This window comes from Aquila chrysaetos, chromosome 11 (genome assembly GCF_900496995.4).
Source record: "Aquila chrysaetos chrysaetos chromosome 11, bAquChr1.4, whole genome shotgun sequence".
Classification (NCBI taxonomy): domain Eukaryota; kingdom Metazoa; phylum Chordata; class Aves; order Accipitriformes; family Accipitridae; genus Aquila; species Aquila chrysaetos.
This window is the reverse complement of record NC_044014.1, coordinates 23,634,053-23,881,383: the sequence shown is the minus strand read 5'-3', so window position 1 is coordinate 23,881,383 and position 247,331 is coordinate 23,634,053. Positions and strand designations below refer to the sequence as shown.

Here is a 247,331-nt window from a genome sequence, read left to right as displayed (position 1 = left end):
AAACTTAAGTGAGATCCAAAACTTTGGTACTACAGGCTATAAAACACTCATTTACTGACAGGGTTAAGAAATTTATGGACCAGCCCCAGCTGGCCTGCCCCAGCAGGCCTGCCCCAGCCCTGCCCCTCAGCCTGCTCTAACCTAAACCCTACCCTCTGCTTGTAAATCTGGTATCAACGGAAGTTTGTCAGCTCTGGTAAATCCAAATATAAACTCACATTGAACAATTCAACTTATTCTTAATATTAACCAAGAAATGAGAAAACCAAATCAGTCAGAAAATCAAATATATCCCATTGTACCCTCAGGCTCCAAGCCTAATCCTAACTCTAACCCTAATCCAATTCATGTTAAGTCTACTCAATTTCTGGGTCCTGAGAGTTTCACTGTACTCGGTTTAGGACAAGTGTTAGCAGGTTGCCTTTCCCAGATGCATGTCACTCACAGACAGCAATTCCTGAGCACTGCAGGAGACACTGGGGTCAGCTGTAGGATTAGACTGCAGACTCTGGACACTTGTCCGGGTATCATTTTGTGGATGTTTTTCAGATTAATTACAAGGAGGGGTTCCTTATGCTGTGGTCTGGAGGTGTGTCTTGGGACTATCCAGCATATTTCTGATTGATTTGTGGACAGGAAACGCACAAAGCGGCAGCAATGTTTGCTGATGCCAAACCTGAGCTTCTGTCCAACCAGAAGCACAGCTTCCAAAGAAATAAGTCTACAGATGCACAGGCTGCAGATTAGGACTGCATCTTGTTTTGCTTAATAAAGCTGATATAGTAGGATTATGAGCTATTCCAGATGGTTTGACACAGTGCAGGACAGTTGCTGTGTCCAGGGCTCTCATTAAATTCCCTGTTAACCTCTACAACCTTCTCAAGTGAGAGTCATTTCTTCTCACAGCAGATCATGTCAGAACGAGCCAGACAAACAGACTTTCAAAGGCGGAACAGGAGCCAGCCCTGAGGTTACTGGCGCAAAGCAAAGCCGAAGGATTACTGAACAGCTATGCAGCAGGCTAGGGATGAACTTGGACTTCAGTGCACTACTCAGAGAGTAGTTTAAAACCAGGAAATAGTAAGGTGCCTAATGGGGCTATCTACCCCCAAACAATCATACCCGATGGAAGAAGTGTCCAGCAAAGAGCACAGCAGGGCATGTGGCATGTAGGAAGAATGAGGGTATTCCCAGGCAGTACAGACCTATAGCTTCAACGGCCACTAGATGTTGCCACTGTTCTTCGAGTTACCTGGGGTTTTGGCATTTGCGGTGTTAAGTCTGGAGGGTTTAAAATCTCAGGAAATCCTTTCTTCCTAATCTGTCCTCTTTTGGCGTTCACATATGGTGTTGCTCAATCCCACATACCAGAGGAGAAGGCCAGCCTCATACTGGGGAGTTTTGGCAGCGAGAGGATTGCTGCAGCTTGAAGGAGATTCCTGGGTGGTACATGTTGGGCACGCAGGCAAACAGGCTGCCCAGCAAGTAACAGACCATGGGCACGCCAGGTATTTCAAAACACACTCCAGCTCTGTGATCAAATTCTACATGTTTCTGTCCCAGTCCTACATCTCATCGTGCATTAAGCCCACTTAGTGGCAGGAGGGAGCCTGGCATTAACTGTTTCTCATACTGTGGCGCTACAAACTACTGACAAGTCTTCCTGATGTCTGTGTAGAAGTGGAGGAGATTAAGCATATATGAAATATTTTAAAATAACAAATATTACATAAGATGTATTTCAAAATAAAAAACAACCAGAAAAAAAGCCAAATCAAGAGTTTTGCAACTTTTTTTCAGAACAGATTGAATCATGTTGAAATCCGCTGCTTATGAATACTTTCAGCACAGATCAGTCCTGGGCTCCAGGGAAAATGGGGAGCAGGATCAAGGTTTAATTCTCTATCTTTGGAACATTAAAATGGTGAAGGCTATTTGCCAGACTGGTGCTGTTTGCCAGACTTCCACATGATCAAAATGTGCTCAGGAGACAGCCCTGCTGACGATGCCTGTCTTAGCTACTGCTTATGTCCATCCAGCACTGTGTAATGAGGCAGACCTCATCTGCTGTTCTTGAAATGATTTTGCAGACATTAACAATTTGAAGTTAGACCATCTGAAATTAGATGCACAAGAATGCAGTGCAAAAATAAATTAATTTTGAAGATACAAGTCAGAGAAAGCAAAGCTTTGTGCAGGCTGTTCCTAAGGCCACTTAAGCAAAGGTTATATTTGGAAAGAGGGAGGTGGTCACAGTGAGATACAGACAGTTCCCTGTATGATTAAAAACTCCTCCCTGAAGTGCTGAAAGGTCCTACAGGCAGCACATGTACTACCCTGCTGACCTAAGTGGAAGTTCCATGTACTCAAGCAAAGATTGAATTTAGCCAGCAAACCTCACCACACTCCTGGTAAACCACCACCACCCCTCCAACCAAAACTAAAACAGCTCATCAAGCAAGGCTTGTAATGATTTAAAACCTTGAGCATTGAGTAGCATGAGTGGCTAAGATAACAGTAAGAGCCCTACATAACTTCTCATCTATGATGAGTTCATTGTATTACTTATGCCAGAGCTATCAGATCAGTACAATATTCCCAGTGGAAAAAGCCACTGAGCTGCTGAACCTGGCACTCTGGCAGGGCACAAGCGAAGTCTCAGCTAGACCCACCATTGACATTTCTCAACTAGTGAACTAGATGTTTCTATCTCTTGGGAGAAACTATGCATAGAGAGGAGAAAGAGCAGGATTTAGTTCTCAGCTTGGTAACTGAAAATGGAGACGTATAATTTTATTTGAAGGTAGAGTAGGAGGTGAGAATCTCATTTAAAGATGTGCCTTGGTGCATAAGTGTCAAACGCAAGACTACTTTATCCAAATCACCTTATAAATCCTGGTGCCATACTAATAGGATAAAACCTCTCTTACATTCCTTCTGGGTTCAAGGCTCAGGTTCTGTGCAGTACACTCCTGCTGCACTCTTAGGTCCTGTGTCTCACTCAGTGTATGTATATATATGCACATGCAGATGAAAATAACCTCTGGAGGATCAGGGTTGCAAGGACAGAATGGGACTTCACATAGCGCTGAATGAGGGCTATGGATCATCTTTCAAAGTGGAGGTGGCCAAGGTCTTTTCAGAATTTGAGCCTGATGACAGCCACAGGCACAACAGCACTGAAAAACCTGGACAAGAGGCTGGTCTAAACACTGGATTTTGCTACTGGGGTTTCTGAGGAGTCCAATGATTGGTCTAGGAACCTAAATACAACCCACCAGCATCTAGAGAATAAAGGAATCTCCCCATTTGATCATTTCAGCTTCCAGATACTATTTCTGAGCCCTGGATAAAGATCCTGCCCTGTACTCTCTACTCCTAGCTTACTTTCCTTCGTATGCCTGCTCAACATGTCTCATTTCCAGTTCCTCACCACCCTGCCTACTTCTCACATGAGACTTTGACTTGGCATACAAATGCTTTGTTCCCATCAGACCACAGTTTCCATCAGTCCTTGAAGCTGGTCTTCAAGGTCCTTGGCCTTGCCCCTAACCCTGCTTGCCTCTTGCCCTTTGGGCTGGGGATCCACAGAGGAGTCTTGTCTCCTGGAGTTGGCTCACCCTGAATTGCTGTCAGTGCCTTGTTCCTGGTCCTAATTGCTGGGCATGCCTGCTCATATCCTGATTGAGATCCTCACACAACATGCTAGACATGCCTTCTCTTCATCTCCTTGCTACTGCTTTTCCCTAGTCTCTCTTGAGTTTTATAAGAGGGCTCACATATGTTTCCTGCTCACCTCCAAATACCAGCTAGCCGTGGGGCACCCTCTTCCCTTCCAGCCTGCTCAGCTCCTGCCTCCATGCAGCTGCCTGCTGGAGCAGCTATGAACCCCTGGGGAGGGAGGAAGCAGAGAAGCAGCAGGTCATGCTCATGGCAGGGAAGAGCAACCACATACTTCCCTGCTACATCATCTTTTGGAGCTACACCGTGCCTCAAAATCCAGCAGATTTCCACATGATATCCATCTGGCACAAACTGTTCCCCTAAGGTGTAATTTGTGCTCAGGAAGGCACAGAAGATGACTGGAGAAATAATACAGCAGCCATAAATTGGTCTGAAAACAGCTGCTGGAAGCAAGTAGAGAGGAGGCAAAGTTTAGCATCACTCTAGTGACTGCAAGAAGGTGCCATATAGTGGTAGCCGCATTTTTCAGCTTCCCACCCCATAATATACATCACATTCATTTCTTAGATGACTATCAAAATGGAGATAGAAACTTCTTAAAATTAAGAGGTAACTGTACCTCATGCCTTTGTGAAAGGAGAAGCAAAGGGCTACTGATTTTAAGCAACATAGCAGCACATTGTGTCTGTTCTCATTATGCCCCCCCTTTGTGCCATCATTTTGTGACAGGCAGTAGCTCCCTTGATAAATAGGGTTTAGAATGCAGAGAACCTGAATAAGAGAGCAGCATCTCAAAGAGCACAACTGGACTTCACAGCAGGCACTGGGCACTCTGGGCAAATGCCCAGCATGGTGCTAAACCAATCCAAGAGAAATAAATATGGTGAAAAACCACTCCTTTTTGTACAACCTGCAGTGAGCAGGGCTTGGCCAACACTAAGAGACCTGCTCCTCTGTGGCCACCTGCACTTCTCCAGAGTGGGTGTGAAGTGTGGACAGATGGTCAGTTGTGACAGTAGTATTTGACACCCTCCAGCTTTGTGCAGATGTAAATGCCTTCACCAGGCATGAAGCTCTGTGATGGTGCCTAGAGCAGGTAGTGTGTGTTTTAGAGTTCACTTGTGCTATCCCCTACACCTGTTTTACACTGGCACAGCTCTGGGGAGTTACTCCCAGATCACTGGCATGGGAGTGTGGGGGCAGGATCCAGGCTGTCTGGCCCCCACAAATCATTCTGGTGTAACTGCTGCGCTCAGTGAAGGATGCAGCACTCTTCTGGATAGTGGAAAGCTTACAGCACGGCGTTACAGTAGATTCGAATGAGGGAGAATAAGAGCTGTGCTATAGGCACAATGTGAAGTGTACACAGTGGTTATATGGATGCAAGCAAGAAGAAAATGGGAAACTTTAGGCCAGGAGATTGCCATACATGCCCTGACTCCAAGCAGGGTATAAAAGCTGATTATTGCCCATAGGTATGTTACAGCACTGTTAGACAGGATCTTCCAAACACTACTAGGGGTTAATACTTTGTGCTTTCAACCCACTGGGAAGGTTTATACGCATTTGGTGCAGGCAAAACCAACTGCAAAACCTAGGAAAAACCGAAAGTGACTGTCTTCTGATGTTCCTTTATATCAAATTTGCTTGCAATTCTCTGTGCGGATGATTTTCTACTACAATCACAGCTGTGTTTTGATCCGCCCCCCCCCCCCCCGCCCCCGCCTCTAGGTTTATTCAGTGGACAACTTGATTTTGATCCAGTGTGAAATAGAAAGACACTGTTTTCTGTAGGATTTCTGCTTTACATAGAAGCTGAAAGGTATGTGCATCTTTGAGTAATCCAGTAAAATGAGATATGTTCCCTTCATCCTAGAACCAGAACCCAACTGGGTATGGGGGGAAAAACAGGGAGAGTAGTCTCATAATGAACAGGAGCTAAAGGGGAGTCATTTGCATGTACAAAGCTGCACCAAATGCAGGCAATCAACCTTATTTCTGTCATGAATCAGGAAATTGGTTTCCTTGCTATTTGATTCTGCTGGGTTTCCCATTCCCATTACACAGCTACCTCCTAGAACTCTCTAAATAGTTTTCTAGACTTTGTGGTTTTCCTACTACTTCTTGCTTCATGCATACCATTATTTTTCTTCTGTGCTTTCTGATGTATTATTTGAATGCCTGGCATTTTAGGAATTATGTATGAGAGCCTAGAGGACACTGGGTTGAATGATGGAAGAGGAGGGGGCAGAAGGAGGGTGTAAAACAGGGCAAGATCCAAGAGAGCTTTTGAGGCATTACATCATGTATGTACATGTTCCTGAGAAACAGGATATTGAGACGGTTTTATGAATTGCATTAAAATGCAATAGGAGGAGGAAGGGGAACGGATGTTGATTTGAACAAAGAGGAGGAAGAAGTGAGGAACCTATGGAGTGCTAGGTTTTCCTGGAAACTGAGGCAGTTACTGCAGGAGGCCTGAGGAGCAACCTTTTCCTTTCCCCTCTCCTCGGGTCTGGTGGCAGTGCTATCTGAGACTCTGCCCTCTGGGCCGTTAGCTATTAATAACTGCAGGATGCCTGTGCGAGCAGCCTTCAGGAGTCAAATTCACAGCACTTCGCATCAGCAGTTTGTGCTGGGCACAGCTTGCCTGCGCCCAGGCATCCTGGGTGAGCGGGGCTACTGGACAAGCGTGCCCAGCAGCACCCAGAGACGGGCTGGAAGGAAGCAGCCCACTGCTGAGCTCTGGGGCAGGCGCGTGAGCTGGTCTGAGCCTGGCACTGCAAGCCTGAGGTGAGTTGACTGGGCAGCAAAATAGTTTAGAGCAGGTGCTGGAGAGGGTAAAGACTGGTTTGGTTTGCAGCAAAAACAACAAAATTACTTCTGCAAAGACCAATGCAGAAAAAGACAGAGGAATTGAACCAAGGGATACAGCGCAGGGGAGAAAAGGATAATTGTGGCTCTGGCTTTATGTATGGGATAGTTGGGAGGATGGGGCTGAGGCTCCAGCAGCCTCACCGTGATGGGGTGGCTGAAAGAGCAGTAGTCCCAGTGTAGCTCTTGACCCTGTCCATACTGAAAGACTGCTGCCCCTTTCCTTACGCTAGACCAATTGCATGCAGCAGGTTTTCCACTCCCCAATCCTGCTGGATTAGTAAAGGAGGACAGCAGAATGGGGCGGATTTGCCCTCACTGCTCCTTGGGAATGGGTGTGCTAGAGGAGCACAGTTCCCCACCAGGGCCAGCCCTTTCTGTCTTGCCCCAGGGAGTCCACGTTTGGGGCATACAGATGATTTCCCTCTGTTTTGCCAGTCTTATGACCCATCAGATGGGCCATAACCTCCCACCCCCCCGCCTCCTGGCAGCATTGCCCCTTTCCTGTCAAGCAGGGCCTGCTTCTTTTATATAGCCAAGCAGATGTCTGGCTGCTCGAGGAGAATGTGCAGCGCGTGCTTTATGGCTGCACCTGCTCACGCGTGCTTTGGGAATACACCAGGATGGGCTCTTCTATGATGTGAACTACATAGGCAGCATCTCAGTAAAAAGGAAAGCTTGGGAATCTGAAAGAAAAACTAATCTGAGAGAGTATCTGCCAATGTGATTGGAGCTGGTTTGCTGTGGCTGGGCTTCTTTTAGCAGTTATCATCACCTCATCACATGAAAATCATGTTGCAAAAGGAGCAATGGTAGAATGAAACTGCAAAACACACAGGAGATAAAAATGTCTTGATCACAACAAGGGCAGCGTACAAACTCCTAGAGCCAGCTTGCTAGTTTTAAAATATAACTCATAGTTCAATGTCTTCAGTTCTGAAATTTTTAGCAACTAAAGTGCAAAGAATCACTAAGACAGACATGGTTAGTTATTGCTATTGCTGAAGCCAATGGGTCTTTGCTCATTTTTTTTTTGTATTGTATTGTATTAGGTGAGAATCTGTCCCTCTGTATGCTGTTGTTTGGGCACGGACAGTATTGAAGTGAAGGCAAGACATTTGCCCTACTTGCATTATGTGTGATAAACCCCAAGGACTCTGAGAAGCTGCCTGAAGTGGAATTGCTGAGATTTCTCCTAATTTTCCCTGACTTTGCAGTACAGATCTCTCATCCTATCTGGGGACAGAGATGGGGAACACTGTACCAGAAGAAATCTCCCTCTTCCCCTCCTCCCCCCTCCAAAATGATATGCGATAAGATCAATACATAAGATACAGGTGCAAGTGACTTCAAATTGGGCGAAAAACTTTTCCTTTAACAAGTTTGCCTATGCCTTGTTCCTCCAGCCCTTCTGTAACAAAACAGTAGCAGTCATAAAAGACAGAATTACTTAGGGGTTTGGTTTGTTCCTTTTTTTTAACAGAACATGCAGTCTAGTGGTTTTCTGAATACCTATTCTAATTCTAATAGGACCAAATATCCAAACCAAACTTGCACATTATTCAAAAAGCTCCCAAATAACTCATGGACAGACACAAAATCTTTATACAAAAATACATATTACCATCTAATTATAACTGCATGGTATTATAATATGGTATGATAGAGCAAATTTTCAAACTGTCATTCTGTTACTGCAGCACAAGATGATAACAGAGTACCACTGTGGCACACGTGGGTGATGGGAGACTGCCATATTGCAATTAAAATGCCTATTTTGGACGACAATGCTATATGGCACCTTGGCAATGCTTCTGCTGTGATCTGCTGCCATATTTTGTGTCATAATGCTAAGTCTCCAGAGAACACCACAATGGTCTGATGATGATATTCTGTATGGGATGATAGCATTCACTAGCTCCTTCATGTGGAAGGGATAGAAAAGAACCTGTGTGTGACATGAAGGCTGTGTATCTCTTAACTGTAGATGGCAACTAAAAGAGAGGCAAGAAATACCTTTCTAGTGTTTCATTCTCCATTTCCTTGTGTGTTTAGAGCAAAGCAGACAACCCTTTGTGGGAATGCCCCTTGCAGGGACTCCTGCTCCTGTTAAAAGGAAAAAGTCCACTAAACTCATTGGGAAGCTGACACACGAAGGTAAGATATGCAAACCTGCACACGTGAGAATTGTTTGGATTTCAACCTGAATTTCAGCCTTTAAAATTTCATACCCTGTCTGACTGAACTCCCAGAGCAAGACATGCAGTGAACATACCAGGAGACAAACCCACAAATATTACTGAAACTCAGCCTTCAACCACATCACATTTTCTAATTTACTGTTCAAAAGCATTGCACACACACTCAGGCCAAATGTTGACCTAAATTGCACTTTGTAAACCCATATCCTCCTGCAGCATTAATTTGGATGCACACCAATGTGAATGGAAAAAGAACATGATCTATTATGGGTATCAATATTGCAGTGCCTAGTTATATTCTATGTTTTTTCTCTCTCTTATAACCTTTGTCTCTAATTTGTTTTTCCTCTACGTGAGAGAATTCCTTTGATTCCAGCACTCATTAGTTGAAAAAGTCAAAGTCTTTTAGAGGGGGTAATACAGCAGGAAGAATATAACTTGGGACACTTTCCTTTCCACAGAATACCTGTGTATTGGGTAGGGTGACTTTTAATTAACTGTGATATCCCTATCTTCTCTTTACCTTTGACAGCATGGGGAAGATTTTTAGAGGTTTTAAAAAGTAATAATTCAGTGCTGTCCCTTTCTTCAGCCCCCCAAAAGGGCTGTAGAAACTTCTTTGCTAGGGTACAGGTATATATTTTTCTGTTTGTCCCTAATCCTTTATTCAAGTTAACAAATAAGTAAAAATCCAATTTGCAGTTAAAGGACATTTTGTCCTGTGCTATGAAAGAGTGCTATATAAAATTGGCTTGCTAAAAAAATAATAATTTCTTCAGAGATTGTCTAATAAAACAAATGGGCTTATACCAGTTTTATACCAGTTTAAGGATGGAGGTTCACTCTCTGTTGGAAATGAGATGTAGAGGTGGATAAGTGGTCTTAACCTTGCTTAATACAGAAAAAAGAAAGCCTAGGAAAAGTTGCTTGTTTCTGAATGAAAAGCTTTAACTGCATTTCTGCAAGATTTTTACACTGAAAATGTTTGAATTCCTTGTTTTGATGGAGAATTGGTGGTACCAAATTAAATGGAAAAGGACTTATTGAGTAACCAGCACATTAACACTTGAAGAGAACTTCAACTACTTTTTCCTTAAAAAATTCTCCTTAAAACAAACAAACAAAAAGATATAATAACCTTGAATCTTGCCATGGTTTCAGGATAATGTTTAAACCAAAGCATGCCAGAGTTGTCTTTATTTATTATATGTTGGCCCAATCCGAAGAGCTGACTGCCACTCATCTAATTCCAGAGGAGGGGAGGCAAGTGTAAAGCAGTAACCAGACAAGGCAGTGGTGCATTTTGAGGCAGTACTAAGGAATCCTGCTGCACTGCCTGAGGTGCTTCAGATGTGAGACACGTGCATCTAGCTCCACCTTTACGCAACTCTTCTCTGGGTAGATTTGCCTTGATTGCAATCCAGAGTAAATTTCACCCATCTATATCCAAAGTGTCATCAGTGTAAAAATTTGGTGCATAGGTTATTTCCTAACAACTTAATTTAGAAGAGAATTTGGCTGCTTTGAAGACACTACTGATGCTGGGAAGCAATGGCCAAGAGACTTGGACCAGAGCACTTCCTAAAGTGTCCCATTTTTTATGTTTTGTAGTCATGCCACAAGAGGTGTCCAAGCTGAACTTGGGAAAGAAGATCAGCATCCCCAGAGATGTGATGCTAGAAGAGCTTTCTCTCCTCACTAACAAAGGATCCAAGATGTTCAAATTACGTCAGCTGAGGGTGGAGAAGTTCATTTATGAAAATAACCCTGATGCCTTCACCGACAGTTCTGTGGTAGGTCGGAGATTAAAACTAAAAAGCTGCTCCATACACCCAGGGGAAACAGGAATGGAGTGTGCCCAAGCTCTCCTCTGTATGTGCATGGGCCAGGGGGTGGGGATCTACTAGCAAAGTAGTGCAGGAAAAAGACAAAATAATATAAAACCACAAGTTTTATTTCTTTTCGGCAGCAGCATTAGTTTCCTTTGGCAAATACTTGGTTTCACACATGCAGAGGCATGAGAAAATTCAGTACTGAGTGACGAGGGAGGACTGCATGTTTGGCACATGTTCAGAGCTGCGCAGGGTGGGACTAACTGTTTTTGTACCCATTCCATTTCTTCTCTGCAGGATGGAAATGATCCATCCAGGTCTGACTTCAGCTCCAGTAGGTGCAGTTCTATTTTTAGCCTAGGATACCCTTTTATGCTTCCTGCTGGGCAAAGTCCTCTGCTCATTTCTGCAGGAGGTTCCACAAATGAAAATTCAGACAGAAACCTCTAACCTGACACTGCAATATCTTCAATTCATTTGCTAGAAGCTACATTTGTTGTCTTCTAAAGTATTTTTCTATCAGATACGGTGTATAAATTCAGACATTCTTCTTCTTCTTCCCTTTCCCATGAGTTAGTACTGTTGTTTAATCTTTGAACTTCTCTCTACATTAGTTGCTGGTGTAAAGTCTTCTGAAGATACTTAAACTTTTACAAATTAAACTCTCCTTTCACATGATTGTCAGCAATACAGTAAAACAAATAGAAAATTTTTCAGGTTCATATGCATTTTGATGTAGAATCTTGTCTTCTGATGTTATTTAAAATTTATTTGGTGTCATTTTATCCCTTTACGGCATCTATTTTCCAGTCCAAGGAAACTCAAGCAAAATAATAAAAGTCAAGCTGAAGAAAATGTTCTGCCAAACAACAACATGCTATTTTTTACCCCTCTGATGTTTTTAAAAGCAGCAATAAGTAAATCTTTGTAGTTCACTTCTAAAAATGACAATTTGGGAAGCAGGATGTGGAAAGATGCCTGGGGGGAAAAAAAAAAGTCATTAAAATTACAACAGTAGGTCAGATTACAGATCAGGGATGACAGACTGGAGATATAGCAAGCATATCTGGTGTTAGACTTTGGGCAGTTTCTTCATCTCTTTGTGCTTTAGGTAGTTCATCTCTTCAGTGAGCTATCTCCTAGAAAGGATGTGAGAATGAATGGTGTGTTGAACTTTGGACTCTTCAGATGAAAATCTTAGAGAAATGCAAGCTGTTTTTATAAATACTCAGCAATCTCAGAGCTCCTAAAACATAGAGGGCCAAGTTCATATGTCAAAATCCGCTGCAGTGAGGAGGAGTGAGAAAATAGTAAGGTGAGGGAATAAAAAAGCTGAAGTCCAAACTTATAAAATTTGAGGGTGTCACTTAAGTGTGTCCAATCAGAGAAATACAAAGCGAATGAGCTTTGACAAACTGACTCAAAACTGTACATGCAGAGAGTCCCTCCAGGACTGACATTACAAAGGCTGATGACAATCAATTCTTTTTTGTTAGCTGTTTTTCCTACTTTGTTTATTCATCCGTGCCCGACTTTCACACCATACCCTTTCTGTAGTGAATCTCTCCCTCTATTCTGTAAGAATACCCCTGCTGCCAAGCTCTTTGAACAAGACTGTAAGATACTGTGCTGTGGAGAAATGTACTTGGGGGTTAGACAAGACCCTAACAAGCCTAGGATTTTCTTTATGGCTTTGCTATATGAGAACAATGGAACAGTCTCCAAACAGCAGCTGATACTCTGCTTTAAAATCCTCCATGATTCACTTTCAAGGCTATCTTTTCTCCACATGCATGGTACAGATAACAAATCTCCACTGGTCAGTGCAGGAAGACTTAGGTCAGCCCTAGAGCCTTCACTTGGGGCCAGCTTAGCAGGATCACAAACGTAATTGTTACCATTTGCTGGCTGCCCTGTGCGCTCTGTGCAAGGACTCTGCCAGGCTGCATCCACTGCCTCTGGGGATAACTATTCTCATGAACACAGCCAGTATGAGTTAGCACCTTTGCTGGCAGTCAGAGCAGTGAGAAGAAAAGCTGAGCGATCACAGCAACTGAGCCATGCTCTCGGACAGCTGGTTGCTCTTGGGCAGGTAAAGGCAACAGATCTGTGGCCTCACTGTTATCTTCCAAACCATAAGGACAGTGCCTGACCTTAGCATCAAATAACTTTCATCAAAAAGCCCTTTTGATTGCAATATTTTATTAGCTTTCTGTTCCCTTCCTTTGTTGCTCCTGGCTCTGCTCAAAGGCAGATGCAGAAAAGAAGGCTTAAACAAAAGGGAACTGTGGGAAGAAGATAATGGCAGAGTAAAGAATTCCTACTGCTACTTCCAGTTATTTCCCCCTCCCAGTTAATTTCCACATCCTTTTCTCCCCATCCCAAAGAAGTCCTTGTGCCTTTAAGGCTGTGGGACAGTGGAGGGATTTAAAGCTGGTCGTGTTTTCTGCTTTTATATCACAGATTTCTTAACTATCAGAATATTCTCAGGACACGCTTAGCAAAGCAGGTCAAGAAAGTTCTGGGATGGAGTACAGATGGCTTCTTTCCCCCAAAAGTGTAACAGCAAGGTAATGTAATATAAAAACACACAAAGAGAAAGGTTATTAAAAATAAATCTAAACCATATAAGGGGTCCCAGAATAGCCTGTGCTGTAGCCATAAACCTTCCACACAAGGGAGAAGATCTCAGCAGTCACCTGTCATTGATCACCCTCCTGCTTCTCTCCTCCTCCTTCTGCAGCCAAACAACCACACTGGACAATCAGATCACTCTCCTTACTTTTGGAGGAGAAAACATATATATGGTGTGTGCGTGAATGTCAGATAGCTCCATGCAAAAGTGAAAACCTGCCACTCTATCACTGCTGCGGCTCCACCCATCCAATTAAAGGCAAACAGTAGCTAAACCCACAGTCAAAAGGACCGACCATTCCCAACATGAGCAAAATGAAATGCACTACCTACTGCATAGCTGTTTTCAATACTGTGACCCTCTTCTCTTGCAAATATGTAGTACAAGGGGATGTTTTTAGGGAGGGCTGAGTTTGACACTTCTAGCACACTGATACCCTGCCAAACAGGGAGGGTTCATGTGACATCCTCCTTGTTTGGTGCTGTGCTGGAGAAGCTGGGCTCTCCTGAGCCCTGTCTACTAAATCAGAAGAAGGATTTCTTCTCCTCACCCCAGGCTGTGCCACCCTGTCGCAGGAACTGTGGTTTTCTCCATGTCTTAGAGGATATTATCAACCTCACTGTGGAGCTGCAAGATGCTATTCGCTACTGACTAAAGACCATGATGAAATCCTATCTATCTTGCTATGTGCTCTATTACTGTAGCATCTGACCAACTATAGCATAAAGGAAATTACTACATGTATTTTTTAACAGTGAAACTGAACCATAGGGTAGATTAATGAATCACCTAAAGTCATAGAGAGGGTCTCAGTCTTATCTCGGGGTCTCCTAAATCCCACTTCACTGTTTAGCAGTTAATAGATCAGCAGTTCAGAGACCTTTTCTCCACTTCACAATGCTAAATTTGTTTGGCCTCAAACACATCAAGATCATGTGAAACTATGCTTCTTAGCCTTACAGCTCCAGTCATTATTGCCCTAAATTCTCTCAAGGTCCCCCGGCCACTTTGGGAACCTCTGCGTAAGACCTTCTTGCTATCATCAAGAGTAAACTGAAAACAAAACCATAGTTATGCTTTTTGGGTGTTGCTGTTACACTGTTTTTCTTCCAGTGAGGATCCTTAAAAATAGACTTTCTGCTAGTCAAATCCAGTGGCCTGATTTGGGTTACATGCAGGAGACAGTTTAGAGAAAGACTTGATTTGCCTCCCCCCGCCCTTTCTGCTTTACATACCAGATCTTAAATCAAAACCATTGGGAAGGTGGAATGACCAATATCTGAGTAGACAATTATCAGCAGTAGTACATAAAAAAACCAAAGACCCACAAACAAAAAAAACCCACCTTGATACTTTCTCAGACTCGCCCACAAGTTAAAATAAATGCCATTTCCACATCTTGGCAGTGTTTGTATGAAGACAAGCTGAATGTGTGTTGCCAAGTAATTTCTGCTGGTCTTCAGGTCAAGAGATTTCTTCGGATAAGCTAAGACATCAACTGTGAAACAAAACAGAAGAAGTGAAAAAGGGTTAAAGAACTGGATTACTGTTCTTCTGGATAACGGCAGGAGTTACCCTGTATTCCTTTTGCTGCTGAACAAGAACTCAGAGGAGTAAGCAGAGGTTGCAGCAAGAAAATGGAAGTGGTTATGTTACAACACCAAAAGTGGTGCTTCACAGCAGACAGAAGTACACAACCTACCTCAGAGATCTTTATATGTTAAATAGCCAGACATGATACAGTGTGTGAAGGAAAGCATAAGGACGGAGGAACAGAGATATTATCATGCAGCTACTTGGTTTAATACACAAGCGTGCACTGATGGCTCTGTTTCCCCCTTAATGTACTCAGAAGAATGCCAATCAAGATCACTGGAGGTAGCGTTTAGGGGAAAATGTTAGGAAAAGCATTCTTTCTAGGAAGTCTGTTCTGCAGGGAATATTAAACCTCTTGAACAAATGTTATAGGATAACCACGAGCTGAGATACGAGAGAGCCTCAGGTTATGACCTAAGTGGAGCAAGCCAGCTGAGATGTAACTTTTCCAACAAAATGAGCCTAGCTGTGCTGGAGTTGGATTGGTCCGGAAGACCTAGAGGTCCCAACTATACCCAAAGCTGTGTAAGAGTGAACATGAAGTCTGATGCCTTCTTACTCAAGAATTGAGTTGTGTGGAAACAGCAGAATGACAGAGAGGAAGAGCCTTTTTATTTTCCATAGCAGTTTGTTAGAGCACTGTGACAAAACTTTGGACCGAAATTCTGAAACTCAGTTTCTTTCATCCACAAAGAAAATGTGGCAAGGATGACATAAAATATACAAATAAGATATAAATAATTCAGGGTAGTATTAGATAAAAATTCCTATTATTTAGATGGGTAAATTCAGGCATAGAGGCAAAAAATAATTTGCCTAAGATTGAACAGCAAGTCAGAAGTAGACCTGAAAATAGAGAGCAGGAGCTCAACCCACTGAATGGTGCCTCTTTGGGGAGCATGTTTAAAAAAAAATTAGCTTATGATCCTTCAACAGCTGAGGTTACTTTTTATTTTCATCCTTTTTTTTAAAGTGAATCATAGGTTTAAGGCAGTGGAACTCCAAATTAAGGACCGAGGCACACACTTTGATAAAAACAGCAGGCATTCTATGAGACTCTCCAAGTGTCTGAATTTTAAATCTCCCATCCCACCGTTAAGGAGCATTTGAGTGGCTGCCACTGAGAGGACACAGTCACAGTAACTTCAGAAGTGTTAGTAACCACATAGGCATCAAACCTTTGGGAAGCTCTTTATCAGTGAGGTGGAAATAGAAACACATTTGGTGGCCTCAATCATTCTCTTCAAGGCACAGCAAGGAGCTGACGGGGAGCACACAGTGTCTCCTCGTGGGGACTGCCTGCAGTGACATCAGGGCGTTGAGATACTTAAGAGATCTCAGCTCCATTAGTTGGATCATCTTTCATTATCTATTTTTCATAAGACATGCAGTAGCCCTAGAGAATTCAGAATTTGTCCATCTAGGCACTCAGCCTGTGGGATCAGGCTCTTGCTAGCCCTAAGGACTTCAAAGACATGAGCCCAATTTGTTTAGCCAACCCAGGGGACTACACATCACATGAACTTGCCACAATTGTTCTCTTGTTAGAGTGGATTTAGGGACACCCAGGGACTGATAACATCCACTACCTCTAGCAACGCACCAACAGGGCAGACCCTACCACAGAGGAACTGCGTGATCTGCACCCAGAGCCAACAGGAGAAGGTTATCAGCCTTCTCGGTTGACACTGCTGGACTTCTCTCCTGGGGTTTCCACCAACAGGGTCAATCAACCCTAACTGAGAGGTCGGTTTTGTGATGCAGATATGCATATATGTAAAAGCTCCACATGCTTTAGCAATGGCCCAAGACATGCGTTCCCCTCAAGTGCAAGCTGTATTTCACTCCAAACATCCTGACCAGAGGCATGCTGTAAGTACTGGAGACAAAGCTCCACCTACCCAGCTTTGACTATGTGAGACTCCTGCTTGAAACTGCTGTTCCTGAACTCCGCTCTCTTGGAATGAGCTCATTTGAATCCACCGAGGTTCAAGATTTCAAAAAGATGAATTTGCCTTTGCCTCCTATTACTTTGAGCTAAGACAATCTCTTGTGGTGGCCAAAACTAAAGAAAATTACATTTTTATTCTAGCAGGTGAGTAGACTGGGGTATTGCATGGAGAATGGGTCTTTCCTACCTGAATGGAGATGTCTGCTGAACATAGGATGTTTTCCCAGTGGGTCCATGAAGAATCATGAACTAGCCTGAGACCAATCAAACTAATTTCATTTGCAGCTAAATAAGACTTAGGTGTGGCCTTGCTGAGGCAGACTTTTTGTTTCAGAGAAACTTCACTCCTGCTTGGTGATAATACTGCAACTTAAAATGACAGCAGATGACAATGATGCCCCTTCCTGGTCACATCAAATACTGCTATGCAAAAAACCAAACCAGCCTGTTTTACTCATGTTATGCTGATGTTTTGATGTAGAGTGCATGTAAGTAACCAGAGGAAAAGATAAATAAGCATTTAATTCTCAGGAAGAGCACATAGCATGGGTGAAACTTGAAGGAAAACAGATGCAAATCCTGCTTTGAAATTACTGAGCAAATCAGTAGAAGCACTAACCTTGCAGATATATTAACATTTTGAGAATAACCTCATTCTGACCCCTAGCCCTCAAAATACCCTTTTTTCAGTTTGCCTTTTTACAGCTACATAGCTCCCACGCATAATTGAACAGATTGCCCTGCTAGCTCCTGTGTACAGCTTAATGCTCACAATCCTCTCCCCTCTCAGTGCTTCCTGACATTCAGGGGAACATCATCTCCTCTGTTCCTAAAAAGGGAATTCCCTACAGCTAGGAGAAGGACAGACAGTCCCTAAAGGCCCTGGGGGCACCAGCTCTGCCACTTCAGCCTGCAGCTGGCTGCCTGCCTGGGTTGCAGCCTGGTGACCTGCTGTGAAACCCTGGACACTGTTGCTGGAGACACAGGGAGCGGAGGGTTAGATAATTCTGCCTTGAGCCTTGTGGGGTTTTCACTTCTCATCTATTTTTGGCTGACCGAACAGCTGGCCTTGGAAGCCTGTTTACAGCCTGGAAAGCTTCTTTTTGCTAAACTGTACTAGGTGTAAGAGCCCTGAGAAATCCTTAACCCTCTGAGAGCCAGCCCTGAGGTTGGCACTCTTGTCTCCCATTGACAGCCTGAGATGAATTTATGCAAACAGAATTGCACCATGAGGAACCACAGATTCATTCACTTTAGCTGTATTTGTTATATCTTTGTGCAGCTATAGCCAATCCCCTAGTCCAACAGTAAAGACCATATGTGATATATAACCCATGTTACTTGTAATACACAAGAGATACTTTTTTATATCTGATAGGATTCAAGCTTTGATCTCACTGATGACCAATACATAAAACATTTTTGCAAACATATCAGTTTCTGTTCCACACAAGTACTTATTAAAATTGCTGTGTGCAAAGGCAGGACCTTGTGCTAGCACCACAGGGTCTATAAATCCTGCATAGACAGTTTGCTCTTTCACTATGTACTGCAGGGATTGTGCCTTCTAACCTGGACTGGGGAGAGTGGATGGCCTGGAAAATAATGACCAACTTGATTTTATTGATGGATACAGCTTGCTTTCTTGCCTTGTTGCTGGTTAGATTTGGTTCGTTAATGCACGTATTGCGACAAACAAAACTCTTCCTTTTTGTCATTTTCCTCTTGTGGTTTCCAGGAAGTCTTTCATGTTTTCCCAGGCTGCTCTCTCTTCAGTCTTTCTCAACATGTAAATACCCCTCCCCATACAGACCTTTATATATATATATATATATATGAAAAACAGACATATGGGCAGTCATCTTCCAGGCTTTTATGTTGTCACAGTTACCCTGTTGTTCTGGTGCCCTTTAACACTTAGCTCCCACACTGTAATCGAGCTGACTTGGCTGGGCTACCTTAACCTCGACATGAAAACATTTCCTATTTCTTGTCCAGCTTGCTTTCCCGCAGGTTAGCCAATGTATCTCCTTCTGGACCTTTACCTGCTCTGGCAAAAGCTGCATTTCCTTCCCCTTCCTCCTGTATTTCATACTGATCACTGTTGCGGACAATACACAGATCCCTCTCTTCTCACCCTGATCATATAAAATGTCTAGGAGGCATCCATTAAAAGGTGTGCTACCATCGCCCTTGCTGCTGTTCTATAACTGCTCCTATACTGAATACAGAGAATAACTCACATGAAGTTCTGCCACTGGTTTTGTAACTCAGACACAGAACTGGTCAGATCATGGAGACTCAGGAGTTCACATTCTGGGACCCAACCCTGCAAATGTGAATGGACCGTGTCCAGTAACAGGGATTCCTACTCTTTTTTCTCCTGCCCTAGGATCACTTTCAGAAGTTCATCCCACCAGGAGGGCATTACGGGGAAGATGCTCATGGCTATGCCCATGGGCGGATGGTAGGAGGAGTGACAGCGGGGCAGCATGGCTCCAGTAAGCAGCAGTATCCTGCTGTTCCTCCTAGGCCTGGAAGCAAAGGAGGCCCTGGGGACAGTGAAGGGGAGCGTGCAGGGGAATCGGCTGGAAGTGGTGGAGAAGGAGGCGATGGTACTGGGAAAGGCAAGTATCTCTCTGCAAGAATAAGAAATAGCTAAAGCTGTCAGAGCTCATGCCAACCTTACTCTTAGGGACAAGTAAATTAATTTACTAAAACCTGAATTCTTCCAAACTAAGTTCCATTGCAACGTCCAGAAAAGTTGAACTGCCTTTAGCTTGATAGTTTTGTTTGCATGCTTCTGTGTTGCTACATCATAGCAATGAAGCAGAAATACCTTCATTGGTTGGACCAAAGAAATGATGGGAAACTTAACTACTGGGCTCCTAAGGTTGATACAGCAGTATGCCAGTATGGCATACCCTTTCCATTCAAAGGTTTCACACTGACCACTACTGGAGACAGTATTAACTCTAGCTCAGTAGTCTAACCTGACACATCAGTCTCGAGTATATCGGCCCTGATTTCAAATCAAAGCTTCCATCTAAACAAACAGCACTTTTTGGATAATCTTCAGAAAGGAACAGCAATATTTCTAAATCTTATCTGGTAATCACCACCGGTCTACTGAAGCAGTATCTGTACAAGTAAAAGTATTTTTCATTGAATTTAGTCTTTGCTTAATTTTATCCTTTGTTTAGTCTGGCCAGAAACCTCTAGAACCAAATTCCTTGTATGAGAATCAGCAGGTGAAATTGTTATTTTAACAGTACCTATGGGATTTTACAATAAAAAGCAAATTTGCTTGGGAACCAGGAACCACTGTCATAAGTAACCAAATGAGTGACTTGTAAAATCCAAGGTTTTTCATTTACATTCTGGAATAATGCGCATTTTATATCAAAACCAGCTTTTACATTTCTGGGCATCCCTGTGAAAAAGAAATCTGTGTAGACTCTCTGTCTTCTTACAGGAGATTTTTCTCCATTGTTATCCTATTTCTGTGTGCAGGGAGAATAAGGATTAATATCATCCTATAGCTTTTACTGCGGAGCTGGATCCCAACTACTTTTATTTTTCAACCCTAACAATCAATTTACTTCTAAATTACTTAGTTTAAGTCCTTCACACAGAAAGAGGGGGGTAATGGTTTTTATCTTCTTTATGAAAATGAGATTCTTGTACATGTCTGCAATTCTCTGAAACCACGGAAGCCCAGGGTTTGGCAAGGTTTGAAGAAAATAAGCAAGACAAAGAAAGAAGGTGTGATAAAGAAGAAAGTTTCAGATGAGAGTAATAGGGTTCATTTACTTCATATGGACTTACATTTTCTACACAAACTGTGGCACCATGGAAGCACCAGTATGGCTAACTCCACTAACCTATTATTCCCATCTGCCTTAATGAAGCTAAGCAGAAGTCATTGCTCAGGATTTTTAAGGCTTATGAAGGATGAGAATCTTAGAAGTGTGCTACATATCAATACACAACCAATGGTCTTATTAGCAAGGTGGTACTATACACAACTGGAAGAAAAAAGAAAAGAAAAAAAAAGAAAAGAAAAGACACACTGAATGAAAACCCTTGTCTAAGCTCATTTGCTTAATGGTGCAGGCAGAAGCTAACCTAAAATTTCTGGCAATCAAGTATCTGACTTAACAGCAAAGTGCAGCTCTGTCATTGACAGGATTTTAACTTCCAGAGAGATACCCCGTCATATTTTCAAACTGCTTTTAGCTATCCTGAGGTGTTTGACCCAGACTTGGCTCTTAACATCCTGGTTCAGGAGGGGGAAAATATGAATGTCTGTTCATTGAAACACTAAGAAAATGCCAACTTACAAAAATACTGAGACAAGGGAGAGGGTCATTTTAGAACATTCAAGAATAGACTACTGAGGAAGATGTTAGTAAAGATGGTTGTGGGTTGCCAAGACGATGAAATACGATGGTTAAAGGTTTTCAGTCAGTTAGAGCCAGCTTCAAAGTTTGAGCCTAGTTTTGGAGTGTACAGTCTGGGATTTGTTTGTTGCATCTGATGATGACAGTGAGGTTTATATGGAGGGGTTATGTCTGCTATGATCAGACAGAGAAGAGAGAAGTAAATTATGAAATTAGATAGCATTTTGCCTTGTATAACACTTCCCCTGAGGTAGTGAAAGAGATGATGGGGTAAGGACATTTGTTCTTGGTGTAAGAGGTTTCTATCTGAGCGACCAGAGAGAAGAATGAAAAAAACTAGCTTTCAAATATATGCTCTAATGCAAATTCCTGGATGAGTGGCTCTTAGACTGTGATACACCTACTTTTGTGGACGAGGATGGAAGTCGCGTATGACAGTCTTATGTAAGATAAATCTAACTATAAAATCTCAGACTTGATCGAGGAATCTATTGAATCTGGAAACAAAGCTGGTGTCTCAACTTCAATAGCAGAATACAGAAATGCAATGTATTTAGAATAAGTGTCATCTAACGAGAGTGTTTTACCTTCCTCTGTTTACAGATGGAAAGTCAGGAGGCAAAAAAATCACTGTATTTAAAACTTACATCTCCCCCTGGGAACGAGCAATGGGTATCAGCCCTGAGGACAAAAGTCAGTTCACCATTGACTTACTGTCATATAGTCCCAAAGCTGATTTCCCCCATTACAAGTCTTTTAACCGGTAAGTCTTCTTGGATATTCAATTCAGTTTATTTAGCATGAGAAAATACAATAACCCTGGCTGTAGCCATCCTGTCTTGTGCAATGTAAGTAAGTTTTAGATGCATGTCATTTTCTTAGCACAGTCTCCTGTGTATGAAATGTTTGGAGGCCTACAAAGAGAAAATACATTAAGAGGTAGAGATTTTAATTCAGCTTATGGACAGAAAACCTATGCAGATGGATAAAAGGACTTTAATCCTATTTCCCTTTCTTTCTCACCCCATTTGACCAGGGAGATTTAGCTTGCCACTGTTTATTACTGCAGCCATTTAAAGTTCAAGGGTTCAGGAAAAATACTTATGATCAGAAGCTATATACCTAACAGTACTTCAGATAAGAATCAAGATCTTCCTGCTGCTTCTGAGAAGAACTGAAAGTTTTACAAATATTTCTAGGGCAGCAACAATTTCCTGTTAACCTCTGTATATAATTTTGCCACCCAATTCCATAGCCTCAGGACATCACTACCCAGGACAAACCCAAATCCCACTCATTTCTGCAGTAACCCAGTGTCTGCCTCCTACATGTACAGGGTACCAACAGGTGTGAAAGGTGTATGGTTTGATGGAGATTGATGCAACAGGAGTGAAGGAAGTGCACAGGAGCAGAGGGGTGTGGGGGGGTTGTTTTTAAATCTTTTTTAGTACATATGCAATGGATACATATATGTTCTTGGGAAGGATTTGTTGGCCAGCGAGCTGCAACAGTGGTAAAATTTACAGTCTTGGTAACTTTCATTATTTATTTTCTAAATCCCGTTGTTTACCTATGCTCGGTTTGCTAACTCCATGTATTCCCTTGTGCCAGGACTGCCATGCCTTACGGGGGTTATGAGAAAGCAGCCAAACGGATGACCTTCAAAGTGCCTCAGTTTGATATTTGCCCTTTGCTTCCAGAATCTCTCATGATATATAATCAAAATTTCAGCAACAGACCCTCCTTCAACAGAACCCCAATACCTTGGATGCCTTCAGGAGACTCCTCCGAGTACCATACTGAGGTCAATGTGCCAAGGAGTGGCGAAACAGAAGAGCTGTAAATCCCCACCGCCAAGGCCGCCTTTTTTTCTCAGCCCTTTCTATTTGCAAGTTGATAGTAAGGGCCTGAAAAATGCAACTCTAGTTCTGTAAGCCCTTCCTTTCTTTTGCCCTTAGCCCAGACAAGTTCCTAGCAGGTTCTAAACTTATCTTCATGGTGGTGTTAATACATATCAGAAACAGTTTCAGAGAAAGGAGCTTTTTATTCACCAGGGCATAAAAGGGCAAAACTAGGAAGTGTTTTTCTGTTTAGCAATGCTAAATGCTGCCTGTCTGCTCCACAATAAATCTGTTTGTCATGTATTAACAAGTAATAAAACACCAAGAAGAAAAAAAGCCTTTGTGTTTTCTCTTTAAAAAATGCTGCTGAATCAATTTGGGGATTAGCAATAACAAAAGTTTCAATCTCACAGCTAGACTGTTAGCATGGGAAGAAAGATTGGGGACTGATGGGGATGGTCGTAAGATAGGTATACATCAAGGAAGCTTGGATAAATACTGCAAAACTGATGGTGAAGAATGATGACTTTGAGAGGAAATGATACAGGTAATCATAACAGGATCAGAGCTAAAATAGCAAGTCAGCCTGTCAGTGTAACAGACAGATGAAAGTATTTCACCGTCACCTAAGATTCCCCAATTCTCCAGAGTATAAAAGCAGTGATAGCTTAAGAAGTTGGGTTTTTTTCACACAGAGACCAAGAAGGCAATAGGTTGGGAAGGAACAGAGGAACACCCAGGTGAGATGACTTGCCCATAGCTACAAAGCAAGAAAGAAAAAGCTTTAATTGCAACAGAGATAATTTGACACCCGCCACAGTGCATTACTTATTCAAATACACAGCATCAAAGTCTATTCCATTTCTTCTAACAGTTCTAGCAATGCCACACATACAGGAAGAAGGACAGACACTGTGGAAAACCAATAAGGAACTTTATTTTTCTACATGAAATACCTTCTGTTTCATGAACATTTGCACTCTGACACATAACGTACAAGACTGCTGTTTCACTACCATACCCTAGCTCAGCCTGTATGGAGACTGGTTTAGAATTCTCTGTCCTGGTGCCATCTTTAGATCAACATTTCCTCTTATAAACAGGGCTAAACAGCTAGCTTACTGCGACAGCTTCCACTGAAGTACTTTTAACTCAGGAGTTTTTTCCTCCTTGTCTAGAAATCCCTGCAACCATATATTTGATTTTTATTCTGTTTGGATAGTTATGAAGTTGGCTTTATTACACTCCTCTAAAAGGCTACTGCGCAAGATCTGTTAAAAATTGTGCTAATAATAACAAGCTGCAGAAGTAATGAATGAGTAGCTTCCTAACCTTTCCACTGAAATGGCTAAACATTTATTATATGTCCTATTAAATGATTAAGAAGTATCCATAACTCAGTTCTGTGACTAAACTTAAAAACATTAAGGTGGTACTTTGATCTTTGGAAAAAATTTGAACAAAAATGAAAAAGGTTGTCTTTTTTGACATGTTCCTGCAAAGTATTTGAAGTTTGAGTCAAAAACAAATCCTCAGAAAAACTTGTTTATTTGGATAAAATGGATCCAGGAATTAGTTGAAAAGACATTTCCCACGTTGATTTCCTTTTTTAATGCTTACATAAATACATGCAGATTTCACTGGTGAAAGACAATTAAATGGGAAATTCTCACATTCTACTTAACTATTAGTTTATTCCGTATTAGATCTCTGTCTGGAGATAAGGTTGCTATGGGTTTTCCAACATTTTTAATCAATCTAGCTTTTTCAAATGCATTGTAATTAAGTGGAAGGGATTTCTTTTCCAGTTCAAAAAGTATTCTAACTATATTACAAGAATCTAGGCTACAAAGAGAATGTCAGAAGTTCACAAGGACAGACGAAATTTCAGAGAAAACTAGGTAACAATAAGGAAAATATTTCCCCACTAGATATGCCATTTATTGCCTCCCCTTTTCTGACCTGGATTTTAGACTCTTGTAATACAGGATTACATGATTTTTTAAAGTGAAATACATGATGCTTTCATGGTAAATATGTCAGGAGCAGCAGAAACAAGACAGTTTGGTACCTGGATGTCATGGTCTATTTTCAGTAGCAGGTGTTACAGATCACAGGCCAATTAGACATGTCAAGGTGCAAAGAGGGCTGGCTGCTCTGAGGAGGGGTGAGCCCCAGGCAAGCCCAGCACAGGCAGTGCCCTCACCAACCAGCACACAAGCCCACCACATCGGAGCATGGCAGGCAGAGCTGAGTGCTGGTGACAGGGTCCATCAGTCATCCCAGACATGGAGAGGGGATGAATCGGGCACAGGGGCTATCCAAGGAGTCTGGTCAGGAGCAAAAGGAGGCAGGGCTGGACACAAGCTACACTGTGAGTCCAAAGTCCACCTAGGAGACAGGCTAGCTCCAGCACAGGTCTCGGGTCCACCCAGGAGACAAGAATGCAGGCCAGCACCCCTACAACATAGCTGACACAAGGGGTCCAGGCCCAGGACTGAGCTTAAATGGGGTTTCTGGGCCGTAAGTGGGGTGAAGGTCCCAGGTGAGGCTGGACAGGGCACCTAAGGGCTGTTGGTGCATACAGGGCAATGATACCAAAATGACTGGGAATTCCAATATAATCACAACAATCATTTGAGTTCTACTGGAGCATAGAAAAAAAGGACTAAATAAAATAGGTCCTTAAATATGCAGGGAAATGTAAGAAATACTGTGCAGAAATAGCACAGTGCTCTCTGGTGGTGTAGTTTCAAAGTTCTTGCGTACAAGGAAGGCAGCATCATCCAGCAGGTAGGTCAAAGGACTGGGTATATACCCAAAGCTTCTCTCTGGTTCATAATGTACTGTTGGACAAGAGTTTTCACCTGTGCACTCCATTAGCCCAAACCCTAAGTGGGGATAAAAAGTTGCAATGTGCTTGGAATTAGTATTGTATCACTGCAAATTATTAAAAATATTGCTATAATTCATACTTGTAAGCTAAGAGGATCCTTCAGTTTTGGTAATTTGCTTAATGAGGCATATAGCTCTTTTACCAGTACACTTTCAATCTCAAATCCCATCAAGCAGGATTTATGTGCTTTTGTTTCTAGTACAAAATAAGAAATACAACATTACATGTTGTAGAACAATTCAGACAACTGCTGTTTAAATAGCTTAAGACACATGCTAGTTTAGTCATTATTCAAAGTAACGTTAAAAGTGAGAAAAATCAGTAATCCAAATTCGTCTCAAATATAATTAATTTCAGTGAGGCTTGCAGCTACTGTAATCAGGGCAGAAGTTTGTCCAAAATGATCAAATATTTAAGAGGAAGTAAGTAACTGTTCCTGCTCTTTGTTTTCCTTGGGCTATGATGTAGACTCAGGGGAATCGCCTATGTCAGAGAATTATTTATACTGGGAATAAGAGGATTTTATAAGATTTAATTACAGTGGATTTCCCCCACATACTAGGAGCTACAGAATGGAAACTCAGTCATTTGCTTTTAAGCAGGATCATCGTAGTTAGATACAAAAAAGAAATAACAAACTATTGAGCCCATCCTCTTGTAAAGGCAGGCTACAGTTCCCTCATAGAGAATGTACTGGATATTAAGCTTATACCCCATTGAACAGCAGCCAAAAATCCATTTGATAAAGAGGGGCTGGCCCATGAAAAACAGATTGGATAGAATTTTGTGACATTCAGATCTTTCATTCAGAACAAAAAGTTCTTATATTTTTAGTTATTTACAGTGTTATTTTTAGGAATATTATTTTACAGTTTCCAAGCTCTGAAATGTTTCTCTCATGTAAGGCAACTTGTATGATAAAGAATCCAAGCCACACTGAAAATGCATTAAAAAATAGTGCCCACATTTTAATGTAAAAGAAAGGTGTTTAACAAAATCTCAGCAATACTATCCATAAATATGGATTCATATGTTTTAAAATCTTGCCTGAAGATGGCTGATGGCATAAATATTTGGCAGGTAGTAGCACAGTTGGTATGCTTCTCTGTGTTGCGCAAAAACTCTTCCAGTTGACTGCAATTTATTCCATAATCAAAGGGTTTGCATCTCATAATTGTCTCTCTCATGTGAGCAGCTTGCCATTAGTGATGAAGATATAATTCATACAACTAACATCTGGGAATTACATTTGATGTTGTTATTGACAGAGCATTTAGAGGAGATGGCTTTGTCATTAGGCTTAGTGACTCTCTGAAATAAAATTTGGAACAGTTTCAGGCTGTTAGGAGAATATGGGCTTTGTCTTGTTTGACTTGTTTTAAAAATCATCCCATGAATACATAAAATGTATTCCCTTCTCATATACAAGATGGCAGGCACCAGACAGCCAAGAGCCTGAACACGATCGTTCTGTTATGGGGCAAACAGGTCTGCATGTGACTGTCCCTCCATGGGAAGCACTGACTTGTGGTGCAAGGCCTGAACATTCACTGCACTGAGGTTTTTTTCCTGCCTAGCTTGTCTGCAAGTATATGTTCTCTTCCACAGAAGACTGCCACAGGTGTGATCATCTGGCAAGTGCCCCACTTCCAAAGGACTGCTTCTTGGCACAACAAGCTGCTGTTAGCACTTCTCTGGCAACTTATGGAGTCCACTGCTGCCCATCTGCAGCACATATGCTAATTTCTCTTGAATGAGTATTAGAAAAGTTTGCAAGCCAGCCTGCTGGCTCACAGCACATTAATACATTTATATGCAATCTCATCTATGCCCAAATCCTCAAACTGCAGGTTACAAACTAGTTTAGACAAGTTGCCTATTCTGTCTTGGAGATGGGCCTGACCAGGACCACAGATAATCAAGCAGAATTTGCAGACACATGCAGAAGCAAGATTGCACGCATTTTGTGGAACCCTACAACTTTTGTGAATTGCCGAGTATGTGGGATTTGAGACACTATTAATCATATTCATGGCATCATACATCTACTAGTAAAAGTCTCTTCAGCTTATGTAATTAATTAGCAGTGCCTTTATGCTGTACCTCTTGCTCTCTATGTATTTAACACACAGTTAAGTGTCATCTCTCTGATGATCATCTTCTGCTTGCAGTACAGCTCACACAACGCTTTAATGAGTGCAAGTACTTGCTCAAATATGTATTGTGTTAATTAACACATGCAGTAAAGGGAAGAGAACTACATAAACCCCTCTGAAGCAATGCTCTTAAATGAAACCTAAAATCCAGTCAGCTTAATAAACAAATTCTCAAATATAAACTCTTCCTTTAATTTTCAATTATACTTTTTAGAAACATTATTTATATAAAAACTTTTAATGCACATTTTCCAACTTTTTTGAAGAAAACCTGCAGGCTCTTTTTTTTGTTTTGTTTTGGTCTTTTGATTAACGATAAAAAAACACAAAATGTTTTGTGCAAAGAGTTTTAATGTTAAAAGTCTGTTTTTCATTTAAAGAAAATTCCATTTGATGTACTTTCAGGGAGAACTGACACAAAGAAATCTGCAGACAGGGACCACTTACCCTTTAAAAAATAGGAAGAAGTTATAGGTATAGCTCTAGCCAGAGTTATAATGAACATTTGCCTTTCAAAAATCCACAGTGAACAAATGAATGCATAAATAAGGTGAGATTAATTTATGGTTTTAAGTTCCCCTTCTAGTGCCAAACCAAAATAGTTATTCTTCTTTGTTCTTCTAACAAGGCTTACTGGGAACACTTATTTTTGGGAAATTTGGACAGGGAAGGCACAACCATACTACGAAAAGCTGACAAAGGTCTCAACTCTTCCCAGGCTCAGACATGAGCCAAGAGCAGCACCGCTGTTTTACTCCAGCTCCCTGCATTTGTAGCTGGGGAGAGAAGAAACTACAAGGAGGGCACTAACAGCAGTGAAAAAGGCTACCCACTACGCAGTGCTTTACTTGTGCTCCAAAACATCCCTCTACACAAAAGGGTAAATAAGGACGCTGCAGACTTCCCCTTCTTACTGGGGGAAGGTCCTGCCTTAAGCAACAATCTCATTATACATCATTCACTGCAGGGAAAACAAAGTGGCCCCTGGAAGGAGGAACAAACAAATGAGAAACTTTCTGCTGGCCAGCCTAAGGACAACCTATGGGCCTTATTGCACAGGACCTCCCCCGCTCACAGATGCTGTACAAATTCAATTACAGTGAAGAGTGCTTCAGTCAAACTCCACAGTGCCTGGCTCAGATGAGTAATTACTTCCATATTCTATTACAAAACCAGACATACTTCAATGGGACTGAAGCTAGCATGGATTCAGGGCTTCATTATATCTACTATCTCTAAATGTTTCTCTTAATTATCTTTGGTCCCTAAGAGAGGCTTGAGGCCTTCCTCATTTGCTCTCTCTCCCAGTACGATTGGCTTGATTCCCAAAGCAAAAGACTGAAATGGGATGGGAAGTCACAACAAGTAAACAAGCATTCTTTCAAATGCACAAACTTTTTCTGGTATTATTTTAGTGGTGTTAGAAATGCCATATTAACAGCAGCCGCACTAACAGTATTGCAGACACTGGTATATACAAACAGTATGCTTTAAGTGTTTGCTCTGAGCAGAACAAAAGATAGTCCCAGTCCTCCAGGCATCCTCTGTGCATCTGGTGTACTACTGATGGTACACCTGAATTATCAGAAGCTGGTAATTCTGGCATACAGAAATGCATCTTATAGATACAGAACATTATGCATCAACTCACTCACTTCTCATATGTAAAAATGGGGCTCAACAACAGAATAAAAAGAACTTCCTCCACAACTTACAAAGCTGGTGGCGCTCCTCTCAGGATTGTTACAAAGGACATCTCTCTCAGATGTCGGGAACACTGAAATACAAGGGCAGAAAAGAAAGTGTATTAGCCCTCGTGTCTTCATGTTTCAGTTTGAGTAATTAATTTCATTGTTTATCCTGTTTATCCAGGGTGGTAGCACTGAGATACCAACTGCTCATGGAAATGGCTGTCCCCCCAGTCATCTTCAGACTCTCTACATGCATGATCCTGAACCCATAGGAAAGGACCCATTAATTTCGGTGGGCTTTAAATGTGTATCTTGGTTATCACCAAAACCACCAGTTAGTATTATTGCCAGCACTCTGCACTGGTGACAGGAAAATCACATACTGCACATGTGCAGCTGATGCAATTCAGGGACTGAGCTTAATATTAATTTTACACATTGTCTAGTATTCAGAAAATCAAAATACAAATTTGTAAAAGATTTTATTAAAATTTTCCCATATCCTGAGATGGTCTAATTCATGCCTGAAGTACTTGGACAGATGATGTTGAACATATGATGTTATGGCTCTAATCTGTGAGGAAATCCAGCTCTTGCACTAATTACAAGTAAGCTTTTGCTAGGCGTTATGTTGGAGGACTGTTACCTTTGGCTCCAGTCACATCCCACAGCCATCACAGCCCATACTGTGCAACTGTTCGAGATTATACACACTCTGCAAGCACACCTGTTTCTTTTCGGGCAAGAAAAAGCTATTTCTACCCAGGCAGCTTTATCGAGCAAGCTCTGCTGCATCAGCTTAAGGTGCTGAACCGCGGTAAGCTGCTCCGGGCGCTGCGAGCAGCGAGCGCCCTGCCAGGCCGGCCCGGGCCCGCCCCGAGCGGCGCTTCAGCCGCCGCCGCGCCGGCCCGGCCAAGCCCGCTCCGGACGCGGCACCCACCGACCCCCGAGCGCTGGCACCTCCGCAGAGTAAGGCGGCTTACCGGGACTCAGCCAGCCCCCCCCCCCCCGCCCCCCTGAAATTATTCCTAGTTACGCCCTGGCTTCGGGCCGGGTGCGGCGACAGCTCTACGGGCTGCCTCCTTACGAGGGGGTTAGTCACAACACACCGGAGACCTCTCGCCCCTTCTGGGACGGGACACCGGGTTAGGCCCCCTGCCCTCCGAAGCGCCCCGAACCGGGGCAGGGCTGCCCTGGGCTGGGGGAAATCAGAAATGGCGGTGGAGAAAGCGGAGCAGACCGCGCTTCGCCGCGCTACCCTGGGCCGGACTGGGCTCCCTCGGCCCTCTCGCGAGAGGAAGCGCCGCCGGCGCGGCCCGCGGCTCTCGCGGGAAGATGGCGCCTCTCGCGAGAGGCGGCTGCCGCGGCTCCCCGTAGCTATAGCAGCGGGGGATGAGGGCGCCCGAGGGGAGGCGATGCTGCGCGCCGCGGCGGGACCCGACGCCGGCAGGTAGGGACTCACCGCCCCGGGGAGGGGCTGCGACCCGCCGCCGTCTCTTCTCCCCCTCCCCCCGCTTCTGCGGGGTCCCGCTGCGACTGTCCGGAGCCGTCCTGACCCTCGCGGCAGCGGGGCCGTGGCTCCGGCGGCGGGACGGGAGCGGTCGCTCCTTTCAGCGGCGCGGGCGGGCTGGGCGAGGGGCCAGGGCAGTTTGTATCGCGGTGCTGGCAGCGGCCGGGTCCCTGCGGGGCGCGGCGGGAACCCCGGATCCACCGCTCTCGGGAATACTTGGGGTTTCTTTCCTCTTGTCCCGTCTCCTTGGGGGGGGAGGGGAAATCCAAACAACACCCCCCCCCCCCCCCCCCCCCCCCCAGCCGCTAACTGGTTACTTGTTCCATGTGCCTGGAGACCCACCAGTGACTCTCCCAGGTCTGTAAAGCCGTGCAGCCCCGTATGGCCGCACGGCCTGGCCTCGGCTGGTGGCAGGGCGGGCAGCCCACGCGTGGGTAGGCGGCGGTCAGCGGCGTTTCCGTGCTGCGGCGCAGCCGTGGCCCCCGGGGCCTGACCTCCGGCGCAGCTGTAAGAGAGGGGCCCCCCCGCCTGCCTGCAGCGGGTCGGCTTCAGAGGAGGGAAGGAGTAGCAGGTAGGAGAAAAAGAGGATACTGGAGGCTAAAAAGGTCTTTTATCAGCAGGGATCTTTGAAATTGACATCGCCGACATCGTATTATGTTGGTTAATAACTCAGATGTGATCAACTGCCATTAAAAGTTAATCTTGCGTAGAAGCCGGTGGTTAGAAGAAGCTGCTCAGTTATAGTATTGTATTTACTATGTTGGTCCAAGGTAGGCAAAAGCATGTGCTGCTTTTTTTTTTTCCTTAAAAAAAAAAAAAGCAGAAGCTGTTTGCTTTTCCAGGATTTTATTTCGCTTGAAACCCTTCATTCAGTAGGAGGATTATGAGTGAGGATTCGTGAAGGATTACAGCCCTAAATAGAAACCGTAACAGTATACACCTTCTGCTTTTAAAAAGTTGCAGACACAATGGCTTTCTGGTCTTTCAGCTGGGTGAAGTTGTTGTGGGGTATTGTAGTGGCTGATCGTGCATGTGAAAAGAATTCAAAGAGCTTTTCAGATTTCAGAACAAATTCTGAGTGTTATAATCATGGAAAAAATATGCATGTGAAATGGGAGGAAAAATAGTTGTGTAGTTTCCCATGCAGTTTGAAAGAAAGAAGTATGTACTGACAACAAGCCTCTCTAAGCTTGTGCTGCTCCTCAGACTTGAAAAAGAAAATCTACAACTGAAAGGTTTTGTGCTGCAATATACTTGACATTGAATAGCAATTTTGGAAAACAATAGCAACAATAGCAATTGCAACAATAGCAACACAGATAGTCTTGTGTTTGTTTCCAGAAGGAAAGAAAGTACTGCTGTGCTGAGAACTAAACTGGTGAGGTAATACATAACTTAAACATGACAGCTTTTAAAAATAATTGCCAAAAATGTATTATGGGCTAAAAAAATTTTGAATGAGTCTGTTAAAATCTGTTCTCATTTAGGAAGTGATAGAAATAATGATAATTTCATTAGACAGGATACGCTTTAAATTCTATTCCAGCACCTAATCAAGAGTATATCTAATCAAGCATGCTGCATATCATTGAGACTGAATTAAATAGCAGCCTTTTCTCCTTTTTTCTTTTCTTTTCTTCCCCTCTTTTCTTTTCTTCCCCTCTTCCCCTCTTTTTTCTTTCCCCCTCTTTTTTTTTCTTTCCCCTCTTTTTTTTTCTTCTTTCCCCTCTTTTTTTTTCTTTCCCTCTTTTTTTTTCTTTCCCCTCTTTTTTTTCTTTCCCCTCTTTTTTTTCTTTCCCCTCTTTTTTTTTCTTTCCCCTCTTTTTTTTCTTTCCCTCTTTTTTTTTCTTTCCCCTCTTTTTTTTCTTCCCCTCTTTTTTTTCTTTCCCCTCTTTTTTTTCTTTCCCCTCTTTTTTTCTTTCCCCTCTTTTTTTTTCTTTCCCCTCTTTTTTTTTTTTTCCCCTCTTTTTTTTTCTTTCCCCTCTTTTTTTTTTTCCCCTCTTTTTTTTTTTTTCCCCCTCTTTTTTTTTTTCTTTCCCCTCTTTTTTTTTCTTTCCCCTCTTTTTTTTTCTTTCCCCTCTTTTTTTTTCTTTCCCCTCTTTTTTTTCTTTCCCCTCTTTTTTTTTCTTTCCCCTCTTTTTTTTTCTTTCCCCTCTTTTTTTTCTTTCCCCTCTTTTTTTTTCTTTCCCCTCTTTTTTTTTCTTTCCCCTCTTTTTTTTTCTTTCCCCTCTTTTTTTTCTTTCCCCTCTTTTTTTTTTCTTTCCCCTCTTTTTTTTCTTTCCCCTCTTTTTTTTTTTTCCCCTCTTTTTTTTTTTTTCCCCCTTTTTTTTTTTCTTTCCCCTCTTTTTTTTTTCTTTCCCCTCTTTTTTTTTTTTCCCCTCTTTTTTTTCTTTCTCTTTCCCTCTTTTTTTTTCTTTCCTCCTCTTTTTTTTTCTTTCCCCTCTTTTTTTTTTCTTTCCCCTCTTTTTTTCTTTCCCCTCTTTTTTTTTCTTTCCCCTCTTTTTTTTTCTTTCCCCCTTTTTTTTTTTTCTTTCCCCTCTTTTTTTTTTTTTTCCCCTCTTTTTTTTTCTTTCCCCTCTTTTTTTTTTCTTTCCCCCCTCTTTTTTTTTCTTTCCCCCTCTTTTTTTTTCTTTCCCTCTTTTTTTCTTTCTTTCCCTCTTTTTTTTCTTTCCCCTCTTTTTTTTTCTTTCCCCCCTCTTTTTTTTTTCTTCCCCTCTTTTTTTTCTTTCCCCCTCTTTTTTTTTCTTTCCCCCGTCTTTTTTTTTCTTTCCCCTCTTTTTTTTTTTTCTTTCCCCTCTTTTTTTTTTCTTCCCCCTCTTTTTTTTCTTTCCCCCTTTTTTTCTTTCTTCCCCTCTTTTTTTTCTTTCCTCCCCTCTTTTTTTTCTTTCCCCTCTTTTTTTTCTTTCCCCTCTTTTTTTTCTTTCCCCTCTTTTTTTTCTTTCCCCTCTTTTTTTTCTTTCCCCTCTTTTTTTTCTTTCCCCTCTTTTTTTTCTTTCCCCTCTTTTTTTTCTTTCCCCTCTTTTTTTCTTTCTCTTCCCCTCTTTTTTTCTTTCCCCTCTTTTTTTTCTTTCTCCCTCTTTTTTTTCTTTCCCCTCTTTTTTTTTTTCTTTCCCCCTCTTTTTTTCTTTCCCTCCCCCCTCTTTTTTTCTTTCTTCCCCTCTTTTTTTCTTTCCCCTCTTTTTTTCTTTCCCCTCTTTTTTTTCTTTCCCCTCTTTTTTTTCTTTCCCCTCTTTTTTTTCTTTTCCCCCTCTTTTTTTTCTTTCCCCTCTTTTTTTTCTTTCCCCTCTTTTTTTTTCTTTCCCCTCTTTTTTTCTTTCCCCTCTTTTTTTCTTTCCCCTCTTTTTTTTCTTTCCCCTCTTTTTTTTCTTTCCCCTCTTTTTTTCTTTCCCCTCTTTTTTTTCTTTCCCCTCTTTTTTTTCTTTCCCCTCTTTTTTTTCTTTTCCCCTCTTTTCTTTCTTTTCCCCTCTTTTTTTTTCTTTCCCCTCTTTTTTTTCTTTTCCCCTCTTTTTTTTCTTTCCCCTCTTTTTTTTTCTTTCCCCTCTTTTTTTTTTTCTTTCTTCCCTCCCCTCTTTTTTTTCTTTCCCCTCTTTTTTTTCTTTCCTCCCCCCCTTTTTCTTTCCTTCCCCCCCTTTTTCTTTCCCCTCTTTTTTTTTTCTTTTTCTCCTCCTCTTTTTTTTCTTTCCCCTCTTTTTTTTCTTCCCCTCTTTTTTTTCCTTTTTTTCCCCTCTTTTTTTCTTTCCCCCTCTTTTTTCTTTCCCCTCTTTTTTTTCTTCCTTTCCCCACTCTTTTTTTTTCTTTCCCCTCTTTTTTCTTTCCCCCTCTTTTTTTTCTTTCCCCTCTTTTTTTTCTTGTCTTCCCTCTTTTTTTTTCTTTCCCCTCTTTTTTTTCTTTCCCCTCTTTTTTTTCTTTCCCCTCTTTTCTTTTCTTTCCCCTCTTTTCTTTCTTTTTCCCCTCTTTTCTTTTCTTTCCCCTCTTTTCTTTTCTTTCCCCTCTTTTCTTTTCTTTCCCCTCCCCCCTCTTCCTCCCCTCACCTGGGTGATGCCAGCCAGGAAGCCTTTTGCCACAGTGTTCTTGATTTGTCCAGTACAGACTAACTTACTTAGTTATCTGAGAGAATTTAGAAATTTTGCTTTCTTTATGCTAGTGAGAGCTGTGAAAGCATTTAAGTTCATTTCTTTCAGTTGTTGCAGGTAAAAATTATGTCAGTTCTTTCTGTTCTGGGTTAACGGTCTATTTTGAGACTGTAGTCATGAGTTCATTAAAAAGGATAATGGGAATTTAAATCCTTCTTTATCCAGTCCTGGTGATGTTATTAGGCATTAAGCCTTCTTATGCGAATTTTCATGGAGAGTACATAGAAGAGAAAGTGTGTTTATTTCCCAGTTTGTGGAGCTTCAAAAACCTTGTTACGTAGAGATGAAAGAATAGTGGCAGAGCTCTTAGGTATCACATTCTTGTAGTTGTAGTAGGTTATATCCACAGTAATCAGAATTTAGCCTGCATTGTGTTTGAGTGCTCTATAAACATATCTATATAAAGAACAGTTGCGGCTGTCCCAAATAACTTTTGGTGCAACTATGCAAAATGCAGCAGGTGATACAAAAAGGGAACTGAGGTAGGAGGATGAAAGAATAATAAAAAGTTAGAGCTATTCTTTTTTTAAATCTGCTTACCTTACTGTTCAGAACCAATAAAAGTCTTACAATAAATGTGCCTATTGGCACCTGTAGAACATATTAGTCTTCTCATTTTTGTCATGCAACCTTCTGAAATTTAAATCCCTTACACATCCTTTAGTTCCCTAACATATGTTCCACCCACATTTATTCAAACAGTTTATTTTAATTTGCTCTCTGAAATACTCCACTTCTTGCCTTTGTCTAAACTTTGCCTTTTAATTTCTCTCTTTTCTATCGATAGTGGCTGCAGTCACCATTCCAAAGTTACTTTGTATTTCTGTCGCTGAAGGTCATTCCCTAACACAGATATGCAGTGTTTGATGGCAGAGAGGAGCAGCAAGAAATGTTGTTACTGACTGTCAAGGAATTTTGATTGTCTTGCACGCATCTCTCTATTGTTCCTGTTAAATGCAAGTCAAGTAATTGGCATTCTTTAGTCTTTAAGATTTTGCTTTCATCTGTAGGCAGCCCCCTTTCCTAGGCTTGCACCCTGTGTGTGAGACTGCTAGGAGGAACCATCTCCTAGCTGTAAATTGGACACTTTCTAAGGCAAGTGACACAATATATAGGTCTCTTATCGTGTCTTTTGACATGCAAGTTTAGCATGCAGTTTATTCCTTCCTTTCTCTCCATTATGTCACTTGATGCATGGGGTTTCCTGTTCTGTGACCTGAGAAAGTTAAAAGGTTTGGGTGGAGCTCACCAGCCATTGTCTATGGGACACGGGACTAGTGTTTGGCCAAACTACGGTATCACTTGGCTAAGCTACTCTGACTTTATAGCGGTAGATCACATGCCAGCTCAATCATTCAGCTTGCTGAACTTATGTGCAATCATTCAGTTGGGAAGTTAACCTGTTGTGGCTTTCCTAAAGTTACAGTAAGTGGTCTGTTTCTGGAGTTGTTGGAAAAGGAAGGAAAAACTTCAGTATGTCATCAACACCTTAGTAAAAACCAAGGAACCTGCAAGGAAGGCAGGAGGCTCTTACTTAAGTTATTTTTTTTCCACACTTCCCAAGATTTGAGAGCTGTATGTATTCTGTTGTAGTCTTAAATGTTAGAAGTAATGTTTTGTGTTCATAGAGTGTAAAACTTCCAGTAGATTTTATTGTCTAGTGCTCTAAATATGCAAAGTGAAGGTGATCTTAAAGGTGCTATGTTAAAACTCGATGTCTCTATTGACTAATGTAGCAGTTATCACTTGGTAAAATGGAGAACTGTGGTTCCTGCAGAGTGTTTGCTGTGATTGTTGCCAAACTATTAAGAGGCAAAGGAAGAGGCTAGACTTATGGTTTTGAGGCTTAAAACCATTTTTGTTCAAATTATGAAAGCCTGCGGAAAGTTATGTGCTGTTATGGACTAATCCATACATTTCTTGTCTCACATATTTATGAAGAAATACTGTAAAAACATGACTTCTCTAGTATCATTCATAGTAACTTGTAAATAAAACCATTTCTGAATTAAACCCATCTGCAGGAAATACAATTCTTAAATGTTGCTGCTACAAGTGTTGTTTACACATTTTGGCTACAAATACATCATAACAAAATGGATATTAAATTTGATATTGCTTTTATAGAGCACTGTGACCATTTTGTTCAAAGCCTTCAGCCTTATGAAATGCATCTTTGAACAAGATATCCAAAGAAATCTTCAAGCAGCACTGCGAAATTTCAGTTTTAAAACCTGCGTATTGGCGTCTCTTCTTTCTTGTCTTCCTTCTTTAGTAATAAAAAACCTGAAAGCTTTGTACTGGTACAGAGGTAATTATAACTGGGTATCTGAGAGGCAGAAGTAATCTTTGTCCACTGAATGATGTGCTGTGCTACCAGTGGTGTAATTTTCAATGTTCCTCTGGCACTCGCTCTAGCTCCGGGTCTGGAGATGGTGCCCGAGGAGGAAGAGATTACTTCTGTCTCTGTTCAATTTTTTGTTACTTTGCTAGGGTGAAGTTTTTTTCAGGAATGCAAATCGTATGGTGAATTTTGACTTTGATGGGAACTGGACTGAGCCTGACAAATCAATTTGCAAAGGCCAGAGCTGTCAGATGATAATAGCTTGCCTTCATTACCAACCAGTTTAGCTTTGAACCAATGACCTAGAGGTGAAAAGCTCAGTATTGCATTACCAATCCTCTGATCTATCCATATGTTCTCTTGTTTAAAGTCCCTGTAGTTCTCTTAATCAGAACGTGCAGTAAATATTGAGCATTGTTTGCACTTGTAAATACGAGAACAGTGTCCATTCCAACTGTCTGCTGTGCGTGTGAGGACACTGAAGTTATATATAGCAACAATTTCTTACACTCTCTGGCTTTTCATGAGAAACCCTCATACAAATCCAACCATATGGCAAAACCCAGCATTATCTTAAAACCATTAACAAAGAACCTATTGCTACCATTAACAGGAAGATGAATCCACAGCTCTAAGTAGCATACTGGGGGTTATTAATAACCTCAGGCTGCTGCTAAGAAAATGAACTTAAATGAAATATCATTAGGAGCTGAGTCATCCCACCAACACTTCTGCATGTTATATCCAGGTTTGTATTTATCTATGGAGGCCTTTTCAGAATATATTATCACTATTACATGTCTACTTTGTTCTTCATTGAGTATCTTCGTGCTCAATGCTGTAAAAAGCATAATGGAAAATTATTTCTATGGATGTTGTAAAATGGATTCAACAAAATATTTGAAGTACACAGACAGGAGTGCATAGTCCATTTGCCCATTCATTCTGAGGTAAGATGTTTCTAGGCAACCTACCTAGCAGGAGGAGGTCAAGAGATGTAAATACTTGTCCAAGTTACTCACAGTTTGTAAGGCTATTAAAACAAGTTACTGTCTGCAGGTCATAGTTTCTCTGAGCTGCAGAAATAATAAAATTTACATTTGTATTTATATGGATTGTCTTTTTATCTCCTTATCCCTTTTCCAGTCCTTAATCCCATTCTCCTCTGTAACGGACAGTCCTATGGATAGTCTGTACTGATTGACTTGCTGCCAAATCAAATATATTAAGAGGTGAATTTTCCTACTTCCCCCTCACTAAAAGTGCAGATTGGGTCTTTTTCCTCTACCTGACCATCGATTTTCATGTAGTCTATAGGAACTTAATTATTTTTGAGATCTCTGGTTTTTTATTTCAAAATGTTGGAAATTGGCCAGTTGATTCAAAAGGTGTTGGAAGAAAACTGATTTTGGTTAGATGCTTCTGCGGGCAATAAAAATGATTTGCTGCCTAGTTACTAATGAAATGAGGCTTATGATCATACTATGTGATGTATCCTTGGTCCCATTTGTCTTCTCCCCCTATTTCAGTTAGAGCATCCCACTTAGAGCAGTATCTTCCTTTTTTGCATAGCGTTTCTGGTATACAGGTTGTGATCCATATCTGTGTTGTCATTTTTTTCCCCACTCCTTTGATTGTACTGCACTCATTTCCCAGGGGTTCTGTTGTTAAAAGCAACATGTCTGAATCCTTGTTTTTTTTTCTGAGAATTGGAGAAATCAGGTTTTTAAAACTTGTAGATATAAATTGTGAATGTTTCGAACATCTCTCCAAGCCCAAAACGATGCCGTTTTATGTTGCAGATAAGACTTCACTAGACTATGGTTGGCTTTAAAAGTGTGACAGGACATGAACCCTGGTGATCTTTTGCTTAATTATTTTGCAGTAGGCTCTAGCTTGTTACATTCTGGCATAATTAATTTGATATGTGGATTTGATCAAGCTTGCAGTCCTTGAATTTGAAGGCTAGAAGCCTGGCTTTTGGAATTACTTTGCCCTGTTGTCTTTTACAGCTCCAAAAATTCAGACAGTTAAAGCTCAGCTGCTTTCCCATCCTGTTTAAATCGGAACAGTGAATGTGGGTTTATTGTAGACATCTATTTTTAAAATGTAGTCAAACTTACAAAATGATATAAACACTTCTTGGCACAAAGGTAGGTTTTTAAGAGTATGTACATTGCAAATAAGGAGTAAGTAATTGCTGGTTCAAAGGTTAATAATGCTAAAGGCAGAAGCAAGTAGGATGAACCATAATAAATAATGACCACATATTGGTGTCTTCTCTAGAATTCTTTTTTTATGGTACAGTTTGGCTCACCAAAATTTATACAGAAGTACACACTGTGTGTGTGGGAAACAGTTTGCATATGAGAAGCCTGTGGGGAATCAAGGGGAAACTAGCTTTCTTTTTGTTCCCCCCCCCCCCCCCCCCCCCGCATCTGCATGAAACTTGTTTTGGCATTTTACACTCTTGAGTAAAGACCAGCTAGCTTGTTAATTTCTAATATTTGGTAAAATGTAAATCAGCAAGCATTTGTAGTAGATAATGTTTGGTGCAAGTAATTCTTAGGTTTTTATTTAAAAAAATGGTATGTGATTTATTACACTTTGACTTTTGAAAATAATGAATGGACTAAAAATATGTAAGAATGATTCACATGTGGGAGACTGTTTGAAGAGGAGGAATCTTCTGTAAGTATTTCCACAAAATGTTAAAATAAATGTATTCTGGGAAATAGTTAATCAGTAAAGTATGTCACAAAGCAGAGGATACCAGAAGACTTTCTGATCCTCCAGCTGGTATTCCCAGTAGAATGAACTTATAAATGGATCAATAAACAACAGCTAATGCATCCCAGCACATCAGTACGTGAGCTGTACTGTGACATGGAAACAGGTTAATGTCCTCACTAGGTCTGCATGTTATTTGAGAAAATAGGTCATGGTGGGGGAAAGGGAGGGAAAATTAAAAAAAAAAAAAAAAAAAAGGAAAAAAAAAAAAGAAAAAGTGTTGATTATCTGCTCTGCCTGTTCCCTAAAACTTTTCCATTATACTATACCTGAGGCATGCTAATAAATAGACAGCAAAGCTTCATAAAACTTGTGATTAGTAAACTGCAGCATTCTCTATTATGGACATTGTTCTGCACAACAAGTCTATGCAGTCAGTACTTATAATAGATGATATCTGGGGAGTTTATGTAAATACTTTTGAAGCATGTTAAAAAAGCATTGCCAACAAAAATTTTAGGATCCTTTGATTATGGATGCTTGATAGATTTTAAATACAGATTTATTTTTCTCAAAGAGAACCAGGAAAGAATGCTGCAGTGTGAGCTTGGCAGTGCTGCAGGATGAACAACAGTTTTCACTGAAAGTGCTCTTTTTAAGGTGCTCCTAATTTGTTTAAATTCTCAAAGCTAGGCAACTTCCACAAATTTTTCAGGGAAGCTTTTTGAAATATCATTTTAGACTTTTCTCTTAAAATGCATTGTTTCAGGAGAGGATAGGCAAGGAGAGAATGTAACTTTCCTTTTAGCAAAAAGGTGTTTATATTATCTTCTCCTTTTAGATAGCTGGGTTTAAGGCTGTAGGTTTGATATGGAAATAGCTATCTTTTGAGAAGAAATACCTTCTTTTGTGCAGATGTATTTTCTTGAAGGGCTCTTCCTTTTTGGGAGAGATAGAAAGGTAGTTTAATTAATTTAGTAATGTATTTCTTCAATCAGTCCATTTACAGTTGTTAATAATTATAGCAGTCATCTTCAGCAGTATAATTATGATGTAAATTAAACTATTTACCACTTCTCCATTGTGTTTTTTGTCTGTTCACTTTTTGCTTGTGATGGGTTCTCCTCTGCCTGTTTGTCTGGTATCACAGCTGCAGCCTGGAAAGTTACCTGGGCAATTCCACTGTATTCGATTCTTGCTCTGGTAGGAACCGGGAGCACTCACAGACACGCGATGGTAGAGTCTTGTCTTCTCTACTAGAACAGAGAGCTTCTCAGGCTTAAGGATAAAGAGTGACATTTTAAAGTTGCAGTTGCTTTTTCTGACTGTGTAGCTCCGGGAACGTTTCTAGGCAGAAGCAGCAGTACTAGCAAGATCTTATTTTTCAGGATTGTTCTGCAAAGGGATACGTGAGGTTTTGGGAGAGAAAATGTGGAAAATGTATGACTGTTGCAGTGTCATGCCCAACTGAATTGCTTAATTCTGCTGTGAAAAATATTACTTCAAGTATCAATTACAAAATTATATTGCTTTTTCCTCTGATAAGGAGTGTGTGTACTGTTTGTACAGGAGTTAGATTTGATGTGTCATTTATCAATAAATTTTAATCTTTGAGATATTTTATCTTATGTATGCATAGTAAATAAAAAAATATGTAAAATTGTTTGAACAAGCATCCAAAGCTTAAAATAAGATTTCTAATTAATCCTAAACTCTTTAAACATCCTTGGATGTTTTTTTGTTTGGATTTTCACAGCAGAAAACATTAAATACTGATTTGTTTTAGTATCGTTTTGCTTCAGAACTGCCAGAGACAGCTAAATTTGAAAATAGTTATGCTAGCTGTAGCACTTCTTTCCTCATGTCTCTACCTTCCCACTTTATTTTGATGGTATCAATTAAAAAAGTGCAACAGTATTCCAGGTTGTTCCTGGGCTTCCCTTCCTCTTCTTATTCCAGCTTGTCTGGAATTCATTTGAGTAATGGCATGAATGCTAAATGCCAGGTCCCATATTGTTTGATATCCAGACATGAATTATGATACTCATCTTGTCTGTAACTGCGAATGGCCTTGGGTGTTAATAACATGCAAATTTTGATAATTACTTCAATAAAACAATGGAAATGCTGCTCTTGAGGTGAACTCTTGAGAATTTTCAGTGGCAATTCCTTGTTTTCTACATACTAAATTTTCACTACTTCTGTGTGATGCCAGCCTATTGAGCTGATATGGGAGTGCCGATAGATCTCTATTTTAGATAGGACATAATAATATCTTCATTTGTCCAGTCATACTAATGTCCTCATTTGATTTGTGAAAACCACTCATAAATAAGCAATAGGAACTTTCATCAGGAAGCATGTGAAGTATGTTATGAATTTATGGACATAAATTAAAACAAGAAAGGTTCCAACTGGTTGTAAGGAAGACTTTTTTTTCCTCCATTAGGACAGTCATGTATTTGAATGAGAGGCTGTACAGTCTCCATCCTTAGCAGATTTTAAGACCCAACTGGATAAAGCCCTGAGCAACCTAATCTGATCTCTTGCTTATGCTTTGAGCATGAGGTTAGATGAGAGACCTCCTCTGGGGTCCTTTCTAGCCTCAGTTATTCTGTGATTCTGATTTACTTGTTGATCACACTCATCTTCAGCATTCTTTGTTCTTAACTGCATGAGCTGATCATTTGGAGTGCTCAGTAAATTCCTTCAGTAAGAATGGCATCACATGAGACTGAAGAATTAGAGGCACCAGGTCAGGAAGTAAAGGTGCGCAGAGAAATTGCTGTCCAACTGTTCTGAGAAGCGGCTGAGGACGTGGACAGGTTAACTTCTGCTTTGAAGAATATTTCTGTGAAGATTTAGTATATATAGATGAAGCCATTTTCCTAAGAGGACTTAACCAAACTATGAAATTCTATGTTCTAAATTTTAATAAATTATGGAGAAACTTGACTAAACAAACATTAATTTTAGTACAAGAAATGGAGGATTCTGACACATATTACAAAATATTCAGAACAAATTCTAGCTGTTGGTAGGATATAGCATAACTTGGATATAATGCACACAAGAAGAATTAGAGCAAGGGAGCCAGCACACTCTTTTTCCTAATAAAACCGAGACAAAACTTCAGACCTACCAGATGAGCTTAGCATGGCTTTTAAGCAGGAACTCACCAAGGCACTGTATAACGTGCCTCTTTCTAAGCTTGTTGCTTCAACTGAACTTTTTTTTGCTTGTTTGGTTTTTTTTTTTGTTTTGTTACTGATACAAACAAAGCCAGAAAGAGGCCAAAAATAAATTTTGTTTAATTGCAATCAGCTGTTAAGCAGACTGAACTGCATAAATGTTTTTAAAAGAATAGCATTGTCAGTTACTTTTCACTCTTTTAGAAGAAAGAAAAGATGCATTAAAAAACCCCCAGCTCTTCAGGAGAATTTTTTTTTGAGACTATAAAAAAAAATCCTTTTGTCTTCAGAGTCAGTTACGTCATGAGAAAGGAAAAATTATAGAAACTATCATAATTTATGCCTCTATAGTATAATTAATATAGTTTTATGAAGAGGTTTAATACCTGCTTAAAGTTACAGCAGGGAGGAAGAAATCTTATTTCTCTATCTAGTAGTAATATTTTCATGACGAAACTGGTCCTAGACTTAACTGAGGTCAGTTTTGTTTTAAATACCCATTTAACGTTTCAGTGTTATCCTTTGGTGTTGGAGGAAGATCAAATAGCTGATTTTCATTTATGTGTTTTTAAGGAGCGCTCCAGGTTCGGGGCCTGACTGCTGCAGCAGAGCCGCTGGTGCTGTGTAGTGGTGTTCTGCATGGCTGCTCCAGTTTGCCAAATTATTTTGATATGAGGTAGGTGCTGGTGATGCTTTCTAGTGGGAATGCCGAAGTGAGATCCAGCTGCTTGTTTTGGACTGCAAACAGTTGGTAACAACTGAAAAGCAGTTCAAGAAATAGCTTGCCCCTCACTTTCCTCCACAATGATCTTTTTTCTATCCTCCCCATAATGACTGTAGGCAATAAATAGAATTTTAGCACATAAATTAATGTTTGAATTTTCCTTCCTCTGCCCATTCCCATTATTTAGGTGTGTAGTCATGCAGTTTTAATTCTGCCAACATTCTTTGTTCTTAAAAAAACAAAAAACCCAACAACTACTGAATACAGAGGAAAGTGATGTCAAATGAAATGAAGGGTCTTCCATTCTCCTCTTTTTAATGAGTGTTAACCTGTTTGGTTAGTGTGGGTTTTTTAATTTGTTTATTTTTAATTTGTCAGAGTGGGTGGAAGTTGCCTTAGCTGCTTACCAAAGGAATTCCTGTTGACTGATAATATTATCACATGACTGAGAAGCAGTGATGATGATTTTGTGTCTGTTAAGGACTGGTGAAGGTCAACTCTGGGCCACTCTAAAGAGAAAACTCTTGATCTTCAGGAGGGTGATATACCCTCAGTCCCTTTTAATGAAAGCCAGGCTTTTTACCTTATTGTCCATAGGTGCCCTAGCTCAGAACAGCATGAAGGCTCTTGGTTACTAGTTCTGTCTTTAATAGTGCTGTCCTTAATCTTTCATCTCAAAAGCAGTTTACTTCCTCAGAAGGAAAAGAAATAGCAGCACAATGTGCGGCTTGAACAAAAGGTATGTTTGCAACAGTAGCCAATACATAGGACTTTCCATTACTCTATGGAGGATTTGTCTTCTGTGCATACACTTCTGGAAAACCATTCTTTGTGGTTTTCCAATCAGCTTTCACACAGGATTTTATTACTGATCTGTTCCTTGGGAAATGCAATGCCAAATCAAGTGCCTTCCTCTAAGCTTACTTGGACTTAATGTCACAACTTGTTTATCTTCTTGCCCTGTTGGCAGATTGAGATCTTTGAAATCATGATTTTGAAAATTCGAATAAGAAAACAATATCACTGCCAAAAATCCATTTGACATTTTTATAAAGAAACTGATCTGCCTGGAGGAAATACTAGCATCTTTGTGTACTTTCAAGGCAAAATTGCTTTGGAGATTCTTTAGTCATTAGGGAAATTTTTCCTCTGTTGCACTAGGATTTTATCAATGCATACTGGTACTGCAGAAATTATTTGGAATTTAGGCTAGGATAATGTAGAGCAGCATTCGTCTTCTTTTTAGTGATGTCTGTTCTCCTGCTTCCACAACTAGAGTAACCTCTCTCTTGCAGACAGAAGTTTCTCCCAGGAGAGAATTTCTTTGACTTCAGTGGCTGTTGCCACCTTAGGCAGCAACCCAGGATTGGAAATATAGACATTTTTACAGCTGGAATCAGTCCTGTTTTCTTATGCTGTTTAAATTTCAGCCTTGTGAGTCTTTTATTCCCAATGAATGAAGTAACAGGAAAATATGTTTGCTGATACCTTCAGATTTCTGGATACAGCCAGGATGCCAGTATTGAAAGCTTTGTGTTATGAATGACATAGGTTTTACATGTGACTTGACTGCATATTTAGTTATGTTTTGATTAGAAATACAACTCTGCCTAGTAGAAAAGTTAATCAGGTAGAATTGCTAGGCAAAATATTAGAATGCATTTTTGAAATGGTGTAAATTTGCAAGATGTACTAATAAAAAGCAATATCTATTATGTAAGTAATTGTGAAATAAATCGATGTGCCTTGCATATTTACATTTTATGCAAGATCTGCCTCTTTATAAAGTCCAATGACATTGCTCACTTACTTAGGTCTTTCAGATCCTCTGCAGTAAGGAGAATTAAAATATAGACGAAGATATAGAAGAACTTGAGTCTGGTGTTTTAGTTTCAGAAGTTTGTGAGCCTTAATACTGAGTTTGCTCATTACATTTGGTCTTCCCGGCCATCTCAGAGAAAAACATGAGAGCTAACATGCTGAATTAGACCGAGAATCTGCTTAGCCCAGTTTCTTATTCTGGTGGTAATCGGTAAGGGGGTGCTCTGTTTGGCATTCTCCTCCAGTTTATGCATTTTACATTTCTGAATCTTTTAACTTTTGCCACCACATTATTTTCAGTGGTTGCTCCCTCAAATCACTTGGTTTATCAGCTTTATGGGGTTCTCTCCTCCTCCTTGCCCTCAACTTTATGGCAGGGTTGTAGGTGGTCATTCTTTTAGTTTAGGCTTACACCTGTTGCTACCAGAGTTCATGTATTTGGGCTTTAATATCATACCTCCTTTATTGTCTTTCTGTGTTGATAGACTGGTAGTTGACAACAGGGAAGATGGTTAATAAAGGAAGGAACTTTGCTTGGTGCCCCTCTCTGGTTGCCTCATTTAAAATTTGTTTATTGACTCAACTTTTTCTTATTCTTTGTCCCCAGCAATCAATTGGTAATTAGTTGTATTAATTTTTATGGCTTTTTATTTGTTCGGTGTTGTTTTTTCGTTATGTGGTCTTTTTGTTTGGTGGGGGTTTTGTTGTTGTGTTTGGGGTTTTTTTATTTGTTCTGGTTTTTTTTAGGAAGGTCTTTTGGCTAGGGCTATATCGTTTCTATTGGTCAAGCAGTGTCAACTGTGGCCTAAAGAAAATGCATAGAGAAAGACTATGAAAAAACAAGGCACATCTAAGATAATGCAGTCCCCTTGTTCCCTTCCTAACTATGTACTCTTCTTGTCATCTTTCGCTGTATCTTTTGCCATTCTACCTTAATAGTTCAGGGATATGGTGGCAGGAATTATATATGAGAGTCAAGCTTTAGAAGCACAGTGGATTTATGCATATAATACCTGTTAATTTTATGTGCCCCAGGAAGATCTCAGTGAAGTCTGTGTACAGGACCATGTGATCTACAGTCCTTGATACACACAGATTTTTTAGCACTTTCATCCAAAGTGTTTGACTGCAGCTTTGCTCTTTGTGTGGGAGGTTAGCCCTTGCTGGCAGTATATTTGTGTTTAATGATCCCATTGTGTTCTATGCAATTGCACAGGTTTCTAGGTTGCTTGTGGAAGGTGTTTTTAGTGAGACAGTATGTTGTCTAACTTCTGTCTTTGCCCTGGCTCTAGATTAATTCTTGCTGTGCCCAATCAAGCAGGGATAACAAACATCTGTGTCTGCAGAAATAATAACGTTGGCAAAAGCTGTGTGAGCTCAGTAACATATAAGTGCATTTTTTAAATGGAGCTATGGACATGATCTAATTTTTTAAAATGTAATCAGTTTAAACTTTGCAGTTTCAAAGTAGCCAATTTTAAGTTGCAAAGCTGTTGACCCATCAAAGGGGAAGTAAATACATAGGAGAGCAGGCTGGCAGGCTCAGTTTATCAGTAAACACTTAAGAAAGGAATATGCATAACTTTTGCTTCAATAATGTCTTTAGGTTTAGCTTATCCATTCAAATAGTAACCATTGGTGGTTGATACTATGGAAAAGATGACAGCACTTAAAATTTTAGAGCAATGAGAACTGGGCCACTACAGCATTCCACTGGACATTTATTACATCAGCCTCCATTCCACCCTTCCCTGTCAAATTGTATGTAGCTGTTACCCAGGCTTAAATGTGTTGGAATCGGGGACAGCTGCTTTATATGGTACCACTCCCTTGCTTGTTGTGGTGGATGTGTAGAAACAAGGCTTCCTCTGACAAGTAAGGGGCTGAGGATTTATTTCTTGTCTTTGCTATGTAAGCAGGCAGTATTCCTTTTACTGTTTGAACTTTCAAATTAATCTAGGTGAATTCAGTTCTCAGCATGTTTTTCACCGTTTTTTTTTTTTTTACCAGAATTCTGTGTTGAGTCTTTCAGTCCAGGGATTTCAGCAAATTTATTTTGGCATGGTATCGTAAGTAGCCAGAATGGATGGGCAAAGAGGCTTGGCTTGTCGGAGGATCTTAGTGTAGAACTGGGAATAGAATTTGGGTGTTCTGGCTGTTCCAGCACTGTTAAATCCCCAGTTCAGCAAGAAGAGGAACCAGATCTTGTGCTGTCTGTCTTCTTACCAAAATAGTTCTAAAATCTGTTAACTTCTACTGGGGGGTGAAGTTCTTGGAGGGTGTGCAAAGTAGCATAATGAAACTACATTACAATGAAATCTTATGAGTTAGCAGATGATTTTGCTCATATAATTTGTGTGCCTATCTACACATGAGAGAGAGAAATTAGATTTAATTAGGAAGCTCACCTGCATAGTTCAGTCTTTCTCTGGACATAGATTAATCAGCAGTAATTATTTCTTGTTATGGGTCCTGACCATATAGACAGGATGCAACTGAGCTTGCAGCTAAAACTAAGCATAAACAAGCACTGTGAATACAGACAGTATTAACCATTCAAATTCTGTTAGAGAATTATTAAACTAAATATGTATTTGGATTGAATTCCAGTGTGGTTGTGAATACAGCATAGAAAGCTAATCATGTAGTAGATAGTGAACTAGATATGAGAGACCTCTTACTTCTTTCCAAGTTTAAAGGTAATATTAGGAGCCTGCATCAATGTCATTTTTTGTATTGATGGAAATAGCTGTGACATATGAAGCGGCAGTGCAAATCACGTATGAAAGGTGATGTGCCTCTTACTGTGTTAATTTTCCTAAACACATTAAGTTCTTGAGCTCTGAGATGAAATGATTATATTATCGGAGCTGTAGTAATTAATCTGCTTCATGTAAAAGAAAATCAAACACAGTTGTTTAATGTCTCTTCCAAATATACCAAATGCCAGCCCACTTTAAATTGGCCAGTAAAATGCTATCTAATAATGATTAGTATTAGTGTTCAATATTGTTAAGAGGATCAATAAAAAGAACAGTAACATTTGTAGCATTCTTACTAGTTTCCAAAACGTTAATCTTTTTTTAAAGTGTGCCTATAACAAAAAGCAAGCAAACAAACACAACCCCCAAATCCCATCAGTTGAAGCCTGAATATTTGTCCTTGTAAATTAGTTTGCCTCATCAGGAAAAATGTGGTAAGCTGTAAATTAGCAACTGAGCAGTTGCAACATAAATTTTCTTTTGTTAGTATGTTGTCTGAGATTTCCCTTGAGTGTATATATAGTTAATTCACTGGTGGTTTATACTAACATGTTTTGCTTCTCAGGGTAATTGGACTAGAAGTGCTTTAGTCAGTTAATGCAGTTCAGCTGATGGTCAGTGTCTTGTTAAATCATGGTAAATCAGTATTTTAGCCTCCTCCTTCTGTGGTGGACAAAGCAGGGTATGTCTGGAATGGTACTTTTTTTTCTTCAAAAACATTAGTATTTGTACTGTTAACTAGATAAAAATCAGATATGCCCCAAAAGCTAAGTATTACTTTACCATCTTAAGCTACACAAGTAGTATTTTCATTCTTTTTCTTCTAACATTAAGCTTGTTGGATTTTGCTCTGCTATTTATAAAGTATTGTCACAAATTTATACAATGTGTCAGATGAATTTTGGATAATCTTAGGGGAACTAATTAACTTTAAAGATTTGCATCCTAGCTCTTCATTTTTATTAATTTACAATTGTATTACAGTATCCTACTTCTTTTGGTCTCTGATATTTATGGCAAGATGAAATTTTTGAATGAAGGGAAGGGCTAGAAGGCTATGAGTATGCGTAGTGTACGCAGAAGATAATGAACAGTTTTCACGTTTATGTAATCATTGTATAATTCTTGTGAAAAGGAAATAAACAATTTGGGTGTATGGTGAGTACTCTGCAATACACTTAAGAAAATACACTTAGTTATCTGGCAAAAATCAGCAGAGCTGCAGTACAGCTGCTGCTGTCTTTAAACTTTTTTTCTTCCTGTTCTTGTGTTTGCTTTCATTATTTTAAAATAGCAACAATCTTAAACTGCCACATATACATGTACTATAATAAAAGTCTATTATTATGTAGTTTAATTTTGGGCAATGACAGCAAGTAACTAACATTTCTAAATGTAATGGTGCAACAACGTAGGAGTGTACAGACGGCTCCCTGGTTTTGTGCACTGTGCTATCAGAGCAAACACGCTGCGAGAGCCAGAGTGTATCTGCAGGATTGCCCGTGTCAGGCTTAATCCTGTTTTTTATCTGCAATCCCGTATTCAGTATATGTGCGTGAGTATGTGAACAAAGTATGTGCCCATCCAACCCAGCTCTATCTGCCTCTGTAAGATGGCTTTCCTATTTGACGCTGAAGCGACGCTAATGTGCTGCAAACAATCTGCTAATTGGTCTTCCCTAGCTGGTGTGATTGCAAGTCCGGATTGCAGAGCTCCGGTTCTGTGTATTATTGTCTTACTACAGATCTCCTCCGTATGGCCGTTGAACTAGAAATGGCCACCCCGTTTAGAAGTACCCCTTCTTTCTCCTGGGGCCTTGTCTTGAGCTTTCTGGGAGGGCTGCACAGTCTGCAGGCAGCACTGGAGCACCGCTGCCTGCTTTAGCTGCTCTCACCGCAGTGTGCTTCTAGCTGCCAATATATCCATAGCTCTGTCATGTGGGGATTTTGATATGCAGCACAATTTTGTAAGATGTACTTGAAGTAAGTACTATGAAAATATCCTCAAAACACTAGCAGAAGAGGAGTGTAAGTGAGCAGCAGTTAGCACAAGAAGGAAATAAAAAGCACAGGGGACATATAAGATGGATGGCAAATCTGAAGCAAGCCTTTTGCATACTTCTTAGTACTTGGGTAGTTATTTATTAGGCTGGACCTGATGAAATTCATCCTTTGACATGTTAAAGGAAAAAAAAGTGATGGAAGCTATCTCAGTACCACTAGCTGCTATTTGAGATGCTGAAGACCTGAAAATGAAAAGGAGAGGTCGGGAAAAAGGAGTCAGGAAATCATAGACCATTCCTCTGATCTTCCACATTTTGAACAAATTCTTGCACAAAGTATAAGCCTCTGGGAGACAACAAGAACATGAGTCACAACCACCACGAATTTAGTAAGAGTAAGTAGTTATGCCAGTTTAATTTTCTTCTGTAACTTAACAATAAGGCCTGTGAATTGTCAAGAAAAGTGTGAATGTTAATATTTTCATGTTAGTGAGTTCTTTGGCACTGTTTCATATGATAATCTTACAAACAAGTAAAGAAGCATGGCCTGAAAGAAACTATTGTAGAGTAGGAGCAAGACTCATTGGATGATTGTGCCTAGTGGGTGGCTATTAATGATTGTCTGTCAAAATGAAATGGTTGTATTGAATGTGGATCTGCCATGGTCTGTTGGGTCTGTACTCATTCTGCTTCACTTCAATCTTTTCATGAATGACCTTGATGATAGAATAGAGTGTGCTTACAAAATTGATTTACTAAAAATGCTCCCAAAACTTTGAGGGAATTTATATGCATGGGACATAAGTTTAAGAGCACAAAATTATTTTGAGAAAACTGAGAAAATCTTAGTAGATAAATAGGGATGTTAAGTTCTACACTTAACAGAAATCATGAAATACACAAGTACAGGCTAGGGAACAAGTAATTAGGTGATAATTCTCCAGAATTCCTGACGTTGTAAAAGGGCAAATGGTGTATCATGAGGGATAAAAATATGAGTATAGGCTGTAAAACATACAGAATGATCTTTTTTTATCTACAGGTAAGTCCTCAGTTGAAGTGTTGCATCTGGGTAGGGCAAATGCACCAAGAAAATACACCTCAGCTGAACAGAGGCTGGGAGAAGAGTAATCAAATAATCTGAGGTCTAGAAAATGGGGCCTAATAGGAAAGACTGAAATAATTTAACGGGGCGGGGGGAGTGTGTAAGCCCCCAAAAGAGAACTGGAAGGCGTAATTTTTTCTGTGTGCGTATGTAGTAGGCTATTTCAAGAAGGTAGGAAGTTATCAAGTGTAAGGCCCATCTGTGAGAGGTAGGGAAAGACAAATCATCTTAAATTGTTGCAAAAAATGCAGACTGGGTCTTGGACCAGGAAAAATGACCAGTTCCTTAGATAACTGATGATTGTTTCTCATAAGGCATTTTCTTTATTTAGCTGTATTTTGAATTACAACATTATTTTAAGACTGATGAACAGTATGTATAGACCTTTTGGAATGTTACTGATTAAAAAATGAACAGTTTGTACATGGAGACAATTTACCCCAAGACAGTATCCACTAGACAAAATGATGATGCCGGCAGCCTCCATATTGCCAGTCCTTCTACTTCTGATGTCCTCTAACTCGGTAGCCTTCATCTTGTTTTTGTTGGTACCTCACTACATAAGTACTAGGTATACCATACAGATTTTCACCTAGCTTTTCCTATTGACAGGCCTGTCAGTAATCAACTTTTATTTCTTTCTCATTTTCATAATGACTTCAGTTGTCGGTCCAGCACTTTGGGGACTCAACATATTATTATCATAAGAAAACAAGGAGTGTACTGTTGGTAATTGTTTTGTTTATAAAATCTTTCCCAATTTCCATTGTGTATTTCTCCACTGAGAAATGAGTGCAAGCCTCAGTTACCTGAGGCTGTAACATGTATTGTTAGCATACTTTGAGTCTCTATTTGCATTGTTATACCCTAGAACACACGTCTTTAATCATCGCAGTTTGAAATTACCTTGCTTAGCAATTTTAGTTTCTATTTTCTCAAAGAGAAATGAGTGATTTCATGAGTCAAAGCCAACAGCCTGTGTACAGCGTAGCCAGCCAAACCTGAATTCTGCTTGAGAGTGGAATTTGTCACAGCTTCAAGCACTTTTTAATGGGGCTTTTTGTTTAAGTAAATGTGGAGGAAATTCCATGGTGTCAGTATTCTTTCTTTCTAATAACTTACTGTGAGCTGCTTCCAATATACATTTTTGCATTATTTTTTTTTCTTTTCTTTTCTTTCTTTCTTACTTCTTTGCCCTTTTGAGATGTGTATGTGAGGGAACCTGGAAGTTCTGACAGCTGGATGAGAGGTGGGTAGCAGCCTTTAAATGCAGGGCAGATGTCTAATGTGGAAACTTTAGGGGTCCAACATCCTTGCAGGGAGACATTCTGGAACTCTTAAGAGGTGGAGTTTTTTTGCATATCACAGAAAGGATCAGGGTGATTTGAAAGATATGTTTGTTATTGGTTTGGATATGAGGGGATGATTTGAACTCCTCTCTCCTGCTAGATCACTGGTTGCTCTTATCCTACTACCTTGCTTTTCCATCCCACAGTGAATTTGGGCTAAATGCTGTAAATTCTACTGCTTTTCCTTCATCACGTACCTTGCTTTCCTAGATGGATGGTCATGTTCTTATTATCTGCAAGGGAAATTATTGCTGACGTTGATTATTTAAATGTTGATCATTAGCTTTCAAATTTCCGGACAAATACATGTGGGAGAACTCATAGGTTTGTGCTTGTTCAGGCTCTGGTCATATTTAAATGGTATTCTTTTTTAACCATCACGGCCAGAAATTCTTGCTTTTAAATTGAAAATTTATAGCTAGCTGTATGAATCCAGCAGGTGATATAGCTATTTGGAATAAATAGGAGGACTCTTACTGTAGTGGAATGCAGAGTAACACAATTTATTGCCGAAGAATACTTGGTGATAAAATAATCTTTGAAAAATATGCCAAAAATGCTAAGTCTCTGAGAGAATGCCAATAACATGTGCCACTGGAATTGGAAGGATGAGACTACTATGTAGGAGGAATGTATAATAAAGACATGCCATAGTGTAGAAGTTGCAAGATGTTGCAACCTCATCAACCAGTTCTAAGTGGTACTGATGCTTCTGGGTATACGAGGCAAAAACAGCATTTGGTGCGATTCAGATGCTCTAGTTGAGAACGCCTGGGGTTTGGGAGTGCTGCGAAGCTGCCAAGCCGAGTGCTGAGCTCATGCCAGCCCTCCAGGTTAGGGCAATAGAGCTCCTTTTGCCCTGCGTGGCTGGGTAGCAATGAAATCTATAGCAGCAGAGGGCTGTTGGTCAATGGATAATTTAATGTTGTACCTTACCTATTGTTTTTGAAAGCCATAGGGAGATCAGAAAACTCATGGCTTTATTTTTTCTTAAAGAGCTGGAATGTGGATGCCTTAAATCATTTAGTTTTTCATGGACTTGGACTTCTACCTTGCTTAGCTGCACTTGAAAATCTACTGAGGAAGTACAGACCACCTGTCTTATTGTTTATGATGCATCATGTTGTACTTTCTGTGCTTGACTCAATGAAGATGATAATAAACTTACTCTTGACCAACAAAAGTTACTCTTGCTTTGCTTTATTTGGTAAAGGAAGGATGCCTCTCACCATGGAATGCTGGATTAGGCTGCTGGATGTCCTTTTGAAGTATGTAGTATTTGCCTGTCTCTTTGTAGAATTACAACATTAAGATACATAATAGAAGCTTTATTTGTAAGTGTAAGTTAAAATGTGGTGAAGACTAATAGCAGAATTACAATCCAAACTTGCAATTTAGTGATGTCTCAAAAGTCTAAAGTTTGAGTAGTAAGTTTCAGTTCTGAAGGAAGTGGAGGAAGGTCCATGCTTAACACAGCACTGGGTGCTGATGCACTTCCAAAATGTGATGTGGCTCATCTTTATTGTAAGGTCATTGTTTGAAAATATCATAGGTGACTGATGTGAAAAACGAAGGCTAACGAGTCAGTCCTTTTTCTAGTCCTTTCTGCTTTCTTTAGCACAGACCACCCTGCTAAACCGTACTACTCTGCTACTCTTCAGCAGTATTTCAGTGCAAGGTTTTTTATGTGCCTGAACATGGACTATGAGACGGATACACCCACTTTCACTGTGAAGTGGAGTTTGAACTGTCTCCTTGCAATAGAAGTAAATGAAGTTTGTCTTATGTTAGAAACTTAGTAGCTAAGTGCTCTTAAATGACACTGAATTTATTTAGGTTACTGAGATTTGAAAAAAAATCCAGTGGTCTTTACATAAATAAGGTTTAGAAGTGATTTTGTTGTGATTTCACTGTGCAAAACAGAACTGAGCTGTAATTTCAGTTAAGTCTTGAATATTCAACATTGTCAGTGGATAGTTATGTTGGATGGTAATATGTGTAAATGTGTTGGTTTAATTTAATAGTTGGTTCTAGGGGAAGGCAACAGGAAGGCAACACAATAGTCTGGATAAGCAATAGTGCTGCAAACATGCTACAGACAGTAGTTGATCTGTCAGCTGTGAAGACCCAACTTCCAGGCTCCAACTGAAGTTGCATAGCCATCTCTCTAAGGGTGGGAGCTCAGTGATCAAAAAGGTATCAAACGGGTGGATAACAATCAACTGAGGGATTACTTTTTTTTTATGTGACATTTTAAAGTGATTAAAATTATTTTTATTGAGGGGAAAAGTGTATTTGACTGTATTTAAATTTCACATTTAATACTATCAATAATTAAAATAATCTGTTCTAAATATACTTTAAAATAAAATCCCACTGCCTGTTTGCCACTAAAATTTTAGCAAATGAGATGCTGAATTGAAACTAGCACTAATGAACTGACAACCTAGCTTTGATAATAAGTGGGGTTTTTTAGTTATAGTGCAGATGTAACTGTTTTGCTTGTTCCACACTCTTTCTCAGCTTAGAATTAAAGATGAAAAAGCAAGAAACTTTATCTTTTAATGTTTGAGTAATAGCCTAGAGAACTGAGAGGATGAGATCCCCTAGCTGTAAAAGTGTTTAGCATTGGTGCTTACCATCAATATCAATTTAATTCAGATTACTCTAAAACCTTTTTTTAAAGTAGTTAAATAAAATAATGTCATATAACTTCTGTCCACATGCAGTTTGAGATTAGTATGAATGAGAAATTCTGTTTTAAAAAACATGCCATATGATGTTCGCCATTTTCTGAAAGTTAGTCCTGATTATTTAGTATAGTAATCTTGGCTAACCTCAGTAAAGCAGAAACACAGATCTTGCAAATACTCAGAAAATGAGGGAAGAGAAAAAGAAGGGTCTAAACATGAAGATGTTTTTAGACATATGAATGCCGAAAAATTTCAGGGGAAAAAAAAAAAGGAATAATCTCCATAGGGGAAAATGAGAGTTGAATGTAATTCAGGTATTTTAATAAATGTATCTTTTACAGTGTCTTCATTATTAGCAAAGCAACAGCAAAATTTTGTGTATGAGGCTATAATGTGTTGTGTTAAAGCATAACTCAGCCTGTTCCTATATGCAAACCAGAATGCTGTCTCTCATCTTCTGCTCTAAATGCTGCACTTGCAAAGGCCAACGCTGTTTTTGATGAGTGCTGGTATAATTGATGGTGGAACTTATGCATAGAAACATAGGACTTTTGCAGAATCAAATAATTGTTTGGAAATATCTGTAGCAGGTTGAGTAAAAAACCTTTATGATATTAGTTGGACAATAAGCGACACTTTATTATGATTTCATCTTTCATATCTAAAAGTAAGAACTGTCACTGAAAGCATAGATGAGAATTGGGAAAGTGAGTATCATTTGTCAATGTCTTACAGATGAGGAACTGGAGCAGAGCGAGATTAATTGATTTGCATGAAGTTGCCCTGAAAGTTGGAGGACGTGGCAATTAATCCCAGCAGTCGGTCTAGACTGGTGGCTTTATGCTAACAGTAGTGAAAGAAAGAGAAAAGTGCCTGCATGGCTGCAGCTTGAGAATTCCCAGCAACCTCCTCGAGCTTTAAGTGAGGCTGATGTGTTTTCATGACTGGGTATGTGGCAATATAGTGTTTTCTGTATGGATTAGATATAAATAGGAAGGATGACACAGTATAGGAACTACCATGTTTCTGTTCAAATTTGCTTCTTGAATATGAAATTTTACTGTTCGTATCTTCCATTTAATGCTTCTCTCTTCCATATTTAATGTTATTTGCCCAGCTGAGTGGAAGTGATGCAGATGCTGATTTAAAGGTCTCTTGTCCTCCAGCACATTCCCTTAGTAGAGAGGATCACTGAGCAGGGTAAGAGGACAATTGATTTTGATTAGGGAAGGGGATAGTGATAACAGTTTGATTTGTCCCAGTTACATTTGAGCCTCTCTCATTTGCCAGGCGTTGATGGTACAAACTGAACTATTATCAGCTTGGTGCTGTGTCAAGTTGGTTGGTTTCTTCTGGCAGATAATACAGTATCTAACATTAAAGTAGTTGTTCTGTACCTGGTTCTGTATGTGCCCCTGAGAACGGGCAAGCCTCCCTTTGCCGATGGGCAAACCGGCACTGCGTTTTTGGGATGAAAGAGGAAAGTTGTGGCCTTCAGGATCTCAAGACCTGCTGCCGTTTGGGTTCGTGGATAGCAAGTGTGTCAGAGGGGTACATCCTGCCAGGGCCATGGCTGCTTTGTAAAAAGAGCCACGGAAAGAAGGGGAAAAGATTCGAAGTGTGCTGCTAAAATCCACCAGGAGAGCGGTTTGCTTACCCCAACTGTTTACACGAGCAGCACCCCTGAGGTAACCTTTTCCGGGGAGGAGGGCAGCAGGCGTCCCGCAGCGCTGGAGCGAGCGGCCCCGGCGCCGGGAGCAGAGCGCGGCCGAAGGGTCTCCTCGCCCTTCCAACAGGTGGGAAGAGAGGTGTGGGAGGGCCTCGGGCGGCACGCGCGCGGCCCTGCGCCTCTGCCCTTCGGGGAGGCTGACGGGCTCCGGGTGTTACCTGAGCGCGGCCGTCTTCCTTACTGCCCGCTCCGGGCTGGCGACCCTCCCCTCACGCTGGCTGTGGAGGCGGCGGCCTCGCAGCTCCGTCCCGCCGCTGCCCCTTTAAGGCCCGACCTGCCTGGGGATCAGGTGCGCGGCCGGAGCGGTGACGTCATGGTGCCGGAGGCGGGGCCCTGGCTCCGGCTCCCGCTCCCGCGCTGCCCGCGCCGCGGGACAGGGAAGGGGGTGAGAAAGTGTGAGGGGGGGGAGGCGGAGCGGCGCTCCGGGCGGGGAGGCGGGGGTGAGTGTGGGGGCCCGCGGAGCGGGAGGGGGGGCGGGCGCGGCGAGAGGTGCCGGTGCGGAGCGCGGCCCTGGGAGGGCGACGGGAGCGGGGCGGGACGGGCAGCGGCCGGTGGGCAAGGCGTGTTAAATGCGGCTGGATCCCGGTGCCGGGAGAGCGGGGGGAAGGCTTCTGAACGCGGGTCCGCTGCAGCAGGTGTCGGTTTATCTTGCGTTGGGCTGGCTGCTGTATAAGCAAATGAAAGGTTTTCTTCTTCAGCAAACTAGACTAGAAAAAGGTGCTGTGCGCAAGGTGTTTAAGTATTTGCAAACGTAATTTTCAGCTTTTTTTGTGCAGGCATATGTAACGTTATATGGTTCATTTGTATTTACTTGTTTAAGCTGTTGCTGAGATAGTAAATGAACACCAGATACCGCCTTAGTTGTTTCTATTTCTCGTGGTGACGAATTGTGCTGTGTACCTGCTGTCCTTGGTAGAAGGTGCTTTGTTAAATTTAACTCGTGACACTTGGCATCAAGACAGTTCAAAACACTGGGGTTTGGAGTACAGGAGGGATGTAAGGTGTCTTACGGCTGCCCTCCCTCCCTTGCCGACGGGAGGATTATAGCCCACCTGTATGGAGAAGAGTAAGGACCATGCCCGTTGCCAGTTAGGTTGCAATGTGCAAGCCCATATGAAATTTACACCACTTAAATCTTCATACTTACAGGAATTGCATTTGCTAGTACTGATGAAGAAAGGCAAAGTATTGATCATGGCTTTGGTTGTGGTTTTTTGGTTGGTTGGTTTTTTTGTTTTGTTTTGGTTTTTTACAAGGGTAGAGGAGACATTGTCGTCAGACATTCATTTAATCTCTGTGATAAATAGACTTTTATATTTGCAGTTCTAATTTCTAGCCTAGAGTGTTCACTTTTCAACAGATAAGTTAAAATTGGCAGAAAGAAATAATGGAAAAAAATTCCCTGCTCAAGGGAATTATCACATGAAGATAAAGTTGGCAGGAGGGCCTCTGTCATTTTCTGGGTAGCAGAAGGATATGACAAAGTAAAGCAAGGCTTTATTAGGCTTGACTGTTGACTAGAGGAAGGTCTCTCTGGTATTCTTATGCTAAAAATGTAGGGTAAGACATCCCTTTGAAGTCTTGAATTGGAAAGGCCCATCTCTACCACATCTAATTTCTGCATTAGATTCCAAAGCAGATTTAGTCTCTAAATCTACAGAGCAGGATTCTGGAGTAACTCCTCATTAAAATAAAGAAAAATACTTTTATGTATGGCCATATGTATTTGTTATGATACGTGCTATTTTTAGTTTTGAATGCACACCTATGAATCCATCTTTCTGCAGGTTTCTTTTATCTATTGCCTTGATAGTGTTTCAGTCTAATCAGTATGCAATGGATGGTGTTTTTACTCTCTAAATTTAGCTGCTGATGTTCATATGCTACTTGGTATTCTGTATTGCTCTTTGTAGTGGGCATTCTGCATGGATAGATGGGCTGCAATGGCCTTTGTCCTGGAATATGCATTATCCCAGTTGATTTATATGAACAGTGGGCTTTTTAAAAGGGTGAAGTATGTTAATCTAGAATGGTTTAAGACCAATGGAATCTTTATATTTAAGTATGTTAATCTAGAATGGTTTAAGACCAATGGAATCTTTATATTTAAGTATGTTAATGTATACTTGTGCTTTGTGTGTGCCTCACACCTGGGGGAGAGGAACCTCTGAGTGAATGTCACATTACCATAGTGTTTAATTAGTACAATTTTTTTGCATACTTATGCAGAGTACCGGTGTTCTGTCAGAAGCAGATTTGTAGTCCGAAGGGGTGATGCAGCTTTAGGACACCAGGCTAAGGTGAACAAGGAAGTAATCCAGGACATAGTAGGATTAGGCTACAGGGTGAAATCTGGTCAATTACTTTTCTACCTGAAAATCTCTTTAACTGTTAAGTATATTTTTTCATTACAGCACCTATTGCTGTGATGGATGTGACTTTCCATAGATTTTTGGCGCATGGCTTGTTGTTTCCTCTGGAAGTCATCAGCTATTTCTTACCCTCCTTGTTGATATTTTAGCATCTTAAGCCAATTTAATTTTGCTGGCTGTGAAACAAACAATAGCCCTCATAATGTGTGATTGTATATACTCTTGAAAAAGTCACTGGATTTTAAGCATCTACAACAGCTTTTGTAGGTGCATACAGTTTTAAGAAACAGTGGCTGTTCTAATGAAATCATTAGAAAACATTTCAGGGTGCAAAGAAAGATAACTTAAGAAATGCTGTTACTTCCCCTGTTCTTTCTAATTGCAGATTTTCATAGAGAATTTACTTTCATGAATTGCAAATTAAAATTTACTGACTTTTTTATCTACACCCCCCCCCCCCCCCCCCCACTGATTGGGGTGATTCCTGGAATCACCTGTGTCACTGACTTTTGTTTTCAGCTCTTCAATATTGTGGTATGGATTTGAATGCTCTTGGGAGTTCTGTGCTGTACATCCTGACTGCATGTCAGTCTGCCAAGGTTCAGTCATGGGACAAACACTAAAAATAAGATACAACGGAAAATAATTAGTGCAGGAAATTTAAAATGGTGTAAGATAAAATTCTACGAGTCTCATTACCTTCTCTAACTGTGGCTTTGTAATCTTGTTTTTTCTGTTGTTAAATTAAGTGATACAAAAGTAAACTAATATTCTAGTTCCTTGGCTTTATCAAATGGGATAAATGAATATAGATAGGGAGAACTTTCTTGTGAGCTTACTCTGTCATTTTGGTTTCACACTGATTTAAGTTAGTTTCCAAAGTGAATCTTCCACCTCCAACCTGTCATCTCCTTTTTTTATGTCAGATAAGAGCCTGAAAAGCATTGGTTTTATTTGATGAAGACAGATGAAGCAATCTTGTGTAATTGTCTTTCTCAAGACTTTCTTGCAAGCCTTTTGTCAAGGACCACAGTATTGCTAAGATCCTGATGTATCAAAGTTTATAGGCTGGGTGCCATAGTTTAGGGTCACAAAATTATATAAGTTCTTGATGACACTGGGAAAAGTGGATATGGATTTATCACTCCAGTTACGCTGGTCCAATGCCATGTGCGTGCTTTACATAGGAAAAGTTATTTTCTGATTCCAAACTTTGTCAAACTGTAAATTAATTCCTGAATGTCTCAGGGTCATATTTAAACCACAGCAAATTCCTTTTCCTACAGGGACACAAATTTTGTGCTATGCCTTTTAGAGTATAAAACAGTGTGTGTGTCTGCCTCACCTGCACAGGTGATAGGAGATTTGTCTGTGGCTTTGGACACAGCATGGCATCACACTCATTCAAAGAATGTGCTAGTGCTTTGACCAAGAACTTTAGTTAAGTGCTTTGTTTGATTAACAGGCATCTATAACCCAGTGTCTTACCTGTAGTCAAGAAGACCTTTTACCATCCCTTTTTGATAGGATATTTATAAAACATTCTTTTTACATCGGTCCACGTACTGAGGTGGAAGTTGTGAAAAGCACGATGGATTAAATGCACTACACTGTGTTTTGCAGACACTGGGAATAAGTATGCAATAGAATTGCTTTTCTTGGTTTTGTTTTAGTTTCAGGAGCATAGTAGCAACAAGAAATGCAGTTATTTATGGTATTTGTGGGGGTACCTCTTTGGTAAAGAATAGTATTTTGGTTCCTGCTTGTGTTTAGTGACCTTTAAGCCTGGCTATTTTGTAGACTCCCAGACCACCCAGTGCTACAGGTAAAACTAGTTTGAAGCACTGGGTTAGAATTCCTAGATGTAAAAAGTCAAACTGTAGCAGGATATGTTCATAATGATACGCTCAGGTTACTAATACTTTGTTTTTCTCCCAGTTGGGTTTTTTTGGTGCCTGGTTTTTTGTTTTTTTGTTTTTTTTTTTTTAAGTTATCTGCCAAAAGGAAGACTGGTTTCAATGAGGAGCATTCTGCCTTGTAGTACATACACATAAGAAAAAAGACAGACAGCTTTTTTCAGTTAAGTGGAAGATACTGAGTTTGTATACAAACTGTTTGTATATACAAGCAGTTTTTACTCTTAAAGTTGTAAATGGGCCAGATTCATTTGTGAAACCATAAGGTTTGGAAATGGAATTAAGGTGATAGTGCTCTTGATAGCTGAGGACTGGACTTTATATACTAAGGAATCCTTTCCACTTCACTGCTCCTAAGCTTATTTTTAAAGCTAGTTTAGATTTTAGTTTTGAGAAGCCATGGCCTGTAGTCTAATAATTTAACTAGTAGTACCACCCCAAGCCACTCCACACAAAAAATACTTGTGGGGCTGTGTAGGGAACACTGAGGAACAGATCTGACTTCAAACTACCCTGGCCTGTCTTTCCACCTTGTTGCTGTTTACCCTGACCAGGTTGTCTGTGTGGCCATGCGAATGCTTGTGTTGCCATATTGGAAAGGGTTGCCCAAGGATGAGAATGAGCAGTTGGGAGGCTGAAGGAAAGTGGAGGGCTAAAAACTTTGGCCTCACATTAGCCAGTCTCTGAATAGTCTTGAAAAGTATTTCTCATTCTCTGTTGATAACTACCAAAACAACAGTATGTTTGGTTATTCTTTAGAAATGTTGAGAAACGGCAAAAAAGGCTTTTTGCTCATGTTGTAATTTACAACCTACTTGAATAGTTCTAGGTAACTTGATTTTAATAAAAGAATAGCTCAGATGGTAAGGGAGAAAGCAGTATTGTTTTTTATCAGTTTTCATTATATGGGTCCATTCGGCTTTAAGGCTGTGTCCACCCTACCAAAGCAAGCTGTGTCAATGAAGTAAAATCAAGATTTTGCTGTGCTTCCCCCCCCTCCCCCGACAGTATTTAAACGGTTGTCTTGCCATGTGGAGAAGGTCAGCTGAGTACAGCATATGTGTTTGCCTAATATATTTGAACACATTGCCCTGAAGTTTGTTAGAATATTGTTAGATTTTTTTTTTTGTTGGCTTTTTTCCCTCCTCTTGAAAAATGCACTGCTGATGTGGGAACATGAGCTTCTTTTCCTCAACCCGCCCTCTCCACCCTTCTCACCACCCAAAAAAGAAATTGTTGATGGTTACTGCTTTGTATCCACAGAATTAACTTTTTTGACCTCAAAGGTTTTCAATGAAGGGGGCAAACATCTGTTTTCAGACTTCTAAAAAGTCCAGGGGATGCATACTGTAAATTAAAAACCACTGTCCTAGAAGAATGCACTTAAAACAAAGAGGCTAGAAAAGATTAAGCAAGGGTTTTAATTTGCAGCAGTTGTTTTGAACTGATCTTTCCTGGAGTGCAGCGTGATGTTAACCTAATGCAGTTTCACTGTGGCTGCTTTGAGAAAGGGCTGGGCAGGTTGCTGGGTCTTGGCTGGGAGCTCCTGCTCTCTCCTTGCTTGGCCATGTGGCGTGTCTGCTCTCGGTTGAAGTGGCTCATGCAACCGGCTCGCAGCTTAACGCAATACTCGGAAGCAGTGGGAGCATGAGGCTAAGGAAAGTAAACAGGCTGACACAGTCTGGTGTTTCCCACAGTTAAATGAAACCACACCTTTAATCTGTGTTATTGATTGCCACACAGGTGTCTGAGTGCAGATGGAGGGGCAGCTTTGTTATCTGGGTGAAAGAATCTAACTTCAGTCCACTGTCAAGAGGCATTGCTCACCAGGCCTACTTTTCTGAATCCTGAGTGAGCTAGCTGACGAAAAAAACCCTATCATTTTTATTTTCATTGGTAGAGTTGGCTTTTGCTGACTTACCGCCCTATACTAGCTCATTTTGCAGACTGCCCAGTGTTAGCATAAGGGGAGCAGAAGGGGCACGTGATAGTGAATGGATCCACCCTGGTAGCAGCTGTCAGGTTGGCATAGCTGTATCATAAAACACACTGTAAGTTACCTGTGCAACGAATTAGTGCATCTACACGATATCTTTGCTTTGGTGGCAAAGCTCCTAGAAGAAGCTGCCGTAACAACTATTTCTTTGCTCCTGTACCTCTTGTAGTTTGCTGGTCTGTGTTGTGCCAGTTAAAACTGCATACTGCAGGACTGTTTTGTCTTCTGATAACTGAAATTATAAAAATAGCCCCCTTCATACTTTTATTTTCTGGTTATTTTTAACCCAGATTGTTTTCATGATGCAATTTGTAATGTGGTCCTACACAGGCTGCCATCTGCAGAACAGAGCATCAGGTGAGAACAGGAACGAGTGATCTGTGAAAGCTGGGCAGGAACTTCTGCAACCAGCTTCTTTGTTGAAGGCAGTCAAGAAACTACATCTTCACCCTGTAGCACTTATTCCTGACAAACTTCTCCATGTAGACAAACTTATGGTATTTAAACTATACTAAATGTTCTGACATTTACAGCTCTATGAGTAGGAGTGCTGTGGTGGAAAATTATTCGAAGGTGAAGGGAAGGGCTAGCATAGCCTTTGCTGGGTAGGAAGCTACATGATCTGTGACAGCAGAAGGAAGCTGAGATCATATGAGTTTGCAGACATTGGGAAAAGAACTGTTTTCAGTATTGAAAGAATGGTTATTGCAGCTCTCTGTCATCTATACTTTGTTTCTTCAAAAATTTTTTTAACTTACGCTTTTGTCATTTTCTTAGACTATTTATCTTGTCAACTGTGAATGTATGCTGTAGGCATACATGCTTCTAATAGATAGGGTTGACTGGAAATACATTTGCTTCTCAGATGGCTGATCTCTGAACCAAAGCAGAAAAGCAAGGAAGGGAGAGGGAGAGAGAGAGAGAGAGAGAGAGATTCTGGCCTTGTTTCTGTTGCTTTATCTTGCCTGGTTTTCCTGCCTCATTTCAGTCTGAGGCAGCTATGTGGATGGCTGTGTAATTGCTAGCGTTGCTTATCAGGTCCTAGTAGCCCTAGGGGCTGCAGTACTTGACCAGAGCTGTTTGAGGGTTGCTGTGCTGTCCTAATTTAGGTGAAATGTTAGAAGACTGGAAATGCTCTTTTTTTTTTTTTTTTTTTTTTTCCTTCCTGTTCTGTGCAGAAATGTGGTAATTGGTGTGAATTCTTTCTTAGTTTGGTGGCAGTGAGTCAGATGCTTAGCTGGTGTGTTTGGCAAAGCTGTCTTTTGTAAGCGCAGCAGTGGTGGTGTGCTTCGGCTGGGGACAGGTCCCCTTGGTTCTGTTCGGGGCATGGAGCCCAGCTTGCTGTCTGAACTGTTTGACTGTCAAGTGAGGAGTGAAGTCTTACTTTATGTCTGATGCAGAGGGATTTGTTTTAGTAGTAAAACACTTACCTGTCCTTTGCTGCTGTATGATTTTAGAAAGTTTTAATTTTAGGTGTGATGGAAGCAGAACTGATCTTGCTTTAAAGAGAGCTTCTAAAAATAATTTTCATGCTTTCTTCATGCACTGAAGTATTGAAGAACTAGGTGTTGTTCAGACAGGTAACTGTTAGTCTCTACTGTCTGTGTGGTGAGGGACTGTGTAAAGTGATGTCAAAGCAGGTATTTGAAAATGTCCACAATTTGAGCCATACTTCTAGCAGTTACTCAAGTATGTGTGGTCACCTGAAGCATTTTAGCAAAAAGCTGAGAAATAGTTCTGAAATGATGGAAACTGAGGCTGAAGCAAATAGGAATTTGTAAACATCAGTACTACAAAACTCTTGGTATTACTGATTTAGGTGCTCCTGCCATTATGTGAGCGTTAGCCCACACCACCTCAGCAAGGAAATCGGTGGAGTCACCGGAGCATTGATGTGGTCTTTGTGTCCAAGGAGGAAAGGTGAATGCTTTGTCCTTTGGAATGAGGAGGAGGAAGGGAGCATAGAGACTAGTGTTTTCTCTGCAAGGGTGCTTGCCAACTTCAGGTTATTGAGCCCTGGACATAATGCCACTTGAACAAATGGACTTGCTAACTCTTGATAAGACTGGTATGGATATTTGAAAGGAAAGGAAACCTGCAGATCCAAGTAATGGTGCAAGACACCTGGAAGACTTGGGCAGTCTTTCTACACGACAAAAATGAGGATTGGCATATTGCTTTTGCCTGGAAAAGGTCTGTGTTGGTATTGCAAACTGTGCTTTTAAGTGGTTTGGCTTCCTTGAAACAAGCTGTTTGAGGAAAGAGTGCTACAGAGTTAACATGTTGTTTTAACCACACATAGCAGTGGAGCAGGTTTTGAGCCCAGCATGGTTACTGAACAATGTACTGGGTTTTGTTCACAATTATGCCACTATTAGTGGACTTTAGAAAATTATTTTCTTTGAAATTTGCAGACATAAATCTGAAGCTTAGGGGAAAAAAAGGTATGTAGAAGCATCATGAAGTAAAACACTGCTTAGAGTATTGTGCCTTTGCTGTACTTTTTTCCTTTCTTGTTCTAACTCCTATTTTTGTCTCACCAAAACTCTATCATTATGGAAAGACATACTTAAAACTTGGCTCAGCCCCTTCTGTCCTGCAAGACTGGATTGTTCTTAAGGCAAACTGATTTAATTGTATTCCAACAGCTTCCTTTTTGCATTGTTTGTTTCTATTAGGTAAATGGTCCCGGTGGGGATAGTATCTTCAATACCTTGTATGGTCCAAAGCATTATTACATTTCAATCTAGTTCTGTTTGTTAGCATTATATTGTGCTAGGACAGAAAGACAATGGTGTGCATTGTTTTTTGTAACATAACCAAAGTTTTCTTTAAAGTTATTTTGGTCTTGGATATACACAGTGACTCTCCCTGTCTGCGCTATGAACGCGACCATGTTAGAAGAATAAATTCATGCTGGATACGGATGGCACCAGTGTCCTGGAGCTGTACTGTAAGAGAGTCTGGGAATAATCATGTAGTAATGCTGCTTCTGAGTTTAAATAACTGAGTTTATGGGAGATTTTGGGGGTAGGAAGCTGTTTTTCTGAACAAGCTTCTTTTTTCCTTGATCAGTATCACTGGCTTTGAACCACAGGGGATGGTTCCAGGAATTGTCCTGCAATAATTGTTCTTTGAAAAACTGCTTTTAAATTTGCATTGCAACTGCCGGGCTCTAAACCAAGGGATCAAAACTGAAGCCATCCTTTGAGTCCTTTGCATTTTTTTTCTGTTAAATGGCTACATGTCATTCCTGGTTATCAACCCCTCCTGTGAGAAAACATCCTTCATGTTTAACTAAACAGTTTGCAGGAACTTTGCCAGTTTACTTGTCGCATTGAGGGGAGCCCTGCCTTCCACAGACAGGCTGCTGCTGTAAAATGAAGTCATCCCTTACAGCCCTGTCTCCCCCTCCTCTGCCCCCAGTCTGGTCCCTTTCTATAAAAGGGTTTGGAAAACCTTCCTCCCTCTTGCCTGGCCTTGTTTCCGAAGGGAATTGTCGGGCCGGGCCTCTGGCCTTATCTCTGTTGTCAGAGCTGCCTGCCTGGTAGGTGGCAGCAAGGGCAACGCTTTTCAAATGAGACTTTCCTGTGCTGAGGGAGGCCCTTGTTTTTTTGTTTTAAACAGCTTCCTATTGTTTGAAACAGCAGGTTGTCCCCTCCCACGCTATTCTGGCTCTTTCCTCATCCCTTAAATAATTTTTCCATGCAAGTATTACTCAGAGCAGTTACTCTAGCAGTGAGTCCTCTGAGAGTTTTCCCAACACGCTCTGATCTCCAGCTTTTGTTGCAACACCAGTGTGGAGTTCACGCAATAGAAAGTGATTTCTGAAGGTAGGTCCTTCTGATTTTTAAATCTGTTGTTTAAATCTGTTGTTTTAATTCAGTGTCACCACCGCTGTGACATGACTTTTTTTGATTCAATCCAAGTTGTCACAGGAATTCTCTCCTATATATGGTACTGAAAGGTAGAAAATACTGCTTTTCAATTCGAACTGTCTTTTGTTTCTAAGATGCAAAGAAAGAGTATTGCTTCAGTTCGTTAATAGGTTGCTTTTCAATATTCTAGTCCCGCTGTCTAATGGTGTTTTGTATGTGTACATTTTATTTATGTTCTGCTACCTGTGTGAAAGGCACTTTCTAAGCCATAAGCTGCCTCTGGTCCACCATACTGTAGCTTCTTCTGACTAATAGTATCCATGATAAATTTGAAGATGAAGCCAGTCAGAATCTGTTCTTACCATAACGTTTGTCACAGCTGGAAGGGATGTTGGCAGTTCATTTCCCATCCTTGTTACTTTACAGTATAACTATTACCTAGTCAGAAGCTCTCAGGACTGCTTTTTTGATAATTTAGATGTGGTTTTTCTTCCCTCTACTTGTTGAATTCTGTGTTAGAAAGTTGACAATGAAATCAGTTATTAAATATATGTAGAGCTTTATAATTTTAATAACAAAAAAGTTGACTTGTGAAAGCCAACTTTCTTTGGCTGGTTTCCTGATCCCCTGCCTTCTGTAAAGTGTCTTGTTTCCAAAATAAACAGTAATTATTCTGTGAATTTTGGAAGTCTACCACTACTGTTCCATACTTCTCGCTGCTTCAGCTTAGCATGAAGTACAATTTTGTTTAAATCTGTAGATTTGGGACAAAAAAAAACCCAAACCCGCAAACTCTTTTCATACATTTGGTGGTACTAAGCAGAGGTCTTAATTCCACAAAATGATAAATCCGTTCTAGAGTTTGTCACCAGAGGGGGGTGGGGGGAAAATAATCTATGTATCATTTCTACTGCTCATCATTCAGTATAATAAACACATTCTGCCTGTTGAAATGCATTCCAGATTTTTCTGAAGGAATAACTTCTTTGTAATCCCTGTGTGTTTTAGGCTGCCCGAGAGACTGATCATAGTCTGCTGAGACAGGGCTCAGCACACCTGGAAGAGGAAGTCCTGCTCTCTTTGCCCTGACTATAACTTCTTAATGAGTTGATTCAGGTCACTAAACCAGCAGGAAATAAAGCAAGCCCCTCTCCTCCCCTTTCCATCCCCCCAAAAGTGCTAATTTTGTGAGCTGAATTTGCTTCTGTGAGCCAAAGGGCAGAGGTGGTAACTGCCTGCCCCAGCACTGGGGTGGAGAGGGGGGGTGCCCTCTTCCCTAGTCTGGTGGCTGTGAGATTTTGGGTTCATTTGTTCACATAAAAAGGTCACTCTCAGATGTTGCCTGTCTGAGGTGATAGGTCCTTCTTCTAGTACAGTGTACTTGGTGGGAGTTACAGAAGCTTTAGGCTTTTTTTTTTTTTTTTTTTAAACTGGCAGTTCAAGAAACCTTTTGCTTTTCTTTGGCAAGAGAAGCATTGCAGTGGACATACAGGGGTTTATGTGTTTTCTGAAGTTGTTAATTTATAATGTAGTTATGCCTATAGGTTACAGCAGTAATCTCAGAGTTTTAGGTGTCTTAAAAACCCAAACAGGCTGATTCTGGGTTAGAGAGTTCCCTGTCTAAGGCCAGAGAACCATGACAAACAGCCAGGGAAGCGAAGGAAGCAGACTGTGGTGGCTGTCACGATGAACAATGGTTTTGGCACACCTGCAGCCTTGCTGCTGAGCTTCTCTGTGCTTGGCAGGAAAGGAGTGATTTGGAGGATAACCAGATAGTTTTGTAGATGTTTTTGGTATGTTTCCATCTTCTCTGAGGGAGAGAAAACAGAAGCACTTGCTTTATAATGTGACAAATAGCTGGTGAAGGCTGGCACCATCAACTTTTAGGGCAGGATTTAATAATGCACTTAAAAATGGGAAAGTCAATATTATGCTAGAACTGAGGGCCCTTAGAAGCGAATGCAGGGAGACTTGATGTACCACAGGAAGGGGGAATAGTGGGGGATATAGTCAAAGCAATATGTTAGAGAAAATTATGCTCATACTACCCTTCTGAATAGGTACAAACATATCTATATACTTTTATTCAAGAAAAAGAGTTTTTCTAGTAATCAGGAAGCAAAATGAAGAGAGCTGGAACAAATGGATTTGTAGGAAGGTTTTGCAGTACGACAGAGTTTTTGACTCCACCAAGAGCCAAGTGGTGTTAATCGGTTGCTGTTTCTCCTGGGAGTTGTCACGGATGTAAGCTGCGAGACAAGATTACTTCTTCCAAAGAATAGTGTGTCACAGCCATGCCATTTCATCCATTTTCCAGTTGTGCCTTTTCAGGTTCTGATGGTTTGGATCATAATAATTGTCTTTTTAACTAATGTATTAGTATGTATGAAATTCCACAAGTTTTCTCTTAAGTTTCTTATGTACTTGATTCCACAAGAGGATGTGTGTTACTATTGCTGTCCTAATTGGTGAGCACCTATGTCACCAGAGTATATTGGAATTGGAGAACTTGGGGGGACTGGGAAAAAATGAGAATGCTAAAAAGCCAGAAAAAATTCCTTCTAGTCTAACAAAGAAAATACATCTAACACTGCACATTTTGGCTCAAGCTCAGAGCAGCTGAGCTTCAAATGCAGTGACTTGAGTCCCGATTGACCAGAAATCTAAGATTTTTCCAGGCCAGCCACTTGGTTGCATGTGTGAACGCACACATGTGTATGATTTATTTTATTTTTTTAAACACAGAGGAAGGATGCATAGACTCTTAATCTGGATAGAATATTTTTATTTTTTCCTGTCTCCCTTACAGGTGTGTATAAGGAAGTGTTACATGTTGTAATGCTGGTTAAGCAATGGATAATAATAATAATAGTAACAGTGCATCTGCATGCTTTCTTCTAGTATTGAAGGAAAATTTTGTAATTGGTTTCTCAACAAAATATTATTGTGGTGTAATGAGGTGACTGAAAATACCATCGTGGTGTGGTAATCCTTCTTGATAAGGATAGTTTTTACCGATGGTGCTTTCCCAGATGTCAGGTGATTGTTCCTTGAAGGCTTGTTATTCTGAGAGAGAGGACTTTGAAACAGCAGAGTGTTAGGTTTTGTCCTTTTATTGCCTTGCTGGTGTTCTGGGTCTGCATCTGTTTCTGTACCAAGTTGGTAATCTTCCTCAGATCCTCTTCTGGCAAATGCAAGAGTTATGTCCCTTCAGCAGCTTTTTGTATTGCCAGCATATTGTCTAGGGAATTCTGGGGAAAACAAGTTACATTGTACAGCGTTACAATGCTTGGAGACCGGAGCCTGGAGCAATATCAGCAGGTCTTATCCTAACAGGATTTGGCAAGAGGAGGTGTGGGCAATGTGTGGCATCTGACCCTGCTGTGCAACTGGAAGGTGAAGGCTCTGTCCTGTGACCAGCTCCAGGTGGTGCTGGTGTGGGGGCAGCTGTGTAATCTGGGTTGGGGGCTGTGGGAAGAAGCAAGCCTTGGAGACCATATTGGATTGCCATGGCAGGATATGGAGTCTGCCTGCTCCTGTGGTGAGCTCCCAAAAGACTGAAAGGATTTTAACATCAAAAAAGCCAAATTTTATTTAAATAAGTACTAGAAATTTTGCTTTTCTAAAAGAGAAAATTCCAAAGAACTGGGAAAAACAAAACGGAAATAAGCTTGCATGCAACTTTCTTGTTGCCTGCTATGTCTCTGCTTCCCAGCCTGTCAGTCACTGAGTGGCCCCAAATGTCTATGAGAAATTTTGTGCCATGTCTAAGACCAGCCATACCTTGCAGTCCCTGGAGCCGTCTCCTTTAAGCACCCTTGGTACCCCCCCCCCCCCCAAGGAGGACAAGGCAGGATGGGGCTGTACCCCTGCCTCCAAAGGAGCTACATGGCACAGCCACACTCTTAAAGGATCACACACATAATTAGAAGCCAGAAACCAAACACTTATATGTATTATATCATCCTGAGACCAGTTACTTCCCCATCCCCAGCTGCACGTGATGGAGTGGAAGAAGCCCTAGAGCTGCTGTTGTCTCTTTCCCCAAAGCTTTTATGTGCTCCACTCCTTGCCCTGTTCCCTGAGGTACTCTGTTTGAATGGCTGAGACACATCAGTTTAGGCTGGGTACTTCTCTCTACAGGGGGGGAAAAAAAAGATGAGTACGCAGAATATAACGTACCAGTTGAGGATGCTGTGCTTTCTACATTTCATGTCTTCTGGGCTGGAGTAAGCCAGAAGCTGTGTAATCCTTTGTGCTTAACCTTGCAGCACTCCCAGGAGTCACTGTTGGAAGGGTATGTGGTTTCTGCCAGATGTATGTTGTCTTTTGTTTCACAAGTGGTTTCGGCCATCGGTGCAGGATCAGATTTGGGAGAGTAACGGAAGTAGCTGTTTGCTTTTCAGTAGAGCTCAGACCTGCAGCAGCACTGAAACAGTTGAACCACTGCTGAAAGAAATTCAACTAAATCTCTGAAGTAAGCATCCTTTTATTTACAGTCCAGGCTGAAATCCTATTGTCTGAAGCTGAGCAAGGCTGCTGTTTTCTCTACCTACTCTTTCAGTGTTGAACTCGGTGGCTTTAACATTTGTTGTTGGCCGGGTACTTTAGAGTGCTGTCAGGCCAGGCCTTGTTTTTATATATGGGGCCACGTGTACATACCCTCAAACTTGCTCTTTTTCACTCTGTTTTAAAATAACAACAAAAAGTTTTATTAAGGATGTTTTCCTCTCCACGTGTACCAGTTGGTTAAATGTATTATGACTTCCCTGGGCACCCACAGAATTCTGTTTTAATTTCATATTTAACAGGCTTCTTCTAGTTGCAGTGAGAGGAAACTCTGATGGACTACCTCTTTATGCTCTTTCTGCCAATGAGCAACCTGTAAATAATGTGGAAAGGCTCCGTTCATGGTATATACCTCCTCTCGAGCACTTCCTGTTTTTTTTGTAGGGAGCTTCTGGTGCCACTCAGTAGTGTCATTTCATCGCCAGGCAGAGAAAAAAATAAATCAAAGCTGTTGACATCATTCTTCTTTTTCTTACCCCAACACCCAACTGGTCTGTTCAGCTTGTATTATACTGCATTTGCACAGCTTCTGCTTCTGTGACCCATTAGGACAGGGCCTGCTTGTACTTAACAAGAGTCTCTTTCATGCTTTGTGGATCTCTCTAGGTCACAGCAGGACACAAATAATCCCTTTTGCATTTGGTAGTTTCACAGTACTCTTCTGGTGAAGATGAAATAACCTTTCTGAATGAAAACAGTAACATCATCTCTATAAGCCTGGTTTTGATACAAGGTAATTGTATCATTGTTTCTGCATTTTGTAGAATGAACTGCAGCTTTATTTCCAGCAGATCCCAGGATTTTAAGATACTAAAATCAGTAAGGAAAGAGTTGTATAAGTTTTCAAAATAAGTATGGAAGTAGTTCCTTATGGTAGCATCTGGTAAGACTTACATAAACAGTCTCTTTGAATCATAACTTAGAAATTTGAATTCAGACTTTGAATTCAAAAGAGGCCAGAGTTTTGTGAAAGTTCATATGCAAATCTTATGGCTTCCCTTAATTTTAGTTCTAACAAAATGAAAGATCTGTATTTCAGAAAAGTTGTTTATAGGATACAATCTGCTTTGCACACGTGAAACTTCCATCTGTGTATATACTATGCATATTCTGTAATGTTTTAGTTTCTGAAATGTATTTCTGACAAATATACTGTATACGAAAATGAAAGAAAGTACCTTTTGCCCGTTTTAGCCGTCTACTCCAAATTTCAAATGGCGAAATAGGTTGAACTGGATTTGAAGGCTTTTTTTTAACAACTACTTGATAAAAAGACACCAGGGTTTTTTTGTTCTCCAAAATATTTATTCTAGTACATCTTTCACAATGTCTTATACCAGAAGAATTTAAGCAGAGTAAATTGTCTATTTGTAAGGGGCTTCTCAATGAAAGTAAAATTTCAGGTAATGGAGGTAGCTGCATGTCCTGTTATACAAGGGCTCCTTTCCTGTGGTTGCAGGAATTATTATGTGACCTTGCCTGTGTTTGATGTTTAGCTGTGAGTTCAGGACTGTTGTGCATTCAGTTGTCATTATCCCCTTCTTTAAAAAACAGAGCCCTGCAAAATGGCCACTTACTTTATGAGATTGACGAATTGGGGCTGCTGCTGAGGAGAGGCACAGTATGTCCATGGCTGTTGGCTTGGCCAGCAATGGCCCAGTCGGCCGGGTCTGGTCTTGGGGTGCAGGGGAGCCTTGGCAGCATATTACAAATGCTTTATTTGCCAGTGGGAGACAAGAGCACCATGTGCAAGTTTGGGACGTAAAGTTTTGAGGTTTCGTCATGTCTATTTGCTTCCTATTTAAAAAGGAAAAAAAAAAAAAAAAAAAGAGCTCATCAGTTTGCACAGACAGTCTTTTCCTCTGTAATTTCCCTAAATGCATTGGTCAGATGTTTTCTTCTGCTGGTCTTCTAGTTGTATAGAAAACAAAAAATCAGACTTTGAGTTCTACTCCCCCTGCTCGTCTGTTCCAGGTTGTTGGTGAGGTGTATGATGTGTTTCCCCCAACCTGTTTCTTTGTTTTACTCTTTCCATATGCTATTAACTGCTCTTGGATATGGGATGTTTTGATTCAGTAAGCTTTTTCTTGTGGTGTGTACAAGGGTTTTTCCTACTCAGGTTCTGAAGTCTTCAGTGGGTTTTGTGGGAAAATGCTTCTGTATACAAACCCAAATGAAGCAAAAATGAGTTTCCTTGGTCTTGTTAGTTATGGTTATTCCTCTGAAACTAAATAGTAATGATCTTAAACCCAAGTTGAGATTATTAAGTGCTTATGTATGTGTGCACGCTCGTGATTCTGCTGAAGTGTTATTTATAGCTGTACAGCACAGATGACTGCTTAAAAAAAGAGGAATAATCAGCATGTGGATGCTGGGTGCATGGGTTTGTATTTTTGTGTAGAAGTATTAATCTATATAATGTTCTGCAGTGCAGCAGCAATCCCCCTGCTTGTCAGTTTTAGCAAGGCAGGAAAAAATGATGTAAGCATTTAATACTGGGACCCAGCACAGGCACCTTAAACTGCTGCTCAGTTTCTTTACTCTCTCTGCCTATGCTTTGTTTTCACAAGTTCCTCTATACTGCTTTAGTTTTGCACCTTCGTATTAGTCTGGCAAGAACGTGAGTGTTACAAGCCATTTTCATGTGTGGTAGTGGTGGTATAGATAAAACAAAATACAGTGAATTAATAGTTTGAGAATATGCTGTAACTATTATTTTAATACCAAATATTGCCCTGAGCTAAGAGAAAAGAGCGAGGGAGTAAATACTTTTATGGTACTATCAAATATGTTGTCTGGCCCCAGCTGTTGATCATGAGGGAGGTGGGAATTGTTTCTGCCCACCCTCTGTGGAGGTTTCCACTAGCCAGTGGTATCAAAAAGTCTATTGTGTGCCTGTGTTGAGGAAACTGATTTCTGCCCTGGGTGTCGTCTTTCCCCTGGAGAGAACAGTGCATTGCAGTAATTGACTTTGAGATTCTTAACACATCACCAGAAAGACCTATTTTTCCACCTGAAGGCTGTCCATCTGTCTGGTCTGTTGCTATTCTCAATGTGTTGCTGCCTTTGCTTAGTCTGCACTGTCTGTCCTTTGAAATTGAAGTACTAATGGTGCTGGAGGAGTTCTGTTTGCTTGTTTTCCTGCAAAATCCATTTCTTGTTTACCCGTGGTTTTTTATTCTGTGTGGATGTGTGTGTATTAATGCATTCAGTTGTTTCAAAAGTTACTGAAATCAAGGTATAATGAAATAGAGTTTAATGAAACAGGGATTTGTGGTGCTGTAATATGAACAGCATAGATTTGGGAGTTGATTGCTACTGACTTCTGTTCTAAGGAAGGACAAGGGTGTGAAGATTGACAGGAGAACTCATAACAAGGTAGCTGTTACAGAAGAGGAAGAATTTTTCTGTTCAGCAGTGAAAGTCTATGAAGCCAGGAAAAGAATGGCAGCAGGATTTTAGTATTTAAAAAGTTGTCGTTTGTTAAGCCTTATGTTGCTGAATACTACTGACTATTTCTAAAAGCTTCTAGGAACTCTTCAGTTATCGTTGGGCTGGAATTTGCAAGCCAAAGTAGAAAACTTGTTTTCTTGGGTCAGTGGTATTATCAGAAGAGAGGTGAGATTTTTTTTCTTGTGAATAAGGTGCCAGAAGAACAAGGTCTTTGAAATCTTGTTGCAATAATTGTTGGCTGTAAAATACAGAATTTTGCAATGAAAATGTTCATTTATATCTGGAGATTGAATCAAGTACTGAATTAATCTTGAAGCTCCCCTTTGGAGAGCCAAGGTGAAGATTTGGAAAAGGAATAACTGGCAGCAGGAGGCTGGCTGAGCATTCACTAGAATCAAACCAGAACCTTCCATTTCACCATATGGTTGACAGCTGCCCTGTTCCTATTTGTCGTGATTTTCTGTGTTACACAGGATTGATTGGTGATGTTTAACTGCTTTTGAGCACTTGCATAACATTTGAAGCTGCCGTGTTTTCCCCGTTTATCCAAACTCCACAAGTTCCATATGGAGTGGGATGAAAAGCTGGTTTCACGCCACCCTTCCTCCTTGTGAAATGTCCAGCACCAAGACTAGGGGTAGGTAGGGTGTTTTTTGAATACCGGCTTGGGAGAATAAACTTAGATTTCATATAGAAAGCAGTACAAAACCTAGGATAAGCACTTTGGAAATCCAGGTGTGTTAAGGTGCAGGCTTTCGTTACCGTGTACAGCAGTCTTAAAGAGCTGGGCAACTGTGAAGGGGAGATCTGAAGGGAGTGCAAAAGGTTTTGAAATGGTTTGAATTTACTTCAGGCTGGGCAGACTTCCTTAATTTCATATATATATTCCTTTCCTCTTCAACTGTCAGGGAAAAGTTGTTGAGATAACAGATCCTTTGGGCTGTGTAACAGAAAGAGGGGCAGCTGCTTCCGAAGGAGTTTGGAAGTAGGACACAAAGCTGTGGGCTCGTCAGCCTCTGTTTGCTGTAACCTCCACAGCAAATGCGTGTGCTGAAAGTACTGTGATGCATGAGATCAGTGGTTATTAATACCATGTTTTCGATACGAGTAAAAGTTTTATCTGGGGAGTGAAGTGTGTTTTGGCAATAAGCCTCACACAAAGTAAATAACGTGGCCTTTGCATCTCTAGTTCTGACCTAATCTCTCTCATTGTTTGTCTTCAAACAGAAGCCCTTTATTACTCAATTATCCCACATTGTGCTTTTATAAATTGTAGTCTCTAAGGAGAGATGTTTTTGTCCAGAAACTTCTAGGTTATCTTGCAGGTTAAGTTCTTTTTTGATCAGAAAAGGCTGTAATGCTGGCTTTAGATATTTAGAGCGGTCTGTTTGGCTTATTTATTTATTTTTATTGTAATTTGCCTTTGAATTGTTGTCATGTTGTATTAGAGGTCTTTGCTGGATGGGTTTTAAAAGCTTTTCTGATTATTTGAGAGCCAACTGGATACTTTGAGACCCTTTAATTGCTTTATGAAAGTGGGCATCGCTACCCTACTCGCTCTCGGTAGCTCTATGGGATAAGTGACATACTTTTCCACTATTTTGAACAACAGTGTATGTCATTGTAAGTTTGCACAGAAAACAAGTGTTCATCAGCTGATGTCCTTCTTTCAGAAAGGGCTGCAGAAACGACTGCTAAGACTTTGTAACCCTGGAGAAGCACCCACAGGCAGTTGGGAAGGAGCAGGGAAGTTCCCCTCGAGCTCGAGTAGGTAGACATTTCCAGCCCTCCACCATCACTGAAGCTTCTGCAGTTCAAAGCCAATGGCTTTCTGCTGCTTTTTTACTGAGAGGTGCTCTTTAAATAGATTTGGCTGTCAGGCTTAAAATCAAATGATTCAGATTAGGTAAGTGTTTGCAAGATTTCATTACACTGTTTCAAGAGACAGTCCACTACAGTTTTATAAAACCCACAAGCATTTTGGATGAAGAAGTTGGAGAACTGCTTGCTGTAAAGAATATCTTCATGCAGTATAAAGCTATACTTGACCCCAGCAGCTTGCAGAGTCTCACTTTGGGGTGTTTCTGCAGATCATGGTCTCTCTCCATGCCCCTTGTTGGTCTGCACAGTTAACAGGATCATATAGTGGGTTTGTTTTTGTTTTTCATGGGTTATTTGTTGGTTTGAAAAGTTGGTATAAGGACATATTCTTTCTTCATAAAAAAAACTTGTTCAGTTTTCTCCCTCTAGTCACTGTAGAAGCAGTAAGCTGTCTACTAGTTCAGAAATGCCAACGTTGCCACTTCAAGGAGCTGTCTTCCCAACAGGCAATTTGGCCTCTCAGTATTCTACCTACAGTTTCTTTTAGTGGTTGGTAGGCTGTATAAATACAGTGGTAGTGACTGAAATGACTGCAGTTTTAGTCAAGGATGTGTGTTATCCCAGTTTGCTCACTGTTCTGTCTAGTCCCTTCAGTTTTGGTTTCCATTATGTTGAGGTGGTCTCTCAGAAATGGCCTTCACTGTGTCTTCTGGGAAACCTGTAGTGTTTGTCACAGGCTTGCTGTATGCTAACCGTCTATAGAAGTACCTCTGTGGATTTGGGGAAACTTTTGTTTTTAATCTTCACTCCAAGGTCATTTTGATGGTCTTTAGTAGCAACTTTTAGCCTAACACTTGGATAATTACTTTTGCATCAGGTAAATGAAAACATTTCCCTGGTGTCTGAAAGACCATTTATCATAACATTACGCAAACTCTGTTTATCTTTTCTAACGTGGTTCTGGGGAGTTAGCCTAAGGTCTCAACTCACAGCTTTGTCATAACTTTACAACACTTCACAGACTAGGAACTGTGCAATAGCAGAATGAAAAATAAGGAAGACCAGTATGAGTCTGTTGTGGACATCAGTGGTGCTGTGAGCTCCTGCTTCCACCCGGTAGGCACAAGTAGCACAGAGCCAGGTAATTAAGTCGTTTCTTTAAGAGGAGGACTGACAAATGGGTGTAAGCTTGACAGCAAAAGCATCACAGGCTTTTTTTCCCTTTCTTTCTCCCAGCATAGCAATCAAGACTGAGAAAATGCATGCATAAAGCAGAAAGTTTTGGGTTTTTTGTTTTTCCTGTATTGTTCCATTTGCACTATCAAAAAATTCTTGGAGATGGAGATGAATGGAAATAATTGTACCTTTTTGTAGTTATACTGTATTGTCTAGGTACACAAAGAAATCTGTCCAGTATTTCTGGCTAGCTAAGAATCTCAAAAAGAGGAGACATCCTCAAGAGGAGGAAGTCATCCCCTCTTTGGTTGTGTGGCAGCTGACTTTTGTCAGGGATGTTTACCTTTAAGATCACTGCCCTGTTCACTCTTCTTTATCCAGCCTCATGGTTATTTGGTAATGGGAGCTTTTTCTGTCCCTCTATTTTATTTCATCACCTTCAAGATTGAATTGAGACTGACTTGCAAAGCTGGCTATCCTTTGGGATGTCTAAACTGTAAATGAAGGTCTTAATATTGATAGCTCTGCAATTAAATATAACTTAATCCATGCAGAAATTAGCAAATACTTTCATCGTTTCAGCTACATGGAGAAAGTATGTTCTCAAGCCTCTAGTTGTGAAAACTCTTCCCCTCTAGCTGAGAACAGCCATGGGATCAGTCAAGGTGATCCCTACTGTGCTTCCTCACTGAAAGAACCACCCTGCCAGGAGTCATCTGGGTGAAAACTTTCACCAAAATCCATTGTCTTGGGCAATTCTTTCTTTCTTTTTTGTTATGAAAGATATTTAAATAAGGGATATAAAAGGCATTTCTCATCTGTTTTAGGCTTTCAGATGTGGCATGTGAAAGGACAATTTGCCCTCAAGGCCATTAATCTACTCCCTACCGCCAGAAAAGGTGGTAGGATCTTGGGGGTGGGGATCTCTTTTCTAAAAACACACACATTCACACACTGAAGCATTTACTTTGTTCTGTGTTTTGAAAGTTTCTTCAGAAGCAGAAGTAATGAAAAATTCTGGACCTCTGCTCTTATTTTAACACTGTGATAAATACTTAATTGCTGGTTTCAGCCATACCTAGTGCTAAATGGAAGCATCTCCTTTCCTAAATGGGTTGTTTTAATTCAGCCATGTGCCTGGAATGGTTCATCAAGCAACAGCCTAAAATGTTTGGAGAGACATGAAACTGCAGTAAGAGAGGAGTGTTACAATTTTTTTTCCCCTTAAAATGAACAGTGATAGTGGGACCTCAGCAGAGAACAAAGGATGCAACTTGATGTTATGTTTCTGTGTGATTGATTTAGGAAGTGAATATAAGAATGAACAGGAACTTGAACTCTTCTGTGGTACAGGTCTTGTAGAGCACTGTGCTCTGCTGTCCCATGGACAGACTCAGATTTCTTCAGGCCAGAAGTACGTGCTGAACCATGGGCGGCTTTGCTCTGGGGTTGCATTGGTGGAGATGCCATGAGAATGGTGCCCTATGCCCTTTTCTTGTCTGTTGAGCCTGTCTCTGCAGCAGGGAGGCCTCCTTACTTCTTGAAGAAAGCTGTTGCCAAACAGCATGAATTCAAGTGAAGATCTAGAATGTTGGATTTCCTTTTTTATTATATACTCTTTATATATTTTTATATAATATTTACTCTTTATTATAACATTTGTATAACATTATATAAGGCTGTGCAACTTTTCAGGGATGTAGTTAGCATTTTTAATCATGCTAGCTGGATTAATTTTGTGCCTTATTCCAGTGAACAGTGTTCTTAATATAATAAACAAAATTCAAGTACCTTAAAAGTTTTTAGGTTTTCTGCTTCAGTTCCTTGTGTCTCTAAGATAATGTTTTGAGTAATGAACCAAGAGCATCATTTATGCTTTTGCATCTGGCACTCCTGTTTTGGTCATGTTTCTGTATTAGTAAATTTTGCAGCAATGAGAATTGTGTCTCTTTTCTGTAAAAACAGTTTTCTCAGGTCTGGTAATACCTTTCTCTTTTACTTCAGACTCAGTTTTCTGGAGTCATGCCAAGATGCCACTGGGACATACAGTAGCTACAGCTTTTGAATCCGTCATTTGGGGGAGGGTTTTGGGGTTTTGGTGGGTTTTTTTCATTATTTTTTTGTTTGTGTGTGGTGTTTTGTTTTTTTAATGCAAGAGTTATGTGGAGCTGCAGTTGTCAACTAACATTAAAATGCTACAAAAGTCTGGGAAAACTCCCTTGGCAATTCAATTGTAGGGGGTTTCCTTGTACTATTAAAAAGCTGTTGGCTTGTATGTGTTCTTAATAGGGGAGCAGTCTTTATCAAAAACTTCCTTAACCAGAAACAATATACGAAAATGTTTACTTCTCACTTAACTATGTAATTCTCTGAAGCTTGTGGCATATATCATCAAACTGTTATTGTGATTTCATTTCAGAAAGTAAATTTTGTTTTTTCTTTACTTCTGTGGTTGGGACTGCTTACGAGCTAACACAGTATCTGGGAGAAGTAGCATGTTTGGAGAACACCTACACCTGTTGGCAGGCTTGCACAGCATAGCCTTCCACTTCCCTTACAGATCACTGCTGTTTTCTTAGCAATTTTATGTTGTGTGTTTAAAGTATGGGAGGGTTAGCTTTTTTTTCTACTGATGGTTCATCAGTGGTGGTGAAAACAAAACAGTATTTTAATAATGATGGTTGGTTTTTACAAAAATTCTTTTTTCCTGCTTGCTTTTTGTTACCCTTTTTATGGTAGAGCAGAAGCGAAGCGAGTCAGTAAATAATCCACATGAATAGTGTCTTACATATATTTCAGATTAATTAGGGTTTGTCCTGGTTTCAGCTGGGATAGAGTTAAACCACGACAGGGTTCCATTTTGTAGCTATTATACAACCTTGGTAAGTTTTTAGAGGTTGGCAGTGTGAAGCTGCTGTTTATCTCCAGAGATCTGGTTTTGTCATAACTGGGTGGTTACCAGCTTAAGTGTTTTCTGCTTGTTCTTGGCTCAACAAAGACCATATAGCCAAATGAGCAAACTGAACTTGCTCCTGTGAGCAATCATAGCAAACGTGGTAAGAAGTCAGTTCTGCTAAGCCTGTGCAAATGCAGCGCAGGTAGTAAGCTTGCACGGTTACTGCGAGAGTCCTGGCCAGCTTGCATTAGTCTTGCTGCAGTGACAGGCGAACTACAAAGCCTCTAATCTGATTCTGGTTCCAAGGCAATAAAAATCAATAGGAAAAAATGTATTCACTTTGTCATAACTGAGACAGCTTCGCTTAAAAAGTACTTATAGTTTTATAGCCCATTTTGAGAGCAGAATCTTGGTTTGAACTTGAAGTCCACTGAAGAGGTGCTGCTCACAGCTGCACATCTTGGGCATATTTTGGATTGTATTCTCCATCTTTTTGTAGGTGCTATGGAAAGACAACGGAGTGCTTGGCTCAGGAGTTTTTCTGAGTTGCACAGAGCCTGCTTGCCTCAGCTCATTCCACGCAGCATTCTGCTCTGTCTCTGTGGTGCAGGCTTAGCCACTGCACCTATTGCAAGTGGTGCTGGTTTACAGAGATCCTTACACTGTTGCTTGAAACTGAATTACCTCATACAGTATGGCTGGCTCATGGTTCATTAAGGGATTGAGCAAAGAAAGGGGGCTGAGGCTGAATTTGCTTTGAAATGAATCCTGTACACGTTCAGCGCTCAGGAATGTTGTGCGACAGGCATGGTAATGGTCTGTGTCTGCAGGCTTGCAAGCACATCTGAAAATCTTGCATGGCACAGTGGCAACCAAGAAGAATATTCATCTGTATATAGATATTTGCCTGCCTTACAGTAGTGCTGAGACTTCATTAATATTTGTAGAATGAGTTTAATAGAAGTACAAACAAAATATTACTAGAAGGGAACAGGTTGGGCTGCTGTAACACATTCACAGATGTTGAGGAAGTTCTTTCTGTGTTTTGACAGGAGGTAAAGAATTTATAATTGTGTGGAAGGCGGAAAATGTGCCTTCACGGATACCCAGGATATCTTTGTAAGGACTTACTCTCTTAGTTAATTTTTGCTGGTGCGCAAACTCTTTGTGTGTTTATTTTGTAGTGATTTCATGCTGCAATTATTACTTCAGTACATGTGGAATAGTCATCGTGCTTATACCAGCCATAATAGGTACGTTTAATTGTTATTATTTGTATCAAAAATAGGATAATCCTAAATGTCATTGGGAATGTCCCTGAAAAATATTATGCAATTGTCTGTAAAGTAAATATAGGTGGGCTACACTTGCGAGAACTCTTAAAAAAATGTTTTGCCATGAATCTTGTAGTTCCTGTTTCTAGGAATTTCTTAGATCAAAGTCTTTTCTACATTTCCTGTGGATGAGGGAAAAAGTGAACTTGTGGTGGGAAGAGCAGTTTCTATTGAATTATTCTTCTGGCTTCTTCAGAAGCATCAATGTCTTTTGGAAGACACTGTATATCCCATGTACCTAAATTCAGTAACATTTTATAGAGATACACATAGTTCTCATTAAGAAAATTTGGAGACTGTTTTGTTCTGGGGAGAGCTGTGGGCTGCTGAGTCAGGGGAGAGCCTTGTGCGTTTGTCGTCTTGGCCTTGCAACTTCAGTGCAAAAATCCCAGTTCTAGGGTGGACAACGTGCTAGCCTGTATTCACAGAATCACAAGTCCTTGTACTACTGTTTGAATGACTAAAGAAATTTAGCACTTCAAGATTGTAAATGATACGTATGAAAACTGCCATGGAATTCACATTAATGTTCTGTTTTATTTTTTTAATCTAACTTCCTTCTTAACCATTCCAACATATTCCATCCCTCTTGCTCCTACTTTTCTTGGAATTCTCTGTTGTTTTCCATGTTATTTTATTTTTTGGGTGGAGGAAGGTTTATGTTTTTTGCTTAGTCTCAGAAGATTCAGTGTATTGTGGGAGGTGAGGCAACGCTGGTCTTGGCAGAACACCACAAAACCAAGAGAGTAATTAAATGACGCAAGCCTTTGATTATTTTTCTCTCTCAAGCTTTCTGGTACGGCTGGGCATTCCGATTGCAAAAGGAGGATCAGGAGAAGAAACTTCTGAAGATCGCATGCAGAATTAGAAGAACTGTATTGGAGACTTCTTGCTACTTTAAAGCTCTTCGTTCTCAAGTCCTGGAGTTGCTTCTTTTTCCCCTGTGAGGATAATGTCTCTTTCATCACCCAAGATAGATGTAACTGAAAGGGAACTGCCAAGGTTTTATTTTGGTTTCTCTGTTCCCTTACTAATAATTGGATTTTTCCCATCTTCTGCAGGAGGATTATAAAAGGATTAGAGAAGCTGGGGTTTTTGGGGTGTGGGAGGTAGCTGTTGGTTTTTTTCCCTCTTGATTCTGGGACCTCCTTGATTTGCCATTTGTTCCCTGAAGTCACTGCCTGTTTGGATAAGGGAGAAGCAGCATAACAGATGAACTTGCATGACCATGGATTCCCTCCCTTCACAAACTGTGTATGTGGCTGCTTGTAAAAGAGGTTTTTGCATACATAAACATCAATGAAGAACAGCATCCCGGGCTGGATTTAAAAGCAGCAAACTGCTTGTGTCCTGATGAAAGGATGAATTCTGTTTAAAATTTAAAGAAGATTGGGTGTTGTTCCAGTTTTGAATTTTGGAGAAAGAAAGAAAGAAAGGAAGGGTCTGATCAACTCAAATACTCTGCCAGCCTAAACCTGTATATTCTGCAGTTGAAGCTGGAAGATGTCTTGGAAAAGAAATTACTTTTCTGTGGGTCGGGGGAATGTACAGGGCATGTTTACTCCACGAAATACAACCTCAATAGCACCCAGTAAAGGTCTCAGCAATGAACCAGGGCAGAACAGTTGCTTCCTGAATAGTGCGCTACAGGTAAGAGCACAGAATAAAAAGTGTTTCTGTCTTTGTTCTCTGTTGCAGTATTTTCTTAGGCTCAACGGTGCAACAAGTATAGCTAGGCTTGACTACATAATTGGCTGTGGTCCTAGATAGAATAAAGTTACATCTGGAAATGCAGATTAGTTGAGTTATAGAACAGCTTTTTTTAATTTTCAGGTTTTCCTGGTGAAATCAGCAGCATTCACATAGTCATCACTTAGTGTACTTGAATCTCTTGTTTGTGTAAACTTGTAATATGTCAACCAAATCTGAAAATATATGTAGTAAAATTATTTTAAAATAATAGAATATTGCATATCTTGCAGTATGTCTACTTCTTAAAAGTAAATTTAACTTTTTTGTTGAACCAGTCAAGTTCAAGGTTTGATAATACCTATACAAGATCATTTTATGTGGTCCAGTTTTCTTTCTAACTGCTGATTTGTAGCTTAGTTTAGATGATTGAGTCTTTTACCTTTCAATTTAGAAGAAAAACCTTTTCCTGTGTCAAAATTTAGTGGAGTGGTATGGCTGCTATAGTGGTGTTGTCACCATTTAGATGTTCTGAAGGTCTGACGTTTGAGTTTCAGTCCTTCTGGCTGCAGGGTTTAAAACCCTTTCTTCATGTCAGTTTCCATCCCTTCATATGATTTGTCTGTGTAGCACAGACCGTGTCACTGTGTATTGTTTTTTTTTTCAGTGGGCACGATTAGGTTCTTGGCTAACTTCAGCCTTCAAGATACCCCCCTGATGCAAATAATACAAATAGAAACACCAGTGACCCTCAATAGGCTTAATATGCCATGAAATACAGGACTAGGTACAAGGAGAACTTAAAATAAGAAAAGTGGAATTTCCAGTGATGTACTGCATTAATTGCTTCTGTTAAGTTGTAAGGTGTAATCACCAGCTGCTTCCTAATGCTGAGTTGCCGAACCTAGGTCAGAACTAAGTAGAGCCTAACACTAGCTGCATGCTATACATGAAGGTGAAAGTGTAAGACCTGGCCGTTAGTGTTGTACATAAACCATTTTCTTCTAAAGCTCAAGAGAGGTAGGATACCAAAAATATTTACAGTTAAAGCTGAAGTTTAAAAAAAAAAAAAAAAAAAAAAAGGCAAGATGGTAATCATTTCATAAAATATATACTTCTGGGTTTTTTTATCTTAATTTTTTAACATTCAGTGTTAGTCTGAGAGGCTTTTGAATGTTTGTTGCTCCTTGCTCTTAAGTATTTCTGGAAACATTTAAGATAAACTCCAAAGGCAATTACATAAAAAAATTGGATTCGTTCCTAAATGTATTATTTTTTTGTCCTTTTGTGAAGCCTGCAGTAGTTCTTCAGGAATGTTGTGTGTAATCAGATGGTTCCAAGGCTTACGTTGCCTCCCAGGCCCTTAAGTATAGGGAGAGTTTGAGTATAAACATAGCCATGACAATTCTGAAGTTTTGGGTAACTTTACAGATTAAATATACAATAAATGTCTTTTTAAATATAATTTTAGGTAATGTTTGTGTACTATGGTTCAGTTAACAAATTGTTCCAGCTGGAAACACTTCTTGGAACCAGCACAACATTTTTCAGAGTGCTAAATTTTTTCTAGCCAGTTGCTCTGGACAAATTAATAAGAAATAAGTTTGGTTCCTGTGTTTATGCTAATGAAGCCAGTCAGATGCCAGCCTGGACCTTGCCGCTCTGCAGAACCTGGCAGGACACGTTTTAGGTCAGGGCTTCTTTCAGTGCAAGCTTCTGCCTCCTGAAAGGCTGGTGGCTCTGAGGCTTAGAAGAAAGTCCAGTTATCATTAGTTGAAGGTGAAATAGCCAGCACGCACCACATTTATGTATAAAGAGCCAACTGTGAAACACCTCAGAGATTGGTATTGTTGCTATTTTACAGATACAAATTTAGATAAATTGCCCAAGATTGCACAGATTCAGTGGTAAAAATTAAGAATAAAACTTGGTGCTATTACAGCAAATGTTGCCTCTTGCTATTGCTAGCAGAACATATAATAGCCTGCTTGCTTTTATATACTGTGACCATACCTGGTCACATACCTGGTGTTACCACCATACCTGTCCTGAGAGAAAAGTATAGCTGCCCACACAGGTTAGGGTTAGAAATCTGCCAGTAATCATGGCACGCAAATACTAATACTTACTAATGATAATATTGGGCATAACGGCTTTTAGTAATTTATGGTTTTGACTTGCAAGAACTTGTTAATGCATATGCTGTTGGCGCTCCATTTTTCCAGCGTTTGGGCTTTCTGCTCAGAAGAAGGCAGCTGCCTAGGAGGTGGAAGGATGGGCGAGTTTTGGCCCCAGCAGTCGGTGGGGTGTCCTTGGCAGCTCTGCCCAGCCTCACGGCGTGGTTGCACAACGGCTGGCTGTGGTGCCAGCTCAGGGGAGCAGTCAGGGCAAGTGCCGCTTCAGTTGGCCACATGGACAAAGCAGCGAGTTTTTTAATGCAAAAGCACATGGCAAGAAATTCAGAGGGATGTCCTACTGTAAATTAACGTATGTGAATGCTACAGCTGAGGAGCAAAGATGAAAATGTCAACTTGCAGTTAGATAAAAGGCATCCCAATTTAAGTGATGTTCACTGACGTTAGTGTACTTCTGGAATTATTTAGCATGTGCAATTTTAATCAGAGCTTTATGCAGTATTTTATTTCATATATTCATAAAATTGGCTGTATCCCTTTCTGTATTTCAGGTTCTCTGGCACCTGGACATTTTTCGCCGCAGTTTCCGGCAAATCACAACGCACAAATGTATGGGCGATTCTTGCATCTTCTGTGCTCTTAAGGTAAAAGTTGGAAATAAATTAAAAACAATTTTTTTAAAAAATTGAACAGAAATATTTCCATACTTGATTAATATGTGTAATCTAACTTGCATCTGGAAATTTGTGAGAGCAAAGGTAAATCTCATAAATAGTGGCCCAAGACACTCATAGTACTGTTTTTAAAATATGTGCAAGCCAATGAATTGTGAAAATACTGTAGGTAAAATTTCAGATACAAGGACTCTTATCAATGGAGTGCAGATCATTGTGAGCCCTCATGTTGTTTCAAAGGTTAGTTCAGTCAGTGAAACATCAGTTTGTTTTCTTTTTTCTAATTTATCATTTGGTTTATAAATACCATACTGTATACAGTTAGTATGCTCTTCAGAAGTTACCTTTCCTACAGAGCTACTTTAAACGTCAACATGGAGAAGGACATTTAGCTTTAAGCCTTTCCCTTCAAAACTGTTGATTATGTAAGACTAAAAGGTATTTTCTACTGTAAGGATTGATGTCTGCATTAAATGGCTCAGGTCTTTGTGGTCTCTGTTTTAAAAAACATCAGTTCTGTTTGTAGATGCAGATACAATAACTGGCTGTCATAGATGCTGCCTGGACATTAAGATCTAGATGCTAGCTCTGGTTCTGAGTACTGTTACGTACTTGAGTAAATTGTGCAATCCTACATCTCCATTTGTCTCTACCCATTAATTTTTAGCACTTCTGGGTTTTGTGCCCTCTTTTCTAAATTTTGCTACTTCAAGCCCACGGCTCCCTCTAACCTTGTGGGAGAAATGGACGTGATGCAAACACGATGAAAATTACAGCTTTAATCTTCCTGAGCAGTGATTTTTTTTCTTTCTGAAATTGATGGGACAGAGACATTTTCTTTAATCACAAATGGGTTGTAAAATCCAACTAAATATATAAATTCATTGTGGGAGAATTTATTGTGTCATTAATTCTGTGTGCAGTAATGAAAAGGACAGACAGCATGTGTTACAAATATGGCAAAATAGAGAGTGCAAGGTTTAAATTAAGATAATCTGAAGCTCACAGGCAATATTTATAGTCTAACAGCTGTCTTGCTACTGTGAAGTGACTTTACAGGTGCTCTGGTAGAGACAGGCTTGAAATGAGTTATCTAGTGAGTTTTTGACTGTTGTTGAGGGGTTTTCCCTTGCAAAAGAACAGCAAAGGGGAGACTAAGGCATGAAAGAAGATAAGTAATTTTCTTCTGAAGGGAAATTTGTCTCAAGACATATCTGTTGAAATGATAAGACAGGATGATATTTACAGTTACATCATCAGAAGAGGATGTAACAGTGGGTTAGGAGCAAGATAGCACATCCGAAGTGAGAAATACAGCTATCCAGACAAAGAAAAGATGGAGGAGTATTAAATATATCCCATTCCTTATAAGGAAGTGGCAAGACTTAGGCATGATCTGGTTTGGGTTCATTAAGTTCAGTGGGATAAATAATTTGAAGCTAATTATTGGATCATGCCCTCGAGTATTGCCAAGTGATTGTTGGCATTCTTTGGTAGCTGAGATGAGAACAGAAAGAAAAGGATTTAGGAAATTATCATGAATGTAAGCTTTTGCTGTTTTGGTGTTTAACCTAACAGCAAGATAAGACAAGGAAATACCAGGAGATGAGACAGGTTCTGCCATTTGAATGAAAGTAGACTGGACTCTGAGGCAGAGTTGGGAGGTTTTAGTATAAAGATAATAGTTAAGTCGTCTTCTGAATAAGAGTACTGAAAAAGAGGGGGGGGGGAAATGATGTTATAGGAAAAAGGAGAGGATGAACCTTTGTGGAACTGGTTTTGAAAGATGAACTCTGGCCAAAGATACCTCTGGATTAGCAGTACCAGTATGAGAGGGGAAAGCACTACAGTAAGACTGGAAGATGACTGGATATCTGGAATATATGTATTAAAAGCAGACATTGGGTTGAAGAGTCTCTAGTTTTGTTGATAAAATCCTTGCTTTTGATGTCTTCCTGAAGTGTGCAGTATGCTATTATAAACTTGGAAGTGACAAGTAGAGTGGCAGAATTCACAAACTGTATGCCTGCAGCCATATGCTTATTTTTTAAATTAAGCAGCTTTTAAAAAAAATTGCTGCTCTCTCTTCTTGCTTCCAGATCTCTGCAAGGATTTTTTTGGTTTGTTTCCTATCTGAAGTTCTTACCAATGCCATGCTTAGCCAGAAGGTGTTACAACCCTTAGTTTCCAACAAAGCTATAACGTTGCACCAAATCTTCTAGTACTTTCGCACATTTTAGAAAACTTGCATCTGGTTGTGTGCAGAATTCCTATAGCTCACAAAACTCAATGTACAATGAAAAACTGAAGAAATGTGTGAACAAGTGAAAAATTATCTGGACAGGTATTTCTGAATATGGGCAGTAACCAATACTTGACAAAGTAAATAAATGAATTCCAACTGTCTTTAATCCAAACCAAAATGTTAGTGTTTTCTCTATCTACAGTCTGTTCTTCATGGGAAATTTCAGTGTGTTCTGCCCAAGCCTATTCCAGAACCTTCAGAAAGTTTACAGACATCTATTATAAAACTATACAAGAGAAAAAAATATGTAGAAATCTGTCTGTTAGAAGTTATAGAACTGTTTTACTCCTGGTTCCTTTATGTGGATAAAGCAACTCACGTTTTTGTTTTTCTCGGGGTGAGATCATGACAAGTTTCAACCTTTATTAACTTGTGTAAAAATGTTGATGTGTGTACATAAATGTTTGAAAAATTTCCCCCATTTTTATGTTGTTATCAAGTCAAATAATATTATAAAGATGAGTAATAAAGGATGTCACTTAACACTTAAGTGAAATTGGGGATGCAAACCTCCCCTCACCTCCGAAAAAAATCCAAACACCAGAAACATAGGTTGTCTTGCTTGCACGCAACTGAAACGGTAGGGATACTAAATGATAAAGGTATGCACAAGGGATAGGCCCAAACAGTGGAGATGGTCGCATTCATCTTCATAAACTCCTTAAGCAGGCAGTAGAGGGGTGGGGGGAAGGCTGTTTAAGGTATTTACTTGTTCTCTGCTGCCCTCTGGATCAGTGTTCTCAAACTGCTCTTTTTTTTTTTTTACTCCTGTAAAAGTCTGACTGTCTGGCACATACTATGTGTAAACTTGTATAAGCCAAATGGGATAATGTGCTTAATATTCATCTACTACTGCAAGCATCACCAAGAACATTTCGTGTCCCAGTGTAGCAGGATCATCCCTTCCCTTCCATGCTCATCTCTTCCCCTGCCCCAGCCCTCCTATCTGCTCTGGAAGTCTTTAACTGTTATCCTGCCAGGGTAATGCCAGCTTAGCCTCCAGGTCTTTGACATCTTCTTTCTCTTGAATCTTGCCTTAGGCTTTGCTAAAATGAGGGAGAAGATATGGCTGGATCCGGTGGGAACACAAGAATTTGGAGCTCTATACCATGCGAAAGTCTCCCATTAGGGTCTGGGGAGAGGTAATTAGCATTGCATGCTGTCAGGTGGATCTGCCCGAAATACCTGTCCAGACCAAGCAAGGTGGAGGCAGGACATCTTTACTCTTCTCCAAAGCATGCTGGCATGTTCAGATTCCAGCCTGGCCTGGGAAAGGGGCAATACTTGGAGGGAAGAGTCTACGTTGTGTGCCCCCCTCCACTCCAGGTTCCCTGCACAGGATACCTAATACCTCCTGTGTTGTGCAGAGAGGGTTCACCCTCTTCCCCTACTTCGAACGGTTGCTCTAAAGGTGACATTCTCTTCCCATTGACTTTAGAGGAAGATAGGCTTCACTAAGCTAAATTTAGCCTTTGAATAACACCAAAGAAGTTGTATTTTTTCCACACTTTCTTGGCGTGCTGCCTGCAACTGTTTCTAGGATTCTGATGTCATGCACAGTATTTACTGTAAATGCTCAGCTAGCTCTATAAATATTATTTGTAATTTTAAATCACTTATTATAAAATGAGGGATCACAGGACAGTAATGTCATACCTGATACCAAATCACTTTTTTTTTTGGTACCACATTGCACAAATCTTGGAAGTCATTTTAAAACTTGCCATGCTACCTGGCTGTGTTTATGTGGCTACAAAATGAACCTCGAAATCATTCCAGACATACGTTCATTGGTTATTTTGAAGGAACCTTGTATCAACAGCTATAAAAAGACAAGAGTGCTGCAGACTCTGTGCTGGAATCCCAAACACTGTTCCTCAAGATGTGGCATTATTTAAGTGTTTTTTCAGTACACAAACTGTCCTTACTGCAATGTGGTTTGCCTGCCGTAACACTGGAACAGCTTTTTGATTTATTATTAATGTTGAAGTCTACTGTGTTCTGTTTTATTTTCTTTTTTTCTAGAGCATGACTTTGCTTTGGTGTTTGTTTATCACAGCTGGAAGAGGGCAGGAAGGGGGAAATCCGTCCACTGTACTGAGCATGCCACAGAGAGTTTGTTCTCTTTCCAGGGATTGTACTGGGATCTCCATAGTGCCAGGATATAGGACAGAGTGTTGTTTGTAGTTCGCAAAGAAGAATGCTCTGTTGATTGATAAATTCCAGTAGGGCTGGTCTTTTCTGTAATTTAGTCATGTGCAACAAAAGCAGGAAGAATGTGAATTTTCTGTGTAGAAATGATGCTGTTTTCTAAGGTGAAAACTGAGAACAATAGGGTATTAGAGTGCTTTAAAGAAGTGGAATGACTATAGTTTGTGGTTTTGATTAGCCACTTGATTGAAATGGAGGGATTTGTTGTGAAAGGTTCATTATATGGTTGAGACAGTAATAGGTTGGTTACAAAGATTTCATCCTCTTTTTTTTGTGCTTTTTTCCAAATTAGGATGGTATTTCAGGGTAAAGCAGTAGTGAAAATGTATAAAATAATTACTTTTATTATTTAAACTTTTTTTTCAGTTGACATTTGCAGTTAACTGTCTGACAAATAAACTAGCAGCAAGTACAGTTTCCTGAGCTAATAAACTGGTAATTGAAGCTTTCAAGTAATGACTGCCTCTTTTGATCTTGATCAAGCAATTAATGAATTGTCACCTAGTTGATGTGGACACTCTGTGATTTGGGTTTCTTTTCCTGACACCCTCCTAACCAAAACTCTTGGAAAGTATATTTCTATCTGATTTTGGTAGTAGCCAGGGGTGCCTGACTCTACAGTCCATATTGGGGACCTTATGCTAATGTTTAGGGCACAGTGCAAGTAAAAATGAAAGAAAGGAATAATAGAAATCTAAGTTGATTGTTATCAGACTTGGAGGTTTGGAAAGAGATCCAAAGACACAAAACCAACTAGAGTTGGAATTATTTGCACCCTTGAAGGTAAATATAAAAGGAGGAAATGTGGGGATGAAATGTGAGCTAGTGGAAATAGTGTGGGTGGAAGCTGATGTGGTTGGATGGGAGAAAAGTGATTTTAGCAGCCAGAATTTTTATTGAAACAGGCTGTTGTACTGAGTAAGAGGCTGCATCAGGAGAAGAGCGTGATGTTCTGGATGAGAGATTACATACTGTAGATGAGAAAAAAAAGTCCAATGAACGGAATGGAGTAAGAAGGGCATGCTATTGGAATGGAGAGAAAGTTAAAAAAACAAACCAAAACAAAAACCTGTCACAACTGAGTGACAGCAAGAATAATATTGATATGTTGAGCAGCGAGAGAAGGATGAGCACTGGCCATGTTAATATTTGTAGCTTTTGCTAAAAGGCAGAAACTATTAATGTAGGGAATACTAAAGCATTTGGGGGGGTACATGTTATGTTCTGTGAAAGAAATACCACACCACTAGAGCTGCAGCAATATCCCCATCCAGAAGGAACTTCTGTACAATGCTGGAAGAGAATAATTACTTCTTAGAAAGCTGCCAAGGACAGAACTCAAATTTACAGTGTGTGGACACTGATCTGATTCTGTAGGTGTTGCCTGTTGTCTTCAGTCATCGGTTTACTCTTACGCCAGCCTGCTTGTACATGCTTGATTAAAAAGTCATATGTACATGTGTATTAAGTCTAGGATTTATTTCATCAGTGTGGTTAGATACACATTGCAGATGTCAGTTTACCCCAAATAAATTGAATACTTCTTTCTAGGGAGAAAATGGATTCCAAACACCATTAGATATAATTTGGAGCAGATCTTGTAAACTATGGGGGATTCACAGATATTTCAGCTTCCAAATCTTTAAAATTTTAAAGAACTCTAAAATGTCAATCCCATGAATTATCTCAAAGAATAATTGTTAACTTTATTCTCTAACCGAATGAAGAACAACTCATTTTATGATTGTGCATGTGAATTTTAGCATTCGGTAATAAAGGCAGGTGTTTTAACTTGAACAGTTGTGTGATAAAGGTTCCTTGCCTCAAACCTTAGGTCATTTTCCTTTGAAGCTTTAGAAAGTTTATGTTGATACCCACATTTTCCAAGGTGAAGGAGATTATTTTGGGAGACTGCCAATTCTGCAAGTCTGTGTTCGACGTATGTCAGAAGCCCAGACCTGTAGCATAAAGGACACGAAGCTTCCAGTTACGAAACTAGGAAAAAGCCTTCTGAATGGTAATAAGCCAAGTGAGGCCCTACAATAGATTGCCTGGGATGGTTAAGGAATTTCCAGATTTGGATGCCTCTGAGAGCAAGCTGTTGAAAGGTCAACTGTGTAATTTGTAGTTGATCTTGACTTAGTACTTGGAGGAGGACTAGATGCAACTAGATGGACTTTGGCAATTTATTCCTCTTAAAGAACACTTGTGCTTCCTAATTCTGCTGTCTCTGCTACTCTTTCCAGGCCTTTGAAGATCTGTAGGAAAGGGGATATGGAGGGAGATGGATGACTTTTTTATATAGACCTTAGGAATGCAGTGTAACCAGAAGGCATACTTCCCATCTGAAAAATCCCTTGCTCATGCTGTTCTCTGTCTTGGCTCGTAGACTTACCAACATGCCAAGAATAGATTATCAGTGTAGCAATCAAAGTACTGCTGCTAATTCAATATTAGTAATTGCTCAGATTTTGTGTTAAGCTAATACATGTTTTGGGGTTTTTTTTGGTTCTGCATCCTTGATTTTAGTTACTGAAAACTGGTAAAACAGGAGAGACTTCCCTTGTGTCTGAAGCTTTTAGCAGTGTCTTTTCATATTGTTGCTGCTGCTAGGGATATGCTCATTTGTGTTGGAGTGCAGCCACTGAGAGAGTTCATCAGTGTGGTGAATACACTAATGGGGTTTTCACTATCTTCAAATTCAGGTGAAGTAGTTTTTGAAAGAGAAAAAAGTTTGAATGTTTCATATATAAAGTTCTTATAAAGTTCTAGAAGCGCTTGGAGAAAAGGTGTCATGAAAACTCCTGGGGCAGAATCAGCAGGGCTTTCTTGGTCTGCACCCAGCTGGCTTTCAGACCTGCATATGGAACAAATATGTTAGTGATTAACAGTATCACTCAAGGGCAAGACCTAAAATTAAGGAGAGAGATCTGACTAAGATAACTTAAAGATGAAACTGCAGGAAATGCCACACCTGTCCATTTAAGGCTGAGAGACAAGACAGACCTGTTCTGAAGGTGAGCAAAGAACCTATGTTGAAAAATAAGGAAAAGGGGACACCCACCCCACCCCAAAACCCCCAACCAAACCCAATGAAAACCAAACGCCCCTGTGTTCAAAGTGCTTTTGACTCCATTTGAGGTACTCTTGGAACTTCCGACGAGCACTGTGTTCCAATGTGCTCTAAACTGTACCGTGCAATGACATGATAAGATTTTATCTTTATTAGATTAAAATGCATAATTAGTCACTGATTTTGAGACTTTTTTTCCTTGTAATCTAAATAAGACTACACGATTGTGTGCTGTGTCATTACAAATTTTAGGATGCATTCTTCTATATAATATTGGGATCTTTTACATATTAGAACTCTGCAGAATTCTTTGTTGTTACTGAGTTCTTTCTGTTCTGTGGTTGTGGTAACAGATTTCACAGTTTTCTGCTGTTTAATGGAAGTTTTTTGGTTTTAATTGTGAAGGCTGTAATTATTTTGTGATGCAAAAAAATTAAAAATGCAGGATCTTGTGAAAAACAGTTGCTTACAATCATCAGGATCACTTTTTCCTTACTGGATCTCTTTATGTTAACTAGCAGATATGTTACGGGTAAAAGTAAAGTATACTATTTCTTTAAAGATGGAAATTTAAAATGAGAGTTTTGGTTTGCTTGCTTGCTTCTGCTTTTACCTAGTTTGGAGCCTGTATTGATTCTCTCCTCCGCACCGAGAGTGGAGAGCCATTTCAGAGCTCTCATTGAAGGTAACTGGGTCCTGTCCATCAGTTCCCTGCAGTGAGATTGTGTGCCAGTTGCTAGGCGAGTGCCTAGTTTCCAGATCTATGAAGTGAGATTGATGATAACCAGAATAAACACATTTCCAAAGCAGTCATGAGTATTTTCAAGTGCTCTTAAATTATTTAATGTAAAATGCTGGAGCAGGATGGAATTATGTTTCACTGCTTTTTTTCTTTTCTTTTTTTTTTTTTTTGAAGTCCACTGAAATGAGAAAATTTACTAAAGAAATATGAAACTTGCTCTGTTGTCACAGTGACAGAAATGGTAATCAAGGTTGCTAAGTACAGAGACTTTGTCATTCTTCCCATTTTTATATATGTATATATAAAAGGTAACTGAGGAGAGGTATTCTCTTAATTCATGAAGTGTGAGACTCACTCCCTCACAGCCTTCTTTTCATTACCACTTTCGTCATAATTATTTGATACTCTAATGAAGGCAATATTAGAAGAGCTATGGGCTTCATCACAGTGGGCCCTTACCCATGAATGAACACTGTAAAGGACTACCAAAATAAAAATAGCAGTAAAGAGAGATGGGCGTTATACACCTATATTAGATAATATGTCAATGCTATAAACTGTACCATTCCTACAACCAGAAATGGCAGGGGCGTGGAAGTTGGTTTGCTGACTGTGCAGCGACAGCTGTGTTGTGCACTCTTTCAGCTTCTTCAAAGCAGCCAAGATTGCACAGTTTGGCAAACCTTCTCCCAGTTTACCTGCTCGTTTCCTGATAAGAAACAAATAAGAATAGTTAAATGAGAGAAAGATTCAGATTATTTATTTCCAGTTAATATAGAACCTAAGTATACTAGGGAGAAGCTTTCTGTAATTAAGGGAGAAAGTGATACATGAGTCGACATTGCTACAGATTCTCAGTATAGATTTGAAAGAAAACCAAACTGGCAAACCAGTTTGAGGCTGGCTTTCTCCTTGTTTGACTAAGTTTAGAAGGCAGAAAAGCCAAGTTGTGCACAATTGAAGATGATCCTTTTTTTCTCTTGCAGTAAGAATGGAGCGTTTCTGCGATCTTTAGGGAAATTGTGAGGGAAGTTTTATAGGAAAGGGCAAGCAGAATTTTGAGATTGACACTGATGAAGATGGTTGCTTGTGATATGAAATGAGGTAGAAAGCAGAGCAGAGTGGTGATGGAGACAGAATGGTCTTATATGAAAATAAGGGCTGGAAGTTTTTACTTAAACTGAGGATCTTGCATACAGAATTATGTTCCTGTTATTGTAGGAGGGGCACAATGACAGTTAAATCACTGTTCAGAAGATCTTCTGGATACCTCACACACGTGCACACACATGTACACACACACACAAAATAAAAGTGGGGTTTTAATCAGTTGGGAATATGAACTTTCATGGATATGATCCATACTTTAAATGATGATGCATCTTTATAAAACTACTCGTCCTTGCAAATGATTACCCAGATGACCTGTGAGTTACAGTTATGCAAATGCAAGTTTAGGGCAACAAGCGAACAGCTGGCCATACATAGGAACTGCTGTTCATGTTGTGCCTTTTACCTCCTGCATGCTGACCCAAAAACCATCTAATTCTTACCCACTTCTTGGACTTACTAGAAAGTAAATTCCTTAAAGAGTGAAAGCAGCAGGTTGTGGCTGTTGAAGGGCTGAGACACTTGGAGAGAGTTGCTTGAAGGCGGTATGTGTAAGAAGAAAGCTACCAAGACAGGAGTGAAAAAGTGAACTGGAGAGGGAGAAATAGGAATAAAAAGTGAGGAACATTTGGTGTCCATTGTATTTGCTTCAGGAATCAAATGTGGGGGAAGATCCAAGGGGGACTGACACTGAGGGAAATTTACCCCTAAGCTCCTCACTCTCCCTTGGATATGTGAAAGGAAAGGAAGGAATACACAAAGGTGGATATGATTTCAAAGGAGGAGCTTTTAGGATTTCTCTTGTAGTCCCTGTACAATACAAATACCTGTGTGTTGCTTGATCCAAGTGAGTTAAAGGTTTGTTGTTTTGTTTTCAGATAACTTGAGTAATGTTTTGAAAATACAGTAACTTAAAATACAGTAACTTAAAATACAGTAACTTAAAATACAGTAACTTAAAATACAGTAACTTAAAATACAGTAACTTAAAATACAGTAACTTAAAATACAGTAACTTAACTATCTTTTTGTTTTCTTACTAGAGTATCTTCAACCAGTTTCAATGTAGCAGTGAGAAGGTACTGCCTTCTGATGCCCTGCGCACTGCTCTTGCAAAGACATTTCAGGATGAGCAACGCTTCCAGCTGGGCATCATGGATGATGCTGCTGAATGTTTTGTGAGTGTAACTGAAATACGGTTTGACAGGCATAGATGCAACCCCCCACTACGCAGTTCTTTTTTTTCCTTTCATGCCTCCTCTCCCCAAATTCCAACAGACCTTGCATGTGTGGCCTCAAAAAGCCCACAGAGAGATCGCCAAGCTTGAAGTGATCCAGTGGGGAACCAGTATTTGGTTTGAGAGTCATTGCTAATGATTTTGAAATGGAAACATCAATGTTATCCATTTTTACAGTTAGTTTTGCATATGTAATGCTTGCAGTCTCCAGTGTGTCTTGAATATGAACTGTAAAAAAAATTGCGCTGCAAGAACGATCCAGGATTCTAGTTTTAAGGATCACCTCAAAAGGGTGAAAGGACATTTTGTTTGCCAGTTATTCTGAAATCATGTTTTCACAAACTCTAGCTAAGGGAAAGTAAAAATAAATCAAACACAACCCAACATAGTTGTTTATGTTTGTAAGTTGAGGTGGGCAACGGTGAAATGGATCATCTCCAAATATTTCTGTTGCTGTATTTGTAATCCATCCGACAATTTTTTTTTTTTCAGCTGGTTATCTCACCAGTGTGGTTGGGAGATGTGTTTTACACAAATCTTGCATCTCTAGGCTTACCCACCTGTTTCCTTTTTATACTCAAACTCTTCCTTGGCATCCATTATGTTAAGATTTTATTCTTACCCACATTTCCTCCTTTTCCTTCTTCAGTCTCCTAAATTTCTTTAACTTAATGAGCAGGTATTTTTGTCTTGCTGACCTATGGGCTGCTCCCCTTTTTGGAAATGATGGTGTCCATGGGGTGGCCCAGGTGTGTTTGTATCCTACTTGGTTGTTGAACAAAGATGTTAATTCTTAACCAAAGTATAAACATACTGGAATTACTACTGCAAGGTAAAACTTCTCTCAGGTAAAGCACCTATCAGAGTGGCGCCCTTTCTATATGTTAAATCTTTCATTTCCTATGCCTACCTAATTTGACACTTGCACTGTAAGAAAACATAGAAATGGGATAAATGCATATAGCTATTGTAGTTCTCTTAAACTAAGTGGACTGATAATGGGCTTATGATAACCTAAAGTATCCTGTGTTTGTAGAATACTAATATAGCAAAATAGTATAGTTTAATGAGCTCGCTTAAAATGGAAGTAGTTCATACCAATAAAGGCTCAAAGTGAAATAAATTAAATTTGCCTACGCAGGAGCCCCTGTGAGCACAGTTATGTCAGATCTTTGTATGCAGTCCAGCACTTGAACAGAGTTCTGTATGTAGTAGAACATGGGAACTTCTGATTTAGTTTCTTCCTTGTGAAAGCTAATCTAAATAGCCCATCAAATACTGCTGTGGGAGTCCCCACAAGCAGGTTGGTTAGGTTAACCATACTGGCACAAGGACAGTTAAAATGGGTACAAGTTCCCTTTTGAGGTTAAGCTTTAAGGCAGAGATAATTCCATAGATTTTCACTTAGTTAACCTTTCCAGCCCTAAAGGCAGAGATTTAATTTAAATCGCAGAAGAGCCTAGATCCTAAAGTTCAAGGGAAATTGTATGGCATCAGAGCTATTTTGCCTAATAATTAATCTTGTCCTGCTTATTGCAGGCCTATAAACCATCCAGGCAGCTCATAGTCATAGTGAAAAGCGTGCTGCTTGAAGAGATGTCAGTAGACTTCAGGCATACCCAGATTAATGTTGGCAACATTGGGAGGAGATGAGGTCTCAGGACAAGAACTCCTAGGAACTTGGAGTTATGTGAAATAATATCTAGAAAATGTTCAGTGCTTTTCTTTCATGCAGAATTTAGTCTGCCTCTTCATTTGTTAGTTCTCCCCCTTTTTTGATAGAATGTAGCTTATTTGCCATATTTCAAAGCCCTTGTGGAGTACAGAAATTGATTCGGGTTACTTTGTGTTGATGAGAAGTTAGTGGCAACCCAGTGATTTTAAAACTGCAGGGCTGCTTTGCCTGTTACATTTGGTCAAATCCATTGATGCTTGAGAATTGGACAGAATAATCAGTGGCAGAATCTTTAGCTGTTCTAGTAAACAAAATAAATGAAATAGCATTTCAAATCACAAGTGGTAGCCGTTTTCTTTTGTATCAAAGAAATGCCAACTTCTTTGTTTTCTAAGCAATTTGTTTTCAAAAATTTACAGGAGCCTTCTGTCTCTGTAAATAACGCTTATAACGTTATTGCATCTGACATGCTTTTGTGATTTATATTTTAACTTTTGTCTACATTTGGAATGATGTAACGCTTTTTTTGCTTTTTCTTCTCTTTTTGGCTAGGAAAACCTGTTAATGCGAATTCACTTCCACATTGCAGATGAGACAAAGGAAGATATTTGCACTGCACCACATTGTGTTTCCCATCAGAAGTTTGCAATGACATTGTTTGAACAGGTGAGGTAATGATAAATGCTTTATACAAATCACCAGTTCTCAAGTTTCAAATTTTCATTCCCAAGACATGCATTGCCATGGTAAAAAAAGATACAAGCAGAAATGTTGCTGTGGAAATACTCGTTTAATCATGTCGATGTATTACGTTTTCTTTCTCTTTAGTGTGTTTGTACCAGCTGTGGTGCCACCTCTGACCCATTGCCTTTCATCCAGATGGTACATTATATTTCCACAACCTCACTCTGGTGAGTTGAGATTTTTACAGGGAAGAGAACTTCTCTTGTTTTTTTATACTGGTATTGCAGTTTGATCTTTACCTTCACAAGATTAAATGTCCAGAACATGGTATATTCAAAGTTGGTGGAGCTTTGATAGCTGTGATAAAGAACATGAGGATTTAGTGGAGCAGAAGATATCAGTTTAGGCATGGATCAGTGTGTCTACTTGTTTATGATTCTGAATCTGACAACTGTAACAAGGACTCATGTACATTTTGAAAGACCTTAATATGTGAGCAGGTGAGTTAAGAAGCAAGATAAGAAAAATAAATAATTTATGCTGGAAAGAACCTTTGGACATTTACTCCATCCTGTTCAAAGCAGGGCTAACTTCAAAGCTACATCAGGCCGCTTGGGGTTTTGTGCAGCTGAGTTTTGAAAACATTCAAGGACAGAAATTTCATGACCTTTGGGCTGCCTGTTCTAGCGCTTAACCACTCAGTCTGAAATTTTTTTTCCTTGTATCCAGTTGGCATTTCTGCATCTTTTGCCTCTTGTCCTTTCTCTGTTTGCCTCTGCAAAGAGTCTGGCTTATGTTTGGCTTCTCTTACTGCTCTTTCTGTGCAGTACTGCTGCACTGAGCGTGCCCTGTCCGAGGTGCGAGACTTTGTATTTTCCTTTATTGAATTCCATGAGATTCCCGTCAGCTCATTCCTCCAGCCTGTCAAGATCCTTCTGGATGGCAGCACTCCCTTTCTATATATTGACTGCTCCATCCAGTTTGGTGTAATCTGTAAACTTGATGGGGGTGTATTCTGATTCATCATCCAGGTTGTTAATTAAAATGTTAAATATCATCAGCCCCAATATTAACTCCTGAGGAACACAACTCTTAACTAACTGCTGGTTATGTTTTGATCCTGTGAGCCTGAAGGTCCAGCTAGGTTTTTGTCCACATTGTATTCTACCTGTGCAGTCCACACCTCCCAGTTTGGCCACAAGAACGGTGCAGGTGACTTGGAAACCTTACTGGAGACCAAATGATATTCACTGCTCTTGCCTCCTCAACAGAACCCATCATTTTAGGATAGGAGATGATCAAGTAGGTCAGGCACAGTTTGCCCTTGGTAAATCCATGCTGGCTGCTCTCACTCACCTTCTTGTCCTTCATCTGCCTAGAGATGACTTCCAAGGGGATTTGGTTTGTCATCGCCTTAGGTACTGGAGCAACACTGACCAGCCTGTAGTTACTCAAATCCTCTTTCTTGGATGGATATAGCTCTTGCTTTTTCTAGTTATTGGAGAACTCCCGTGGTCACCATGACCTTTCATTAAAGGAGGTGGTGCACAGAGCAATGGCTGTAGCTCTGCAGTAGTTTGTTTGAATGAATGCTAGAGGAGAGAAGTCTTCCTTTAGTAGGTGGCTGCGCAGTTAAAAGCTGCTTAAATCTGATCGAGGCAGGAGTCTGTTATTCGCTTCTGTCTTGAAACTTTGATTGGGATGAAAACTTCTTTGTTTCTTGTCCTGCATGTGAGACATGTAGTTACAGAGACCCCCAAAAATTGTCTTGAAAACTGCTGGTTGCTCTTCGCGTGCAGATCTCTGTTGAAAGCTGCTATATCAGGAGTATTGGAAAGCATTCCCCCTTGTGGCTGCTACCTGACATTCCATCGAGCTGTAGGGGTTTTTTTAGGTTACCAGCAGACACTGTGTATCAGAATATTATTTATTAGAAAAACAGGAAAATAATTATGTAAACGGTATTAAATATTTTATATGAAATATGTCAATAAATTTTAAGTCAAACATTATTTTAAAAACACCAGTAAACAGCGATGTATTTATTTACCTCTTAAACCATTTTAAGCTTGAACATGTTTTGAGCTCTAGTATTCTTGGGTACTTGCTGTCACCTTTCTTTCAACTTGGACAGTGAAATCAATTGGGTACTATGCTATTTTTTGCTTATAGTTTTGTTATTAAGGATGTGCTTTACTGTGCTACTTTACTAAGGTGGTTATTGAAGGAAAGCATTTTGAAGCACATATTTAATTTTGAAATGAAGTATTTATCAAAATGCTAAAGCTTGCTTTCAAGATGTAAATTTTAAGCCAAAGTAGAAAACTTGTTTTCTTTATGCAGTATTATTATGGAAGGTATAGTAATTCACACTTAATAATTATGTGATTTTTCTGTACTACCAATATTAAATGTAAAAAGTGTTGTGTATTTGAAGGTTCTTAACTTTTCATAAAATTTAAGTGAAATTTATACTTCATGTGGGTTTGTGTTTTTATTTTATTATTAAACTTCTTGTTTTCCATGCTTTCTCTATGATAAGCAATCAAGCTATTTGTATGCTGGAGAGACGAGAGAAACCCACTCCAGATATGTTTGGAGAGCTACTACAGAATGCCAGCACTATGGGAGACCTGCGAAACTGTCCAGTTAGTATCTTTAGTTTTCCTTTTTGGGGGGGACAGGCAGGACAGAAGACGTTTAGGAGATTACACTGATGTGTACCTTTAACTCATGAGCATTTTCAAGGTTTAGCTCATCATAATGATAAAAAGGATAGGTAAGAGAGTTTTCTTTGGGTTTTAATTTAGTATCTATCAGTTATTCCATGAAGGAAGGGAAAAAACTACTGATGTTGAGTGGTGCTTTGACTAGACACAAGTAGTGAGACCAGGAATAGACATAGTGTTTGGATGAAAACTAAAAATGAATGTTTCTGAGAGTTAAAAACCACAAAAAAAGTTAATGAGGCAGAATAAATTGGAGATGCTTGCATTGCTCCCAGGGAATGGTCACACAATCGATACCTGCTCAAGCCTGTGTTCCTGCTAGAAGTACCTATCATATGTTTGCTGTTCAGCTTCACTGAGAGTCGGTGAGGCCTCCAACACTAGCATTACATGAAGCTGCAATCATGCTGCTTTCATCGTGTGATGAAAGTTCTGGGATCTTACCTAAAGAAACGGAAATGACAAAGAATTTGGAAGCTGTATCTTTTCATAGGACATTTCTGTTTGTTGACAGTGGTTTTGATTAGCTAGGCATTTTAGAACAATGTTCCCACTGTTCATCCCAGTTTCTCTGGTGATTATTTCTGTTGAGGGTAGTGTGCTTCATCTGTAATAATAGCATGGGAAAAGAAGTACTTATTTCTTGTAAAATCTTTCCAGCAGTACCATGCTATGGCACAGATAGCAGAACTTTTTGTACCAGTTACTGTAATCATGTGTACAAGATCGGTTGTTTTGCCTTGATAAGCTTCCATTCAACTTCATTGCTACCCTTCAGCTGGAATAAATTGAACTGTTGACCAAACTGCTGTAACTGCAGCATACAGCCAAAATGTTGGTCAGAGGGAAAGAGAGACGGACTGCTACTTCCCCCTGCCAGAGAACATCCCGACACCAAAGGGCTTACAGGCTACACAGCATATCTGCAACAGCTATGCCAAAGGCAGAAATCATCACAGAAAATTTGAGGGAGTATTGGTTTGTTTTTCTGAGTTAGGTTTGCTATTCAGAGTGTGGGAGATATTGACCAGAAAGTATAGGCTATAGTTGTGAGTGATGACTGGCATTTAACCACTTAAAAACAATTATTGCGTATGTCCAGTTGATAGTAACAGGCTGCTATTGTTAAAAATGTTCCATTCTGCTATGCAGTAAATGTCCAACAAAATTCAGCTAAATTAAGTCTGTGTATCAGTTGGGTTAAGGAAAATTTAAAAAATCCACGTAAATACAATTTTTTTCTTTTTTAATCCTAAGGGCTAGATTTCTAAAGCAAGCGTTTGATATCTTGTTCTACCTTTTAATTTGAGTATGTCCAGATCCAGGGCTTTAGATAAGTATGCAAGAAGAGTTATCATCATACTTTTTTACATAGTGATTAATAGGTGGGGCAGGAAACAGCTGCATAATTGCTGCTTCAGGTAATGCTACTGTTAGACTCCTCACCAGTCCTCTGTGAAGCAATACAGGCTCTAACAGGAATGGCTTGTGTGCCTGTTCCCTGGGGGCAGTGTAAGTATTTCCATTTTATCCACCCTCCCCCACCCCCTTTCTGTAACTTACAACTCTGAAACATTCACTTTTAGTCTCCGTTGAAACATTGTTTTCTTTTTTTGGGATATTGGCTCACTTACCCGAGTAAAAGAAATGAAGATACTGTATTGTTGTTTAAAAGATTCATGAGTCCAGCTATTTAATAACTGAAGCATGGGGAGTTTAATAGAAAGACTTTCTTTGTCAGGGTGAAATGCTATTTAACTGTGAAATAATTGGTTGGATAAAATTGCTTACTAGTACTTGCTGCCCCTTTCTTCTTCTATTTGGAAAATTTTTCTATTGAGGCTTAGCTAAGGGTGGCCTAAAAGTCATGCGGGGGAAGCTTTTTATCAGGATGCCATATTTGTCCTGTCTTGCAGAAAATGCTGATGTTAGCTAGCTGAAGCAAAGATGACAATTTGTGAGTAAGATAGGTTTGTTGTGAGGTAATCCACGGGAATGCTTGTACTTTCAATGACCCGTGCAAAATATGTGTGAATATAGTCATCTTAATATTAAAACCTCATATCTACATTTAAACATTACAGTCCTCTACCTGTAAAAAAAAAAATCTGTCCTCACTGCCTTGTTGTTAAACTCATTTCTTTCTGGTTTTTGAATTTTTCAGTTTTGTCTCTCATTGATAATTGGGACTGAAATTCTGGTTAATTTTCTAAGTTGCTGTGGGGAAGAAATGCTTTATGATCTCTTCCCTGGTTGTGGTGTCAGAAATTATTATATCCACTTGTGAAACTGGTCTCTGTAGAGATGAGAAACTATTCTCACTATGAAAATGTTTGTGGTTTTTTTTGTTGTTGTTGTTGTTTTTTGGTTTGTTTTTTTTTTTCTGGAATCTTGCAGAAGTAATTTAGTGACCTGCCACAGGGGGAGAGAGTGAGTGTTGGAAAGGAACTTTGTCATAGTTATCGTTTGCTAAAATTACAATGATAATCTCTTAATTCACATGGTGAACTTTTTTCATGATGCTTTAAAGATGCCCACAATTCTAAAAGGTGATGGATTAGAAGGACCACTGAGAAATGCTTTAGCTTCACAAGCAAGCTTATCTCTGAGAAGTACTCTGGCTAGAGAGTGAGGGGAGACTGGCCAGTCAATAAGCACTGGTAGTTATTTAAAAAATAAGAAATGGGAGAAGGAAGGGAAATGGGAAATAAGAGGTGAAGAACTGCTATGGGTTAGTAAAGCACCTCTTACTCTCATGATCTTCCAGCTGCTGCTCTCATATTTATATGAATATTGACCTAACTATCCTGTCTAAGATGAGATGCTTGAGGTACCTTGTAGAACAACCACCCAATTTTAACAGGAAAGCAGCACCTTGAAGCTCATGTAAAGCACCAGTCTCTGTAAATATAATTTTTAATCTGAGATTCTGATCGAAAGAAAGTGAGCTTTCCCTCCAATTCCTAAGAATGTTTTTGGGATCTTTCATGTATGCTTGCTTATCTTTTTTTAAGCAAGCCTGCTTTTGCGCTATACCTTTTAATCATTATCAGTAGTATGAGGAAGAATCAGCAATGTTCACTTTAAAGCTTGTGAATACCAAATAGTCTTGATAACACTCCTCATCTGTGATACAAGCAGCTCATATCTTGACACTGAGCATATTACATCTGCTGTGTTTCACCACCACCTCTTTGGAAGCTGTACTTTTGAAACTTATACTTGTTAGTGTCTTGCCCTAACATTATAATAAGAGAAGGATTATATTCAATGTTTTGTTTTATTTAAATCCTCAGAGTAACTGTGGGGAAAAGATCCGTATTCGTCGTGTGCTGATGAACTCTCCACAGATCATCACCATTGGCTTGGTTTGGGACTCAGACCACTCTGATCTGGCTGAGGATGTGATTCACAGCCTGGGCACTTGCCTTAAACTGGGAGATGTGAGTTTTTTGTATTTTGATGCTACCTACAAACACAGTCTTTCTCGTGGTAGTCTATAGTAGCGGATCAAGAAAAATAAAAAGTTGCCATCTTTACCTTTTCGGTGTCCATGAATAGAGGGCAGATCCAAGGATGTGACCTGTTTCAGAATGCTTCACAAAACCTGTGAATGTACTAGTGTAATTGCATATTCTTGAATTTCTGAAATGACTGAAAATTAAAAATTACTCCAGAAAACAAAGCTTGTCTAAATCAGAAAATATTTTCAAGTGCAAGGAAATTTTGGATTGGGGTTTGTGCTATTTCGATGAAAATACATATGCACTCTTTCGTTTTGAAGAACAGAAGTTTGTTTCTATTTCTTTTTAAGACAAAATGTATTTTGGGGTTCTGTTTGTTTTTGTTTTAACTTCTTTAAATCCTCTTTTCATTGAAGTGTGTGGTTGTAACACTTAAAGAGTTATTTATAACTGAGCAGTCACTGGGAGATGGTGGCTGGCACTGTGTGATTGACTGATAGATTAAATTAATTAGTGTTTGGGATCCAGAGGTTTGTTCCCTAGAGAATTCACTTATTTTAGATTAGCTGATGCTTTGGAGCTGAATTATTGGTGTACCAAATTGTAGCTGTGTCTTACTGTAGCATTGAGGTATTACATTAGAATAATGAAAATATATATACACACATATATTAAAAAAAGCATTGGCCAGTGCACAGTGTACCAAAATTAGTGCAAGTTAATGGAAATGTGGTTATGAAACAGTGTGGTCCTTGCATAGTAAAGCACTAACACACTAAAAAAATGAGTTCTGTGCGTTTCTAGATAAAACCTGATCAGTTAAATAGAAAACAGGTTTTTTTTCTGTGTGCTGAATTCTTTCGGCCTGCTGATGCCTTCAGTTCATCTTTTATGTGGTGTTGTCATAAACTTGTCTTTGCTTAAGTCAGAATAAATGCCAGCTGTTCACTGTCAGAACCACTTTGTTTCTACAAAGCAGAGAGGAATGAATGTTTTAAACAGTATGTGATATAATCAGCAAGCATGACACAAAGTATACAAATTTGCAGAATAGAACCACACTTCAAATTCTGAAGAGGTATTATAGCATTGTTGTAAATGTCCTCCTTAAAGTACAGCCACAGTCTCCGAGACTGACTTGATTCTTGAGCATCTGGTGAGTTGGTAGGAGTCCGTTCCTAGCCTGTGTCAATGAGTTTGCTTATACATTAGTTAATTACTTAAGTATTTATTGCCTTGTTTTCTCTATCTTTTGAAGTAAAAACCTGACACCTTTCTGTAGTACTTTGAGGTCTTCAAACATAAAGCAGTCTGTAAAATTCTGGGCATTTTATTAATTTCTCCTTTCGTTTTTCTTACCTCCCTTCTTGAAGCTCTTCTTCAGAGTAACTGATGACAGAGCAAAACACTCAGAGCTGTATTTAGTGGGAATGATCTGTTACTATGGAAAACACTATTCTACCTTCTTCTTCCAAACTAAAATCCGCAAGTGGATGTACTTTGATGATGCTCATGTCAAAGAGGTGAGAAAATAATGTTTAGAAAAATAAACTGATAGAAATTTGTTGGCTACTTTTGTGTAGATCCATACTGTTTCCTACAGATTTTGAGAAATTTTGGCTACTTTTCCACTCAAGATCCATAAGTCTGTTGCTCCTTTTTCTGAGCAAAGTAAGCATTCTCAAAAAAGCATACCAGAAATCTCAGAAGCCCTATTTGTAGTTCTGTTCTGTTGGCTGCCAGTCTTGCTTTTATGCTGTTGTTTGAAAACCTACAGTTTGCTTGTGCACACAGCTAATGTACATCTCTTTCCCTTGCTGACACGCATTATAGCTATTTAGTGCCTGCTTTTTGTGTTCTTTGTTGAAGTATCTAGATGTCAGTCTTCCCTTGTGGTTGCTGCCAACAACAAATTTTCTGCTTCTTTTGTTAGTGCTTCCCCCCCCCCCCCCCCCCCCCCCCCCCCGCCTCCTTTTCACCAAGTGTGAGGTCCTTGACATTAAAGATACCAGTACTGTGGTCTTGGCACACCGTTATTACATCCCATTAATTTGGCATTATTTCACACCACTGTCCTTTTATTCCTTCTAGTCATGGAAGCACAAAGATGAGAGAGGAAAATTTTCTCCTGTAGTCATGCCAAGCACAGTCTCAAAGGGAAAACTCTAATCCTTGCATTTGTTCAGTCACGTTTCTCTGCAGCAGAACTTTGCCAAGGATAGGTGCTGCAGTGCATTAGTAGAATACTCATGTATGGAGCAAATTTATTGGAATAGATGTTCAATGTATTAGGTGAAACCTGTATTAGTACATGGGGAAGATTTTTGAGATTAATATAACTATATCAATCATCTCCTGGCCTATCAAAATGCTTGCAGAGGTTCTGTAACAGCAGAAATATTCACACACCAAAGTGTTTAGCTTTGACCTGAATTTGCTGTCATGCTGTTGATGTCTTTTATTGTTTATTTTGTTTATGCTGATGGATGGATGAAGAGATTTTGTTAATTTTTTTATTTTTTTTTTGGACTGATGCAAAGTTAGAACATTTCAGAGGATGAAAAGCTTTTTATGGGGGGAAAAAAGTCTGAAAGGGAAGGATTATATTTGCAGTCCTATTTTTCACAGGAATTGTAATTTGTTTAGCCATAAGATGGCGAATACCTTGATTTTAGTCTGGTTGGTTCCAGAGCTTTCTTGGTGAGTCCAGTTCAATGCTGGATATAGAAGGAGTTAAAGAATGTCAGTGGAAAATCAAACTCTGATAGAAGCATGAGGGAAAAAAGAGAGCTTATTATAGAAAATGATGACAGAAAAACTTTCTTGTGCATTTTTTTAATTATTGTTGTTGTTAATTCAGATTGGTCCAAAATGGAAAGATGTTGTGACAAAGTGCATTAAGGGTCACTATCAGCCTTTGCTGCTGCTGTATGCAGATCCAAGAGGAACTCCAGTGTCAACACAAGACTTGCCCCCTCAAGTGGATTTACAACAATATAGCAGGACTTGCTATGATAGTGAAGACTCGGGTAGGCAGTCTGGACTATATGCTTTATACCTTTATGCTATAATGTTGCATGTAAAATTGTTCTTCTGTTTTGGGTGTGTTTTTGTTAGCTGGAGTCCTTATTGCTTGTCAAAGCTGATCTAGAATTCTGAAGAGAACTACCAGTGTTTCACCTTTGAACTTCTCTCTCATTCCAAGACTCTGTTGATTGTTTGGGTAGTAATCTTTTCCAAAAAGGTTTGGAGAAAGAAACTGGGTGGGGATGTGTGTGTGAAGGACCTGTTGTGGCATGGGCGTAGAGAGGAACAATAACTGATGACTTCAGTGACTTAAGTTCATAAATCCATCAGCAGTTCTAACAGGAAGGGAACAAGACCAGAGATGCACGAACACATGAAAAGTAAAGGAAGCGGCAGAATTAAACTCAGGGGGGAAATTAGGGAAAAGAAATATTAAGGAGATGTCATAAATGAGTCCTTTGCTAGGATGGTAAATGTATGTGGGGGGAAGGGGAAGAAATACCATTTAATTAAAAATAGACAGAATCAGTGCAACTTCTCTTCAGCCTTTGGCTTGTCTTTTACTCAGATAAAGCAACGCAAGAGATACAAACTGATTTGTGGGAGACTGAAGGGCAAGGGATTGGCAAAGGCTTATGCCCATAGATAATGTTTACTTCTTCATTTTTCATGGTCTGTTTTGCATCAAAAAAGATCTACAGCTGTAGATATGTAGCAGTTAACATCTCAGAGGCCTTCAACATGTTGCTACTTCCTGAATTCTTTGTATTAATGGTAGTCTGTTGAATTAGAAAGGTATGTCCAAATAAGGTGCTTCAGAGGTTAGAACTTGGTCTGCTCAAGATATCAGTAGTCATCTGAACAGGCTGTTGGTTTAATGAAGTTCTAGGTAATGTTGGATATTTAATCACACCATTGGAGGTTGTGGCCTCATTTAAAGAGGAATAGATAAATTCTGAGAAAGGTATGCAGTTGCAATCGAGATAGGGTGAAAATAGAAAATGGGTCTAAGTTTATAGTGCAGTGGCTTTGCAAAAGAAAATTGTTTCTATTTTTGGATGTTTGCAGAGACTATCCTGAATTGGAGACGAGTTTATAAGTTGCCAAGAACAGCAAGGCGAGACTAAAACCAGAAATACAACCTTTCTTCCAGGATTCTAGCCTATTTGTACAACTGTAATTCCAAGAATATTTTATGGTTTTCCTGGCCAGTAGCTAACTTTATGCTTCCTGGTCAATGATGAATCTGCAGAGAACATCTGCTGTCTCCTTATTTATGTGTTGACAATCTACCAGTAATGAAATAAATCTCCAACTCCTCTTAAAAATAAATGCAAATAAAAACACTGGCAAGATGACCTTCACTTCTCAGTTGACAAGATGCCTTGCAATTTATAAACCTATCTTCCTGTTCTGAAAAAGATGGGAAGTCTGGAGGAGGAAGAAGAGGGCCTTCAGTGCTATATATCAGTTGTGAGCACGTCTACAAGCTTCAGGGTAATACACGCTGTAAATTTGCCTTGCTGTTCTGCTGGTTGAGCTCCAGGAAATACATAGATAACCCTTCTGCTCATTGTCTCTGCAGTATCTAATATTATGGTGTTCTAAAATTACTTCAGGAAGCTGAATTAAAAAATGTATATATAAAAAAGTGTTTCCTTTCAGATAGAATTCAGAAGGCTATAGTGAGTAACCTGCTCTTTCATTTCAAAAACACTTGGTGAGTCCTCAAGGCTTACTCCTGTATTCTGCAGTGTTCAACGTTGATACCAAGCTCTTGAGAGAATTTGTGAGATTAGTGTAAGTTGAAGTGCCAGCAGAAATCACACCTTATACATTTTCCTGTCAAATATAAGTGAATTATTTTCTAGCCTTGTTGATATCCAGAGTTTTCTTCCCTAATATACCTTTTTCAGAATGGCCTTTTTCTCTCTCACTAAGTGTAACTACAGCTTCTGGATTCCTCAGTGTTATCAGATATCCACAGCCCATAATTCAGAAATGAACAGAGATTGCTTATTCTTAAGCTGTTAATTGCAATATTGTACCTGAACTTTTGTCAGGGGAATCTGATAAATGCATCTAATCACATCAAGATCTGATACTACAAATTATGGAGGAAAGATTGTCAAAGATGCTGCTACGAAATGTTGTGAAGCTAAGAGCAAACAACTCCTCTTAATGTTTTTGATTTTCTGTTGAATAAAGACTTCAGTTTACAAATTGTTTTCTAGTACTCGGTTCTGCAACACTGATTCTGGTTGCCTACATTCACCTGTCTTTCTGTGACTGTTATCTCCTTAACAGCTGTATTTTATATTCTTTAGACGAATTGAGATTTTTAACCAGTAAGGAGGTGGGGGGAAGTTTCTGATTTCAAAAGTTGTTAGGCATCCTTAAATAGGACATCAGCTACAGGACTTGCTCTCACTGAATATGTGAATTGCCCTCAGGCTGAGTGTTTGCAATTAAGAACTACTTCTTTAATTTCTTCTTTCTTCTTTAACTTGTCCCCTGAGAAACGAGTACAAAATTAATATCCTGTATATTCAGGAGTGTATACATCGCATATATAAAATGGCCAACAGTCTTCAAACTGTTGAAATTTTTACTTTTATGTACTGAAAGTGGTGGGAGGAGGTTGTCTTTTTCTCCTCTTTTAATGAGTTTAGTACTGTACTGAAGTTGAATCATGATGCTTCGTCCTTCTTAATATTCCACTTGTGCAGGGGATCAATGCTAGCTTCTTGACAAGGAGCAGGTTACTTTGCTTTAGATAATACAATTTCAGTATAAAGTTTTACTAGATAAGCTTTTGATTCATAATAGATGAAATGTGTTAATTATTATAACTTGTGATGTTCTTGTTACCCTTATTAATATTTTGTACTTGACTAATTTTTTAACTTTGACTTCCCCTGAAGCACTGTATTTCATGTTTCAATTACACTTGACAGTGTCAAAAATTAATGAAAAATAATTTGAGTGTGGTACTAATGTGTACTTTCAGTCCAGTGGATGTAGTTTAATTGTGCATGTTAAAAGGATTTGATAAATTTGGAGTTATCAAAGAGAAAGAAATAAAGGTTTGCAGAAGGAATGACACACTCTCCCCCTCCAAAGGAGAGGACCTTTCCCATAAGCTCTGGCATCCTTGAATCTGAGTGTGTATGTTTGGTACTCTGTTTTTCTGTTAACTTCCGTGTAGTTTCCTCTGTTTTCTTTTTTTAGCCTCTCGTGACTTTTATAATAGCCCAGAAAGACTGCAATTTGATATTGCTTCCTTCCCTAGGGAGAGAACCTTCCATCTCGAGTGATACCAGGACAGATTCCTCTACAGACAGCTATCCTTATAAACAGGCGCACCATGAGTCTGTGGTCAGTCACTTCTCCTCTGACTCGCAGGGGACAGTCATCTACAATGTGGAGAATGATGCAGCTTCACAAAGCAGCAGGGACACAGGTAGCAGATACCATTATATCTGTGTGATCACTGTTATTAAATATGACGACTGCAGTGGAGTCCAGTGAAAAATCTCTCTCTATAAAACCTAAAACAGAATAGTGAACAGTGTTTAGTATCCTAAATGTTTTTGGTTTGTAATGAACCATTGGCATTCACAAAAAATAAGCGTAATTTTAAATGTCTTGTTGACTTCTGTAGACTTGTATCTAGCCAGACAAACATTTACAGACATGTTTTCTGTTATCCACAATCCTACCTGCTCTCTTTGTTACATAATTCAGTAAGTTGGAGTCTGTACATTGCCATTTTACGCTTTGGTAAGTGTTGTGTGTGCTACTTACTCATCTACGGGCAGTTACTTCATTTCAGGAGTTGTAGCTGTCTGGGAAAGGTGTTTCATCACCAGAATGTCTCATACCTGGGCACTAAGGACTTTCTATGTAAGTGGGTGTTGGTAGTATTTACTGCATCAGGGCGGAGCATAAGATTATTTCCTGCCTGTGTCATGGAAGCAAGTGAAGTGAGACTCTGCAGTGAGAGGGCAATGTGTATGTATGTTCCTTTGGGCAGCTGAACAGTCAGCCTGAACACTCTTCCGTTGAAAAGAGGTTAACTGGAAGTCTGAAGGCTTAGATTTCATCTATTATTCATGCCCAGTGACCCTAGTTAGCATGTTTCTGCATACAGTAACTTCTAACTCCTAACATCACTTCTGAAAAAGTAGTGCATGAGTTAAGGTGAGACTTCTCAAGCATCAGAAATACGACCTGCTACGTCTGTTTGAAAAGTTACTTTATTGTGCCTTAAACAGACTTTCTAAGAAGATATGAGTTGAATCAGCAACTGTTTGTTGCACCAGAGTGTCAACAGCTATCTTATCACTTTGTCCTTTTAGTTGCAAAATAGTTGCTCTCTTGTATTCTGATGATATATGCGTACTTGGTTCATTTGAAACAATCTATGGTACAAATATTTTTCACATCAAATTCCAAAAAGGTGTTTCAAGTTGGTTTTCTGTAGTAGTCTTTGATTCTTCATCAGAGGTCCAAGTAAGTGTAATACATGGTTTTAGATAGCCCAACAGTACTTTTAATGTGTTAGCAAATACTTAACGCCGTAGGTTCCAGTCATAGTCCTAGGTAGAGTGTGAGAAAGAACGGAAGGTTGGAGTGGAATTTGAGTGATGAGGAAACAAAATTTATGTCGATCTTCAGAGTACGAAGATGACAAAATTGAAAATGCTGGTGGAATATTGTTTATTAGTTTTTATTATTATTATTAGAATTATTGTTTTATAGTCTGCAGAAGTGGTACAGTTTATTGGATTAGGTTCCTCCTTGCAAAACTTGCCATGCAGAAGTCAGCAGAAGAGGGAGGGTAGGGGGATGGTTGCAAACATGTAAGCATGAAGTTCAGCATGTAACCTTTTGTTCTGTCATTTTTAGTGACTTTGTCCTTTTCTTTTTCTTTCTTCTCCTACTGATTCTATCCTATGTTATTCCCTTCAGCTTAGCCCATCTCTCCACGTAAATTCAGTTGTCCTCATATTCCCTGATTCAGCCTTAGCTATAGTCAGTCTGTCCCCTTAGCTAGCCACCTGTCTGGGCATTTCCCCTTTTTTTTTACCTACCCAAAACCTTTCCAAAAAAGTCAGTCTGCCAACTCATACAACTGCTCAATCATCAAATACTGATCCGTGGGGCTATAAAGAAGCCATCCACATTGACCTGTCAACTGAATCGTTCTGGGCAAGAGCAGGATTCTTCATTTAATGGCCATTTAGCCATTACTCCAGCCCAGAAAATTACGGATCCTATCCCACATCGTCCTCCGGGGAAGGACCACCATTGGGTCATATGACCTCAGGCATCTGGGTACTTCAGAATGGGGGCATGAAGAGTGGCTGCATAAGCCCTCTTTTGCTCCTCCCAACCTGTGCTGCTGAGAAAAATGTGCGTATTCTGGCTGCCCTATACATGCAACTGAGATTTCAGTGGGAGGGAGTAGGGGGCATTCTGTCTTAACCTGTTTGATTTATTGTCTTCTCTAACATATTCTTAGACATGCACACAAGCCCTACAAAACCAAACTTTTCCTTTGAATATCACTGTTTGCTTATGAAGCCATCCCACCTCTGGAGGATGAGGTTTTTAAGTGATACATTCAGCAAGGGACACCTTTTAAGTGTATGATTGGGCACTCAGACAGAAATCCTGGCTTGTTATTTCAGTGAATTAAAACAAAAAGAATTTAAAGTGTTAGCTAATATTCTTGGGATTGTAATTCCTATATTAATACATTATGTTGGATTTAGTCTTTGTTCCAGAGGGACCAAGTAAAGACAACAAAGCCTGTGTCCTGCAAACTTTTGTTTCTTGGCATCTCCTCCATGGCTATTAAAAGTCCAGTGACAATAGGACTAAATTTGCAATTTACGAAAGGAGGATAAAGTATTTATGCAGAACTAGCAACCTTCATTCTAGAAGGCTAAATTGCGCTCTGATTAGTCTAGGCAGACCCTAAGCTAGCTCCAGTAGCACTAAATATTTTTAAATAGTTTCTGTTACAGTACTTGAAGGATGCTAACCAAGCACTCCCTGTCAGGTTAAAAGAACTTTCGGGGGAAAAATGTTTAACTAGAGAAGTTGTACACTCTGAAGTGAAACATAAGCCTCTTGTATCTTTTATCTTGAGGGTATGTGTACAAGGTATAAGATAATACTGTACTTTCAGTACCTAAAAGATGTGTGACAGTCCATGCTGTGAAGGCAAAAAAAAACTCTCCCAAAGCACTGACTCATGCTCAGTCACCTAGATGCTGCACTTCTTCTGTCTTCACTGCCAACATTTCTCTTTTACTTCCTTAATTTCTTTTCTTTTATATAATCTGCTTGTTTCTAAAGAATTTGGCTACAAAATCACTCTCCACTTTGCAGATTAATAGAAATGCAACTCTTGTGTAGCTTGCTTTTTGTGGTTTGGATTCCTTACCATGCATTTATTACAGTATCTTTGTAGCAGTTGTAGTTGAAGTGAATTATTTTTTAACTGTTGAATGTACAACTTTATGTGTAAAATCTGCTTTAAATGTTGTTGATTTTTATGTTAATTTCTAGAGAAGGGGGAAGGCTTAGAACAGCCAGCTATGTAGTCTGGGGGCTGTTAATCCACTATTGGGTAGTAGGGATTTTCCTTTCCTGTCGTCCTGTGCAGGTGAAAGTTGGTGATATAAAGGCTAGAGAAAAGTCTTTGTAGCTTATTCATAAATTCCCTTCTTATCTTGCATCTCTGTTTGGGACTACCCACGTGAGTAAAGCCATGCGTGTGTTTGTGCTTGCAGGTTTAGGACTGTGAATGTGTGAGAAAGATAAAATTAAGAAAAGGCAAAAGTCAAATACTCTTAATTCACATTTGATATGAGGAAATGGGGAATAAATTGTGTGCAAGAGAAAATATTAGTGCTCAGACACATGAGCTGTATTAAGGGAACGTTGTCATGTGTCAGCTGATCCATGTTGATGGTTTGTGTGTATGCTCTTAGCTTGTGGCAGATGTGAATTAGCTGACTTAGTCCTTGAGAGCCAACTGGGGCTTCTTCACTGTACACTAAGCCAACACAGATTACTTAGTATTTGCTACAAGTGAAGAGAGTGCAAATGGATAGTTAGTGCAGAGCAGCTGATGACGTGCAGTAATTTATTATTACATGGTAACTTGTTCATGTGTTTGAGTCTTCATTCAACAGAGTAATGTCAAGCAAGCTGTCCTCAGGATTTTTGTGTTCATGGCTGTTAAAACTGAAAAAGTATTCAGACAGCAAGAAAGTGGTGTCCTTTAGACTATTGGAAGATTAGGCAGAGTCAACTTTTTCCTCTTCCTGTGGATGAGCTCTCATAAACCAGATTCCTTGTAGGGGCTGTATTGCTCTTTTATGACCTTAAAAACAGAACACCCTCCCCAAGACAAAACCAAAAACTTTTGGATACAAAAACTTACCCAAACATGCCAGTTAGTGTTGGAGTGTCTGTAGCTCCTAAGGATCAGGAGAACCCTGCTGCTTTTAGTACACAAGACCACTCAGTGTGAAGGCTCTTGTCATCTCTACTGTGTTATTCTGTTCTTCCAGGGCACCTGACTGACAGTGAGTGCAATCAGAGGCATGTTTCCAAAAAGGGCTCGCTGGCAGACCGCAAAAGGAGTTCTAGCCGGTCTCGGCGAAAAGGAGATGAGGCTCAGTCATCAGGATACCATAGTGAAGGCAAGAGATGTTACTTTATTTCAAATATCAGTATCTCTTTCTGCATGTTTTTAAGATCCTCAGTGTGTACATGCATTTCACTCCTTGTTTCTTACATCTGTGTCTGTATTTTGTCCTGTCTTTGTTTTTTTCTGGTTTGGGGGCTGTTGGTTGGGTTTGGGTTTTTTTGTGGGGGTGGTGGGTTTTTTTTTTTGTTTGGGTTTGGTTTTGTTCTGTTTTTTTTAAATTTTATTTTGTTGTGGGGGGGGGGGGGGGGGGGTGTTTTGTCTTTTACTTTTTGAAGTCCACATGAAGATGCTGCAGGTAGAGCTGCTGGTTTAATCTGAAGTTATTTTTGTGGCTTTTGCTGTCTCTGTAAACTGCAGGAGAAACCTTGAAGGAGAAACAAGCCCCCAGAACTGCCCCCAGACCATCCAGCAGCACCAGCAGGCTGAGGGAATTTAAAGAGACAGTGAGCAATATGATCCACAGCAGACCACAGCAGATTTCACAAACCATCCAGAATTCTCCTCGTGGAGGGAGTAGTGTGGATCAGGCAGAAACACGACCCTCAAAAAGCCTCTCTGCGCACTCTCGAGACTGGGAAGTGGAGAGTACCAGTAGTGAGTCTAAATCCAGTTCGTCTAGCAGGTACCGGCCAACCTGGAGACCCAAAAGAGAGTCTCTGAATATAGACAGCATCTTCAGTAAAGACAAGAGGAAACATTGTGGCTACACTCAGCTTAGCCCCTTCTCTGAAGAAGCAGGTAAGAATTTGAGGAGAAAGATTTATTTCAGAATGTGTGGAATTTATTATATTCCACTATCCAATTTTGTTTAAGTAAAGTAGGAAAGTGAAATTTTGAACGTGGCATTTAGGTCAGTGGTGAGTGTTGTCCTTGAAGGCTAGTTTCTGGGTGGATGTTCCTGTTGCATGTATGATACTTCTGTTTGCTTTGTATGTGCTAAATTTCACGTGTAAGGAAATAATAAGGGAAACATTACTGTCTACGCTGATTAAATGGACACAGAGCTAGCCTGCTAAGTATCTGAAAGTTCATCCCTTGGAATGGCCCTTTGCATTGGTCTGGTTTTTTTTTTCTCTGGCTCATCGTGGTATTTTTGCATGATGGTTCAGACTATGGTGCAGTGAGTACCTCATGTATCAGTGCTGAGTTCTTGTTGTGAGAATAAGAGCCTGGCAGCCAGTGATGATTTATCTGGGACCATTTTACACCATAGCAGCTATGGAACTCGTACGTAAAGACTTTGTCCTCAGCTTTGCTGTTTTTGAAAGTAATAAAATTATTGTGAAACAACTTTGGGTATCTTTTGTTGCCCCTGCCCCAGCCCCCTGCTTCCCTTTCCGCAGTCTGCAAATGAATGTAACAGTTATTTTGCTCCCTATCAAGAGGAGGGTAGTCCTGAAACTATAAAGAGTGTGGAGAGCAGATGTTTACCAGTTCCTGGTTTTTATGCTGTTATGCTACTGGAGCTGCTGCGGTCCCATCTTTGAGTGCTTGAAGGACAGTGTGTGGATGAGAAGGAAGAGGTTTGTGTGACTGGCAGTAGAGTTGTGGTTAGTAAGAATGCTATTGCAGAACTTTGGGGGCCTAGAGAGAGGGAGGGACAGATAATACCGACTAGAAGGAGCTAAAGGTTGAAAAGAATTGGGAAGCATAAAGCAATGTGTATAGGGAAGGTGAAGGGAGAAGAGAACACAGCTCCAGGGAAGGAAGCAAGGGGAGCAAATGAGGCAAGTGGGAAGACACACTGAAATCAGTAAGGAAGAACTAAAAAAAGGAGAAAAAGTTTTCCTGTCCTCTATGAACTAATGTTATATAAACCTCATCAAATCATAAATGGCAAAATAAACAACGTAAAAAGTGCAGCATCTGAAGTAGATATGACACAGTATAATAACAAATATAAACTGGAAATACAGCTGGGTATACTGTAAAATGATCTTAGACAAATTGTTATGGGGAGGAAGGGATTTTCTTTCCAGACTTGATTGTTACCTGGGCGGGAATATGGTAAGTTATACTAAAGGGGAGAGATTCAAAAATAAATTTGTTGAATAGATTATTGCATAATATTACTAGGAATGCTGTAAAAGCATTGGGTTTTTTCCTGCTTAATATTGCTAGTTTTACGCCAAATTAAAGGCAGTGCTTCTGGCTGGTGGTTGAGAAGCTAACATATGTATAGATGATTTGCTGGTATTGAAGCTTGGATCTTCTACCAAACTATACTCTTTTGTCTTGACAGGTAAAGAGCTTATTGAGAATGAGGTGAAGGAACATGCTGTTCAAGAAACAAGATCAAGCCACTCAAATGTCAGATACAAGCGTGGTGTGCTAGGCCGGGACACCCAGCATCATATGGTGGATCAACATCCTCATCTAATACAGAGGATGGAGTCTGGCTATGAAAGCAGTGAACGCAACAGCAACAGCCCAGTTAGTCTGGACATGCCCTTGTCTGAAAGCTCAAGCACCCACAGGTAGATTTCAACAGACTTCATTTTCGGAGTGATTTGAAGTTTGATTTCTTTTTTGTAGTTACATAATGATGTAGAACATTTTTTAAAAAAAAGTGAACCAGCACTCCTAGCTTGTAATGCAGCTTTACTGGGGCAAGGGAGAAATGGAAGGGAAATAGGAATCTGCATGTGTTTGATTCCTTTTCTTGTCAGTATATTGTTATACTGCTAGTGAGAAGGAGAAGAAATGGGGTTCAGTTGAATGAGAAATGTTGACTAAAATGATGCATCCGAAGTAGTCATACCCTTAGTTTATGATTTAAAAACTCAACTAAAATATCAAACTTGGTGCTTGTCCTTTGAACAGCTCATAGACATTTTTGTTTCAGTTAAACCATCGCTTGGTAGAAGCCTTTTACAAAATGAGAAATCAATAGTCTTGTGTAGAAATCTTTTGACATTTTCAGTTTGAGAGGTTCATTGAAGTCTTGCAAGGCACTTGCAATATTTATATGCAAAAATAAATAGTCAGCACAATGTGTTTCTCTCCTTGGCTTAGGAAGCTTCAGGCAATCACAAACCAAGACTGTTTATGGCCGCAGTAGTAGGTTTTCAGTTGTAAGAATCTGTTGAAACAGCTGTCAGACCACGGGTTTAATATGCATTGCATATTCTTATGGAGGAGAATAGAATTACTGTCCTGTCCCTTGTTAACTTTCTCTTTCCTTGTTTCTCCCAAGATTTTCTTGTGGTAGATTTTTTTTTTAATGAAATTAAAATGCAAGTAAATATTTATGTGATGATAAAAAAAAGGTAGATGTAATTTCTGCTGGAGAGATTAGTAGAATGGTAAACTATAATTCTGTAATTACTCTCTTCTTGGAGGGACATTCATATGAAGCGAGCAGGTGGATTGGTTCCTGCCTGGCGTAACATCCCAAAGTCTCACAGTAGCAGCATCTTGGAAGTGGAGTCTACTTCATCAGTTGGGAGCTGGGCAAACAGCCCACACACCGTTGGAAATGGTAAGATACAATTCCTTGGTAGCAGTGGTTTTGCAAGGTAAATTGTATTGGAGTCATTCTTTACTTTCTGGATGTTTATCTTCACAGTGAAATTATGAGGAAAGGGAAGAGAAACATTGAGGAACATAACACAGTTTTGCAAGATATAACTTAGAAGATTTACCAAAGGGGATTGCAAAAAACTTTGTTGGAATATTTCTTTGATCGTGTTGCACTGATGTTTTTTGAGTATTGACTTAACTGATAAAGTAAAGCTATTTTTCCTATTCTTTCCCATAACTCAGTATTCTGCCATCAGTGGAAAATACCTTCCTAAGCATAACTCATAAGAACTTAGTAGGATTGATGAGTCCTGAAAACAAGCTCATAATGCTATACAAAATTCAAAATTATCAGAAATGAGAATGGATATACGTGATACTTTATTCCAGAGAATGACTGGGGAAGGGAAAGGGAAAGGGAGGAGGGGAGACACTTTTTGAATACAGGTCATAGTTGAAGTGAGAATGACTACTGACTGATTTCTGCTCTAGGATAGATATGGATAGATATTGACTAGGATATTGATATGCTTTATTTTCCTCCCGTTTTCATCTACTTAAGCAGTTTGATGAAAAGCATCTCAGTTGGAATCCATTTTACTTACTAAAGCTAATGATCTGGCAAATTTGATATAGCATTATTTACAAATTATAAGCACAGGAAGAAGCCTCAAGATTTCAGCATCAGCTTAGGGTTATCTCTTCCAACGATTCTTTCTGTTCCGTTTGCTGTTTCTTGGGTGAGTGAATCTAGGGATATGCTGTGCTGCAGGGGAGCTTGAAGCAATACTGTGGCATTTTGGCCAGTCACTGACACAGAGAAGGCAACTGGAAACCAAAGGGCTTGGGCAGGGCTTTAAAAGTAAAAATTAACAAAGCAAAATTTGTGGTTAGGAATTTTGTGGTCTTTGCTTGGTCAGTCCAGTCTGTTATTTTCTAATGTTAATTGTATTCTCCATTAATATTTCTTTGTCTTTTAAGGGATACTTTTAAGAGATCTTACTATCAAAAATTTGTGTTTGATTTTTTGGGTTTTTTTGGGGTTTGGGTTTTTTTTGTTTTTTTGGTTTGGTTTTTTTGTTTTTGTTTTTTGGTTTTTTTAGGTGGGGAGATGTTTGTCCCTTTAAAGAGTGAACTGGATGAATTGCAAGAGGAGGTGGCAAGGAGAGCGCGTGAACAAGAACTGCGCAGGAAAAGAGAAAAGGAAATGGAGGCAGCAATGGGCTTTAATCCCCGCCCCAGCAGGTTCATGGATCTAGATGAACTGCAGAATCAGGGTAACTTTTTGAATGCAGTATATTTTGCAAGACCGTAGTGCTGAAGTTTTTTGAACCTTTGAACTTAATTTCCTATTGTAAGTCTCTCTCTGTCTGTCTCTCTCTCTCTTTTTCTCTCTCTCTCTCTCCATTACAATTCTGTACATTCAGTTAGTGAAATACCATCAGTTTCAAACCTGTAGGATGTGAAAAAACTGCGTTTGGTATTTTGACCAAATTCCTTCTTAAATGAGACAAGTAATGCAGAGGTGTTTTTAATATATTTGCAGCTTTCCATTTTTATGGTCATATGCACCACTACTAGTGTTGATGTCTAGATTCATCTATAAGGCTTCAACCAATATCTTGGAATAAGCATGCTGTTTGTCCCTTTCGGATGCCTCAGGTCCACCTGCAGCATAGCTTGTTTATTTAGGCCATTGTTTTGTTTCTGATTGTTTCTGGTAGCATCACTGCCATGAGCAATTCTGCTTGTTCTGCCCTTGTACTTTCCACTCTTTTCTCCCTGCCCAGCTGTGCAGCCACAGCACAGGCATGGGAACAAGTACTGTGGCAGAATTAAGCTGGATCTAATTGAAAATCTGAGCTTGGTGGTTTAGCTTACATATATTTTCTAAGGAAAAATAATTTTAAAAAAACATTTTAAAAGCCAAATACTAAGTTTGATTGTCTTTTCCATGACTCCTCATGTTTCTGGCAGGGCATGGTAGCAGAAGAGGTTTAATTGGAAAGATGGAGCTGCAGCAAAGGGAACTTGGTGACAGGATTCACATTTAGCACCTTTGTTTTAGCCCTGATCTCCATCAGCCAGTAAGGGGAGTCAGAGAGAAGGTGGGATGAAGTGCCCTGACCCAGACGAAGCCTGGTAGAGCATTTAATTGGGGGGGCGTTGTTGGGTCAGCAGAGCCAAGGAAGGTGTAGTGAACACCTAGGCTCTGCTCCCACAAATGCATGCATGATTGGGGCAAACCCACTGTAGCCTCCTGTGTTGCTAGGCCTCCTGGCATCCCCATGCTGCTTGCTCAAACCTGTTGTAGATAAGAGTTGAGGTGCTGGTTTGCCGCTACAGGACAGAGAGGAAAGAGAGGGGCACCCCATGGCAATGCCAGTTCTGGGCACAATACAGCCAGTGCTCTGCAGCCTACAGCCGTGCCAACTGCTCAGCAGCCAGAATGTCAGTGTGCCAATGGCAGCTGAAAAATATGATCTCTATGAGAATGTCTGACCGTGGGAATGTTTTTATAATTTTTGCTGAGCATCAGTGAGCCACTTAGTCTTTACAGTCCTGCTGTGACCTGCCAGTAACCAGCTGAAAAATTATGATGTACTAGAGTAGACGGGTATCTTTTTTTTTATTAGTATTAGTGTTTACTTTTGTAATGTAAATGCTAACGATGTAAAAATTGGAAAGTAAACTTCTATTGTTGAGCACGAGGATGTTGTCATCTTTGCTTCTCCTGTCCGAAAGAAAATAGTATATTCTCCAAGACATTACCCCTCTGTGATCTCTTGTTGTATTAGTTAGTAGAAGCAAAATATTGCTTAGCTTTTCCTTGTTAAAAAGAAAGTAAACTACAATAATGCTTAATCAAAAAAGACTTCAGTAGAATGTTTGAGGAGTTTACAAGCATTGACTTGAGATCTGGGAAAATTTTTTTGGTTTTTGTTTGTCTGTTTGGTTTTTTTTTTTTTTTTTTTTTTTTTTTCCTTTTAAGTCTTTCCCCACCCCAGTCAGAGATGTAATAGCTTAACATTAACAGACTGCTTGACTGCCTGGAAGGCTTGCTTGTATGCAGAACTCCAGAACACTTGTGACTCATTTTCCCCTCAAGTAAACTGCTAAATTCATGCAAAGAAAGCTAACTTTAGTATACTGGCCTTGATTACAAGCCTCAGTAGCCTTGATTTTGAAACTGAATGTGCTGCTTGATTAACTCACTGCTCTCACAACTCACTTCTCTCTGCAGTACTTGCTTTTCGTGCGAGTTCTTTGGGGTTTATGGTGTAAGAGAGTTTGTGTTTGCATCTGTGCACAAGGGTGTTGGGGAGCAGGCCAGGCCATAGCATATGTTATGCAAATTGAGAAAACATAATTTATTGTTGGCTGATAAAGATACTCATGTTCTCTACCACAATGACAAAGACATTCCATTTAAAAAAAAACCACCCCTAAACAAAACAAAAGGTCAAGTTTTATTTTCTGTTTTCCCCTGCCTCATTTGAATGTGTACATTTTAGTGCATAGTTTGTATAATGCCAAATAGATGACACCAGATTGTTTGGACATTTCCTACTCTCAGAACTGGATGTTCTGATGCTAGGATGCAGTTTTCATCTTTCTTTCTCTTTTGGGTCCAAGGATGATTTATCCTTATCTTCTCCAACACTGTTTTCTAAATTGTTGCAAAAAGAATTCTTGACAATTGTCCCTTTCTTCTCAGCTTCTTACACCTGTGTTTTTCCTCCTAAAGCTGCAAGACCGTTGCATTTTCATATTCCATATGTCTCTTTCAGCAGTTGAGTGTGTGCACCGAACACATGTTTGTAGAAGTATTTCGTGCAGGCATTTACACTCACACTCAAGTCTGAGTTTTGTTCCCCAGACATCTCAGTTGTTCCAGTTTGTTTCCATTTAGCATGGAAGTAATTGGATATCTGAAAGACAGATGATTTTTGGCAGGGGACTTAACATACAAGGAAAGCCCTGACCTGCTGTATTTCTTTTACTGATATATTTTGGTTTAGATTTATTTCTAAATTTAGATTAATTCCTACTTGACAAGTAATCTGAACTGACTCTGTGATTCGTCTATACCATCTTTTGTACTGATTTAGACTGTTGAAAATAATATAAGAAGCCAGTACAACTCTCTCAAGTAAACAAAATTTGAGGGAAAAAATCTGGTTCACATTGTTTTACTGTGTGGATATCAAGCGTATCAGGGTACTCAAGTTGTACTTCTGCTTAGGGAAGGTTAGGTGGTGCAGTCTGGGATATGTGCAGCCTCTGCGAGACTCCATATGTGGAAGAATTTGGCAATCACGGACGGGATGAGGGTGAGGGTTCTGCAATGAATGAAACCAAAATGAAGGGTGCTGCCCGTTGCAGGGAGGAGTGATGGCTTTGAGAAGTCGATGCAGGAGGCAGACTCAATCTTTGAAGAGTCGCTGAATCAGGAGCAGAAGGGGGACTGTGCTGCAGCTTTGGCTCTCTGTAACGAAGCTATATGTAAGTAACTCTAACCGCCTGAGCTATTGCGCTTTTGACAGTTTACTAATACCACAGAAAAAAGTCTGAAACATTGAATCACGTTAAATGGTCAGGTAGTAATATGGGGGATCCATCTGGTCTTTAGGAACGTGCAGGGAGACAGAACCTTTCCTTTTTACAAGTATTCCCTTTTGGGGATTTTAGTCCTATTTGTCTTCATCTCTGTTTTTTTTATTGTTTGTTCTCTTCAGCGCTATGGCAGTAACAGCACTGGGGTGCTGATGTGACCTTTTTGGTGCTAAATGGTGTGTTTCAGCAAGCACCTAGTAGGTAACCCTCTCTGCCACTTGGTCCTCAGTTAACAATTTTTTCCCGTCCTTGGGCCAAATTACAAAGGGCATTAAGCTCCCCTGTTTCTCATAGAGGGTGTAGCATAGGAAGAAAATGGTAGCCCACTCTTGAGTCCTCTGGATTAACAGAAATGAGCTATACTGTACCTGACTCTCATGATGAAAAAAGCGTAGGACATTGAAGTGCTTAAATGCATTGTGACCTTTGAGAATGTGTGCTATGTGATTTCATTTTATTTTCGGTCTTTTTCCATTATGACTGGCTGGCTGTCTCACCCCATGCTCCCTTCTGTCTGTATAGAATGGCTGCAGACAGAGTGGGTAGCTCCTGTGCATTTGCATTTAGGAATTGGCTCTTATGGACTGTGGAATAAGGGGCGCAGCATACAGCTGTTGTGATAGCTCTATTAGCGTCCATTCCAGCAAGGTATATGCTGAATCTCAAATACCCAGCTGGGTATTCCTGCACATAAAGGGAGTCCCAGGTATGGAGGATACAGGAGAAGGGTAGATGACGGAATGAAGCATCAATGTGGTAGGCTTGGAAGAGCCTATGTGAAGGGGATGAGAAGTTGGGCTAAAACATGGATAATTTTTTTTTTTTTTTTTTTACTTTATTTTGGTTTAGTTTCAATTAACATGTTTGGACACCTGGCTAAGCTGAATGTGCATTAATGGAAACAATAGCATCCTTGTGAACTCTTGTGGCAGTATTTGCATGGTCCATGTTTTATGTTCTTGCTGCATCTTTTTTCTTTTTTTTATTTTTCAATTTTATTCCTTTTTTCTGTTTGTTTTCTGCTATGTTTTCTTTTGCATTTTAGCTAAACTAAGACTTGCCATGCATGATGCCAGCGCTAGCACTCACAGCAGAGCCCTAGTCGATAAGAAGCTGCAAATCAGTATCCGAAAAGCCCGGAGCCTCCAGGATCGCATGCAGCACCAACAGCCATCGCAGCCGCTGCCGCCGCCAACCTGCCACCCACCACAGGGTGGCACCATGGCCCAGTCTACAAGGTAGTCCAAGTATATCACCTAGAACCAGATCTGAGCTGCATCTATGAGCAGTGCAATCTGGAAAGAAATAGCAAACTCCATATATTCTCCTGGATAGTCCAAATCCTACAGTGTTACTCCCTATTCCTTTCTTTTTTAGGTTAAATCCTATTACAAGATGGTCAACTACCCCCTCCCACCCCCCCCGCCCCCAGTCTTTATAGAATAGGTCAATGTGCATGTGTTCAAAATGTGATCTGTGACAGAGAATTGTAGCAGTCAGTGCCTGGCAGCACTGATGTTTTATGCACCAAGGGACAGAATACAATAGACAATAACCTGGCTAAAAAGGGTGTGTGTTAGGATGAAATGTGCAGCTGTTTATCATCAGGAGCAGTTTCAGGACTCAGTAGAAGTGTACTACAGTAAAAATCTTGCTATAATTGCTTTTTTGTTGGGAACAGCAACCAGTGTGTTTTAGTGCTCTGTACTTTGAAAAGTGTCGAATACACTGATCTTTTCTTTCTAGTCCACTTCTCTAGTGGTGCAGTGGTACAACTCTTGGATCCAGATCCTGATCCTGTCACCTTGACTACTCTCCCTGATGCTGTATCATTCTTCATTTTCTTTCTGTGCTTCCCAGCACCCTGTAGCTTGGCTTAGCAGCCTCTTCAGTGTCTCTTCATGATTCTTTCTTCCATACTGACTTTATAGCATAATTAACTCTGCTGTAACTGATCCTTTCTTCCTACCCTCTTCAGCATGCAGCTTAATCCTTCTTTCTTCCCATGTCATTCCCTCCTAGCACTAGATCTTCCCTATCCAATTTCTAGGCTGTTTCTTGAACTGTTACTTTTCTTCCCTCTCCCCTTTCTTACATGTTGTATTATCAGAAGCTTAGATGAAATCTTAGATGAGAATCCTTTTTCTTTTCCTTTTTTTAAAATGCCATATACAGCTATATACTAAAACTCAGTTAATTCGCACACCTGCCAGGCTATAGTTCATAATGTTCTTTTCTTTTTCTGCAGTAGCTGAATTATATGTAATGAGGGCTGATCTTTTTGTCAATCAGGGGTCCATTATATCTTCTTTTACAAGAGAAATGCAGAGCCCCAATTATGCATTTTGGCAGATTCTAAGAAAATGAAAGAAAGGAACTTTCTAAACCAATTTTGTTAATGCTGAACTTGCTCACTGCTGCTCTGTGAAAAGAACATTACTTTTGCAAAAAGTTATAGCCAACCAAATGTTAATATTGCAGCCAATGAAAAGAATCTATTCATAGCCAGAGTTCTGTACTCTTGCTTTGATATAAATAACATTGTAGACGGTGCAAAGTTTGCAATTACTCAGACGAGGTCATTCTGCTACACATATCAACTAGGTCTTCATGATAACTTTCATTTTATGCACCTCAAGGAGGAAACAAAGCAATGATGTTACAGTTTCCTTAAGTTCTCTGTTGGAATTGTTTGCAGCCTGTCATTTTCTCACAGGCATGTGGACTTGGTACTGGTTTTTCTGTCTGCATATTAAAATGCTAATTAAATGCAGAAAAATGCCAAGGACACATATGACCCAAGGATATAATTGTCTTGCATTGACACATAAAAGACTACAAATTATTTTTTAGAAGTATACTTAGAATACAAGTTATTTATTACAAAATAGTAGTTATATATTTAACTCAAATTTTATTTAATGTGTTGGATAAATATCTCAAAGATCAGAATATAAAGATGATATGAGAGAAATTTCAACCTGTTCCTTCCATTTGTGAAGTCATTCTTCATGAAGTTGCCTGGAGAGATGGGACCTCATGGAAATACTGTCAGTTCATGTTCAGATCATGAACATGTCCAAAGTATTTTCAAAAATATTTAAGATGTTAATGTTGGAAACAGTTGTTTTGTTTTATATAATGCTATTTTTACTATTCTTACAGTTACCCCTACCCACACACTCAGTCTGCTGGTTAAAGTGCCTAGGGTGCTGTACAAGAATACTTTATATAGAGCCTAACTGTAGCAAAATACTCTTAAAAATATGAAATGGATTTGGTAGATGAGTTATAGTAGGAAATCATGATTAGAAGCAAAGGACTAACATGTACGTATCTGCTGAATTAATGCAAAATCTTCATCAGAATATGGTTAGCAAAGACAGGTGTGTTGAGGTATATGTCACCTAGTGCAAGTTCTGTACCCTAGGGATAAATGTAAGCAATGACTACTGCTAATCATTTACCCTTCTGTGTGTTTTAGTGAACAGACTGGCCCGCTCCAAGTACTGCTGAGCCAGGAGGTACCACTGGAACCCAACAAAGAAGTGGAATTTGGGTCCAGTTCTTTCTTCCACCCACCTGCTTCCTGCCATGAATTGCACTCATCATTATATCCAGAGTCTTCCTCCTTGCCCCCTTCTGAAAGCAATCCATCCAACAGGATTTCTCCAAACTTCCAGTCTGCTTCTGCTGATTTTCATGATCAAGTTCCCTCTTTTCCCTATAGGCAAGGGTTGGCAGAGAGGTCTGCAAGAACTGAGAATGATGCCCACCATAGTGTGGAATTTGCTGACACCACAGCCACAGGGCTAAATGACTATAGGGAATGCTGCAGTAGCAGCAAGTTAGAAGAGGTTCATAACATAATGCCTATTCTCACATCTCAGTACAAATCCAAGGCTAACACAGTAAACTCTGGGTCTTTGCCTACACTGTTTCCCTGTCCACATCCACCACAAGCAGCATCTCCTGAAAAGGACAGCCAGCACAGTCCTTGTTCCAAACTTGCAAGCTCTCCAGTGCGGCCCAGCATTGATCATTTAGGGGCCTACCATGCAATGACCCCTGCAACTTCATCCCCTACACAGCAGTGCTCCTTGGATCCTTTGCAGAAAACAAATAAGTACTCCAGAGCAAACAGCCATGAGATTTTATTACCCTCACAGGATGAACATGGCACAGCAGAAGGTTGCAAATCTGAGGCTTTTAGTACAAAGGGACATGTTCGCTCCTTGGCAGAGCAGTTTCAGAAAATGCATACAGTCTCCCAGAGAAAAGGTAATCATGAAAAAGGCTGGATTGCTGCAGTGTGTCAGGATGAGAAGTCTCCAAAATTAACACAAAAATCTTTCATCAACCCTTCATCCTCTGATTACAGACAGCTAATCCATCAAAACCAAGAGAACAAAAACCAGTCTTCTGAAAAATTACACTCAACTGTGGATATTAGGGATGGGGTAGTTTCTTTGGAGGGTTTTAGTGCCCAACATGTTGCTTCTAAGAATATTTGTTCTCACAGTGAAGAGCTGTGTAGAAGAGGTGGACAGAATATAGCAGACCCTGCACCCTACCTGGAAAGGCACTGTCATGATGGAGGAATGAAACAGGTGGATGATGGAGCTGCTAGTAGCATGGTTGCCTCTATGCCTGTGGACCGTTGGGTGGATAATGTTACTAGGTATTACAGTTCTCAGAAGGCTAATAAGAATACTGAATGGCTTCCTGTACCTGGGAGGAGTCCACCCCTTTCTGATCAGAGAGCAGTTGGAGATGACTTGAGCAGGATCCCAGTACATCTGCATCCACAGTGGAATCAAGACACAGAACAGGAGCTCTCAGAACTGGATTCCCTCTATCAGACTAGTCTGCAGGCATCTCAGGCCACTAGGCCTTTCTTGGGAAGACAGGACAGTGCTAGGTATCCATTTGACCAATCAGGTAAGAATGATGCAGCTGTTTTTCTTGGTTGACCTGCCTGTGTACTCCAATATAGGTGAAGGTTGTTTTAGATAAATGGGCATGAATTTGCATACAGGTGCAGAAGGATTCAGGTTGTGAACTCTGAAAACATTCTAACTATACAGTTAGAGAAGCAGTGTGATAGCACTGCCTGGGGAGGCTGCAGAGTAGCTGTTGATCTTGGCAAATGGAGAGCAACATCTGTTAAGAATAACATAGAAATAATTGATCCTGTTTTCAAGCAGGGAGCTAGCTGCTTAGGTCAGGCTGCTGAACTTTGCTGTTTGAAAGTCCTACATCACCTCTGGAATTCATTAAAATGTTTCTGTGCCTGAAGTTAATGTTCTCCACATTTGTGAATTTTAACTGATTGTATTGTATTTGAGAATTTAGTCTGTACCTGGTTGAGGGGAATAACTTTTAAAAGTGTTCCAGATCTATGGGAGTTGAACTTGTGTTTTGCTAAGGACTACCTCCTTTAAGTCCTGGAAAATTACTTGTGAAAGCAGCACTGGGGGTACACGATCTGCACTAAAATCCTTGAGACATTGTGGATTAGTTGGTGCCGAAAGAGAACAGATTCTGTTGCTGTTGGTGAGAACATCCAGCTGTTGGCTGGAGACATTCAGAGTCTGATGACAGCAGTCTGGTTCCACTTAAGCTGATCTAATCTCCTGCCTGAGATAGGGCAACCTTGATTCTCTGCTTAGCACAAGTGAAGCAAATTTCTTCATAATCCATGTCATAGCATTAGAGCTACAAATTTTCTGGTTAAATATAAAGCAGCCTGAAACTTCATGGGTACCAAAGTGAGAGAGAAAGAGAGATGCAGGATATATATTGCAATACATACACAAGGCAGGTTTTTCCCCTGCCCTGCACCCGTGGAGGTGGAGCCTCCATTGTTCCTGACAAATCAAGCCTGGCCATGGCCAGACTGAATACTGCAGTAAACTCTTGAACAGGTTTTTATTCAACAGTTCAGGTTTTCTGTGAAACTCTCTTGTCTTGCAGTCCACTGGCAGACCAGGTGACACATCCGAAGGTGGCCATTTCCCGTTTGTTATCCTTTTAGTTTTCTTTCAGAGTTAGGCAAGATCTGACCTCACAACCTTGCAGATATTCTCTTGCATGGGCTTGAATCAGAAGGTCTTATGTGTTCTACTTAGCGTACTGATTTTGGAAGCTCTTTCTGGAAATCTAATAGGATAAAGCCTGGTTGCTTTAGTGTTAGCTGGAGCTTCAGAGTTCTGTCATCAAGCAGTCTGTTTCTTATGCTGTCGCTTTTCTTGCTTATTTTCTGACTACATACATGAGGGAGATGAGATACAGATATTCTTGTAAAGTGAAGAAGTGTGTTTGCTGTGACTTTCAGCAAGTCACTGTTTACTTCTGGTTTGCTGTGACTTTCAGTTGTTTCTTCATAAGTTCTGCAAATTCTGTATAAAAACAAAAAGTTTGAACCAGTGTGTCTACTGTGATGAACTGGATGAAAATCACCTGAGCGGGTCTAGGACAGCTCTTTCTCACTTTTGACTTGGATTACCGATTCATTTGCAAATGCTGTTTAAGCTTTCTGCCCCATATCAACTGGTTTTGTCAGACCTTTGCATTCAGAATCATGGTGAAAATGCCTGTTTCATTACTGAAACTTTACAAGAGAGATTAAAGCAAAGACGTGATCCTCCAAATGCCGCCTCAATGCAGAAAATGTGTCATTACCAGCACATCACCTTTCTTCCTTTATAGAGAAATTCCCTGTGACCATTTTTATTAGGCCATTGGTCTGCCTGTCTTTTCCATGAGAAATTTTAGGTATAACTGGATGGTGGGGATCACACTGAAGTGAAGTAACTGTAGCAATTTTAGTTAAATATAACACTTCTAACTATTTAACCAGCACAACAAATGGCTGACAAACTGTAGCATTGGGTGAGAACAAGCAGGTGAATGTGTGGGGAGCTTAAAGCTGATGAGTCTTGTTTGTCCCAAGTAACTTTAGGTAACTTGCTCTTGGTAGCTGATTTTCTGCCCCTTTAGGCTCCCTAAACTCTCTCACCTCTGTATCAAACAAGTGCTGGTGTGCAGTTAAATCATTTAACTCTTAAATAGTTCACCTAACTGCTTCCCAGAAGCCTGCAAAAGGGTGAGTAAAGCAGACTTGAGTATCCTGATAGACTGTCTCCCCTTGAAATGTTGGGAGTTAGCTTATGTATTAATGTTCAAAGGATCTGCGATGACTTCTCGTTTGGTGTGTATAGTCTGTCTGTTTTTGCTGAAGTCAGACTTAAGATAGTCAGAAATGTGCCATATTATGCATTTTCCTTCCCAGTCTCTGCAAACCTGAATGTGAGGAAGCTGCATGCTACAGCTGGCATGGGTCTCTCGAAAACCCCAACAGCAGAGATCGAGCGCAGTCTGTGTGGATCCGCTGTCTCTTCTGTCTCCAAGGTGACATGTTACTTAAGATGCGCTAGATGGGTAAGGGCTTGGCCTGTGTGAGTGAAAGAATTTACAATGGGAGAAGTGGAATATATTATGAAAAAGGTACTGGGGTCATTGATACTAATGTTAGAGAGAATTTTAAGTGCAGTTTAGCTCAGGATTAATTAGCTAAAAAATGAGTGACTCATGCTACATGCAGCTTGCATGCAATCAAATTGTCTAAATTCTGACTTTGAGGAACATATCCCTGAAAACTTTAAGATGTAGTCTCTTTGAACATATTGACATGAACTGCCTAGCATCTCAACTTACGATAACTGCTTCTTGATGTTACCACTTGCAGGGGCACAGCCTTGGGTTTGTTTTTTTTTTACTCTGTCACTACATATTTTGAAAGTGGGGGATAATCTGGTATTTGCTACAGTTGGTAGTTGGTCACCTCAGAGTGGGAGAAGATGCTTTTTTTTTCTGGGGACAAACTGTTTAAATAACTGGCAGTTACATATCAGTGCCTGTACATGAAAACATACAAGTATTTTCAAGGGGAAATTACATTTGCTATAGTACTTCCATACTCATTAAAGAAAGAAGGAATAAACATTTCCCTTCCTAACATAAGATTAACAAGCTTCCAGCACTCATCAAATAATCCTAGAATTTTTTTTTTTGTTATGAGAAGACTGTAGTACTTTATCATAGGATGTCAGCTGCAGCCATGATTATCTCTACAGGGGCAGTGATGCCTGTAGCAGCAGTTAGTCCTTTAGGTAGGTTTATCCTAGTAGAGACTTTTTGTCCTGGCTTTAGATATTTACAAAAGAATGAATCTCACTTAGACAAATCAATCAGTGTATATTTGCTAAAGAAAGAAAGACTATAAGGAATAATATTTTTAATCACCATATCCAAATGGACTCATTTGCTTTAAGCATTCAAGGTAGTACCTGAATGAAGGATTTCAAAAAAGAAAAGGTCATGGAGTTTCATTGAAGTGTAGCCTGTTAGATTTATATTGATCTCTTCCCATAATTATTATACAAAATTGATATTGGAGAGCCTTTTCTGAAAGTGTGGTATTGTCTGCAGGTCACGTATACCAGAGAACATAGCAAGGAACCAGAAGACGAAGAAATGTACAGTGCAGAGAATTTCCGTCGCATTGCTCGCAGTCTCAGTGGGACAGTCATCTCAAACAGAGAAGAGACCTTGGTCTCTTCTCACAGTTTTGTAAGTAGAATGACGTGCAGCTTTCCAAAGAGCCATCATCTGTGTGTACGGTTGCTGTTTTCTCTCTCGCTTTTAGTAGTTAACAAACAAGACTGCAGACAACTGAATAATAGGTGATGATGAAAGCTTGTCTTTGTGAGTTTTTGTTCTCTTTTTGGAAGAAGAACGAGCTTTTATTTAAGTAACAAAGCTATCTTCTTCAGGAGTCATTGCAGAGTAGTACCTGCTGCAGCTGGTAAGCACATGAGCTAATATTACTTGCCAGTATACAAAGGCATCCAGTATAAGCATTATTTTCAGTTGACTTAGAGAGTTTTCAAGAAAGCTTCTAATGCATCTATAATTTTAAAAAGACACCACTAACCATGCGGAAGTTTCTGCTCTCTTGTGTGTATATTCAGCAAGTTTTAGAGAGTAAAAGTATGCATAAAGGGGAGACAGTTCAAGACTTGGTACATAACATGCAGTCAGTTACATACAGGAAGTAACTAAAAATACATTGATTTTTCCTTTGTTACCTCTGTTAAGTAGCTTTAGATGCAAGTTAAAACTGCCACTGAGGAGAACAGTAACAGATTATTGTTGGTGTTTAGCAACATAGCCAGATATAATGTGAAGGTTAGGCTTGGATTGAATTTTTTGTGAACTGTGCTTAAGTTTTGATTTGAAACCAACTGCATAATAAGTGTAGAAGAGTCTCAGTTGCAAAATCAGTTATTTAGACTGGTTGGTCTGATTCTATCTGTCTGCTGTGTACCATAAGCTAAGAATATATCAACTTCTGAACATTTGCTCCTCAGTGTGCTTTAGTTGAGGGCTTTAACATGTACCTGGAGGTGCTGGCAGAAGCAATTAAAAACCTCTAGCTGTCCAAGACCCCCCCCTCTCTGCTGAACATTTTTATCCCCACAACAGAAGCAGCCAATAGGATGGGTGTCTGTCACCACTCTTCAAGTTAGTCACTGGGCTTAAGTCTGTGATGGTTTGTTATCAGGCCATTCGGCCATCCCTCCTTTGGGGTAGGTACCTCCTAATAGAGGGAAACGGTACAGCACTGGTAAATACTTCAGCTGCAGCAAGTAAATCTGTTCATAGTCTGGAATTGGAGCTTTCAGTGAGGACTGCTAGAAAATAGGAAGAAAGGATCAGCAGTACCCTTCTTTATTTCATGGCTTGTGTAGCATGGCAGTTCTGATGCTGACAGGCCTGCCATCATTCTGTGGATTCAGTTTGTGAACCAAACCTTCATGAGTGGTTTGTGTTTGTTTTGGCTTTTTCTCCTTGGTATATTTCCAGTGAAATGATCCTCCTAAGTAGCCCACCACTGCAGTAAGAGCCTTACTGGATTCATGCAGCTTTTATGTGTATTTCTTTTTCACATACAGATGCATGTTTTTATTCTGGTGACTCATCCCTTTCCTTGGATCAACACCATTTTTGCTTGATTCAACCCAACTCTGTGTTTACTCATCATTTTATGTTCTTTTCTTCTCCTTTCTCATTCTATAAAAGGAAGCACCAAATACGAGGAAAATGCCAGTGGACACCAGCCACCGTTCTTCCAGCTCCACTTCCCTTCCTTTCCCCCATGATCCTCCTGTGTTTCCCTTTGATCCCCAGCACAACCTAAACCTGGTGCAGCACCTACCCCATGATGTACTGATGCCCAGCATGGTGGGCAAGGCACGTAAGCTGTCAGGTAATCACAGGACTTTTCATCCTCCTTCATGGTCAGAAATACTGCTGAAATACAACTTTTCAGATCTTGTCTTTCATAATGTTTCACCATCTGCCTGAATCCCTCCAGAAATCTGGAGGGACAAATCATGTTCTTTTTTTTTCTTCTCTGCCCTTTTGAGTTGTTCTATGGTCCCATGGTAAGCGGACATAACAAAAGGGAATAATCTTTACGGAAACATTATGATAACTTTATATATAACCATATCCACATTTTTTGAGGTATTTTCTTTAGCGTAAAGGTAGCAGTAAGACCCACCACCTTGTCATGTATGAGAATACTTCCACAAGCTACTAATTCCAGCAACTCACACATGTAATTGTGCCAATAGAAATAACTAATTCCTGCATGAGAATTATTTTCCCTGTGACAGCCATCAAATCCAGTTTGATCTACCAGCCTTGAAATATCTTGTCGGGCTCCTTGATGACACAAGGGCTATTAAAGAAATCTGAAGTCTGTGACAGCAGCTGCAGTAGGATAAGGAGGAAGTGCAGTGAGGAAAGTGAATGCTAGAACGGGTACAGCTAGCTTTTATTCAGAATTGCATGTCAACCATTAACTGGATGTACTAGTGATTTTGTTTTTCTTCTGTCACCTGTTGGCCACAGCTGAAAGTTCTGACAGGATGAGACAAAAAATATAACTAAGCAAACCTTTTTTTTCCCCCCCCCCCCCCCCAGGAGATCAGAAGAACATCATCCAGAAACTTTTGGTTGTGCCTGACAGGGGTGAAGCTCTCCAAGGTGAAGACTACCCAGGTGTGGCACTGAGCTATGGGAGTCTCCCTTGTGCACCCAAAGGCACCCTCTCCCAGGGGCAAAAGCCTCTTGTTAATCCACATTTAGGAGGTGGAGCATCAAGTGTCTCTGGCCGTTGGCTGAACACAAGCTACCCTGCCAGGCAAACAGCCACGCTACCAGATAAACGAACAACGCTCTGGGGGAAACATGCTGGCCAGCCAGGCAAGAGTTTACAGGAAGGCTTTCTCCAGCAGCCTTCACAACATCAAATGCATGAATCTTATGCCATCAGTTGCAGGCTACCAGCCAGCACAGACTACAGCACTTTAAGAATACCACGTGAGCCTTCTTGGGATCCCGGTGCCTCTCAAGGTTGTCCTGTGCCCCCTTCTTGTGTTAAGGCCCCGGGTCCAAGGAGAGTTGATATGCCCCCAGAAGAAGACTGGCGACAGAACAGCTACACCCCTCAGCCTGGCAGAAGGCGAATGCTGCCAATGCATGTGATGGATGGGACTTTTTCTTCTGCTTCGGAAGCACACAGAAATATGCTGGCTCGAGCAGCAGCAGCTACTGGCACCATGCAAAATAATGGCTGGTGAGATCCCATCCACTCCATGTACCCTGATAAACCACTCTGTGAACAGACTATAGCTGTTGCCAGAGCATGGATTACATGGAGACAGCAAACTCTTTTAATCAGTATCTGTGCCAGTTTTGTCTTAAAATGTAGCTATACAGTATGTGGAAACTAATTGCACTGTATTTCATTTCTGACACTACTGAACTGCTGTCTGGATGGGGAATCTTAGCTATTCTAGTCCTGGCCTCTCCTAGCAAAAAAGTGCGATAGGAATGGTAAGCTTCAGGGGCATTGGTTTATGGGTAAGTTCAGAAGTATGTGCATGTTTTGAAGGAAGACGGCCATTAACAAAGGACACTTTTAAGGACTCTTTTTCATGAAATGTAGCTTTGGTAAATTTTTCACATAAAAACCCTAATCCTTTTGTTTTCCTCTCATTCTGCTCTCCTGTTCCTTGCTAGGGGAAAAAAACTGACCCACCTTCCAGGTTCCAGTAAATCTGCACTTGGCAGGCTGGCAGTTAGTAAGGCAAACCCAGTTTTCAGTGTGCTGAGATCTCGGGCAGAGATCACAGCTGTAGTTGCTGCTGAGGAAATGGCAGGGAGACATTGTTCATCAGTAAATGAGAATTTTCCCCACTTCCTTAAGGCAAACTAACAATGCTTCAAACAGAAAAGACTGTTAATGCTGCACGCTTAATTACACCAATGTAAACACAGAATAAGTTTAACTATTTTAGTGTCAAACTTACTTGCTTTTGTAAGTATTTTTCAAATAAATCTATGAAAATAGTTCTATTTACCTGTCTGTGTATGAGCTTTCTTTGCTATTTAGCTTTACTCATCAGTTGGCCTGAAACTGCTCATTTATTTTCTTATACACTAACAAACATGAGTAAATTGTTTATTATAGTTCATTAACAATGTTTATGCAATAAATATTTAGTTAGATTGGAGGAAATGTCTAATTTTGTCCCTGGATTTGATGTGTTTCATAACTATTGTGCTTAACTTTCCCTTCCTAATGAATAGTAATTAACAATGTCCTTTGAAAAGTATTTTGAGACTTTGTTGGAGGGAAAACAACAGAATCCGTGCAAGATGGTAGTGTAATGCAGATAGCACTCTTACACAAAAAAGTCCTTAGAAACGATTGGTGTAGTGAGAAGTGCCATTTTTGTAAGAGCTGCACTCCTGCTCTTGCAAATGCTTTCAGGTGTGGTGGTTTGTTTAAACAACAGGAGTTGTTTAAAAAGGCAGAGGGTTCTGTTACAAGCTTCCACAGAGAGTGGGACTGGAGCTGTGGTGATGCTTGCCCAGGCAGCCCGTGGAAGGTCTAGGCTGCCCTCTAGTGCAATGTATGCCTTGGTAAACCCCTCTCACAGCGCTGCTCTAGGTGAGGGTCCTCATTTTAATTTCATGTTTTGCACTTTGGTGCTTGATGGAATTTCAGCAGGTTTTGCTGTTTAGTCTGAGAATGAGTCACATTCATTTTAATAAATGTCATTTCTCAGCGTCTTGTTTCTAAATAATTGCTGTTATGTCTGTTACTCTTACAATCTCATGTAACTACATCGCCCTAAATTGTGTTTTACATTTGGGATTATGTTGTACACTTCTGAGTACTTAACTGCTCCCACTAGCAGTGGTTACCAGAACAAAGCACTCCTTTCTTCCACCCCTCCATTTCAGAAAAGCCCTACCAACTTTTGACTTTTTCACACAATGGTTTTGCCAATTTAGTAACATGAAAGTTTCAACAGTACTAATTTTTTACTAATTTTCCAAATATAAAACCATGGAGTATTATTTAGTTGAAACAACTATTGGATTAGGGTTTCCCAACAGATACAAAATTGTTAGTCTCTCTGGCCGCACATGGACACAGCGTAGCCAACTGCTAAATTTCTAGCTGTAGAAATGATGATTTTAGGAAGTGACTGCAATGCAGAGGAGGATATTTGGACAGAAACATTCCTGTTGCAGTTCTCTCTCTCTCTTTGGTAGAAGGATACTATTGGAGTAAAGGGAATCTGGGCAGAAGCAGCCCCTGTTTTGTTTTCAGCTTTTTGTTACCTTCAGCAGTTGGAGAAAGTTACAGTAGCCCCAGGATGCAAGTGAGGACTTGGATAAGCATTTGACACTTTGCTTGACTACAGCTATAAAAAAATTCAGGTTGCAGAGTGGGGCTTAAGTAGTCTTGAACTCAATTATCTAAAAAAATAATCTGGCAAAATAAAGTACAGTCACCTCTTCAAGAATCAATATGAAGTATGAAACACTTGCAGATAAAGAAGATGTGCATGCTTAGACTTTTTTATTTCTTTTAATCCTAGCTACTGGGAAGGAGGCAGCTTCCATAAAGCTCTGCAGAATAATCCTGAGTTGATGCACCTCATTTTAATCAGTCGTATCTGGTTTTTCTTTTAAAGGGAACCATTGTTTTTATTCCATCATAGTAGTTACAGCTACCAGCTTTCAAAACTGTTTTGTAAATGTCCTGTGTATATCAATTACTATGAAATTAACTCAACCAGAGGCCTGAAAAGGAAAAGCTGGGATGTAATCTCTGAAATATGTCCATACCAAGCAGTATGTTAGTATATCAGAATAGAAACAAACTGAAGTAGATTCTGCAATATATTTAACATGGGAGCAAATACGAAGCTGGAAAAATACTTTTACTTCATCTGTAGCTTGTGCCTGCAAGTCTTAGTGAGGTTAGTAAGTTAATATTTACCTATTTACCAATTCATTTGACTAACTGCTAACTTCTAAGCCTCTTTGATGATACTTATTGGCTATTTAAACCATAGAAAAATCAATTATGTATTAGTTTAATAGGTCATTAAAGTTCATTGTTGCCTATAAGAAGGGTGAGGAGGGAGATTCCACAAGGAATTCAGCAGCTATTTTGGAACAGTCTTTCTTCTTAGAGTTTATAAAGTTTGTAAGCTTTGATGCAACATAATCAGGGCTTCTTTGTAAAATATCTGTCCCTGGCTGCAGAGTAGGTTAATGGATGGAGTTAAGTGAAATGAAACCCCCCCACACTCAAATTTACATTTTAAAATAATTTAATTTCAGTTCTCTGAAAAATAAAATTATTATTCATTATATTTGTGTGATCTCTCATTGTGTTTGTAATATGCTTTTAGACCCAGCTGTGTAGGGGACAAAAAAGAGCAATAATAAAATGAAGAGTAACTTGGTGTTCTAGCAGTAGCAAATTTCCGTAAATATAATCATCTGTATATGGAAAAGGAGCTACCTAGTGCAGTTCCTTGTCTTGAAGGCAACAGAGTTTGTGCACACTGTTTATGGAAATCATACTCAGACCTGCTGAGCAGCAGATTTGTTCAAATGGAGTACGTGCTACAGTGTACAGCACTAGTGAGTTAACCAAAATGCACTCTGCTTTAGAGAAGTGAGCCACAAAAGTGCAAAGTGCTTGGTCCTTCCTAAACAAAGGCTGCTGCACCCATGTTAAAATGCGGGGAATTTGGGAAGAGGGAAGGAACTGTCTTAGTGATATTTTCCATTAATGTTGCATAGTTGGGGTGGGACGTATAAAGTGTAGGCAGGATTCCAGATAACTGGCAGTCATGCGGGTTTTGCATCTGATGTCATTTGGGGAGAGGGCCAGGGTACGGCTGTGAGGAGAAGAAAAGGAAAATGAAAGACAAGAGCGAGATGGTGGATTGGAATAGGAAGGAACAGATGGATAGGGGAAGAAGACCAATTGAAAGAAAATGCGTGCATTATGTCTCCACTCAGATGTGTCCATCTTTCCAAAGAACACGCAGCAACTGGTCTGTGAACTTTCTTTCCTTCTTTTAATGTATAGATTCCTGTGCAGAGAGAGTCCTCAGCACCAGTCTGCTGCGGAAGCTTTTGAGAGGGGAAGATTGACTGACGTAGAGAGTAGGCAATGTTCTTTATAGGAGTCTTTAATAATGTTCATGCCATGGTAAATGAAACTCTGCAGAAACACATACCACTGCTGTATGTATAAATAGACAGACATGGAGCAAACAGTGTAGGTTGTTAGTGTTTGTGCCAGCTGGGGCAAAGATAAAAACATGCTTGGGGTTTACAAATATTTCACTTGTTAGGTGTGTTCCGGAGTCTCCTAACATTGTGCTCTCCTGTTCAGCACTATGGGTGGCAAAAAGCAGAAGTATGGGATTTTCACCTATCTGTGCTTGCTGCCTCTAAGCATTTTTATCACTGCATAGTCCAGAACCTTTTCAAGCCTAGTTACATATCTGTAATGCTCCTTTTATGCTAGTTCTTCCACCATTACTAACACTGATAGTCACCTGTAACGTTTCAGAAAATGTTTTAGAAAAAGCAGGTTAGATTAGTTTCTTCTATCCTCTTGCACTACTGCTGAAATTATTTTCTATCTGCATCATTCTTCTAGTTCATTGAAGGATTTTTTTTCTTTATCCTTTAAAACCAAAAAACTATAACTTGGAAATGTTTTTAAGATTGCTATTTGATTAATGGAAAAATACCAACTAAGGACTGTTGGACTCGATGATCTTAATGGTCTTTTCCAACCTAAACGATTCTATGACTCTAAGACCAGCTATACAGTTGCTTCAGAACACTGAATACGTTTGCTAGCTTATTTATGGAAGCAGATGCACATGGATGAGTTCAGCTGAAGAAACCTAAATTTCCTTATTGGCATCAATATAATTTAGTATTCATTCTTGAGTGAGTAAGCACTGAATATACTCATGAATAAGAAGACCAAGTGTCTGTTTGTAAACTAACATATTAGGTTTGTTGAAGGAGGGTTATCTTGAGTTTGGGATGGCCCAGTCCCAGATGATTTACCAGTGAATCATAGGCTTGAGAAGGTTTATGTGTGTATGTATCACTAATCAAAATAATTAAAATATGAATACATGAGAAAAGTGAGTACAATAAAGCTGCACTTTAGTAATAAATCTAAGAATAATTTGATATTGTTAAATTTTAGCTTAACTTTTCTAATACTCGGGCAAAGTGATTTTGATGGCAGTCTAAGGTTATCTATCATTCCATCTTTTTAACTCAAAATTTATACTGGTTAATTGTTAATGTGACTGTCAGTTGAGGGAGTTCCAAGCACGGAACTCTTGCTAATTACAAAAAGGAAAAAAAAAAAAAAAAAAAAATCAAACCATTCAAGATTGTCTGAAGTAGCTTAAAGCACATCAAAGCATGAGCATGTTAACATGTAATATCTATGTGAAGAGTAAATGGTAGCTGAACACAGGTAACTTTGATTTACAAATCTTGACTTACTAACCTTGAATTACTTGGCTGGAATGCTGCACATAAGGCTATTTTAACTAAGGAATACGTATTTCTACTTCTCTTGTCTGACAAGGTGTTGGTTGTGAGATGCATATACATAGATATAAATAAAATTGTATAACCTACCATCATAGCTTATATTCTATTTGAAAAATCTCTGGGTTCTGTTTGCTATAGAGCTACTTGTTTTGTTGAAAATAATTTGCTTTCAAATTCCTGTAGTTCCAATACAGCATACTAAACTCCAGCTTTTTGTGAAGGTTCAGACTAACTTTTTTTTAGATATAAAATATGTTAATCAAGTTAACGTTATACTACCATTGTCAGCTACAAGTTTTTAGAAAGCAGGCATGTGTTTAAGTACATTTAAGAAGAAATAACTGTTCATGACCCTACGTATTAATTGTTCTGAATCGGATGAAATAATGCATAAATAATTTTTCCATTTGCTTTGATAGTTCAGTTAGTTTCTCCAGATAGATGAAAAAAACCTCAGTTGATGTTAAAAGAACCATTTCAGTGCTGTAGACTGGTTCTGGTTTACTACCCTTAGAGGCATAAAGAAGCTATTTAATATAACAGATACAACAGTCGTGTTTATGAAACCTTACTCATCTGAAAATGGAGAGGAAGGTATGTATGTGGGAGTCTCAACTGATTTTTCATAATAAACTACTGATTTGAACACAAGTATGTAATTCATACGAAGAGCTGCATGGTACAGAGCAGAAAATAAATTCATAACATCTTCTCATAGTTTATAGGGGGGGGAAGCCCACATCTTTCCAGTGGTTTTATAATTTTCTAGTTGCCTATACTAAATAGATAGTAGGAAAGCTTTTAAATCCTTATGTGGGATTATTTTGGGATATCCTTTTTCTGCATTCATTTAACTATTTGTCATGACCTCAGGTTTGCCCAATTATGAGGGTCATTTTTTGTTCAACCCTTTCTTAAGCTATCCAGTCCCAGTGGAACAGTTAATTCTTATTAATGCTTAATGGTGTTTGGTCTCAGTAGCTTGGGAAAAGGATGCAGAGGAATAGGTTGAAGGCATAGTTGTACTTTTGCCATCTGGTAACAATGGCCAGATGTGTTTTTGAGAAAAGAGTGCATGTACTCTTCAGCAACTGAGTTGTCATATCTCCGCCTTTTGAGGGTTTGTTCCCTGCCACAGTTTCCTTTAAAATTAATGGGATTTCTCTGATCTGTAGGATATCATGTTCATGAATCAACATGCTTCATCAAAGTTTAAAAAAAAACCAAAACACAAAACCCACAGTTTTGCATCATAGTTCCTGTTATAGAGCAACAAGATAGTTGTTTTTTAAGGTCTTATATGTAGACCTGCTTGCTTTGAATACTTTGTCAGTTAAGTCTCCTGCTTGTGGAGTCTCTGAGAAAACTAGAGAGAACACAAAGGAGGGCAGCAAAAAGCAGAGTGAACTCAATTTTTAGAGTGAGTAGAGGTGACTGGATCATAGACTATTAATATCATCAAGGTAGTAAGATAAATGAAGAGAGGGAATTGCTTGGTCTCAGATGGTAGGAGAAAGAGCAATCGCTTAAGGCTAAGGAAGGAAAAGTTTGAACTAGATAATAAGGGCGGGGGAAGGAATGCTTTAAGCAGAGCAAGTGAGCGATGTTTTGCGGAATCTAAGGAAGAATTTGAGGTACCATCACTCCAGAGGTGTGAGATTTAAATTAAAGATGTGGCTGGTAGGTTTTGGTATGAAAAAATCACCTAAAATTCTAGTCAGGCTAAGTGGTACAGGCTGGGTTGCCTTACCCTATTTTTTACAGTTGTGATATGATGCAAGGAATGACTGTGGCCTTGACTAGCTTTTAAAATGTAGTCTGTACTTCCACAGCCTGTTCATGGAGGTTACCAGGGAATGAAGGAAATGTGTGCAGCAAGGGAGTGTAACGGGATAGACTGTAATAGTCAAGTAGCTTGTAATTTATACCTGTAACTATCTATTAATTCAGTTTGTTTTTTTTTTTTTCTTTTTAAGTCGGTGCAGCTTCTCAGTACCGGATGACATTGGCAGCTAGAGTATTGCAGTGATAATGATTTCGTGATGCTGGAGAAAATGGCTTAAGACTGCTTTCAGCCTTTCTGAATGATGCCCTCGTGTTACAGATAGTAAGGTTTGCCATAAAAAAAACTGGCTTCGGAGAGCAGGGAAATCTTGTGTCCTCTTAAAAGAAAGCTTTCAAGTATTCATATTGAAACTCAGTACGACAATATGTCAAAATGTATTTAAAATAAAATGCGGCTTGTTCTGAGGCAGTCTCACAGTTTATACCAACTGCAATACCATTTCTGGCAATTCAGAAAGGACAGTTTCAAGCAGTTGCTAGTGAGAGTCAATGAAATGGAACAACCTCTTAAAAGTTTTGTCTTCCTCATCTTATTCTCCTGCTTATAGCACGTCTTCCCCTGTCAGACCTGGTTTATCTGTGCAAGATTTGCTCTATGCATCTTTCTCTTGGGATCTGGAATATATCTCTCTCTCCTGTGATTCAATTTCCTTCTTAGAGTTTTAAAAAAGTTCTTATTGGGTAATTAGACGATTCTGGGACATTGCATTGTGCCAGTTTTAAAGATATGTCACTGTTGGAGTCAGAAGGGACTGTTCTGATCATCTGACCTCCTGCATGAGATGGTTACAGAATTTCATATAGTCGTTTTTATGTCTAACTTCCTTCTGAACTTCAATAAACAGCACTTGTTGTCTGAGATGACGATTTACTAAAACATAGTTGCTACTATACCTTGCAGTACTCAGTCAGGGGAGGTGTCGGAAAAGTCAGATTTTAACATAACACCTTTTTGCTTAAACATCTTTTGTATGCAGCTTCAGTGTGTATTGCTTTGAGATGGAGCCAGAGGAAGACCGGGATCGTCTGCATCCCAAATGGCTCCATTCCCCGTGGTACAGAATAAGATGGATTGGCTTGATTATTCCATGTGCTTCTCTTGCTGAATTGTTTCTCCATTATGAAGGCAGTTGTTCAGACAGCAGTCCAGTGCTACCTGCTAGCTAATGGTTTGGAATATCTACTCAGAATAGGAATCGGGCTTTTTTAGTTTCCTTTTTTTTTTTTTAAATTCGGTATTAAAATATGTGGAATGGAATGGCCACTTGGTGGCAAAGCTGAACAGGAAGTAAAATGTGACTCTGCTTTTCAGAAATACTTTAATTTGTCTGGCTGTTGTGGTAGATTTGTGGGAAACTGTCAGGATTATAAAGGCACACTGACTTCTACCTGCAAGGCTACATTTCTGTTTGTAATTGTGTTCTTAAGTTCCTACAACTATAACGCTACTTGTGGTGCTAATAGAAATTTTTTGATTCCTTGAACACAAGATGTACCGAATCAATCGGCTTTGCTTTCACCACGAGGTGAGCTGGGGCAATGTGAATGCCCCTTCCAGAGTCTCTAGCAGATTGAGAGACAATACTACATGAAAAAGCTTCAATGACAAGCTAAAGGGCTTATGTAGAGTTCTGTAGTTCTCTCTGTCTCCCTAATGTAGGTTTTGGTATTGTCCTAATGGCAAAGGCACACGCTCTGTATTTAAATGAGGCAAGATGGAATATGTTAGAAAATTGACAACAATAAAACCCCAAGGTAACTGTGCTAGCTAACTTCTCTTTCTAGCTGTTATTAAAAAAAAAAAAGGTCATTCAAATTATTATTTTTAATGCTTTAAGGAGATGTGGTTTGTAGGGAGACATAACACCATTTATCACATCAACCTGATGTATCGGGGGGCGGAACTCAGCAAGATTTTGTCTGTATGAGCCTTTCCTTTTCTTTAGGTGATGCCTGGATTTGACTGGAAGTGTTTCAGCATGCAGGGCACTAGGTATGCTGCCTAGAAGCTGATAATGTCTCCTGGCACAGCACTGTAACAAAATAAAATTATGCTATGCTTTTTCCTCAGCCAGAATTCTGACTGCATCAGCCCCTTTTACTTCATACCCCAGGAGACCAGATGCATGTCAGCTGCGGGCTCCTGAGAGAGTGAGCAATTGAAAGAACTAAGAGGCATCTCTCTTGCAACTGCACTTCAGGTGAGGTGAAGGGGGTGATTCCTGACAACACTCAGCAAGTTCTTGGGCTCCCACTGTGTTTGGAAATGTATGGACAAATGAATTTCTTTACGAGAATCGCTCTGCTCTTTCACGCTGTCAAACGTGCAAAGTGCATTTGTTACCGAGCTTCTCTTGATCCTAAATAGGAGACTGAATTCACTCCCCCTGCTCCTTGTTCCAGCAGATCTACTTTAAGCTAATGCTAAGTCAATCGGAGCAACATTAACTTACTGCCTTTCCTGTCCCGTGCTCTCACTGCATATTTTGGATGGATACACGTGTATGCTATTGAAGCAAATGAGCTTTTGTTCTATTTAAAAAACAGGCCCTTTAAATTGGTTGTACAATGACAGACATTTGGGAAACATGTGGTATGAAGTAGTAATTCCTGCTACTGGAAAGCTTAGCAATTAAATCCAAAATAGTCATCCAGGATTTCTTCCATGATACTCTAATGTATCCCAGCTCTCTTTTTGCGTGCATGCACACATTTTACTCATGGACATGGAATTAATAGAATTCTGGTTTTCCAAAAACTTTGGAGTCTTACAAGTGTCATTAATAAATAGCCCAAGGGTTTATAATTCTGATTCCCTTAAAATTTTCAGTTGCTTGCTTGAATGTCTTTACATTAATGTTTCATTCAAAGTTTCTTGCTTGGACTGTATTGGCTATGTAATGAAAAAGCACGGTCAACCCAAGCTCTTGTGTAATCCATCAATTTTAATGTATTTTTGCTTGAGCCAAAGAGCTTTTCGTGCTCAAGATGGCAGGTACTCACCTCAGGTGTCATCCTTTTCCCTTGGACCTGAATGGAGCAAGAACCAAGGCCTTGCTGGAAACTGTTACCTCTGAATGGTTTTTCTTTCTTAAATTCCTGGTTTATTGTGTGAAATAGTTTGCACAGCTCAGTACAAATAATGTGTAAGAGCTGTATTATTAGCTGAGATGCAAAGCAGCAACTATTCAGATACACTGCATTTGATTAAATATGGTTTTATGTATATGTTTAGGTGTTTGCTAGATCTGACGGGGTTTGTTGGCAGATATTTAAGTGATGCCAGATTCAAAGATTTTTTAGTTTGGGTTTTTTGGGGGTGTTTTTTGTTTGGTTTTGGTTTTTGTTTTTTTGAACCCCGCCAATTTCTGTGATCCAACTACAGTGCAGTCCTACAGCTAACCTGTGCTGGTACAACTAAGGATACACTAAATCAGAGGAGAGAGGGTGAAATTAACAGCTGGTACAACGGACAGTAGGAACTACTTAGCTTTTTTCATCAGCAAAGCTAATTTAATACAGAGTAGTCATAAAGAATGACCATCTTCGCTTAGATTTACTACACTTGTACCAACCTTTCTGTCAAGGCAAAGCCCTGTCTTACGCCTTGCATATGGTTGGACCTGTTGCTCTACACAAAATTTGCCTGGTTTGTCTATAATGGAAGGGCCGCGGTCTGCTGCATTTGCGAAGGTGAGGCCAGTGGTGCAGTGCCGTTACCTCCCCGTGCAGCTCTGTGCCAGGGGCGTCGGGGAGCGGGAGGGGGCAGCTAGTGCTGCGGTACCCGGGGATCTCAGCGCTCCTGGCTGCCTCCTTTGTCCACTCTTGTTCAGCTCCAAGGGTGGAGCAGAGACGTCTGGCTGAATTATCTGGCGGTGGGAGCTGGCAGGAAGCCGTGCCCAGGTTTTTCCTGTGGCGGGGGGGAATCTTCTTTTCCCTCCTCCTCCATCTCCTGTCCTAGGCTGGCCCCGCACCTAAGGCCTCCCCCGAGAGCTGAGGCTGAGGGGCCTCTTCCAAGGGTGCTGTAGGCGAGAGACGCCCCGGTGAGGGAACGGGCGCTCTGAGGTGGTGCCCCGGGGGGCACTGAGGACGCCCGTTCAGCCCGGACGGGGAGGGCGGCCCCTGCGCCGCCCTCGGGCTTCGCCGCCTGACAAAATGGCTCCCCGCCCCGTGCCGCCGCCGGCGGGGCCTTGCCTTGCCCCGGCTCCAGGAGGCCGGGCGGCCCCGCGGAGCTCTCCATGGTGGCCGCCGGCCCGCGGCCGCTGAGGGGCCGCTGGGGGCCGGGCCGGGCCGCCCGCCGCGCCGCCCCCCTCCTCTCCCCGCTCCGCCGCCCCCCCGCTCTGGGCCCGCCAGTCGCGGGTCGCGCCGCTTCGTGCGCTCCCGCTCCGCCTCTCGCCGCCTCCTCCGGCTTCGTTTTGGAGCCCGGTTCGCTGCCGCAGCCTCCGCCCCTCCCCGCTCCCCTCGCCCGCCCCCAGAGCGGAGTTTCGCCACGCTCCCTAACGGCCGCGCTGGCGGCGCGGCGGAGCCAGGAGTTTCGCCACGCTCCCGTAGTCCCCTCGTGGGGTGGCGGCGCGGTGCATGCCGGGCCCGAGGCGGACTGTCCCTTCGCTGCGCGAGGAGCTGGGAGCCGCGCCTGCCGCCATGTTCCGCTGGGCCGCCGCCGCCGCCCGGGGCCTTTAGCCGCCCCCGCCCCGCCTCGCCTCGCCGCCGGCCGCCGCGCGGCCCTCTCCCCGCCAGCCCTCCGCCGGCGGAGGTAGGCGGACGAAGGCGCCGCCGCGCCCAGCAGCCGCCGCCGGCGGAGCCCGGCAGCGCCCAGCGATGTCCGCCAAGGAGGGGAGCAAGGTGCTGCTGCTGCCGCCCCACGCCACCAGCGAGCGCGCCGTCAAGGGTGAGCGTCCCCCTGACCCGCGCGGTCTGGCGCCGCCCGGGCCCGCGGGGAACATGGCTGCCCGGCGCGGGGCGGCGGCCGCGACCCCCGGCGGGGCGGCGGCCGCCGCCCCGAGCGTCCGGGGCCGGCCGGCCTCGGAGGGGCGGCCCGCCCGCGCCTGGGGAGAGGTGCCCTCGCCTGGGCGTCTGCCTGCCGCCGGGCTGCCCGCAGGTAGGGATGGGAGCGGCGGCTCCGCGGGAGGGGTGCCCGGCTCCCTGCGGAGGCGTGGGGTGCCCGCACGGGCGTGGAAGTGCCCGGGGACGGCTCGGTCTGTAGCGGGGGAGAGGCAGAGCCGGGCGCGGACGCTGCCCGGGGAGGCAGCGGGGCCGGCCCTGCCTGCGGTGAGCCCCGGGGCAGGCCGCCTGCGGGAGCTGCCCGTGGGGCTGAGGGTCAGCCCGCCGCGGGTGGAAGCGGTGCCCGGCCGAGGCCTGCGGCCCCGGCGCATCCCGCCCGGGTGCGCTGCTCAGGCGTTGCGGGCAGGAGCGTGCCTGTGCTCTGCTGCCCGGGGGCCACCGGCTTCCCCGCCGGGGGTCTGGCCCCTTCACGCCTCGTTCTCTGCGGGGGTTTTCCTCTGCCTGTGCAGAGGAGATCCTTGTAATCGCGGGAGCTGACAGCGCCGAGGAAGAGGGAGTGGGAATCCGGTGCTGCCGCCCTTTCCATTGGCTGCCCGTTCTCGGGCTCCCCGTTCCGATGGAAAATATTCACCTTGATCTATTTCTTCGTGGCCTTTCTTGGTAGCGCAGTCTCGTGGGAGGCCTTTAGAAGTCAAACGTTATACTCAGAAGAAAAAGTAAAACGTTTTAAAGTAGATACATCTGTGCAAAACTAAGATGGTCTAGCGACCAAAATGCTGTAAAATACTAAGATCCTTGTTCCGGAGCACGTCAAGTGTGTCATTTTAGTAATTGTGGGGAGAATAATCCTTTGCAACTAAAGTATCCTAAAATATATTTGTTAGATTGAAATTGTCAGTAGAAAGGATAGTGTAGGTAACACTTCAAAGAATTTCTAGGGGTTTGTTTACTCAAAGTATAGATATTTTTATTTTTATCTCAAAGGTTTTGATTTTGATCAGTATTTGACCATGCCAGTGCAGACATTTGTGATAGCAGACCTGGGCTATTAGAATTCATGGTTGTATGCAAAGTAGCCTGCTTTTAAGATTGACATTTCTACGAACACAGGGTCTGATTGAGTTCGAAGGGGTGGAGATCCATTCGTTTAACTTTTTGTATAACAGGGGGCCTTGAGAAATGCAAAGGATGTCGTTGTCTTCAGCAGGTCTTAATTAAAGTCTTGGAATCCCATAGTATGTTTTGGAAATCTGCATGTTTTCCAGTGGGCTGGAAAGCTTTGTTCACAGTAAGTTGTTAGTCATTTTGGATTGCTTAACCTGTTGATTTGTTTGAACAAATTGCAAGAGTGAAAGTAGAAAATGTTAAAACTAGTCTGTTGGAAACTTGTACTTATTATTGCTTCTTTAATGTGTAGCGTTTAGACTTGCTGAATTTTTGTACTTTTACCGCAGTTTGTTGTAACAAATTAAGTTCTTCAAACAGCACAAGAGGACTAATGGTAAGTGATTAGGTACTTTAGAGTGTGCTGGAAAACCTGCTGATTTCCAATCACTTAATAATTCAGCTTGTTAAATGTGACCTGTGCACCTGGTTGTTTAAAATCATAGCTAAGACTTGCTTCATTCTAACAGGATTACACCCTGGGGTTACACTACTTCTTTGAACCTGGGTGTGTAGGACACAGAGCTATTGTAAAGGTAATCGGGCTTTGATAGCTTCATCTGACATAATTACAACCAGTTAATGTTCATGTAGCAGCATCTTTTTGTTCTTTCTGTTGACCTGTCCTGTCCGTACCTATCATGCTGAATCACTGGCTTCTGGGGAAAGCCTGGACAGCTGTGCCAAGCTGTCTGTGTTCTTGATATGAAGGACAGGGTGGTTTGGTTCCCCCCTCCCCCATTAGGTGCAGTGCAGTTGGAAATACTTTTTTTAGACAGCGACCCCAGAGGTGCAAGATTGCAGGTTATGTCAGTGCTAAGTGGGAGTATCTACGCAACATAAGCACGTTTGTTGAAACCACGTTAAAATGTGATGACTGTGTCATATCCCTGTTTGCAAACAGATGTGTTGTCTCTCGCATACCAAGAAATGTTCACCATACTCTGCGATGCTCTCTTAAGGTGGGCCCTCTGCTTTTGTCAAGACAACACTGCATATTAGGGGATCCAAAAGTTTTAATTTTTTATACTGGAAATGTGTAGACTAGGTGTGCTGGTGCAACTGTTAAGACAACAGTTCAAATGGTTGCATAAAGTCTTACACTTTTAACTTCTGTAATGCTTATGAATCGCTGTAGAAATTGCCTTGTTTTTCATAAGTATCCACTTATTCATAATTATTAATGAATTTATTTACTGGAATAAGGTTTGGGGATTCTTTTCTAGGTGATAATTTTTCATGTTTATTTTGTTTAATGTGATCCACTATAGGAGAAAAAAAGAAGTGTAAAAGTGTTCTAAAAATGTTAGGTTTTTTGTGTGCCAGCTCTTTTGCCAAGAAAAAACATCCTTGGGGCACCCAGGCTTTCTATCTCTCCTTGCTGAGACATTTCATTTGTAATGTCTCAGGTCCTTGAGAAGAGCCACAGAGAGAAATGTAGTGATATTATCTGGTGTATCTGTGTATTGGTCTGTATTTCAGCTTTCATGCTCACCATGTACTAGGTCTTTTTGGGAGGAGATGTGAATTCAGGACTTAATGTGTGCTTGTATTTGCATTGTTTCATCTCTTGCTTTTATTTTAGCTTTATTTTCTTTCTCTGCTTTGCTGGAAGAGGGGAGAAAATAACAGAAACCATTACATTTCAGAGGCCATGAGAAATTAAATCCTTTACCGCTAATAATATATGCTGGCAGAAATGGGCAAGAGATGGTCACCCAAGAAAAAAATGGTTAAATTATTGTATCATCAGTAACTAATCTTTTCTAATAAGGTAGGATAATTATTAGGATGTGTCCCCTTTTATATTTTGACCTGTATATTTAGCAATTAGTGGAAAGTGCGTATGTCTATAAAAATATGTGAAAGTTTATCAGGGGTAATGTTCATATTAGAGATACATGTAATAAACATAGTAGTGGCTTTAAATATGTAGTCTATACAGTCTAGCTGTATTGGTCTGGCATACCTTCCTAAGTATGAATTGTGTCACCAAAGATCATTGGTTGCTTTTAAAGTGTATAAAAAGCTCAAATTTTCTCTTTTCATTACTTAGTTAAATTGTCTAAGTAATTTGTACTTACAGAGTTTCCTATAAATTATTGATTAGCTATGAAAATGAAATGTCTAAAGCCAGTTTTTGGCATTTGGTTCCCAAAAGGTGTCTAGCGGCAAGGCTTTTGTTAATGCTTTTTTTAATAGAGATGAGAAAACATACCTGTTGTCTTGATTTACTCTTTTCTCAGGCACCTTCTTAATCTTTGAAGACTGATACTTAGTGTTTTACTGTCTCGTGGAAGATAGCGTTTTTCTCTATCATGTTCTGTCAAAATCGGGGTGGGGGGGATTTTTTTTCTTTCAACTGCTGTTGATATTTAACTGCTGTATGTGGTTCTTTTGGGTTTGGATTTGCTTTTCTTTTTGGATGGTAATTTACTTCAGTCAGCACACTTGACCTTTCAGTGCATGTGACTTTCATACTTCAAATTTGTCAATGTGTTGTATCTGTTCTACTGAAACAACGGTTTCACTACCTTGTCGTTAAGTGTTTTTCGCTGATAGGGAGGAAGAAGTCCTTGTAAGCTCAAGACAGTTTGATAGAGTGGTCCTAGGCATGGCAGGGTTGAGCCTTTATTGGCTTTCCTTTGAGGGCAAAGCACCAGACCTTCTCTGACCCACCTGTGAGTAGCTACACCGCAGAGTTCTACTTGGAAGTACTCTACCCTCCCTGGCATTGCACTTTGCCCACTATGGGTGTTACTAGGCTTTGGAAAGCAGTCCACAGGACCTTGTCATGCTGAGCTAATGGATGTTTTTTGCTAAATTTGGGGATGATGTCTGTTCTTCTGGAAATCGGAGGCTTCAGTATTCCTTTGTTGTGGATAAAAGTCGTGATACAGTCTGATTAGCAAGCAGTCATTTTGGATATTAAATGGTAGCTCATAGAAACAAGTCTTCAGAGAATCCCAAAGAGAAGTAACTCATAGCCTTGAGCAGGGTCCTAAATTAAGACACTAATAGGTACTTTTTAACAATGATTTCCATGAAGGAGAAAAAGAAATCATTGCAGTATTTAACTTTAAAATTCAGAGTCTGGTAAAAAAGAAAAAAAAAAAAAAAGGTAAAAGGATAAATGCTCACAGGCAGCATGAAGGCTGTTTTAAAAATATTATAAGGCACTTGGAACGTCTTTATGCTGGTGGTCAGAAATGATTCTAAAGTGATGCAGAAAAGCAGCAGAGTAAAGAGAGTATTAAAAGGTCATACTTCAAAAAAAAAATCACAGTTTTGTTTTGGGAGAGACAATGGAATGGAACTGAATTCTGACAAGTTAGTGTTTGACTGGCCCTATGCTTTTTTTTTTTTTTTTTTTTGAGAGGATGGTTATAGTGAATGAATCTTAAAATAACAACAACAAAACCCAAAAAACTCCACGCAGAAATGGAAGCCTGCCTTAATTTCAGTAGAGCCAATTTGTAGCTGAGGCTTGGGAAGGTAAGGCCAGAGCACAAAAATCTGGCAACTACTTACACGTGTTCATTGCATAAGTAACTAAGGACTCTCTCACACATGAATCAATTCTTATTGCTGAATGGGACCAAAGAATTGTCTCATTGAAATGGAAGTGGTTTCAGAACGTATCAACAAAACAAATGTTCAAAAAAAAAAAAAAAATCCCAGGACCAGAAGATATTTGTCTAGTGGCTCTAAAGGAATTCTTTGGGGGTTTTGGGTGCAAAATTGCAGATTTATTTTCCGTAGCCTGTGGCATAACTCATCTTCTCAGTCTGAGAAATAGAGCACAGCAACATTTTTTTTAAAACTCTGGATTGAACTAGAGAACTGTAGATCAATAAGTTTAATTTAAGCAGACTCATAGCACTTGTAAGAAAGAGTGGACTAACTATGTCCCTGGAGAAATACAGTATTAAAGAGGAGTTGGTACAGTTTTCATGGATGGAAATCAAGAGGAATTGTTAGAATATTTTGGAGGAGCCAGTGAGCTGGTTGAACCAGGCAAAACTATTCATCAGGTTCCTTCATCGGAGCCTTTAAAGTAAGCAAAAGAGGAAATACTCCCTTTTGGATCAAAATTAGTTAGGAAAGAAAGGATATGAATAGCTAGTAAACTTCCATGGCTGAGGGAGGTTGACATCTGTCATCTGTGCTCTTTAAATGTATTGGTAAGTGATTTAGAAAACAGAGTGAATGACAAATAACAACACTTATTCAGGATAGTAACCTTCCAGAGATGTTTCAGAAAGCTCTTGTTAGACTGAGTGTCTCGGCAAAGAAGCTGCAGGAGGCACTGCTTTGGTAAAGGTAGAGTAGACTCTGCAAAGGAAGGAACAATTCTTGCTTAAACGTAGAGGGTGGTGAACTCAGGAGAGAAACATTAGGGTCTATGTGGATAATATTGTGAAAATGTTAATGCGGTGGCAGTCAAACAGGCTGCCAGGAATTTAGGGATTATTAGAAGATAAGTTTAGAAAAAAGAATGCACCATTATGCCATCGTATGCATCTTGTGTTGTATGTGCATCTTGAACAGCAGCAATTAATTTTGGTCCCCCTTCCTCATTTTCTTCTTTATCTAAAGATCTGTTCAGAGGCACAGATCTTGGCTTTCATGCAAGGTGGAGCCACAAAGATGAGAAGTCCTTGACTTGGAAAAGGGGTATGTGAGTAGGGAGTAGAGTTAGATACTGCTTACATAATGAATGGTATTTAATGGAAAAGTTGAATAGGAAACAACTGTAATTCTTGTCTCCCTATGAAAAGGGGAAATGCAGTACTAAACAAAATTTTCCAGAAATGAATATAAAGGAAAGGTGAAATACTTTTTCATATAATGTGTAATTAAAATTCATAGCAATAAGGTACAGTGGAGGCAACAACTATAAAAGCGTCTATTCAGGATCTGGACAAAATAGTGAAAAATAGTTCTATCAGTGATCATAAACATAATGGCCTGGATGAAGGTCTAGAGGAAATCCTCAAACCACCCTGTTTGGAAAACAGTATGGGGAGGGAAAGATCTGTGAATCCGTCATTGCCAGAAGCACGTTTAAGCACTAAATAATCCTTTGGCATAACACACTGTGGCCATTTTAATGGGAGGAGCATCTTTAAATACTTTTCAAAGAAATAATTATATTTTTCCTGAGAGAAACTTCCAAAAGCATCAACCGAGTTAATTGAAAAATTACACAGACAGCATAAAAGATGAATGTACCGTGGCATACTAGGTATATCAATAGTTTCATTTGAAATTTAAAATTCTATGAAACTTCTAAGACTGCAAGTACATGGTAAGTAAGGATAAAATAAATAGTGCCTGGAGTTGCTTTTGTAGGGTTTCAAGGTTTACAGGGTCATTTTTCCTTGCTTCTAGAATGCTTGTTAATATAGTAGGTGGCATGCATTCAAAGAAGCTTGAGTAAAGAGATAGTTTTTGTCGCATTTAGGAAAAATACCATAATTTGCAAGAAACTGACTTTGCTGAATCTGTGCTTTCTTGTTTGGGATGAATAGGGTAACTCGTATCTTTTGCCAACTCTTGATTTTAGCTTTCTGATTCAAGTAGTCGCTGCTGTGTATTTGTGCTTAACTAATATTTTCAGGGTTGCTGGTCCATAGACCATCTGTGATGTCTTTATGCTATTTCTTTTCAAATCTGTTCTGCCAAATGCAGAAGGATAATTGGATATATTCTGTCCTCATAGCGGTCATGGGTGCTACATCTCTTTCTTCTGTATGGATGTTGGCAGAGGTGTGAAAACTCCAGGGACAGACTGATAGATGTGCTAGGTTTTAGGCTTTGTGATTCTTCTGAGTGACAATACGTAGACAGCAATGCATTTATAAAACCAAAATCCCACAAAACCTGACCAAACGACAGAAAAACTGCAGACAACTGTGCTATCATAGTAATAAACCTGCTGACAAAATGAAGGATACTGGCCTATCTTTTCACAGAACACCATGGTTGTACTGATATATGATACCACTTAGTGGAGACAAACATTATATACTGTTTCATGTATACCTACCACCAAAGCAACAAATTCTTTACAAACACAATGTCTGTGTTTAGTGACCTTAGTAATGTGAGCTGAGACTTTATGTGTGAAATCAAAATCACTCTTAAAACAGAAAATGAAATCTGGAATATTGAGCATGCTTTTGCAGCCAAAGCTGAGTTTGTGGAACACTTCATGGGTTCCTGATGATAAAGGAAAAATGGCTAATTTTCCTCCACTGCCAGAGAAAAAGAATTCTATAAGTTATAAGGTCTTAAGAGCAGAAAATACTTTGCTTGTGGAAGTACAGTACCTTGTACAGCTGATCCCTAATACTTTTTCCTACCATTAGTCTAGAGGCTTTGATCTCATCTTATTTCATGAGCCTGTTCCAACAGGGTCTCTGATACAAGCCAGATTTAACCAACGTTATTAAAATGGGCATGTATATCAGCGTGGCTTAAATTTACAGTATCTACATGTAAGATTTTGTTAGCAGCTACTGTTGTACTGAGTTACTAGGCAATGCGAGATCTGCTTTGGGTCTGGAAGTAGCATGTTTGTGTTAGTTGCCATACTGCACCTCACAGCAGGGATTACTATGTTGAGTAAAGTGCCATGCTAATGTAGTTTTTCTACTTTTGAACCACTTTACAATGTACTATAAATTTATCTATTCAGATTGGTGCTACCTTTGGATGTCTGTACCATGCTTTATTGTAAGCTATAAATGTACCCAGAGGCTTGTAGAAAGTCAGCATAGAATTAGGTTTAGAGGTTTTGCTTTTGATATTTCTGTTTTAAGTAGTACTGCAGTATAAAAGAAAGGTGGTTTTTTCTCCTCTTTCTAAATGCATATACAAATAGTAATAAACCCCATCAAAACCTTTTTATTAACAAATCCCCAGACCTACCCACTGTTTTCTTTGTCAAAGCATTACTGTTTAAAATTTTGAATCAATATAGTTAAAATTATATCATGCATACATATTTTAAAATTGAAATTGTTTAATTTTGACTAGTAAGCAATGGTTTGTTTTAGAAAATCTTGTATGTTGTTGTAAATCATGATGTGTTACCTTTGTTACTAACATCAATACTTTTACTAATAGGATATAGTCTGTTATTTTGTATTGCAGTGTGTATTGCTTTAGAGATTCATCTCTAAATGCTTTTCTGTTGTTTAGCTTTGCTGGGAATGGAAGAAGGGAATCCTTTAATGACCAACACCATGTTATTTCCTTAGGGTAATTCCTCTTAATTACCATTCTGTTACAGTCCCGAGAGCCCAGGTTATGCACAAAGACTTTGAAACATGGGTTATATTTCTGTCTTGGAACACATCATGCTGCAATTCTTTTTCCTTAGGCTATAACATTCTATTACTATTTCATCAAAGGTTTAATTAAACCCATTAGTTTGCAGAAATTGTCTACATGCTTCAAAAATTATCATCCTTAACCTATTAAAAGATGTTATTTGTAATATTTTTCAAAGGTATGAGAGATAATGTAGTGTTAACTATTGTTGAGAAAAAAATTAAAGTATAAAATGGAAAGAAACAGTTTCTATAGTAAGTGTTACTGTTTTATTCAGCTGGGTGATGCATTTAAAATCTTTTGGCCATGTTTTATTCTGCCTTCTCTGAAGATTATTGTAAAAAAAAAAAAAATCCTTCTTGAGCAATAGGAAAATACATTTATTGTATGAAAAGGATTTTGTTAAACTCTGAGGAACTAGTTTTAAGACATCATTTTTTCATGAGGCAAATACAGCTTTACAGATGATTCACTATTGATACTAACACTTGTGATTTTTTGGACATTATGGATAACCCCTAGATATAGAGAGTTTTTAATTTGAACCTTCATAAGTACACTAATTCAAATAATTTGAGACAGTTCTTTCTAGACACTGGACAGAAACATCTGTTTTTATAGCCTCCCAGAAAAATATAACTTGCTAGACAGACTCAAAGCTGTAGTTTGTTAAAATAGAATTAATTTTTGTGCAAATCCGATCTGAAATATATTACATGGACATCTGCCATGTGCTTAGAACCCTGAAATGTTTCTGAACTGTCGTAAGGAAGAGGTCAACACCATCTTTCCGAATTCTGCAGCCATTGGTAGTCATAAGCCAGTAATGATTTGCACATGAGAGAATGAAGAACAGCAGGTCACCTCAACAGACCTCTACCACACCCTGCATCTACCTAAAAAACTCCAAGAAGAAAAAAGGGTCATCCTTCACTTAAGTAGATTGTTATCTAGGAATAATATACTAGAACTAATGAAGTACAATTCCTACAAAACTGTGTCTTAGAGGTGATTGACTTTGTTTCTGGGAAGGTATGATCTCTAATGCTTTTGCAACAGTTAAAACAGGAGAAAGCTACTTCGTGAATTGTCTGGTCTCTCATAAAAGGATGAGCTCAACTTTGCATTGCTGAAGGCAGTTGTGGGCCCACAAATAATGTGTTTAAAAAAGTGGGGGAAGAAATGGCCTAAAACTGATTTATGTACAGATTAATATAAACTTTCAAATAATGCAAAAATAACAGTAAGAGAATATGAAGGTTGGAAAGACAAGTTCAAAAAAACCAGTGAATGCTAGAATTGATGCTTGCATGGTCATAATTAAGTGCTTCTAAGAAATAGTTAAATTTATCTTGGTGGAACAATGGATTTCTCTTTTTCAGAGACAGATTTATGTTTTTAAACAATTGTTGTGCATGGAACAGAAGTGGTTGTCTTTTGATTTCTTAAGTATGTTAAGTTTATTAACATTTGGACTACATGGAATTTTAACACTTCCAAATGAAACTTGAACCATTACTAGAGGAGACTGGAAGGAAAGGCATGCCATTTCTTTTCTGTTAATAAAATACTTTATGTCCAAAAATAAAGTGCCAGATTTGTTCTACACTGTGTAATGCAAAGGCACATTTTTCAGCTTCTTCCTAGTCAGAAACTTATAAGAGGAAGAATAGACAATTATCCAGTTTATTTTCTAGTATAATTTAATTTCAGTGAATATATGTGTGTGATTTATGCATCAGTTATTTTACCGATAGATTTTTATTATTGCATAAAACAGAGAGATAACAATGTGTTGCTAGTGATCTAGAAGTCAATTTAAATGAAGTCAGTGAATGTTTTGGTATTTAAGCACTGGGTTTTGTAATGTAAATTTTAACTTCGGAGAGTAAGAAAATAAATAATCTATCTACAAGTGTATTCATACTACTAGTTGTTCTTATCTTTGAATAGATGGGTTTCTCCAATTTTTCTTTTGAAACATATCTGAAATAATATTTAAATGGAGAGAAATTGAATGGTTTTGCTCCTTTTCTCTTTTGTTTAATTCTTTCAATAGTGGTATGCTTTTTTTGTTGGTTTTTTTTTTTTCAGATTAGTTTTATTTCCTGTAATGCTGCATGAGTGTGACGATATTCTGATGCACTGCTTAGTGGCAATTTTGATGTCTCCTCTTCTAACATGTCCCACATCCATATTTCACTTGTGCAGTAACTGAACTGCCATTGTTTGAATTCATGTAAGCTGCCGGACATCAAGTGTGCTGTCTGGGCAGTTGCTGAGCCTGGTTTGGTCCCTAACCTCAGACCTCTCATCTGCTCCACTTCTTTGAGATATGGATCACATACGGCTGTTTTTGACCCACGAACCAGGATCCAAGGACTTCTGATACTTACAGTAATTTCTAAAGTTGTGTCTGGTATATGGACAGCCTCTACTCCTAGTTTTATCTTCTTAGGGACAGCACAACAGGAAAATAAGGAAAACAAGCTCAAAGAAGGAATTTCAACCTACAATGGCAATGTTGTAGGCTCCCATAATTACAGTTTTTTCTGATAGTATGAACTTGTTCTCCTGCTCAGTCAGTGGTTTGACAGAACTTCAAAGTGGCAGAGTTCATCCTGCCCCTTTCTGCCATTCGGGGCCAAAAGCATGCAAGTACTGCTCTCTTTTCACCTTCTCCATTAATGATGTCATAGAACTCTGTTAGAGTTCTCCTTAGTTTTCATGGTTTTAGGCTGAAGAATCCTAGTCTACTTAGTTTACTCCTGTAGCAGAAATCATTCTAACTTTTTGATTTCCATTATTGTTCCTTGAAGCCTTTTTTAATTATTCTTTCTTTTTTACAAGGTGGGCAAACCAGAGTTGCATACTAGATTTATCAGTGGCATAATTTGCATCATCTTTTGTTTTCTATTTGCTAATAATTCTTAACATTCAGTTTTCTGGGTTTCTTTGACTTATCACCATCAAATATTTTCCTAGAACTATAGGAAGAACCTTGCTTCTGAATAGTCATAGTAGTTTTATAATCTGTGATTTTTATATGTAAAGTTAGGATTTGTTTCCTTCGTTAATTTGCATTTATTAATATTTAATGTGTCATATTTTGCTGAGCCACTCAGTAGTATGGATGACTTCTGTAACTCTTCATAGCCTGCCCTATTCTTCATTGTCTGGAATACTTACTTTCACCTGAAGGCTGCATCACTCCTGAGTTACCTTCCTTTTAGTGTAATTTATGAATTTATCAAATAGCTCAGATTATAGTGGGGCTTTTCCAGTGACCTTCCTTTCCAGGTGCTGGCTATTACCTCCTTTTATTTCTAGTCCTTTAAACAGTATTGTATCCTTTTCTTGCTAGGTCTGGATTTGTTTTGGAGGTTTTTTTCTTTGGTTGGGGGTTTTTTGGTGGTGTTTTTGTTTGGGGTTTTTTTTGTTGTTGTTGGTTTTTTGGTTTTGGGGGGGTTTTTTTTTTGAAGCTTTGATGATGGGTTTCTTTTAAAATGCATTTTGCAACTCTGAGTGGATATTAAATGGATCTCCTGCATGCCCAACACTTGTTAAGTCCTTCAGAGAATAGAAGTATATTGGAGAGGTGATGTCCCTTTGCAAAAGCAGTTTTGACTCTTCCACATGTTGTACATATTATTGTGTCTTCTAACTCTGTTTTATAGTTTCTACAAACTTGCACATTATAGATGTTAATTTTTTTAAATACATACACAGATAGCACTATTCCATCCAGCTTTTAATGATGTCATCAAGTTGGTTGATTGTAAGACAAATTTGCTACTTTGGATAGCAGCTATTCCATGACAGATCCAATCCTAGATGGAGTATATTTTTAAAATAGCATTGTTGCGACTACTGTTTCTTCTTTTTAAATTTTAGCTGTCCCCTTTCCACCAACACATCGCTTGACGTCTGAAGAAGTGTTTGACACAGATGGAAGACCAAGGGTTGACATTTTGAAGAACCACTTGATAAAAGAAGGTCGAGTGGATGAAGAAATTGCACTTAGAATCATCAATGAGGGTGCTGCAATATTACGGAGGGAAAAAACTATGATAGAAGTTGAAGCTCCAATTACAGGTAATATTTCTAGATAATTTCACTCATAATTAAATTTGAAAAAAGCCAGATTTTTTCAGTAGTAGAGTTTGTCTTAAAAATTGCTAAAATAAAATTTCTGTATAGTCTTATTGAATTATCCCTCACAACTGGATTTGCTTAACAGTAGTCAAATGGCCTGAAAAAATAGGCTGCACATTGTTGTGCAAAATGAAGGCATTAAACCCGTTGGAAAAAAATAGTATGATTGGTATTAAAATGACAAAATAGAAAGTAGTTAAATGCTGATGAATTACAGATTTCTAATTCGTGCAGTGTTATAAGTGGGAATAAAGACATCTACCTGGAATGGAAAAATGAACTCAGAATTATCCTGAAATCTAAGTATGTGAAGAGAAGCGAATTGCTATGGTTTGAAGCAAATACTGTGAACTGGACTTCTGAGTGAAAAATACACCTTTATAGTTCCTCTGTAGGCGAGACTGACGATTGCATGTAAAACCATGTTCTTGTGAGGGTAGTAGTATTGGAAAGTGTTGAAAGATTGTTTTAGCATCTTTAACATACTACAACTAGATCCACTGTGATACAAAACTGACTCTTAGGGTTTTTTGGAGTATTTTCATGGTTTGACTAGTTCTATTTCTGTTTGACCTGGTGAGAGGTGGAATTGGTGTCCTTTAGTACTTTTATTTATAAACAATCCAGACTCATAGAAAATAGTTTATGTTACATATCTGGTCAAATCAGATTTTCTTTCCTTTGAATGTGTTTTCTTCTAGATGGAACTATATAAAATTAATGTCTGAAAAGCTTCTTTTAGGGCATCAGCTTGCTTTAAGGTGTTAGTATTGGGTAAATGAAAACATTTAAACAGTACATTATTATTGACATTTTTTTAAAAAAAGAATGATTGAAATGGTGGAAACCACGAAGTCACTGTCTGAACTCAGAGTCTTTTGAAGCTCCAGATAAATCTCAAAACTACAGTGTTGTCCATATGTTTAGAATTTTTCTATTTCCATTTATTCAGGTAGTTACTCAGAGCTACCGGTATATTGGCAGCTGATAAAGAAGGAAAGTTCTTGCAGTGTTTGAGTAGAAATCCTAAGAAAAGTGGCATAAAAGAGGACATACTCTATTTAGTCTAGTATTTTTTAGGTCATGATGACAAATGGTCTGCTCCAAGGGAGTAACAGCCTTTAAAGTGTGGTATGCCATATCCAATATTTCTTTCCAAAATTAGAATAGCTTTTTTCCCCCCCCAAAAAATGTACTGATAAACTGTGAGAAGTTGGAAGATGCTATTTGTCAGTTAATCAGTGACATTTTGCATCAACGGAAGGCATAGTCTCTCAAATTCCTGTTGTTATCAGCAATACCTCGTGCAGAAGTGAGAAGGCAGCTCCTGACTTCTGTTGAGCTCAGAACTCCTGTGGGAATGAGGAGTTAGGAGCAGTTGTCTCTTCCATACATTTTTTAAATTGTGAGATGTCCTGGCTTTGCTGTATCCTCTTCAAAGTCTTCCCATCTGCTGTCTTTGGCACTTCTGCCTTAGGTTGCTGACCACTGGTCTTGTCCTGTCTCACATTCTAAAAACACAAGAAAAATCCACTGTTGAAATAGTGAACACGGTTATTTGAAGGAGAAAAGTAACTGAGCAAAGAGAAGATATGATGATATTGAAAGGTATGTTAGTCTAACTCAGAAACAAAAGCATACTCCCTGCTTTTTTCAATCCCACATAGACACAGCAAATTGTTGCAAAGCAGTAGGCGTTTTCAAATACACATACCAAGGAGAATTTGCAAAGATACCTAAGGGGTTGGGGAGGACAGTAAAGAGCTGCTGACAACTTTCAAGACCTCAGTGCATTTAACTGTGTTTGAAAAATATTCCACAATCTGCTAGACTCAAATAGGACTATCATCAGCGTTGTCACAGGTAGCGAGGACAGCATCTTAATGAAAAACAAAGGGGAAGCTTCAAAAATTTCTGTTACTCCTGCTTTATACCTGCCTTTCCTCTTAATTAGAAGTACTTTGTGGCTGTTTAACTATAACTTAGTAACTTTTCTGTTAGATTTTTTTTTAATTAATTTGAACAAAATTTTTGCTTGCAGTGTGTGGTGATATTCATGGCCAGTTCTTTGATCTAATGAAGCTGTTTGAAGTGGGAGGATCACCTGCTAACACAAGATACCTCTTCCTCGGTGACTATGTAGACAGAGGTTATTTTAGTATAGAGGTAACTGAATAATATATTAATATAATCTGTTCTGTCCTAAATTTTTCTATAAGCACACTTTCACGGACGTTTTCAAATTAAATTTTAGGTCTGCTTTAACATGTGAATGTGTCCTTCCTTGCTGTGCTTTCTCCTATGACAAAGGCCTGTTTACAGGAGGATGTTGACCAGCCGTTTGGACGGTCCTGTTGAAATCACCAGGCTTACTGATTTTTCCTCTTCCTTTAGTTAGTTTCTTAAAAGTTGAATTCTATACCATTATTATACATAATCCTGTTTCTCTGGTAGTATGCAGGAAGGTGTGTGTTTGTATATTTTTGGAGAACAGCTGAGTCATGACTGCAAGGTCTTTTAATTTATTCTAGCTGTTTATCTGGATAAAGTAGATTCATTTTACTTATGTAATCAAATGTTTTTTAATAATTATTAATATTTTTCTTTACTAAAATTCTGAGGGCGATTACAGATATTCCCTAAGGATGACCTGTGTTTCTGCCATTAATTTTTCAGGTATTTTGAATTCAAATAATTTTTTAATTTTCAGCATGTTTATTAAGTATGCTACATTCCAGAGATATTCACTTAATCATATCAATTAGTTTCAGAGCTATGATTTTTAAGTTAACTATTCTTCTGAAGCCAGCTTGGGAAGTGTCTCAGCTTGGGATCTCTTCATAGATAGCAAATCTAATAGAGTGGTATACCATTTGAAACAGTATTTTGCAAGTCATGGTGTATGATACTTCATTTCTGTATTAAAATTATGCTGTTCTAATAACATGTGTGGGTATATACTGTGAAGGGTATGCACAGTGCCTTTTGGGGTTGTTAGGGATGGTAGACAAACAGGAGATGCAGCAAGAGTGATTGCCTCAAAGTCATTTATAAGGAAAAATTTCAACAGACTGCCTATTTATTAATTTGATCTTCTTGGCCTGTTCTTGATTACAAATGATGTAATTGTCCTTGACAAGGACGTTTACATAGCAACACTATGTTAATATATCAAAACATGGTATGAAAGCCTTTGAACCATCACACTTACAAAAAACTTCTGAACAATGGATGTTCTTGAATATATTAATAAGAACAGGTTCAATTTTTTTCCCTCTTGATTTTAATTTAATTTTTAATATAATATTTGGCATGCTAAATATACTTGCGGAATATGTAAAGGTATGCTAAACATACGCTTGAAAACGACTCCAGGGTTCTTAAAAGGCTTGTCTTTCTTCATTGAGATAATCTGCTCTCTTCTACTCTGAGTGGCTCTTGGAACATCAGTGAAGTGTGTGGCAGATTATCTGAATGAAGTTGAACTGCTGCAGGTGCATGAAGGTGGGTCTATACTTTGTGGTCCTGTTGAGAAAGAAAAAAGTAGCACGTGAAAAATCAGCCATTTGTTCTTCATTTTAACCGTAAATAATTTTTTCCTACTTAAGTTTTTGCCGTAATTAACATTTAGGAAGTTTAAGTTGACCTCCAGGAGTTTTCATAGATGGTTACTTTAAAAATCTCTCTTAGTGACTGGAAATGTAATATACTTTTGGTAAAATATTTGACTTTTCATGGAAGAGTGAAGGTGAAATTTTCTAAAAATGTATGAACAGTGGAATTTGATTTTTCACTAATAAATTCTTAATCAGTCTGTCCTGAAACATCTTTAATTGCATTGATATTTTAGTAGTAACCCATTTCCAATTAAAAAATGTCATCACTTCTAATAGGGAAGATAATTACATGCTACCTTCATTGTATATAACAAACTGCTGGGATCAAGAGGGAGTCCTTCACATAAGTGTGTGCAAATTCTTCTTTTCTGTACTGGAAGTAACAGGACTTAAAGAACTCTGACATCAGTCTGTCTCTATTTAATAATAAAAAAAAAAATTGCCAGTACAGGACAGGTTAAAAAAAAAATTTTCTTTTGTGCTTAATAGGTAACATGCTTGAGAACGTGTAAATCTCAGCAATTTAATCAAATGGAGTATCCATTCACTGAAAGGAAGGCACTATTTTGCCACTTTTCTGTTAAATGTTTTCAAGGCTGCCAGCTTTTATAAATTTTTCATACAAACTGACTTAAGTAAAACAGTTCACAATTGTAGGCTTTGCCAAATTAATTCATGTATTCATTTGATGATAAGCAGTTGTTTTGTAAGAAACTGATTATGCTCTCTGCTGGGAAACAGTTTTAAAGAGTCTGGGGACTTTGCAATGTATCAGGATATTTTAGAGTTATAGAAACATTGGAAAGCAAGTGGTATCATTAGAAAAATTATTATTTTGCATATTTTTACTAAGAATATAAGAAAGATTCAGTAATTAGTTTAGCTAAACTTCACATAAAAGTCTTTGATGTATTTCTCCATGTTTGCTGTGTTTTTTAAAGTGTTCCTTTGTTTTCTTTCTTCCGTCATGTACTTACTATTCTATGCAAAATAACTTTGAAGAATGAATGCTTCTGGGTACTCATATTGATTAAGAACAATAATAATAATAACAGCTTGCAGGTGACTTCAGTGTAGTCCAAAACTTCTGGGGTTTTGAGACTTTTGTGCTCAGTTAAAAATACAAGAATCAGATTTGAAATTTAAGAAATACATTTTGGGCATTCAGGACTGCTGGGTGGTAACAGACTCTAAACTGAAAAAATTGTGCATGTTCTGTAGCTCTGTTGTCAACTCTGTTCGCTGCTGATGTTGCAATAATAATGATACATGGAACCTTACTATAATTCTTTGAATTTGCTGCTTGAACACCAAATAAACAATGAGTTTTCCCAGTTTTGGGGGGAAAAAAGGTTTACTCTGTCCATTCTTAGTTTAAAAACCATCTCTAAATGATATAGCTGACTTGCAATGTGAATAGTTCTGTGGGGTTTTTTTCTTCAATCTCTGTTAATAAATGTCTGCTTTCCTTTTTATGCCAGTGTTTAGAATGAGAATCATATAAAATCAGATTTTAGGCACAAACACCTACATTATTTGTCTAGATGAAGGTGTTCTGCAGTATAATTCTGTTGAGTTTATTTTATTATGAGTATCCAATGAATATAAATATTTTTTCAGCATTCTGTGCAGCTGTTCTTAAGAAAAATAAAAAGCAATTTGCATAACTCATGTCCAGAACCGGACTCAGGGAAGTAGTGCTGTATTTTAAAATGGCACATTAAGCTGTACTTGCTTTTGAAGCTGTTAACATTCTTACTCAATGTTTCTCAGTAATAATTTTTAAAGTTCTTATAAACTGGTGTATTTTACTGGATATCTTTGTTTTTCAACAGTGTGTGCTGTACTTATGGGTCCTGAAAATTCTCTACCCAAGCACATTATTTCTTTTGAGAGGCAACCATGAATGCAGACACCTAACAGAGTATTTTACCTTTAAGCAAGAATGTAAGTACTGTCTAAGAATTTAAAATTAGCTTGCTTACAACCTGCTGATCTACGATCTGTCATTTTGCTTGAGAGGTGTTTGTTAGTTTAATTAAGGTCTTGCAAACATTTGGAGGGCCCATTGCTTGTGTAGAATTGCTTGCAGTTAAGTGTGGTGTTGGACTGCAAGTTATGTAGAAGACTGCTGTCTGTAAAGATACATTATGGAGTAAATTTTGATGTATCAGTCCCGATTTTAAAATCCTGGAGAGAGGAAGGTTATTTTGCTGTCTTGGCTATAATCGGGACTGTGCAAAGTAACTTACTGAGCAGCATTATGAAGCTAGCAAGAAAACCCTACTGCTGAATAATTTTTCTATTTGGGGAACTGATTTCAACTATACTAGTAAGATAACTCTTTTGGTGATGGAAGCTGCTCCTCCATTTGGAGGCTTGTGTAAGTATTGATCGGCTGATAAATGGATCATTTGCCCTGGTAAAACCCTCTTTGATGTAGGTAAAAGTGATGTAATCTATAAGCAGTTCTTAGCTTTTCACTGTAAATGAGAAACCACAAACTTCTCAGTAGTATTTTACACTGAATTATGCTGTATAATTGTATAACACGAAATAATTCTGTGATTTAAAAAAAAAAAAGGTTTCTCCACACTTGAGATAGCAGAAGAAGAAATGAAAAAAAGTTTATACTTCTAGAAGAGAATATGTCTTAGAAATGTGCTTGCTGTTGTGGTGTTTGGAAATGCTTATTTAAACCCAAAAATATTAATTGCTTTGGGGTTTTTTTAAGCGCTCACTTTAAGATTTATAATTATAATCCACTAGATTACTTCTTCCATCTAATATGGATTTCTTAATTTTTTTAATATTTTCTCTCCTGTAGGTAAAATAAAGTACTCGGAAAGAGTCTATGATGCTTGTATGGAAGCTTTTGATTGTCTCCCTCTTGCTGCTCTCTTAAATCAACAGTTTCTTTGTGTTCATGGTGGACTTTCACCAGAAATTAATACACTAGATGACATTAGGAGAGTGAGTATTACGTGTATTTAAAAATAAATAGAAATACAGATATTTATATGATGCTATACAAGGTAATTTTCTGAAGTTGTCAGTATATTGTCTTCTGTTCTTGTGTCTTTTGGAAGTGTAAATCAGGAACTGAAATGTAGGCTAAGCAGTGTCGTAATAAAAAACTCTTGGATTCTCTAGTGCATTTTCCATTAGTAGATCTCATTGGGACAGCTGGGACTGTTACAGAACACACACAAAAAAACCCCTTCAAAAACTCCGCATCGTTTCCTGAGACGGGTAGTACATGTAAAGAGCTGCATATCCGATCAAAATAATGCTATGTATTTCTTTCTAGATAAGAGCTAGCATTCTCATGACTTTCAGGAAAAAACTCGTTAATTGTAGTCTTAAAATTGTTTGCTATATCAAACATCGTATTTCAGTTATTCTTATATTTCTTTGAAAACTGTTTCTTTTTACTCTCTTCATCATGTGGATTTTGGTTTTGAAAGAGTATGAAACTGAAGCATTTAATAGAAATTCAGATTGCTATTTAAAATGGCAAATTTGGTGCGCATTTGAGTAACAGCTGTGGAGTACTGCTCACTGGTAAATGTGCTGAGTGTATCAGTAAGAAGAATGAAAACAAGTTTTAAAAATTTTACAGTGGAAACACTAAATAGTGGTGTGCAATTTAAAGGGAAGAAGATTGTGATGACATGAGGTACCTGTTTCTAATAACTTGGTTTCGGCTTGCATGGACTGCTGATGTCAGGTGAAGATTGTATCAGATGGGAATTTTCAAACTCAGTTGCTTTCCTTTTTGCATACTCCTGTTTGACTTACCTTAGTTAACTTAGTTGACATCTTGACTGTTGTGTTTGGAAATCAAAACCACTCCTGCTATGATTAGTAACAGAGAAAGTGTACTTGATTTCAGCTTAAAATATAAATAGGTGGTTCTAAGAAAGCTTTGGGAGTATAGGTAAGGATGGAAGAAAAAAGTTGTTTATCCACATATGGAAGAAGGTATGTGGCAGCCTATTCTGGAAAAGATCTAAATATCAGAGAGAAGGAAAAAGTATGTTCCTAATTTGGTTTTGTAGTATATAAATATTGACGGCCCATTTTGTCTTTTATCTTCATTTATTGTATTTCTCATTTTCTTAACATTTTCTCCTTTACTTGTGCTCCATTTTTCTTTTTTGCCTCTCCCTTTCCTCAGATTTATAGGCTGCTGTCCAGTTGAATCTCATTCCTGAATTCAACAGGTTGTTTTTTTTGTACTGACTGGACCATTTCAGAGGCTGGAATGTCAGCTCATTTCACTTACAGATGTTACACTGCCAAGCAGAATGATGTGAGAGGAGAAGAAAATGGTAGAAACAGAGAGGAAGCATATTTACAAGTTCAGTGGTGTAAGTGGGAAAATGTACTAAGGCACATTGCGTTTTTGGAGCAAATACTAATATGTACAGAACTCCATATGCATTGTGCAGAGAAAGAGAAGAAAGCAAAGCAAGGAAATGGTGCCATTCTGACAAGGCCTTAACACTCCTCATGTTACAGATTAAAGGAAACATGGTCAAAGCTTTTTGGAAAGTAGTGTAGAGGAAACATAGTCTGGAAAAACACTTTGGAAAGCCACTGTCATAATAGGATTGTGATTAATTTTTCTTTCAGTCTCAGTCTGGCAGCTAATCCGGTTTCAAAGTGTCAAGTAAATTTAATTAAAAGGTAATTCTGTCATCTTGGCCTGTACTTTCATATGTGCTTCTATAACACTCAAGGCTACATCAGGATGACATACAAGCTTGTACGTTTATATATATATATATATGAAAATCTGCATTGTGTACTGCTTCTCATGAAAACCATGTTTATAAATGTAAGGCAGTCAGTGTTATTAGAACTGTTCTTTGGGCCTTTTTTGTTTTTTAAAGAATCATCTGGTAACTTGGAAAAGGCACTATTCGTGGGTTGGCAGCAGCTTCAATAGCTGCATTAGAGCTTGGCATGCACTGATGTTGTAAATGTATTTAAATTAAATGGGTGATGTGAAATGCCTTTTTATATCTAGGAACATATCATATACTTGTGGTACAAGTGTGGTGTGTGAAATGACTTCTGTAAACAGTTGAGACAATTGTATAATACTACAGGCCTTCTGGTTTATTAGCAGAAGTTCTTATTAAGGAGAGGTCTTCTCTGCAAGTGTGTAGGCATAATCATCTGGCATAAGAACGGAAATCACAGCTCTATAAACAGTGTAGGAATCACCCAAGAAAAGGAAAATTCTGTGCAGATGCAATTTCTTCTGGATGAAGTCTTTTGTCAGTATTATGACATTCAGGAAAGTGATTAAACTATGCAAATTAAATTATTATTTTTGCTGGCATAAACTCATTTCCAGTAGAGGACAGCTATCATAATAGCTATGACAGTAAAGCTTAACCAGAAGGATTGCTGCAAGTGCTTCTTATTTCTGGGAAAATGGAAGTTTGTGAAACTTGCAGTAATCTGATTTTTATTCTCTGAGCTTTGTTTACACATATGTTCTGATTGTGTTGGTAAAGAGTGTCTCTTTCAGACACATGTCCATCAACTTGGAGATGCTGTTTAGTTGATTTCATTTATACTGCCAAGACTTCTGCTGAAACAAAATTACAAGAATTGTGATTTTAAGCCTAGTGATTTATAAGGAGGGAATTGTCCAGATAAGATTATGGGGACTCTTAATTTAAAGAAGAAAGGCAGAATTTTCTTCCTCAGTTACAACAGATGGTCATTCTTTTGTTTAGTTCTTGGTGGTACTAAGGCTTGATCAGCAAAGTGCCTTGAATTATATGGGGGCACTACTAGGAATCTGTGTTTATAATACCTTGGTTCCTTTCTGTGGTCTGCTGAAATTTCCTTTTCTTTAGTAATATACAAGATGACTGCCACTCATCACTGGCCTTTCACATTGTTTTTAGGGCTTTACTATGTGGTAGTTCTCAGGAAAATTAGGACAGATTAATTAAAACTGGTGTCTGTACCTTCAAGTATGTGAAATTTGTGTGAAGGTCTTTTGCCTCAAAAGTAAAATAGTTTTAATTTGCTGTACCTTAATCTACCTCCAAGGTTTTGCTACTCCTGAATTTGAACATCTATGTGGAGGTATGATGCACTTCAGTTTAGTAGCCCTGACTACATAATACCTAGAAATTAATTTAGATATAAATATCTTCTGGTGTGTATTAAAAAAATATACTACCTATTTCTGTTTTAACACCAGGTGTAGTGATTCTTATTCTTGAATAAAATAGTCTTTCTCAGTTACCTTAATCATATTTAGAAATATGTTAAGCTGATTTGTATTGAGATTCTGTTTTGCCATAGGTGCAACATATTGAGAAATAGTTAATCAGTAACAAGTGTTTTGAATTGACTCATGTCCTTTGTTAACATTCTTGCTGTATCGATACAGAGAAACCCTTAAGTTGATTATTCTGATTTGATATGTTCAGTCTGGGTTGAGTAGTTTGCAGTGACATTTCCTTAAATTTTGAGATGTCTTGAGAACCATGCCAGTTGATAGACTGTCTAGTGAAGGAGACACTGATTTGGTGTGTATGTAAGTATATTTATTTTTTACAAACTGACCTTCTTACTTCAAGAAATGGCTACATTATTGTTCCAATGCTATGAGAAAGTAGTTTGGGAGAGAGGTGTGTTGCTTGCAGCAACAAAAACTTGTTATTTCTAACGTCTCTATCCATTTGGCCAAAGTCATAAGGAAAATCCTTGAAGAATAACTCAAAATTTCTTAGAAATGCTTTCTAGACTTTCAGCCTTCTGTGTTGCAGGAAACATCAATCAGCAAACAGTTGACTCTTCCTTGTGTGAATGCTTCTGTTAGCTTCTGGACCCAAATTTATTGCTGGAGGTTTAGAAACTTGATGGTTTAATCTACAGAAATTCAGGTACTTGCAGAAGTTGATGGACTGATTTCTTCAATCTGGAAGAAATATTCCATACAGGGTTTATCATCCAGTGTGGGAAATGTTAAACCACTGGATTTTTAATATTGGATAAATTCCGACAACAACTTCAGTTAATACCTGCCTTGCCATTATCTGGCAGGAATTTGTAAAGATCTGGACCTCTCCACTTATGTTACAGGTGGCAGCCTCGGGAGCTCTGATTTTCCAGGGCATGAGAGAGCTTGGCACTACTGCTGGTTCCATATTTGAATGGATTCCTATGGACCGTTAGACTCAAATTCACCAGGTGCTCACCAAACCTCCCTTCGAACCTGTCATGAAGAGTTAAGTGTTCTCTAGTACCATCAAAGTCATCTTCTTTGGTATGGGAGGTAAAGTGAGATAAATGCACTGTCCATCAAAGAACTGTTCCTACATTTCTTGGATAAAATCATCTTGTGAACAAACTCCAGCTACATAAAGATCCAATAAACTTTACATTGAATCTGGGATATCTAATTTCATTTCTGGGACATCAGAGATTGATTGACTGTTACGTACTTAAGCAGGGTATTTTCCTTTTACGTTAACAAGTGCGCTATCCTCCTTACCTCTGCCCCTTTTCACTGTGTCTACTACGAAAGTTGCAGGCTGCTAAAGCAGGTGTTTCCAAGTGGAAATTTGTAAAGAAGCAGCTAGAAAAAATAAAACAAAGACAGACATCTCCCAAAATGCTCATGGCCCATTACACCAGGGCTATGGCTGAGAAATAAAGCCTGTATGAAAGTCTAAGATGGCTAATCTAGTCACCTCTTCATTACATTGTTAAATGATCCATTATGGAGACGGGTATTTCAGGGGTTTTGGGTTGTTTTTTTTTTGTTTTGGGGTTTTTTTTTAATGATATATTTAGTCTCTTCTAGTCAGTGCTAATGAGTCATGCTTTTCTTTTATAATTCCTGTTTTCTGTACTGTTTCTCTTTGCTAATTTCTGATAGTGTCTCCAGATTGGTAGATATGGCATGTGCATGAAAAAGGACCATTTTGTTCCTTGTCTGTAACTTGTCCTTGTATTACACATATCCATCAGTCTGGAATTTATCTCCCTTCTTTTTACAACTAATAAATCTTATTGCTCTTAACAGGTTTGGTTCTTTTGGCATGCCTCTGCCTTATTTCATGAGGAGGAGAGGAAAAAAATATACAGAAACTACTTCTCTTTGATATGGTTGGGATTTATTCTAAAAATGCTTGGTATTGATGGATATGTAGTTTAACAAATGTGTAAAACTTACTTATTTAATATTCAAAGAGTCTTTGTGCTGTTGCCTTTTCTCAAACAGTTAGATAGATTCAAAGAGCCTCCAGCGTTTGGACCAATGTGTGACTTACTGTGGTCAGATCCTTCAGAAGATTTCGGAAATGAAAATTCACAAGAGCATTTCAGTCACAATACAGTCAGAGGATGCTCATACTTTTATAGGTGAGAGTATGCTATGGTCTATCTGTTTTCATGCTGACTCTTGCTGCATATTTTAAGAGAGTTTCTTTTACTCATAGTTGTTTTCATTTCACAGCTATCCAGCAGTTTGTGAATTTTTGCAAAATAATAATTTGTTGTCAATCATTAGAGCACATGAAGCACAAGATGCAGGGTAAGTACTTTGTGTCCTTCAAGAAATTATTCACAGTGTAAAATAAAAATTAATTGCTTATTGCTATAAGATGTAAAATAATCTGTTTGGTTTTGCAGTTATAGAATGTACAGGAAAAGTCAAACTACAGGGTTCCCATCATTAATAACAATTTTTTCAGCACCTAATTACTTGGATGTCTACAATAATAAAGGTAAGAACTTGTTATTAATAGCTGTATGTAATAATAAAATAAAAAATGTCTTACTAGATAAGTCATCTAGTATCAACAATTTTTGGCCAGGTAAGAAATTAAAGGACAAAAAAAATCAATTGATAAAAGTTATATTATGAAGAAGAGCACGTGGCATAAATGATGATCTCCTGTAAGAGTACCTTGAAGCACAAGTGTGGGCAAACGTTTCCTTTGTAAAAGTTGTTGCTATTTAGTACTTATAAATGTGTCACCTGGTGTTTTCCAGTCAGGCAAGGCTTTCCTGTACTGTGAGTTTTCACTCCTCTGGTTGTCTTTAGTTTGTGAACTAAGTACGGAAGGGAGGAAGCACTGATCAACAGCCTATGCATAAGGTAGTTTGTGTTGTGTATCACGGCATCTGAGAGTCTAATTGTGATGGTACAGGGCCATAATGGCTGTGTATGGGAAATCAAGAAAGAGCAAATACTGATCACTATTGGAAGTGTTATTAGGGAGCTATAAAACTAATTTTTGTCCATCTTCTGCTTAAGATAAAGTTGCGCAGGAGAAGCATGCTTAATAGTGTGGAGAAAGACTTACAAGTCAGAATTACAGAGAAGAGCTTAGCTGTGATGTAATATTATTCATAGATGAGAACAAAGTTCAACAACAGAAATAATTAAAAATAAAGCCTGCTGAAATTCAAGTGTGACATTAAAGTATGGCATTTCAAGTATGTGATGAATGAATGATCTCCAAATGTTCAAATAGTGTTCCTTTGAAACCAAGACCTCTTTTCTATGAAATACATTGCATTTTCTACCACCCACCTCCAAAGAACCACCCCCCCCCAACCCATACCACTTACGTAGGGTGATTAACTGTATAGAGGAAAAGATGAGCTGTTGTTACTGCACTGATTGTAAAGTAAAGGAGAAATAAAAATAGCTTCAACTGGCTTTTTACATTTTTTCACCATCTCTGTGGATATTGCTTTTTAAGAATCCTTTTTCACAACAGCTATTCCCAGTGTTATGTAAGCCTAAGTATGGAAAAATGCAATCAATACTTAATTAGCTTTAGAATGCTTCTGTTTTTCTGTTTTGTTTCTCTGTGCTTCCCCTTCTCCCTGATCTTCGAGATTTCTGTGGTTTTACTCCAGGCTTACGACGTGGGAAGACACATATGAAGACTAAAACCTGAATCTGGATATACTGCTGTTCTGTGTTAGGATTTTGTTAAAGTTGCTGAAACTATACCTTTTCAGGACCTTTAAAAGTCTTTGTTCATTATAGACCTATAATAGGATAGTATAGAACTATATCAACATGTAACAGTACCTTAAACTGCAAGATGTGCAGTAAAAATCCAAAGTTCTCCATTAGAAATCTGTCCCGTAAATACTGTGAAAGAAAGAGAATGCAGTATCTCTACAATTATTTTGTCTATAGTATAAAATAGAGCTAAAGCAAACCTGTGACTTTACATTTGTGGTACTTGCAAGTTTTAAACATTCTTTTCAAAATGTCTGAATTTTATTTTAGCTGCTGTATTAAAATATGAAAACAATGTGATGAATATTCGTCAGTTCAATTGTTCTCCTCATCCTTACTGGCTACCAAATTTTATGGACGTTTTCACATGGTCTTTGCCATTTGTTGGAGAAAAAGGTAGGCAAAAGTTACACATTAGTAAGTATCTTTCCTGTTTCTCCCAGATTGATGTTGGGAAGGTTTTTTAATTTTTTAAAAAATATATTTACCAGTGAGAGATTAATTGCATAATTTTTGTGAAGATGGGTATCTGTATTTGTCTTTATCAGGTGGAAGATTTGGTGAAGTTGTTAAACTGATTTGTAGGGCTTTTTTGGCATGTGAAAATGCCATTTCTGAGAAACGATAGATTGAAATACAACTTGTTCTGCAGGTTTTGGTTGTTTTCTTCACTTGTTTCAGTCAAGATAGTTAAAACTGCATCTAATAAAGCAGAGGTGTTAATAGAAATTATAATTTCCATTGAGGGTGTATACCTGCATTGTTAAGTAGGACTGCATTTGAAGTCAGTATGAAAATTGTTCATATTCTACAAAGTGCTAGGTTATATACATTATTAATAGGTATGTTGAGATGTTCCTGTAAAATTTTAACTTTTCTATATAGTTATAACAGATCAACCTTCATTAAAGGTAGCTTTCAGGTATAATTTTTCCTGTAAAAAGGATAATTTAGCACAGATTTTTTTGTTGTTGTTGTTGTTTTTCTTTTTTTCCCTCTAGAGTTGATAACTCTGAATCTAGGACACTGGGGCTCCAAGTAGTCTTCAGTTAAAAAGTAATGAGGTTAGAGGCTATCTGGGTCTGTTTAAAATCCTTCCATGACAGGAACTGCTCTTTTTATAAAAGAGATCTGGAAAGCTCTTTAAATTTCTTTGAAAAGTATTCTTGAGATGATATATTTACAGTTATATCAACTAGGATTCTAGATTTGTTTATATTGTCTTTAGTGAGCAGTTAAATAATTTGGACACTTTTTAGTGTGGTTAACCCACTTAATTTTTTTATTTTTAAATGGAGGGACCTGACATTTGAAAGGACATTTTTGTTTATCTCTCATACCTGATGATGCAGTAAGTAACATTTTCAACAGCAAAGAGTTAATACTGTTTATTTTGCATTTGTTATGATGCTGCTAATGAGACAGCCAAGTACTGTTAAATAAGTAGCTTTTTGACCTGCTGTATGCTTAAGACTGCTGGAATCATGGCCCTTGTAGTTTGTCTTGCCTTTGAACAAATACATACTTCCACTTTTGATGAAGGGTACACTGTCAACATTGTCTGATCTGCATTGAACAGATCAAAATCAGATTTTTTTTTTTTATTTTTTTTTTCATTAAAGTAGAGAGTAACTCTTTCCCAAGAATCAGAAGGGTACCATAACAGATAACACAGGGATTGTATGAATTAGTCATGAATAAATGTAGACATCAATTTATGGGGTTTTTAACTATCTGACTGAACTTCAGGAATAGGTTTCTGAACACACTAGGGGGAGGAGAAGTTTGACTGTTTTAAGAAAGAGTCTGATATATGTTGGAAAGATTGAGTGGAAGAATAGGGAGATTCCTGGGGAAAGAAAATACAAGCTTTTTGAGACAAGTTTGTTTATCCACTATGTTGATATTTTTAAGGGGAGTTTGAAAAGACATGTAACTTGCACCATATTTATGTCATCATATTTTTCTGCTTCAGTGCTTCTGCTAGATGCCTGCAGGTGCCAGGAATGGAATAGCTTTCTTGTTTTCAGCCTAAATTTGAGCAGTCAAAATGTTTTTGTATTTAAGTAAACTTTCCATAAAATCTAGTTCAAATACTTATCCTAATGTAAAAATACTAATATACAAGAAGAGAATTCTTATCTAAAAGAACTCCTTCTAAGATAGGAGAGAAAGCTCTGTTGTGTTGTTTGATTGTTAGGTGATATAATTTTTAGCTGCTTATTTTTCTGAGCTTTTTTAATCTTGTGACAGTGCACATCAAGAAGAACATATTTTTGAAACCAGATTACTGAGTAATGGCTATGATGTGGGAAGTTCATTCACTATAGTTGCTGGTGACTAGTTACATCTTGTGTGCATGGAAATATTTAAAATTCTACAGGGATTGAGTTAAGATTTATTTTTTCCTATACAGTAACAGAAATGTTGGTGAATGTTTTGAGCATTTGCTCTGATGATGAACTGATGACAGAGGGAGAAGATCAATTTGACGGTAGGGGTTACTTTAAGATATATAAATCTTTTTAATGGTATAACTTGTGAAACAGTAGTTAACTTAGACTGGTGTAATATTACCTGGAATTTGAAGAAACTGCCTTCAAATTTTTCTTTAGATAGTGACACTTTGTGGTGGCAGAGAAGGGATTTGTGGTTTTGTGTTTGTGATAAAGAAGCAGTAATGATATCCTTTGCAAATATTCATATCTGATTTCTTTTTAAAACTGAAACTTGTGGGAAAATTCTCAGAATTTCTTGGCACTTTAAATTTGAAACATACTAAACTTGCTTTGCTAATATTTAGAATAAATTTATTATAAGATCTTAAATTTCTTAATGATTGCTCTTCAATAAAGTGTTGATGTAGCTTAAAGTCAGATATTTCTTATGGCAAAGTACTATACATAAAGTATGAAATACAAGTTTAAGTCTTGGTGTTTGAGTTTAAAGCATAAAAGTTAAAGAACTTGTGTATGTACATAAAGCGTAAAATAACTTGTATATGTGTGTTGTATAATATGTATTTATGTAATGAATTAGAACATCTTTCTATCTTTTAAACTGTGATACAGTAGATTGTTAAGGAGGTGTTTGTAGCATGATGATTAAGAAGCAACATTAACATGAAGACCTAGCATATCGCATTTTGTTTTGTTGTTTTTTTACAGTAGTGCCTAATGTCACGCCTAAAAGTTTCTCAGACTTGCTTCATTTTATGCAATAACAGAACTGATTTGGTGGATTGTTTGATGATGGGGGAGGAGGAAGAAAAGTGTCAGCAGCCTTTAAGGAACACTAAAGGATCATTTATAAAGATATTAGAGTCATGACCCCATTCTTAATGTTTGATAATTACTGTGTTCAAATTCAGCAGCAGAATACTGTTGGGCTAAGCACCTGTGTGTTTTAGATTGGAAAGCATTGGTTATAAGCCACTTGAACTTTGCTGCCATTTAGATTGTTGCCAGAAATGTGAAAACTTAGAAGTAGTCTCAAATGTGATCCTGCAAACAGTTTGTTTATGTTTTTCGCTCAAGTAATCCTACTAAATTGAGCATAAAGCAATTACACCAAGCATTTTCAGGGTAGGGTTAGGTGGTATTCTGAGGCGTTAGGATTTACGTTGTCCAGCATAAGTGCAGTCGTCAGTTGATTGCATATGCCCTGTCTTTAGTACAATAGTTGCAGTTTCCTAATTTGAATTATTTTATTCTTCTGTCTCCTTTAACAATTTCTGTGCTTGATGCATCTCTTAATGCCACCTAGGTACTGTCTATGCTTTATCTTTCTATGTGAATGTTGTTTTTTTTTTAACTGTTGACTTTCAAGCTTTCACTTGTTTATTGTCAAATTTTAAAATATATTCAACAGTTCCACTTCTTGTTTGATGAATGCATTTTTAAGTGTTGCAATTTTCCATTTTATTTTTTCACATTTCTTCTCCATTCCTTCTTTATTACCACTGCCAAGTTAAATATCTTTATTTTATTTGTCTCACTCACCTTTTTCTCCATCGTTCACTTCCTTTTTTTCTGGACTCTCCATCTGAAGAGCGACTCATATATGGCAATAAAAAAGGTACAGACCAGACAGAGTAGGAATGTTTTGAAATATGACTTCATAGAACCTGGCAGCATAAGTATTAATGCAGGCAATACCGTTCTGTTGAGAGACATATGTAGCATTTTATTATTATTGCCCATTTTAATGGGTTGTTTATAAAGGCTTGTGTATTTTGTTATCAGAAGTCATATTCCAAGACATCTGTCTTTCTGTGCATGAATTTTTTTCCTCCTTTCTTCCATTCCTTTTTTTGTAAAATTTCATTCTTTTACCTATTTCTAAAATTTTATCTTTGGTCCTGCATGTGTAGGGAGCGTTCAGTTGTCTGTCTTGCTCTTTAATATGTTTATCGTGAGCATTTTCTAAGGTTGTGCATGGAATGTGTTTATACAATGTTCCAAAACCTGGTTTGTATAGTACTTTTAGTTTCCTTCAACTGAGATGTCAAAAAGGTACTTTTGATTGTATGTGCAATTTTGAAGACGGCTGGATACAAATGTAAAAAGAAGCCTACTAACTTAAATTCATGCTCTATTACCTGTTTTTCGGAAATCCCAGGGTAGATAATTCTGTGCAGGAAAATTCTGACCATTACTTACCTAATGACCAAATTGCTCTCTGTATGAATTTGCTGCTTCCAGAGAATATTTCTAATACTTGGGAATGCATTAGATTATAGAGATGTTTCCAAAGATTATGTAAATTCTTTGGAGCATAATAGTATGAGCATTTCAGAATTTGTTTCTTGTGCAGGCACTGGGAATGGGAGAGTTCTTTGTCATATGTCCTCTAATTTAGGGTGTAATCAAGACATTCTTCTGCAAGCAGATGCCACCTTACTGTCTTCTCTGAACTAACGAGGATTCAGTGGCCACATTAGCACAGTGCTGCAGCTAAAAAACCCCAAACAAAACAAACCCCAAAAGCCAAAAACCAAACAAACATCAAAACTACGCAAAACCAGCCTTTCTCCTTTTAAGGCACAAGGACCTTCCAGAGTTAGATATGGGCACTAGCACTGTCTGAAATCTTTTCAGCCTGTATGTTCAGCTCTGCATCAGTGTAGCCCTCAAATATGTGTAGGTAGGGTGACAATTGAGGAACTTGTAGGGAAAGATTGATGGCCCGTCATTTAGCCCTAGCCTTTTCAGAAACTCTGAAAGAGTCCCCTTCTCATTCCAGATCCTCAAGCTGTTATTTAATGGTGTTCAAAGAGAGAAGTAAAAACTAGAAGAACTTTAAAAATTAAAAGTTAAAATTTAAAATAAATTATTTTCAGTAAAAATTGAATGTTTCAGCCTATCCTATTCAAAGTTTTTCCTGAGCCTTCTGTTTTGGTTTTTGGTTTTTTTTCAATTTGGGGTCTGCAGTTCATTAAAGTTGTTCCTTTGTCTAAAAAAGCTTTACTCGGTAGTTCCTGGCTTTTTGATTTTGTTTAAAAGGATTGTCAGATATTTGTCATACCCCAAGATTCTTTCATAGTGTCCATACAAAGGTTGTCTCTTGCTCCCTTTTTATTTTTGTCACTACTATACATTTTCCTTCTTGTGTGATTTTGTTGTTGTTTTTTGCCCTTGTATGCCTTACCTTTTGTATTTTATTCGGTTTGGTGTTCAGGGTGGGAAGTCTATCCATTCTTGTGCAACAGAAGGGCTTGCATTCTTGCAACTGTGATCTGAGAAGGGTGACTCTGTTGTACTAGAGTGTCTGTACTCTCATGTGGAAGCTAAATACTAGTGAGAAGGGATGAAAAAAGGCTTCTTCCACAGCTGCCTTTTTTGAATGTGACTAGACAAATTTGTGGCTATGCAGCTTTCCTCTGCCCACTTCTGTGATCCTCTCTTCTACATTCTTGCAAATTAGTTTGGCAACTTTTTAATGAGTACCTTTCTCCCAGGGTTGAAGAACAATGATATATGGAAGATCTGGAATACCTAACAGAGCTGTCTTGAGTTTGTTCACTTTTGGTCCCCTGTGGTTGAATTCAAAGTATGACTGAGTTACTCTTATCTTGGTGTGATTAATACTCTTCTTCCCCAATGGCTGAGGAGAAGTAAAGATTTTAGTTTTGATATCTCCTCATCTGCCTTTACTGTTTTAGTGGAATTGAGGAGTCAGCAAAAGGAAAGGAGGATGAGGGGAAGGGTGACTTTTATACATTGAAACAAACCAGCAACACCTGGTGATGGAGAAAGGAGCTTCAGTTTTTATAATGTCAAGGCAAGCAAAGGTGGCTCTCCTTCCCAATCATAAGCCTTCTTTCAGAGTTTTGTCTTCACTTTTATCTGTTACAAATGGTATATCTCTGCTCTGGAGAAATATGAAGTATTTACTCCAGATCTTTGGTATTTGTAATTTCTGCAAATGATGCAAACCTAAGATGACATGAAGCATAGGTGGTAAGGGAGGTAACATTGCAATTCTTTGACATTTTATTTTGTGGGGTTTTTTGTGGGGATGTGTTTTGGGGAGTTGACATAAAAACAAGCAAACAAACTACTGTTTTCTCTCGGACAGCTGTGTAGGAATTAGCAACAGGGGTGTTTTTTGTGGCTTTAATACCTCTTTGGCTTCTATATTGGGCTGCATGCCCAATATCTTGATATACACAGATGTCAGTGAGGAATTTCAAGTGTAAAAGTTAGGCAAATGAGTTACAATAGTTACTACACTGTAGTGATGGTAATTTAGGTGCTTGCTAGCTTTAGGAAATCACTGTGAACATCCTAAACTTTTTTGTGTGTGTTTCGTGGACACAGAGGTGATGGCGGTTTTGTTGGCATTCTGAAGCCATAATTTTATAACTTTGTGCCCTTAAGTGTTTGGGTACTGGCCTCCTGTGAAGAGTACTGAACTTAAACAGTTGTGTTGAATTCAATGCACTTTAAAAAGGTGACCCTGTAAATACTCATGAGCTTGAGACTCTCTCTTATTCCATTGAAAGTAGGTACAGCTGCCGCACGGAAAGAAATAATCAGAAACAAAATTCGTGCAATTGGCAAGATGGCAAGAGTCTTCTCTGTTCTCAGGTACTTGCATGACTTCTGCACTCCTAAAACCCATCTTATGTATATTAGGAAAACATCTCTGTTCCAGGATAATGGATGCCAAACATTTTTCAGGGACATCATTGTGCATCAGAATCTTGTTTGGCATATTGACGCACCCCATTGATGTTTGTATTTTTGGTTAAAGAATATTTTAAAGTTATTTTTGAGACATGTTTCAAGAAATTGGAGAACGTGATCTTTAGTTTACAAGTTATTTGTCCAGCTGTTAACTATGAGTGTTGGAAAGACAATACCAAAACAGAGATTGAAGTCAAGGATATAATAGAGGATGTCAGGACTGTCTCGAAAAATTTGTGGCATACCAGAAAGTTGAGGACTAGGGTGTTTTTGTTTCTTTGTTTTCAGCTTTCAAAAAATACCATCTTCTTGTACCTGTCTAGATCTAGAGATTTCATGATCACATTTACCCAAAATGTATAGTTTTCCACAGACCATAATTGTTCAAATAGGGATAATTTTTTAAAGTTGATATTTCCTGAAGCATAGACACTTTGAACAAAATTGTGGATCGTTTTATGGCACTGAGATATGTTCAGTACTTCATGAGGCATTCAGTGCTAATTTCAAAGCTAATGAGCCTGCATGTGAGTAATTGCTCAGAATTTGGTTCAGAAGTAATCAGTGTTTATAACTGCTAGGCAGAGGAAAGACTGGTATGGAATAGAAATATTTTCCCCTTTCTGGTTCGAATTTGAATTTACATTCAGTCTTGACATGCATGAAGCACAGGAAAAATAGGCTGTCCCTCTCCCCATCCCTTACTTTACTTTAATACAAGTTTTAATGAGCGGATATTTAAGGTTTTGTTATTTTTTCTCGTACCAGGGAGGAGAGTGAAAGTGTGCTGACACTCAAGGGTTTGACTCCCACTGGAATGTTACCTAGTGGAGTGTTGGCCGGAGGACGACAGACCCTGCAAAGTGGTAATGATGTTATGCAACTTGCTGTGCCTCAGATGGACTGGGGCACATCTCACTCTTTTGCTAACACTACACATAATGCATGCAGGGAATTTCTTATGCTTTTCAGTTCTTGTCTTAGCGGCTGATACAAGCATAGTGTTATGTGTTAATCAGGCAATGTGAAATGGATACTTAACCAGGGTATAAAACTAAAAGCAAATGAGTTCAGCGGTGTCAGGCCACATTTTTCAGACTTTAAGCTTCCTTAGTTTACAATTTTTCAGGTGGCACAGATGCCTGAAGTGGGGTGACCTTATAGATCTAGTAGTGAGGCATTTGATCTTTACAGATACAAAAATTGCAATGTAATTTTGCATCATTACTTGTCTGCTTTCCATTAAAATGGTTTTATTATAGATGTGTTAGTATTTTCATTGACAATGTCAAATACTTGTTGATATTAATATTAACAAACAGCTACAGGCTGCAGAGTTCCATATTACATACACTCCATTGACAGATTGAAATGTGCTACGTTTTGTACCCTGGTAATTAATGCCAAAGTTTGTTCTCTATGTTGTTTGTCAAATGTTCTATGTATAATTGACCTCCCTGAATTGTCCTTGTAACATGCTGTTTCCTTCCTCTGCAGATGTAGCTGCTTTCTTAGATCTGTCTGTCTCTCTCTAGGTATAGATGTATGTCTGTATAAGTGTTAAAATTAAACCACTATCCCAGACACTTGTCTGTCTCTTGATGTAGAAGCAATGTTGTAGCACCTTGTTTTTGAGGTTTGCTGCATTTGCTGCTGCACATTGTCTGTGCATTTTGAACAATAATGTACTTGAAAAATATTCAGTAATTGTTATAAAATCAGTTGAGAATAAAGGGATTGAATTTAAAACTTGTAAATAAATCAAAATAAAAGGGTGTTATTAAGTGTCCATATATTTTTTTGCATGAAAATAAAAAGAACTCTATACAAAATATACCTGTAATCTGGCTCATTGAATATTTTGTAAAAGGTTTTTCTTCTTTTTTTAGTTTGTTGAATCATTGGATCATATTTTTCACAAGGCCCATAAATGATTAACTAGACTTAGGGAGAATGCTATGAGATTGTACCAAATGTGTTAAAAGAATGAAGTCCAGGTTTCTGTTCACAATGGTGGATAATTAAAATATGCCAGTCTGAAACTGGACTTCCTGTCAGCAGCACTCAACATAAATTATTCAAAGACTTTTTATTGGCCATCTTCAGTCTTTACTGGAAAGTGTAAAACTGTTGTATGGGACCACTGAATCTTATAACTATTGAAAGATTGTGATATGAATACCACTTTTTACACAATCTATTTTCCAAGAGTAGCTGCTTTTCTCATTTTGTGATTTAGGCTGTTTATTTGAAATTTTTTTATTTTTTATGTAGTTTTTTTAAAGCCTTTCACTACATTTTCTATTAAACTATCAAAGCTGTTTTTTAATAGCTTTGAAACATGAATGTCACATTTCAAGTCATTTTTCAGTGGACATATAATGTCTACAAGTAATTTTATATGTCCAGTGTATGTATGTGATTGTTTTGTGAATGTCTATAACAAGAAATGGTGTGTTTCCTAATCCATCCCAACTATTCCAAAAGCATATGTTCTAGTTTTAATTTTCATTGTTTAATGAGATACTTTATTATGCTTAAAAAAATGAGACTGCATTCCTCTCACTCATTTAACAGATTTTTATCCATGTTGCATTACAAATATCAGAGAGGATCAAACTGACTAGAAAATTTTTTTAACATAAAACATATGACTTTCTACCATTACTGAAAATGTGGAACATTTGGCAAGTATGCAAAATGTGTTTTGGTTTTTTGTGGGTGTGGTTCTTTTCTTGACTAGAACTTTTGATGGCAATATTCCTTAATGCACTACATTAATATACCTCATTTGTTTTAGTCATGTTGATTGTTCGAAATAAATCATGCCAACTGTTAGTTCTCCTTAAATTGCAGAAAATTCTTTTTACTGATAAGAATTTTATTGCTTCAGTCTTAAAAAAGTAGAAGTTTTCAAATTATTATGCTCAATTGTAAAGCTAAAAGTAAACCAAAAATAAAATAAAACTTCACTAATTGACAGTTTCCTAAACCATCATAATATCAGTGAATTCATATTCTTGGCAAAAATATGGTCACTGATAGTATAGTAGGATTTCTTACTACAAATATTTAATTACTTGTTGAAGTATATTGTACTGTGTTGATCAGTATACTATCAATAAACTAGCCTAGATGGAGAAAATAAATGAATATAATATTAATTGTAGTATTTTTTTATTCTATTCTTTTCTTTGCTTGAAAATTCACAAAATCAACCAGTCTGTCATGGGGTTTCCAGGTTTCAGTCTTGTAAGTGCTCATTTTTCAATGGCCCATTGAGAAAAGGTCTAGTTGTGCTGGTTGCTATGAAATCTATAAGAAGCTTTGAAAGCTATAAGAAATTGCAGTGTGTATCTACATTTCTCTAGAGAGCTGGACTGAATTTTTTTATCAGGGAAGATACATATACACGCACATATATATATATATATATATATAAAAGTCACTATTAAGGCAATGCATATGCAATTTTTGCATATATGCCTATTATAATTCTTAATGTCAGTAACATATTCTGTACTAGGTCTTAGCAAATACCATTACTGTTTCAGGAATTTGTTCAGCCATACCTGATATCTTTTGTGGGATACTGGTCATTCTCAGAGGAGAGAAGCTTGTTGGCATTGACATAATGCAGAGTAGGGCACCAAACCCATTAGCCAGTCTAATACAAATTCGAACTGTAGTGAAAGGGTTAAGCAAAGACAAGTCAGTTAAAAAAGAGAATTTTGGAAAAAAGTGCAAAACTGCATTCTATGGAAGAAGTCAATGTATGGGTTTTGGGGTTTTTTCCCCTGGTAATAAATGGATATATTTTTGAAAAAAAAATAAATCATAGGTTATTTTTTGGTAGCTTCAATGTACCAGGATAAAAACAGACTTTGGGAAATCGTGGCCTTCATATGTTTCTAAATTTCTTTTAATGTAGTTTTATGGTTTTTATTATGTTGCTTGCATTGTAGTAGCTGAAACATTAAAGACCATATTAAGTACTGTTCTTTAAAGTAGCATTTCCTAGTGACTTAACCTGTGAATATTCTGTGAACTGAATCCAACAAAATTATTTTCCAAATGGAGTTAACATCTGTTAAAAAACAAATCAGACAAACACCTAAAACCTTTTTCAGCAACATACTAAACACAAGCCTAAATTAAAAATTGTAAGTACTTCCATGGAAATCAGTTGAACTAGCCAAATGCTTCTTAACTTTCATTGCTGCCCTTGCTATTAGTTGGAGGGGCAGTAAGAGAGTTTTCTGGTTTTATGTTAGAAGTTGGCAAGGATTTTGAATCATATCTGTCCCCTAAGTAAAGCAGGGGAAGAGCTGGAATTGAGGTTGGAAATGCCATTGAACCCTGTTGCTTAAAATTTGCTCTCAAATCGAGAATTTTCTGAGCAAAGACCTCAGGATTACCTGTTACGTTAGTATGATATAGTATTTATTTGAGGTTTATCAGGGTTTACAAAGAATATAGTTTTAATTTAGATGTACCTGCAAAAAAGAATCCAACAAAATTATTTTCCAAATGGAGTCTTTACAGTGTGGGTTTTATTGAGTGCTTGTATTTTCCAGTCAGTTTGTTCTTTTATGTCAAGTTGAAAATTATCTTTTTCCTAACTGTGATGTATAGTCCGAGATCTTTTTGGAATAATAGTACTACAAATAGAATGAACTAGGAGTAAATTTTGAAATTTGTATTTATGACCAAGCTACATAATTTACAGAGATAAATCAGTATTCGTGATCTTTTCAGGAAAAGATTGAAAACAAAGACTTCACAGGTAACAGGAGATGGTGGAAAGAGGTGGTTTTTTTACATAGCTTTGTATTTGTGTGGCAAATTGATTATAGTACGAAAATATGTATTTGGTGACTTTCTGAAATAATTCTTAAACTAATTTATTTTTACAGTTTGAGAAAGTTTCTTTCCCTTAACGTAAACATAAATAATCATCCATTCAAGTGGCTTTTTGATTTAATTCTGGGATTGCCCTTGTCTCTGTAGATTTAAGTGCAGAAAATATTTTTCTTTTTTTTTTTTTCTTTTTTTTGGTACCATGGAACGTGCAGTATGTAAACGTTAAAATGCTGCATTACCCTTAAGTATTCCACATTATTTTAGTAGCACTTAATGCAAGTATCTAATTTTATTTTTTTTTTTTTAGAGTACCTCAGTGGCAATTGTAATTTTATGCAACAGTGAGGTTAAGGCACAGTGTAGGCAATTGATAAATAACAACATAGTGTAGACATAGTGTAGGCAATTGAAATGTTGCATCTGGTTTTTGTTGGATAGGAAATGAGAAGTAATAAACTTAATTCACTTTAAAGAATTCTATTCTGTTCTAATGCCATATTTCCATATATAGCTAGTTTCCCCAACGTTTGCTTGAATACACAGTTATGATATTTGTTGTTAACAACATATATCAAGCACTACACAAGTAGGTTTACCACTATGTATGCTATTTTTTGTTAATATTTCTGAAATCACGGTATTAGAGGCATGGCACATAGTGAGGGAGGTAAAAAGTTGTTACCATTATTGAAACTTAGCTACAGTTTAGGTCGTAGTTACAAAGTGGTTTCTTTAGCAATTGTGCCCTAATAGAAAGTTATTTTGATTTTGCTATCCTAATAACCTTATGTTAAAGCTTTGAGTTCTAGGGCTGTAACAATTAAAACAGTTCTTACACCTAAGAAATTACAGCAGATGTCATGGTTATTTAGTTCGAAAAACAACTAGTAAGCTAGATTTTTTTCATATTCATGTTAATTCACCCAACCAAGACTATGTTAAATCCAGACCTCTTCCTGCTGTAGACTTTGTTGTTGATTCAACTAAACAATTTGTGAGACTTTGTAAATACGACTTGCTAGATTTGTCTTTTATGGTTTAAATTTCACAGTTCAGTTCTCAGAGATAACCATTTTAGCTTCGAATACAGTGAGAAATTGAAGTACTGGTTAAACCTCAGGGAGCTAAATGTAACGAGAAAAATAATTTCTTCTTATTAGAACACGACTAGTGTTATTTTTGTAGCGTCATCCTTCCTGGTAATTTAATGAAGCTCACTAATACATTTTAATCTTCAGAAATAGTAGTCTCAAATAGATTTTTAGTATTTCTTTTTTAAACATACCACAACTTTTAACATCAGTCAAAATTTGCTGTTGCGGTCTTAAAAAAAAAAAAACAAAACAAAACACTTACAGAAATGTGCCTTTAATAACGTCAGTTAATTAGTGTTGCTTTGATATACTTTTAGTTGATAAATTGTATTAGTTAAAATTTAGGAGTTTAACTTAAACACAATCCCCCAAAACCTTAATTATCATTTTAACTAATTGTAAACTAATCTGGCGTAGCATACTATATTAAATTGATCATTGCCTTTTCTGCTGTGCGATATTACACTCTTCATCTTTCTCATTCATTTTGCATGCATCTGCTCACTTCTGTACAGCCACTGTAGAGGCAATTGAGGCTGAAAAAGGTATGATCAGAGTCTTTGCCATTGGCAGAGATCTGTGGTGTCTGGGAGGGAATTCAAAAGTACTCTGTGTGGGTGTGTTTTACTTTCAACTTGCACAAGCAGAGATGAATCAACTGCATTGATTCATCCCTTTTACATGTAACATTCATTTCTGGCTTTAGGATTATGATTATCTTTAATATTGATATAGGGAAATTTTTGGGGGTTTTTTGGTCTTTTTTGTTTGTTTTTACAAAATATGCAGTAGGTTTTTGTATAATAGCATGTTGTGATACGTGGTGTTGTCTTGAAGTCCTTAAAAATGGCAGTGTTGAGTGGTTTTTTTCTGCATTCAACTGCAAGGTTTTGTTTGATTGCCGGGGGGAGGGGGTTATATGTGGAAGGAGGGTTGTTTATGCATGCCTTTTCTCATAAAATCTATTTTAATGGCTTTGAACATATTTTTCAAAAACTTTCTGTAACACATCTGGTAGTGCAAGACGTATAAATATAATGGTTTTTTCTATAGATTTTGAACATAATTTGTTGACCAAATTTATTTCCAGTATATACACCAGCCTGCCAGTATGAGGCATATTAAAGTCCATGGATTATCAGTGCTTCTGTGCTAAATAAGTTGTATATACGTCCTTTGTTAGTAGTATTGAGCAAAATGCCATCAAATTATTTGGTGTTCAGAGTATTAAACTTCAGATTGTTGTCTTTTCAGAGAGACTTTAATTTCCTCTTGCCCAATATTCAATGAAGTAAATGACAAACAGCACAGCAGTTGAGAGAGCTACCTTCGGGGTTTTTCAGATTTGGTCGCAAAGCACCATTTAATGACTGTATTCTTTGTTTTTTAATTAAGGAAGTCAGATCTCCAAAAATATAAACAAGTGCCATATTCTGTTCTCACACACACGTGCAAGAGGTCCCGTTGTTGTGAGTGGAAAGCTGTCCTTAAACCTCCAAAGAATTATTTCATCCCAAAGACTTGAGTCTTATTATGTGGTCAGCCATTTTCAGGTGTAAATTCAACTACAGACCTCATTCATTAAAATAAGCAGTAGCAAAAGAATACCTATTTTCTACACTTATTTTAAATACATTTGTATTTAAATGATACCGTTGTTTAACCACAGTGCTAACTCGGTGATTGTGGTTGTGTCCATTTCCATCATCCACATGATTAGCGCAGAATGTGAACCACATCCCGCAGTTTTGCCTGCATGAAAACTGCAGGATCAGGCCATCGATGCGTATGCAGGATGTAAATCCACTATTACTTTTGTAACCCGTTGCTGCTTTGCCTCCACTGCACTTGCTGTGCTGCTTAGATCTTACTGACATTCCACCGAAGAGAAGGGGGATGTTAAGATAAGCCTGACGCACCGGGCAGCAAAAGCAGTTGGTGTTGATAGCTGACCACGCCAGGGACACGCGGAAGCAATCAAGTGGGCTTAAACCCCTTGATTCCTGCTTGCAGAATATTTGCCATACTTGGTTCTTTTCGTTACAAACTGAAATCGTGATTGCCGTTGAACGTTTCAGGAAAGCAGGTTAGAGAAGCTTTTACTAATACAGATGCAGAGCCATAAGTTTCTTTGGCTGATTTCTTACCTGTTTTTAAACATCATTTGTTAGAAAAAGTATATGCTTTCAACTTATTTTTCCATTACTGACATATCAAATTTGCATTTTGTTAAGCAATACGAGGATTCTCTCCGCAACATAAAATCTGCAGTTTTGAAGAAGCAAAAGGTTTGGATAGGATCAATGAGAGAATGCCACCAAGAAAAGATGCTCTTCAACAAGATGGTATTAATACTTTAAACACAACAAATGCCAATGGAAACAATGGAACTGGCAACAACAATGCACAGTGACCACGTCAGCTTCTGGTTTACTCACTCATGTCTTGCCTGAGAATTCCTAGATTACTGCTTTTTGATGTGACAACAGATGAAATAGCCAGGGGGATCGCTTGAAGTGACTACTTAATGTGAGGTGGAGAACCATCTGACTTGATCCCACTGAAGACAGACCGTCATGCTTTTGAGACAACAGCCCCTCTCTTGACGTGGTGACCCAGCCTCCCGGGAGCGTGCCTCACCAATTTACACCAAGTCCCTCACTGGCTGCCAAAGCTTCAGAAGAGATCTGGGGAAAGAATCGGGCTGTTATCACTAAAGCACATCTAGACTAGCATCTTATGCTTATCGTTGTCAACACTTTTAAGTTTACAAATGGGATTTTTCTTTCAGTAGAGGTAGTTTGTTTGGTTGGTTTTTTAAATCAGACTTTCAAATACAACCCTAAGAGCTAACTATTTATTAATGGACATCGGTTTCATGAAATGTCTTTAAAACGATAGATTAGAATGGTCTTAAAATATCTGAGGCTGCAAAAACTGTATTTTAAATAGACAGAAAAAAATGCCAAAAAAAAAAAAATCTCAGTTGGTCATTCTGTAAAATGCTGACCTCAGGTTTACTCCTTAGATGTTGCTAATTCTATATTGTATTCACTGTATTTTTTAGTTACAGCTTATCAGAAGATTTCTATGTAGGAATGTTTATTACTTGAACACAGATTTAAAAAAAAAATATTTAATTTAGAAACTTTTTTGCCCAGCTTTTTCAAGACTCTTCCCCACCTTGAATTTTAAAAAAAAAAAATATTATATATACTAATTTTAAAAGTAAGAAAAATATGGAAGTGTTAATTTTAAGGTACTTTTAATTGAACTTTGTACATTGTTTAAGTAAATTTTGATTCATATCAAGTCTGTAAAGCTTGGCATTGTATTTTGTGTATGCATGTTTTCATTTTGCAAATATTTAATATATAGACCTATGATGTACATCTATAGGTTACCTAGATGTTATTGGTACTTTTAGTTTATTGTGAGTATTACGGTTGCATAAATAGCTAATAATCACTGGGCTGAATAGCTGCAAGCTTTTTATTATTTTTAAGTCTGTAAAGGAAACTGAAACTGTATCGGACATACTTTTTGTTTAGGCAAAGCAGTGCGTAAGCAATTGCTCTGTTCAACTGCTAAGGCATTAGTGAAAGTGTAAACTTGAGACTGCATGTATTTTGGTATCTACAGGACTGCTTGGTTAAAATAAAAATTGAAGCCCTGTGCTAATTTGTTCACAAATAATGGACTGTACTGATTGCCACTGTACTTTGTTATATATTTTGACATTTGCTACATGTCCTTCTCGTCCCCTGGAACACAACTTGAAACTTACGTCACTAGAGTTCATCTCCCCCCCTTTTTTTTGTTTGCCATGAAGTACAATCTGTACATACCCCTAAGTTGGAAATTTTATGCATGTTCTGAACTATTCAAGTATTTTATAAACAGTAGCACACAATAAATTTTGTGCATGGGCTGCGGCTCCTATCATTGTGTATTGGTTTTATTTGGCATACTTAGGTCTAATCTGACCTTGAAAATTGTTTAGAAATAGTCTTCAAAATTTAAGCTATTGAAAATATAGCCTAAAAGGTTAGATTTAGCTTGCAGAGAACTAGTTGAATGTAAATGCTATTTAATTTAAATGTTATTCCTGCTTTTTTTTTTCGCTTTTGAGTTCTCTCTCATAAATAAAATACCTAGATATTTTCTCTGTCTGCTAATCTGGACATCCATTGTTGGTTTGTACAAGCTTGTAGGAGCAGGGTTAGTTGTTTCTAGAAAGGCTGTTAAGTACGGCTACGTTTTGTGTGTTGGTTTGAACTAAACGTTCAAGACTAGTGAAGTGTGTTGGGCTTTTTGGGCAGAGGGGGAGGACTGTTTGTTTTGACAGTCAATACAGATACACAATTTAGTCTTTTTGCTATATTCTTTTTAAAGTAAGGACGAGCTGCTGAACAGGATGAGAATTAAGATAAAAATAAGTGACACGTTGCTAATGGAATTTTAATGTTTGATTTTACTTTATTGCAGATGCATTCTAATTGGAAACTCTTCTCAAAGTTTGAGTGCAGAAGATCAAGTTAAAAAATGGTAAGTTTTTTGGTTTTTTTATGAAGCACCCCCATACTTGCGAGCTGTACAGTCTGCACATGGTGTCGTGTTAGAGCAGAACAAAGACGTGTTACTAATTATGACTGAAATCTTACATGATGAACGTTATGATGGTGCCTTCCTCCTTGTAAGCACTGGTGGAAAATTTCTCAACCTCCCAAGACAGTATGTTTCATGACATGATACTCAGATCTTGGCTGTGATTAGTATTCTGCACTAGTTGGAGCTGTGTATGTGAAGAAAAATAGAGATTCAGTCTTTGTCTGGAAAGAACTCATTGTGATTGGAGAGAACTGGTTCTGATACTTGTGTGGCAGTAAGTGCCCAGCTGCAGCGATGCTTGCTTCCTTGAGGATTCCCTTGCAGTATCCGTTGTCTGTAGTAGTTTTTGCCAGATATGAAGGCAGATCTGCAATGAAGGAAAATTTTTTGGGCGGTTGTTGACCTGATTTCTCGTACTGTGTGTCTCCTGTCAGCCTTTAAGCAAGTAGTCAGATAACAGGATTATGTCTCTGAGTTTTCTTTGTTTGGAAAGCAGGTACTTATTTTTTGCTACTGTGTTTCTGAAAGGTGGAGTCTGGAGCTGTCTATAATTCTTGTATTGTTGGGGAGAAGAAACTATATCCTCCCTCCCAGAAAACTGTAAGTAGTTTGCATTGCTTGTTTTATGCTTTCAGCATTTTAAGGAGGGGGAAAAAAAAAGTCTGTGTGTCCTTAGTCTGTTCTTGGGTAGGGATGGGAGAAGGCTTGGAAATAGCTCTGTCAGCCACAGGAGACGGGTAGCAAAAGCTGTGAGAGGCATGGTTGGCTTCTGGTTTGAGTTGGAGCCGTAAATGCTGCCCTGCCCTGGGCTCAGCAGACACTGTCGTGGGTCCCAGGGAATAGGCCACTTCTTCCCTGAACTGCTGGATTAAACCATCATCTGTGGTGCTCTTACCTGTAGGGCACCGGCAGGGAGGAGGAGTATTCAGGGGTGGGCTGGGGGTTCTGACTGTTCTGCGCAGTGTAAATGCATTTCAGTGAAACTGAGAAGCAGAAGTACAGAAGGTGCCCGAGTAGGGTTCTTGGTGGCTTATTTTACAGCAGGGACTTGTGCTCTTGAGAAACTTGCTGCCACCTGGTGAGCCGAACAGGGAAGACCAGCCTAGTTCACAGAGCCTACCTACATTTAGTTTAATGGCAAACATGCAACTTCACCGCCCAAAATTATTTATAGTGTTAAACAAAAGCTTCCCTTTCAAAGCTTATTAAATTCCAATTGTGAAAAAAATTGCTACAGTCTTATCTATTGAATTGTGAAGAAGAAGATTGGCCTCTTTAGCAAAAAGATAAATGGTTGCGATTGGGGCTGTTTTTCTCTTAGAAGGAGGTAGGTCTCTTCTGGTTTGAGTCTGAACACTTTTTGAGAGGAACAGTCTCATAAACAGCTTTCTTTTTTCTAACAATCTAGAAACACCATTGTGTTAGTTACTTAAAAAATTAGGCTTTTCAGATGCAGGATAGACAGTATCTGTTCATTCTTTCCTCGCCTACTTTTTGCTACAATTTCATTATCAATCATTCAATTTGTGTTACCCATTCAACAACGGGTATCTTTGTTACTAGAATGTAATGAAAATAACTTTTTGCTGTGAAACAGGTGAATATCACTAGGACATAGAACCCTATTCATCTGGTCATTTTCTCATAGTAGTAGGATGTACAAGCGAGACTTAGTCAACATTCTGCTTTGAAGGACAAGTGACGTGGTGAAGATTTTTTAGTCACACAAAAAGATGTAGATGCACTAATATGCTTTAATTATTAAATGCTAAGCTTCTTCACTTGTAAGGAAGTTTGCTCAAGAGCAAAGAAACAAGATCCAAAGCTTATGAGAATCTTGGGTCAAGCTGGGGAAGCTGCTGACAGCTGTATATATCACAGTGGATACCTGCACCAAGGATGACCAATGTAATGCAGAGTGGAATGTCTTTTAGTCTCCCCAAATCAACTTCTATCTATTGTTTGCATTTGGAATATTTAGTTTTAATCTGACCCAGGAATTTTAAACTGGTCTGTATTTCTGAGTTTAATCTCAGAAAAAGGTTATAGTTTAAAGTCAGATTTAGGTTGACAAGTGAAATGCTTGGTAAACTTGGTATCTATTATTGTTTTGCAAGAACCTTTATGTACGTGCTGTGTAAGAGTGAAAGGTTTGCCATATTAGAATGAACTCTACCAGACCTAGCTATTTTTGTTTGAGGGATAATAGAAATAGGGTTTTGCTATTTGTATGAGGATGTCCTATAGCACAATTGTTATTTGATAAAGCGTTGCTTAGAAATGTTAGGAAACACATTGCTAGCTGCTGGACTTGAAGCTTCTGTTACGTTAGTGGCTGGGGACAGATTCACTGTGGCTTTCTAAAAAAGCAAATGTGCTATTCAAAGCTGTTCTTTTCAAATCCTTTGAAAACATCCACATAGTCATTTATATTGTTGAGGTCACAATTGCTTTCAGTTTGGATTTACACCTCTTCTGTAGTGTTAGCATTTAGATACTGGCTTTTGTCATTGCTCAGTCATTTGCTGTATAACCTACTTCTTTACAAGGAGATACTTCAAAATTAGATCTGAGATGATTTCTCCTTTCCATTGCTGCCCTAAGCATAATAGTAACTAACCACTAATAGTAACTCATTTAAGAAATTAAATAGGGGGGGTACAGTCAGATTCTGCCAAGGTCCTTAAACTGTCAGTGTAACATGACTTAAACTGAGCAGTTGCATGTTTTTCAACATTCCGATGGAAAGACATTAAAGAGGGGGGGTGTAAAATGCTTCACATCACAGCCTCAGGCTTTTTTTGTCATCCACAGTTAGCTCAGCAGTTAAGTTTAGGTATTTCAAGAAAGTTGAGTGCTGGAGATTCAGCTAAGACAAACAGTTTAGTCATGTGGGAGTCTGGCAGAGGGGAGGTGGTTTTGTCTGGGTAAAAAGGACTAAGGCTTAGGGCTAATAGACAAGATACATCTTTTATTATACAATAAAGAATATTACGTGCTGTAAATTAAGGCAGTTGTAAGTGCAACAAGCTTATTGAATCATTAAGAAGGCATATTTGATTATACAGTTCAAAATTATTCTTTTACACACAAGGAGAGTCAGTGTCTGCATAAAGCATGTTACATGTCCTTCAGTTGGTTTTAAAAAAGAAAAATCCAGATAATCCTCTTCTATTGACCAACAATTGCCAGCAGCAAACGCCGGTAATCACCACTTGTATCACTTGCTATCATTGTAGCCAACGTCTTCTGATACATTTGTGTGAACATCTGTTTAATTTGCACAAGGTCAATCTATGCAAAGAAAAAGAAAAAGGCACGAAACTTGAAACAGTGTATAATTTTAAGTCCTAGATGGTCAGTCACCCCACATCTCCGCCCTCATGGTCTAGAGAACACATGCCAAGGGTGAAATGTGCAATTGATTAACTGCAGGTCTTACAAGCCAGCTGGTCCCTCTAAGGACAGGAGCAGCTCCCAAAGCAGAGAGGCTAGCCGTTGTTCCTTGCTTCATTAGGACTACTGTCCTACCTCTTAACTGCTGAACCTTTGAACTTGAGGTGCTTATCTGCTACATGGACAGGCAACCACAGTTAAGAAGGAAGACAAGCAGTATTGCTATCTAGCCAGACATAATTAAGTTACTATATAAAAGCTGGCTTTAATACAAATAAACATGTTCATCTAAATCTGAACTCCATAAAAGCTTCCATAGCTGTGGAAATCATGTATTGCAATGAAGGACTACATGAAAAGCTTTCCACTACATGTGACATTTACAGAGGAGAATGTTTCTTACCTCACTGCGAGTGACTATAATTCTGATGAGGGTAGAATCATCTGTGCCAGCTCCTTTCATAGAATAATACAGTCTTTCTGCAAAAAAGGCTGGGCGATTTAAAGCACATTGCACTGCAATAAAGTATATTTTTAGGATTAGTTCCAGTATTGTATGCTGTATAGCGATACCTGGCAGGACCAACTCTGCATTCTTGCTGTAGACAGCTAGAGGTAGGTATTGGTGAAGATCCAGTTACTGTGGATGACAGGAACTGTTTTATAGAGCTGAGTTTATTTTCAAGCTGACCAAATGAGTTATTCCTTCACAATAAAAGTTATGGTTATTAACAGTTAACTTCTCTGGAAGTGCTTCTGAAAGCTGGCTGAAACCTTAATTCTCAAATAGGTAATTTAAAAACAGTTATTCTCCTTGGATAGGTGGTACTAGGATACAAGGTATTTTACTCATGTTGCATTGCTTAGAATTTCACTAAAAGTACAAAAAAAGGTACAACTGTAAAGAGTTCTCACTGTAGTAGTTACAGAATGGATCTTGTTTCCATTAGATTGTTCACTCTCAGAGATGAGCCTTTATTCTCTTACATGATTCGTAGAGCTGAATTTTTCCTATAAAACTCTTTAGCAAAATATAATCTGGGAAGTTTTTGCTTATTCATTCTGGCTACAGAAATGCTGTCATTTTGGAAAGCACTGGTAGGACTGGTGTCTGCAGATATACTATTTCTAGTAAGTCATACTGATTTTCACTGCCAGCAAATTGTGCTAAATTTTAACTGCTTTACTACAGTAAACCAGCAGGAAAAGGTGAATTCAAAACGGGTCTTCTATTTTGCTGAAGTTTTGCTTAATAAATGCTGAGCTTTTGGGGAGTAGGTGGTGGTAGGGAAGAGGAGTGGAAAGGGAACTGTGCCTAAAGTATTTTCATGTTGGTTCTGAGATCGTGTGTGGGAGTGGTTCAGCTGTCTCTGCTGAGGTGCCACACAACCAGAGTCACAGCTCTGTTACCCTGGTACTCGCATCATTTTGCAGAGCTCTGAAAAACACAACTACAAGCGCTAACAAGTGACCCTTGTTTCTGTGTAGTTGCCTGCCTTCCCAGAGGAATGACAAGTAGGTTCCTGTGTAGCCTTTTCTTGTTCCAAACTGACTTCTTCATGGTGGATGCTTATTTTCTCTAGTTAAGTGTAAAGTGAATAATTTGAATAATTGAAGTTACTTTTGTGCTAGCAGAGTCTCAGATAGTGTGTTCGTCTGCCATGTGGCCAGCGTTGAACTGGATTCTTCTTCAATTACATTTACAAGGTTTAATTCCTACGGGATAAGGGGAGGGAAGAACATATCACTTACCAATAGTCTTCAAACCACGTTCCACGTTTCCAGAAAATTCTCGGTCAATGCTGCTTAATAAATCACGATTAGCAATCTACAAATAAATGAGATTAATATGTGGATAATGAAATGCAGTAACAACTGGAATCTTAATTTAAAATACGCTGACCAAGCTCATTTGAAATCAGTGAAGAACTCCTACCCTGGAGTATGCCTCAACTGTTGCTTTCAGTTGGGGAAAACTTCTGCTTGCCAGAACCATATTAAAGCAAGATTCATCAGTCCCAAGTTTTCCTTCGCCTGCTTGGTACAGACGCTGAGCATCTTCTTGAGCTTTTTGATAATCCACAGTTTGATTCTCATCCCGATTACCCTAAAAGCAAAGACAACAGATGTCAAATGAAATTACACAGAGAAGGCTATGCTGTAATTGCTTGCATTGTAGACCCCAAGCATGTATCTTCAAAGCTTGAAGCAGAAAGAGTAATACCAGTTTGAAATACAGTACATCGCTTTAAAACTACTCTTTGGTTTAGTATTTCTTACAGGCAACAAATAAAAGTGGCCCAGAACCCTATCTGTAGGGTATGCTTTAAACTGTAGATACACTGACTTAGATAATTTCACCCCTACATACCATCTCATAGTTCTAATTAGGGAAGTATTGTACTTAATTCTCTATTTTACTTAATAATGTAAGTTTTCTCTTGATTTGTTTGTTTCTAGGCTTCAAGTTGCAAAGAATCTCCCAAACAAACTAATGAATTATCTTACTGAATATGCACACCTGAAGCATCTCAGGTCTTCTATTTTACTTAGAATTTGCTAATTTCAAGTAAGAATGTCTCCAGAAGGCACTTACTATAGTTGTAATATGTCAGTAGGGCTTATATGACACTTTATGTGCTATGGGGTATTTTTTTTTGCTGCCCAGTGCATGGATGGATACTGCTAAATATACTGGCTGAGTAGGCTGAATACATGCTCTCAAATACTGTTGTATCTGTAGTGGTTAATATAATATTTAAATGATGTGGTTGTCAATTACTGTAAAGTACTGGATTTATCAAAATAAAAATTAGCAGCATGAGCTTCTCAAGGTTTGCTTTCTTTTGGATTTTGACTTTTTAATCCAAATAGCTGAACTCTCACAAAGGTAGAAGCAAACAAGATACGGAAGTGTCATTGATCAGAAAAATGTGGGAAGTTGTATTAGTATGTTTTTTTTTCCTAAACATGGATGACTCACTGCAAGTTACTATTCTTCAAAGCAAAAAGAGCCCTAATAAATTATATGCAATAAGCAAGCTCCAGTGTTCACCTGAGTTCAATAGTAGCACCTCCCTAATTCTGGGGATGTGAAGGGAGTATGGTGTAAGTTGGGAGGCAAGTTTTGCCCTGCAGTGCCTCTTAGCTTGTTCATAGGGATTCTCACAGGTATTCTACATACCATAAAGGTTATCCTAATCAGATTCACCCAAGTTATTTTGTTAATGTATGGAAAAAATAAAAAGCATCTTGCTTCAACAGCAGTGTGGAGCACTGCTTTATAGTACCACTTGATCGCATCTGCACAATAAAGTATTTACACATAAATTCTCTGAGATGAATACAGGGTGCTAAATTAGGTCACATAATTCATCACAGATTTGTAGATAAGAAGTATCTCTTCCTTGAGAAGGATCATATCTTGTCATTAGGGAATAAATTAATGGCCCAGGGCTAATTTCTTAAAAACCTGGCTGTTGCTAAGCATACACAGGCAATTTATTTATGGAGCCATTATGACTACATGCATCGAAGTCAGACTGTACACCATTATCTTACCAAAAAAAAAAAAATTAAAGCTCACTTGGCACATAGATATAAGTAATCGTTCAAAGTGTCCTGAAGTGTCTGCTCTGATGTCTTGTTCGATGTCCCTTCCAAATTCTGATTTATAGCAGTTCACTATTTCTCTTATTTCCTGGTTTGTCCTTGTGCAAAGGATCTCAATCAGCACTCTCTCCTGAGTGCCTGCTCCCTGTAGGCAGAGGAAAAGAGGGCGTAACTATGAAGCACTATGTATTCAGTTTTCTTCAACTGAGAAATTAAGCAGTCATCTGTTATTTCAAAACTTAATACAATCTACAGTGTAAGAACAGCATCCTTGCAGTGTGAAAGCACCAAGTCTTCTGTATACTTAAAATGGAATGAAGATTCCTCAAACATTCAATTCTGCACAGGTTCAAAAAAATACCCCAAAACTATACATCCACAAGAGTGACATCAGCCAAAGTTAACTGGAAAATGCTTTAGGAAGGAAATTCTTTGGCTTAATCTGGAAACATCCTGGAGGAAGGTAGAGTCTTATGATAATCATTAAAGCCAAAGATTCACACGTAAATTCTGTTTTGGTCAGCGTACAAGTGTGTTCCCTATTCCAAATTTGACTGTTTCCTCAACATGGAGCACCAGCAGGAACTTTGCATAGATGCTTCCCTCTCCCCGGAATAAAAATTAACTGGGAGTTCTGTGTACAGTGAGATCTTACTGGCATGGTCATCTCTATTCAGGCAAGGATTAGATGGGAGTGGATCTGTGTGAGACTTCTAGGTAATGTTGTATTATCATTTTTTTTAAATGGTCAAGAGTGGCTATTGCCTCCACTAAAGCCAGATCTTCATTTAAGCTCCATGTTCTTTAGAAGGTCTGCATTCATACATTCAGCATTTCCAGTATCAGCCACATGCTAGCTGCTGCAGCTCAAACAAGCAAGAAATTGTGGTAAACTGGATGTACCAGTTTACCCGAGTTAAAAGTTCAAAGCGACTAGCTCGCCTAATCTCTGATGCAGTCTTAATACTTGAACAGATACATGCATCATCTGACCTTAAGAAAATATTTTTTCATTGTTGTCCTTTTGAAAAAAAAATGGGATAATCCAAAAATATCTTCCAGTAACAGTGATGTGTTCATAGTAAGGAGAGGTACATACCTTCAATTTAAACAGTGGTTACAGTTTTAACGGCACCCTGGCCCTTTCTGTGTTCTAGCAAAAATTATGACCGAGTGGCAGAGAACAACGTTCTGCCCTGCAGCATTTCATCCTCTGCTGGATGGACAGCTGCTCTGAATTGGCTAATCCTGCAGAAATTGGCTGGAACTGGGGGACGCAGCAGAAAAGAATTTTAAGCCCCACAGTCCTGAAATTTGTTTGCCACTACAGGATTTTTCAACAATGCAGGGATCAGGTATTCTCTTTTCCTAGATGAGCATTTTAAGATGGTTTTAAACTATTTCATTCACAGGAAAACCATACCTTCATTGCATGACGTAAACTCCAGGCATCGTAGTAGGTGCTAGGCATAAAGAGGGCTAGAATCAATTCTTCCACATTTCCACTTAACTCAGACTTCAGATCTTTAATTAAATCCTGTTCAATTATAAACACAAAAAGGGCTTTGGAGAGTGTTAGCCATGTAGATTATATACTAAAAAAAAAAAATCAAACCAGAACTTACTTTTGTGATTGATTTCTACCTTTGTGCTGTTATTCCTGTAAAGCTTTGGTTTATTTCTTATAAAGAACTTTCCTCTATCCGAAACTTTGACAGTTCAGCTCTTCTCCATTATCTCCTCACCAATTAGGACCTAGTCAGGTCCTGAAAAATGCTACAACTATAAAATTTCACTTCAAGTTGCAAAAATGACAGAGGGAAGAAATTAAATTATCTCAGGCTTTTAATGACTAACCAATCCTCAACCAGTTTCTCAGTTTGTTTCTTATGAAAAAACAGATTTCAGTGCTGGTTTGTGTGCATAAAAAACTCAGTAGTTTCAGACACTAATACAAGGACAGTTTAAGCTTGATTATTTTCTATCTAGCAAGCATTACAAAAGCAGAGAAGCTTCTTGTTTGGACCGGGACAGAGCCAGCACCCTGCTTCCCCCACCCCTGCTTCTGCCAGGTATCAGGACAACACCGTGTTAAATACCAGATGTCCCCTGGTACACAAGGAGTATAACCAAAGGAAGTGCATTTTTTAAATGCCCAAACCACTCCCCAGGACAAAAATGCAATCAGGCAGTTAAAGCAGCAGCTGAAAGTTTGATTTTGTTTACTGATTCAAAGAACTAGTGAACATACCTTGCCATACATAGTCTTGAAAGCTGCCTTGATTTTTTGCCTTTGGTCATTGGAGCGGTTAGCAACAACATTTATGATAGCCTGCTCATCAGTTCCTTGGAAACAGAAGGGCAATTTCATGTAAGAACTCATAATAATCCCTCCAAGACTATGCATTTTATAATCTTGCATTTGGGCATAGATACATAATAAAAGACTACCATTTAAATCTACCAAATTTTCTATGTAACTTTGTCTACTACATTGCCTAAGTCATTTTGAAAGTGTAACTTCTGAAAAGCTCGGGGAGAAAAAATATATGGTGAAATGAAAATTGAAGAAAAGGACAAAATGGCATTAAGAAGTTAGCTCAATAGAAATTTAAGCTTCTATTGTTTACTTACCAAACCCCTTCATAGCTTTGCGTAGAATTTCTGCATCCCTTCCAGCATCAAAGTTTGGAGCAGCTTGAATTGTGCCCTGGGTACACTGAACCATTGCTGCAGGCTGAAAATAAGAGTCACATGTAACTAGCTGTCCTGCACAATACAAATTCAAATTAAAATCACAACTTTGGAATCAGTACTTCAGAAAGAGTTGTCCATTAGTTCCCCATTTTGTCCTCCTAACACAGAATCAGGGTGACATTTAGTTGTGTTGAACAGCTCTGGCCCACCAATGCCAAAGTGATACTTTTACCCAATTGTATAGATAAAGATCTACTTGATGAGCAAGTACACACAGATACAGGGTTATGATTTTGTTCAGGTTGTACTGAGTGTAGCTGGGAACTCTTGGCCACACTCCAGCAATTGTTGAAAACCACTTGTAAAAACATTAAAACTACAGAAGCCACATAAGATTCATTATAGAAGAGGATACAGCACATACCAGACCAGGCATTGGTGATGGTGCCTGTCCACCAGGATATCCTACTGAAAATAAATTAAAGAACAAGATAAAAGGAATTAGTTAGGTCCTTTTATTATGTAAATGCTATCTAATCTGAAAATAAAGCCATCGACAGATCTACCACTGCACAAACCATGTTTCCTAAGTAATGATACCTAGCATGATCAGTAACTGCACTTCTTCCCGTTGGGAATGATGGGAAGAAGCAATCACAGACACATTCTGGTACATATGCTAGCAAGGCAATTCTAAAAATACTAAATTTACTGGTGCTGTGCGAACTGGAAGGATCTCTCTTTGACAAAAGCCAAGATAGCCCATGCAAATGAAGAATGTGTGTCCTGTGTTATTTTAAAGTCATATTATACACTTTAAAATGTCTAGCATATAAATGTTGAATATTAAGAATTCATTGGTGCAAAAAGAATTGAAGGAATCTCATTTTGTGATGAAAAGCGCTGTGAATACCAAAGCTACAACTACATTTTTTGTACTGGCATTTTATCCATAATATAGATGTACCATTTTTATCATTTTAACAGCAGCTTAGTTATTATTAGAGTTAACAAAGCAATCAGTAAAAAAAGGGGGTTGCTGCTCTGAATTTCTTGCAAACACAACCGACGCATTCCAGGACAAAAATCATCTTGATAGTAGCTGACCGCTCAAAGCTTTAAAAACTGCACCGTTTTTAAGCGATTGTGTGCATTCTCCTTTCCACTTCCCCCACTATGCCAAGGATCACCATGAACACACAGATCTGAAAAAACTCGTCCATTTCTTTGAGATTAACAGCTAGAGACTTATTGAATGTGGACTCTGGATTTCACAGTTCTCATCAGATACTTGTAGTTTGAAGAAGGATAAGCACCTAAACCACTACATCATGACCATTAATCAGCGACAGCCATCTCTTTTGGATGTAGTTCCTATAGACATGGTTCTCATCAGCCCTTCAGTGGTCTTGTCAAGAAAGGTGGTAGGAGGTGTAAAGCATACAAACCTCAACAGCTAGAAGTAACAAAGGTAAGGGCCTAATTTGTTACTACCTATCCTGCGATCTCTTGGTTTAACCTTGGATGCTTAAAGTTTCTTATATATGACATACCTGGAATTTGTGCTGGTCCACCTCCAGCATAGCTTTGGGCAGGAGGCTGCGGATAGCCACCAAAGCCAGGGCCAGCAGGAGGCACACCAAACCCAGGGCCTGTAGGAGCTAGGAGAAGAAGAAAAACTTTAGCACACTATTAACGTTTTGTACTTGGCTTCTGATACAACATGAGCCAGGTTATTGAGCAGAGCTATGCAAGAGACTAATTTCTCTGTGTCTGTGCAGTGGCCCAAATCTGTCCCGGCCCTGCCATCAGCACACAGATATTTACTGCTAGATAGCAATCTGGCTGTCTGCCTACATGCTGCTGCCTAAACTGATTGCTGAACAAAGCTGCTTTTCTTTACTACATCTACCAAGCACAGGGAATGGTTAGACCAGAAATCACTCCCGAGGGGCACTCTAACAAAGGATCTTACCTCCAGGATAAGGTGGCATTCCTCCAGCCTGGGGAGCTCCAGGGTAGCTCCCAGGGGCAGGGTAGCCCCCCGGGGCAGGATATCCTGCTGTCCCTGGATACCCAGCACTTGGTGGTGCTGCAGGATAGGTCCCTCCTCCTGCTGGAGGGTATCCTCCAGGAACTGCGGGATAGGAGTACTGACCAGCTGGTGGATAGACAGACTCTTGTCCTGTCGGCTGAAACACAAAAATGGGATGTCTGTATACCTGCTAACAGGACATTAGAGTAAAAAACTCTCAAGCTACCAAAATGTCCACATGTATAATGATGTGAATTATATCATTAGATTCAGCATTTGAAGCAGCAGCAGCAGAATTCCTGAAGCCTGGATGGGGGTCTCCTGGTTGAGTTTTCCCACGTTGACAGAATCAGAGTGCTGCAGGGTGGAAGGCACCTCTGGACGGCCTCAGATCCCATCCACTTCAAAGCAGGGCCAGCTTCAGCATTAAATGAGGTCACGCAAGGCCTTGTCAAGTTTTCAGTATCTCCAAGGAACAGTGAATTCACAGCCTCTCTGGGCCCCTGTTCCAGTGTTTGACCACTCTCATGGTGAAAAATGTTTTCCTCAAATCAAATTACAATGACAACCTGCGGTTGTTGCCAGCTGCCCTTTCACTGTGTACCTCTGACAAGAGTCTGGCTCCAATGTCTCTGTCACTCCTCCTTACGTAGCAAAAGACCAAATAGATCTCCACTTAGCCTTCTTTCCTTAGCGAGCAGCCCTCCCTGGACACACTCCTGTTTGTCCACGTCTCTGTTGTACTGGAAGGCCACAAATAGACATGGTATTCCAGATGTGGCCTCGTGAACACTGAGCACAGAGGAATAATGATTCCCCTCGACGTGCTGGCTTCGCTCTTCTTGCTGAAGCCTCGTATGTCATTAGCCTTCCTCCCTGGGGACATGCACTGCTGAGCCGCATTCAACTTGGCAACCACCACAACCCCTGGTCCTTTACTGGAAAGCTGCTACTTCTATCACGCATAAGTGAGAGGTGAGCTCAGCTAGGCTTGCTCTCTATGAATCATTAGATGCTCACCTCCTGTTTTCATAGGACTTTTAAGAGCTTAGTATCTTTGAAACTTCTGCCTCTCTTGCACAACCAGTATTTTCAAATGTTACATGGTGAGAACTTACAAGAGGTGGGGTTGGTTTTTTTTCCATTTCCTTTGGAATCCATGTTATAAAGCATGGACATTCAATGACTATGTGTGGACCGCTGAGTCAGACTGAACACCTATTACAGGTTTTAAATAAAAAAGAACAAGTCAAACATCTATATGCCTTTGTTTTGCTACATGTGTGACTTACCAATCATACCACAAAGGTTGCTATTAGCATTAACGTACATTAGAAATATTTACTCAAATGACCAGGATCTCTAAAGGAAAACCCTGTAAGTTAAAAGTCATATACTTGATCTTAAAAATCAGGTATTTAAAATCAGCTTCATAACAAAGCATAATGCAGGGACTCATTACTCACTTGCTGGGAATTATCTTTACTGACTAGCTTTAGAAATACAGGTCACACATTACATACAGTACACACTCATTCTTGAGCCCAGAAAACAGAAATAAGCTGCAAAGCATTAAAGTCTAGCTCAAACATTCTCCTAGGGTTTGGTTGCCCCAAGATTTCTACCCCCAGATTACTGTACCTAGGCTATGTAATATTCTCTTCCCTAGTGGTACAGTCTAACCTTTCTCTGCCAGGCTCAACAAAAAGATTTTAATGGAATTTAGATTCACAAATCCAAAATTAGGATCCTCAAAAGCCCTGCTCAGATAACTATCACTATTGCAGAAGAAAATAATTTCACATTATTTTTTTGCACTGGTTATCACTTTGGGCATCATCAATGAGACTAGGAAACCTAGAAACATTGATACCAAATCTAAATGGTCTTTTAAATCAATCCATTGAAGTTGGCTATATTTTAGATGCTAGTTAAGAAAAAAAGTATTTTGAGATGTAGTTAAAAATAAATTACAGCTACAATCATGAGGGTTCAGCAGAACCTTGAGGGGGGAAAAGAAATCCTAGAGTTAAGAAAGTCTGGTTTCTAACATGTTTGTCTTTAGTTTGACTGACTTTAGTGTTTCAGAGGGAGTAAGGGTAAACTGTAAACCAAAATAATCGGACAATTTATTGCATGTATTTATATGCATGTATTTATATATATTGCATGTATTTATAGGTTTTCAGTATCTTAATGAGATCCAGGCTGAGCTCCATACTTAAGTCTGGTTCTGTACTACATAAAACACAGAACATATAAAATTCCCACAATTACAGTATGATCAGTGCCATACTAATAAAAGCACACAGTTGCATCTAGCTTTGAAAAATGATGCAGGCATATCAAAAAGACTGCAATGTCAGCCACACCTGATACATTCCAGCCTTCCATTAAGTTTCATTGGAATTTTTAGTCCACCCAGTCATGAGCTGAAGGTGGAACAAAGTCCTGCGGCTGAAGGATAGGGGGTCAAAGTCAAGATACGGTGTCCTTTATCCTCAGAAAAATATTTACTTGGTGTCGTATGAAAGCTGGGCTACTTGAGTAAAGCATTCCAAGCTCTTCCTGAGGGTAATAGCCACTGAAGTTTGTTCAGCATCTCTGTAAATCCTGGGATACAGGTATGCAGAATATTTGGTAGAGACTGTGGCGGAGACTGGTTCAGAGATTACCTCTGACCCTGTATGTAAAGACCCTCATATTTATGTAAGAATTACTGATACTTTAAAAAAATTATTTGCTGAGATAGTTAGCTATATTAAAAAAACCCGAAACTCACAAGACAAAGATAAACTAAAACAAGACCAAACAAACAAAAACCTTTCTGGAACAATAAGCAACATTAAAAAAAAAAAAAAGTCTTAAACTTCTTTCTTGGAATTCTTGCGAGACAACTGTAAAGTCATCCTCGGGGATATATAGATGAAAACAAAGACCATAATCTCTAGAGAATACTGTATATGAACTGAGAGCTACTATTTACACACACAGACAGCATAGTAAGAAGGGGTATATTCACAGAATATAAATACATTAGGAATGCAGCATATTCAAGAGCCATACTTACAGGATAACCAGGGAAAGCAGGGTAGCCGCCAGAAGGGGGATAGCCTGGGTATGACATTCTGGTGAAAAAAAAAAGGTATTTTCACTGTCAGGGGACTATATATGAGTTTGTAGTAGTTATTTGCTTGCTAATTACATGTTAAATCACTTGGAACAGTATGTTCAGTAGGTTTAAAATTGCTCAGGAGCACTTGTAAGCTATTAAACCCACCAAAACTTTCCTTTTTTTCATACACATGACCATAGCAAGCAGGATTCAGAAGAGAAGCATCTTCAACTTTGTAATTAACTACCACTCTTATTTAGGGTCAGATAGACATTGAAGCATGGTAAGAGGGTTGAACCTCCCAAAGGAACTCTGAAATACAGGATTCACTTTGAGGTGCCAGCAGGAGGGGGCTGAACCCTTTGTCAGAACAGAAACAGAAGGGTCAGGCTACAGCAGGGCCCCAGTCCTGCACTGCACTAAGCACCTGTCTCCCATCACCCTGCACTTCTCCGCTCACAGGGTAGAAGCGTGTAGTCCCCCAGCATTACCTCATATGTGTAGAAGATTTCTGTTTCCTGTCAGTAACTGTTTGGTTTAATAGAGGGGCTTGGGGAATAGGAACAGAACAGGACAGAGATCATCCCCCATGCTGCCAACCAGTTGGGCAGGGAATTTTGAGGCCATTAGCCAGGTTACGAAACATTTAATGGCAGGAAAAAAAATGATGTTTATGCTAACCAGCCAGATTCCCTGATCAGGGCCTGGGAGTTACTCACAGCATGTTTCTAAGACAGCATGCACCTTAGCTGCACAGATCAAAACACATGGGAAATACAAAAATGGATGCAGTACAGCGAATGATTATTCATATTTCTAGGTATTCACTGAACAAACCAAATGGATTTGAAAGCAGAATTCTTACTGCATTGGACCATTAAGGCAATTCTATGACCATTAAGGTCATAGAATTAAACATCTGAGACTTAATGTGGAAAACATTAAAACTTTGTGTAGGTTAGTTCAAATAAGAGCCAAAAACAACTTGCAGAGAAGCACAGCTATGCAGTCTCACACTGATAAACTTGGATTATCACTTCCAAATAAACAAAGGGGGAAAAACAACATGAGGTGTATTTGTAAATCTTTGCTTTAATCATGAACACTGCTAATGGCTATTTATTTCCCTAAGAAGAAACACCTTAAACCAGTACCTGTACAGTATTAATTACTGACAGCTGCTTGAATGGACTTTAAATTTGGATTTCAACAGCACTTTTCTTTTGGTATTTCTGATTTCAACACTAATTGTAACTCCTTTCAGGAACAATATGACCAGCAACGCCTCCTTCTGATTTCAGTTTCATTCTTTCCGCTTACAGAAAAATATTGTGTCAGCAATAGTGAGTATTAAAAAATGAACAAAAACTTCTTCAGCTTTTCAGCTTAATGTAATTCAACTAAAGTTACAACGTTAAGAAGACAGGATTGTAAAGCCTGTAAAACTTGTTGAGGTGCACTGTATCATTTCCACTGTACAACTTACTATGCTTTTTGTGATGCAAAATCAACAGCTGGCAACTCAGCTGCTTCAACAGCTGTAAAAAGTTTAATTTGTACAATAAATGGGACCCAACAATCTTTTAACCATATTAAAATATACCAAATTTTAGACTTATTGGTAAGGTACTTAATTTAGAATGAATTTAAGCTTTCAGCTATGTCTCTGATTTACTAGCAAACACGTTTTGGCAAAAAGCTTTTTAAGGCATGAGTTTCCAACATCTTATTTTCAAGCAAACAAGCCATCAAGGCTATGCCGTATTTTTGATTAGCAAATTAACCACCCATGTAAACCTATGACTTACAGTGCACTGGTAAATTGTTTAACGCTTTCCTTACTTTTGTGATATTGGTTCCTTTTCTGGGAGTCAGTTTGCAGTGTGAGTTCTTTTGGGCCAGGTACTGGGAATCATGGTATTTCATTTAATCATCCCCCTCTTAACAAGACCTTGATTCCTATTTGTCATTCTTCTGAATTACAAAATCAAAATAAAAATGTTTTCTTTGCATTTGCTTGATCTAGCTGATTTTTTTTCTTTTTTATTTGGAAAAAAAAAAAAAGAGTAATAAAAGGGTCAAGTAAGGACCGCTGCTTCAATTACTTCAGGCCTTTTATAACTAGATCAGTATATGGTAAATTGGGATTTCACACTTGCCTCTGACACCAGTTACAAGAGTCTCTTCAAAACTTACTATGACCAGAGAGCAATATTTACTGAAACATCTTTCAGTATGTAGGTATGTTTTCCAGGAGATAAATTAAGTGACTTACACAATATTAAGTACTTGGTAAACATTGGACTGCCGCTGCCATAGCACATGGTCTCACTTATCTCAAGCACAAGCATCCTCAAGCAGAACAAAGGCTCTGATAATACTGCTTTTATAACCGGAACAACATCAGATTTTCCCGTCAGATTTTAATTTCCATCCCGGACGGGGCACGAGGCGAGGCCCAGCCGGTGGCGGGTCACAGCCCGCCCGGGGGCGAGGCAGCGGGCGGCAACTCCCGCCGGTTCTCCTCTAAGGGCTGAAATCGAAGTCGGGGGGGGGCTGTCTCTTTTTGGGGGGAGGGCAGGCGTAGCTCTGACGGTGTAACATCAGGGGACGCGCTAAACTCGGCGTGTTGCGCAGTTCAGCAGGTAAAAACAGGGAAGTCTGCGCTCTGCTGCCGCTACCCGGCCCGGCCCGGCCCCCGCGGGACCCCCAGGCCCAGCCCCGCACACGCCAAGGCGGCAGCGGCGGCGGCGGAGGAAGAGGAGGAGGCACCGCCCGGGCCGGGCCGGGCCGGGCCAGGCCCGCCCCGCGCACACCTGCACCCCCAGCCGGGGACGCCCCCGCCAGCACCACACCCGCCCCCGGAGCCTTTAAAGGACCCCGGTGGGCCCGCCGCGGTCCTCCGCCCCGCCCGGAGCCGGCCCTGCCCGCCGGGCGAGCCACCGCCTCCCTCTGCTTTGGGGCGGGAAGGGCGGTCACGGATCGCCCTGGTCTCTTCCCGCTCCCTCCGCCGCCAGCCCCGGGCGGGCGCGCCGAGCCCTCCGGCCAGGCACGGCTGCGGGCGGAGGCAGGTACTACTCTACTTACTTCTCCTGAGGCGACCGGGACCTCGTCCCCGCTCCCTCGGGAGGCCAGGCCCCCCGGCCACGGGGGTGCGGCGCTCTGGGGCGGGCCGGTGCCTCCCTCGGCCGGACACCTGCCTAGCCCCGAGCTGGCGGGCGGCCGCGGCTCCGGGAGCCCTGCCCCGGGCCCACCACAGCACGCCCGTGCCGCAGGACGCAGCGGGGCTGGGGCCGAGTCCCCCGTCCCCGTTCCCCCCCCCCCCCCCGGAGGCGCTGTGTGAGGCGAGGCGGCGGGACCGGGGCCTGAAGCGAGGGGCGCGCGAGTCACGGCCGGCCGACTCCTCCCCTTCCCCCTCCAGCCGCCTCACCTGAGGGGAAACGTGCGGAGCCGCCGGCGTCTCTCCCCGCAGCTACACCGCAAAATGGAGGCTGTGGGGCCGGGCGGCACCCGCCCCGCCCCCGGCACCGAGCCCGCCCCGGCCCGGCCCACGGGCCCCGCACCCCGCGGGCAGGGGCGCCGCGCCCGAGTCCCCGCAGGGCCGAGGCGGGCCGGCAGCGGCTCCCGGTGGCGATTGTCCAGCTAACCCGGGACCCCTTTCCTATCTGTGCAGGTTTGCCCCGTCTTGCTGAAGGAAAGCTGCAGTATCCCCAATTCTCCTTCCAAACGGCTGAGAGGTAAGTTCAAAGACGCAAGTGCCACAGAAACGCACAGTGACTTGCCAGCGGAGCTGTATCAGGGGAAGCATTCAACACGGGAAGAGCCAGGTGATGCCATCCCACGGGAGTCCTTAGCTGCCATCCCACCGGAGTCCTTAGCCACCTACCTGGAAAAGGATGGGAGAAGTCCACACTGCAGTTTCCCTATGGCACCACTGCAATGGAGTTCAGCCCTAACGCATGTAGCTCTAAACCGGGTCTTGTTATCCAGTAACACATGAGTCTTTAGATCAAGATCATCATCCAGTAGCTGGCAGGTAGTCAGCCAAGTCGTCTAGGCCACCGAAACAGTGTGTAACAGGCAAAGCATATGAAAGACATATGTGGAGCTGGAGGAGTTGCTTCTTCTTATGTAGTTACTCAAGATCAGGATCTAGGTCCCAAGAGGGCATAAAGGTAGGATTGTCCTGACAACTACATACCTTTCTCTAGAAAGAAACCTTAACTATAGTTATTTGTATGCAATTGTGGGATGTGCACTTAGTGTTTTGTTTCTGTCTATTGTAATGTTTATTCATATTATACTTGGAACAGACACTACATATACATAGTCCTTCCTTTACCTGGTGGTTAATTATTCATAAGAGATTCTGACCAGCAAGATACAATTTATGAAGGATCCACCTACAATATTATGCACCAGTTACTTGAGATTATTCAAAATAACTTCCTACTTTTTTAATGATAAACGTGCTAGCAGTTCAGAGGCCATTAAAACGCAAACATTTTTTTCGTGTAACCTGGTGCAGCACTTGAGCTCTAGATGAAACAGCCACTGTTCTATTTGTCTATAAAACAGCATTAAGTGCAGGCAGCAGAAAATAGTTGGGTAATAATTTACCATGCTTGCCTGCTTCAAATGAAAAGCACCTAAAGCCACATAAAGAATCCAATAAATGACCTATCTTCAGCAAAATTGGGCTTGTTCTCCCTTGTTTGCCCAGAACACATCAAGAGCAGCTTTAAGAATTTAATCCTCACAGCATTCTTCAGCTGACACTCCCAGTGTATGTCTACTTTATTTCACCTCTGTTAAGCACATTTCTTTCAGGACAGGTATATATTTAAATCCCTGTTTCCATGGGAACCAAGTACCTTTATAAAATACACAATTCTTTATCTCTTCCATTTAGTGGACTGTTTGGATTTGAGCTATTCAGGAAAGGAACAATCTGTTTTCACAAACAAGTGGGAAAAGAACTAGAAAACATTTTAACAAAAAGGCGTATGTCTGAAGAATCTGTTAAATGTGTTGCATGTTTATATGTTAACAAGAATATCTGGAATGACTTTTTTAAAGCATGGAATGGAACCATTGTGGTCATCTAATTTATACTCCCTGTATTTAAGGAAATCCTTTGGCTTGTTACGAAAGCTAGAGCCAGCACATTTAGGAAAGCTGCTAAAACCCCATGCAGAGTCAAGGCAAAATCTCACTATTAGAAAATTCAACTTTAGTGAAGTTGGGAGACAAACTCTTGCTCCTCTCTTTTGTAATATCCTTGCATGTTCTGCTAAGACATGATACTAGACAGAATTCTGGTCTAGAGGGTCTTGGCTCTCAACTACGTAGTCATGCTAGCTAAGTGCTATGAATAGAGCTGAAACAAAACTTTTTTTTTTTTTTCAGAGTAGTTTATTGTTGGTGACATAGGTCACTAAAGCATTGCTGCTTCTCTGTGCTATGTATCCTGGTTGGAACATTATTTCCCACTTAAATAATATGAAGCATTACTTTTGATGTTTTATTTTGGCCAATATAGTTAAATTAAAAAAAACAAAAACACCAAAACCCAACAAAACTTTCCCACAGTTTGTCGTAAGCAACAAGATCTGGTCTGCTTTGAGCCATAGGTCAAAGTACAACAAACCAACAGGATACTGCAGTGATCCAAGTCTAAATTATGTACTAAAAATACTTTTCCTGTTACACTACCTTGTGACTGCAGTAATTAAAATGCAAATAGTCAAAGTTAGCTGTTGAGTTAACCTTCCATGTGCACAGGGAGCAGAGTAAGTTCTGTTCATTTCAGGAAGAACCATGTGTTTGGTTAGCTGCTGAGAGTCACTACCCAGTGAGTCATGTTAGGGCTCCACCCACTGTAGTCCAAACATCAAGATTTCACGCAAACCTTAAAACAGAGTTGCCACCAGTGTCTCTAGGTCTTTGGTGGAACCACACTAAAAATAGAAGCTTCACCTTTCTTCAAAGCACAGAAGGAGAGCAGCAGGCTGTTCTGCTAGGCTGCTTAAAAGAGCAGCATGTCCAACATTTTTCACTACCAACTTTTTAATCCTTAGGATTAAACCCATGCATTTCAGATACAGATGGCATATGTCCACAGGTTCACAAAATCACACACCAAAACACTACTTCCTCTTTGCAGCAGATTTAAGTATTCTGCCAAGAAATTTAAATGACTCAACTAACAAGGCAAACTTAGTGACCTTCACCCCAGTATAGGGAAATAATCACCAAATGAAATTGTAATTCTGGCAGTGAGAATTTTTTTTTTTTTAAGTATCAAATTGCAGATAGCAAAATAAAAAGGTTGTTATTCTCAACAATATAGACCAATTAGTCTTATCTCCACTTTCCAAGGCTTACAACCAAATGCGTGGTTTATCAAAGATCAGTCACTGGACATACTGGGTCAATTTGACACAATATACATTCTAAATGAGGAATTCCGTATAAACCACTTGGACATCCACAGAAGGCTTGGCAAGAATGCATAATTAGTTAAACTACAGATGACAGGAGTTCGCATGAGCAAGGATAAAGAACTTGTAAGAAAGAAGAAAGGCTATGTTGAAAAGGGAATTTGTAGAATTCTGTTAAGTTGGTCTGGGATCAATTCCAAGTTTTTTCTTAACTGAGTAGGGCATAAAAGTTAGGAATAAGCTAATGATACCTGCTGACAAAACTGTGAGGTGTCACCAATACTGAGAATAATCCAAATCAGGAGAAATATGTGGATCTAGATTTTTTTTTAATTAAAAAGTGTCATAACGCCAGGTCATGCGTTTAAATTAATGATTTTCTTGGCAAATTGGAGTTCAGCTGCAAATGACAGCAGGGGCAAGAGATTGGCGTGCTCAATCACACTACATGATGGACACCAAGAAGCAAAGAAGGAATTTATAACAGGAAAGTATTAATATATTCTTATATTTATTGACTTATATGCTGATATGGGTATGGTCTTTACCAACTCAAGTTCAAGAAAGGCTAAAATTAAGTTTTAAGTGGGCAGCTAAGTGATCAAAGCATAGACAGTGCATCAGAAGAAAGGAGATAAAGCTTAATATGTTTGGTAAAATGAAGGCTACAGTATGATGGCTACTTATGACAGATTATGTATAAATACCAGGAAGAGCATGAAATAAGAACTTTAGTAAGGACAAAGGAGTTATTAAGGTATATTTAAAACAGAATTTACGATATGGTTGGTCAAGATGGGAAAGAACTAAATTTGTGATTCAGGAAACCCCTTCTAAGGTAAAGTTAGTGGACACAGGGAACCAGGGAAGATGGCAACAATGAAGTGTCTGTTAAACACACCAAATTAGCAGCATGAACTTCTTTCCCTACCCAGAGAAACACATAGTATTAACCCTTTTCTTCAGTCACATGAATTTAGAATGTAAAATTTCAATTGCTTTTTAGCTTAATTAGCAAACTAACAGCAACACAAATACAGTCTGCAAGGACTCCCCTTAGATCTTACTCTAATCCTAGTCACCACCACTGCTAGAACTGTTCTGTGCAGCATCAGTCCTAAGTACCTGATAGCAGTCACAGGAAACCTGACTGTTGTGTACTGCTTATCCACTGATATCTCTTGAAGAATCGTCTAAATGTCATCTACAAGCCTTGCAGCACAACAGAGCACAGGGACACTAATTGCCATCAGGTATCTGCAGTTTCCATTGTGGTATACCACCTTCTTTCTACTACTGAGACTGTCACCAGTTAAGAAATACTGGAGCTTTAACAGCACCCTCTTGCAATTTTAAGAAGGCATTTCTGTTAAAGGTAGATCATCCTGCAAGTATTGATTTTGATAAGTAACACAGAGTACTTTCATGTGCTTGTGGGTTTTACATGCACTTGCTCAAAGATGCAAACAAGCACAGTCTTACTCCAAGATGTCAGAACAAAGCGTAATGTCTGCATGCTAATTAAACTGTGGGTTGTCAAAGGTCACCATGCTCACTGAAAAAACACAAGGTTTCATTGCCTCTTTGTACTGCCAAGAGATGCTTTGCTGAAACTCTGTTCCTTTGTTGACGCTCTTGGAGATTACATGTCTGAGAAGGGTCCAAGGCAGCAAGTAGACTGATTTTATACACTCCTCCAACTTTTCTAAGTACACAGTATACCAAAAGGGAACAAGAGAATCAATTGTAACAGTAAACTCTGTTCTGAATATTGTTATGTATACTGAGGAAAAGAAGCTTTCAAGGAGAACTTCATGCTGAGGTAAAAAGCCAAGATCAGCTCAACTAAGCCAGGATACAAAAAAAGACCTTATCAATCATCATTTGAGCAATTAAATACTTGAGTGCTAGGAGCTGGTAACAGAGCCATTTAAGCAAGGTATTTTAAAGCCTAATACTTGTCAGGAAAACATGCACATTGCCACAAATAAACATGTAATACAGTAATGTCCAGCAAAGTTGTACTCATTCAGAGAAGCCATCTAAGCAAAGAAAAACGCTGAACATGTCACAGAGGATAGAAAAGTTTTTTATTATATTAGTGAGGGCACTAATATGACTAAATATATTATACAGTGTATATAGAAGCATACCGAGAGCACTGTCTTGACTATTTAAAGCTAGACTTTGTCAAAATTATTTGGAGCAACACATCTTAAAGAAAAAAGGAAAAAGTCCCCTAATAAATCCAAGAAATCTGTGGTTTACAAATCAATAGCAAGTTAAAGCTTGAAATCCTTGGTGATGCTTCTTGACTCCCAAGCTTTTCCCACTAGATTTTCTATTGAACTTCAAGTTTTTAGATAGATTTCCGTAAAGTGGAACTACTTGAATAAAATACCTTTGGGAATTCCCATCTAGATTTTCAAACTCCAGAGGAGGAATGCCTCCTAGGTAATAATACAGCCTGGGCTTTACAATTAAGCAAAATGATGCATTACATTTGTGTTTGCAATATTGTCCTTTGTAAGAGTGGCCACTGAAATTTGAAATCAGGCATTCAGCATTCCCAAGTGAAAGTAAGGTTCACAATATGCCATTCACCCAGTAAAAAAAGAGACAGAATGGATGGGATCAGATACAGAGTTTTTAAAAGGGCAACTATTTTTTCCTACTCCAATTCCAGGCATTTGTCACTGTGCTGTCTGACATCATACAACCAAACCTATGGATTCTGGCCTCTTCTGACACTTCTACTTTGCAGTGAATCCTTCCACCTATGAAGACATAACCTCAGTCCCTTATGACATATTATCAGTAGTCTTCAGGTACTTGCAAGGACTGGCAAATTCCACAATACCTTTTCTGTATCAATGATCACAAATTGATCTTTCTTCTCAGAACTTTGCATTTTGTGCACAGCAGCTTATTAAATAACATAGCTATTCAACTCAGAGCATTTAAAATCTTTCTTCTTACATTGTATCAGTTTTCCTAACAGGGAATGGCAAGAGTTTACTGCAGAGGAGAGATCAGGGAAAGAATATTATACTTTCCCCCCCCGCAACTTTTTTGCAGTCAATTACTGCCCTGTGACTTATCCAGCTTTGCTGCTTGCTCTTTTCCTCCACCTATTTCAAGGCTTACTCTAAAAACCACCTTGACCTGAAAATTTGTGAAATAGTTAAATGGCTGGTTAGGAATATTAAGTTTAAAGAAGAGAAGGGAAAACAGAACATCTTTATTCAGACTAATAAAAAAACAAGAGCCGAGTTTTAACACTTATTTAATGCTCACGAATAACATTTTCAAAGAGATAAGAATCTTTGCTACACCTTCAGTTTTCATTTACCTTGTCCTTGCAATTCGAATTTAGCACTGAGCCACTGGGGGAATTCTCCAGATTGGAACAACCAGTACAGGATCTACAGATTTGTAACCTGAGTCCCATTCTCGGATTTATCTGGCAAATTAGCACAAAAATTATTTTGGGGAACACTGGCTTTGTAGGCTTCTCTAACATTTCAAATTCATTTACCAAAACAGATGTGAGGCATCAGAAATAGTCATTAGTAATTAGGTGGGAACAGTTATGTTGTAGAAGAGGGACACTTTTACTCTATTAGGCAAAACCTCCTTAGTACAACTGAACAGACTTCTGAAGGTAATGTTATTAGCTGAGACTGTAAAAAGTTACAGCTCAGATTGGTATTGGCTTGCTTTCAGCTATAACTCATTTAACATAAAATAGATTTTGGGCAGAAAATGGGAAGTTTCTGTTCACATAATTCTAGCAGCAGTAAAGGCTCACGAAACAGAAAATTCCTACTTGATGGCACCCAACTTTTAACCTCAAAACTTCATGAAGTGTTGCAAAGATGGAAACTCCAGTAGCCACAGTTGTTCAGCTACAATGCTTTTCAAGCTCTTTTAACCATGAATTCAGTTGCTAGTTTAATTCTCTGAAACCCCACTTTGTGAGCGGCTAAAGCTATTGACCTTGATTTCCTTTCCCAGAGGATCAGATATGCATAGAAATGATACCATAACGTAAACTGAATTCGCTGTCTCATACTCTGTCAGTACCCTGCTGAAGAAGGGCATATACACAGCACCACTAATAAACCAGTGACCATGCTGTAGTCCTCCATAGAAAAGCATATTATGTGCAACACAAGAAGCCACACTTTCAGTGTGCTTTAACAGCTGGAAAAAAAACCTGCAAAGTCTGCAGAACTGGAGTTGACTTGTGTCCACTCTAGTTTTCCTTCCTGATGCCACATTAGCCCTGCTTTCTTTCAAAAGTTAATTCATTATACAATAAATGAGAACAGTTTTTCTGGACAGAAGCCACTCTTGCCATAGCAATGGAACTTTTATTTCAAATACATTCTTACAATAAAGCTTTATTTTGTTATACAAGTAGATAAACGCTGGAGACAAAAGATTAATGTATTCCGTTTTAAAATATTGGGCTCAACTAAACTGCAGCCATTCCCATTCATCCCTAAATCATGTTAGGGATTTTTCAGGGCAATGGAAATAAAGATGTAAACCAAGTCACCTAGGTAATTAAATTACGGTCCAAGGAAATTTGTAACACCACCATAGAAAAGTGTATCTGCTCATTCTTCAGGCTCTTTGAAGTGTACAGTGGCAGAAGTTTCTTTATAAACTCAGAAGTTTTTCGTTGAGAGCAATCTGTGACTGTGTGAGGTTTGCCAAATAGGTTACCATCAGCAGGTCCTGAGAGGGGGGGGAAAAAAAACCCAGTGATTGGAAATATTAACAAAGATGGTAGCCTATTAGGGAGTTGAATTTTTAACACCTGTAAAACAGTTTACAGTCAGCTACTAGAAATATTTTTAGTCCTGAAAGTCCTATCCTGAGGAATGCTTCCCTCGCAGGAAGAAGGTTTTGGTATTCCCAGAATATGAAACCCTGCTTGTGAAATTTTAACTCTGAGGTCACCCATGTTAACCAGGCAAGTCAAAGGGTATAAGCAAAATTAAAAATTAGTTCTGGTCTTGCAGACTGTCGGTGAACAACACATTCAGAAACTTAGCTTTTGCTTTCTAAAAATCTGTTACAGAAATAAGGTAGCACACTAAAACCTTGTTCACGTCCTAAGTGTTATGCAAGGAGAGAGAACTTCAGCTCAGGCAAAGGAAGCTGGCAAGTCACTAGTTATCCTTGAAATCCATACTGCTTTAAGCTTGGTAATTCATATTGTCCAATCACTCTAAAAGAAGAATTCGTGCTGGCTTTCAGATTACTTGCATAATTCCTAAGTACTTTAAAACTTACTCTCTCATTTGCAGTTACTTGCAAGATTATTATGGTGAGCTCCTTTATCCACCTTCAGCTCTTAAAACATCAAATTACTAACAAGAAATGGCTATTTTCTATTAACATGTTTGTATGAAAATGTAAAATTGTTTTGATCACAGACAAATTTGTGTCTGTATGACAAATTTTCAAAATTTCTGGCAGTGCACTGAAAAAAATTAGATGATGAACTTACATTGATATTGCTATTCAACATTGTCTCAAAGTCCTCTGGTGAAATCTTTGGCACCTGGTTAATAAGATCCATCAGGAAACGCCCGACAGTGTTGTCAGCAGCCACTTTGCCAGACTAAGCAAAAGAAACATACACTTCATCATGAGTAAAACTCAGTAAGTTTATGGCCCAGAAAGAGAATATATAAAAAGAAAAACAAGATGCACAAGCTTACATCAAACTTATTTGCTGGCTCTTAAAAAGCTGTCCTTACCAATACATCCTCTGCATACTGCAGCACCATGGTCAGGGTATCCTGAATCCTGGCTGATGCTGACCCCACCTGCTGTAAGTCACTGGACAAGCCAATCACCCGATTAGGGCTAAAACAAGTCTTCATGATAAGATCCACTGAAAGCAAAAGGAGGTTCAGTGAAAAAACTGACTGCCACAGAACAACAGTTTAAATCCTTAACTTGCTGAAGATTTTTAGGATAGCTTCAGCAAGATAGTCTAATTCCCAGTAGAATTCCCAGAATAGCAATTTTACCAGGGTAAAAAAAGCATTTGAACAGTGTCACAACAATGGTTATAACCAAAATAGGAAGAAAACATTCACCTCCTATCCGCTCTGTATCATAATAAACATATTTCACCGTTAGAGGTGTGAACATCACGCCCATAGTTTTACCAGGGACTCCCATTGGGGCACTAGAAAAAAAAGAATGACAACAAAACATTTTCAGCATGGACATATTTAAGGGAGGGAGTAACAGATTTCCATCTCAATGATCTGCTGGCACTGAAGTGTGAACATGAGTACGTTAATCATTCTCACCAAAATCAGCAATATTAAGACCATGGATAATTGAGGACAGGAAATCAGTCCTGGCATACTACTAACTATTTATTTTCACCCAAGAATATTCCTAGCTGCTCTGACATTTGTCAGCATGAATGCAGGGAGAGTTAAGTACTATCTTCTTAGCCACAGTTCCTTCTTGCTTATACAGCAGGTATTCTTCTATCCTGAAATACTCCATGCTCTTTGAGAAATCACTTAAAGAACAAACATAAATATGACAAAAATTCAAGTACAAAGCACTCTAAACACCTTTATTATTTCTATTATTCAAATTATCTGAAGTTCATTTATGCTTTCAGTAAGATGTCATGGATTAGCTTTTTTTTTTTTTTTGAAGATGCACAGTCAAGAAGCAGTAGAATTCTGCTACAAAAGAAAGGCTGGGGTTTTATCCTTAAAGAGGAGAGCTCTTCAGCCAGTACTGGGAAGAACAGTGAGGTACAATAGTTTCATTTCACAATATTTAATCTCCATTATTAATCAATAAAAATGGAAGGAGTTAAGGAGAAGAAAGACTGATCAAGAAGGTGCTGTTTCAATTACGTTTTAACTGCACTAATCCTCCAACTTGTGTAAATAAACTGCCAAGCAATAAAGCCCAGTGACTACAGGCTAGCATTCAGACATTGTGATGGAAGTTGGCGACATTAATGCTAGCTGTGTGAATCCTGTGAAATGTCATGAAGATGTTCAGAACATTGTTAAAGTTAATTAAGCCACACTTCCCCACCCCAACGAGGTACCAGCTTATGAAAGGTTAGGTCTTTCAACTTACATACTGTGGTCAAGATATTCCAATGGGAAGTAAGCCATGATCCCTGGCTCACTGCTGTGTTTTAGCTGTTGCACAGTACTGTCCAAAATGAGACACTGCAGCCCGCTACATTTCTCATTACCCTGATGTGGTCTGTCTCAGAAATTCAAATAGCTCCCCTCCCAGAAATGCAGCCTCCCAGAGTACCTGACATAGGCTTTAATGCTCATGCGTGAATTCTGGAGACTCGTGTCCACAGTGAGGTGGATTGGATTGTGCGCTTCCCGGCTGTAATACTCATGGATCAGGACAGAGTGTTCCGTGATGTCATGACCTGTTGCATACCTTCAAAAGAGCACAGGTTGAGGAGCCATTCTTCCAATTTTCAAGAGCCCAATGTTTGGTATTGTTGGTATTTAACAGGTTTGTATCCTAAAACACTAATTTCTGATGTAGAAGCACACTAAATACAAGTGTTTTAACTAGGGAATTTGCAGTTTTATGGCCAGCTGTCCTAGAATTGTAGGAATCACAGGCTGAGACACCCATGCCCAAATCATGTACAGGGCCCCTGTTGTAGTACCAGGCATAAAGAGTCAGTACAGTTGACATCAGACTCCAAAGATTCAGTTATCTGTCACTATGTTCTGGACCAACTCTTTATTTTTGTGTAAATCAAAGCATGCCAAATAAATTTGGACCAACCAAGTAGATCTTCCACAAATCAAACATCTCTCTGCAGGAGGTGTAACTTGTTAATCTAGCTCCTTTAGCTGCTCTGCAATTAGCTTCTCACACGCACAGGGCAACTCCTGTCATTAGAACTGCCCTTTGTTGTGCCATTAGAAGGTTGTTGAGGAAGTCTGCTCCACAGGAACAGAACTAAGCTATTTTGTAGGCTCAGAGAAGCACGAAAAGACTAATAAAGCTATCCACGCTCAGATACTGGCTCTGTTCCCGTAACACCGTACTGATCTTGCTTGGCATCCCACACACAAGTACTTCCACCTTTTCTCAGCAGAGAACTTCTGCATGCTCAAGCTGGTATCACCAATTCCTCCTGAGGCCTTTAGTACTTGAAAATACTCTTTTGCGTTCCCCCCTCTTTCTAACCAGTTATCTTCCGCGGTGTGGGTTGTATTACAGGTGGCTAAGTTCTAACAAATCCGTGCAAGCATTGTCTAACTCATCACTCCTCTGTGATACCTTTGCTAGATACAAACAAAATCAAACCCTGTAAGTCTCCAATACTGTCTCTTCCTATTATGAATTGCTGGAGCTTTACAACCGAGTCTGTAACACGGGTTGCAAAATCCTACTGTCACAAGCATTACTGCTTCCACTTCTCAACCCAGGACAAGGAGAATTATGTATTTCAAGTAGTTTAAGGGACCAACACTACTGTTTGCATGTTCTAGCAGAAGGAGAACTTACCAGCCCAAGATGATCTCGCTAGGAGACACCTTCTTGTGCAACTCGTACATGTTTTTGGCAAATTCCATATCGACTGCCACCTGAGAAACGGAACAGGACCAAGTCAGGAATGCTTAACCCTTAGCGGGGGACAACACGGGCACAAGCCCTAACGCCGCCACCGGAGGGAGCGCAGGGGCCGCTCCCCTCGGCAGTCACCGCCCCGCCGAGAGACCCACCGCCCGCTCTACGGCGCAGCCCGGGGTGGGGGGGGGGCTTGGCCGGAGCCGGCCCGGAGCCCCCCGCGAAGCGGGGCCGGCGTGGCAGCCCCGCGCTCCGTACCTCATCTTCGGACTCGTTGTGGGGGACGGAGAAGCAGTTGGTGACCTCCACCGAGTGCTTGTCCACGGTCCCTGCGGGAGGGCAGCGCGGTTAGGGGGGGCGCCGTGGGGGCGGCGGGCTGCTCGCCCCCAGGCTGGTGGCGGGCGGGGCAGGGCGGCAGCTCTTACCCAGCAGCGTCCCGATGACCCGCGCCGCGCCCTCGTTGCGCCGCTCGAAGCTGTCCACGATGGAGGCGAGCACGACCGGGTGCAGCCGCACCACGCGGCCGCCGGGGAAGGGGCCCGAGAGCGCGGCCGACAGCGGCGGTGCCGGGGCGGCGGGCGGGGGTGGCGCGGCGGTGGGGGGAGCGTTTCCCGCCGGTGTGGCGGGCGCCGCCGTCGTCGGGCTCTGTGCTGGGGCGACCGCAGGAGGAGTCACGGCGGGAGCTGTCGCCGCCATTTTGCAAGAGAAGGGGCGGGGGGGGGCCCTCGCCGGCAATAATTGGCTGAACGGAATGCCCGTCAGGCAGTGCAACCTTCCTATTGGGGAAAGGGATGTGCCCTCCTGCCATTTATTAACCAATCTGGGGAGAGCGAGAAGGGAAAACGCTCTGGTTGGAGGAAGAGCACACCGGCTGTGACTGAAGCACAATCTTTTTCGCACCCTCTTGGGGCCGGAAAGTTTTTCAATTGGGTTCTCGCATCCCTCGCCTCCGTGCCTATCTGCTCTCTCATTGGCTGACATCGCCCTTACCTTCTGTCTGTCAGGACGGGAGGGCTCATTTATTGGCTGTGGCGCTGTAACTCTCCTCGCTGGTTGTGAGGAGAAGGCAGGGTTTATGCCTGTCCGTACAGCGCCGAGCACTCGCCCGGCCGGTCCGGCCGCGGGGAGCCCTGGCGGTGCCCGGGGCTGAAGGCCCTGCTGGAGGTAGGCTGAGCAGGGCCGGGTGTCACGGGTGTCTCCCCGTGGCCTTCCAAGCCCCACCGCCTCAGCGGCCCCAGGGTGCTGCAGTAACCCTGGGCTGCCTCAGCCGGCCGTGTTTCTCTGGCACGTTCCCGGTCGCGCTTCAGCTGTGGGTGGCCGCTGAGGCGTTTGGGCGGCGGCAGTGCGGTCCTGGTCACAGCAGCAGGGCCGCTGGGGCCGCCTCGGCCCGCTTGCAGTGAGGGTAGAGGCAGCGGCCCTTCTCCTGCTGCCCCACAGCTTCCTGGTGGTGTGGTAAGCACAGGAGCCTGCAGGCACGGCGCCGAGCTGCAACCGCAGTGAAGGAGGTTATCCGGTAGTGCTGCGTGAGGGCTGCGCAGCCCTTAGGGGGTTGGACCCGTGAGGCAGGGAAGTGCTGTCAGTCCTGTTTTCCAGGTCTTTGTTGCCAATGAGGCACAGAAGAGTAAGTGGTTGCCAAGTATCACTTAGAGAGCAAATGCTGGTTACCTCTATCCAAGGTTTAATGGTTACCCAACAAATTGACTTCTTGGATATAATTTGCCTGTTGCTTGTAGTGCCCTGTGTGTTCACTCCCAAGCAACAAACCTGTGTGGGTGGGGCAGGTATGGTTGTAAAATGAAGCGTGTATGCCTTTCGTGACTGGTAAGGAGACTGGATTCTTTTGGAGCTTCCTTTTCCCTTTCTTGTCTGTATGCTTGCAGCTGTTATCTTAACAGTTGTAGCAACGTAGTAACAGATTTACCTCTTGAGTCGCTTAGTTCAAAACCTTTTATCACAGTTTTTAATATGTTTGACATACTTTAAGGGAGAACTTGGGTATCATTGAAATGTTTGGGGTTTTTTGGTCTCAAGCTGTTCTCTCCCACAAGTAAACTGTTTGTGTGTGTGTGTATGCACATACATAAACACTGTAAGATCCAGAAGTCTCACCTCCTGATAAAATGCTTAGTCAAGTGAAACCATGCCAGTCAAACACTGCATCAGTTCTCTGGCACCACCTTGTCTATCAAGTGGCTATTTGAATAATTGAGAACATTTCCGGGTAGTTGTTTCCTAGGCGTAGCAGAGAGAAGTGCAGTGGTGGTTACTACCTCAGGTGCAACCATCTTTACTCTTTTATAGATCCACTTTGCGTTCCTGACACACTCTTTCCCCTGTCTGGGTTACAAGTTAAAGTAATTTTAACATAAATTATTTTATCATGACTGGTGGCTTTTGGAGTTTTTTCTGCTTCGTTAGCTGAGGGGTGAACATCATCAGCTGATAAGCAGTTTCAACTCAAGTCATTGAAGGCAGGCTGCTGAGTATAAAAGGAGCAGCTCAATAATAAGATAATACATTCTGCCCATGTGCTAGCAATTTGCTGCTTTTACATAAATGGGGAACACCTGTCAAAGCTACAAAGGAGAGCTAATGCATGGGAACATGAACAGATTTTATCCCTTCATAAAAGCACTTCCTAGCCTGTGTACCAGTAAAAACTGGATCACCTGGATTCTTAGGCTTTCACCATGTAGCCTTCATTTCTTTAGGTGTGCCTGGGTCAAATTGCATAAAGCTTTAAAGTATTTCTGTTCCTGGAGCTTTGATGTGTCATTGAGAAATCAAATGTGTGAGGCATTCTTGTTAGACAGCAGCTGTTTGATCTCATTCTTGTTTGCATCAAACTCCTTGGTGCTTAATTTGACATAGTCAGCTGCAGATTCAGGTGAAGCAAGCAAGGGTCTTTAAGACCTGCCCATTATACTTTTGTGTTGCCACCTTAAAAATTCGTTGGCTTAATATGGAACCACAGTTGTGCTTCAAAACTGACAACTGTGATAACCTTCTTTTAGTATGTTGATGTCAAGCTGCTGGACAGAATGCCAGAGAGTGTATGTAGTGAGTAAAGATGGACAGCCTATATCTCAAAAGTCAAACATCAGTGGTTGGCTCACACAAAGCCCACTTAACACAAAGATAGTATAAATCTAATGATAAGAAATTCAATCATGTAATAGTGCTCGGAGCAGACGTGTCAAAGCTACAAAACTGTCTTTCCTTGCTGAAAAAGAGACCTTCATAATTAACATAGTTTCACAAAGTATCAGTTTACTTTTAGAGGAGGGTAGTTACCAGTTACATGGATTAATGGTGCCTGTTGTTGAAAACCTAGTGTCCATCTAGTGAGATGATTAAGATATTTAGATACTACCCCATTACAGTAAAATCTATCCGCCTAGAGGAGAAACAGAAGACACATTTGCACATGACCATGTATCAGCATGGTAACTCAGGGCCTTCTGATTTTACGTTTTTCCTTGCGTGGTTTCCCTGCATCTGGTTTTGGTGGTGAATATAATTAACCTCCTAGCTCTGCTCTTGTATGATTTCTCTTTACAGTCCTTATGTGTGACTGAGTCATTATTATTGCATTTGCTGTCATGTCAGCTGCATTTTCACAGATGATGTATAATTTCTTTATCAGTAGCTATCTTGCTTGTATTACTGGAAGCAACATCATCTTTTGCTCTAAGGAAAAATATTTCTTACATTGCATTACAGGTAAAATAAAATATTTACAATTAATTTGATTCCTCATTTGAGCACGTAGTTTTATCTGGTTAGTTTCATGGGATTGAATCTGACATTTTTATTCCATTATCATAATAATGATTTTCTATTGTGCATTCTAAGAAGTTAGTAGAGTCTTTCAGTTATTTCTGCCAAGAGAAAAAACCTGTCACTGAACTTAAGGTTTATTTTATATAATAATGCTTATTTAGAAAAAAATTAATATCAGGTCTCATTTTCCAAATAATTTTGAGATCAAAGCACAGAAGTCCATTTCCCTGCCAGGAATGTCAAGACTGTGTCTCCAGCCTTCATTGCACTCTCAGAGCTCCCTCTTCACCCCCTCTCACAGTCGAGTTACCAGCACTTTTGTTGTCTACTGGTCATCTGTGTTTTTCAGGATCCATATGTTCTGCCTTCTATCCAGGACTTTTATATGATGTAGTTGTGGGCAATGATTTCAGGTTTTGATTTGTTCTGGTTGGGTTCCGTTCCCCCCCCCCCCATTAAAAAAGTAATAGTTCCCTTATTTAGTCTTAATTGGGTGTCTTAGATACTCATCCACTAATCATGCATTTGGGATTGCCAGTAGATGAAAGACAGTTGTTGGCAGCAGCCAATAACCAGCCTAATGTGTCAGCTGATTCAGCTTCATCCCTTCAGCAAGAGGGATTCAAGTCCTTCCCTGCTTTTGTGTAATGTTTTATGAGGCTACCTTAGCTGTCAGAGGAACAACACTGACACATGGGACTACTGAGGTAATGCTTGGAGTGAAAATACAAATACTACCTAAAAATAATGAGTGTTAATTGCATACCACCACACTGAGAAAAGAATATACCTTCTCTAAAGTTAGAGTGCCAATGGAAGTTACTAGGTGTTCAAAATCAGCACATTAAGGACTGCCATGTGCTTTTTAGTCACTGTGTGGAAATATAGAGATCCAAGCTAAAGTAATTTCACAGAATAACTTGCAGTGAAAAGTAACAGAGAGAAATGTACACAGGCTGGCATACTTAGGGCAACAGATACTTTTATGGTTAGAGTTTTACACTCATTGAAGAAGGGAAAACAGAGACATGTACTGAACAAAGGATGGCTGTGGAAATAAAAAAATACCCCCAAACCCTGGCAAACCCCAACTGGTACAAGCTAATTGTCTCAGACAAGTGCTGAAAATTTTAATTTGTCAAAATATGTCCCCAAACTATTTATCTAACTGTTCACGATTCTTGTATGTACCAGTTCCATTGCTTCTGATGACCAGTGAGAGATCTGTCAAAAAAGAGAGAAGGTAAACTAAATTAAAAAGCCATGGTAAAAGGCATTTTGATCGAAAAGGCATTTTGATCGAAAAGGCAGACTTCTGTTGTTGTAGTACTGTAACCCCTCAGACTTCAGTGGGAGTGTATCAGTAATAGCTTGGAACAGACTTTTCTTGAAGAGAGGGTGGGTTTGGTGCGCTTTTTTTTTTTTTTTTTTTTTTTTTTTTTTTTTTTTGGTAATTTAGTGCATACTGTTGGGATCAATGGTAACTGCTTTTACTCCAAATGCTGGTAGGATATTCCAAGAGTCTTCTGTTGTCTCATACCATGCCTCTCCCCTGGTATGTACAATCATGTGTTCACCCTATTTTCCCAGATGAGTTTAGCTGACTGAAAATGCTATAGCCTTAATATTCTATATAAAGGCAAAAGTATATTTTATTATGAAGGTCTGTATCACATTTCTATATAGAAAACAGTAACTGAACTCATAAAAGCCCTGATGGAATTTATACTGTGAGGATATACCCTTGGCTAGATTAGTTTTGGAAAAGTTTGTTTCAGCTGTTTTCAGGGCCCGGTCAAGATAATATAATTCTTTATTAAATCAAGGTGTGTAAAAAGGTAGTCCCACATGCACTATTACCTAGTTCTTTGTACTGGCCGCAGGATATTTAAACACCCATGGCAGGGACTAAGGCTGCTCAAGTAATAATGGAAAAGCCTATAGGGCATAACCCCTGCCATACCACAAAGTTGTTGAGGAAAATCAGAAATATTTAATAGCGAAGCCCCAGCTTACGTGCGCATATTGCAAACATTTGCATGAAGAGGGATGTTGCCAGATGTTACTAGAGCAGACTCCTGCTTTTTGGACCAATTGTGTATGAGGCATTTTTGTCATTTTATGCATTTAACAAGAAATCACTTATGCTGTGCAGATCATCATGAATGCTTCAGATACACGGACAGAAAGACATGAGAAATAGAATCTTACCTGAGGTGTACTATTGTCTAGGTTTTAGTTTTGAAAATGTAAGAAAAATGCAAGAAAGGAAATAAAAGGATGAAATAATGAGGTATATATAGGACATGGAGAAAAAGAAGCTGGATAACTAGAAATAGGATTGTTTAGGAAATATGGAACTCCTTGACATGTGAGATTTATGGCGCACGAATGATAGGAGATCTCGTGGTGGCTCCTAGAAGACAGGCCTGGAATAAGCGTTTACGTGCCTGAAAGGCAGTCCGCTTTTCTTTCCAGCAAGATCAATTGATCTAATAAAAGGTTCGGCCTCTCTTGCCAGCCAGAAGAAAGGTAATTGATCCAGGTGTTTTGTGAAAAACCTCCTTGTGCTGGCCCTCCAGGGATGGATGCGGGAGTTCCTGGCTCCGCATTTCCACCTGCGTTTGCAGACCGAGATCCTGCGGTGCTGGGCTTTCCGATATCACCGTAGGCCTCCTTGGCAGAAGCTCATGGCGCTAGCGGTGCCAGGGCCAGAGCCGCCGGGGTGCACCCGAGCGGTGCCCGGCTCCGTAGCGGTGCCCGGCTCGGTAGCGGTGCCTGGGCTGCTCCCCGCGGGGCTGCGGCCGGCGCCTCCCCGCGAGATGGCGGCAGGCACACGCGGTCTCGCACACGGACGAGCGCTGCCTCGCACCGGGGAATTCGTGCCAGCCCTCTTTCCCGTGGTCTGAAATCATTGCCTTTCCACGAGTTTCAGGATTAATTGCGTTTACTGATTATTGCTAAGAGATGCAATTTTATTTTCCTCTGATACTAAAGCAGTAAGATAGTCATGAATACAAACCACATCCTTTGTAATCATGTAATGCTAATTAATTAGTGACTTAACTCTGCCTGGTTTGAAGGAGCCTAAGTGGGAATTTGTGCGTGGTACTTTTTCCACCAATATTTATTATATGTATTTGACTTGCCAGTTTCTTTCTCCAGTTAATAAAATTAAGGTGGAATCAATGAGGTGGAATTCATTAATTTTACCCTAATTCTACCTTAATTCTTCTGTGCCTTTTCACGTAAGAATGTTACAGAGAGCTTTACTTATGGACGTTACGGCAGTGCAATCCTAAGATGTGCCGTACAACCCCAAATTTTACTGAAATACATGGTAATGAAAGGTGGTTTGGGTCTTTGGTGAAAGCACAAACTCTCCAGCCTCTCAGGACATTCCTCCTTCTTGATGATCTGTGATTGTGATCATTTTCTACTTTTGACTCAAATAATGTTCACAGTCAGCTTTCAAGTGAGAGGTATTTTATATACTACTTGTACTTAAAACTAAGATAGAATGTGCTTATACTGACCTAGGAAAGCAGTTAGGTGCACTACCTTGCAGGATCAAACCTTGTATTATTATATTACATTCTTCCTGCCTACCCCATGCAGTCAGAACTGAAGAAAACCTAGATATGACTCCTAGCTTTTCTTTTTTTTTTCCCAGAGAGTATGGGGCAGAAGTGTGGCAGCACTACTGTGCTTTCCATGTAATCAGCTTGAATAAGTAACCTCTGGCAGGCAGCCTTTAACACAGTGTCCCTTTGTCTGGTAACTTGCTGCTACTGTGCTTGACTTAAAAGCATTTGTAACAGAGCAATGCTGTGTCCTTGAATACCTACTGACATCCAAATAAAATGAAGTGTAATGTCACTGATAGCAGATAAGTATGAAAGTTCTTGTGCAGGCAGATTTCAAATATTAAAAATTTCTAACGCTTGTAACTGCTAATGTATCAGTGTGCTATTTGTTGGGAAAATAATCTCTTCTCCCAGTCCCTTGTTCTTATAAAATCACTTTACAGCTTTACTTCTCTTATCAGTAAGCATGTCCTTTCCTTGGTGTCCTTTACAGCATGGGTCAAAGTCATCACTTTCCATACATTTGAGCCTAGACCAAAATTGCATATGTCCCAAGAAGCATTGAACTAGACCTTTGGGACTAGCACTGTTAGCTATGTCACTCAGCACAAACATTTGCCTTGGTGTCTTGACATGGAATCTGCATGCAGAAGTGAAGTAACTAGACTGGAAAATACATATTTCATTTGATGGTGTAGGGAAGCCTGCTGATAGATAGAATGGCAAAAATGTTCTTATTTTGTGAACTCCAAGGATTGTATGATTTTTACATCACCAGAGTCTAACAGCGTTGTCTGTCCCTTCACAGCTCTGCCCTTTTTTTCCAGTATGAGGCAGCTGCATCATGATGTGTTGGATGAATAAGTGGGCAATGAGGGAGAAGGTAGGAAGATAATAATTTACATACAGAAATGGGAGCTGAAAAAGAACAGCACTAATAAAATCTAGGGGACAGTTTCTGTGTAGGAGCCTGGGAGACCTGAGGGTTCATTGCGTTTCTGTTACTGGCATCTTGGGCTATCTTAAGGCAAGTCATCCGTATAACTGAAGTAATGATAGAGACATGCTTTGGGTAGTGTTTCAGCTCTTTCAATTTGACATTTTTGATCACAACTAGATACTATTATTCTACTCCTATTTGTGCCATTGACTTTGGGGAAGTAATTTAACATTTCGATCTCAGTTTTCCACTTCTGCAAAATATGACTAATGATATTGTAGTGGCTAGGTTTGTATATAGGACATGCACAGACAGTCTACTGAGCAAAGGCAGGAAAGACCTTACCCTTTGAGGAAACAGCTTTGAGAGGAAGCTGAAGAGCACATTTCCTGACCCAGAGACTGTGCACTTTGGAGAAGGAGGAAGTGTTCAACTAGCCTAAGCAGGAGGACAACAGTAACTGTGCTGTTTTCCAATAATAAATGGAAATAATTCTTTAGCTGAGGTGAGTTCATACTGCTGAGACCTCAGGTGTAGCAGAAAAATTTGACTGCATTGTATATTAAACCTGTTCATCATGAAAACTTGGACTATACTATAGTATTTGCAAGGGCTGCTTTTGCTAAATGCTGTCCTAACCAATCTGTCTGTAGATTTGAAATACCCCAAGAGCCAACATATAAATTCACCTTCTATATTCTGTTTGCCAATTTGTCCTTCTGCCCCAGAAAGCATGATATACAGCATTGGCTGAGTGAACTGCAAAGGGTTGGTTCGACTGGTCTGCACAGAGAATTGATTCCAAGCTGCCCAGTACTCCAGCTGAATCACAAGCCTTTACACATCTGCTCAACTTGAGTTATTGTGGTAGATAGGGGAGTACACAAACACAATTAATTAGGCTGTTCAGGTGAGAATTCCAGCCCCCTTCTGAAAAGTCAAATTTCTGTTTGCAGCTACAACTTCACAGCTAATTTCTTTCACCCAGTGTAATTTGACCTGAAAAGTTCAGAATTTCCAGAGTTGTTTTTAGATGTTCTGGGGATTTTCTGTTCTAATTCTCTCAAACATTTGGGATTTGCTACTTACTATTCTGAATTACATCCCTTTGCATCTCTTTTTTTTGCATTGGAATAAATAACAAGAGCTGATCCATCACTGAAATATCATCCCAGTCATTTGTTTCCATAGCTGCCAGCCAGGCTGCCTTCTGCCAATGGCAAAATTCATGGGAGATATCTGTCACCATGCCTAGTCATCTTCCCTTAGCTAGCTCTGTCTAGAAATCTTTTTCATTCTCTGCCCTCTGAAGTCTACAGTGGATTTGGTCTCTCTCTGAAAATACTATAAAACTTCTCTTCCAGATCCTTTTGTTGTTAGGCATTTTCCTTACCAAATATTAATAAATTGCCTTGCTTTTAAATGTGCCAATATCTTACACTTCATCTGTATACACCTTGGGATATTCTGTAGAGCTCATTAACAGAATGGTCAGGTTCAGTAAGTACATCTTATCTTAAAGACAGTGGAAGTCACAACCTTTTACATTTTTATGTCTTGTCCTGGTTTAGCAAATATGAGAAACAAATCCCCTCCTCATTTCTGAAAGAAAAGATTTTTGAGTGGTAGGAGAAACCTACCCAGAAAAAGACATTGCTTTGACTTCCTAGTAAGAAGTCTCCGAATGGCTTTAAAAAATAATATGTACATGTTGCAGCCTTACTATTCTGTTTTAGTTTCTCTTGGATCTCATTTGATGTTTAAAAAATGAGGTAGCCAAAAAGTTACTTGGGGATACTTTTCTAATAACTTCTGGCCAAGGGACAGAAGCATGGGTAGTATTTCTATAGTCTATTTTCTGTCTTGGGTGATTGCCTGTGTTTGGATTCTGGACTCTGTACAGTCTCTCTGTGGTCAATGGTAAGAGAAGTACCTCTAGAAGGCAATTCAGCCACCTTGCTAAAGTCTAATATAGATGCTCGTAGTTGCCCTCTTAAGGCAATTGTCACTCTGAATATTGAATGTATGGAGAGTCTACAGAGCCTAGAATTCTGATGTAAGCATCTAATTTACCTGCTTAATGCAAACCATCTGAACACAGCCCTAACCTGTGAAAACAGGATGACAGCATGAAACAAAGAACTGAGGTGGCGTCAGCTTATGATAGTGCTGGCTAGCAGTGGGGTAGCTGAATTCTGACTATTTGGGAATGAAGAGGAGGCTGGGCTAGCAGCTTGCTTTTCTATTCTTGCTTCTGCACTCTAATCACTGTACTCTAGTTCATTAATGCATTCTATGTCATTCTGAGCATGCCTGTCCCTATGGCTTCAAATACCTCTTGTCTGTATAGCTCAAAAAAAAAAAAAAAGTTTTATCTCTATCAAGGATCTAATCTGGGGGGGAAGACCTTTGTTTGTTTCTGTATTTTTTTACTTTTTAAAAGATATTTTTAGTTTTAAGAATTGAAGAAGTTATTAAAAACAGAAGAACGGAAGCTAAAGACTCATTTTGGGGGTAGCACAGCATATCTCCAGCAAAATGAAAGTCTAGAGCATTGGACTTAGAAACATACACTCTCAGAGTGGTAGAGGTTAGACATACATTGTGCCCAGTGGAACCGAGTAAAAGTTTACCTCAGCTCCTGCACTGAGTCCTGTATTGGCTGATACGGCCTTTAAACATACCTGGTCTGTAGGAAACACTAAACTTAGCAGCATGGATGAAATATTGGTCACCTGAATATAGCCTAGAGTCTTTCTGTATCAGAGTAAGATATGGATAATAACACCACCTTGCTTTGCAGGAGAATTATGGAGACCATTATTTTAGTTTCTTAGAAGCTCGGATATTCTGTCCTGGGAGATATATGAGTACTGTAGATAAATAGAGTGAGTGAAAAAGCTTTTCTGTATTTCTTCTGTAAGACATTTCTGAGACTGGCAGTCTACAACCTTTCAGCAGTGTTTAAATTCACTCTCTTGAAAAGAAAAGCATCTCGCTCTCTGTGGTACTGTTTGCAGTTTCCCAGTTTGAAATCAACTAGTAGAACCCCAGAGGGTTTTTCAAACAGCTGACCATTAAACAGAGTCAGGAACAAAGATCAATTGAAAACACATTTAGATTTAAGCTTCCTGGCCTGCTTTTAATTTCTTCAAATCAGCATTGGGAGTTATTACTGTGGTCAGTCTGGCCTTTTATTTGTTTTATGGATTATTCATATAAACAATCAACTTCAGGGATGTCCAACTGCTTTCTGGGGTTTTTAGGTTTTGGGGGTTTTTTTTTAGTATCTTCCAAATATTCCCAAAGTTATCAAAGGATTATGGTTTTAAATGCAGAAAACATTAAATAGAAACATGTTATTGGAAATAGAACTATATTTATGAGTCTAGAGGGAGTTTGCAAGAAACTCACCTTGCAAGCAGAATTTGGGTCATGGCACCTTAAAGCTTCAGTAGCTTTCTTGAGCCTGGAATCTGGATTTGTGGCAGCCTGGATTGTTATTTCTGTTCAGATGGATCTATACAGGCACAAAAGGATATATAGCTCTAAAGAGTTTGCGGTTCAGATAGAAATCAGGAATAGTCAGCAGTTTGGCTGACCTTACTTATGCCTTTAGGGGACAGGAGGGGAATCCTAAATGTAGTTTGTAGCAACCTCTGGGCATTAAAATGACTGAAGCACCTGTAGTTCTGTCCATGGCTGTTCTGAGCCCTGAACTCTTTCTTTTGTGTAAGGTGCCATGCTACTCTATTGCCACCAGAAGTGTGATGCCAAACACTTTGTTTTGTTGCAAGTCTTGCAATAATTGCTGGGTTTGGCTTTGGGTTTTGTTTCTTTTTTTTTTTTTAAGACAAGCTACTGTAATCCTAAAGTAAGTGATAATATCAGCTTTTAGCGTTTTGTACTATGTTTTTAATTCTCAATGTAACAAAAGAAAATTATGGCTATAGGAATACTGTATCAAGCAAATATTATTTTGTCAATATGCAAAAACTTTCACCCACTTTCACAGTTTTGGGGATTGTTAGATAAGATATTTGAGTGTTGAAAGCTGATGGCAATATAGCATCACTGTCAAGAAGAAAATAATAATTAAAAACCAAATGTAGATATGTTTGTGTTATATATATTAGAACAAATACACTGGCAAGTACATTGCAATGCAGCCACACTCAAATTAGTTTAGGTATGAGAAACCCTAAGGCCATGTGAGTACAGGAGCCTCCCTGGACTAATACACCCTTCACGGTGGGGCCACTTAATTTCTGTGCTTAGTCAGCTATATTATTTCCCATACCCAAGCTAACTTGCTCAGGTACCACAGCTATCACTGTATGGCGATGTTTGTAATGCAGGCATATAACTTCACAGAAGGACAAGCACATGGGAACAAACAACATCCCCAGCAGAGATCCCAGGCTCTGACTCAGTATGCTAAATCTTTTTAAAGGGATAGCATCAGTGATAGCTTCAATATACAACAGGGTATTCATTATGAATAATGGTAGCCTAGAGCCAGCTAATTATATTTGCAGGATGGTTTCCCTAAAAAGCAGATCTTGGACAGATGGTAGTCAAATGATCAGTCATGCCATCATCTACAGCAAGTCCGAGGGCTGTGGGGAAAAAGGTAGTGTGTGGAACATCTAATTTCTGTGGGAGCCATGTACTTTTTTACAGGTATACAAAGGGTCACAGAAATATGTAAGTTGTTGGTTAACAATTGTAGAGTTACTGATGGTTGGCTACAGCAAGTTAGCAAAGCTTCACTTTGATGTGCTTGTTACCCTTGGGTGACTGTGAATCCTGTAACAGAACTCTCCAAAGGTCATGAGACTGCATGCTAGCCAGAGCTTTGCAGAAGCCTTTTTTAGGCTGGAACGCTTCTTGCTTCTCTTTTTATTCCTTTTCCTTGAAAACTTTTGTATGCTTTTTTTCAGTCTGCTTTCTCATGGAAGATCTCTATACTGTTATGTTGCATGTCAATAGCATTGGAAGAGTATCCCTTCAACTGAAAACTGGAGATCAATACTCTGTTGCAACTGAGGTACTCAAAGCAGATACGACTGTTTGTGTAGATAGTGACTTGTAGCATAGTCCAGTATTTAACAGGGCTTATGTAAGGTAGTGTTCAGTCTTTATCATCTTTGTTCAGCATGGGAACTAGAATTGTATTTCTTGTGTTATAGCAAGCCTTTCCTAAGACATAATTCTGACCATGGGTTCATAACAGTACTGATTTAAAGGTAACTTAATTGTTGATAAATGCATTTGTTTTGTCAACTGAAGTAAAATTATAGGACGCATGCTATGCAAATAGAACGTGGTACTTAATTGTTTTAAGTGGTATGTCCATTTTGTGTCACCACAGGAGCTCTTCCGGGTTTTGGGTAGAACTTTTGCAAAGGCTCAAGACTGCTCCATTAAAATGAAATCTTTGGTTTCCATTGCCCTTTAATCAAATGCAAACCAGAGCTTCCAGGGATTGTAAAGGATTGTAATAATGTCTCAAGTTGAATTTGGCTCTTTTGCAGCCCATCAAAAGAAGTTGTCCTTGACAAAAACAATATTTTAAATATCTGCTCACAAGCACTGGAGCCAAAAGGTTGCTATTTCATTTGGCAAAATACCTTCCCAAGAACAAGACTGAGACCTGAAGCTGAGCCAAAATAAGCTCTAACAGATGCTTAGCCTAGAAAGCACTAGACTGAATGGCTAAAATTGTTGAAAGAGTATACAGGGAAAGGGAAGGGCAGTTAGCTAGTTCTGCTTCTGACTTGCTGTGTGGGCAAGCTGCATGCCTTCTGTCCTAGTGCTCTGCCAACTAGAGGACCTATCTTGCCTGTCTGCCACCTCACTTCAGCTTCTGGTGTTTAATCCATTTCTTGCTTTGAGTACAGCTGTAGTCAACAATAGGCCTTCTGTTCATAATAGCTGAGGAGTCTAATCTTGTCCTTTCCTAATGGAATCTGTTTAGCTTCAATAGCAAAAATGCTTTGGATCAAGAGGCTCTGCTGTGGCCATTCACACTTTCCATACTGCATCTAATACTTGAGCTTGCAAAAAAAAAAGAGTTTCAGATACTAGTGAGATTTGAGAATTGCAAAAGCTGTGCTCCTGTGATGACTGAGGTTGATCTAATTGGCCACACAGTCCTCCTTTCCTTCCCATTTTCTGGTTCTGGCCTTTATCTGTCCTTATATAATGTTGTCTTTGCTCTCAGATCTGGTGAGAAAGTTAGTAACTTTCTTGGTGTCTTTTCAGTTAATGCAAAGAAGGGGTGTGGGACTCTGAAGCAAGGACAGAGCAGGACTGCGGTGGCCAGCAGTTGGATTGGTTCAGGTTTTAAAAGTATAGCCTGATGATGCTGTTCTATGACAGATTCTGTGAACCTGCAGCTTACATACTTGGCCATTCTCCAGATCCTGGCAGCAAGAGGTGAGGACAAACAAGGTAAACAGCTTTTCTGGGGTACAGAGATGCCTGATCCATAACCAGAACTGAAGTCCTGGGTTCTTAAGTCAGACTGTAATCACAGATATCAACAGGATATAAGCAGTTAGTTGCTGCTGTACTGGAAACAGTCCGTCAGTCTAGGTGGCTTTGTTCAGGTTAAGAAATACAGATTGTCAGTGCTCAAGGGAAAAGCTAAATAAACGCTGCTTGTGCTGCAGTAGAAGAGGTTGGGACAGATTCTGATCTCATTGACTTTGATGCGTGCCCGGAGTAGGCCTTCTATCTGGTGTAATTGATACCAGGGTGTCTTGTGAAATTAAAATTTTCTAGAGCTTAGGGCAGAGAGGAGACCAAGTGGCAATGATACCAACCCTGTTCATAAATCTCTAAATTCAAAGAAGCAGGTGTTTCATTTTGTATGTGGCTTTATTTATTTAGACTGGCTTTGACACTGTGTGTCTTCCCTAGGCAAAATTCAGAAGGAGCTTTGCCTTAACTGCTCCTGTGAAGCCTGTGCCCATGGAAATAACACAATATGACTGATGCTCCTTTGCATAAACTCCAGCATGGCTGAATCCAAGGAACAGGTAATCTCATTCCATAACTGTGACTCCTAACATCTGAAATCCAGGATCACAATGGAGAATAGTGGTGGGAGAAAGATAGATTGCTTAAAAAAAAAAGAATCATTTGCACTTAAAAATATCCAGCATACGCTTTCTCAGAAGCATGCTGTGCTGTGATATATAACAAACTAAGATAACATTAGTGGCCAAAAAGTACTCATAATGAACAGGAGATATCCTTTGGAAGGTGTTGGTTCACACTGATTTCAGTATCTTTATTGGACAAGGGAGGTTCCAAAAGCACTGGCTTGGGCTTGTCATAATCCTGGTAAATTATTATCCTGATACTATGCTAATGAGGTGGTATGAGCATGGTGATAGCAGGCAAAGCTCTTGGGAAGTTAGGACCCAGGGGAAGCCATTGAAAATCTCAACTTGGCTAAAAGTGTCTGACTCTCCCTACAAGTCTGACTTTGTACTAAATATGTGGCAGCACTGTGTTACCAAGACTGTATCTCGGGAAAGAGCACTGCCAGAAAAATCTCTTTCGCAGTATTTCCTAGGAGTCAGTTTGGCCATGTCTTGAACAAGATTGCTGCACTGCAAACTGCTTGGTTTGTATGGCTTGGCTAGAGCTGCTTTTGGGGAATGTTTGAGCTTTGATTTCTCACTGGTCCAGACCTTGTGAGGTCTGGTAGAAGAGGCGGCTTTCTCCATCCTATATTTAAAGAAGCCTTAGTGGGTTGCTCTAAAGAGCTGGGGTATTGGGTTCAGCTTCAAGTTAATGAAACCATAGCAACATGCTGTGGGATGCAGCAGTTGACAGACTATATATCAAGAATTGTTCAGTCTCTGTGAAAGTGGGAATAAACCTCCAATACCTGATTTTAAAGAACTACAAGTTTGGCTAAGACTCTGCATTTAACAGTGAGAGGTCTAGGACATAAATAAGCTATTCAGGTTCCATCTAGCAGAAGCTAGATGTGCTTGCTTTAATGTAACTATAAGGAACTGTATCTTCACAGAGGGACTAAGCGTAATCTGAAAACAGTTGTCTCTCTATAAGCATAGACAAAGTCACAACAAGAAAGACATGCCAATCATTAGCTAGAAAATGCCATGAAAATATTTGGTGGCTCAAAGAGCAGGCATGTTATTCTCTGTAATGGAAGGAAATATTTTTCTCCTGTCTGGTTTGACCTCAGATTGTATTGTTCATTCTGTTATCAGAATTGGTGATCTCTAAGCCCAGGACACCATCTTTTAAATGATGCCTGTATCCAGCTTTTCTCTCCAGCTCATCTCTGACATTGTGAAACACTTGAATTCAACAAAACCTAAATTGCTGAGGTTAACTTCTTTGGTATGTTTGTGGGGTTTTTGAGTGCTACCCTTAAGAAGACATTTGTAATGCCTCAAACACTTACTGATGCTCTACAAAACAAAATTACAAGCAGTGTTTATTCTTGAGTGTTATTAACTTGCAGTATTTCTGGCTCATAGGAAATCTTAGCTCAAGTTTATCCCAACTCAGAATAAAAACACTGCTTGCAGTAATCTGCAAATCAGAAATTTTTACATACCCCTTTGGAAATGGCAGTTGCTGATTGAAATCACCTGTTTGCTTTTTACACAATGAAGTGTTGAGCAAGGCAGAATAGCTAATTAGAATCTGGAAGCTTTGAGGTTTCCAGCCCAGTGCTTCTGCTCTGGGAGGAGTACTGAAGGCCCCAAAAGTCTGTGCTTTGCCTTGTGTTCTTTAGGTTCTAGGTTACCTTGGAAAAGAAACCTAAAAGCCCATACTGTTTGTAGTCCTGGTTAGTGCACTAGATTACTAGACTTGTCAGACTACAGTACAAATCCGAGTAGATAGAGCTTGAAAGAATGTGATTTCTTTTTAATTTTTGACTAGGTCTACCGGTGAGGTCCTACCTGCTGTGTGGTCCTCTAGAAACTAGCGAAACAGAAGTATTGTGTGTACATAGAATGTAACAGGATGTGTTGCGCTGTCCAAAAAGGTAACAAAAATCTGCTGGGGTTTTTTTCCCTGCCAAATTCAGAGATTTCAGCCATTTGAGGCTCCTTTTTAAAATCAGATCTGTAGTCCAGCTCTACTGGTGCTTTCTATGTTCTATATGAGTTTCTACTTGAAGAGGTGCTTCGGTTTCTCAGTCTTGAGATTAGGTTGAAATTTAACACATACAAGTGCACTGGCAGCTAGAGAAGAATTAAATACAGTAATGCCCCTGACTTGGCATGCATGCTTGTATCAGGGATCTGTGATCCTCTCCTACTCTCTGTTTTTGGTGTGTAGGTCGGGAGCGAGGAGGGTGAGGACAGTGATACATAAACAAATGTAATTGTTGCTTTACTATTGCAGCTCATAGCAAGGCAGGGTGTGCTTACAAAGTCTAGTATGACACAAATTAAACCAATTTGTTTCTCAGTTAAACAGAAGCTAATAACAAATATGCCTATAAGCATTTTTTCTGATTATCTTCATGCAGTTTATGGCTGTAAGTGGGAGATACCTACATAAGGTTAGCTATTGTGTTGTGAATAGGACAATGTGTTTTAAGGTAGTGAAGTCCTTAATGCACTACCAGCTGATCTTGGTCCAACCAATAACAGAGTTTCAACTGCTTTTGGTTGACCTAAGCCTTACCCCTTGTACGAAAACTAGTTGTGCTTGGAAGTCTCCAAAACCTTATTTCTGAAGTATCCTGTTCCAACATAAGGATTTTTGAAGGCCTGGGCTTACTCATCTGAATCTTCTAAAGCATTGGTCAGTCTCTTCAACATGTTCCCTGAGCACTAAGTTAGTTAAAGGTGTACCAAGTGTTCTCTGTGTAAAATTGCAAGTGTGTTTCCATGAAAAGCTATCATACCTCCACCTGGCTATGTGAATACAACGTCAGGGTAATTCAGCTGGTGGCATTGCATTGAATAAAACAGCTGTTTCTTACTTAGGAGGAACTTATCTTGACGTTTTTGTCAGGTGTTTTTTTTTGTTTTTTTTTTTTATGGCATTATTTGTGTTGCATCCTCTGTTTTAGCTGTCATTTCCTGTTTTCAGTTTTGCTGATGGACTTCAGTGGTATTTCTGTCCTACAGGGATCAGTTAAGGAGTTCACCTTCCTTTATGTTGTATGTAAATGGCCTCATGTGGTGGGACTTTAAGTCACTATTAGTTGTAGCAGGAAAATAATGAGGGGTTTATATCAGCTCTCTAGCTGTCTGTCCACATGACTGAATTAGATGAAAGTTGATGACTTTGCATTATAGTAATTTTGAGAACTTTATTTGGGCAAGTGACCTTCTTTGTTGGGATTCCTTGCATCTGACAACTGTATGCAGAGCAAGCAAGTGAATAGGAACTACCACGTTTGGTTGGTTTGGGTTTACAGGCCAGCACTCCTGCCTCCAGTAATACATACTTGCAATTCCTTCTTGGCCATTGCAAGGGATGGGAAGATACTCTGCACCATGAAGATGTCTTCCCAAAGGAATAACAAAAATGTTATCTAAGGCACCAAAACTAATAGGGAGTAAGAATTTCCTCTGTATGTCATCTGTTGCCTTTTCAAACTGAGGGATGCAGCTTGAGGACTGGCTCCATGAACATCTGAAGAATTGATAGATCTGCCCTCAATCCAAACATCTCTGGGTGGTTCTCCTGTGCTCAGAGGGAGGAGACCAATTCCAGGAGCACACTCCCAAATCTGTTATGCAACCCAAGCATGCAGGCATTCAAAGCATTTCCCACAGGTGATCTTAATGTTTTCAACTCCCTAAAGAGTCCAAACTTTTTGCCTCCAATTTGATGAACTCTGGCTGCCTTCTCTACATGTCAGGGAGGGCAATGGGAGTGGCTTCTAATCTCTTCTGCAAAGCACTGTAGAACACCATAGTGTGTGGCACTGTTGAGGTCCTACAAGAAGGCATACTTGCAGCAGAGAGTGGCAAAGCAGAGTTGGCAGATGTAATAATGAGCCAGGGGCGCTGAGGTTCAATCTGCAGCATATGAAGAACCTTATAAGTTGTGCTTTATGTGTGTAAGGCTAAGCTGTTTATCCACATTTTGTGGGGCTTGTTTTTGACTATAGCAGGCACTGTTACAAATATTTAGACAGATCTTCAAAGCATCACCAGACATTTGAGACCAACAGTCAGCTCAGTGGGCCTCAGTTTTGTTGAGATGGTATTTGATACTAATAAAAATCAATACATGAGGACATTTACAGCAGAGAACACAGTAGAAAGGTAGGATGTTGCAGTCTGTCCACTTCATATGTACAATGCCATTGATTTGAAGATGTGTACTGTAATTTTGCTTCCTAGTAGGCCCATTCCCTTCTTTGGATGAAGAAGGGACAAAGGGTTTCCTGGAGAGCTGGGGGCTAGGAGCAAGCCGGGAATTGGAGGAAGTGTGTCCAGTCTAATGGATAACTGAGGGAGCAGTGGTGCTGCTAGTGTTAAGACATCAAAATGAAGCATTCTGGGGATTTGTCTGTGAAAGGTCTGAATGTATCTGGTGAGAAACCTTTCTTCTTGGTTTCAGTGGAGACCCAGGTGCTGAGGAAAAAGCAAAAGTATAAGAAAAGAGATGAAAGAACTTGTAACCAAGATTGCTTGTGTCAGATTCTGGATGAACACCAAGGTCCAGTTTCCATTGCTATTGGGAATCTTTTAACAACAGGAAGATGAATCTGTGAGGAAAGAAACATACAAAGCTACAAGATGGAGGTATGTGAGAATCCTTGACATAGCTAAGAAATGCGAAGTTGGTCTTGGTGTATGTATTTGCTAAATCCTCTATTAGAATTCTTGCTGCTCCTCAGAAAATTCTGCCTCTGTCAAACCATTTCTGTATGCAGGAAAGCATTGTGTTTACAGCTCTGTGAAGAATTATCTTGGTTTTCCTGCAGACTTGTAAACCAGCTGTTTATTTCCTTCAGTCTTAATCTTATGCTTGTAAGAAAAAGTGTTTGGAAGCTTAAAGTTAGGCTGAATTGTCTTCCCATTCCTTCAAATCATGGTCACAGAAGCTGGTTCTGATGCTTATTACTAGTTAATCATGGTACCCTAACTGCTGAGTTTGTCTTATCTCTATAGACAGACTGCTCTGTTATCAAGTACTGTTAGACTGGAGAAGGGAAGGGTTTGGCAAAATAATTTGAACAATTGTGTTGGTTTAAATATTTAGATCTAGCCACCAACTTCTTGTAATTGTGTTGTAACTGTGTGTTTTTATTTCCTGTCTATAAAATGTGACTTTCTTCTTCCCATCATATATAAAATTATATGCTCTTTAGGATAGTGACTTTTCAGTTCATAAGGCTCTGAGGTCCCCTTATGACCCTTAAGCACACCACTGCTGTTACCAATAAAATGATCTGAAGTCTTCAGCCACTGGCTCATTATCCAGGCAGAGCAGTGTGGTCAGAGTCGACACTTGCAGGGACCATAGCCTAAATGAGCTCTTGGTGTAAAGCAAAGCACTATTTCATGGTATTCTATTTCACGGTATTCTTGACATCAGCTAAATACTATTATGGTTTTTTGAGAGGGTTTTTTTTGCAGCCAATCCTATTTTGAAGGTTGGGAAGAAGGATGTTTTCTCTATTGTGTGCTCCTTCATTGAGTACTCTGTTGCATTAGCAAGTTAAAAAAAAAAAAAAAAAAGAACCCATCTGATCTAGCTCAAGTGTACTGTTCTGGAAATGCAATTTCTACTGGCATGAATTAACAGGCTTCCAAAAAATAACTGAGTGTTACATGGATTATATAGTTCTGTTTTGACATTGCATATATCTAGCATTATATATTTATCTAAAAGATAACCGATAAAATTAAAGTAGCTCAATACCATCTCCAGCCGAAAAAACACAGCTTTTATACAGCATAGCCCTTGGGAAGCTTGGATTTGTGTCTTTTGGATCAAATTACTTTTCAAAGTTGGAGACCACTTTGGAATTTTGGATCCTCTTTGTTGAGTTTAACATATGATCAAAAGGGCAAATTTGGCATGTAGGTTCCCTGTGTCTACTGGTTCAGAATTTATTGGTAGGACTTCTTCTAAGAATCAGTTCAGTATAATTTTTGGAAAATAATCTGATGTTAATAGAATATAATACAATGAGAATATTCATGGGTGATTCTGTACTATACCTTATGTGTCCCCAAAGATGAGTTTCTAGGCAATTGTCTGTGTGCTAAAGCAACTGCCTGGAGACGAAACTGGGTAAGTGTTTTCTGTCATGATACCTGTCTGAAGGAGGTCTGAGTCTATTTTGGTGGGATGTGGAATATTTTCAGAATAAATACCAGTAATCACTGCAAAGCTGGTTGGGCATGCTGACAGGAACTGCACAGTTAGGTGTGTACTGCTGAGCACAAAATTCTTCAGAAAAACAAAGCAACAGCCATAGAATGGAAAACTACTAAATAAGTGCACTGTAGAAGACACAAGGGTATAAACTTAGTATCTAGTCCTTCCCTTCTTTCCTCATTTAATCTTACCTTAGGGTGAGTACCAGTAAAGTTCAGTTTAAGTCATGAGTCCTAAATTTGTCAAAACTACTTGAACATTTGATTAGTAAATATAGGTCACCTGGAAGATAGAGAAGGTGGTTTGTGATGGGCAAGTGAGAGATCATACTGTGTAATACTGTAATGCAGTTTGTGGTATCTGAGGTTGACCTTTCTCTTTTTGCAGTGCAGAATATTTTCCAAAATAGGCACAAGCCAGTAAGTTCCAACTCAAGAGCACTCTGAGCTGTGAATCCATTCCTAGCAAGGGTTCAGATTTAAAGCATCCAACTTTAAGTTGTCTTGAGATGCAGCTCCTTATCTTTCCACATAAGGAGTGGTGTTATTCTCTTGTAGTGAAATAAAATGACCTGGAAAGAATGCCTTTTTTTACATATTTTTTTTTTAGAGTCTGAAGTTTATTGCTAAGTTGATAAATTGTCTTTTTCATTCCTCCCCAATCACCATCTCATTTTTCCCCCCCCCAGATATTCAGGTTTTATTTTAATCATTATTTGCCTAAAACCTATCTAGCTGTGACCCTGGAAATACTAAATATAACTGATTACTTTACACTGCCAAACTCTGTAATAATTCTTTCTCCTGTCCCAGTTAAGATTAAAACATGCAATGCAGTGGCAATGGGGAACATCTTGCATGTTTGAGAATTACAGAATGGCATTTTGGTACACTGGCTTACAGTAGGACCAGGAGTTAACTTTGTTGGAATAACTGACAACCAGCGGAGCCAGAGATCCATTCAGTGGCAATCTCTCTGAAGGTTATAAGGTTTTGCATGCTGCATTTGCAGAAAAGGTAACGGTTTGCCCAGATAGGCAGTAGTTTGCTGCTTCCTACCTCATGGAAGACCTGTGCACAGACTACTTCCATGAGATAACATACGAGCAGAAAGAAGATGGTTTTCATTTTTTATTCACCTTTTAAAAGCATCCACTACCTTTTAGCTCAAGGGAGTCGTACGTGATGACTTTCAGAAAACAAGGAAAGCTTTGTTGTCAGTAGAAGAAATCAGAGGACAACAGATAAGAGAACTCTCCCCTGTCAGCCAGGTTCAGTCTATTTCTGACTACTCCCTGTATGTGTTTAGTCCTTGTCCCTGTCTTTTTTGCCCCACAGTTGCGGGGGACAGCATCACATAAATGCCAATCTGAATACATAGTTCACAGCCTGATGTTCTTGTAAATCTGCTGTCCATTTACCACTCCATAATGGGAGTTTTGATCCAGGGCTGGAGACTATGGCTGATAAAAAAAAAATAAAAAAATTAAAAAATCCTTTCTCTTGATGGCTGGTAGTTAGTGTTAAATGATGGCAAGGGTACTCGCTTGCTTGTCAGAAAAAATTAATCCATGCTGTGGACTCCTACCAAATGCGAATGGAGAATGTCTAGCTTGGTTCATATGATCCATGTTTGCTGTATAAACTCTGAACACTGCTTATTGTTAGAGAAGTGATAGGTGTAGCAACTACCCTCAAACAGGCTCTGTTAATTAAACAACATAGTTTTCTCCCAAAAAGGCACTTAACAAGCAAATAAAAATGAGCAAGTTTGAAGTTACAGGTCCACTTTACCATTTACAGCAAATATTTTGTAGTAGCAGAAAGAAGCTTCTACAGCTGGTGTCATGAATGACGTGAGTAAACTGGCCATAACAAGCAAAACCTCAGTAGGCAACATGCCCTGT

The 247,331-nt window shown here is 39.5% G+C and overlaps 6 protein-coding genes and 1 long non-coding RNA gene across 32 annotated transcripts; 4 read left to right on the top strand and 3 right to left on the bottom strand.

Annotated features, from left to right (window-relative positions):
• Positions 1-6,273: 6,273 nt before the first annotated feature.
• MYOZ1 (myozenin 1) lies at positions 6,274-23,342 on the top strand. 2 transcript variants are annotated; one of them, XM_030031352.1, is made up of 6 exons: positions 6,282-6,477; positions 8,614-8,715; positions 10,371-10,552; positions 19,166-19,400; positions 21,780-21,939; positions 22,788-23,342. In XM_030031352.1, exons 2-6 carry the CDS (start codon positions 8,640-8,642, stop codon positions 23,017-23,019), a joined length of 885 nt encoding a protein of 294 aa, XP_029887212.1. In that variant the 5' UTR covers positions 6,282-6,477; positions 8,614-8,639; the 3' UTR covers positions 23,020-23,342. The 2 variants fall into 2 exon arrangements, with proteins under 2 accessions (XP_029887214.1, XP_029887212.1); XM_030031354.1 differs by lacking the exon at positions 8,614-8,715 and having other exon boundaries at positions 6,274-6,477.
• A 433-nt stretch (positions 23,343-23,775) lies between these two features.
• On the bottom strand, positions 23,776-31,040 carry LOC115348521. 2 transcript variants are annotated; one of them, XR_003925841.1, is made up of 3 exons: positions 30,870-31,040; positions 29,785-29,846; positions 23,776-25,908 (listed from the first exon to the last, which is right to left on the bottom strand). It is a non-coding gene; the product is annotated as an uncharacterized LOC115348521 (long non-coding RNA). The 2 variants fall into 2 exon arrangements; XR_003925842.2 differs by lacking the exon at positions 30,870-31,040 and adding an exon at positions 30,407-30,559.
• Positions 31,041-31,089: 49 nt separating this feature from the next.
• USP54 (ubiquitin specific peptidase 54) lies at positions 31,090-138,383 on the top strand. Of its 11 annotated transcripts, XM_030031342.2 has the most exons (24): positions 31,118-31,210; positions 82,983-83,049; positions 84,054-84,914; positions 87,640-87,732; positions 98,247-98,381; positions 100,669-100,782; positions 100,945-101,027; positions 103,343-103,448; positions 106,826-106,972; positions 108,367-108,516; positions 109,854-110,022; positions 113,313-113,483; positions 117,613-117,744; positions 118,110-118,490; positions 119,995-120,229; positions 121,091-121,233; positions 122,378-122,551; positions 125,661-125,780; positions 126,937-127,129; positions 129,376-130,832; positions 133,186-133,334; positions 134,385-134,525; positions 136,038-136,224; positions 136,947-138,383. In XM_030031342.2, exons 3-24 carry the CDS (start codon positions 84,768-84,770, stop codon positions 137,603-137,605), a joined length of 5,286 nt encoding a protein of 1,761 aa, XP_029887202.1. In that variant the 5' UTR covers positions 31,118-31,210; positions 82,983-83,049; positions 84,054-84,767; the 3' UTR covers positions 137,606-138,383. The 11 variants fall into 11 exon arrangements, with proteins under 11 accessions (XP_029887206.1, XP_029887204.1, XP_029887205.1 ...); XM_030031346.2 differs by lacking the exon at positions 82,983-83,049 and having other exon boundaries at positions 31,090-31,210; positions 121,094-121,233; positions 133,186-133,304; XM_030031344.2 differs by lacking the exon at positions 82,983-83,049 and having other exon boundaries at positions 31,090-31,210; positions 121,094-121,233.
• Positions 138,384-149,253: 10,870 nt separating this feature from the next.
• Positions 149,254-200,062, top strand: PPP3CB (protein phosphatase 3 catalytic subunit beta). 13 transcript variants are annotated; one of them, XM_030029524.2, is made up of 16 exons: positions 149,254-149,670; positions 162,183-162,383; positions 164,485-164,609; positions 167,896-168,007; positions 168,888-169,033; positions 174,324-174,463; positions 174,558-174,635; positions 174,734-174,828; positions 176,355-176,480; positions 178,501-178,578; positions 180,135-180,161; positions 183,094-183,175; positions 184,043-184,140; positions 186,497-186,526; positions 189,747-189,776; positions 191,466-193,173. In XM_030029524.2, exons 1-16 carry the CDS (start codon positions 149,601-149,603, stop codon positions 191,642-191,644), a joined length of 1,617 nt encoding a protein of 538 aa, XP_029885384.1. In that variant the 5' UTR covers positions 149,254-149,600; the 3' UTR covers positions 191,645-193,173. The 13 variants fall into 13 exon arrangements, 12 of the variants coding, with proteins under 12 accessions (XP_029885384.1, XP_029885383.1, XP_029885387.1 ...); XM_030029523.2 differs by having other exon boundaries at positions 183,091-183,175; XR_003925678.2 differs by lacking the exons at positions 186,497-186,526; positions 189,747-189,776; positions 191,466-193,173 and adding exons at positions 193,720-193,779; positions 194,371-194,442; positions 199,699-200,062 and having other exon boundaries at positions 149,255-149,670; positions 183,091-183,175.
• Positions 196,794-212,229, bottom strand: ANXA7 (annexin A7). 2 transcript variants are annotated; one of them, XM_030029536.1, is made up of 13 exons: positions 212,128-212,229; positions 208,653-208,710; positions 205,523-205,739; positions 205,101-205,208; positions 203,972-204,015; positions 203,485-203,587; positions 203,102-203,196; positions 202,274-202,387; positions 200,825-200,995; positions 199,175-199,345; positions 198,991-199,066; positions 197,642-197,754; positions 196,794-197,136 (listed from the first exon to the last, which is right to left on the bottom strand). In XM_030029536.1, the coding sequence occupies exons 2-13, from the start codon at positions 208,707-208,709 to the stop codon at positions 197,014-197,016; spliced, it is 1,392 nt and encodes a 463-aa protein (XP_029885396.1). In that variant the 5' UTR covers position 208,710; positions 212,128-212,229; the 3' UTR covers positions 196,794-197,013. The 2 variants fall into 2 exon arrangements, with proteins under 2 accessions (XP_029885396.1, XP_029885397.1); XM_030029537.1 differs by having other exon boundaries at positions 203,972-204,012.
• Positions 210,831-213,392, top strand: LOC121233653 (translation initiation factor IF-2-like). The gene is made up of 3 exons (XM_041127406.1): positions 210,831-210,930; positions 211,335-211,768; positions 212,371-213,392. Exons 1-3 carry the CDS (start codon positions 210,831-210,833, stop codon positions 212,695-212,697), a joined length of 861 nt encoding a protein of 286 aa, XP_040983340.1. The 3' UTR covers positions 212,698-213,392.
• A 6,104-nt stretch (positions 213,393-219,496) lies between these two features.
• Positions 219,497-224,484, bottom strand: EIF3F (eukaryotic translation initiation factor 3 subunit F). Its single transcript, XM_030030910.2, has 8 exons — positions 224,185-224,484; positions 224,018-224,088; positions 223,697-223,776; positions 222,470-222,607; positions 221,263-221,354; positions 220,918-221,054; positions 220,665-220,778; positions 219,497-219,886 (listed from the first exon to the last, which is right to left on the bottom strand). The coding sequence occupies exons 1-8, from the start codon at positions 224,453-224,455 to the stop codon at positions 219,809-219,811; spliced, it is 981 nt and encodes a 326-aa protein (XP_029886770.1). The 5' UTR covers positions 224,456-224,484; the 3' UTR covers positions 219,497-219,808.
• Between the last annotated feature and the right edge of the window lie 22,847 nt (positions 224,485-247,331).

Excerpts from the sequence above, each read along its gene's own strand:
- ANXA7 (XM_030029536.1), bottom strand. The coding sequence starts at position 208,709 with ATGTCATACCCAGGCTATCCCCCTTCTGGCGGCTACCCTGCTTTCCCT. Across the intron at positions 200,996-202,273 it reads GTTTACGTCATGCAATGAAG|GGAGCAGGCACTCAGGAGAG; the intron begins GTATGGTTTTCC and ends CTCTGCCTACAG. Across the intron at positions 197,137-197,641 it reads TTATAGTCACTCGCAGTGAG|ATTGACCTTGTGCAAATTAA; the intron begins GTAAGAAACATT and ends TTCTTTGCATAG.
- MYOZ1 (XM_030031352.1), top strand. The coding sequence starts at position 8,640 with ATGCCCCTTGCAGGGACTCCTGCTCCTGTTAAAAGGAAAAAGTCCACT. Across the intron at positions 10,553-19,165 it reads CCTTCACCGACAGTTCTGTG|GATCACTTTCAGAAGTTCAT; the intron begins GTAGGTCGGAGA and ends CTCCTGCCCTAG. Across the intron at positions 21,940-22,787 it reads CATTACAAGTCTTTTAACCG|GACTGCCATGCCTTACGGGG; the intron begins GTAAGTCTTCTT and ends CCCTTGTGCCAG.
- LOC121233653 (XM_041127406.1), top strand. The coding sequence starts at position 210,831 with ATGGTAAATTGGGATTTCACACTTGCCTCTGACACCAGTTACAAGAGT. Across the intron at positions 210,931-211,334 it reads ATTTACTGAAACATCTTTCA|TTCAGCAGGTAAAAACAGGG; the intron begins GTATGTAGGTAT and ends CGTGTTGCGCAG. Across the intron at positions 211,769-212,370 it reads ACGGCTGCGGGCGGAGGCAG|GTTTGCCCCGTCTTGCTGAA; the intron begins GTACTACTCTAC and ends CTATCTGTGCAG.
- USP54 (XM_030031341.2), top strand. The coding sequence starts at position 84,768 with ATGTCTTGGAAAAGAAATTACTTTTCTGTGGGTCGGGGGAATGTACAG. Across the intron at positions 106,973-108,366 it reads CTTGCCTTAAACTGGGAGAT|CTCTTCTTCAGAGTAACTGA; the intron begins GTGAGTTTTTTG and ends CCCTTCTTGAAG. Across the intron at positions 110,023-113,312 it reads CTATGATAGTGAAGACTCGG|GGAGAGAACCTTCCATCTCG; the intron begins GTAGGCAGTCTG and ends TTCCTTCCCTAG.
- PPP3CB (XM_030029523.2), top strand. The coding sequence starts at position 149,601 with ATGTCCGCCAAGGAGGGGAGCAAGGTGCTGCTGCTGCCGCCCCACGCC. Across the intron at positions 169,034-174,323 it reads CACTAGATGACATTAGGAGA|TTAGATAGATTCAAAGAGCC; the intron begins GTGAGTATTACG and ends TTTCTCAAACAG. Across the intron at positions 178,579-180,134 it reads GGGAGAAGATCAATTTGACG|AGCGACTCATATATGGCAAT; the intron begins GTAGGGGTTACT and ends CTCCATCTGAAG.
- EIF3F (XM_030030910.2), bottom strand. The coding sequence starts at position 224,455 with ATGGCGGCGACAGCTCCCGCCGTGACTCCTCCTGCGGTCGCCCCAGCA. Across the intron at positions 222,608-223,696 it reads AGCGAGATCATCTTGGGCTG|GTATGCAACAGGTCATGACA; the intron begins GTAAGTTCTCCT and ends GCTCTTTTGAAG. Across the intron at positions 221,355-222,469 it reads AGCATTAAAGCCTATGTCAG|TGCCCCAATGGGAGTCCCTG; the intron begins GTACTCTGGGAG and ends TTTTTTTTCTAG.